Source organism: Odontesthes bonariensis, chromosome 3 (assembly GCF_027942865.1).
Source record: "Odontesthes bonariensis isolate fOdoBon6 chromosome 3, fOdoBon6.hap1, whole genome shotgun sequence".
Lineage (NCBI taxonomy): Eukaryota > Metazoa > Chordata > Actinopteri > Atheriniformes > Atherinopsidae > Odontesthes > Odontesthes bonariensis.
The window spans coordinates 25,576,958-25,812,022 of record NC_134508.1 but is presented as its reverse complement, the minus strand read 5'-3'; the positions used below and the strand labels follow the sequence as shown (position 1 = coordinate 25,812,022).

General features: G+C 39.7%; 17 protein-coding genes across 29 annotated transcripts; 10 read left to right on the top strand and 7 right to left on the bottom strand.

Moving 5' to 3' along the window:
• The first annotated feature begins 1,310 nt into the window (after positions 1–1,310).
• Positions 1,311–15,635, top strand: gnb1b (guanine nucleotide binding protein (G protein), beta polypeptide 1b). Its single transcript, XM_075461268.1, has 11 exons — positions 1,311–1,709; positions 6,371–6,479; positions 6,608–6,646; positions 6,721–6,827; positions 7,152–7,215; positions 11,721–11,883; positions 12,707–12,773; positions 12,886–13,087; positions 13,240–13,456; positions 13,633–13,748; positions 13,910–15,635. The coding sequence occupies exons 2-10, from the start codon at positions 6,423–6,425 to the stop codon at positions 13,737–13,739; spliced, it is 1,023 nt and encodes a 340-aa protein (XP_075317383.1). The 5' UTR covers positions 1,311–1,709; positions 6,371–6,422; the 3' UTR covers positions 13,740–13,748; positions 13,910–15,635.
• Positions 15,636–16,858: 1,223 nt separating this feature from the next.
• On the top strand, positions 16,859–22,734 carry tardbpb (TAR DNA binding protein b). 4 transcript variants are annotated; one of them, XR_012769502.1, is made up of 6 exons: positions 16,859–17,636; positions 18,232–18,395; positions 18,495–18,644; positions 18,748–18,918; positions 19,018–20,081; positions 20,745–22,734. XR_012769502.1 is itself a non-coding variant. In XM_075461262.1 (6 exons), the coding sequence occupies exons 2-6, from the start codon at positions 17,396–17,398 to the stop codon at positions 19,507–19,509; spliced, it is 1,218 nt and encodes a 405-aa protein (XP_075317377.1). In that variant the 5' UTR covers positions 16,859–17,145; positions 17,370–17,395; the 3' UTR covers positions 19,510–20,679. The 4 variants fall into 4 exon arrangements, 3 of the variants coding, with proteins under 3 accessions (XP_075317377.1, XP_075317376.1, XP_075317378.1); XM_075461262.1 differs by lacking the exon at positions 20,745–22,734 and having other exon boundaries at positions 16,859–17,145; positions 17,370–17,636; positions 19,018–20,679; XM_075461261.1 differs by lacking the exon at positions 20,745–22,734 and having other exon boundaries at positions 19,018–20,679.
• Positions 21,635–24,044, bottom strand: cenps (centromere protein S). The gene is made up of 5 exons (XM_075461266.1): positions 23,591–24,044; positions 23,278–23,401; positions 22,142–22,175; positions 21,971–22,037; positions 21,635–21,799 (listed from the first exon to the last, which is right to left on the bottom strand). The coding sequence occupies exons 1-5, from the start codon at positions 23,618–23,620 to the stop codon at positions 21,686–21,688; spliced, it is 369 nt and encodes a 122-aa protein (XP_075317381.1). The 5' UTR covers positions 23,621–24,044; the 3' UTR covers positions 21,635–21,685.
• A 1,261-nt stretch (positions 24,045–25,305) lies between these two features.
• Positions 25,306–26,607, bottom strand: rbp7b (retinol binding protein 7b, cellular). Its single transcript, XM_075461264.1, has 4 exons — positions 26,446–26,607; positions 25,969–26,147; positions 25,638–25,739; positions 25,306–25,457 (listed from the first exon to the last, which is right to left on the bottom strand). Exons 1-4 carry the CDS (start codon positions 26,516–26,518, stop codon positions 25,404–25,406), a joined length of 408 nt encoding a protein of 135 aa, XP_075317379.1. The 5' UTR covers positions 26,519–26,607; the 3' UTR covers positions 25,306–25,403.
• Positions 26,608–26,973: 366 nt separating this feature from the next.
• LOC142377303 (uncharacterized) lies at positions 26,974–28,362 on the top strand. Its single transcript, XM_075461267.1, has 6 exons — positions 26,974–27,047; positions 27,122–27,184; positions 27,284–27,363; positions 27,430–27,560; positions 27,645–27,711; positions 27,784–28,362. Exons 1-6 carry the CDS (start codon positions 26,974–26,976, stop codon positions 27,855–27,857), a joined length of 489 nt encoding a protein of 162 aa, XP_075317382.1. The 3' UTR covers positions 27,858–28,362.
• Positions 28,363–29,632: 1,270 nt separating this feature from the next.
• Positions 29,633–44,386, bottom strand: h6pd (hexose-6-phosphate dehydrogenase (glucose 1-dehydrogenase)). 2 transcript variants are annotated; one of them, XM_075461260.1, is made up of 5 exons: positions 44,365–44,386; positions 32,937–33,604; positions 32,705–32,822; positions 32,350–32,619; positions 29,633–32,259 (listed from the first exon to the last, which is right to left on the bottom strand). In XM_075461260.1, exons 2-5 carry the CDS (start codon positions 33,576–33,578, stop codon positions 30,914–30,916), a joined length of 2,376 nt encoding a protein of 791 aa, XP_075317375.1. In that variant the 5' UTR covers positions 33,579–33,604; positions 44,365–44,386; the 3' UTR covers positions 29,633–30,913. The 2 variants fall into 2 exon arrangements, with proteins under 2 accessions (XP_075317375.1, XP_075317374.1); XM_075461259.1 differs by lacking the exon at positions 44,365–44,386 and adding an exon at positions 41,947–42,008.
• A 4,355-nt stretch (positions 44,387–48,741) lies between these two features.
• epha2a (eph receptor A2 a) lies at positions 48,742–61,371 on the top strand. The gene is made up of 17 exons (XM_075461258.1): positions 48,742–48,903; positions 49,747–49,814; positions 51,284–51,920; positions 55,406–55,561; positions 55,654–55,986; positions 56,359–56,486; positions 56,619–56,796; positions 56,906–57,008; positions 57,270–57,322; positions 57,420–57,545; positions 57,637–57,819; positions 57,925–57,986; positions 58,335–58,544; positions 58,715–58,864; positions 59,114–59,307; positions 59,735–59,890; positions 60,412–61,371. The coding sequence occupies exons 1-17, from the start codon at positions 48,828–48,830 to the stop codon at positions 60,518–60,520; spliced, it is 2,922 nt and encodes a 973-aa protein (XP_075317373.1). The 5' UTR covers positions 48,742–48,827; the 3' UTR covers positions 60,521–61,371.
• Positions 61,372–61,952: 581 nt separating this feature from the next.
• LOC142377297 (heat shock protein beta-7-like) lies at positions 61,953–64,888 on the top strand. 2 transcript variants are annotated; one of them, XM_075461256.1, is made up of 5 exons: positions 61,953–62,018; positions 63,522–63,740; positions 63,848–63,981; positions 64,449–64,532; positions 64,633–64,888. In XM_075461256.1, the coding sequence occupies exons 2-5, from the start codon at positions 63,662–63,664 to the stop codon at positions 64,636–64,638; spliced, it is 303 nt and encodes a 100-aa protein (XP_075317371.1). In that variant the 5' UTR covers positions 61,953–62,018; positions 63,522–63,661; the 3' UTR covers positions 64,639–64,888. The 2 variants fall into 2 exon arrangements, with proteins under 2 accessions (XP_075317371.1, XP_075317370.1); XM_075461255.1 differs by having other exon boundaries at positions 64,407–64,532; positions 64,633–64,883.
• A 227-nt stretch (positions 64,889–65,115) lies between these two features.
• cplane2 (ciliogenesis and planar polarity effector 2) lies at positions 65,116–69,200 on the top strand. The gene is made up of 5 exons (XM_075461254.1): positions 65,116–65,430; positions 66,902–67,054; positions 67,135–67,259; positions 67,376–67,506; positions 67,721–69,200. The coding sequence occupies exons 1-5, from the start codon at positions 65,319–65,321 to the stop codon at positions 67,923–67,925; spliced, it is 726 nt and encodes a 241-aa protein (XP_075317369.1). The 5' UTR covers positions 65,116–65,318; the 3' UTR covers positions 67,926–69,200.
• A 69-nt stretch (positions 69,201–69,269) lies between these two features.
• Positions 69,270–71,635, bottom strand: LOC142377295 (rho guanine nucleotide exchange factor 19). The gene is made up of 8 exons (XM_075461253.1): positions 71,447–71,635; positions 71,208–71,360; positions 70,990–71,119; positions 70,815–70,889; positions 70,215–70,307; positions 69,973–70,121; positions 69,605–69,769; positions 69,270–69,520 (listed from the first exon to the last, which is right to left on the bottom strand). Exons 1-8 carry the CDS (start codon positions 71,602–71,604, stop codon positions 69,475–69,477), a joined length of 969 nt encoding a protein of 322 aa, XP_075317368.1. The 5' UTR covers positions 71,605–71,635; the 3' UTR covers positions 69,270–69,474.
• Positions 71,636–73,368: 1,733 nt separating this feature from the next.
• Positions 73,369–84,032, bottom strand: ddi2 (DNA-damage inducible protein 2). Of its 4 annotated transcripts, XM_075461251.1 has the most exons (11): positions 83,884–84,031; positions 83,548–83,724; positions 81,678–81,807; positions 80,410–80,784; positions 80,184–80,310; positions 79,827–79,954; positions 78,557–78,685; positions 78,007–78,110; positions 77,688–77,880; positions 76,209–76,257; positions 75,844–75,894 (listed from the first exon to the last, which is right to left on the bottom strand). In XM_075461251.1, exons 2-10 carry the CDS (start codon positions 83,683–83,685, stop codon positions 76,247–76,249), a joined length of 1,335 nt encoding a protein of 444 aa, XP_075317366.1. In that variant the 5' UTR covers positions 83,686–83,724; positions 83,884–84,031; the 3' UTR covers positions 75,844–75,894; positions 76,209–76,246. The 4 variants fall into 4 exon arrangements, with proteins under 4 accessions (XP_075317363.1, XP_075317364.1, XP_075317366.1 ...); XM_075461248.1 differs by lacking the exon at positions 76,209–76,257 and having other exon boundaries at positions 73,369–75,894; positions 83,884–84,030; XM_075461250.1 differs by lacking the exons at positions 75,844–75,894; positions 76,209–76,257 and adding an exon at positions 76,264–77,228 and having other exon boundaries at positions 83,884–84,032.
• Positions 84,033–87,702: 3,670 nt separating this feature from the next.
• On the top strand, positions 87,703–91,300 carry LOC142377858 (tumor necrosis factor receptor superfamily member 16). The gene is made up of 7 exons (XM_075462184.1): positions 87,703–87,795; positions 87,971–88,087; positions 88,308–88,436; positions 88,527–88,593; positions 88,720–88,967; positions 89,058–89,168; positions 89,675–91,300. The coding sequence occupies exons 1-7, from the start codon at positions 87,714–87,716 to the stop codon at positions 89,755–89,757; spliced, it is 837 nt and encodes a 278-aa protein (XP_075318299.1). The 5' UTR covers positions 87,703–87,713; the 3' UTR covers positions 89,758–91,300.
• A 7,522-nt stretch (positions 91,301–98,822) lies between these two features.
• tnfrsf18 (tumor necrosis factor receptor superfamily, member 18) lies at positions 98,823–102,735 on the top strand. The gene is made up of 7 exons (XM_075462183.1): positions 98,823–98,950; positions 99,117–99,242; positions 99,332–99,463; positions 99,545–99,653; positions 100,537–100,607; positions 100,771–100,887; positions 101,305–102,735. The coding sequence occupies exons 1-7, from the start codon at positions 98,827–98,829 to the stop codon at positions 101,433–101,435; spliced, it is 810 nt and encodes a 269-aa protein (XP_075318298.1). The 5' UTR covers positions 98,823–98,826; the 3' UTR covers positions 101,436–102,735.
• Positions 102,736–103,028: 293 nt separating this feature from the next.
• Positions 103,029–109,207, top strand: arl8ba (ADP-ribosylation factor-like 8Ba). The gene is made up of 7 exons (XM_075461247.1): positions 103,029–103,261; positions 106,160–106,240; positions 106,357–106,430; positions 106,540–106,633; positions 106,763–106,830; positions 107,191–107,261; positions 108,280–109,207. The coding sequence occupies exons 1-7, from the start codon at positions 103,139–103,141 to the stop codon at positions 108,327–108,329; spliced, it is 561 nt and encodes a 186-aa protein (XP_075317362.1). The 5' UTR covers positions 103,029–103,138; the 3' UTR covers positions 108,330–109,207.
• A 1,019-nt stretch (positions 109,208–110,226) lies between these two features.
• On the top strand, positions 110,227–118,143 carry edem1 (ER degradation enhancer, mannosidase alpha-like 1). 2 transcript variants are annotated; one of them, XM_075461246.1, is made up of 12 exons: positions 110,227–110,669; positions 113,100–113,172; positions 113,435–113,538; positions 113,989–114,160; positions 114,294–114,477; positions 114,577–114,751; positions 115,189–115,309; positions 115,386–115,556; positions 115,635–115,708; positions 115,827–115,923; positions 116,117–116,302; positions 116,423–118,143. In XM_075461246.1, the coding sequence occupies exons 1-12, from the start codon at positions 110,368–110,370 to the stop codon at positions 116,510–116,512; spliced, it is 1,749 nt and encodes a 582-aa protein (XP_075317361.1). In that variant the 5' UTR covers positions 110,227–110,367; the 3' UTR covers positions 116,513–118,143. The 2 variants fall into 2 exon arrangements, with proteins under 2 accessions (XP_075317361.1, XP_075317360.1); XM_075461245.1 differs by having other exon boundaries at positions 110,227–110,837.
• A 2,118-nt stretch (positions 118,144–120,261) lies between these two features.
• On the bottom strand, positions 120,262–122,948 carry gnat1 (guanine nucleotide binding protein (G protein), alpha transducing activity polypeptide 1). Its single transcript, XM_075462181.1, has 8 exons — positions 122,843–122,948; positions 121,748–121,790; positions 121,517–121,658; positions 121,251–121,408; positions 121,041–121,169; positions 120,821–120,950; positions 120,545–120,698; positions 120,262–120,452 (listed from the first exon to the last, which is right to left on the bottom strand). The coding sequence occupies exons 1-8, from the start codon at positions 122,946–122,948 to the stop codon at positions 120,262–120,264; spliced, it is 1,053 nt and encodes a 350-aa protein (XP_075318296.1).
• Positions 122,949–129,377: 6,429 nt separating this feature from the next.
• sema3fa (sema domain, immunoglobulin domain (Ig), short basic domain, secreted, (semaphorin) 3Fa) lies at positions 129,378–180,702 on the bottom strand. 4 transcript variants are annotated; one of them, XM_075461240.1, is made up of 19 exons: positions 180,406–180,702; positions 178,826–178,977; positions 151,181–151,341; positions 151,039–151,101; positions 148,204–148,323; positions 146,332–146,421; positions 145,281–145,374; positions 143,396–143,515; positions 140,921–141,060; positions 139,640–139,754; positions 135,762–135,831; positions 134,878–135,022; positions 134,535–134,757; positions 134,234–134,322; positions 134,060–134,101; positions 133,062–133,219; positions 132,702–132,769; positions 132,464–132,606; positions 129,378–131,583 (listed from the first exon to the last, which is right to left on the bottom strand). In XM_075461240.1, exons 2-19 carry the CDS (start codon positions 178,935–178,937, stop codon positions 131,155–131,157), a joined length of 2,382 nt encoding a protein of 793 aa, XP_075317355.1. In that variant the 5' UTR covers positions 178,938–178,977; positions 180,406–180,702; the 3' UTR covers positions 129,378–131,154. The 4 variants fall into 4 exon arrangements, with proteins under 4 accessions (XP_075317355.1, XP_075317356.1, XP_075317357.1 ...); XM_075461241.1 differs by having other exon boundaries at positions 132,473–132,606; XM_075461242.1 differs by lacking the exon at positions 146,332–146,421.
• Positions 180,703–235,065: the final 54,363 nt, after the last annotated feature.

The following is a 235,065-nucleotide window of genomic DNA, read 5'->3' as shown; positions in this document are numbered from 1 at the left end:
TGTAAATTTAAACCATTATGCCATAATTGGATGTTACAAATACTCTATATGCTCTGGTACTTTTTTTCTGCTAATGAAGCGTAGAACTGTTCATTTCTTTTTGATCGACCATTTGTGAATTTCTTTATTTCATGTATGTTTGAGACAACTGTTTTGTATGACAGAATTGTTTTGGAATTCGTCCACAGTTGTACCCTTTTATATTTGTTTTTTTTTAATTTCCATTAATACTAATTGTATAATAAATAGTCCGAAAGTCCAACCTCTGTGCTTTAACTTCAGGAATAAAAACTGAAGGAGCAGTTTAGAAGCTGCAGCTCTTAAGGAACAATTTAATTCAGGGACTAAAACATATTAGGACAAATGAACAGAATTGTTTATAAAATGCTATGTTTAGATAACTTATTGAGATCCAATTCATGACATGAAGTCCCCCTTACATTACAAAGATGATAATCTTAGTGAAACCGATTGGAATGACTGATTGTGACAAGAAAATTCCTTTTTAAGGAAGATTACAGGCCTATCTATATGTACTATTCAGCAAAGAGTAAGTCACCTACCTTGTTACAGGCAGAGCAATCATAATAATAATTTTTAAAAAAGGACAGTCATAAAATATTCTTTTGCCTTTTTATACGTCAAAACATTTTCAGTACAAAAAAATAGGTACATTGTCATTAAAAACCTGTTCGTTAAGTTACCAACAATAAAAAACTAAAAAGAAGACAAACTTTAATATAAATATACAGCATTCAACATGGATCAAATTACCCTTAAAACAAGCTGCATAAACAACTGCAGGTGTACGTTGCTATTTTCTTTAGTTCAGATATTAGTTCATCATCTAATCATTGACAATGTAACTGTAATCAACTTTTTTTTTTTTTTTTTACAAGTAATCTGTTCCGATTATAGTGATTTATTCGGTAATCTCACTAAACAATCCCGCATAGACGTAATCCGACACTACCCAACCCTGTTAACATCACACCACCCTGTTAATTAATTAAGTAAGGCCGAACAGTTATAGACAAAACTGTTATTATCTACCGATGTATGCAGAACTGCTGAAATCATGACTCACTTCCTACTTCGGAAGCCAAGTTGGGGCGTGTTTTAATTCGACTGGGTTGCGGAAAAGACAAACGAACAAATTGTTCTTCAGTGCACCTGAATGAAACACACATGTAATAAATAAGATTTAAGGACGATTGCTCAAAAGGATTAAGAGTTACATCTAGTTCCCCAAAGCGCCCCAATCGAAGTGTTCTCTTCCCATCGGTGCTGCAGCGTGGGGTTTCCCAGCGCCGACTGCAGGGTTACCGCGCCCATCTCGTTGTTCGATGGCTGCACAAGAGTCTTAGTACGGACCGTGCAGGTGTAAAGTTTGGCAAAGGGGAATGAGCAGGCTGACTTGTTCCGTGAGAATTAGTGACTTTTAAAATTAGCAAATTACTTCTGTCAGTGCAGTGTCCTCGGCACAAGGCTAGTGGGTGTGATCCCCCCCCTCCCTCCCCTCTCCGCCTGGTTGTCAAGCTCCCCACTGTAGCCCGCGTTCGGGAAGGGCTGCTCCTCGGAAAACAACGCTAGCTGGCTTAGCTAGTTAGTGAGCTAGCGTTGTGGTCGTTGATGCGTGGATCGGAGGAATACGCCGTCTTGTTTTCCAGTCAATGCCAAAACGCAAAAATAAGCGCAAATTGAATCAGGTAAGTTGAAATCAAACAATGGCCACACAGCTTTAATATATTTACATGGTATTGTCAATACAATTAGCTGATGAATTGTGGTAGAATTTAACTGCCCGGGGGTGGGGTAGCAATAGCTAGCTTTCTAGCCATTAGTTAGCAGCCGTTAGCTATGTTAAGCTGGCTATTTTATGCTGACCGAATACAAGTAGCTAAGATACAAGAGTATTTGCAGCGGTAGGTCCTTGTCCTTATTATTGACAGCGGAGGAGCATATTACTACAAATCCCTGTGTAACGTACCACAAGTTAGTCAGCGTAGATTTACTCATTTATGTTAACAAATGGATTTCGGATTTCAGTAAGGTTAATGTTGTTCAGTCAGTCAGTGATGGCCCAGTGGAGGTGCTTCCTGGCCTAAATTACGGCGCTCTAAACTACAGCTAAAAGACATTTAAAACTACTGTTGAATTAAGGTCGACACTTGAAACTTCATAGCTTGCATTTTGTTGCGTTTTACTTGAGGTGTTACTTGCAAATATGTTACTAATGGTGACGCCCTGGGCTGGGCTGAAACAATAAACGTCCCATAAACAAATTCTCCATAAAATATTGCTAATTGACGTAGTCAGCACATTTGTCATCACTAGCTAATGAGACATATCAATTCCCTTTCTTCGTGTATATATAGATTATTATTATTATTTTTTTTTTTTTTCAAAAATGGGAAGGAGAGTGAGTTTATGTTGCCGCGTTAACACCCTGTTCTGACCAGCCGAACAAATAAGTTAGCTCAATGCTCCTTCTCTGCAACAAAACGGCCACACCGGTGCAACGCCATAACTTGTAAGAGTAATGATAGTTATTTGCCTATAGTCCGCTAATTGCAATGTATACGACATTGGGTCATGAAAGGTCATTGACTTAACGAAAAACCCCTGCCTCGGTTATTGCATTTGCTGCTTACTGAAGTGAAAGAGGCCATCGCCGCCCGACCTTGTAGTTTCTACGGGCTACACAGGTTCACCACAGGATTAGACAACCAAGTAAATATACTGGTACGTCGTAATTAGATTAGCTGGGGACTGTTGCGTTTAACGAGATTGTTGGCATGTAAGTAAGTGGATTTCTGCAGGCCACTCAACAAACCTGTTCCAAGGTTTACTCACTGTTGACTTTAATGCTAACTACATAGCACTCCGTATAATTGCGGAAGAGCGGCGTCTTCTCAGAAGTGACTGGTTACGTTATTTTGCATTAGATTGTATCGATATTGAGATTCTATGACCCTTAATCCCCGAGAACTTTGCTTGTGCACCAAACATAGTAAATAAACAAGTTGCTTTTTTAAGAATAAGTTGACTGTACATTTATATACCAGCTCTGCCCTGCCTACAGGCCTACCCCGACAAGCCTGTTAGCAAAGCTAACTAGCAGACAGCAGTCGGCAAGATGGCGTTTAGTGCATTTTCTAAGATTCCCATCAGTGCAAGTCATATTATTACATTGTGCATTGCTAATTAAATACAGAAATCCGATAAGATTTGGTCAGATGCCAACAGTCTCATCCTAAATATTTTGTAGAATTGCTGAAAAGCCCCTCTAGAAATGTTCTCTGTAGACCAAAGATCTCAGCAAATTCCAGCAACTAAAACCGCTACCAGGTAGCCATTCAAATGCAATTCAAATATGTGATTTAGTTGTAACAGCGTTGTAGGCAAATCACAGTACTGCACATAGCGTCTACACTTAACTGTCTGTACACTGCAAACAGTGTTGCAGAAGCCTGTGCACACTCATGTCTTATGAAATGTACTTATTGGGTTTGTTTGGCCTGCTTAATCATACACCCATCTTTCCAAAATAAGTGGAATTTCTGTTCACATTAGTGCTATGTTGGTCATATTCGGATCACTTTCACACAGTCACAGATGACTAAAGAATGCACATTTGATTGTTTGCTTATCAGAACAAGTGCTACAAATTGTTAAGTATCTGGTCACATTGGGAAAACTGAGGAAAGAAAGGTTCGCTTCAGTGTGGTGATTTCAGTGTCAGCTTAAAATCCGGACACTTTCTTTAACCAAGTGCCTGGATTTGTTGTGTGTGTGTGTGAATGAAATAAGATTAGACTCATCCTTTTATGACTGAATACACATTTCTAATGCCTGTCCTGGCTTTGCTACTATTTATATTAGTGGACATGGATAGGATTAGAGACTCATTGACTGAGGATTTTAGCTTTTAGGATTATGGAGTTGCTCAGTGATATTGCTGGTTATGGCTTTTTCTGTGATCCAGCTTTAGACCTGTGAAACATCGCATTATCATAGTTCAACAGTACAGATAAGCCGGCTTGTCTTCTCTGAACAGATGTTTATTTGCCTTCTGCGAAACATAGTTTTTCTAAATTACATGAACATGTAAGATGCACCTTCAGAAGTAGTAGAGACTCTCTCTCTCTCTCTCTCTCTCACACACACACACACACACACACACACACAGACCTTAAGGGGCTTGAAAAAGCTAGTGAGCTGCAACTTCAGGCTGTTTGCCACTGCTCATTGTTTATCATGCAGTCAGCTGACCCTGATCAGGCGCTTGGAAAGGAGAAGTGATGAGGGAGAGGAACTCCTTAACTGTAAGCATCCACAGAGGTCAATGGGCTTTTTTTTTTTTTTTTTTTTTTTTTTTTTTTAAACATTACTCAAGACTGTCCAAGATTAGAATTATTACTATTGTAGTTTTGGGGGGTTAGAGTTTAGCATTTAAGACACAAAAAAGAAAAAAATACAGCACCTTCTGTTAACCGACTGGCAATGAAGTGTAACTCAATGAAGAGCATTTTTATAACGAATAAACTTTCAATTAACCACTTATTAGGACAGGAATTGAACTGTTGGGTTTAGCTGGAAACATTAAATGAAATTATTTAGAACCAGTTTTGGAAACTTTCACTATACAATGTCTTATTTATGTTCGTCTTTAGCTAAATGTAATTAATACATTGAATAAACTGCACGATGAGGGAGAAGCTCGAGCTCACGGTGTGTATATTGCACTGAGTTAACTTTACACTATTTGAACATATTCATCTTTTTAAGAAAAATTGAAAACGCTGTTCTGGATGTCGGGTACATTTTCAAAGTTTTCTCAAGGTGAGGATATTCTGCCGTCACTGGATGATACTAAATAATAATTGCGTTCCATGACAGATTTATGATAAGATTAATGAGTCTAAGAGGATAACCTGCATGAGAAAGGTCAACCAGTCAGTGGATCTAAAAGATAATTTAGTTGGGTGGAGAAGACTGGCAGTCTTGTCCTGCAACCTCCAGTGACATAGGAGTCAGTCAGCGCGACTGAAAAACGGGTAAGGTGACGGGGAGGGCCACATCACTTTGGATGAAATGGGTTCTCTAGTTGCAGATTTCGCTATTTAAAGGCTTTTTTAGTTGTGATGTTGTAAGTTGAGCTGTGCGTGCAAAGGAGTTTGTAAAAGGCCACGTTCAATATTCTTGGAAAGAGGTCTAATTTGATATGATTTTTAAAAATTTAATTAATTTTTCCAGTGTTCTGTATAAAATGAAATTAGAAACTATGTTAATAATTAAGTACCAAATCTAACATTTTTAACTTTCATAATTGCACACACTAAGAATGTAATTACAGATCGGTTCCCAGATGTAATACTGTTTGACACACTTGAAAAGTTAATTAGATGGATGAGAGCGGAGTCGTCTCAGTATTTCTGGAGTCGGTAAGGAATCATTGACCGTCTTTTTGAAAATAAAACAAAATATTCATCAAACATTCCCGACCGTTGTTTCAGTGTGGTGGACTTTTCTAATGCCACAATTTCAACTGTCTCATGTCGGATCGTGTAAATAAAACAAACAGCTAAGGAAATACTTTACAGAAATTTGACCAAATGTAGGTAATTTGTTCATTAAAGCAGAAGGATTTATGTCATTTTTTTCTCCTTTTTCTTCCTCTTCTATGAAAATACTTTTTCGGTTTAGTACTGTTCTTCTGAGTAATTGTGTTAGTGATTTCTTTTATTTTTTTAATGTCAAAGCCAGTGTAAGTGAAGTCAATATCCTATCCAGAAAGTATTATAATGGAAAAAACTATTTTCTGTGAAAAGCAGAATGATTTAATAACATTATAAATCGAATGCATTAATTTGCTTTGATAACTGAGACATGAGGTAGTTTAAGATATGTTCATTATTTCTGGGCCTGCTCTGGTATCATGACTTGAATTTAAAACGATATATTTTATTAGATGAACTTTGAAAGGGCCTCAGGACTCCGTATTAATATAAGTGGCTTATTGATCACTTCTGAGTATCTCAGGGATTGAGGTCAAAAGGATAATGACTGCTTTTCGGATCACTAGAAAGTCACGCCTTAACTGGATTTGTCTTGCAATCTGAATTATGTGTCAGGATTATGCTGGTGACATTGAGTTGGGAGTTTGAGGTTGAATAATGAACTCTGCGTGTCATATGTCATCGTTAAATAAATGGATTTTCTTGTTAAATGTCCTCGAACCGTCACCACTCTGCTTTTTTGTCAGTTGTGTCTGGTTCAAATCTACTTAAAAAGTAGCATTACCTTTTGAAATGAAAAGGTGTGAAAGCGTGTCTTTATTCTTATTTATTTATTCATTTTTTTCCAGATCAACAAGTGCCCTGGTAGCTGGAGTAAGGTAATTAAAAAAGCAGAATAAAATGAGTGAACTGGACCAGTTGCGCCAAGAGGCAGAGCAGCTCAAGAACCAGATCAGAGTGAGTAACAAAATGTTAAAAAGGACAAAGGAAAAAGTTAATCCTTTAAGGGAACAAAAGCAAAGACTTCGAGAGATTGGGCATTGAAGAATTAACCTTTCTTTTTGTTTTTTGTTTTTTTCCCCCAGGATGCTAGAAAAGCATGCGCAGATGCCACGCTATCACAGGTATTGTACAGTAAAACAACATTAGTCTTTGGTTCAGAAGTTGAATTGTGGTGTGAGTGTTTTATGCTTTGCAGATCACAGCTAACATTGACCCCGTCGGCCGAATCCAGATGCGAACAAGACGAACGCTGCGGGGTCATTTGGCTAAAATCTACGCCATGCACTGGGGATCAGATTCCAGGTATTGTGACTACAGCAATATCTGACTCTTGGTGTATCGGGAGATGTTAAGCTGCTAGATTCTGTTCTTGTCATGTTTAAAATGTACAGCAAAGGTCCAAAAGTTAGATAATGCTTAAACGTAATCCCTTCTTTAAAAACAGATTTTTATTGTCTTGTTATTTCTTAGTAGTTCAGCAGGAATCTTTTTACTGCCATCTTTCTTTCTTTTTTTTTCCTTTTGTGGTTCATGTCCTTTTTATGTCTCTGGATGAAAACAGATGTTGTTTAATCTCTCTTGAATACTTTCGTTGGGGTGCTCATATTGCCACTCTCCTTTTTGTAGGCTTCTTGTCAGCGCTTCTCAAGATGGCAAACTCATTATTTGGGATAGCTATACCACAAACAAGGTAGATCTTTCTCTTCTATGTCCATTTCCCTCTAATCATATACTGTAGTAATTGTTAAATCTGTAACAGAAGTTTGGATTTCTTGGCAAAGGGGTGTGAATGTTGCTATGTACTGTGCTTGGAAATTATATCCTGTCATTTAGGAATAAACTTTACACTCCTCCAGGCAACGTTGTGTATATGCTAATGAATGATTTATGATTGACTCTGATTATGTGAAGTATACATATTCTTCTTGTATTCATGAGGTTTTATTAAAATTAGAGGGAGGGAAACTTACTTTCCATTTTGCATTTGTTTGTATTCAAAAAGGTTACAGATCAGCTGAGCAAAAGAAAAGGGCATCTGTGGCCATTAGCTTGGGGTTAGTTGTCTGAGAGAAAGTGGTGCTCTGTTTTTGTGCTTCTGGGTACTTTGACTTCTCCACCACTCTGACATAAAGTATGAAATGAAGAATTATGCTGCGTCAAGTTGTAGTATGTTGAAGAAGCTTTTCGAGGACATCCAAAATAAACTTTCAGCAAACAAAACATCCAACTGTGAGATGGAAGGCTGAGGGGTCCTTCTTTGAGTGTATTTTATGCTGGATGGGTCTTATATTTGTGTATAGGACAACTAAATGCATATGGGGGATTGCAGATAAAAACGTTGATAATTTTGGATTCTGTGTTCAATTATTACTGCTTCGAGTGCAGCTAAAGAGCAGATTATTGATTGGTATGCTGTATTGTATCATATTTCCGTCTACATGGAAATTATATGGGCTAAGTGATAGAAGATGCTGCTTAACGTCTCAACAGTGCTTTCTGCTCCGTTTCCAGCTCACTCAGTGGTTATGGTTACTGTCTGTAATGATCTGGCTCAAATGACACCCTGATATGGGCTAATTTATCAGTTATGCGTCAGTGGTTAGGATGCTTGCAAAACGGCAAAATAATACAAATCGTAAAGCATACTTTTCCACGTTCATTTTTGCCTCATTGATTAGCAAACTGAGCTAAGAAAGTATTCAAAGCAATAAACATTTTTCACCCTTCGTTAGCTTTTCTTTGTCCATTAATCCACGCATGGTAACGCATGAATATGTGCTACACAGCCCTTACTGCTCACCCAAACAAATTCTTTATCACGGGTGATAGGCAGACATGGAGCCTATGTCCTACAGTCGAGGTGTTTTTTTTTTTTTTTTTTTTTTTTTTTTTTTTTGGGGGGGGGGGGGTCCAATTAAATACAATTGACCTGAATTATGAGACAAGTGTTCATTGTGAAGTAATTAGCACATTGCTAATTAGCATATGGGGACAGACAGAACTACTGAAGCTATTTCGCATCCGCTGTAGATGTTTCAGTGTCATTAACTCTATACACAGCACTGTTTTTATAGCTCCAAACAATGATTCATTCAGTGTCATTACTGAACTATTACTGTTTTAGAAATATATGCTTATTTCAATAGGATCTTCTTTTAGCCAGACTAGTTGTTGTCCTCTTAACTAATGCCTCACAGCCTGATGCTTGGGGGCTCCTGATTAACAAAATAATATATCAAATCTAACAAAACAAAGTGAAAAGAATGAGTAGTGCTCAGGCAAAGGCTTGAATTGTATTGCCTCAGTACAATGTAGTGTTATCTTGGTGTGGTGTTCTCGTTGGACTTATTATTCGCACTTATATTGACTTATTTCATACCACAAGAAATCTACATGACAGAGAACAGAATGCTGTGGTTTCAGACTGATATGATGTACATGTTGTCCTAAAGATAAATCAGCTGCTCTCAAATCATCAAACCTTCTCTCTGAATTTTATACTTATTGTGAAAAATTGTTAGAAATAGTACATTCATAGATAATGGTTGATCTGTGGTTTCAAACATGTGACTTGTAATTATTGATCAGAATCAGTTGGTCCTGCCCCCGGCCCCCGCAATCAGCGTTGGGCCCCCAAAATCCTTTTTGTTATACATGTTCAGGCCCCTAATTCAATCTTTGTTGAAGGCCTGTTTGTTGCAGTTAAAGACATGCTATGCAACTTTTTCATGGTCATAAAATTGCTTGGCAATCATCAGTTTGCTTGGCTGACCCGTTCCGATGAAAACGGTGACATTTCCATCTCCATCTGGTGGCCCTAGCCCGAAACAGCGCTTGCAACTTTGCCTGTGGCGCCGCGTGCTTTGTTTAGCTCTGGAAGTCTCGCGACACACGAGAGCCGAGAACTACTGCTTCACGGCAGGTCTAAAGGGCTCTGAGCCGAGACAAACATGCACATATGGTTTACAATTCATTCTTTGCTTTTATACTGCTTTGATAATTACTTTTACTACATACCTTTGAAGACAACGCGAACCTCCGTCGTCTTCTCCAACTCTCTGCCAGTGTCTTGAAAAATAAACCGTAAATTGCCTCTGGTGGGTTTACGACTGTCTGGCTAGACTGTCGCCTATTTTCTACGGAGCTCCCCCTACAGCTTTGGGGTGTGTATTGCATGGTAAACAAACCCCGTATTACTGAGCCCTGCTTTAACACTTGAAATCTTTTTTACTCAAGCCATTACAAGTGTTTTCCTTATAGATTCAGGCAGTTTATCCTATTCTTCATGGCAGATCAGAGTGGATGGTAAACATCTATTGACTACCACCTTAATATCTCTCAACAGATGTGTTATGGGATTTTAAGTCCGGACTTTAGTTTCCCTGTTTGAAGATTTGTTTTAAAGCCACTCCACTCCTAAATTGGCTGGATGCTTTGGTTCACTGTTGTGAGGGATTAGCTGTACTCTGGAGCGGGTTTTCGGCAAAGACCTCACCGTATTTGGCTGAATTTTTCTTCCCTTTGTTCCAGCCAGTCTCACAGTTGCTGCTACTAAGACGTGCTGCTTTCTCCATGCTTCACTGTAGGATGGTATTAACAGGCGATAGGCAGTGAATAACGTTCACCAGAGTGTGTTTGAAGCTCTGACCAAAGAATTTAATGTTTGTCTCATGGTCTTGAATAGTGTTGCACCGATACCATTTTTTGGCCCCGATACCTGGCTGTGCAGTATCGACCGATACCACTGTTTGAAAAAAAAAAAAAAAAAAAAAAAAATAATTAATATATATATATATATATATATATATATATAAAATTTATTTTTTTGTTTTTTCCAAACAGAGTGGTATCGGTGTATATATATATATGAAGAGCTGCATACTACTTGGATGTAAAATGTAAAATCTTTATTAGTTTACAAGTTCATAAAACATATGGGGTGGGGGGCTCCAATCTAATGGAGAGATAGAAGGATTGTGACCGCAGGCTTCCTTGGTCGCGACACACGCGACAGGCTAACCCTTAACACAGCACACGGAATGAAAACCCACTACAAGTCAGGCTAGCTTCACTAGCTTTAAGGCACGCTTTAAACACAGCACACAGAGTCAACACACCACAAAACACGCGGCTAACCTGCAGCATATGGCGCCCGTTTAACCACAGACCCGTCACTCCTCCCCACGCAACCCCACCAATCAATACCACATAACAATAGGCCGACCTACACATAAACACGAAGTTAAAAGGAGAGGAATACTTAACTCGCCCACTTGGCGAGACCCTCCCCCGGGGTCTGAGCTTGTGCCGCCGTCCAACTCCCCGGGGTAACGGCTTTGCTGGACGGCGAAGACGGTAACTAGCTGTCGGCTGGTAGTGCGCTGTTACGACCGCACAGGGAGCGATGGCGGCCCAGCACTCTCTATCGCGGACGCTGTTTTGACTACAGGAGGCACCCAGCCTCCCCTCCTCACACTCGCGCTGCAAACTCCCCCTGGCTAGCTGTCTTCGTCGCCGGCAGCTCTAGATGACTGCGAACGACACCCTCCCCAGCTAACAGAGTGCCGTGTCGCCAGACGTCTTGCTCCTCACACATAGAAAAGCTGCCCCGGCATTGGCCCGCTCTCATTGCTCTGGAGCGGGCCAATAGCGATAGCTGCACAGTGATCACAACACAGTGTAGCGAGTGTCGGGAGAGAGAGGGCTACGTTCAAGTGTCATACAAGTATCGGAAATGGTATCGGTGCCCTATTTGTTGGTACTTACCGATACCACCATTTTAGTGCCGATCAGGGCCCCGCCCGATACTGGTATGGGTATCGGTGCAACACTAGTCTTGAAGGATATTTTCCCCCAGGGTATGTTAAATATCATTTTACGGCCATCATGTGTCTTTTGCTGAGTGGTTTTCAGCTAGCGGTTCTACCGTACAGGCCTAATTAATGAATTGCTTCCAACGTGGTTATCTGTCCATCAGACCTTTTCTAAGCTGTGGCGACTCAGTTTAGCAATGTTGTGTAAAATGTCAGTGGAGTTGCATCTAAATAATGAAAAGCTTGATGTTTTTGCTGGATTTTCTTTTCTTTTCAGGGATTAATTATGTTTATTTGGTTCTTAAAGTATGAAAACAGGCTGCTGAAAATCTTGCTTCAAGGTATTTGCATAAAATCATGTTTGTGTCACCATATGTTATAGGTTCATGCCATTCCTCTTCGATCTTCCTGGGTCATGACTTGTGCATATGCACCATCAGGAAACTATGTGGCCTGTGGTGGCTTAGACAACATCTGCTCCATTTACAACCTGAAAACACGTGAGGGGAATGTACGTGTGAGCCGTGAGCTCGCTGGGCATACAGGTATACAAATTTTATATTTTCTTTCTTTCTTTTTTTTTTTTTTTTTTTTTTAAGTGTATGCTTCTTGGATGCCTTAAAAGATTCAGTGAAAGTCCTAATTTTTTTGCACATAAAGTATTAGATTGTTCTCGCCTTCACATCCCACTTTGTCAGACTCTTATAACTCAGGGTTTCCCACACAATGTGAATACTGGTGTGGACCTGGACATCTATATTTATAACTGGTCAAACAGATTTGGCAGCCTATTCAGGTTTATTTTATCCTTTTTTGGGATACTGTAGTTCTGTCTGCAGTGAAGCCTTTCAGGCCTTCTCAATTTAGCGACTTTTCAGACCATTTTAGCGGTTTAAAAAAACATTTTTTTTAAAAAATGTAGAAACCTTTTGCTGCCCCATTCATCTGCAGGATCATCTGTGCTTCACCATAGAAGTCACAATACAGGCAATAATGTGGTCAAACGGCTACTAATTTGACCAAGAAGATGTTGTAGCTGACTACTTAACCATAGTCTGTTTGGTAGTTGGTTGAATGAAATGGGAGCAGTGTGATGGCTGATAAGGACGTGAATCTGATAGAGAAACAAAGATCTAGTGTAAATAATGAAGATGAGTGGAAAAGTACGCCTTCCACCCCCACACTGGCCCATCAACAACCATCAAGTAGAATCAGGTTCTGTGGGAAGCACTACAAGTGCATTCAAGTGCTTATTTATTTAAACTGAAAAACTCTGCTGTGAAAATGTCCATAAAATCTGCTCTACATCTGCAATGATAATTAAAATGACTGAACTCTTCTATTCTGTTGGGTTTTTGTCTATCTTAGGATACTTGTCCTGTTGTCGCTTTCTTGACGACAACCAGATTGTTACAAGTTCCGGTGATACCACTTGGTGAGTTATGCGATTATTTTCACAGAATCTTCTCAGTTAATGTCAAACCAACGTTTTTGTGATGAGTGTGAAGAAGTTGGAGGATTGAGAAATGGCTCATTATATTTTTCAGTGCACTTTGGGACATTGAAACAGGCCAGCAAACGACCACATTTGCGGGACATACAGGTGATGTCATGAGCCTGTCACTGGCTCCTGACTCACGGTTATTCGTCTCTGGTGCTTGTGACGCCTCCGCGAAACTCTGGGATATTCGAGAGGGCATGTGCAGACAGACATTTACTGGCCATGAATCGGACATCAATGCCATCTGTGTAAGTAGTCCACAAAACCATACATAAACCTTTTGGTTCAGTTTTGGGACGTTTTTATAGCAACCTCATAAACAAACTCTTTGTTCCTGTATTGTACCGTAACTCTATTGTGTGTTTGTCTATTTGTTCTTTTTTTTTTTTGCATATTTCAGTTCTTCCCTAATGGCAATGCTTTTGCAACGGGCTCTGATGACGCCACCTGCAGGCTGTTTGATCTGCGTGCTGATCAGGAGTTAATGATCTACTCCCATGACAATATCATATGTGGCATCACCTCTGTTGCTTTCTCTAAGAGCGGCCGCCTTCTCCTGGCAGGATATGATGACTTCAACTGTAACGTGTGGGACACGCTAAAAGCTGACCGTGCTGGTTAGTAATTTAATAGGCTCCTAAACAGCAGGTTTATGACTATCTGACAAAATCCATTAAGGCCCTCGGTAAACACTCAGAGGGACAAGATTTTAGTTTTTGTTTTTTTGTTGTTGGTGTTTTCCAGGTGTCATGTTTGTCTTTAAGACTAAATGACAGTTGTGGTTGTTTTCCAGGTGTGTTGGCTGGACATGACAACCGTGTTAGCTGCCTGGGAGTTACTGATGATGGCATGGCAGTTGCAACAGGGTCCTGGGACAGTTTTCTGAAGATCTGGAATTGAAGCTTGAAGGTTGTGGGGTGTTCTTTGTACAATGCTAAAGGCTATTTGTGTACGGCAAACTGACGTCCAATTCAACAGCTATTTTCCTGTTCAGTCTTTGCCCGTTTGAAAGTTAAATTGAAAAGACTCTTTGATTCTTTGTGTCCTAAATGTCTGTCTCTGTTTCCCAGATGTTCTTTTAACTCCAAAGTTGACTGGAAGACCATTACAACTTGAGAATGTCCACAGCATCTTCTTCAACACTGTTTAAACTGACTTGGACACCACAAAAACGAAGGGAAACAAATGCCTTTCCTACACAAAGAAGAGCACAATTGTTTATCACCTAGTTAAGAAAGGATCTCCTGTGGTATTGAATCAGAAACTTGTGCATTCCTTCTTGGACCATTTTTATGTTACCTTGAAAGAGAAACAACACTATCATCCCATGCAACTGTGTGCGTCTTGAAAGCAAATGTTGGAGTGTAATTGTACAAATTATTTAACTTTTTTTTTTCTTCTTTTTTTTCTTTTTTTTTTTTTTTTTTAAAGATTTCTATTCTGATGGTTTGTTATTCTCGATGGCTTTCTTTTTTTTTGTCATATTTCTTTAGTGGTTTTAGATATGTTTGAATTACAGCTCGTCTTTCTAATCCAGGTAAATCATGTAAGACGGATGACAAAAACACGCAGAAGTAAACGCTTGGATCATACTACACAAGCAGCTTTCAAAATGTCCATAATGTATTTATATTCTAGCTGTTTTTGTTTCATCACAGCTTTTTGCACATGAAGCTTCGCCTCTCAACTAATACTATGTTAACTAACCAAGCACATGCTATAAGTTATGAATGCTCATTCCAGTACAAAAGGAGTTACTATAAGTAAATTATCCAGTTAACCCCTTAATTCTTGTACATCCCTTTTGACTTTTGGTGGGAAAGGGTGGGGTAGTGAGGTAGGTGCTGCGGTAATTGAGGCATGGCTCGATTTTACTCTATAGAAAGGGGTTTGTGCTCTGTATCCACTTTGAGTGAAACACCTCACCTGACTAAATAGACACTTCCTTTGCTTGGGACTGCAGTTGCAACTCTGTGAATGAAATGTACAAATCAATGTCTGAAAATAATGGTCTGTTTTAAGTTAAGACATTTAATTTTGTCTGCCATGAGTTAATTTAGATGTGCATGCTGTAGACTTGCTTTCAATGGTGCAAAAATCCTTCTTTTTTTCTTTCTTTTTTCCCCCCTTCTTTTTGTTACCAAAAAGAAAAGTAACCTATTGATTGATCTTAATCGGCCAATGTTTTTGCTCAACCTCTGCATACGTCCTGTACTAACACCAGTGAGCAAGAATGGCGAAAGACTTAACACCGACTTCATACTTAGTGTAAATTATGCTTACCAGTTCTATTGATGCCAATTTTTGTAATAATTATAACAATCATTGTGAGATTTCTATTCTTGACAAGTCCTTTTCTCTCCTTCAAATCTTCACTCTCAATGGAACAAACATGTCATCACACACTGTCCATATTAAAACTTTTGTACATTTTCTTTTTTTTTCTTGGTCTTAAATTGAAAAATCGAAACATCTGAATGACAACATTTCACTGTATACAGAAGCACTTTTGTTAAAGGTTGTGACTTTTTTTCTCATTTTTCTTTTCTGCAATGATGTACAATAAATGTGATGTATTCGTGTGTGGCCACAAGTGAAACTACAATTCAACTGAGATGGATTCCCTTTTCTCTTTCCATTAATATTATTGAGCTCTGCACCCTTATGTACCTTTTCACTTTTTTTATTTCATTTCAGTCTGTTGGTGTTCCACGGTGAGCTGGATGCAAGATAGATACTGTACTAAATTGTACTGTTATTGATTGAAAAATGTAATAAAAAGCTGTTTGAGATCTGTTTTGGTTGCATTGAATTTATAAACTCTATTGGATGTTTGTTTTTTTTAAACCTAAGGATGTGTATTGTAACTGGTTTTTCAACCAAGTGATGTCACTTTAATCAAGCATTTATTTTCTGCTTTGTTACCTCTAATTAGTTGTAAGTATGCAGTCATCATTGGCTAACTGAAGATTAATGATTGTGACGGATTATTTTTTTCTTATTTTAAAGAAGCGAACCCTCAGTTATTTTGTGAACTAAAATGTACAAGGAATCCTTCTGTGGATACGTTTTTAATGGTTGAATTTACAGGACCTGACAGAGACATTGGAAAAGAAAGACTAAAGCTGGCTACTGCCATGCATTTAAGTTATACCTTTTTAACAGTACAAACTTACATGAATGAATGTAACATGAAAATGATTACTTGGCATTGCAAGCTGAGACACAAACACACACATAATATTAAAAATTCATGGTTAACTGTTAAAAAGGTAAATTATTAAAATTTATACCACAGAAACTTTTCCCTGAAAGAAACAGGCTTCGTATAAAGTTTTTTTTAAACTTTGTGTGATGGTACAAATTGGTTATTAATATATGGGCACTAATTCACCAACATTTCCAGAGCAGAAATACGATTATTGACTGTTAGATATCTGGTAGAAAATAATGAAACCCCTTGTCTAGAGACTTTAAGAATGCTAAGGAATCAAACTTGTTGAGTTTGGTTTGAGTACCAAAGACTAAGTTTTGTCTTAGAGTAGGAGGATGTGGATTGTAATATTATTCCTTTGGAAAATAGAAGTGCAATATTATTGTGTAAAGCGGATGGTTGTTTAGACGAGCCAAAAAAATCTGACAATTGGCCGACGCTAGAAAAGGATAAGATTTCAACTTTAAAAGTCTTCTAAATGTTTAAGTTTGTATGGCTCCCATAGACCGCCATCTTCCCATATCAAACCAACTAACGTAGCAACGAGCGGAAGCTGCAGTCGTGGATGAAATATACCTTGACTAAACTATTCCCTTAAAGGGGGACGAGCAAAATGAAACTTGCTATCTACAATACTGCTCCCCAATATTTGACCAGTTCTATAGAAATTAACAGCTATTTTACATATTGCTTTTCACCCAACAAATTTTCAACGACCCAGTGAGCTAATATTGCTCGACTGAACAACACTGACTACAGACGTTGACCCCCATGATATGAAACCGTCCAATCAAATGACGTAGTTCCTTCTTCGCTTAGATAATGCCATTTTGGTAGGCCGTGCATAGTTGTCTGTTTTCGCCTCGTGGAAAAATATAACCTTAGCTAAATTTCTCACTCTAAATGTGGAACGAGAGGAACGCTTCGTCGAAGTTGTAAAACTCATTTAGCATGCGTAAATCAATTTGAGGTAATCGTTTTGTCGAGTTTGTGAGCGGGGGGGTCGTACGCAGTTTACATTAAGAAGTACATTCTAGCGGCTGTCGTCCGCTGTTGACGACACAGATCGCCGTATCAGCGAACAAAGGAAAAGTAAGGCTCATTCACGCTTGCCAGCTCTGTCGTTGAGCTATATTGTTGATAACAGGATTTTTAATTAAACCAGCATAACACGTATTTTGTTGTTGCGTCGTTACTTGAGAAGTCTGCCCCGGATAGAACTAACAAATTAGCCTGACTCATTTCGGTCCTGTTAGCAACTGTTAGCCGCAGTTGTGGACAAACGGGAAGCTAACTGCAGCGCTGTTTTGGTTTAGATAAGAAGTTATCTTTTTGGAACAAAATGGCCGAAGGTTATATTCGAGTGGCGGAGGAGGAAAATGAGGAGCCCATGGAGATCCCATCCGAGGATGACGGCACTGTTCTGCTTTCAACCGTTGCGGCTCAGTTTCCCGGGGCGTGCGGCCTACGCTTCAGGAGCCCAGTGTCTCAGTGCATGCGGGGAGTGCGCCTCGTTGAAGGAGTCCTGCACGCTCCTGAAAACGGATGGGGGAATATCGTGTACGTGGTGAACTACCCAAAAGGTAACTTATTGGTTTTCACTGTCTGCACCATGGTGCAACTGTGTTCACAATGCATGACATACTATGAGCGAGTGGAAAATGAATGGGAATGACGTGACTTTAATTTTGTCCACGCTCTCAGTAGTTGTGTTGTGGCTTAAACTTTTCGCAAACTGAACAAATCAAGACCCACATATCATTGATGCATTATTCGTATGTACGTTTATTAAATCCATCTTGCCAAAGTTGTAAAAGTGTGCAAAATGTGTCCTTAAGAGTTTCTATGTTTTATTGATGTTGATTTTTAGAGATGCATTGATGTGGGGTCAAGGTCATTTTTGGAGACCGGTTGTTGTATTATCTTGTGTTTCATCGATGTTGGACTGTATCAACAAAAACGAGTTGATATAATACCTGACACTGAGGATTCCTTTAACAATTAATAAATGCCACATAGTTGTACATATTTTTTTTTTTATCTTGTATATGGTCTTAATAGTTTTTATATTATACATATTATAGAAACAAGGTATTAAGTTTATTATCTGAATATTTGTCTGATACAGCCTGAGTCTCTGTTACTGTTGAGAGTTGACTTCTTTTACTTTTATTGTAGACAACAAAAGGAAAATGGAGGAAATTGATGCCTCTTCTGCTGTGAAAATGAAGAGGGGGGATATGAAGACATCTGACCTGATTGTACTTGGTCTTCCTTGGAAAACTACTGAACAGGATCTGAAAGACTACTTTAGTACATTTGGAGAAGTCATCATGGTTCAGGTACAACTTGGAATTTCTTCTTATTATTTTTTTATCAAAATAGATTTGCATTGTTTATGTGCTAACAATTGACCATTACTGTTTGTTGGCATCTCTCAGGTAAAACGAGATGCCAAGACAGGAAACTCCAAAGGCTTTGGCTTTGTGAGGTTCACAGAGTATGAGGCGCAAGAAAAGGTTATCTCCCAGCGGCATATGATCGATGGGAGATGGTGCGACTGCAAGCTCCCTAACTCGAAGGTGAATATGGTAATGTCAATGCATATGGTTATATGCACATTATGGGAAGAAAACTGCCCTAACATCATTGGCACACTATAACCAATTGTATCCCCACCTATTTTGTTTACAGCAAGGTCCAGATGAGCCACTGAGGAGTAGGAAAGTGTTTGTTGGTCGTTGCACCGAGGACATGACCACTGACGATCTACGGCAGTTCTTTATGCAGTATGGAGAAGTCACAGATGTCTTCATCCCCAAGCCATTCCGTGCTTTTGCCTTTGTCACATTTGCAGATGATCAGGTATTGTACTAAATGCGACAGCTTTGTGTTTTAGTGTTGTCCAGTCCCGGATTACCCGATTCAGACTTTTTGTTCTTTTCTTTTTTTCTTCCCTTGCAGGTTGCCCAATCTCTCTGTGGAGAGGACCTTATTATCAAAGGAGTCAGTGTTCACATCTCAAACGCTGAGCCCAAACATGGCAATAGGCAGTTTGATCGTACAGCACGGTTTGGAAATGGTTTTGGAGCTCAAGCGTTTGGTAGCAGCCGTGGTGGGTTGGGGAGCAGCACTAATAGTAGTCTGGCTAATTTTGGTTCCTTCAGTTTGAACCCTGCCATGATGGCTGCTGCACAGGCTGCTCTGCAAAGTAGTTGGGGGATGATGGGTATGCTCGCTAGCCAACAGCAGACATCCACCTCAGGCAGCACCTCCAGTGGAACGAGTTCTAGCAGGGACCAGAGTCAGTCTTTCAGTACAGGCAACAGCAACTACGGCACCGGTTCAGCCAGTCTTGGCTGGGGTACAGGGTCAAACTCTACAACCAGTGGTAGTGGGTTTAGCTCAGGTTTTGGGTCCAGTATGGAGTCAAAGTCATCTGGGTGGGGTATGTAAGTTAAGTGTTTGTATGGTAAGTATTGTGAGAAAGATGAGTCTTTTCAAAATTTATTTCTGGTGTTAATGCGTATCTGAAAACACTTTTGTGGAAGATGTTTTGTACATTTGGAAGAAAAAAAAAATGCTAAAGATTTAATTTAGGAAGCGTTGAAGTGAACTGTTTACCAGGATCTCTGACTAAAGTGCTATTTTTGACGTCTTGTTTGTTTGTATCCATTTCAACTGGATTCTCTAATGCATGTATTGTGAAATGTGATGCCCATTTTGAAAATGCATGAATGTTTGTGTTTCACCATTATCCGGCTTTGTCATCGATTTAAAAGGCAATCTTGCATTGGAAAGAATCTGGTTGAAACCTAAATGTTTTAAGTGCAACTTTATTTGCAGTCAAGTTCTGTGGAAAAGCCTTCATTGAAATCTCTTCTGCAGTTCACCTCTCTTCCATTTCCCTGTGAGGAAGCTCCTCTTTGGCAGCATTCTTGGGGTGATCTCGGTATCATTCTCCCTCTTCCCACCTGTAAATGCTATGCCATCAAAGAACGGCTACACTCCGCATGTTCTAAGAGACGGTGGGTGTTTTCACTTTTATCCACTTTTAAATGGAAAGAACTGCGCAACTGACATTTTAAGAACTGATGAGTGCGATTGAGGATGGCTTGTGACGAAGAGTGAAGCGATGAGTGAGCGAACGGAGAGACGCGTGAAACGGACTGGTTGTGCGATGAAAGAGCCCGATTTTGACTGCTTTCTGAGTGTGTGAGTGGAAGCTACAGATGCTACGAGCGCCTCTCCCTAACATGGACATTGTTTGATTAGTACTTCAAGATTTTTTTTTTTTTTTAATCTTTGCAAGTTTTTCCTTACTATTAAGTATGTCTATCAAGTGCAGAAATATCAAAATGTAGTGGAATGTTGTGATGACTATTTGTATTGCTTATATTATCTGATTTGAATGCTGTATGGTGTGTGTTTTCATGTTATTGAACTGATCTGTAAGTGTGTATTTGATGTGGATGACACCTGCTGAAGACTCTGGGGGACGCGAGTGATAGTGTGAGAACGTGGAGTGGTGTGTCCAATGGTTCCCCGTAGCTCTTGTCGTTTGTGAGGTGTTTCAAAACATGTCAAATGAAGGGAGTTCTCTAATAAAGTTCATTTGAATAGTTACTTAGTTTATATTACCTGAGTCAGTTTGTAAAATCAAAAACATCTAATCCAATTCACATATTTAGGGACCTTGGGCTCTGCTGGTCGAGGTCTCCGTTTGAACCCTGACTGAAGTCTGTTCTGAAGGACGAAGATGGAAGTTCCAACACTTTCAGTGTGTGGCCTTCTCAGACATGACATGGGGTAGTACCTATGTTTCTTTTTTTGTTTTGTTGCCTCGTTACAGGGAAGTCACTATTAATACCATCTACCTCTTAAGGTTAGCGGTAAGTTCTTGGGAGTTGATTATCCTAGACTGGATACAGATGAGCTTAGTAATGTGGCCTCACTTATTCAAATTGTTATTCACCCCTAATTTGGCTCTAGGAAAGGAAGTCGATTGGAATTTTCTCTTCTAAGATGGTTCCAAACATTGTGGTTAGTTGCATTACATTACGGTCATTTTGCAGACGCTTTTATCCAAAGCGACTTATATGTGTGTTCCGCATCGGTGGGCAAAAGATCTTCAGGTCACAAGAAATCAGAAGTGCATTTCCTTCCTAAACCAAACAGCTAAGAGCATAACTAGTGCTAGAGTAGGTGCAGTTAGTTAGATACCTAGACAATGAGTTATCCTGACAGTCTTAGAGTTCCAAGGGCCGGGCGGCACAGTTAAAATTCTTATGCTTGATGGAGAAATCTGACGCGTAACTGCAGCCCACACCACTCATAATGTAGTCATTGTAGTAAATCTCACTTCAGTCCGACAAAAGATTTTAATGTTAAAACAGGTCTCACGTGATGTCAAATGCACTACAAGTTGGGATTGAATCAGCAGGTCCAAGGGTGGGAGGATGTGCAGTATTGTCAAAATGTTAAGCTCTAGCCTTCTTTAAAAGTATTAACTCATAAACTTGAAATAGAAAATAAGTCAGACTTTAGATGGCACTCATGTTTTGGTCAGTCTTCGTGTTCATTTGTCTGTTGGGCTCAAGTAAGACACTGCAGGCCTGCCTGTGTCCTTTCCTCATGCTCTGCTCTCCTCCTCAGTGTCTTTGCTCTTCCTCTTCCCAGTGCTCTTCTTTTTCAAATCCTTGTGCTCCTGGGCCAATTCTTCACTCTTATTTTGTATGTAGATGGACTGAAATAAAGGCAAATTAAAAAAATAAGTTTGCTGTCTGCTGTAAAGTGTGTGTATCCCACAGATGGGTCGAGTAAAAATAAATTCAAATAATTGAGGAGTCAACACTTCTTTCCCTCCCCTTGTTCATAAATTACTGTACTCATATGTAATTACTTTGTTTGAACTCACCAATGCAGTACTACGACGGGCCACAAGTTTGACATCGTCTGCAGACACCATGCTTCTTTTGGCATGTCTGAAAATAAATGTGAGATTATAGAGACAGCCCTAAGGTTTTTCACTGGGTATTTGTGTTAAAACTACTGAGTAGTTAATAGTTAAAGGGAAGAAAAAGCTTACCTTGCGAAGGCCTCCAGGTCTTTAGCAAATACATCTGGGGGGGAAAGAGACTTAAGTTACAAAACTGAAAAAATAGACCTTTTCAATGCATTTGTTGAGAGAAGTTGTAGAAGTTACTGACTCTGGGGTTTGAAACAACTTTTCCAGTAACGCACAACTAACAGCCCTAAAAGAGTAGTTTGATGTTCTGTAATTTATTCAGTCAATATCAAAGCATGTTGGGCGTGCATTGATTTGCACAAATGTACATTTTAAGATAAAAATTTGAGTTGGATTGGGTTTTTCCCCAAATGTTTGTGTTGTGAACCATCAGCCACCCTGAAGTATTTCTAAAACTGGATTCATACTCTGAGTAAAATCAGTTCAGTGTTGCCTTGATGATGCTGTAATCGTCCGGTTATCGAGGAGTTTATTGCACACACTACTTGTTGTCACTGTTGATACCTGGAATCTGTGTACAGCCTTAAAAACAATGTCCTTGTGAACAATTTCTCATGTTTACTTCAGAATATTGTTGATATTTGTATATAAAAAGAGATGTATGCTGCACTTCAGACTGCTACAACATAGTAATAAACTTTTTTTTTTAAAAACAACTTTTTTTTTCTTTGTTTGGTTGACAAAATTGGTCAGATAGGTGGAATGATTAGCAAAGACCATAAAAGTGGACCTTATTACTCTGGCTTCCCAACCATCAAGAAGTTGTTTTTTTACAAACTGCTGCTGGTTCATAAAGTTTTCAATGGGTTAGTGACAAAATACAGCTGAGATCTTTTGGTGTCATGAACCTCTAAATACATCTCTGGTTAAGGGAACAGGTCCGCCTACTCTCCCCGGAGTTGGGACTAAACATGAAGAAGTTGCTCTCAGTTTTTATGCATCATATGTGGGGAGAAAAGTCCCAGATAACTGCAGGTATGCAACAAATCTCGCTTCAATCAAATCAAACATTTAGACTTTACTGTATACCAAGGCATTTGGAGGATTTAGCTAAATAAGTACTTACCCTCACCTTATTTACTTTTTTTCTTTGTAAATTTCGCATGAATGTTATTATGTTGCATATAAAGCACTCTAAACTGCGTACAGTTGTTGAATTGAGCTTCTGAACATGTTGCACTGTGAGATGTCCCCACCACATTGTCTGAATGTCGTCTCGGCTATGGCTGCTACAACTTGTCGGCTGAACTCCCTCTTGTGGTCCTCTCCGATCCTCTGACATAGATGTCCCACCGTATAATGTATTGCTGCCTTTAACCTCTGAAGAAAAAAAAAAAAAAAAGAATATATATGTAGCCAAGCCAGACACCAGGATGGGACAGGGCGCGTTATAAGAATGACAGAGTGACGACGTCTGTTGAAAACGATAAAATGATGGCAACGTTCATGTTAACTACCAGTTGACGTTTATATGAAACAAACTGTAACAATCTGAAAAGTTGCTCCTACCTGACGAGTCTCGTCTGCACCCACTGACATTTTGCGGTGGAACAAACTGGATACAACAGGATTTATCTCTTCAACTGCAATAAACTAACGAATGTCAAAAGCTGAGGGTATAGTGAGAAAAAATAAAGCTATAATGAAGACATATTTCGATCTATGTACTGTGTAACAATCTGACAAGTTCAATCCCTGGTTTGGTCAAACAACAACAAACAAACAAAAAATTCGCGGCATGAATTTGTCAGCAAATCAGCAACTCTCTGATTTTGTTATTTCCTCTTCTGTTAAATTTACAGGTCTCACAGCGCCACACTGTGGTCCGGAGGAGGTACTAGAGTTTTTAAACTCGTCATTTGAGGAGCCGGTTTCTGGCAATGATTCAGTACACTGATTTAATTTGAACAGATTCATGTAAAAAAAAAAAAAAAAAAAACATATTAATGGCTGTGTTTTCTGTTCATTAAGAAAAAGGAAGCAATTTATATTTTAAAAGTGTGTGTGTACTGCCATGGGACATACCATACCAATGATTGGTGTTTACATGTACAAATTAAAATCTGACTAATAGTGCAAACTCAATTGTAAAGCTTCATAAACACATCAACCATTTCAAATTGATCTGATTAAGGTGTCGAAAATCTGAATTCATTTCTGAACAGATCGAGAAGGGTGGTTCAAACCTTTTGATAATCTTGTCAACAGGAAAATCTCACCGTGCAAACTCTTAATCCGACTGGAATTGATCAGTTTTCTGCGTTCTTGATCAGTAAATTAGAGTAAGGACACTTTTCTCTCTTAAATTTTCAACCACAGACCCTGGGTCTTCTGAACGTTTATGTTATGAATGTTTATGGGCAGCAGAAGAAATAGGCTTGTGCGCTGTTAAATTGGGAATAAAGTTGGCAAAACAACGTTATTCTTCTTGTTCAGTTTTATTTTCCAAAGATTAACAGCAACTCACACTCTTAACATGTGAAAGTAATTCCATGCACTTTAGTTTGAACCGTTAGTCATAATTATTTGAATCACACTGGAAACATATCCTGTTCAGTTTTTCACAGCCATTTCTTTCCAACAGGCTTGGAAAGTGAGAGGTGAAGGGTGTTTAGATTGGTTGCAAACTTTGAATTTAAGCCACTAGATGCCACTACATTCTTTACACTGCTCTTTTAATTGACGTTATTATTTTGAACTACAGTGAATATGTACAGTAAAATAAATTTAAATGTCAAATTTTTTTCCTGTTAGGTTCATTAGCATGATAAAATGTAATATATATGCTAATTTAATAACATTTCTAACAATTAACAATATATTTGATACTAAATGGCAAAACAAACATTTTAGAACAGCAATCACAAGAGGACATTTTCTTCCTAAAGCTTTCAAAATATACTATCTCTACATTTATTTCTAGTCATTTCAAAGATATTTTGACATTTCTAATGAATACACTTCTGAGTTTAATTTTGAATAAACTCTTTGTAACCTCTGTTACAAAGACACCATGAACAAACCTATTACATACCATTGATTTTTTTTTTAACTTTGCTTGTTAATATTGAATTAGAAATCTTTCAAAATTGTTAATAATCATCCAAAAAAAAAAAAAAAAAAACACTTTATCAAATGCTATCAGATCAGACTTTTATTAGTCCCACACAAAGAAAGCAACATGCTCCCAGTAAAGGTGTTCTTGTTTAACAGAGAAGCAGTGGTGAATAAGACTCTTTATTGAATATGGCAGTTTCAGTACGCATCGCCTCATTACATGGAAACACACATGAAGTGTGCAGCGATCGCTAAAAGGTAAGATTCACTGACTCCTTTTATAAATTTGCTTGCAAACTTGATCCTCACACGTGATTTCCTGAAGAGAGAAAATGCAACAATGTAAAAACATCATGGCATATGTAAGTCAAAATCGTAAGAGGGCGAATAAATGAAATGATTTTCTGTATCAATTTTCAAGCTGAGCAACTTTTTTGACATATGAATCGGCATACGCGAGTAATCATGCAAACATGAGAGGCTGTGATATCAGTCGTACCAGATGCAGCTCGTCCCCCTGAATCCAGTGAGTCCAGCCCCTGTTTCTTTTTTCTCCTCTCTGAACACACACCAGCTTGTCATTTTCCAAGTTCACCACGGTCTAGTCGAGGACCAAAGGAAAACAGACCACTTCAAATCACAACTGAATATCGCTCAACAATACGGCAACATAAAAGAGGCTGAGGTCTAAAATTTATATAAAAAGGTTTGAGAGGAAAGTTGAGATCTTTATTTGCTTGCTTTATCTTATGCTGTGTGGCAGCGATCACAGACATTTATCATTTTATTTTATTTTGAGACTGAAACATGGGTTTTTAGGAACAGCTTACCTGGCATTTTCGGTTGTCCATCCCCTTTGTCACCTCTTTGAACTCTTCCCCAATCTTGAATGAACACTCGTAATTTCTGAAAGTTGTGAAAGTGCTGATTGTGAAACGATCTCCGTCTTGCTTAATCACTTTCTGAGGCTTCAGCAGAGAGGCAATCTTGCGTGTTGCAAAGTCTATCCCTGCGTTACAAAATGGAAGAAATATTAATTTAATTTTTTTTTCATTTTTACTCTATCAAATTCTTTGTAGTTTGATTAGGAAGTACCCTATTATTTGTTACTACGTTATTTTAACCGGACATCAACAGTCTGGACACATGCTGGATCATATTTCTATGTAATAGTTTTCAATGCTAAGGATGGGAGGCATGTTCAACAGATCAACTGGGTTTTTTCATACTCGAAAGTATAAAAAAAAAAAACCCACAAATAATTCTTTTTTTAAAGAAAGAAAGAAAAAAAAAACAGTTACACTCACCTAGTGCGACCATATAACCCTCAAAATTGACATTACTGACAATTTCCCAAGTCCCATTGAAGTCGACAGGCATTTTGGATGCTTATGTGACTCCCTGGAAGCCTCTGCAGCATGAGTATCAGGCGCGAGTAGCATCAAAGTTAATGTGTGGGATGTTTTATTCTGCATGAATATAGAGCAGGGGTGATGTGACTCTTGCCACAGTTATTTGGGACACAGGAAAAGCACTAGAGGGTGGAGCAGAGCTCTTTATACGATATGAATAAACTGTCCTGTTCATGATATATCCTTACAGGAGGGGATACTTTTCACGAGTATACTGCATGGTTAAAGTTCCTTGGACTAAAAACACAACAGCCTAATCTTCAGGCTTAGATTTTTAGTGCAGATTTTAGTTCAGCTTTAAAGGAAATACAATATGCAGCCAAAGACTCTGGGCATTGATGGGATGAAATAGAATCCTTCCTCAGACCACATGCAGCAGATAGGGACAGTGTTTCAGCACGGTTGCCTGGCTGTGTTGCATTCATGTTTCTTTACATGCTAATCCTCATGGCATATTATAGCAGCAGATTGATACAGCGGAATCAGAGGTTGAAATTGTAAGTACCCTCATGGACAGAGATATAACTATTCCTGCTGTCCTACTGAAGTTTTACTCCTTTTCTACTCACAGTCAGATCGTCAACGCAGTGTTCACGGTAGTTGTTCTGGCCCCTCAGCTCTACGTCATGGGAAGGTAACTAGGATGTCGAACATGGCATCGAGCCATACAGGTCATGGGTCCCTTGAACAAGGGGGAATGCGGCATTAACAATGGTGTTTGTTTCCATTGAAGGCCAAAATCCTCAAGATACTGCGGACAGCCGCTTCTGAACAACATGTCGGCCTTTGTTGCCTTAACCGTCATAGCTGCAGGTGAGTCCTATCAGAGCACATCACGGTCTATAAAACGATCAATACGAACACGGAGTCTCCTTTCAGGTTTTTCAGTGATATTCACGTCGATAGATCCAGTTCCTCAGAGCTTGTGGGCTGCCTATCACGTGTTTGGTCTGCTTTCATGCGGACACGGACTATGTACGGCCATCCTGACCATCACAGCCTCAGAATGTGTAAGAAAAATGACCTTATGGAGGAGTATGGGGAAAATGGGAAAAAAACGGCAGCCTCAAAATGATTTTCGTTTATTTTCACAGGCCAAAACTACCCCAGAGCTGTACTACATGTCCCTAACTCTTACGGTCGCATCTACATTCAGTGCAGGTGAGCAGCATTTCTGTCTGACAAGTTTTGAATGACGGTTTGATGGAGTAACAGCTGTTCGTGTCCATTCAGGTTTTTTCATGGTGAGAGGAGGATTGTGGTTAACCAACAGGCAGCCCGTGACGGAGACGTTTAGAAACGAGTGACAAAACAGTCCAGCTGCCCCCACGCTGACATACGATACGGCACATTTAAAGAATTCATGAGGTTTCTGTACCACCAGCAGCTGGTAACTTTAAACCACGAGGGGAAGAAAGTGCAAGTGAGTTAATCCGACCCACGTTTTTTAATGTTCACTGCTGAAAAGCAGATGTCTCGAATGTTAGAAATGTTTTTCTGGATACCAGAATGTGTTTCATGTAACAATTTGTCAGTGAAAGTTAATAAACATGTAGTATGCACAGTTATGTAAACTGTATATATCAAGTAAAGTCAAACAGATTGAAAAATCAAACAAAGCCAGTGACATTTATATATAGTGGAGACAGTTGCAGTCACCTTTCTGGAAAATTAAAACAAAATGGAAAAGATTCTGTCAGCACAAGTATGATGAAATGTTTTACATTAACGAAGCCAAAAATGTCCGGGTCGCATTGTTAAAAAACCAATGTTATGCTAAATTACCCGTTCGTGTACTTATTTTGGATGTATTCTCCGATTGGTTTATGTGTCTTTGTGTTTGTTGAAGCTCAACAAAGATTTTTTTTAACTCCCTGTAGACCCCTTCTGCCTTAAACACTCCATAATAGCCTCTGTAACTTTAAAGTTCTTGTAAAAATCTAATTTGTTGTTTAAAGTCTTGGTCTATACACACCTGTATGTATTAGCATCTGGCCAAACAGACAAAATAGTAATTTTGTTGGTATTCTTAATGGTATTTGGGAGTAATTTCCTAGAAAACTATTTAAAAATGCGTGTACTTATTTTGCATTCTGCCATTATTTACATTCCGGTGGTGCCTATTTAAGAATTTCGGATTTCAGTAGAGTTGATGCAGAATGATGAACCATGTTGGATCAGGTCACTTGAGCTGACCAATAAGAGGAGACTGTGGGCTTTTTACAAATGTGATCGGTTAACACTCAGTGGTTGGTGGGTTCAGAATCTTAACGATTTTGAGATCAGACGTGATCTCAAAATGCTCAAAGATGCTCGTAAACTTTAATTATTCTCAGCTTTTCACCACTATGCCGGCAAAGCAACAGACCCAGAACTAAATTCAGCCAATGCAAGATGTCATCCCATTCAAAGTGAATGAGAAGTGTGACTGTTGACATCCGAAATGCATACATGCGATTCCTGCCTTTCTTCGTGTTTTTACTGGAAATCTGTAAATATGGTTGGACAAATTTCCAGTAAAAACAGTAGTACACCAAGTGGGCATTATCCCAATATGTTGCATGGTGACGGATTCCAAATAAGGCATTTCGGGCTGTTTAGGAGCAGCGTCTTCTGTGGGAGAAAATAACTCCCTGTGGTGGATCTTTTTGTGCTTTGGAACTTTGGAAGCCTTTTACCTAAACAAAAAAGCAGACAAAAAGCTCCTTTTGAAGTGAAGTGAAGAAGCTATAAATGATCTAAATGCTCGTTAGTACAACAGCGATAGAGAGCAGCATGATTTAAAGTTGTGGCCAGAGATGAAAGTGAGACGAAGGGAAGTGACAGGGCTCATTTGTCAGAATTTGTGAGCTGGTAGTCCCTTTGGACATCTAAATACATGTTCTCCAGCACAGAAAGGTTAACAATAGGAAAAATGACTTAATAGGAACCAGAAATGATTTATCTTTCCTGTGATGAGGAACAGAGCAGTGCTGAAGCTTCTGGAGGAGTCAAGGTAGCGAAAAAGAGAGAAATCAGCATTCCAACTTTCAGGCCTCTCCCTCAGTGAACAAGTGAAAACACTGACGCAAAGAAATGTGGATCAATGTCTCTTTAATTCAATGCGTTTTTTGTCTCTTTCACCCTTTTCAGACTGATTTCATTCAATTGTTCTACTAAAGTTTGGATGAATGTTGATGATGAATTGAAAATCATTCCGGCTTTATGGTTATTGGAAAAGGTCAAACACAGGTACAATAAGAGCAACTCGCCTTTTTATTTAGAGAAGGTCCTACTTTGGAAAATTTCATGCAGCTCACTGAAATACAACTAATCCTGTTTGGATTTGTAAAAAACATCTACAGATTTCATTCAATTAATCTTCTTAGAGAAAGCGCCATAACCTATGGGTCAGAAATTTCCTTTCCCCCCCTTTTTATATGAGTCGATATTTTACACCATATAAAAGATATTTGTTACATATGCATTTCTTTTGCTCATAAGAAAATAATCTTTAGGATCACCTCACAATCCTTTGTCACATTTTGCGTTGTTACTAGGTCACTGCCATTTAACAATAGAAAATATACAATCAAGAATGGCAGATGACAGAAGTAAACTGGATACACCTGAGATGTGATAAGATTCAAACAGACGAACACACTGGATGTGTAACAATCAAATCAAAGTTTGTTTGTCGGAACTGCCAGATGTTTCTAACATTACATTCTGAAAACCTCTGTAAGACACATGTGCTTCATATATTTGTCAAAATCTTTACTCGTCTCACACTCAAATATGCTTTGATCAATTCTAAAAAGTCTGCATATGCCTCAAGTGTCACACATACAAAATAAAAGGTTTAATCATTCAATAAAAAGAACCAGAACAGTCGTTTTTAACCCATTAACTACAGATTGCAAATACTTACATTCGTGTCTATAAAGTCTTTAAAGGGCTTTAACGTAAGGCTGCTATTTTATGGTTCACTTCCCCATGTAAGGCAGCGGCAGCCCTTACTGGTGACTTCTTGTGCTGGAAAACTCTGCATTACTAATCACCCTTTCAATGTAAAACCCACAAGCACATGAATCCACCAAAAAGGGGATATTTTTCACAGAATTTCCCTGTTCTACTTTATATCTATTGATATAATGGGCTCTTTTCTTTGCAAGGACAGTTCTCAAGTTAAACTGGTAGGTCAGAAACTAAATGGACATATATTCTTAATGCAGTGTTGAACATACTTTATTTGTAGTTAATGAGCAAACAACTCGTTCTTTCTCTGCTGGTTCATTTGCTAAACATTTTTCACCACCCAGCAGTCATATCAAAGCAGCTTCAAAGATGGTCCTTTGATTGGAAATTAGAAATATATAACGCCCTACCCTATGAGTGCATCATAGTCGATGTACCAAACAAGACTGCCATCAGCAGGCTTCACTCCCGTGACGGGATATTTCTCAGGGACGTCCTTCACTCGACTCAGCTGAGTGACCAGGTCATGCTTGCCTTTTCCCAGTACCAAAAGAATAACCTTATGTGCTCTGTTAATGGCATTGAAAGTGAGGCTCATGCGCTGGTGAGGCTTGCTGGGGCTCTCGGTGAGAGCCACCAGACTCTGCCCATGTTGGTCCACTTTAACACCAGGGAACAGAGAGGCCGTGTGGCCGTCATAGCCGACACCCAGCAGTACAAAGTGGAAGCTGGAACCATTAACTTGTCTACTGAGCTCTTTCTCATACAGCAGCGCTCCTCCATCATCCTCCACACACAGACGCTGGTTGAGGTGCACAGGCATGGGGTGGATGTTGTAATAGGGTATCTTCACATGCTTAAGAAGGTTTTCATGCACACTGTAGAAGTTCGACTCCGGCTCAGTGAGTGGCACACAGCGCTCATCCACCATCCACACATGTGTGTTCCTCCAGGGGAAGGTGAAGTGGTGCACTGCCAACCTGTGGAACAGAGCAAGAGGAGTCGACCCACCTGAGAGAGCCAGATGGAAAACGCCGCCCTCGTGTATTGCTGCCTCAGCTGCCTCCTGCATATCTGAGGCTAGCGTCTCAACTAGCTCCTCAGTCCAGGCAGACACCATGTCAGCGCTGCGAAATTTGCCCTGCATCACTTTGAAATTGTTAGCTGATGTGTCGCCCATTTTATCAGGGCTGATTATCACCACCTCACTGTTATAGCTAATCTCCTTTCCCATTAGATGTACATCCAGCATGTCTCCATTTTCGGCACCGCCAGGATAAATTCGGGGAAAAGAGCTGGTCAAGCTGCTGAGAAGAGAAGTCCACATGCCCCAGGAGGCCAACAGGTTTTCAGTACTGATGAAACAATTTTTACGCCCAGCAAAGATGTGAGAAATGAGTTCTGAGTAAGCTTCCTTCTCTTCTGCTGGGGTTTGTACATAGTAGTCTGAAATTGGCAGACCTAAAACGCTGACATCTTTGTGCTCCGTCACTTCCTTCCACTCACTGCCCGTCACAGCTGGCTTGAATAGATTCTTACTCACGAGAACTGCTGAATACTGAAGGCTGCCATGCCCAAAGTAGAAAATGATCTGTTTGGGCTTGCAGTGAACGTTGTTGTGGTTCTGAAGACAAAACACGTCGTTCTTAAACAGTATGCGCGCATACCCCACTCGCTCATCCAACATCTTCCCTGAGATCAAGAGAATTGGAACACCTTCATACTGGGCCTCATTGATGTGAGCCAGAACAGCTGAAACGCAATCACATATCAGCGTCACAATTTCTTCTGGAACAACTGATCAGTGCAGAAACATACATGAAGTAAAAGTAGTGCATTCACCTGCAAACGTTGGTGTGAGACTGACGTGGTCTTTTGTCTTATTCAGCTCCCGCTGAACCTCACTTTTGTAAGTTTGATACTGTCCGATCACAGCTTGATTCTTCCCTAAAGGCAGCAGGGAACTGAAGATCTGTAGCTTGTTTTGAAGAACTTCCTGACTGTTGCTCATATTCGCAGGAAGTTTCATGGTCAACAGTGTCATGACCTCAGTCAGGTGGTTCTGTAGCACATCTCTGATCACCCCGTACTGATCATAGAAGGGAATACGACCTTTGAGAATTAAATGAGAGTGGGAATGAGCACACAATGTCCTCAAAGAGGCATTTACAACATGGTCGATCAAACTTTTACTCACCTTTAACATCGAGGGTCTCTTTCAAAACAATCTCTACTCTCTCAATGTGGTGCCTGTTCCAGATGGGATCCAGATATTTTCTGTTCTCTGTTCTGAATGGAAGTATCTTTGACACCACCTTTTTTCCCAAAAAGGAAAAAAAACAAAACAAAAAAAAACATAAAATCAAACATGTTAGTTGTAAGGATAAAAGAAAAATGGTATGTAGGTTTGTTTTTAGTTTTTTTTTTACCTGCTTTCCCAAGTAGTGATCAATTCTGTACATTTCCTCATCCTTCAGTGCACTCCCAAGTTGAGATGCCAGCACTTGGGCACTCCTGTAGTCATGTCCGAACGGTTTCTCAAGCACCACCCTCAGCCAACCCCCACTGGTTGGCCTGCAACTGCTGTTAATCTTCTCAGCGATATCTGCATATGCAAAAGCTGGAACAGACAGGTAAAAGAGCCTCCCTGCCTCTGTCATTCCCTCCTGCTGAAGCTGCTGCTCGGTGTGCTTGGCCAGGTCCTGGTAGTCCTCCAGAGTTTTCAGCTGCCGATACTGCGAGAGCCGCAGGAACTGCTCTTTAAGCAGTGCACAGCGCTCCTGCGATACATCTTTCGTGCAGGAAACTGCCTTCAGGATCTCAAAGAAGACCGGCGTGGATTTTTCACCGGGTGACAGTCCTCCGCCATAGAAGGAAAAGGTGTTTCCACTACTGACCTGGTTTATATAGAGCTGGAAGAATCCCTGCCACAGGTATTTCTTTGCCAGGTCTCCTGTTCCTCCGACTATGATCACAGAAACGTGGCCAGGTCTCTGTGTCTCTTGTCTGTCCTCTCCATTTCCTCCGTGGGCACACAGAGCAACCAGAAGCAGGAACACAGTCACAAACATTCTCTGGTCCTAACTGTCCAAACCTCCTGCAAGAAAACAGCAATGTCCGACATTACATACAGGGAGTGACTCACAATGATGGACACAGGACTGACACAGTGCGGGATAAACGACTCAAAAACATTCACAGATTCTTTTCCTAGTGATTATCTTGGCAATTCGTTGTCCTGATCAGCAGCTTTATCAATAAAATGTACAAAAATGCAACTGTGACTGACATAGACGTTCAATTTCATGATCACGGATACATCATTTTGTTAAAAAAATGGGTCAAATCTTTTCTGAGCATAATAATTAACAGTAAGCTAATTATATGTCTGTAAGATGAACTTTGAAGTTGATGTAACCTCATTCCCTATAATACAGACATACAAATGCAGTGAATCTCATTGACAACGTTGAAACCCAAATGATCAAGATTCAAATCATACCAGTTAACATAGATTCCAACAGAAAAGACACTGATATGAGCACTTTAAATGTTTGGCAATAGTTTGTCTAAGCACTAAATATATCTTTAAAGATTAATAAAGATAATTTACTTAGCACAAATTCCAAGCTTTTTTTGTTTTTTAAAAGTCTCTCGAGAGCCAGTGATACAGTCCTGAGTGTAGTGATGACTGGATACTGGCTGAGTGTTGCACAGGGGTGTAGACTTTGCACTTTGCTCAGGGGCGTTGAGCTGAAAAGCTGTGCTGCTGATTGTTTTCTGGGAAAATCCCATCAAATTACGGGTGGTTTGTATAGAAATACAAGTAATTTTGTTGAACAAGATGAGAAAATATGTCTATGTTCTAAAAAAAAGAGGTCACAAGGGGAAGTCAGGGACATCATTAATGACTGTATGTACAATCCTATCAAAAACAGAGCTAAATCAATTACAAATGTAAATAAATTAAAACTGTGAGACAAAAAATATTGCAGTTTTCAGCTGACAAATTTCCACATACTTTTTCTATGAAGGAAATAATATAACTGACTCAACTGAATTAAAATCAGACTCATAACAACATGAGAACAGGCAAACAATCTGCACTACTTAATATCTACAACACTTCTAAATGGAAGGAAAAAAAATCCTTTCTAAGCGCTTGGATTTAACTTAGCTTTGATGAACCAGTGCATCCGTTTGGATCCAAAGCTTACACTAATTCTTGCTACTTTTTGCACCTGCATAGAATAACGAAGCAACAGTAACAAAGTGGTACGAACCTGATGAATGACATGAGCCAATCTCTGAAGTCAGACCAAAATCTGCACCCAGTGAACAGAACATATGACGTAGATTTTACGAGTGAGAGCAGCATCTGGAATCCCGGCAGTCATGTTTGCACAGTGACAATGCAAACAGCAAAGGCCACTTCATGACTGCTTCAACAACAGCTGAACTTCAGCTCTGATTCACTTAGTTAAGAATTGCTGCAGTTAATAACAAGAAGCTGAACAACATCCTTAAATGTAGACAGGATAGCTGGAAAATGCCCTAACAACTTTCTTATTTTTTATACACTTCAAACCGCACACTGCTTTTACCCCCCCCCCTTCGGACCGTGTTTCCTCACTGGAATCAATAAAGCCATCTTCATTTAGATCTTTTCATTTCATCACAGCAGCTCTAATCCATGTTTTCAACAGTCAAAAGCCGCTTTCATTCTCTGTCAGCTATGGGAATCTCCCTTCGCATGACATTTACACTGCAAATCCGCTCAAATATTAAAATATGATTTGTATAGATACAATTTTCCTTTGGGAAAAAAAAATAAAGCATATTTTTCCATTTCATTCCATGTACATTCATTTTGCCTCGACCAGTGAGAAAACAGAAGGGGCGTTTATCACTGGGAACAAACTCACGCATTTCTAGGCCGTTGAAATTCTTATGATTCCTCTTCAAAGCGAAGAGTGATTACAGCTTCCAAGTAAGATTACATTAACCAGAGCAAACCACATGTATAATGCGGACTTCTGTTCGTGACTGAAGAAAGCACCAAAGAGATCCTTAAATGTCCCATTTGTGCCTTTTAGGCTAAATTTGTCACGGCAGATGGTTCAGATGCAACCCTGGGGATGTTAAAACTTCTCTCTCATGACTCAAACTGATGAGCCCACTGATTTATAAGACATTTAGACTAATAAGCGTTAGCCCCAAGTTAAAAATACATGATTTTAAGGACAATGCCCCCATATAAATGGCTGTGAACTAGAGATCAGGTACAACAATCTTTTCTTACAATTACCAAAACACAACGGTATGTTGGATTTGAATGAAAGCCTGTCACTTACTTGCTTGGCAATAATCCTGACAATATCTCAAGTTTTGTGTCTCAATTTCCAAATTAACAGAACCGGCATCAAACTGCACTCAACACTAGATATGTTGGCTAAATTAATAAAGGATTCACTCTAACAGCTGCAACTGTTCATTTACCTCATATCAAGATATTATCCACTTTAATGCAAATCTCGCTCAGATTACATTTTATCGGCTGACGCAAGTAAATGTAGCCAACGTTCAAACTGATAACGCCTCACTGCTGTGTTAACTGTCAGGCCACCACTGGGATTTCCCACATTGCATCTATTATTCCCGTTTCACTCATTACCATTTGACCTCCTTTAGCCTTTCTGCATACATTTACATTTTGTACTGGTGACTAAGCTGGCTCCTTTTCATTCAAATTTACATTTATGTTATAACATGTGGGCAGACAAAAAGACGAAAGGAAAATGTTCATATGACCATGACGATGATAGGTGGGTGTACGTATCATGGTGGGGACACAAAAACAATAATAAAACTATCACTTGTGTGTGTGTGTGTGTGTGATTGGTGTTGGGGGATCAAAGATACAGATGAAGGCATGATAATACGTACACAAGAACTCAAACTTACGTCAAGAGCTTTGCAACTGGATTATAGACGTGGCTGTAGTTCAAAGAACTCAACTCAATAAAACAAAAACATGGGCAAACTTGTATCGAGAGTAGTATGTGCCTGGCTTATATAAGGAAGTACAGCTTACAGAATGACATGGTAAAGAGTTGCACAAACGGTGACAAAAGGAGTTATGGTTCACCATCAAAGGTTAGACAGGGTATCTGCACATTTTTTATCAACACATTTAATGACTTTTAAGACCTTTTTAAGGCCTCTAAGAATAAAAATTAAGACCATTACCACGGCAAAAATATATATAAAAACTACACTCTAGGCTGTTCGGTGTTGAAAAAAAGTCCAGTGTGAAATGTGTGCTTCAGTGATACTGAATCAGTGTGTCAACATGATCGCATAAGATTTGAACGCACAAGGGAACACCACACACTACAGGACAATCGTGCCCAATTGTCACACCTCTGCGAAGGAGCGTGTTTTCGCTGCCATTTGTCTGTCTGTTTGTCTGAGGCTCTGAGCAAAATAAATCGATAATAGAACCTAATTTTCGAGTTATGTCTACTGTGCTTTTACAACTAGCAAAACAATTTTACTACCCAAGTTAACTTAAACCAGAACTTTGGACAACTCACGTGAAGCACAGACTGGTTTATGCAATAGTCAGCTGTCCATATATGGACAGTGACTTTGCATTGCATAAACCACACAACAAAATCAAATTTCCTTCGGGATTAATAAAGTATCTCCAATCTAATCAAATAAATAAAAACGAGCACAGACCGCTCATACAGTCAATGGCATGTACCCATAGAAAAAATACACACTCACACAACCTGACTATCGACTGCTCACAACCATGATCAGTAACCTACACAAACCCAGACACATAATGGCTCGGCGGCCAGCGATCGGATAAACCAATGTAGTGAATCAATCCTGTGAAAGAATGAAAACAAGTGAATGAAACCTGCACTCACCCATTATGAAGTTAACTCTGCCAGCCCCATAATCTTGCCCCTGCTCAGCCAACTCCTTGACGTCGGGTATGGTTGGTAACGTTACTGCGGCTAGCATTAGCAACTAGGCTGCTAGACTTGCTAAATCGGTAAGCATTAGGCTACAGAAGAAAGCTAGTCTTTTTAGCTACGTTATATTATCATCTTTCTTCTCGGCTATAAGTTAACCTTTGTTTACGGCCACTGGCCCTAACCTGAAGCGCTAGTTATCAAATCACCGGAAGTTTTCACCGGAAGTACTGGCGCACACACAAAACGTCAGCAGTCGCCATTATTGTGCACAGAGCGATAGAAAATCGTCTCTCCAGACATATCTTTCTTTCATTTCGCCCAGATGAAATTTAATGCCACTCTTCGAAAGTCGGCGAAATTTAAGACATTTTAAGACCTTGAAAAAAGTATTTTTTGATTTAAGACTTTTTAATACAGGGCTCGGGCACGTGACGTCACTACGTGAGCGGCGGCCATACTGGAGGCTCAGAACTGTTTTGTTTACATTGTTTTCCACTGCGCGCAGACGTACTCCCGCCTGGTCTCGGAACTTTCTTCGTTGGTTTATCTATTTTACTTATTGTCTTTGCCACTATGGTCGCACGTTGCTGTGTCGTGGGTTGCAATAGCGAAAGCCGTGACAGGAATGGGGGGGAAATCGTAAATGGTTTATCTTTTTACCGGTTTCCTGCTTGGAGGCGCACCCACGGAGACCAAGTGTCCGAGATAACAAAGCGTCGTCGACTAGCATGGATCGCTGCTGTAAGACGACCAAGCATAACTTTCCACTCAATCCCGGTGTCGATGAGAGTGTGTTCTCTGCATTTTCATTCTGGTAAGTTACAGACTTTTGTGTGCTGAGGTAAAGATCCCCGCCTTCACAAGAGGACACTGTCAGTTGGAAGCAAGGGATGTCTCAATGGGTTAAAAGCGGAGGACAAATTTCGTGTGTATGCACGTATACATGACAATAAATCTGATCTTAATCTTAATTTAATGTGGAAAATACAAGGAAAATTGCCCATCTCCAAATTCACATGGAAAGGGCGATTGGAACTGTCAGAAACAATACACCTTTTTGTCAGCAAAAGTACCTATCAACATAGTTTTGCCATGCGAAGGTGAAGACAAAACATTCTTTGACAAGATTGCGTCTGTATGTTGTACTCTGACCACCATCAGCAGGAGTGTTGTGCAAAGTTGAAGTCGTCTGAAATAAATATGCTTTGAGATACAGCCAAGTGTGTGTGTTTCATTATTTATTTACAAGTAGAGTAACATGACAAAAGTGTAAAGTGTCATTAGAATTTAAACTGTTGCAAAGTATAAGCACTGACACCGCATACTATATACGCAATTATGTTGGAAAGGGTGAGCTTCGGCAGTAAATCTTCGTCGATTTTTAAATTAAAAATCCATTCCTTGCTCGGTATTTCATAAGGGTCCAGTCCGTTTATAACGCCAATCTTCTGTATGTACCGATCTCTGGCTTCCTTCTGTAATGTATCCCGGTATATCCCACATCCTTTCTTCGGTTTTAACATGCTTTTCTCTCACTTTTCTCTCACTGTTTGATCCTTGATCTCTGTCTTGCCTCAGGGTTTGTTTACGAAATTGTGCCTCCAATATGGCGACCATATCCCAGAATGCAACTCGTGTGCCCGAGCCCTATACTTTTTAAGGATCCGCGGAGACCCTGGTTAGATCTAAGAGGTCTTAACTGTCTGATGCACCAGGTGGGCTAATTGAGGATTTCTGAAACTGCGGATCTCTTGGGATTTTCAACCACAGCCTTTAGAAGTTATTTAGAAGGGTGCAGGAATCATAGAAAGCATCCAGAATGTAGCAGTTCTTTACAAAGAAAGGCCTGGCTGATGAGTGATGTCAGAGGAGAATGGCCAGACAGGCTGGAGCTGACAGGAAGTCTGAAATAACACAGATAATCACTCTTTAACAATATGGTGAGCGCGGAAAACCACAATGCGTCCGATCTAGGGGTGAATGGGTTACAACAGTAGAAGAACACATATGGTTCCAGTTCTGTCGGCTAAGAAAGTAAATCCGGGGCTGGAGAAGAATGCAGGTTCAGCAAAGCTGGACTATTGAGGCCTGTGCTGATCTCTGCACACTCCCAATTTAACAGTAATTTTAGGAGAAGTCATTTTTCTGTCACAGAAACTGGGGTTCTTATGAGCCAGGAAATCTTTCTGGCCTCTGAACGATCATTCTTTCTCAATTGTTCCATTCGTGTGGTCGTCCAGAAGCACCAGCGTTTCCTTCACGCAGCATCACACACCAGTGTCACTGTAGTTTTATCACGTTTTGGCTGAACACCAGTTACATTCCCCACTCTGGGATCGCATTTCAAACCGGAGCTTTCAGAGGGGATTAATGTACTTGTTTTCTAGCCAAACTTTGTAAACTTGGTTTGCATCACAATCAGGTGCTTCTTAACCAAACAAACTTGTTCATGGTTCTTATAAATGTTGGTAGAGAGCACCTATTCTTTTTTTTTTTTTTTTTTTTTTCTTGTGTGCGCACTGCAGGAACTGAGGACTGTTGAGGTTCATACAACATCATTTGGGGCAGCTGTAGCTCAGAGGAAGAGCGTTGGTTCGAGCACCAAGATTCCCCAGACAACATGTTTGAGTGTCCCAGGGCGAGACACCGTACCCCACATTGCCTCCTATGCATTCATCGGTGTGAGTGTGTGCATGAAAGAGAAAACACGCTGTGTCAACAGAAGTGCACAGTAATTGGCGCAACCTGAGAGAAAAAAAGCCCCCAAAGGTATGTAATCTTTTTGGAAGCCCCCCGTAATCCCCATTTCTCTCAGAAGGCCTTTTCACATGTTTGATCCAAAAGCACCTTCAAGGATAAATAATGAGAATATGAGGTGAAATGATTCAGAGGATGCTGCCACCTGACTTGTGTTCATTTCCTCATTTACACAATCTATTTGTCCAGGTAGTGAAGACGTGGCAGGTGAGGTGAGTAGAGATGGCGGAGAGGGTGTAACTGTCAGTGCAGTGTAATTTGAGTGCGTCTTGAATCTGACAGACTTCACTGTGCAAGACTAAATCAACATAAAAACTGTGAGAAAACTAAAATGACACATGGTGATATATTGCAGAGATGCTCCTCCCTAAGATCAGAAGTGTCAGTAGCTTCAGGAAGGCCTCTCATCTGTGCTCTGGTGGGTAATATGAGGATGAATATGCAACACTGCTGATTGAATACCGAGCATAATATAAATTAGGAATAGTGTTATCTTGTGCTTTGTACCATTTCAAAGTACTTATGGAACAATCATGGGTCTGTTGTACAAAAAAAAAAAAATCTTGTTTAAATAGGTTTAATGGAGTGCATTTAGAGATATGTCATGAATTTATACCAGCTGTTGGTTTCCCACCTCATCATCTGCACTGTCACATGGATGCCGTAGGGGACACACACTGACATAGATCCCAGCTTTTGCACAATAACTGCCAAACTCCTCTTACATGCCCTGTTTGGTGGGTAAGCCAGAGTCATAAGTGAAGAACCAGATCTGGATGTAAAAGAGAGCCACTGGGATGTAAAGACTCTCAGCAAGAGTTTACAGCTAAGAGACCTAAAGAAAGCACAAAAAAATAAAAAATAAATCACGCAATACAGTCAAAAGTCAAAACAGTTGCCCCCATCAAGAACTAAGGGTGTATAGAGAGCCTGGAGAGGACTTGTGAATGACGACGGCACATCAAACATTAATGGACACTTATCTGGAGCAGCTCCGTAATAAATCAGTTCGACTAAAGTGACTTTACAAAGCACATAGACTTCAGTCATGACTGAAAGTGTATGTTCCATTACCTCGTTGCACACATGTTAAGGTGAATGTTGTACCCTTAACAAATGTGTCCTCCTGTTTCTTCACTCACATTGCCAGCAGTTCCAGCAAACACATGGAACAAACTCGGGTCACCGTTTCTGGGACAAAATTTCCACAAGTAAAAACAACAACAACAAAAACAAAAACAAAAAGTAACATGAACCACAATGAATAAATGTTACCGATAGAGGATTAGCCAGCACCAAACAACAAGACCAGTTGTTGCTTTGTAATAAAATAACGTGAACGAAGATCATGTTTGTATAACGTGAGTCCGTAAAGGTTTAACACACACACACACACACACACGAGTGAACGGAGTGTGCAAACTAATTACTTTTTTAAATGATAGACTCTCCTTTACTTTGACTGTGCGGTACAAAAGCCAAACACACTGAGAGAGGTAAGTCGGCAACGCGATCCCACGATTCCACCTGCTAGCTGTCAAACTTCACTTCCGCTACAAACCCGCACCGTAAACGATTTGTTACATTTGTCATTGTAATACGACCAGAAATCTGTCAAATGACTTGACTAAAGCGGTGCACAATGTAAAGGCAACTGACAAACTACGTAGAAAGTTTACTAGTTACGAACCTGTCTCGTGCTGCCTGCTCCATCAAAAGACTCTTCCTGGACCTGTCACGTGACACAGTCCTGCTCAATCCACGCGTCGGATGTTATGAATGTATGTTTTTCTGACTGCACCATCCTTTTAAATGGCAAGGCTTTGGAGTAAAATGTGTTGTTTTAAAAAGGTTTACAGTGTAGCTTCAGAAATAAATATGGACCACTTTGTCGGAGGTATTAAGAGTATTACAGACTGACAAGTACCAAAAGTCTAAATTGTCACAGTATCTAAAAATCTTAATTTATTTTCATGAGTATTGTGTGAAACTGAAATGCTCAGTAACAAATCAGTTAGACTGGGATTTGCGTTAAAACGCTGAAATAAAGTGGTCCCTCTTTGTTCTGACTTGTCAACAGAGTCTGGAGGACTTTTAGCTGAGTAAAACTAATGCAAAGCTTATATATTTGAAATTAGAAAGAACCCTTATTTTAATCTAATGTTATGAATAAGGTTATGTTAGCATTAATCTAATGTGCAAAGCATTAGCAAGTGAAAAGAAAAAATAAATAAATGCAACAAACCACAACTTTTAGACCACAACTGACAAACATTATACCAAAAATACATAAAAAAAAGCAAAGTATCATATTCTATTACATTTTTTTGTGTGTGCGTGCTATTTGAAACGTTGCATGTGCTCTTGTGTTTTCCTTAATATTGTGTTTTCTGTTTTCTTGTGTTTTGTTTCATTGTCAAAACTTCTACACAATGGCCAAATTACCTTTTTATGGACAAGATCACCTTTATTAAACCTGTATTTTTTCTTAAGGAATCCACATTTCAGGCTCCAGAAAAGAGTGTGGATACCTTTTATCAGCTGTTACCTGCTTGCAATCTGTTGTCATAACAAGAGGGACCCCTGTTGGTCTCTGACTGATATGGCTTCTTCCTACATCTGCCACATCCTTCTATGCAGTGGGAAGTTCCTTGTGCCATCATCCCAAAGTGCAATCAAACTTAAGCATAACAGCTGCCCTGCAAAATATCAACAGTCCATACACAACAGCTTTACTTTTAAAAATGGGGATAAAAATTTAGAATGATGCAAATGGCTGCCGTTTGCTGGATAGACATCAGCTCATGGTTTCTCTGCATTGTTCAGCTGTCTCATGCCATCACGTTCTGAATCCCGGCCTACCTCAAACAAAGCAGGTGTCCTTTTGGCTCAGTAGTGATCTGATTGTTGTGGACCACACTGCCAGTCTCTCTTTCTCATCCTCCCCTCTTTTTCCTCTGAACAGATGTCGACGTCGCAGCACCCCTTGACTTAGCAGTTCCATGTTAAAATCATGTAGCAGCTACTTAACTTTGAATCTTAAATACTCTGTTCTATCCCTCCTGTAGGTGTCTTTAATATTTGGATTTTCACACTTATGAGCTGCTTTTTGTAAGACACGCTCGTTCAGGAACAGACAGTTTTCTTTAACTGCTGTGTCTGAGGCCTCAAGCTTTTATGCCACATCATGGGTAAGACGTTCTTGAGGTGTTTTAGTGTTATGATGAACATGAGAACTGTTCAAGGAAACTAAGTGGAAATTGGAACACCTACAATTAAGAGAAACACAGCTACCTACAGACAGCTGTAATGCCTGTGATCACACTGCAGAGCCCTCCCAAGTTGACCAGCCACTGTGAAGTGTAAACAGTAAACAGGATGGAGCATCCTGTGTCTGTATGTGTTGCAGACTGTGAGTGTGTTTGTGTGTGGAGGGGTGGGAGTAAGAAGGGCGGGGGGGGGGGGGGCGCTTGGCTGCTAAAGAGAGAATGAGCCCATGCAGCGCATGCTAGCCCAGCTGTCACTGCTATAACTGCAGACTTGGGAGACCACAGGACGCAGGCTGCACCCTGCGTACGCGTGTGTGTGTGTATGTGTGTGTGTGTGAGTGTGTGTTGTCACCCCACACCCCCCAGGCATTCTCCACAGCACCCTGGCTTCCTTCCTCCCCTTTGTTAATCCTGTGGGGCAGACTTCGTCAAGCTGAGCACACAAACTAATGCATATGAATGTGTGTTGTCATCTTTATTAGGCTACTTTGCCAACACTCATTACATTTAACACGGGGCTTTACCGAAGGTGATTTCACTTTCAGCCATGTTCTCACCCCCCCACCCATCCACTGTTACTTGCCAGACGAGGAGGATTATAGTGACCTCAGTCTGGGATAAATTTGAATACACAACCTGTTACATACTAATAAGAGAACATAATGCGAAGCAATAAATGATAGTCTCGTTTTTCAATGACTTGTTGGTCCTTGCAGTAACTTCAGGGGTTGGTAATGGCTTGTTATTCGATATGCAACCTTAAAGGCAAAGGTAATTTATGACGGTTTTATATTTCAAAGCATCTTTGATTTTACTCTTGCAAAAATATGCCTACCTACCTTCCACGTTCATTTTTCTCTGCAGCTGCTCTTTGATGCATGAGGTCAGCGCAAATGCAGGCAGCGTTGACTGATCAGGCAGAGTCACAATCAGACCAAACCCATGTTCAAATGAGTAATGCTCTCTGTCTCTGACCACACTCTCACATTTCTTATCTTTATAAAACAAAAACTTGTCAGAACGCGTTGTTTCTTTTGTTTCAGAGGGCTTTCCTGCACAAAACACAGCCTACATTGACAACGGACGCCTGCTTTGAGTTCCAGCTCCGAGAGGTAGTGTTTCCAGAGGTGGTATTTGGAGCTCTTAAAAGGAAATGACTGAGGACATGCGGGGGGAAAATGCACAGGCTTTTCAACAAAGAACAGACAAGAGAGCGAAGGAAAAAGAACCTTCCACAACTGCCATTCACATTTGTTAGGAAGATAAAAGGGTGTTGGTTTGAGACTGGTTTGTTGTCATTGCAGCAAAGTTTTTGCGGATACTTCACAATGTGGGGTGTTTATTCAGTTTCGGTGAAATTCTTGTTCAGTCATGTTTAAACACTTAGCAGTGAACTAAAGAATGTCATTGTTGCTGAGCGGCGATATCTGTTGATTTTTGTCAGTTTATTTCCATGGTGTACAGCACCATGTGATTTCTGTTATCTGATGATAGATTAGACAGTTTCAAGCAATTGAATATTACCACCTTATAAACTCATTAAAACTTCTCAAAACCAACAGGATCATCTCCAAAACCTCGGAGACGTCTTTATTGTTGTCACAGACCTCAGAATAAGCGATTCAGGCTCAATCTGGATATCTTTTTAAAAGAAAACTCCTTTTCTTGGAAGTATATATTTTTAAATCTTTGCTTATTCCAACTAAAACTTGAACTACTTATTTTGGCTGCACTAAATATACATTAAACAGGGATGTGTGAAACAGTAACAGACATCGTACATGGCACAATTTTAAGGTACCGGCTCTTTAATAGTTCTGTTCTACGCTGCTATAATTCTACATTTACATTTATATCTATTAATTTAGAGGATGCTTTTGTTAGATTCAGTTCTTTTAATTGGAAGCTCAAGAACGGACCGGAGTAATTCAAGTGAAAATGAAGTCTTTATTGATGGCAACAAGTGGAGTATTTCAGCGCTGGTCTCGGTATGACAGAACTTTCGCAGGAATCCGTCAGACAGAGCCTCGATTTCCGGTTTATCATTTGCATTTATAGCCTCATAGGTTGGACTCACACTCGACCGAGTATGATTGGACATGAGTAGGTTCAACATGCTTCGTCATATTCGCTGGATCAGCCCAAAACAATGTGTGTGTGTGAATCTGCCCTTGCTTTCCCAGGCTTTCCCAATTGTTTTGTCTTCCTACTCCTGGATCACTTTAGGTCATCATGGAAAAGTACTGAGACTTATTTCATTCATAATGTCTAAGAACAAAGCCAATTTTTACACTTTAATACAAAGCATAATGAAATATCCAAGTCACAGTGAAACATGTCCCTTGTATTTGTCTACTATTCAACGTGATCTATGTTGCACTAACAGTTATTGTTCTTTTGTGAGCTGATGTTTAACATATACATGATATGTATGACCTTGTTTCGTTATAAATTAAACAGAACATAGGGCATAAAGTTTCACTTACCAATCACACAATTACAGTGCCACTTAAATGTGTCAGTATCACTGACTCTGTGATACATTTAAGTAACACTGACCGATGGTAAATGGTAAATGAATAATTTGAGTGCTTCTTTCACCACTGTTGGTTTGGTGATAATCATCCACAAACATGTGAATCCATCATTTCTTAACAAGGGTTTTAAGGGCTCTCACTGTGAGAGTTGTGGAAAACAGTAGGTGCATTTTAGGTTAGCCGTTCACAAAAAAACTCCCCGGTGCTTTCAATAGTGTCCCACCTCTGTTTGCTGATACCACAAGAAGTGGGGGTACGAGGGGGAAGCCGGGTCTGAATGACACGGTGTTGCTGCATCGGCCGTTGTTCACTGACCCACAAAATGCAGGCCCAGCCCCCAGTGTGAAGTACTTTTGTGCTGTCATCACCCTCAGAAGCCCAGGACCTGAGTGGCAGCGAGGGAGGGGGGGTGTTTGGGCACCCGGAGGGTTGAGCGATCTGTTAGGCGGCAGTCCGCTCTCCAGCACGACACATGCTCTGTTAGGTGAATGAAAAGAAGCTTGTATTGTAATGAAAGCATTTGCATACTTGTGTGTTAGAGAGGGTGTTAACCTTTGACACCTTGGAGAACTGGACGACAACAGAAACCACTTCTCAGAGTCCGAGCATTAGCACACTTGAAAATAGCACCTAAGTGTACCTCAATGTGTATCAAAACCAGGAAAGAGTGCAGAGAAAGTGCCATGAGAGTGCTTAAGATGGAAGTTTCCTCCAAAGTGAGAGTTCAAACACTTCAAACACACTTCACTTGGTTCTTTTGTAAGTGAAGGGTATGTGGATCTTAGAGCATAGTGTAACGTCTTGTTCTTCCTCAGCGGAGATATAAAGCTAAAATTGATTTCATAAGGGCTGATATAGTACATGAAAAGTACCTTGTTGTGCATGCCAGATTGTGTTAAGGATTTAACCTCTCATGAGATTTAACCTGTGTGCTTGTAAAAAATGTGCCCTTAAAGCTAAAGACGAGTTCAAATCTTAACTACTCAAATGACAACAGAGGGAATATCTAAGAAAATTACATCTGTAAAATCAGAATGTAAAATGATAGAAAGAATTCTGTTTTATTTCTTGTCCTAAAAGGTCTAAATTTGGTGTTAACTTGCAGTTTGGATTAAACTTCAATTAGCTTTCTCAAGCAATTAAGTAATTGTGGTATTTAAGGTCAGAAAGTCATATTTCAACCCACACTTAACTTGTTAATCTATTTTATTCAACAGCATCTTTCATTCTGTCCGTTGTTTGATTAATGTCCGTGTATGTTAACGTTGGACAAGACAATGTTACACCCTTCAGTTGATTTTTAGGGGCTCTTTGTCAGGATAGTCAGCTGTCTCGGGCTCTCAGCCTGAGGGGCTGAGAGGCTTCTTTCCAAGTGCACACCCCTTCACAGGAAAGACTTGACTCTGAAATTCCTTCAGATGAGAGTTGCTAGGTGATGCCATTGTTAGATTTTTTTATTTTTTTTTTGTGGCAACATATTCATACCCAAATTGTGAGGTTCTTTTTAAAGACTATCTCATTAGTAGTCATATATTCATACCAGACCTCCCCCCCACTTGACCCCTCCTTTACCAGTCGTGGGAAAGACAAGACCTGGACGAGATGTGAAGGATTCAGGCTATTACTTGGAAGACGGTCAGATGATTGTCTAAGTTAAACAAGCTTTTTAATGTCCCCAAAGGAAAAAAGAATATACAATAAATACAATATATGTTATGTACTAATGACACCTTTGTGAAACATTTACAATCAAGTCTGAGGAAATAAACTTTCGAGATGTTTTTTCTTTTTTTATCACATTCAAAAATCAAGTGCAAGTGCACAAAGAAAAAGACTACAATGAACTTTTTACATCTATACTGCTCAAATTAGATGCTCAAAACATTTGCGAGAGAAGGCATCAAAGTAACACTACAGTTTTGCTTTATTTAAGTTTAAAAAGGTTAAAAAAATAAAGGGAAATTAAAATATATTACCCTGGTTTTAACCAATTTATATATGCAAAAATATGTAAAACAATGGCACAATTGGGGAATTATCATACTGCAGATAAAGATACATATTATGTTTATTCTCTCATTGAAATCATACATTTAAAACATCTTTTTAGAACCAAAAAAACCAAATATTCAGCTTTGCACTTGTGTTTTTCCAGTAGTGGAGAATAACCAAATACATTTACTGATGTACAACTTTGTAATCTTCTGGGTTAATTACAATTTTTGTGATTTGGTTTGATTCTACTACAGTGAAATGCCACAGAGAAAAATCGTTGCACATTTCCTATCACTCAATTTATCTGAGAGTCAAAGTCTCTGGTTGCTTTGGATACCAAAAATATTTCAGAAACCTTCAGTACAAACTGCTCAAAAGTAAGCTTAAAGCAGTTACAATTACAATGATTTTGACCAACCTCGGTATCAACATTCTCATTCAGAGTAGCAATGTAACAGTAATAAATATAATACCATGTATAACGTGCATTTACCTCTGAAGCAATAATAAAAAGTGGGAGACGTCTTCCTCAATTAAACAGGTGTTTCGGAGATGTGGCCCCGCCCCCGATAACCATATTTGTAGAGCTTCCGCATTCCAGAGAGCGCGGGGTGGAGCTATGACGCCACCTGTTTCTGAATGGGCTCTGGGCTCGTGCACAGCCGGTGTGGGGAGAAGTATTTGGAGAAGCGGAGTCAGAGCGACCGGCGGGGAGGAGCGCAGTGATTTTAGGATACTCGGACACGATTTTTTAAAAGTTGTGTGAAATCATGGAGCTCCGTGGGGTCAACTTATTCCTGTTTTTATTTACTAACTGTGTATTTATCAGCCTCCAGACAAAAGAACGTAAGTACTTATTGAACTAAGTTCTGAAAAAAAAAGAAAGACACGACTGTCGTAACTTTTACCGCACCTCATGAATCAGGAGGTTGGAATTTACTTTGGCAGTTTTAAAGCTTTACCTGTCCTTTTTCATTTTTACGGTTCACAACTTCAAGTTTGTCATGTATCAAAGTCACAATTTCTTGTGTTTGGTCTTTTTTCTGTTCAGTTCTAAGATGATAGACAGTATTGCGTCTTTTGAGTCCTTTTATTGCTTTAAATATGTGTATATATATACTTTTTCTGTACAGTTTTGAATTATTTAAATTAGAATTGGATAACTTTTTACTTAAATCTATCAGTCTTCTTTTTTTTTTTTTAATTGAACCAACACCAGCCTTGGCAAATGTTTCTGAAGGGCGACCGTTTTATGGTTTAACATGTCACAGTTTTCATGTATTTCTCCCGTCATGGCAATTTAACTGCCCACGCCTTTCTCAGACACTTATTAGTCTTGCATCCCGGACCTGGAGGACATGCTCAATGAAATCCTCAATAAGACCGACATGCTTGATTAGATTGTCAAAGCATGGCATGTGCCCCCCATAAAACTGTTGGCCCCCAAAGATCAAGGCAGTGAATTTAACTGTGGGGTCAAATCAAAGCAATTCCAACTTATTTAACAGCCCATTAAGTAATATTTAAACACCCACTGTGCTTGTCAGTGGTAGATTCAGACTGACTTTTTTATACATATTTAATGCGGCTAAATGTTGATGATAGTATGTCACATTATTGTCTCAATGAGTTATCTGTTGCGTCCCAACTTGTAACTATGTCATGTGTTTTTCCTGTTTGTCCCCACAGAGGTATTGCTGGATATGAGAGCTTCGGGATCAGAGTTGGGATGGTTGACGTTGCCATATGAGAACGGGGTGAGTATTTATACCTCAACAGGCATTTTTAAGACTCCAGGTTTGTGGCTTGAAACTATTTTTCTCTGAGTAGGACCTGAAGTGAGTAAGCTCATTTTTTTTTCCTCTCACAAATGTAAAAACCTGCTCGGTGACAATAACAGAGCCTTGTGTCTGCTCATTCAGCCCACTGAAAAAGCTCTCTGGGAGAGATGGAATGAACGGCAGCTCGGTGAGGTTTGGCAAAGCTCAGCTAGTCTTGTGTTAATTCTACCCTTTCATAAAGGGCTTATGAATGCCATTAAAATGTCAAGGTTCAACCGACATTTAAATTTGCAGTGCCAAAGTGCGTTTTACACAGTTATAGGAAGATTGCTTTCTGTCCATGGTTAGTTGAACTTTAAAACTAGATTTTAAGACCATTATTTTTTTTCTTTGTGGTTCCTTTTTTTTTAAATTTAGAGATTACACTCACAAAGACAATGTGTATGATAGGAAGTGGAGAAAAAAAAAAGAAGAGTGCTCCAGATGTACAAAACTATCTCTCTCGCCCCTATCTATACTTCAGTGGCTTTCCATCTAAAATAAGCAACAGGACATGGCCAGTTCGAGTGTGTGGGTTGTTTCTTGTGAATGTTTTCAAAGATCTAAGGATGTAAGGATCCTCGCTGTATTGTGAGCATTTCCCCTTGCCTAGCCAAATGAGCACTTCTCTACTGCTACAATGTCACATTGTATTTAGATTTGCTCCAGGGACGACTCCTTTCAGTGTTTTTTTTTTTTTTTTTTTTTAACAGTTTACCACCTACACAGTTGAAGAAAGTTAGTAGTTGCTAGTAGATTTTAGATTGCCCAAAATATAGAGGGCTCAAGGAAAACTGACTTCATAAATCAAGGAAATTTAGGTAATATTTGCCTTCTTAGCTTAAGCACTCATTTGTCCCTGAAACCCCCCCCCCCCGAACTGCTAACATATGAGCTGTTAAATTTTAATCCCAAATTAAGTCTTTTAATCTTTTTACTCGTCATTGCTTCCCTCTCATAAAAACTGTTAATTGCTGCCAATTTCGCTGCTATGCCTCCACCAGCCCTGTGCTTACAAGGCTTGTTTAACTGCCATAAATGTTAGATTGGTATTCTACAGTAGTATTTGCTGGATTTATGTCTTGCACACATGCAGCAGTGCGTGTTAATGGAAAACCACACACGTTGTGAGTGCCACACATGTCCAGACCAATAATCGTAATGTGTGGTAAAAGGCTTCAGCTCACTTATGAGCTTTATGAGCTTCAGTGAGCACCAAAGAAGGGGTGTCTCATCAATGCAATGTTTTCTTTGCAGGAACAAAGATTCTCAATCTTGTTGCTATTCCCCCTCAAAAAAAGCAAGCCTATTTCACATTATTCATCATTATTGTAAGACAGTGACGATGACTTTTGCCCCCGTAAACTGACGTGTTTACCCTTTCTTTATCTTCTTCTTGTCTGCAGTGGGAGATTACCCAGAGAGTTGTGAACGGCTCACTTTTTTATACCTACAGTGTTTGTAGCATAGACTCTGCTGAACAGGACAACTGGCTACGCACAACATTCATTCAGCGGCGCCCAGGAACCAGCCGCGTCTCTGTGGAGCTCCAGTTTGTTGTGCGAGACTGCAACACCTTCGATGGGGCTTCTGTCTCCTGCAAAGAAACCTTCAACCTTTTCATCTCTGAGGCCGACGCCGACGTGGGAACCAACTTCCGTAAAGGGCAGTTCCGCAAAGTGGCCACCATCGCTCCTGATGAGGTCACCCAGCGGCATGTGCTGAAGGTCAACACCGAGACTAAGACTGTGGGGCCCCTTTCGAGAAAAGGCTTCTACCTGGCTTTTCAGGATATGGGAGCTTGTGTGGCGCTGCTGTCCGTCAGAGTGTACTACAAGACGTGCCCATCCACCGTGCAGAGCTTGGCAGTCTTCCCTGAGACGGTGGCAGATGCTCTGACGGAAGTGGAGGGAGCCTGTGTGGAGAATGCTGTCGGTCAGGCCACCCCACGCATCTACTGCACAGCTGAGGGTGAATGGGTGGTTCCAGTGGGCCAGTGCCAATGTCTCCCGGGCTACGAAACCACAGGGGACTCTTGCCAGGGTAAGCGCTGCCAAAAATGTGTTACACACTCAGCTGGGTTTGCTTGGCTTTGAGAGTTGTAACAAATTTCTAACAGGAATTTGGTTGTGTCTGGTTTGTTGGGCAATCTGTGTGTAAGTCAGGCACAACGGCAAGGTCCGTGGGTGGCACAGATTTCTTCATTTCGGACAGGTATAAAACTATGTAGAAATTTGAACGGCCTCCCATTGATATAAGCCTCCTTATACATTTACCTGTTGACCAATAGTTCAGTCTTTACAGGATCGGGGCTGGGCATTGACACTGTTTTACACATAGGTTGATAGCTTCAGGTGATAGTGTACAATGCCAAAAACTGTGTCGCAGTTATATATGGACTTTGAATTTGTTGTGATTTTACTCTAGGAAGTTGATAAAAGTAGATTTAAAACATGTGGTGTCGATGGAAATTGTTGCACTTCCAATGAAAGTGGAGAGCTGAAATTATGTTTGTCAACACCAGAAAAAGGTTGTACGCTATTTTCTTAATCACAGAAAACCATAACCTGTCCTTATTAGCACACATCGCTTACTATTTGGTGTAGTTTTTTAACACCTGAATACTTATGAGAGGCTGGTTTGAAATGGAAATAAACAAAACAGAGCCTCGTACATATCATGAAGGGAGTGTGCAAACATACTGTAGATTTATTCAAACTAATGTAAAGTATGCATAAAGTTTGTGGTATGTAGTGCCCTTGAAAAAAAAGACACAGCTGTGGTTTTTATACTGTTGGTGCTCCTTCTGTTTGTGTGGAAGTTGGTCTGTCCTTTGGCATGCTGGGGTGTGGTGTGTTGAACTGTCTGGAGGAAACATGGGAGGAGAGAGGGTACAGAGTGAAGAGGAAGGAGGGAGGAAGGGCCCGGTTTGCTGCGGGGATTTTTGAAAGGAATTCTTTCATCCTCGCGTCATCTATCTACACCACTGATTGACTAAAGGAAGGGCGGTATGAGTGTGTCAGAATGACTACCTGTGTGGTGTGTCTTCTCCTCACAAGAATTTGTTTTGAGTAGGTTGCTTAGGCAACAGGAACCACAGATTGCAGGGTCGAGGTTGCCACGCCTGCCAGGGGTTAGACTGAGTCAGACTGTGGTTTATGACTCCTTATGGTCCGAGTCACCTTGACTGGCAGAATTTGGTTTTGTTTCTGAGTCTGTTTCTGTAAAAGGGCAAATTTTCCGTGCCACTATTGACTGGCTAATCAACAGAAAATTAATTCATTTTGATTGATCAGTTTAGTACTTTTTGTTGCCAAAACACTTAAAATCTATTTTTTATTTCGTTATGATGGGATATATGATGTTTGATTTAATGAATCGGGCATATTGAATTGTGATTTACATTCTACTTTTGCTGCATCATATAGACCAAAGAAAGACAGAACTAGGAGGTATATAATTTTCCATTCATAGATAGCTTCTGCACTTCAAAGCTTAAATCATGCACTTAGGTTGTAAAAATTAAGACAGAGCAGAGGAATGTTTCCAGATGATAACAGAGCCAAGCTTCTGAAAGGCAGGCTGACACGAAAAGAGGAAATATTTACGACAGGAAATGATATGATTCCAAAGTCTCGATGATAACCTGATTATTTGGATACAGGAAACATGACTTATCAAATGTACAAGACAAATTGTTAGCCTCTGACAGCCAACTCTAATCACGGAATCTCAATCTCATTTGAATTTTACAATAATTAGAGAAAGTGATATCTTGACTGACTCGTGGCCTGCGTGTGGAATCCACTTTAGAGCCCAACTGGTGTGGGAAAAGGAAGTAAAGCGAGATGAGGAGGAATGCTGACTGACACAAATAAGCAGGTTGTCCTTGGTGGGGAGCAAGTCGACAGTTGGTGCATGAGGGAGGTTAGTTTCGTGGCTGCTTAGTTAGGTGTGGAGTGTAATTTAGTCAAGAGGATTAGTAGAGCAACAGGACAGCTGTTAGCCAATGACATGCCCCACTCAGCCTCCTTTTGCTCTTTCATCCGGTTGTTAACACACGCAACGAGCTCCCTAATCCACGTTCCCAGTCATTAGAACAATAGGCCGACACAAAGAGTAAAAAACAGGTTCAATTATTAAATGCACCAGTGCGGAACTTAAGTCGTTTTCACATGAGAGAGCGTGGGACAATTAGGACTACAAAACAAAACAAAAAAAGTTAGTTGGATGAAGCTTTTAAAGCTTTGTCGAATGCAAATCTATGCTAAAACATTGAGATGAGAATCGCTTGCTGCCAAAGTTTTCGTTAACAATGTTTGTATTCTTGAGCTGCACACATGCTGCCATTTGCGAGCTGTATAATGAGGGATGCAACATTTATGGCACCACTCGGTCCAATCTCACAAACAATAGATGAATAGGACTGGAGTTTCTTTGGTACGTGACAGAGGTCCTGCTGCTCCAGCTCAAGATGAAATAAGCTGGCCCCCTTTTCTTATTCGAAACAACCTTGGCTACACCCCCACTGCCGCCAAGTGACTCCCCAGAGAGAGCTTCTGTTGGTGCCCCAGACCTTTACCCCCATCCCCCATCTATTCATCTTTATCCCTCTAACTCAAACTCAACCTGCTCCCTCTCCTCCGGTGCGGCAGTACTTGAGGAGCAAAGGTCTTTCTGCTTTGGTGGCCAAGTAAGACGACTGTGTCCTCAATCCAGGTTTCACTCACCTTTTCAGTCCACATCAGAGTTTGGGGGGGGGGGGGGGGCAGGGGCAGATGAAAGGCTGTTCCTCAGGGAGACGGCAAAATGAAAGCAGAAAGATAAAATCTTTCAAATGATTCATACTTGTGCTCACAGGTCTTACTCTAGTCTGAAAATATGTGCATCTGCTTCCGTGAAAACACAGATCACACTAGTCTCCCGCTTTTGCTCTTTCTATTCTCTTCAGCCTTGCGTGCTGTAATTTGTGGCTGGTGTCAGGGGGTTAACAGAAGGAAGGAAGAAGGAGAGGAAGCACCAGCCTCCGAGTGAATTGCTGCTCTTGCATACAGATTTCTGTTCTGTCTTCATGTTCATTAACCTCCCATGCCCTGGAAGGCTGTTTATCTCTGTACTGAAATGTCTATTGCAACACTCCACTGGTGTCCAAGATGCCATTTCCTTTGGCAAAAACAAAAATATTATCTACCAGAGAAAATGAACTTAGAAGTTGCAGGGGGAAAGCAGATCAGATCACCTCATGGATTTACTCCCTTGCAGCCATCCGGCTGACACTGGCAGTGTGACCTGAGATCAGGCCTGCGGGCGAGTGAAGGCATATCGTCAGGGAAATCCCTTCTCATTCTTCTGGATACAAAGACTCAGTGATTATAGGTTACTCACAACAAATGCTTCCTGTTGGGTGGAAGGGACTTGTCGCACAGAGACAGCCTTATTGTTTGCTTTTTGATCATTCATTCCTTCCTCTGTTTGTGTGTTTCATATGTCATGTTTAAACTAACACGCAGCCTTTTTCTCTAACACAGAATGCAAACCAGGCTATTTCAAGCCATCTGTATCCAGCGAGCCATGTCACGTTTGTCCTGATAACACCAAGCCCTCCGCAGCCGGTGCCACAGAGTGTCGATGTGAGGGAGGTTTCTTCCGCGCTCCGGCGGACCCTCCAACATCAGCCTGTTCTGGTAAGAACCTCACTCACAAGTTAACTCTTAGCTCATTTGGAGGCATTTTGAGCGAATGTTCTGACTGCTTTGTCATTTACTTCCTCTCCAAGCTCCACCCAGTGCGCCTCTTGACCTCACTTCCACCACACTGTCAGCAGAAGGCCGGATGCTTCTGTCCTGGAGTCCACCTCTGGTGACCGGTGGCCGCACTGACCTCACATACAGCGTGACTTGTGAGATCTGCGATGAGTCCTCGTGCACCCCCTGCGGCGAGAAGATCCGGTTTGATACTGGTCCCACAGACCTGCAGGACACCACAGTCGTTGTTGATGACCTGGATTCTCATCTCAACTACACGTTCACTGTGGAGGCTTATAGTGGGGTGTCACAGTACGGCACTGAGAAGGCCTCTGCAACCATCACCACTGCTCTGGATTATACTGGTGAGATTTTTTTTGTGTGTGTGTGATTTAGCCTTTTAGCTTTTTGGGTTATGCCTCTTTATTGTTTTGGGTCGGGCTCCACTAATGTATATATTTTTTAAAGCTTTGATAAAATTAAGGAAAATCCTAAAGGGGACCAGAAACCTTGGGGACTATGAACTTTAAGAGAATAACAGACTATTTAGTCATTTTTCATGAATATTGCACCTTTTTTCAAAGTTGAGGGGTTCCAACAAAGCCTGACTTACTACAGAGAGAGGAATTTACCCTGACCCACTGAATCCCAGAGGCTTTAATTTCCAAGTATCCTTGCCAAAGACTATGATTAGTCACTAACCATTATTTTGCTTTCTGTCTCTCGCCGACTGTTAGATCCCCCCAAGGTGACGTCGATCCATCTGGATGATCGTGGGCCCACAAGCCTGTCTCTGTCCTGGACTCTGTCTCGCAGACCTCCAGCCCACATCAATCACCGCTATGAGCTTATGTACCGCAGAAAAGTAAGACGGGGAGCTTTGTGCTCTTTTATCTTCCTCCCTCACACAAAGTTGAGGATTAAACCTTAACTTCTAATTAAGATTAATGTTAGACAAAATAATCCTGATTCATCCTCTTTATATTTTCTCTTGCAGGATGTCGACGGGGAGCGTGATGTGACCACCTACACAGTCCTAATTTTGGAGAAAAGCTCCGTCCAGATTAATGACCTCACCCCAGATACTACATATATGTTTAGGGTCCAGGCACTGGGTCCTGAAGGCACTCCTGGCAGCTACAGCACGGAGCACGAGTTTAATACTTCACCTTTAGGTATCAGCAGCCTTAAAATCTACAAAAGCTGAGACAGTTTTTCAAATATCTTTCTGTACTGATGTGTATTTCAAGATGATAAATGTTTGTCTTTCTGCCACCTCCACAGCTGAGCATCAGATCCAGAACAAGTCAACCATGGTGATGGGAGCAGTAGTCGGAGTGGCGGTTATTCTGCTTGTTGTGGTGGCCGTCCTGCTGCTGCGTAGACGGTTAGTTACAGCAGACTTATGTCCACATTCAACATGCGTGTCATTCAGATAAATATTATCTGCAGACCTGTAAACAATGTGATTATGTGCCACAAGCCGGAGAAAATTAAGGATGACAGTTCAAGGAGAGTTTATGAGTAATAGCCGGTCCTGCTATTGAATATACCCTTCGTCTTTTTCAGCTGAGGCTGACCTGCAATTACTATAAAGTCAGTCTGTATTCGGTGTCCTATATGGATTAATTTAGTTTTTTTTTCTCAGGAGACTGAGCGCTCGTGGCAGAGGAGGACCTGAGGATCCCTACTTTTCCACAGGTTATAAAAACATGCAATATTCCAGTAATGTTTTCTCCTGAAATTGCATTTTACATTTTCATTTAGACTAATACTTTGTTTGTTATGTCCACCTCAGATCAGCTTAAGCCTCTGAAGACATATGTTGACCCTCATATGTATGAGGACCCTAACATTGCCATCCAAAAGTTTGTCACAGAAATCGACCAATGCGTGATCAGCAAACAGAAAGTCATCGGTGTGGGTAAGAGTATCTTCTAATCGTCAAAGTGTAGTTTAATTAAATCTCTGTGATGTTTTTTCACATTTCCTCCTGCTTTCACTCTTCCAACCAGGAGAATTTGGGGAAGTGTTTCGGGGTGTAATGAAGACTGGGAAAGGGGAGGTGGCAGTAGCCATCAAGACCCTGAAGCCCGGCTACTCAGAGAAACAGAGGCAAGATTTCTTAAGCGAGGCCAGCATCATGGGTCAGTTCTCACACCCAAATATCATCCATCTGGAGGGCGTCGTCACCAAATGTGAGTTAACAACTTCAAGCATTGGGTTAACAGCCACTGACCACTTATTTATGTCCGTTCCTTGTATGAATCTATTTTAACAAACATAACTTTTGTTATTTTCAGTCAAGCATGCCATGATAGTGACAGAGTACATGGAGAATGGAGCTCTTGACACATATCTGAAGGTAGGTGTGTGTAATTTGTTGAAAGCACAAGGGTCAGAACATTTAAATATTCAAGTTAAAAGTGCACACTTTTAGGTTCAAATTCTTTTTTTATTTTTTTATTTATTATTATTATTATATATTAGATTATTTAAAGAAATAGGGGTCTTTATGCTATAGTAAACTAACTGGCATCAGATTCCAAATGACCTTAATGGACATATAATGCACAGTTAAAAACAAAAAAGACAAAAGAAAGTTGTGTTCTGCTGAGACTTTTTGTTTTCCTACTGTTGTTTTTATTCCACTTTTTTTTTTTTTTAAACGAACAAAAAACAACAGTTGAGCGTATACTCTTGTTCACTTTAGGACCACGATGGAGAGATTCCTTCAGACCAGCTTGTGGGAATGCTGCAAGGAATAGCTGCTGGTATGAAATACCTCTCAGACATGAGCTACGTTCACCGGGACCTGGCGGCAAGAAACGTTCTGGTGAACTGCAAACTGGAGTGTAAAGTGTCTGACTTCGGCCTATCGCGTGTCCTGGAGGATGATGCAGAGGGCACTTACACAACCAGAGTAAGCCTAACTGCTACATTTCACAGCTTAAAAGCAGTTTTTTCTCCAGTAACAAATGGTGCTTTGTGAAAAGTCTTTCCACTCTCAAGTGTCCAATCTGAAGTCTAAGTCTGCTTCACTGCTCCATATTTCCACTGCATTCACTTATTAATTATGATCTTTTCTGTCAGGGAGGTAAAATCCCCATCCGCTGGACTGCACCAGAAGCCATTGCATACAGGAAGTTCACATCAGCCAGCGACGTGTGGAGCTTCGGTATTGTCATGTGGGAAGTCATGGCATGTGGAGAACGGCCCTACTGGGACATGAGCAACCATGAGGTATGTTTCATCTGTCGTGACTCTTATGGCTGTGATGACTGATTGTTTTGGCCTGCGCTGTGTATGGACTCCTGGAAAGTAGCTTTATGGCCGGTGTATAGTTTCCCACCTTCCTCATCAAATGTTCTGTTAATGTCAACATAGGGACACAGCAGTTTATTGGACTGCTGCCTGTTCAAACTGACCCTCAGTCATGAATATACCTTCAATGCAAGTTTTGCCTTCAGTCTACTCTGTTCTCTTCCTCAGGTCATGAAGGCTATCAATGAGGCTTTCAGGCTTCCTGCCCCAATGGACTGCCCATCCGCCATCTATCAGCTCATGCTCCAGTGTTGGCAGCATGACCGCTCCAAGCGACCGCGCTTCTCGGACATCGTTAACATTTTGAACAAACTTCTCAGATGTCCAGAGTCTTTAAAAACCATTGCTGACTTTGACCCACGGTATGATCATAATTTTCTATGGAAAGTTCATGTTTTGGTAACACGAAAATAAAAAAGAATAATAATGAAGAACAATAATGCACTCCAGTCATCTTTGAATATACTAATCTAATTTTTTGATTTGGGGATTCATTTGGAAAATATCTTTAGCAACATGCCACATCTTATTTGTTTTAATTCTCACGGAAATATTAGGACTGTTTCTTTAGTTGTTTTAACACTTCTCCAAATGTTTCCAATGTTTGTATAATAAATGTAAATTCCATATTGTAAATTCTTTGGAGACTTACGGAACTTCCATTTTTTACCTTGTGAAAGTTACTCTCAATATGCTGACAGTAAAACTGCCCTTTTCCTTTTCCAATGTTCTTGCATGCACCTAGAGCATATATAAATGAGTAACTGACACACCTGTTGTTCCCCGCAGCGTATCCATCCGCCTACCCAGCACCAGCGGCTGTGACGGCACCATGTTCAGGTCGGTGCCTGAGTGGCTGGAATCCATCAAGATGAACCAGTACAATGAAAGCTTTGCTCGCGCTGGAATCACCACCATGGAGCAGGTGCTCGCATTGAGGCACGAGTAAGTGCACACATGGCACATGTGCAGCTCTGCAATGCTGTGCTGATTCATCCGGCAACAGGCTGCATTTTTATAGTTGCACAGGAAAAGGATTGAGCTCTCAGCTTGAACATATGTTATCCTGTTTGTCAGTGCAGGAATACTCCACTTCACATGTGTCCATACCATTGCTCTCATTCTCTGCTACCGCAATGATGTTTAAGATATTTGAACCATTTATTCGTGAATAGTTGTAGCTATTTAATTTAACAGTTACAGTAACTATTTTAAATACTTGTCCACAAAATTCATCCCATTGTTTGATATGTTTATCCTTTATTTTACAATTTAAAACATTGATGCCTCGTAAAAATTTTTCAAATAGTTCAAATTGGTGGGTTAGTCACACAATCTTTAAGTGTACATGTGCCCCCTGGCTTTGAACTACTGCTCTTCCAGTGCCACTTTCATTTCCTCATGCATAACAGAGTCCATGTTGTGTTTAGCACTCTGAAATGGTGTCGTTTGTCGTTTCCTTTCAGAGACATTAGGAACATCGGAGTGCGGTTGCCTGGCCACATGAAGAGGATAGCATACAGCATCTTGGGCCTGAAAGATGAGACCAGCTCCCTCAGCGTGTTTGCAGTGTGATCTAAGCATTCCTCCAAATCAAAGTGCACTGACCGACCATGCCATTTCACTCACGGACGACAAGGACTGAAGTGAAGGAGGAAGGGGGGGGTGAAATTGAGCCACACTGCAGGGTTTTTTTGTCTTTCCTTGGCAGCGTTGCATGACTGAAGAGGACCCTCTGAACCACTCAGAAAGGACTGAGACTGAACACGTCCATGTACTATATAAGAGAAAAGAATAATTTATCTTTATATAAAATGTTTCATATGTTGAACATAAAGAAGTTATGTGATGTATTAAATAAAATTGTATAAATAAGTGGAAAATGTGAGAGTGCTAGCGCTTGTATTCACTGAAATATTCAAGGCTTTTCATCAAAAAGGGTGACTTCTTCCAAGCACTCACTTTATCCTGGCAGTCTTTGTGGATCCCTCTCTGTTTTACTTTTTGTGATCCATGAGACTTGCTTTTAATATTTGGAATTGTTATTCCACTCAGGGCAAAGAATCACACATTCTTATATTTGCATTTAGTCTCTTTATTACACCTCTTCATTTGTTCGTTTACATGTCTTAAGAAAAAGTCAAGTTTTTATTTATTATTTATTTTATATTTATGTTATTTGTTATATGAAACAACTGATCTGGTGCATGTTTGCCAGGCAGTGCATTTTTTTGTTTGAATAAAGTCAATGTTGTCTTTTGACTGCATCTGTTTTTCTTTCTTTTTTTGTTTTCAGCTACCGTTAAAATGTATAGATAAGACAAAAGTTTCCATCAGCTTCCACTGTATTTTGCTAACATGCAAGGATGGCACATAACATTAAACTATATCTACATGACAATCAGATCATTAAAGTTCTGAAATAACTTTGTATTTTATTGCTATTGCTCACTTTTGAAATATATTTTTTGCCAGATATTTATAAAAAGAGGAGAGATATGGCACAATGTTCACTTTTCAAAAGCTTCTTTCAACCAACACTCCCCATCTTCTTTCCTCCCCAAACCTTAAAAAACAAAAAGAAGGAAACAAAACATGTTTAGAGAAAATATGAGAAATGTATTCACAGAAAAAAGGAGCAAAACAGTTAGCGTGAAAAAAAAAGTATTAAAAGGATTAAAGGCATTGCTGTTGAGAAAAATAAATCTTTCAATGTTTTGGTCTAAGAGACCACAAGGTGTTGCATAAGCACAAAAGTTTAGTCAGTGTAAATTTTAATGTCTTTCAATGAGCTTGTATAGGATTGAACTGGACTGTATTTAATTGGGATGAATTCAACTTATTTAATTTCTTCAGTGTGGGTCGTCCCTTTGTAAGAGGCTTCTTAGCTCATGAACATAGTTTATATTGTGGAGGAAAACCTTTAGATCTTCCATATTTTTTTTCCACACGGCAGGGCAGAGACTCACATGTACTGACATGTTTGTTTAGGTTCATTGATAGTTTCACCACAAGAGAAGAGAGCAGAGCAGCTCAGACTACAGCACATACAGAGTTGGGCCTTCTTTAGCTGGTAAGAAGAAAGCAAATAGCCATTTCTTTCTATATTAAGGTTTGGAATGTATATATATATATTTATATATATGTAAATATATATATTGAAGGCTACGTTAGGCTGTATGTAGGCCGCATGGCTGTATAGCTAAGTGTAAGCAAACCTCGAGGAAGAAGTATTAATCACCGAGTCCCTGTGCAAAAGAAGTTGCCAGGGATTAGTTTTACCTGGGTTTTCTGGGTTTTTTCTAACATGAACGAGTAGAGACTGTGATTATCTTCAGGAGTCAGAAACAGGTGAACATACATGTGATCAGTTATGTCAGAACTTATTTGCAAAAAGGTGCGAGTTGACATCAACTCAAACCACCTCAAATGTCTGCATCAGGTGGATTGGACTTTGTGTAGACTTCACCCGTCTACATGTGTAAACGGGCAGTTTGGCCCTGATTAGTCAGAGCTTCTCTGGAGTTCATGTGAAAAAAAATGACTCAAGTGACGGCACTCCCACACTGTATTGTTGAAGAGATAGTGTGCAATCAAAACATTACAAATGTTCCCCTCAAAGAGAAACAATGTGCTTAAGCTTAAAAAGTTGCCAACAAGGAGAGGGATAAGATTGGAGTCAGCTCTGGTCTGACTTTCCTGCAATGAGAACTCGTGATTTGTTTTTTGCCTGTGGTTTAGGGTTCGAAAATGGAGAGGGGTTAGGGTTAGGCACTGCGGCACATGTGCAAGTTACATTTTTGCATGCATAGAATGAATGGCTACTGAAACAAACCATGAAATGAAGGGCAGTCCAACTGGAAGATTGAGGGTTTTAGGGTGAAACTGGTTTCAATTTTGGAAAGAAATGTTGGATTTCTAATCCTTCGACTAAGCTAACAGAGCCACATGAAACATTCCCTCTCTTACTGGGCTCTGATGCTCACTTGTAACTACTTTGCTCTCCTTACACTGATGATGATAAAAACCTGAAATTATGACTTTTCTTAGAGTTGAACATTGTAGCTTTTATCTGTTTGTTTTACTTTGTAATTATCAGTGCAGCCTCTGAATGGCTGTCATCCAGACGGTGTGGGACTTTGCAAGGTGAAGCAGAATCTCACACCTAAACACTAAAAACTGTGCTCCATCATACTGCTGTTGCTCCACCATACTGCTGTTGCTCCACCATGTTAAATTGCCCAGATTCAGCAAGATGTTCACCTGACATTCACTCTCACCGTGCCTTTCTTTTGAGAAAAACGCCCATCTTATTGATCGTTTAAAAAGCCTGATTAAATCATTTTGTCTGTGACTGTGATATTTCAGATTTTGGTCCAGAGAAACACAGTATGTGGCATCTGATAATTTTAGCATATTCCTTTTCACAGAAACATGTCCGCACCCTTTCTCACACGTAAACACAAAAACTCAAATGCTCCCTGTTCTGGGTGCGGCTAAAAATGTCGGACCCCTTGACAACAGTCCAACAACAGTTCTGGCACATTAAATATCTATAATCCGTGTCATATTCCAGGCTAGCTGAATCATTCAGAGACCAAACCACATCCACACCCACCCAGTCTTCCAGTAGCATATAAGAGACCGCCAGCTGTAACACAGATGAGGTGAAAATTACAAGATTAAAGACAAAGACAATCCACTTCCTTTGCCTGTATGGAGGATAGTCAGAGTCATTTCTCTCAAGATTCAGGATCGTTTCTGCGGCACAACACCAAAGAACACAAGTTTACAGGTCAGCTCAACGATAACTGACACAAGTGTGGTTTTATTGAAAATTTTACTTGACTAAAAGAAAACCTAAAAACCAAGTGTTCTAAAAATTTCTGCAATCGATTTCAGATCATTCATATCCTACAGGGAAGATCCAGGTCATCGGAGACATTTTCCAATTCACACTTGATGTGAGTGAATTTTCTCCAGAGGAAGTTATCGTCACATCCTCCAACAACCTTATAGAGGTCCGTGCTGAGAAGGTGAGTCATGCAATCAACCTATTGTAAAAAAAAAAAATGTCATCCACAATAGGAACTACAGAATGATATAGATTATGGTTTTAAGGGGATGTTATATCGACAAAAATGAACAATTTTTCTTTTTCGAAAACAGATCTGCTCAGTAATTGCTGATCAAAGACGGCATTTGAATGGATAAAGTTAAAAAATAAGTGGACTGAATCTACTGGATTTGGTCCTGTTGGGTTTACGTCAAAGGATAATAGTAAATTAGAAACACTTAACAACCTGCAGAATGAAGAACTGCAAGATATTACAAAAGTTCATAAATGTTATTCTTAAGAGATATTGATTTTTCTTGCATTACAGATAAATCACCAATAAATGAGTCAGGCACATGAGTCTGTCTTTTTTATGTTCACATGTTCCTTGTTTTTGCCCTGTAGCTGGGTGAAGATGGCTCTGTCACGAATACATTCTCTCACCAGTGCAAACTGCCATCAGATGTGGACCCTTCATCTGTGAGCATGTCCATAGAAAGGAAGGGGGTGCTGACTGTGAGAGCCCACAGGGTATTTTGGTGCCTAATCTCTCTGCATTTGACATTTCAATTGAAACCTGTCAAACACCTGTTTATTTTAAGTCACTTTGTTGCTCCGTTCGTTTCTCCAGATATAACCTCAGCATTCAACCTCAACGCTGGAGTTTTGCGCCCCCAAGCGGTGGACGATGGAACTACTTGGAGCAACATTTAGGACATGCCGGAAACATGAGCAGCGCTTATCCAAAACACCCTGAAACGTTTCAAAGAGTGATCCCCAATTATACTAATTTTAAAATGATGTACAATTCATGTTCAAACAGCTTCAAAAAGAATGGGGAAAAAAGTTGATAATTGATTACACTTCACTTGAAATTGTTAATAAAATGATGAAAAATGTGACAAGTTACTCTGCTGCAAAGGTTAAACATGTCATTTCTATACTTTACTCATATTTGTAACAAGTCTGTCTATAGTAAGCCTTTTGTTTAAGCCCCAAAACAAAAGAAAAAGGTAGTCGTAATAACTCGGACAGACATGAAGGCAACGCCGCAAACTGACGGAAGTGATGAAAACGGTTGTCAAGGGAAGTTTTAGTTTACGGAAGTGTTTTCATTAGGCAGTTACGGCGCTCTAAACGCTTTTGCTGTGGTCCACAAAAGCGTTAAACTCGCTGTATGACTGTGACATGGCTGTTTTATTTTATTCAAATACCGAAGCCACGTGTAAAAGCTGCCTTCTGTCACTACAAGGAACCGACTGTTTGTCTGCTCTGGGACAAAACTGAACTGTGTGTGTTTCAAGCCTCACAACCAACATGGCACAAGTTCCTCCTCCCGGCTCACTCATAGTCGCAGACTGGTATCAATGTAAAGAAAGCAAAGAGTATTTCAACAAAATTCTACACAAGAAGAGACGCAAGACATTTGGTAATGAAAAACAACTTCCCTTTTCGACGAATTATCTTATTGTATAATTGCTGTCAACAGAATAACTAATATGTTTGTGATTTGGTTAAAGAGCTCAGATTGATGAGTTCTGAAGGAATATTTATTTTCTCTTTTACCAAGAAGTAAAAAACTAATGAATAACTTTGGACAGACTTTTTAATGTAGTTACTGTATTATGGACATCATGGCTCACATGCTAAGTGTGTATGATCTATTTTTTACCCTTACTGAACCAGAACGAGATGTAACTCTTTAAGATTTAAAATCTCTTTTTTACAAGAGTCTCCTGGTCAAGAACTGTACACAAAATATTTACACACAGCAATATTAAACAGCATAATCATGATTCTATTGGGATCCAGAAGTGATGCTTTTTGCCCCCCCTTGTTATTGTATTCAAAGTATGTTCTGACTGTAATCAAACTCAGAAGATCAAAGAATCAAGGTTTTTAAAAAAAAAAAAAAGTTATCCCATACCATAACTAAACACTCCATTTGGCAACTCGTCACAAAACGCCATCTAGTAATCTCAGAGGATGAGTATACCTCTTCTCAGGAGGTGAAACAAGAAAAAAAGCTCACCGTGGCCTAAAATATACCTGAATTTATGTGAGGAGACCTACAGGGAAGAGAATGACACCATATGCAGTGAAACATGTAGACGGGAATATTCAAGCTAGTTTGACACCTAGTAAATCTACAAAACCACAACCAAGGAGAGGTAGCACTCCCATTTTCCAGAGATTCTCCAGCCTCTGGTTTGCAGACATTTGTGAAGAAGGATTTAAACTGCAGCAGGATAACGAGTCCCAAAACACCTCAAAGCTTTGAAGAACTTTAAGACCACTCAAAGACCAAAGAGTGATGACTTTCATGGATTTTCCTCAACAGTGGCCCGGCCGCAGTCCTATTAAACATTTACGGGGGCACTTGATGGCTGAGGAAGCCAAACATACCATCACAACAAGCTCTCTGGAACATAGTCAGATCCAGCTGGGATTACAAGGGTTGTAAGGATTTGTGTGGAGTCCGTGCAGCTCAAACACTTGCCAGCCTTTCACAGGCGATGACTGGAAAAATGTATTAAACCTTAAAGCAGGGCAAACAAGCGGTCTTTTTTTTTTTTTCCCCAATTTCTAAAAAAGTTTTTAGAAACCCTTTATATTTGATTTACACGAAAATAACGTGATAATCTCTTATTTTTTGACCCAACTGTATGGCATCAATTAAGATTTTTTTCAATGCTAGCCACTGTTTTACATATTTGTGTGAGATTTCGTTCGGAGACATACACTTGATGTGGATTAAAACACTAAACAGTACACACATATGAAGTAAGTCAGGATTTGGCAGCTCTCAGCAGGAACACAGTTGTTGTAAAAACAGCACAGTTGGTTTCAGCATCCCAACAGTACAAATGGTATTTTAATGGTTCCTTCTTGTTTTACAGGCCTGTTGGCGTCTCCAATGATGCCCCCACAAGTAGCTGTGGACACAGTTCATTATAAGATCTTCATCTCCGGTAAGAGTGGAGTTGGGAAAACTGCTCTTGCTGCACGTCTTGCAGGCCTGAATATTCCTAACATGCACCATGAAACCACAGGTAGGCTCAATAAGCCAGGAGGGGAATCATAAAGTCAGCGGTTTTAAGATAGTCCTCCAAATTATCTGTTGTTGTTCAAGGCATTGAGACAACAGTGGTGTTTTGGCCGGTGAAGCTGAGAGAAAGCAGCAGAGTGCTTTTCTTCCGTCTGCATCTGTGGGACTGCGGAGAGAACGCCTTGCGTAGATTTGATCATTTGCTCCCGGTATGAATCAGTTAAAAAGTGTCTTGAACCAATAAATCACCCTGAGTTGAGAACTAACGTGTAAAACCGAAAAACACACCCAAACACCATCACATTGTCTCTTCTCTGTCTTCTAGTCCTGTAAGGAGCAGGTGGACGCCGTCCTCTTCCTCTTCTCCTTCACTGACAGAACGTCCTTTGATGATCTGTCCAATCAAATGGCTAAATGGACTGGGCCATCTGTTGTCAAAGTGGTGGTGGGCACCAAGTATCCTTTTTAAATCTGTCTGCAGTGATGTTTTACACCAATTCTGCCAAAGTCCAATGTAGAGAGAATAGTTCAGCTTTGAACCGTCAAGGGGTTTTGCAATCAGCTGATGTTTCACTTTAACTGAAAAGTAGGAAGAGTTCGCAGGTTAAGCATGTTCATCACTATCAGTATGAATGAAGGCATATTTATTTTCCCTTAATCCTACTCTAAGATTTGACCTTTACATGCACTGCGACGTGGCGGAGAGAGATGTAAGGGAGTTCCAGAGGAAGTGGCGCTTGCCGGTGCTGCGTGCAGGTGGAGAGGTCAGCGATGGGCTGGGTGACGTAGCCCCTATCCTCAACTGCCTTGCAGAGAACTTGTGGCATCAAGATTGCGTTGCGGCTGGAGCAGCCTGCCAACATTCACAGCAGTAGACCATGACTCTACTTTAAGGGTTCCTGTCAAAAAGGCACCTTTGCTATGGAAGGTGAAACGGTTCCATGGAAGATGCCACGGAAAGAAACATCAGTGCTTCTTTCATCTTTAATATTAGATACAGTAGATCATCCTCCATAAAAAGAAACTAGAGAAGAGACTACACCATCCCACAGTTCCTTTTTTATGCTCAGTTGGTATTTCTGTTGACACGTACGATGACAGAAGGATGAGACTGAGTAGCAAGTCGTACTGTGACGATAGAATGAACTTTTGAGGCTTTTTCTTTGAACATGATTCTTGAAATGCTGCTGCCCTCTTTGGACCAGGGCTCATTGTAGATGGACTCTGCAGAGGGAAAAACTGATTTGCCAGAACAGTCTCTTGAAATTGAAACTCTCTGGAAATCATGAGCCTTCATCCTCCAGGCTGAAGAAAGAGGGACCGTCCTTCACACACAGTTCAAAAAGCCCAGACGTATGGATGACTTGCACAGATAAATGTTAATAGAATTATATTTAGGCTTGATGTGGGTTTTGTCATCATTGCCTTCTTCATTTATAACTGCCCCAACTTTTTTTTTTTTGCGAACAGGTTTTAATAATAGAATGATGGGTGGGGGCTGAAAGTCCTTGTAGCTGCAGGTCTGCGCTTCAGGCCTCACCAGTGGCTCTTTGCTGTAGGCCATCCACCTTTTTGATAAATAACCAACGCGTCATTTGAAGAGGCAGCTGTCACAAGTTTTAATTCCTCAGTTCCTCTGAAGGCATAAAAAAAAAAAAAAAAAAAAAAAAAAAAAAAAAAAAAAAAAAAAAAAAAAAAAAAAAAAAAAAAAAAAAAAAATCAGCATAGCGCAGTTTGGGTGTTTTGTTTCGACCCCACCCAAAGCCCTTTCCTCTCTTTGATCCATCACACCCAGAATCATCACTGCAAGTTGAAAAGTCAGCCTAGTTTTGGTTCGAGGTCAACATTTCATGAAGAATTACTGGTTGCTGAATATCTAGCGTTACATTGCATCGGGTCCCTGAAGACAACAGGAATGCCAAATTAGTGGATGCATTACTAAAGGTTTGTCAGCCAAATTGAATCCATGATCCAATTGACATGCATATTTGACCTGTGATTTTATTTCGGTCTTGATATTCCCTTTAAAAATAAATAAAAACCATACGCGACTAAAACAGCTTGTCGTTTAAATGTGCACATCTCAGATGTTTTGCAGCAGTATTGAGATTTTCCACAAGGCAGACTGGATCAGGCAGTAAAATAAAAACTTTATTTTTGAGCTGGAAAATGACAAAATAAAAAAACAAAAAGTGCACACTTCTTAAAATATGTCAGCAGTTTAATACAATCTAAATACTTCCCGTAATAATAATATTTTCTGTGTGTGCTCATTGAGACAAGATAGCGTGCCGTTGTGCTGAACAGTGCCTTAGGAGTAAGAAATGCACGCAGAAGTGAAAGATGAAGTTTAACGTTACATCAAAGCGTGCAGGATAAAAAGAGCCAAGTTTCGTCTTTAAAGTTGCCGGTTTCATGCACCCGTTACTCTTCAGGTCTCAGTGCCTTCATCCATGCTTCTGTATCTGACCTGCAGTAAAGGAACAGGGTTTATAGCTGCCAACTTTTTAAATCATAGATCATTAACATTAGATTAGCCGTGCTCTCATTTTACCTTGTGAGTGCAAGTAGTATCACGGCCGTGGGATGTCCCGTCTGACTTTGAGACAGATGCAGCAGAAAGGATTCTGGAGGAAGTCCCAGGACTTCAGTCTTCAGATGTTCAACAGTCACATGTGCAGGGAAGAGAGCGTGATCCGACACTATGAACCGTTGATCCCTGAACATAAGGCAGAGAGACCGCCACAAGATAGTTTTATGGCCAAAGCACTGAAATCATTAAGCAGCCATGAGGCTCAAATATTGCTGGTTTGGATTTTAGGTTTATATCATCTTGCAGCTGTTACGACAGCAAAAGAATATAAAAAGGTTTAAAACTTGTGTAATAATGAGAAATCCAATCTTGAGTGCGTGGCGTAGTACTTTTTAGAGGAGATGACCAAAAGGTCATTGAAGAGGTGGAGGTAGACGCTTATGAAAGACATTTTTGAGCTGGAAGTGCTCTCCAGGGTCAGCCGTTTCATGGGTCCTTGGAGGACCAGAAAACGTCTGCTTACGATCAGAGGAACTGACTGGATGGAAAACAGAGGCACTCGTTAGGATTTTACTGCTCCCGGCAGGTTACATGTGAAGACTCTCAAGTTAAGAGTGAGAAATGAAAATACCTTAACGTTGCCAAAATCCAGAAGCATTTCCAGGCAGACCAACTCCTCAATTTGTTTCATTTTTCTGACCCCCTCGTCACACTCCGTCACAATCTGGTCAGCATAAAACAGCGGTGGAAGGAGTACTCAGTGCCATCAGTTTTTTGTTTTAGGAATTCGGCAATATTAGTTTGTAAGTGGAAAAAACTAAACTTTCAAGGACAATATCATTCCACAAAGTCTTATTCATTGTAGTGAAATATTGTGGAATCCATCATTTTTAGATTCAATGTGATGAATAAACACTACCTACTCATGACCTGGTCTGTAAATGCAGCCTTTGTCCAAGCAATTATTTTGTTTACACTGATATGTAGCTGTTTCATTCCCTTTGGGGGGAAAATAAAAAAAAATTATCTCTGAAGTCTGATGGTTTCTCAATTTGTCAACTTCAGTTTTCAAACTGCAAGTAACAAGTCATTCAATGAGAAAGGAGGAAAAAAAAAGTATTTGAAATTAAACTAAGTAGGAGGGAAAAGTAGACAGAAAATGGAAAAAAAAAAAGAAGCGCCTCTATTCACTTCTGTCACAGTGTGACTGTACAGAGATGAATACCATTACCTTGTGGATGGCATCCATTGCTTTTTTAAGATTCAATGCCGAGTCAGAGTCTGGATCAGTCAGTTTCAGGATGCTCTAAAATGAAAGAAAACCCAACAGAAACTTCAGCTGAACCAACAACAACAACAAAAAGATATTTAAATGCTCTCATTTTAAAAAGGGATCAGCAGTTAACCTGGAGCAGAAGTTTCATGCGTGTAATTCTCTGGAAGGGCAGGACCAGGAATGACTTGAGGTTTTGTCTTTGACACACTGGGTCACGCTCAAGTTTCTTTATTGTGAGCAGAAAGTCTCCGTTCTGTTGCCTAAAGGGCCAAGTGAGACTGTTAATGTGTAATGACAAGCTGATTCTGCAGAGCACAAGCAGCGATATCAACTGCAGAACAGACTTACAGCAGCCGGTTGATAAGGGATTCTTGGTACATCATGTTAGTCACATACGGGACATAGAGGCAATGAAAATCTCGGCAGTGCTTTAGAACAATGTCGCCAACCTGAGATATAACCACGCTCTCTCCTAGTCGAGTTTCCAGATCCATAAGAAATCTAGAAGACAAGGGAGTCCAACTAAATCATCCATATGGTCGATTTAAAAAAAATAAATTAATTAATACAAAGCAGTATTTACTCACCTTTCACTGGCCGTCTTTACGTGGCAAATGTTGGAAAACAAAACATGATGCTCCCTTTTGGACAGAATCTTCTTTAGTGCCTTTGATGCATGGAAATGCTTGACTGCCACGCCTAGGCTCTTTAGGTAAGACGCTTCAGAGCCAATCAGCTCAAACATCGACTTCAGGGAAAGTAAATGAGGAAAGCAATGATTCTACTGCACAAGAATGAAAGGACTGGGGCTGACTCAGTCTTCAGGACTAACTCACTGACAAACTCTGTGCTCTGTGGGGGACACAGCATGCAGGATACCTTACTGCTGAAGATGCCATGCTACAAAATTAATTTTGAACCCCTTTGACTACTTTATTATTTCATATGATTCACAAAGAATCTATAAACTACAGCAAAAACAAGACCAAATGTACCCCCCCCCCCCCTTTATTTAGGCGTCACCTGCATCTCAAAGCAAATGTCTTGGTATGTAATGAGCCTTTCTCAGCGAGGCATAAAACTGTACCCATCACACACCTCCTGAAGGAAGACCTCTCCATTTGTCAAGCTACTGAGCAGGCCAGATGCCTTCACCTCCTCCATATCTTGCCAGAGGGTGCAAGAAGTCACCCGAATTGGTCGAGGTGAGGATAGAGTTACATCGGGAGGGCTTGGCTGAGGTGATATGACATCAGAATGGCTGCAGGGGCTCAAAGGGGACTGCAGGCTCTTAAGATATTGGAGATTTATCAGTTCAGACACAAAACCTCCTTTGAGTCGATGCAGATCATCTCTCACAGCCTGCAGGCAGTAGTCTTGATACAGCGGGACTGCACAGTAAAAGGAGGGGGCAGATGCTTTACATTGCATTTAAAGGTTCACTTTCCAGTGACTGTCAGGAGGACTCAAGAGTCAAACTTACAAAAATGCATGTACTTTGACTGGAATGACACAATCAGCGTTTCTTCCTCAAATGGATCCTCTACCCTGAAGAAGAAGAAAAACAAAAAAAAAAAAAAGCCACATCAAGTTAGCAGTAAATCCTCTGCCAAGACGCACGCATTTACGACCCATCTTACGTTTCAAGACTTTTATCCTCATAACCCAAAGGCGACAAAGTGGAGTCATCTTCCTGGAGTCCAGGAGAAGAAAACAGTGCCGACGAGTGTCTTTTCAAATCCCACAAATGCATTGCCATCGACTTTAGAGCTGAGGAAACGTCTATGGGAGGACTAAGACAAGACAAATTTACTCGTTAAGACTCTTACATTGAAAACGGTCTTAATTAAATCTTTTATCTGCACTCTGAGCTGCTGTGGGTCTTACCCGTAATCCTCCACCTGGTTCACGGAGTCACTGCTCTCATCAAGGCCTTTTTCCAGATGAGAAAACCCTGAACAAATCTCCTCACTTGTCTTCATGGTTGGCATTTGTGACTCAAAATTGTTCCCAAAGGAGGACCGCAATATAGAGATAATGCCATCACTCAAACAGTGACTGTTGTCTTCTGTGAAATGTGCCATAATGATTTATTCTGGTACAAAAGGCAGCTAAAACTTATTTTACTCTGAGCACAACTACGGACACATCCTTCAACTGCCTAGAAAAACATTCAGACTAATTAGTGTGAGGTATGTGCAGTCTGAGCTCAGCAGCAATCACAAAAACTAGAGGCAGGTGTGATTGTTCTTCCAGCACAATCAAACATGGTCTAAAGGCAGCCTTGGTTGTATTTTTACGTTGCAGAGAAGCTAAGTCATGGCTCCAACAAACAACTAGATTTATGATTGAGTGTTTCACATCTTGTTTCCAACTAATCATCAATCTAAAGCTTCAAATAAAGCTCCCGTTGCATCAAGTGCAGCTCGCTCGAGATGAGATAAATCACAGGATCTATATTCATGTTTGAAAAAAAAAAAAAAAAAAAAAGAACTCCAACTCACACAAATTATACAAATACTAGTTTAATTTTATTTTGCAATTTAAAATTCCATATAAGATAAAAGTAAATAATTCAATCTGCCTGAACATTGTTGGTATGACTCAAATAAAGCCATTAAAAGCCTTGATATATATGACGTAAATGACAAAACTTGACTTCCATCAATGGCCATACTCAAAATGAAAACGGATGTTTTCAGATTCGAACACACTACGGTGATTTGACACAAAATAAATGGGTTTCCGAACAGGAACTACAAACAGTTTTGTTATCTACACATGGCAAAGCTGTCAAAAGGTGAAAAAAAACACATACGGTACAAGATACCTTCTGTATTAGACATACTGAATCAAAGAATGCCATCTACTGTCACAATTCAACAAATGTGCTTGGCATTTTAGAGCAATTCTGATTGAATTTAAGGGGGGGGTCCACTTAGCTGTGGAAAAATATTTGCAAACTTGTTAAAAAAAATATCATCTTAATTGCATCAGTTTTTTTTTTTGGTTTTTCTTTACTACGAGGCTCTGACTGAAGGGGTTACAAACACTAAAAATCAGCCTCAGGGTTTATCAGCCACTTGCCTCAGATACCTCGATTTGAGTAGGATTCACACTGCTCAGTTTGAGATCACCGTGTTGATTAAACGGCCAATTAAACTATACTGTAATAATAGTTTTAGAGCATATGAAATGTGAAAGTATGATATTCAGTGGTTCTAGAATCAACCAGAATTTTTTATATCGAGTCAATGTTGGGCAACAAAACGAGAAGACGATCAATCTATGATACCGAATTGCTAAAAATAAAATAAAATAAAAAATCCAATGAAATGGGTGGGCACCCAAAACATCTGCATGCAAACACACCTCACATATCTGTTATAGCCAGAAAAGTATTCCCAGTTGTCCCGTTTGCTCTCGGATATTCTCTATGACAAACCAAGACACAGCATTTCCCTGTGGCTTTTTATGTGCTCCCTTCTGAAAAGGGACTGAGACATCTGGATCAGTAACAAGGTATAAATAAGACAGATGCTGAGTTGGGAAGCTGGGGACTCGCATGATTGGTTATGAGCCTAGGTGGGCACAGTGATACTGCGGGCCAGAAGTGCCAGCAGAGCAAGCTCCACAACCCCTTGGGCCCGTTCGAGTGCCTCCACAGCCTCCCTGGCAGAAAAGCCTGCTGCCTGGATTCTCTGGATGTGCTCAGCTGGAAACTGTTCAACAAAGGGACGCGGCGAGGGAAGGAGACGGGCTGGAGATGAAGGCTGGGGGGCCTGAGTGAGAGGAGGAGCAGAGGAGGACGAGGAGCTGGAGACCTCCTCCGGCGAGCCCGCTGACAGAGGGCTGAGGAGACTGTCTCTGGTGTTGGAGCCAGAGGCTTGTCCATCTGAAAAACCTCTCCCACGCTGCCCCTCAGGTGGTTCCCTGAACTCAAGGTCCCCAACGGGATCAGGAGGAACCTCTGGCTCAGGCTGAGAAATACTGATGTTACTGGTCCTGTCGCGCCTTCGCTCATCGGAGACATCTGGACACTGCGGTGGTTCTTGCCTCTCTGTGGTATCTGCTGTGCCTCCACCCAGATGCTCATCCTGACCAGAGAGGTCAGGCACAAGCGACTGAGATGGTTCCTCATCAGACACGTCATTAGCATAGTTGGCTTTGGCATCACTTGTTTCTGCACCAGCTGTAATGGAAGAAGGGTGAGTAGTTTCGGGTGTTGGGGTGTGTGACTTGGGGGATTCTTTGTCTGAGTCGTGCTGGAGTGGATATGATGGGGAGCAGGAGGTGCTGCGGTTTTGCGACTGAGCACAGTTGTTGGATAAAAGCAGCTCATGAAGCTCCATCAAAGCAGCTGCCAGCGAGGGGATGTTGTCAGAACTGGAGCGGCGATCTCCGTCAGGCTGGTCCTTCTCAGAGGACACCACACTGCAGGAGGCAGAGGGAGACTCCATGTCAACTGAGTTGAGTTGGCCAGGAGACATGGGACAGGCCTCTCTGGTATCAACTGTTTTGGACTCAGTTGCCTCCTGCTCCATGGGCTGAACAGGGGAGAGTTCCTCCAGTGTAGTGCAAATAGAGCTTTTCTCCACCTTTTCTGATCCAGAATCCCCCTCTGTGGCATCAGGTTGTACCTCCCCCCCTGGATCCTGGGATGCTGTGGACATGTCTGGATGAGGGGAACATGTACGGAGAACATCTGTCGAGGGACTGGGTACAGGGAGCACATCAGGCTTGTTGCTATGGAGGGGCAGAGGGCGAGTGTGGACACCCTGAGGTGGAGAAGCATCCTCTGCTGGGGATGAAGGCCGAGGAAGCTCTGGGAGGCCAGGTTGGCCCTTGCATTGCCAGGTTGTCGTGGCCTGCTCCAAGGTGGCCGGGGCACACTGGGAGCGATCCGGGATCGGGTTCTCGGGTTGGCCACAAGAAGGGCTTTGGGAGGGAGAGTCGGGCGAGGAGGTTTGGTGTAAGGTTCTGGGTAATGTAAATGGTGGGGGCTTCGGTGAGGTAGTTTGTCCATCTGCAGTGTCTGTTGTGAGAGAAAATATCACCTGTAATCAAACTTCAAAGAAGCACCCGGATGGGGTTCACGTACATTCAAGTTTAGATAGCTGCAGGGAAAAAAAATGATAATAGTTCAAATTTCCTCACTGAAACTTGAATACTCTGCACAGATAATCAATGAATTTTGATACTTTTTCATCTGATACTTATTCAGAATAAATGTGTGAATAAGTAAAAACAAAAGGTACAACATCTAACCAGCAGCAAAATAACAGAAAAAGAAAAGAAATATATAGCAATGGACTTAGCACTGGCAATGGACTTGTGAATTTGCAGTACCTGGTTGGTAGGGCCCTCTCCAGCTGTCTCCAAATGCATCAGTGCTGTCCTGCTCAGGGATTAGGGCACACACCACACATCATGCAAAGGGACGGAGAAAGTTAGCAGTCACACACAGGGCATGCAACCAAACTGTGCGCCTTTTCACACACTCAAATGTGAAAAGTGTTGTTTAAAAATAAAAAACAAAAAGCTTGAGCCTGAGTCAAAGAGGTCATAGTGTAATCATATGCGCCTCACTAAACCTCAGAGGGCCTGAAGAAGGTCACATCAGGAGAATATTTGAGTATTTGAATCATAACAATGATCAGAATTTAAATCGAGACCAAATCAATGTTCAAACTGTCAGCTGATTAAGGGTCTTTTCTCCTGGCTCCACCTGTGCCTGAATTCACTGAAGCATCCGAACATTTTCACCAATAACAAAGACAAAGTTGGAATTTCATCACTACATTACGCCTCGAGTAGGATTTAAGGTGAACACTTATTTATACATTTAAAAATTCTGAATGCTACACACTTCACGCTGGTAGTAAAACACCACTGGAGCATTTCACATTCATGGCGTTGGCCTAGAATCAAAAGCCGTTTCCACACACGCACTGGAGTTCTGAAACATTCCAGAGGTGTTCCCCAGCTGTGGCTTGTGCCACTGCAAATGTCTGCCACATTCGTTGCTTCTTGTGGGGATTTTCCACCCAGTCCCCTTGTAAAATCTCAAGAGCATCAGCGTTAGACACAACGTATGATTGTGTCAGCAAATATTTTGAAAGCATTGGTGGCTGCCGTGCGAGTGAGCAAGCGAGAGAGCGTGTGTTGGCGAGACTTTGTCCTTTCTGCTGACCCACGCCCTGTACGCTCTGGACTTCCTTTTTCCCGCACCCCCTCACGCAGAAAGCCTCCCGCTGCGGTGCGGCTGTACGGACATCCTCCTGAACATCTCCGGTGTTCGTGTGTGAAAACGGCGAATGGGAGTTAATTAAAGCTGATTAGTTATACTGATGGCACTACTGTCAGTTACTGTTGTTTTATTTTGTCCAACCAAACACAAGAAAAGCAGATTAAAGTAGATTAAATATTTTTTACTGGCATAACTTCCTCTAGACCCTCCCTTTAACATCTTATAATTCACAATTACAGGACCCACCCCACCCAGGTAAAACGGAATAGAGATCCTTTCACCAGTGACATAAATGAACCACAATCATACAGAAAAGTATAACATTCGTTTTCCTTTTCAATTATGGTTTTATGCAACTAATATCTCTCAACTTCCTGACCTCAATTCATTCTAAAGGACATTCAAAGTGCTGAGGTGATGACATGAAGTGATCATATGACTGAAAAATTCAGATGACTGCATAAATGGGGTCGAGAGTAAGAAGCTTTACGTGGCACATGCAAATGTAGCTCCAACAGAGCGGTAAAAAGCTCAGTGAACAACAGGCTAAAGTGCAGAGACTGGAGACAGCTTCTTACCGCTCTCCTGTATGGACCTCTGAAGCGCCTCCGCCAGTTCTCTGTCAGCAATTTCTTCTGGACGGGCATCCTCATGCCCCTCTGCTCCGTACGCCAGGCGGGCGCACTCTGGCAGCTCGGCCTCAGGCAGGAAGCGTGTTTCAGTGCCGGTGGTGCCGATGACAACCACGTTCTTCTTTAGGTCGATTGAACACTGCCAGAAAAACATGACAAAATGAGGCTTCGGCATAATGTGAAGAGAAAACAGAAGTCCTTTACGATTTATTCATTCCAGTCTCATGCTGTAATGCACACTGTGCTCAGGTGGAATGAGACACACCTGGTGTCTCTTCAGCATGTCCAGGCCAAGCAGCATGTCCATTGGCTGGTCTTCTAAGATGGAGAAAGAACAAGGAAGAAAGTCCCCCTCGATTTGGACCTGAGCTGGAAACATAAGGTGAAGACGAAAAAAGTTTCAAAAAGAAAATTAACTGATCAGGTTTGGGAAATCGGCTCTACCTATCTGGGGCCAGAAAGCACATGACAACGTGTCTTTGTGTGCGGTTTTAAAACATATGCTGAGTTGTGAGCTCAGTCTGTGTGGATATTTACGGACTTCTTCTCAAGCAGGCTGAATGACATTGTACAACAGCTGATTTTTAACCACAACTCTCACTAAGGAAGCCCCGTTGCTTGAAAGAGGAAATGTCTCGAAGAAGAAGAAGATCTGCTTTCCTATTAAGCTTGTACGATCATCATGGCCGACATGGCTGAGGCACACGGCTGAACATAGAATAACAGATCATCATATCTTAATGTGTTTCAAACTGGTCTGGTGTTGCTTGGAGTAATGGTCAGCTGTGCTTTTACTAGAATATTCTGACACCCACCCAGATGAACTCTGCCAATGATCTTCTGAGTGCCCACTCCTTTGGCGATCCCGGCCCAGCGTCGATCCACCAGCCGCATAATGTTACAGCGCTCTGCGCACGCTTGGCTCATGATGGTCATCTGTGCTCCTAAAATTTGAGGAACATGAGAAAAATTATTTTTTTTATTTTTCCCAAACTCAACTTATAACTGGATGGAAATCATTAGAGGTCATTAAAAGGAAAAAAAACAAACAACCGAGCTACATGCTAACATGCTTTGTGTTAATTCAAACATACAATAAAATGATCAATACTTTGAGGATTAACTGATGCAGAAAGATCCCTTGGGCTCTTTCTGACCGTAATTACCTAAACTGCATAGATTAAACATGTTGTTGCTTGGCCTTTATGTATTATGCGCTCATTTACAAGCATGCAGACATAAGGTCAGGTGTTGAAACTAAGTAAAACTACATTCTAATGTGAAGCCCGTCTTTCCTCGTCTGAAATTTAGCCTGATGAACATACGATTAATCAAAATTAGCACAGAGCAGTGACATGTTGCCACCGCATGATGTGGATTGGCTCAACTCAACCCTTCATTTCCCCCTCCTGACGGTATCCCCTCAGTATGGGCAGGTCCGCTGCTTACCAACACTGAGCTGTGTAAGAAGAGACAGCGCACAAAACCGACTTGTGGTTTCTAGAGCGGTCGCTGCACTGCGTGAGTTTGCGACCAGCTCAGAGAACACAAGCGTCTTACGCTTTTCAGAATGAGCACAACAACCGTGTGCTACAGAGCTCACTGCTGCGTACCAAGGACGCTGTTGCTGCACCTAAAGGTGCTACTGCTACTGAAAAGTCCCCGTTACGCATCGCTAAGTCGACAATGAAGACCATAAAATGACAAAGAAATGTAAATAAATATAAATCAAGCCATTCTAAACCGTGAAATGGAAAAGGGCCATGTTTGAAAAAGTATCCTCTGCTCCTTTCATTGTCAAAATCTAAAGTATTAAAACCACATTAAAGTGCAAAGTTGTGACAAAAGTGCTTTTCTAATCATCTTTTTAAGTACACAGAAAAGGGCGACAACAATTATTTGAACATAGTCAGGAACATGATAAAGGAGGGATTGCAGTGCTTGTTAAAAAACTGGGGGCTGCATAAGTCCTCATACTGATGTAAAATCTGTTGGGGCCACAGAATCTCAACTACTACACAGCCCATCTACATTTGTAGAACCATTGTGCTCCTGCTACAAATATCAGGATATAATGTCCGTTACCTGAGTCAACAAAAGCTTTCACAGGGTGGCCATTGACTCTGCAATTAATGTACAGCATGACCACTTGTCCAAAGCTTTCTGGGGCCTCCTCCATTGCGATGGTCATGTTCTCTTCTACGTTGTGCTGCCTGGAATAATCACAAATCCAACAATAAGACATGGAAAGCCAATGCATGCTGCCTGTAAGTAGTAAACAAGTGGCTTTGTATTCCTGCATTTTTATTTACAGTAAATCACACATGCATGTGACCACCTAGCGAGACGTAAAAATAAAGGGTATTACAAATTTCTCTGTGGTCAGCGGTCTCTGAAAAACCAGAGCTATTATGTTGACTGTTTAAATGGCTTTTTTAATACCTAATGTCCTCTTCAATCTTTGCCTGGGCGTCAATATCAAAAGGATCAGCGGTCAGAAGTCTGATTCTCTCTTGCTCCCTTTTGGCTCGATCCTGCTGTTGCTCCAGCAGCACTTTGGTGAAACGCTCTAAAAGAAACACAGTCACACAAACGTGAACGATTCATATCTTATCAAACGACCTTTGACACAAACTGGGGCTTAACGCATCAATGTATTTTGGTTCACCTAAATCTCCGCTCAACAGGGCCTCGGCGAGTGGAGGGTTTCGCTCTTTGAGGAGTGAGAGCTCGTGTGGATTTGATAATAGCATCTGCTGAAGTAAGGCGGGGTCGTCCAGGCCCTGAGGAGAGGAGCCACGAAAGGCCACTGGCGTGGAAGGCTGTGTGGCAAGCTGCTGCTGTGGAGCCTGCGACTGCGAAGCCTGAGGCTGTGAAGCCTGTGGCTGCGGAGCCTGTTGCTGCGGAGCCTGTTGCTGCGGAGCTTGTTGCTGCGGAGCCTGTTGCTGCGGAGCCTGTTGCTGCGGTCTTACGGCACCACGATGACTGGTTGAAGAGGAGGTGCCCGGGACTGTGATGGAACGAAAGTCAATGTGGGGCAGACCTGAGGAGCAAAGTGAAAAAGAGGTGAGAGGTTAACATGTCGGGAACCTGTCCAAACTGATAATTAAAGGGATAGTTCGCCTCTTTTGACATGAAGCTGTATGACATCCCATATTAGCAATATCATTTATAAACATTGACTTACCCCCCGCTGCGTCCTGTGAGCCAAGTTCCAGCCTCGTTTTGGCGTTGACGAAGGTAGTCCGGCTAGTTGGCTGGGGTCCCGAAAATAAAGCGTTTTGCTTCTCAAAACAATATGCGTTGAAAAGAGTAATACATTTGAATCACAAAATCGTTGCCCAGGAAAAAGTCAGACCTCACAATCGCTTGGCGCTATTTCTCTCTCCCTTCGTATCACTACGGGCTGTGTAGGCCGTGCAGACCGAAGTGCAGACCGAGCACTCCCCTGCTTCCGAGCAGTAAACACCGTAACAGGTGCAGCTATCGGCAGGTGGCTGAACGCATTGATATGAAGGGAGGCAAAAATAGCGCCAAGCGATTGTGAGGTCTGATTTTTTATGGCTAACGATTTTGTGATGCAAATATATTACTCTTTTGAACGGATATTGTTTTGAGAAGCAAAACTCTTTATTTTTGTGGCCCCAGCCAACTAGCCGGACTACCTTCGTCAACGCCAAAACGAGGCTGGAACTCGGCTCACAGGACACAGCAGGGGGTAAGTCAATGTTCATAAATGATATTGCTAATATGGGATGTCATACAGCTTCATGTCAAAAGAGGCGAACTATCCATTTAAGCAATATTTTGTTTTCGCTTCACAGTATTGCTTCATTAGGTGCCAACAGCAAACATACAAATCAACTCCTTTGCGTTCCTGTAAACTGAACTGACTTTCCTCATACTTCATGTAATTCAAACAAACACACTTATTACCTGGGAAGGCTGGCTGAGTCGGTGGTGGCCTTCTGTCAGCTTGTCGGAGCACCACCACATCCCCATCCCTTACGCCATAAGTCCCCAAGGCACGAGTAGGGTCTTTAAGGGTCTGTTCTACATAAGTGATCTGTAAACAAAAATATTCAGAAAAAGTTAATTTCACAATAAATCAACCTGCTGAAGATTCCCAAGTCCTTACTCGTTTAGTGTTAGATGAGGACATGATTTTACATCTGTCCAAAGATGCCATGTTCTTGTTAAATTTCACCTGTTAGAACCTGATGAAAATAGAAAGCGTCCCTCTACTCCAGCCCAGATTATTATCTGACTACCTACTTTCTTGATCTTTCTCACAGTGTCAATGCATCACCTTTATTTTCACTTTCTGTTTCCAGCGTGCCCACTCATGCAAATATAAATCCCACTAAAACCCACTCAGTTTTTTTTGCCATGAAAAAAAAAAGGAGAGAAATTATGGCCTAAAATGGCTTGGTTAGACTCTACATCTTACTTTCTCATTCAGTGGACAGTGATATCTAAAGTATTACTGGGCCCCGATCACATTTCTGCCAGGCAGCTACCTCAGTCAGTCTGGACTGGTTCCTCTACATTAAAAATACTGACCTTGTTATTCTGAGTCTGTAGGCGGTGCTTTGCTGATTCAAAGCAAAAATCCCCAGCCACAGCATAGATGGCTTATTTTGTCTCACAAACCTTAAAAACATCTTATGGGCATGTCTGTAAAAGCTATTAGGAGTGCACAGCAGGGTGGCAATAAATGACTACTGTAATTACTAATAAACCTGCTCATTAAGCCGGTGGTTTGGTCTAAAGAATGTACACAAATTATGCTTGAGGACACTTAAAATCTAAAGCACAATGTGACACCACAGAATTGTTTCTTCTCTTCAACCAGGAGCTACGGACAGCTAAAAGTTTCCATCCTACAGTGGCGCTCAAATGCAGTAAACTCAGGGGCTGGACTAGAAAATGACTACTAAACCTGGAAAGGTGACCAGTCAGTTGAAACACGATTTATTTTAAACAGTATGCAATTCTGGCCCAATCCAACAGAAGCTGGCACCATGAAAAACAGGCCTAGAATAAGCTTATTATTAGTTTAGACTAGACTAGTTTTTGCACACTTGCAACTTCAAAAACTGCTCATTTGCAGGTTTTAGGTTGCATCAATTTTTCAAACAACACAGCATCATTACTAACCTGCACCCCCTTGTACTTTTCTCAGACTAGGCTGACTTTTACTTGAGGAAAATGTCTCATTAACAACGCTCTTAATAATAATTAGTCCAATAATTGAGGATATTCGCAACCCAGTGCTGTATTTGAGAGTCAAAAAAAAAAAAAAAATCTATCAGCTCCATTTACAGTTAACTAAAACACAAATGCAGTGAACGTTTCCTTGATGCAACCCTCAACCCGTGTGTTTGAGCTGGGGGAAATTTATTGAGACAAGTATTTACATTTCAATTGGCAAACTAACGTTTCCCTTAGCCTTCATTTGCCAGCAGACACACTGTGGTTTTCATAAAGTCCCTAGTGATTTGGTTCACTATACCATCTAACTAACGCTACATCTCCTTGTTTATTTTATCTTAACAGGCAGTTCAGCTAAACAGACACTTAGCTTAGTAAGTTTTCCATAAAGTTGACTTTCAGTTAAGTCAAGCCTACCCACAATGTTCGTAATCATTACTAAAACACGTGAGGAACTAGTCGGAAAATGTGTCTGTTGTTGATAAGTCGTGTTTCGCAACAGCTCATATGTCAAATCACCACAAGTTCCGATTCATGCTACGTTAGCTGTTAGCTATATTAGCTCCCCGGCTACATCTAGAACGGGTCTTGCCTGGATTTCTCCAGCAGGGATTCCTGATTCCAGTTCACAAAGTGCTACAAAGTCTCTCAGCTCCAGCTCCGGGGACACATCGAGGGCGAATGTAGTTTCAGGACGATCCCTCGGCGCGCAGAAAACGGTGACCAGCATCGCTTTTTTTGGGAGGGGGACAGGATCACTGGACAAACCCTATGTAACAGAATGCGGTTAATGTAGTTTCTTGTATCATAGAAGAAAACACGCAAAGTAGCCGGGTTTCTCTCCAAATTTAAGCGTGTGTTTCAGTAAAAGGCGGATCCAAATTGAAAGCACAACTAAAGCGAAAGTCGGTGACTGCTTAGGACTTACTAGGTAAACGCCTGATGTCACAGTTTCTCTTTTAACAACAACAAAATAACATATAAGGCTCAACAGTGCCGCATCTTCTTCAGCTTGTTTTTCGACACGTCGTATTACAAGTCGTCAAGAGGTGCCTCCTCCTTCTTCTTCTTCTTCTTCTTCTTCTTTTTCTTTTTCTTCTTCTTTACGTTTGTTGTTGGTTGGCAAACCAGCTCAATGGCGCATTACCGCCACCAATCTGACTGGCGCATGGTGAAGAAAGGCTTTTAAAAAAACATGCTTGATAATGATCATACTGTATATTTTGCTTCTGTTTTCCCCGTAAGACCTGCAAATGTAAAATTGAGATGGTTTGCCCCTCTTAGAGTCTGAAAAAGAGGACTTTTTTGTGCATTGTATTTGCCACAGTGAAACTGTCTTATGTTTATTACAATAAGGGCATTCTCCAGTAGGACATTTACTATTTTACTAAATGTATATGTATGTATATGTATGAGTAATGCTGGAGCAACCTATCCTCAGATGAGTAACAGTATTGCCCTTCTTTTTTTAGCAGCCCTCTTTCCAACTATCACCAACATGTTTTCCAGTATCTTGAAGATAACTGGAAACGTTCAGTGCTAAAAGTTCAGACAACACATTGTCAGTATATTTATTTTGATTGTTGCTCTAATGAGGGACAAGTTGAAGTAAAAAACGAGACAAACTTAAAATAGATGTGAACGCAAGGTAGATGTGATATGCAAAATGTATTAATTTAACACATTGCTTTCATGCAGTCTTTCAAACACCACACATCAGTTTTTTTTAAATTTTTGTCAGTTTTGTCACCTTTTCTGCTTTGGTTTCTCACAATCCATATAAGCTCAAAATGATCCCAAATTTTTTTTAAACTTTTTTCAAGTAAATGTTGTTGCTGCTTGATGCAGTGATTGGTTAGACATCATGTGTAAAACGCAACAATGCTATATTTTTACAAGCAGGGAAGAGTTAATGGAAAAGATTAAAGTTAAAGTTTTTAATGTGGAATATCAATATGAAGGGTCAATGATTTTGTGCAAAGACAACACAGGTGTAATTGTAAAGCGCGCATTTGGATGTCCATTTATATCCAATAGCTATCAATCTCAAGGTTTTTTTCTGTGTATACACTGATATTAAACTCAAAGCTCTCACAAAAGAAAAATATTCTCATTTAGAATTTATGGTAACGCAGTCAGGGAGCAATCCCTTTATTCAGTTATCTGTGGAAACGAGGGTTAAAAGTGTACTTTTTCACTAATATGCCATTCTTCTTTTTCACAACTATGTTAAACGGATTAATGATAACATTGTATCTCAGAGATTTTGATGCTTTTCTCTATTTCATGATGTATCTGAATGACAGCCTGATAAATTTTGAATGGGGTTTTTTCAACATCCGTTTTCAAGAGGCGTGCTTGTGTGCTTTATCTTGCAAATTTAGCATGAATGTGGTTTTTTCCACCTGCTCTCCATATGCATACGTACAACACAATGTTCTTACGGGCAAACCATCACAAAGCGACACAGTTTCCGAAAGCAAAACCACAGTCTACCTTTTCCTGAGAGAGGAGCAAAAAAAAAAAAATGTGCTAAATACAACAAAGAATACTTTTGCAACTGAATGTTGGTTTAGAAGATAAGATTCTGTTTCCAAAAACATAATCTGATTTATACACAGTTGCAAAATGATTATTTTAGGAGTGTTGATGTTGCTGTAATGATTGGCACCGTGCAAAAAAAGTTGGCAATAACTTCAAGTCAAGCCATAAAAATAAAAAAAAACAAATATATTATACAGAATATACAGAAAGCCCGTATCAACTCATTGTGGAGATGACGGACTCACGTTTCTGTGTTGTCATAAATGGGCCTTGTTTGATAGCTTTTGTTCAACATGCAGTACAGCAGACAAGATCAAAGGGCTCTCGTGTGAAAGATTGTCCATCGTACTCAAAGTTGTCGTCCAAATCTGATAAATATTCTGCCATGTTGCACAAAAATAGCCGTAGCAAACTCCGTGTGAAGATAGCTGACTGTCACAGAGCATGTACTAAATAAGCTGTGCGGCGTCCCACGTCATCCCACTAGAAAAGTGTGTAGAAAGCCCCCAATAAGCCCCCTGATAGGCCCCAATAACAACAACAGTAGCTCTGTACAAACAGTGCAATAGTACATTCATTCATTCATTCATTCATTCATTCGTCTTAAAGTATTGGTGAAATAAAGACAGATAATGCTTTATTTAAAGGCTGTACTGTCTATGCCCTGTTCACTCCCGTTATAGGAATATACGCGGATCTCGAGTGATCTAAATAGCGTTCAAAGGACGCCGACTTTCACCAAACTGTTTGTCCTTGAGTAGATGAACGCATTTTATGCCAGAAATAAGGTCCAGGTTTAAAAAAAAAAAAAACTAACTTCCCCTTTAACAGGTACAGTCCTCGTGTTCATTGGTCAACCAATCAAGATTTCATATGGACCCAAAAACAAAACAACTGGCCAGTTGATATGAACAATGGTTCAGGACAATACCAAAAATACTCACCAACCTGGTGTAAAGCTTTTATTAGAAATGCATTAACACCATCTTATTTTGCTGTGGAAAAATTTCAAACCATTCAGAGAACACATCAACACAGAGACAAAACACAAAACAGAACAAGACAAAAGAAGACAAACGACTTTCACATAGAATTAATTCTGCCAAACTCTTTCACTGCAGTTTCTCCTGTGCTGCTCTCTGCTGCAGGACAGAAATGTTTGTGGTTCGATATTATTTTGGGAGCAGCACAGCATCCAGAAACTAGCCATTTCTTCTCAATGAGTAGATGATTTACCTATTTAGGCTAAATCACCGTCGAGTTTAGCTAAAATTAAAGTCATTTTGCTCAATGAGTTCACCTTTCATTCTAACATTCATGTGCAGAAAGTGGTGGTTTTTAAGCCAAACTGATACGCTGGTACTTGCCTTGCTCACCTCGGTGGACTGATATCACTGATGTCAATCTTTGAGCGGTGAGAGTGGGAATTGAACGACCCACTTTAACCACTGAGCCACGGTCGCCCCCCAAGTCAAGTCAGCTTACCTGCCACTGTACTGGTCGGTAACTCTGTTTGGATGACTTTTTCCTGGAAGATGAAACCCTCACCTTTAATACTGTTTTAGATGGAATTCTTTTGTTCTATGTCCAGGAGCCAAGTATCAATGTGTTTTTCATCATCCCCGATTCATTGTAAATAAACCCACTTACCTGTTCTCTACCTTTGTCTTTGCCTGAATTACCTTAAACGATAACGCAAGCTTTTTAAAAAAATTCTGGAAACTGGAATTTGGCTGAACAGTTTGGGGAAAAAAAACTCTCCGTCTAGACTAATTTTTCTAGCTACATCAATCATCTGTTTACTTGGGGACAAGATAAAGGCAAATTTACAGCAGGAGCAATTGGGGACACAATTTAGCAGAAACCCTGAAGAGCTTCCTCAGCCTGAAGCCTGTGAGGAAGATCCTCCACCATCTCCTATCAGCTGCCACCGTACAGGATTAAACACCTTCACTCACCACCCCAACTAAAGCCTCCATACTCTATGATTAGTGTATTATTGTATCAATTTGAACACTTAGAATATATGACATATGTTTCTCATGCAAGTGACGTAAGGGGATGAACCCACCCACTTTCAGTAGGTAATGCATTGTCATGGAAAACGAACTAAACCAAGTGGAGTCTATCTCCATTGATGAGTTTCTGTCTCAGACTCTCTGCTGTACCGCAAACAGGAAACCTTGAGTAGAACTTACTAGAGTAGAGTTAAGCATGGTTCTGTACAGTCAGTTCATACTTATTTTAGCATTTAATGAACTTGTTGTTGATTTGGATGCACTGAGTTGCAGCAAAGGTAAAGTTTGATTTTCTTGTGTTATCCTCTACCTGTTCTTCTTGATTCTGTGTTAAGCCGTCGAGTTCTGTTTTTGTTTTTTGTCTTTGTCGTGTTATTTCTGGTGTGCTTTGAGTACTGTGTGTTAATGTTATTAAAGTATGTTGTTTCTTTTGACACTGTTGAATCTGTAAAGGTCACAAAGTAAAACTTGTTCATGGACGCGAAAAATGTGAACCCTGTGGTGATGGATATTTCCAGCCAACAGAAAACGCCTCTCAGCAGTGTAGAGGGTGCACATCATGTAATGAGGGTAAGAGCTAAAGCTTTGAGAAGATGGCTTCAAACTGTATTTTAAACAATAACTGATAAACTTGCCATTTCTATAGAAAATAATTTAAGTGTAGCATTGTGTCGAACACAAAAATAGAAGAACTCTTTATTCTCTTTTATTGTTTCCAGATTAATTGAATGGCTTTCAGATCTAAACTCTGCCAACCAAAGATATCTTTTTGTTGTTGTTGTCAAATCAGGAAGTTTCGCAATAGAAAAGTGTACCAAAGTGACAGACGCAAAATGCCAGTGCCATGAAGGATTTGTTCCCTACATGGCAGATTCTATCATTTGCAAATGTGACAAAGGATTTGAACTAAGACAAGGAGGTATTAAAGCAACATCACAACAAGGTTCCAGCACTTTCCATGTCTCAATCAACTTGTTTTCTTTAACAAATGTTTCTTTCTCCTGACCAGTGTGTTCAAAATGTTATGAAGGATATTTCAGCCCAAGTGTTGGCACCGCCTGTAAAAAATGGAAAGAGTATGAGCACTGTTTTATGTTTCAATATTCTTTATTCTTTATATATACTTGCTTTATATAAAACATTGCAGTCTCAGTTATATCTATAGATACAAGCCATTGATTTATCTTTGTATTTTATTCTAGCTGCAAAGAGACGGAAGTGAAAATTCCTGGAACCTCAACCACTGATGCCACCTGTAATGAGGCGGTGAGGAGCTATCCTCCAACAGTCTCCACTTCAAACAAAAGCATTGCTCTCGCAGAAACCCACCCTCCACACGAGGGGGCTGAAACACAGACGACACACTCTACCACCACAAATCTTTTCGGAAAGACCTCTGTGACGGAGAAAGTGCGGCCCCCTCCTCATTCAATAACTGGAAACCACTTTGGTAAAACACTCACCTTCTTCTCTTATGATGCAACATCAGATTAAAAAGTAATATCATGTAATCAGTTCCCGGCTTGTCTCGTTTTACCAGGCTTGGCCCCTCTCATTTTTGGAATTGCTGTGCTGCTTGTGCTGACTGCTGTGATCTACAAGCTGTATTTCTCTCCTTGTTGGCAGAAAACATCAACACAACATGTTGCAAGTAAAGTAATTAAGTACTTAAGGGATGGTAATGATGTTTTAGTGAAAACTCTTGGTCGCTTAGAGTCAGGATTTATGTAACTCTCGTGTCTGCATATGAAAAACTAGGACTGCGCCTTGCCAAGATGTAGCAAGTCATTTAACTTTGGACAGAACTGTTTCAAATCTTTATTCTAAGCTAAGCTGACCAAAAGCTAGCAGTAGTTTGGCAGCCTTAGCAGGTGTGAAAGAGGCATTAATTTACACAGTAAACATGTTCAAAAGAAAGATGGTATTGTATTGCAGAATTTTGTTTCTAATATTGTTGGAAATACACATTTGTTTTCTTTAATAATGATTCACATAGTGTTTTAAAATCGGTGCTTCAGCCGTCTCAGCACTGAGCCCTCTCCAAAATTCTCCAACTTGCTTCACACTGACAGAAGGACTATTGTTAATATCAATGGTGGATACACAATGTTTTCTAAATGTTAATTTGATCAACTATGCTTCGTTTTTTGTTCACAGCAAACAATCTGTCGTGCGGGCGCCCAGTTGAGGAAAGTGGTGACAGCAATGAGTCCACTCTAAAGCTAAATCCGGAGCCTTGAGGTGGAGTTTAGGTGTCGTCTAATGCTGTGAATTTTCAGATCAGAAGATTATCATTTGAATAATTTAAAACTGATCTCTCAGATATTCCGTATACTGTTAGTTTCATGTTAGACTAAAACTATCTGTATCGTGTGTATTCTCAACCTGCAGTGGTCAATATTTGACCTTTCTTTGTTCTGTTGTAAAACAATATAGAGCCAATTATCATAAGAATTGCATGAATCATACTTCAATTTTTGAAAATAGGTAGATCATTTAAGTGGTGACATTTATCCTTAACTTCTTATACTACTATGCATTCTGTAATAACATTGATATAGTTTTGATTTTTATAAAGAATATGTATCTGTATTTATTACATTTTGAATTCGCAGATTTTATTTTCTTACGATGACCTGAGAGATCATGCCATTACTGCTCAACTCAGATGTTCATATACATGTGTGTTTGCAGGTTTTGTAAACCTTCTTATATTATAGAAAGTAACATGCTCTAATGGGGCCTGGAACAAGTCTGAGAAATATACAGTATGAACAGTACTGTAGCCACGTTACCACAGATCCAGCTGCTGAAATGCCATAGTAAAAAAAACATTTGATTTTTTTTCAGGCTGTCTATCACTCTATTTCTGTCTTGGGTGTTTTTGTTTGCTCACCCTTTTCCATTGGTAACAGATCTATTCAGTAAAGAACAAGATTAAAAACATGCTTTCTGTGGTATGTGGGGTTGGGGGAGTTCCCGCGTGGAGCTAAATGTGCCTTGTTTTTTCCCATTGAGAGATGCCTCCTCTCATGTTTTCTTGTTCTGGCCTATGGAAAGATCGATGTTATAAATGGGGAGACTTTGATGTTGTTTTTGCCTCGCTGTAGATGTCTCTCAGATCAGGACAGTCAGAGGAGTTATGAAAGCGTGGCCCTTCACGTCACTTTTATTAATTTACATTTCATATTTAAAAAAAAAAACAGACACACACTAGACAGCTTCATGTGTAACTGTCTGACTCTTGAGCAGTTGTTGTATCTGTATCTGGAAAAATATGAAGTTCATTAATTCCCGCCTTAAAATGTGTTTTTTCTTCAGAACAGTGTTAATGATGTGTTAAAAAAAAAAATCTAATGAAAACAACAATACTCTGTTAAAAGTTATAATCTTGGTCATTCATTTTACATTTAAAAGCCACTTATGTTTGCTTTTAAGAAACTATTCTATAAGTATCTAAGTAAATGCCTAATATTGATGGACAAGTATATGAACAATGCTATCCTCTTAAATGTAATTCTAAGTGCCACAACAAAAGGATGAACAGTTCTTACAGAGATAAGTCACTGTGCAAAGAACCCCTGAGTGTACTGTCAGTAAATGTCAGTGATCCAGGAAGTTGGTGTGTGGTCTAGTGCATGCGTAGCAAACCCTGACTGACTTTTGTTGAAACAAGCTCAATGTACAGGGACTTACTCAAAAATAATGCTGATGATTTTATTTTTTCATTTATTTGTGTGTTTTTTACAAATGTATGCAGTTTTTTTGCGGGGATATTTGCAACCGGTGTTGTTTTTGTCTCTCTTTTCTTTTTTTTTTTTTTTAAATAAAGTTTTTGAAACACTTTATATGGCTCTGTCCTCACTTTAACATTACATTCTCGTTTCATGGTGTCTGTATGCTGTATGATGTGGTGATTTGAGCTGTCACAAGAAGGTGAACATGATTCTAAGCCGGGCCAATTCTGTGTGGGGTTTACATGCATGCATGAGCTCTTCCCGGGTCCTCCCACAGTCCAATAAAATGCATTTTAGGTTGATTAGCAGATCTAAATGAATTCTATGGCTATGTCACACAGCAGGAAAAAGTGTCCCAAATCTGACTTTTTTTTTGCCCATATGCGACCTATATTTGTCAAATAAATCAGATCTCAGCTAAAAATCAGAATTGAGCATTGAGACCTGCCTCAAACTTAAAGTGGGTATGGGAAATGAATGCTCCTTTCCTGTTGATTAGTGCAGGAAGGACACATACAGTTTACGTTGATACATGTTTATAAGGTGCTTCTGTAGCAGAGCATATAGTGACTTCATGTTCTGAATATTTTTGTCATGATGGGATTTTTAAGTTGTTACAATGAATAGTTCATACATTTGAGCAGTCAATGTTGAGGTCATTTAGATCAATTTTATGCTGTTAAGTTTGAGCTTGATGCACATAGCTCTTCACATTAGATTGTGTATTTTGACTATTCTTCCATGACTTCCAGAATATTCTGTAATTTTACTTATCTGAACTCTTAATCAATCCATGCTGTAAAACAAATTCATTTCATTTTATCATAACAGTCAACCTGGCCATCCATTTTGATCAAATCTTAGTATTGAGTACATATTGTAACCATGGCTTTCAGTTGTTAACTAATTTACATGATCAGTTTTAGCTATATCTTGTTTACTTAACACGGAAAGATTTTTCTGTCAGTCTCAATTTTTTTCTGGTGCAGACTTACGCTGATATTAATTCCTTCAGTTTTACACAGCTGAAAACAGGAGTCATTATCACATTTAAAAAAAAAAACATACAGTAGCCCCTCAAAACATACAAACACACTTAGACTCATCTCTTTGACAGTAACACAAAAACATTCAAGGCAGTTGTATGCTGTAGCTTTTAAAGTTTTTTTTTTATCGATTTGTCTGAACAGTACCACTGAACACCACACTACCTAAATGTGAGAACCTTCTTTCCACCTGCACTTGCCACAACATTTACAGAAACGGTGGTGGCGTTACGTATATATAATGGGAAATCCAGTTTCAAGAGTGTCATTTGTGGCTACAAAATGACACTCCCCTGACTACGGTTGAGAGCTGCCTGCACACAGGTTTACTTAAACATCACATCCTGAAGAAGGTTTCAAACATGCAAATATGTGGTCGGGTTTGTGTGACTGAGCAACACATAATGTCTTTGATTTCTTTGGTGACACAGCCACACATCATGGTGTTTAAATGGATGTTACTTCAGCAGGGGGTAATATTGAAATATTGGTATTACCATGCATTGTGCTGTAAATCTGAGAATAACTACAAGATTAAACTGAACACATAAAAATAAAAATGAAAACCACAACAATTCTCAGGCTTTACTTTCAAACTAATAGTCAGGTTCACTGTATACAAAAATGTACTTCTGTGGGAATTTTTGTGGGATTTGTTGACCTATACATTTTTGAAATCTGCAGACCTTGGGGATTCCAAAAACCAATGTTGCCACTTGAACAGACACCTGTATGGCGGCCATTTTGGAATTTCAAAACGGGCGCCATAAAATACAGAATTTCAGCTACCTTGGCCTATAAACAACCTAAAAACTCAATTTATCATGCCAATCGTATGTTTTCTTGGTCAAGGAATCCAATGGTGACTTCAAAATTATGCTTAGAATCGTGCTATGGCACCCCCAAGGGGTGGGAAAGAAAATCGCTACTCTTCTTACTGCCCCCTCAAGTAACACACATCACTGATTCTTGAGAGTTGGGACAAAACATGTCCCACATAGAAAAGTGAAATTTATATCAAAATTCAAGCAATTCATGAAGCCCATTAAATCAGGAAAAAACATGGTCTGCGGTATCCCTGAGGACCTCTTTCCATTCCTCTGCCTGTGGTGAATGCAAGAATACCACGCTCCTGTAAGTTAACCATTTTTTGATATTTTTGATATTTTGATATAAAATACAATAGTGGATTTAATTATAGTATTTTATTCAGATTATTAAGACAGCTAGCTAATTTTGACAGTTGCTAGTAGCCCTAAAGAAAGCCTAGCAGAAAGGAAAGTCACATGGCATAGAGGCTGCTACTCTAATGCTACCCACCAAACAAAGCTGCAACGATCCAGAGACCGCTTTGAACATACAATGTCCACTGGAATAAAACGTGGCTGTAAAAGATCCAGTACAGAAATGGAAGCCAGTGAATGAGGACCCTCAATGCCCTTCACAAGATCTGCAACAAACCCACTACTCAACGACCTGTGCTTCTTCTGTCAAACAGATAATAGTCAACCACTCTTTAAACTAAGAACTGAGAATACAGGAGAGGCACTCAGACAGGCTGTTGATATTTCCCAAGATCCAGTGTAGATGACAAGATTAAGCACTGCAATATCACCAAGTGATGCCTATGCAATAGATGTGAGATATCATAGGCAGTGCTGGAGAAACCATGTGTTTCATGTCCTCAGAAACCATACCCACGATGAAGCCAAATACACAACAGAAGACCTGCCCATGCAGATGTCATGTTTGATTGAGTTGATCAATATGGTTGACATTAAAACTCAAGACAAAGCATTTCTCCCCATGGATGATGTAGAAAGAACCTACATTTCTATGCTTGATGGCAGTGAGGAGGCACAGAAGCACAAACCAAAACTGACAAGGAAATGGCTATGGGATCAGATTTGTCACAATTTACCAAGGGTGAAGTGTGTGAGACCAAACAGGAAAAGACCATCCATTCTTTACTACCCAGAAGCCTGTGAGGAGAGTATTGTCCACATGACTATGACACAGGACCATGCAAGTGAAATGGATGACATGAAGATGTTACACAAGTCAGCTCAGATAATACGCAGAAGTATTGTGAATTTCAATAAGAAGGTAGCCTGGCTGACGCGTCCACATCTCGATGAGATGGTGGTCTGGGAACTATTTGAGGCGTGGTTTATGAATGCCTAGAGCCGTTTATTGGGCGCTACGAATGTCTATCAAATGGCGTCTGGTTCTTCCCATGCTGCTTTGCGCGCGATTCATAGCCAATTGTATCACTTATACCAGATGACGTATGTAGAGCGACAGAAATTCGACGAGGAAGAAGGCAATGAAATCTTTCAACGCCAAACATTTCTCTTTTTAAAAGTAAACTTGCATTCTAAGCTACTTAAAACACTTTCTAAGGCTGCATCGAACGGTAATGTTGTGTCCGCTGCCATGTTGGATTAACACTCCACAAGCTTCGGTGTCGCGCATAGACGTCGTCATCGCCTTGCTGCCCCCCCCCGTTCTGTGATTGGTTCCCTAACTCTGGCAAAAATAAGGGCGGTGGTTTCCAGGCTGCCTTTGCAGTGTGAATGAAATCGCGCGCAAAGCAGCATGGGAATTCCCTGGCTAATAAGAAGGAACAATCAGACATGAACATATTGAGCAAGGTAGAAGATGTTCCAGTAGAGTTGTACAGCCTTATACAGTGGATATTGGTAGGACCTGAAGTTGAGTTGCAAACAGAGACCAGGAGTAGGACAATGCAACAATCAGCCCTTACAATAAGCCAAAACATCATGTATGCTTTCAAAACAAAAGGCATGTGCGACACCAACCGAGGGAGATGACAGACAGGTTCGGATACAGCATGCCAGAGAAAATCCGCAGGTCCTCGGGTTGGCACTTACCATCCATCATTAAACCAGGAACAAGAAGCTGTTGGACCTCCTTCACTTACAGAGCTACTGTGTGCCATACAATCGGACACTGCTTCTGGAAACGGCTATAGCCAATGGTGTTGTGGAGAACTCAAAGCGCTTCAATGGTCTGTATGTACCTCACTTCCTTAAAAAAGGAAGCTTTGTGTTCTTTGCTGTCGACAACACTGACTTTGCCGAGGATACAGTGGATGGAAAAGGAACCACACATGGGACAATCACTGCAGTATATCAGAAGGCCAATGTTCAAAGGGAGGTCATTGCACCCAGTCTGGAACTTGAAGAGGCAAAGAATCTATCAGTTTCCCCGTACCACACACCCATCAAGCCTTGTAGCAAACCCAAACGCAGAGTGGTCCAGAGAGCACAAAGATTTGAGGTCAACACTACAGGAGTTGTCAAATCTTATAAAATGACCACCAAAGGCTGGATCATTGCATCTGCCCTGTCTGGAGAAAATGGAGAGCAAAGCAAAATCCCTGGTTGGGCTGGATTCAAGTCACTTGTGTCATCCAGCCAATCTGTGACCCATGTTGGTGCTCTACCGCTACTGCCAGAAGTTGCCCAGTTGAGGAGTTTGGTTGTTGGTGAAGAACACCCAACTGTGATAACCTTCGACATGGCCTTATACGAAAGGTAGTGCAGCTGTTGGACTCAAGGGATGATTTGAAAAGAACAGTTCTTCCCAGGCTGGGTGAGCTACACACTGTGATGGTAGCACTGCGGGCACTAGGTACATGCATTGAAAATTCTGGGATAGATGATGCATGGATTGAGGCTGGTGTGTATGGCCCTGCCACCACACGGCAGACAAGAGAACTCTTTGTGCACACATCCATACATGCATGTCTCTGTATGAACTTCCAGTATCTCCAATCCGATATGATTGGACTCATCGCTGAGAGACAACAGACCCGTCCTAGGCTTTACACTGGGTTAGCCCCTCAGCCCCCTTATAAAGAATTTTAAATTGAGTCCCGACTGTTACCAGCCTATGGTGAAATAAATATATATCACATTTATGTACAGATTATAGTTTTAATTTACCTTTGTCATTGTTTATATAATCATATGCTGAAATTTTTTAAATATTTTGTTCCCAGACTTCTGACATGGGGTCATTAAAGCTGCCGTCGGCAACTTTTTTTTAGTCATATTAGCTTGAACTGTCATGGGATTCTGGAAGTAGAATATTAAATAGGCTGTTTAGGAAAAATTCCCGAATTCTGTAGCTCCCTCTAAAGCCTGTAATCCTGCTTGCAAAAATCGAGCGCTCCCGGCTGTTTTTAACCAATCACGTTAGGTTTATTATTTATCTATTATCTGAGCAGAACAGTCACCAACCACGTCTTCCATGCTGAGCGTGAGTCTGCCCCCAGCTTGTGTGCGCGCACACTGGTGTGAACTCACGTGCACAACCTCGTCCACAGAGGGGGAGGGACCTGAGAGTTGTATCAGTTCGAATTTTCCGACTTTAGACTCAGAATTTTGAAAACCTGCCGACGGCAGCTTTAAGGGGGATTAGAGTAACAATTTCCTTTTTCAGTTCTTGGAGGTGCCACAATTTTCTTTCCCACCCCTTGGGGTGTCAGTTCAAGTGGCAATATTGGTTTTTGGAATCCCCAAGGTCTGCAGATTCCAAAAATATATAGGTCAACAAATCCCCAAATAATTCCCACAAAAGTACATTTTTGTACACAGTGAACCTGACTATAATCAATGACGCTCACACATGAGAGCTTTAAAATGAGTCAGAGCGAACATTAAAGTTAGAATTCTTGAGTCACGTTGCACTGGAAATTACATCAACATGTAACATCAACAGCAAGGCTATGCAATACAAGAGTCTGTTAATTAATTTGTAATTGATACATGTGTTGAGTAGTTGATGTCAGAGAATGTTAAACTGAAAACCGTCACAGGTTTCACTTGACGCTACTGTACTGTATCAACCTAAACTTTCAATCACAGAAATACAAAGCATCCTCTTAGCTGGAACCAGCAAATATTTGTCTTTTTCAACAGAAAATAATCACAAAATTATTGCTAATTATAGTATTTTTTTCTTTTTCTTTTTTTTTGATGCATCTATTTCCATGATCTAACCATAATAAACAGTATTTATAATACACTATTATGTGAATATGGGTGCTATAAATAATTGCAGCTGTGCATCACAGTTGATTGTAATAAAGCGAGAGTTCGGTTCTTAGCTACTAGCTCAGCCCATGGTGGAAATATATAATAGTTACATAAAGTTAAACTTTTGATTTGTTTGCACAAATATGATTTCCACTTTTATTCATGTTTCTGAACATGAAGATAACTGCATAAAGTAACACAGTGTCACACGGAATTTCATGAAATTGTCACATTTTGATTATTGTGTCGCATTTAATAAGCCACAAATCCACAGTTCGGCTGTGTTTGGAGGATGGTGCTACACAAGCTACTGCTAAGAGGTAGAGTTGAGATTGCATTCCATCCTGACCACTAGTATCTTTAAGTCACTTTACATTAAAATGTCCAGTTTGCATTCAGATGCTGTTGCTTTTCACTAACTTTACAATTAGATGTTGTTTTGTTACATTCTGTTGCTATTTCCTTTTGCACTCACTCAGCTTTTTCTTTCTCTGTCTTACATATAGCAAACTACTTGGTTCAGGTTATGTATATAAAACCAAGATAGTTAGGGTTAAGTATCAACATTTACATGGTTATAATGATTAGGCATCACAAAGTACTTGGTTATGGTTAGGTATCAAAGACGATATGGCTGCCATCTCCGTATTTTCATGAATCATTGTTTTTGATGGTTATCTAGAAAAGGGACCTGGCATCGACAAAACGTGTCCAAGACATTAAAAATCATGGCTGAGAGAACATCATGTGTAAGTATATCTAAAAATTGATTTAATTGTGAAAAGAGAAAAAGTGAGACAGAAAAAAAGAAAGCAACCTGAGGAAGCTGACCAGCCAGCAAAAGGAGCATTTTTAATATTGCTCAAAGCCATGGAAACATAAATCCATTACCATTCTGATTCTTCCACCGGCATGTGACCATGAGTACATGATCTTCCTCTTCTCAAGAACCACTCTTTGGCTCAAACATACATGTCTGAATTATCCCACAATTTAAACTAGTCATTTGTAGTGCAGCTGTGACAGGAAGAGATGTGTCTTCTGTTGGTGAGCAGAAATATGGGCATGTCCAGATCAGCTTATTAGATCCCCATCAACAAAATGATTAAAAGGGTGCAGAGTCAGACTCAGGTGAGTATTTAGGAAAAAGTGTAACTGCTGGAGTGACACTTTAAGAGTGTGGTAATATCTCAGAAGAGCCCGGGAAATGTTACAAAAAATAAGTGTTCCACCGTTTTCCAAAAAAGCCTTCGAGAAATGATGTCCCATGAGCACAGAAGCATGAAAGCACTGTATGCTGTTTAAATGACCAAAAACACTCCTACACTCGGTAGTATTTGCTACATTTGTGGTCTTTTACTTCCTGTGAGAACTCACGCCTGTCTTGCTGAAAAAGTTACATTGACGTCAGCCAAGAGCCATTATAAGAACCCAGAAACAGGAGCTGAGCATTAATCACAATGGACTGCTCAATGGCAATTTTACTTTTGTGCGTACTGAGCTTTTGGACAACTGGACAAGCCAGACGCTGTGGTGATCGGCAGGAGGAGATAGATGGACACTGTTGTGATATGTGTCCCCCAGGTAAATACCTTATTGAGCTTCTGAAAAAATACTGTGTCTATAAAGCTGTTAAACTGTGAGATTGAATTATCACATCAGCTGTGGATGAATTAAGCTGAAATACTGCATTCAAGGGTAGTGTGAATATTCTTGAAGGTAACAGACTGTTTGTTTTCTTGCTTTGAAGGTACTTTCCTGGAGAAGTATTGCTCTGAGGTTGATCAAACTGTCTGTAGTCCCTGTAAGGAGGGATATTACTCGGATAAATACAACATCTTTACCATCTGTGAAGAGTGTCAGCAGTGCCCACAAGGTAACACTTGACAGGCATGTCGACAAAGTATTTAACACAGCAGAAAAAAGACCAGATGTAGTGTAATTGGAATTCTTGTCTGTCTACAGGATATTCTGAAAAATGTACATCAACCACAAGTGGAACTTGTTCTTGTCAGTCTGGTTTCCTCTGCTCCAACAATAATTGCTCAAAGTGTGAGAAGAACAACTGTCAAATATGGGAGAATCCGAAGAGAACAGGTAAGAATGGCCACATTTTAAGCTTAAAGAAATACGTTTATATGTTGCTGCCACAAAAAAAAAACGTCACTATCTATGCAGGGGTTTCCTCAGATTTCGGCTTGACAACTTATTTGTATAAATGTGAACCTAAATGCCGTGGACATGAATACTTTGACGTGAAAGAGGACATCTGCAAGCCTCGGACACAGTAAGACCCCTTCATATTAGTTCAGCCACAACAGTTTTTCTCAACTGGTTTGCCTCCTTTTTCCTTGAAGAATCTTGTGCTTCTCAAAACTCTAACTGTTTTGAGGGACGTCCCAACTCCATGTCTGATGAATATAGTGACTAACCAAAAACATTTCACTCAAAACCTCACTGTCATATCTGTCAATTGGCTGCTACCACAACAATTTAAGCTATTTTGTGATGTTTGTGTGAGTTGTACTGGTGGAAATGTCATTTTGTTCTGTAAACTGACTGCTTGTACTTTACAAGACAGTTTTGTCTCTTTGGATGTTGTGATGAATAAGGGAGATTCCCAGTTCAAACAGACGACTGAAGTGAAATTTTGTGCACTGTACTTCCCAGAAAAGGACTAAGTGCATTTGTTTGCATAGTGTCACTGAAACTGACCTTTGATCTATCGTGTAAAGTTGTGTAAAACCCACTGCAAGTCACTAACAAACACAACTTATTGCATCTTATCACGATGAAAAACCATGCTGTTTCCGTCCTCTGCACACTGTGGCAGTGACAATGATCGAGACTGCTGATATTTGGAAGAACATCAACATCACTTTTACCGACAGTGAACTTATCAGTTTTGCCAATGCACCGTTTAGCCAATTGCAAGTAGCAAAAAAAATAAAGTTACTTTTCCTCCACAAAAGCCCATTTAAGGTGTTGGAACGAAAGAGAAATTTAAACCTGATGTGGGAAACAAACACATTGTTCAGAGATTTTGAGTTATTGTTTGGAAATAATATTTTTAATGCAAGTATTAAGTAAAAGGGATTAAAGGAATCTTTAACTGAATGAAAAAGTGAAATCAGAGAGTCACACTAACGTAAATCATTTGTGGTCAACAGGTGCAGTGCTGGTGGACTTGCTGAACGGATTTCAGGGAATGAAACTCACAACTCTGTTTGTTATTCTCCTGGTGTGTTGACACAATGACTCGTTCTGCTGCAGAGAGCATCATTTAATGATTTGTTGAAATTTGTCTTTTTTTTTTTACTTTAATCTGTTGCACTTTTCTTAGTCTGAAGACTAGTACATAACGATAGTGTAACTAACTGATCTATGATTTGACTTTTCTCCAGAGACGCAGAGAGGCTTCACTTATGTGACCCTGTGCATTGGCTTCGTTTTGCTCTCCCTCTCCCTCTCTGTGTTTGTGTTGTATACCTGCTCAAAGAAGCTGAGGAAGCACAAAGCAAGTAAGTTATTTTAATAAATAAATAAATAAAAATTGAATGTGGGCTGAAATCACCAGTATATGTGGATTTAATTAATGAAAAAACAGGCATGATGTCAATCAATCAATTACCCAATAATCAGTAACAGCAACTCAGCAATGTGGCCAAAACAGATTGTTAGAATAAGTAGTTGGTAAAGGGTACCGACCCATTTTTTTCTTTTGTTGTTTCCTGTTAATCAGCATTAAAAGATATTGAAAAAGAACCCCTTTACCATGATTACAAAGCAAACTATGCCTTACAGTGAAAAAGTGTTTTGGAGAAGCACTTTAAGTCGAGGATGGATAAAGAAAATGTATAGGGCACTGAAATTTGATTAAAAAGTGGTATTGCACTACTAAACACATTTCTTTGTGTTAACTCGCACTGCTTCAACAGATAAACCTGTCCAAGTGGTCCCAGCCAAAACCAGCGATTTTCACCTGTCGAAAGAGGAGAGTGGGGTCCAGCTCACGATCCAGGACGAATACAAGGACAGTTCTGGTCCTCTGCATCTGGATATCAGATGATAACGTCACCAGGCTGATTAGCTGCAAGGACTGTTGTGGTATTAGTGTAATTGCACTTTGCTTGGTTTCGGGACACATTTAAACATGTGGGACTGCATGATGGGGTAGTGGTTAGCACTGTCGCCTCACAGCAAGAGAGTTTCTGGTCCAATTCCAATTGTGGGTTCTCTCCAGGTACTCCAGCTTCCTCCATATCAGGTTTATTGGTGTCTCTAAATTGTCCTTAGAAGTGAGTGTGAGCGTGCATGGTTGTGCGCCTCATTTGTCTTTGTGTGGCCCTGTGAGGGTGTACTCTGCCTCTTGACAGCTGGGATAGGCTCCAGCCCACCTGCAACCCTGAATTGGATTAAGTGGGTAGAGAAAATGGATGGATGGATTTAAATATATGCTTGAAAGATTTTTTTAAAGGGTGATCCCCTGTACTGTGGATCAATATGGCAAAGTGAAAGAGCAGCACAAGAGGCTACTTATTTACCACTGCTTATTTGCCCTGAAGCAAAGGGTTTTATCCAAGCCTGCTCAAGTACGGCGACTGAATAGATCTGATGTTTAGGTTTGATTTTGTGTAATTGTATGTGTGACAAAAAGATATAAAAAACTGTGGGATATGTAACGTGTTGCTACAGAACTGGCTACACAATCCTCAAGGACAGTGTTGTTTTTTTTTGTTTTTTTCCCTGACCATATTTGATAGGGAAATCACACATTTAGATGATATAATCTCATCAAAAATGAATTTTTGTGTCCAGTTTATGTTAGATTTGAGTGCCCAATGCATGACTTGCACGAATCAGTATTCAGAGCTTATTATACTGTAAAGTCCCTTTGTGTATTTCTATGCCTTGATTTATGTTTTTATGGCAAACAGATTAATTTCAACTAGGATTTTTTTGTGCATTTTTTAAATTTCTGGTTGATTTTCTTTTGATCAGAAATGATCAAATGACTGCTGGTATCCTCTAAATTATAGCCATGCTGAAACCTATCCTGCCATTTATTCAAATACTTTCTCTCAATATAATGACTACAAATCAAATTAAGAAATTAATTAAAAAAATCTATATAAATATGAATAATAGATATCATAATTTACGATTTGGCATAATTTGGAATGCTTAGGATTCGAATTTTACGGCTATAAGGATTGCATTTGGTCTGGTTTAGTCTAAAAATTACTAACCAGTATGGCTTACAGCTACAACACTGGAGATATTTCATTACTGATTTCAAACTGTAAGAACTGACTTAACATGATAGATTCAAATGTAAATATTTCACATGAAATAAAAAAAAAAACATGACCCTGTATTGTATATTATTTGAAGAGTAATAAAGATTCTATGAATGATGAATGATTCCAAAAGCTATTCTATAATGTATAATGTAACCACACACATGGTTGGATATGACACACTGTGGTCAAGTCCTGTAATTTGTAGTCATTGATAATGAACCCCTTAAAAGTCATACACGAGTAACAGGTTACATAAACACAAGACGTCTGCTCAGTGTAAAATACAAACGACTAACAATAAGTGTAATCCCTCTGTGTGACAGCGGGGGCGCTGACGAGCGCATTTCTGGCTGACCGATCATATGACAGCTGCTTGTGTCCCACTTCCCTTCCTCGCTGGAAAACGCCACATCTGACAGGGAGAGAGAGACAGATACCACCACAGGGGAGCGTGATAACCGACCTCAAGATGCTGGCACTAATAAACCGGCTTTTGGACTGGTTCAAGTCTCTGTTTTGGAAGGAGGAGATGGAGCTGACGTTGGTTGGCCTGCAGTACTCTGGAAAAACAACATTTGTAAACGTGATCGCTGTAAGTCTTCAGCGGCTACTAGCCAGCTTGCTAGGGTATTGCTAATAGCCTTAGCGCTAATAATGGGATAACTGTCAGCAAGCTAGGTTTATTATTAAAGGCGATGCATCCATAAAAACGACCTGCCACTAAGTCAGGCTGTAGGTCTGCTGTGAACTCGTCAGCTGAGCTAACTAGTTTGCTGCTTGTCTGTTGGTTGTCATCAGTGTTATGTGAGTTCATGCTAAACTCCAAAGCAATGTAATGACTTTTAAGTTGTTGTTTTTTTCTAACACCTCCAGCCTATGCGAAGTTAAAAGGAGTGAGAGGGTTTTCTATCACCAGGAAGTTAAAAAAGACTTGTTTACCAGTGCAACATCTGACAGCAGGCAAACAGGATGGACTACTCGGTCATGTGGACATTTCTACACTTTGTGTCACATCCCTGTAGTAGCACGATGAACCTTGCTTCCACTCTAAAACAAGGCTGTCAAAAAAAGTTGCCATTGTTTTGGTAGCCTTTTTCTTAGAGGTCTTAAACAGGAGAGGGCTCTCTGACTACAAGAGCCACTTATTTGACCACTTTTACATCTGAAGTTATTATTCTTGCCTACACCAGATAAGCAGTAAAGTGAGGTTACAGAGTCCTGGTACACTGAGAAAAAGTGACTAGATTTGCAGTTTCTGTACGCTCAGTTAAATGTAAACATAAAAGCAAAAAATTATCTACTTTAGGTGTGGATTGTGTTAGGGGTGCAGAAACAGTATCTTCCTTTTCTGAGCTTGTCTCATCTTTGGAGCTGTGCACGATGTCTCTTATGCAACTTTTTGCAGGGATGTCTCAAAAACCTCTTCTAGTGGAGCAATTTACATTGGCTAATCACTTGAGCTGTTTTATCATTTCTTTTATTCCCCTGTAACATGTTGTGTCAAGTATCAAGTCTAGCTTTACGGGGCATAGTTTGACAGCTTAACTGTAGCAGTTTGTTAAGCTTTTTAGTGATTCCTGTACATTTGCAGCGCTGCACACTTCGCACCATATCTTGGGGTGCGTACGTGGCAATTCAAAATCAATTGATCAGTAAACTGAGTTGCCCACATCCGTAAAAAGTGCACAACACTGGAGGAAGCTGTGTTAAGAGTGATTCTGCACTCGAGAAATGCACAGTATCAAGGCTGCGGAGAGTCTGGGGCATTTTTAATCATCTCCTCTCCCAAAATTGCCCGTGCGGCTGCTTTCTGTCAGCGTGTTGCCAGTTATTCTTTCCATCCAGTTTTGGTTTTTATGAAACATGCTGGTGCTGCTGTGTGATAAGTCAAGTTTAGGATTTATTCTACATCTGCCAAAACAGTTTTATCCAGTACGGCTGAAGCATTTACAAGATGGGGAAAATCAATTTTTTTGTGGTCATTTAACTCCATAAGACCTGTTCTTCTATGAAAGATGTTCTACTTTTAAAGTAATCATTACAAAAATCTTTGTTTTGGATTGTAGGTCACACCAAAAGCCATTTGAAAACCTTAGCGTTTGGAAACTTTGACACGATTCTCAGTGTTTTCAGACATTTGTAAACGATCTAATTAACTGAACAATGAGACTGATTTGTAGATTGGTTGATAATGAAAATCATTATTAGGTGCATAAATTATCCATGCTTTTATCCACGCAGCAGCTATCACTGCCATCTTAAAAAGCACAGGTGAAAACAAACCACTCGTGCAAATTTTGTTATTCATTTCTGGTTCAAAGGAAACATCTCAAAAGAAAGTTTTGACAGTTTGTCAAATTGGATTGCGAGACACATGTTCACTGGCAAAAGGTTTATTAGAGGTGGAAGTTGGGGTTTGGGGTTGGAGCATGATCCTGCCCTCTTCTTTAGAATTGCCCTCTGAGCCAGTGACGCAGAGTTTTGAAAGCTTGAGTCGCTGTTGTGGGGGTGGTTCCTCATAGTCATAAGACTGCTGCACTCATTTCCACTTAGCTTCATCAGGTGACTCTGGCAAGTCATGTGCCGTGAAATATGTGTCTCTCAGACGGTGTGTGCCCTTAGCTTTACAAAGAAAGGCACGGGGAAAGAATATCACCAGCTCGTTAAGTTGGATATGAAAGTTGGCTGAAAGTGATTTTCTTTCCACTTCAGTTTGAAATGATAAGCTCTCTCAAAAGGATTTAAAGCAGGTCACCATTTGGCTTTCTTTTTAGTTTGGTGTATGAATAAATGATTTTATAAGAACGTTTTCCTTCTCTGAAGCACCAGTCGGTGTCTTTTGACAGGATGTGTTGACACGTGCTACATTCACGTATTGCAGAATGTTGTCAGCAACCTTTCAAAATCTCTTCTGACATTTACTCGTCTCTTCTTGCTTCTTTTTTTGTTTTTCCTGTTACAAAGAGAATAAAACCAGTTTATGCTTTTGATTGCTGCTTGTGAGTGGTTAAAAACGAACCTTTAAACCTCAACTCTGGTTATTAATGACAGTTCGTTTTTGTTTTAAGATCATGTTCAGTCGACCACGCTTTTTAAAAAACTTATTGTACAGGACTGTTCCGAGTTTGAATATAGGGAGCTGTTGTGCATTTTGTTCAAATCTGCTTCATTTTGTTGAAAAAGTGTGTGAAACTGTATATATATATATTTTTTTTTTAAGTGTAAGAGGTCCCTTACAGCTTGTGTTTTTCCTATAAATGTGTCGTTGACTCGCACTTATGCGAGGGTTAATTCCAACATCAAAGCAGAGCTGAGGTTGAGGTTTGTGTTTGTATTGTGTTGTATTTTTTGTTTCAATTTCATATGTTTATTGGCAGGATGATGCAAAAGCCACCAAATCAAACTTAGTTATAGTTGGTGGAGACTGTCTGAGGAAGAACTATCTTGCTTTATTTTCAGCGCAAACTCACACTCGTGTCTTTCCTTTCAGTCTGGGCATTTCAGTGAAGATATGATCCCTACGGTCGGCTTCAACATGAGGAAGGTCACCAAAGGAAACGTCACCATCAAGGTTTAGTTTTGATCACTGTTGAAAAGTTTAGTTCCTAAAATGATCGCAGCAGATGGGAAGCGATTACATTGCTGATCACATTTCAAACCGAGCATCTTGTGCCCATAATTCTGTAGATCTGGGATATAGGAGGGCAGCCAAGGTTCAGGAGCATGTGGGAGCGGTACTGTCGGGGAGTTAATGCAATTGTGTGAGTATCCGGAGGCTTTCGATTTTCAGTCAGTTTTCATATAAATTGGGGAGAATTCAAATGACAGAAACCCAGCGCTGTTGCTGAGTGAAATAGTTTTGGTTTTCAGGTACATGGTTGATGCAGCAGATCGAGAAAAGGTGGAGGCATCCAGAAATGAGCTTCATAATTTATTAGACAAACCTCAGTTGCAAGGAATTCCTGTAAGTGTTTCTCAAAAATTTTTTTTTTTAAATATCCGTGCAATTTCTGTAGCAGTCATGCAAAACCCAGTGCAGGAAGTGATCGACCCACACCTTTAGATTTCATTAGTAAGGTGTTTCTCTCTTTAGGTTTTGGTTCTCGGTAACAAAAGGGATCTTCCCACTGCTCTAGATGAAAAGCAACTCATTGAGAAAATGTGAGTATGAATAACCACAAAAAATAACCGGCTTTATTCTTTTTACTGAATGGATTATTTGGGAGTTAATGTTAGAATACCATTTGCACATGTGTTATGAAACTCTATAGTGCTATGTTTCAATCCCACATCAGTCGAAGCACTTTTTGTACCAATAACAGGCTGCAACCGTTTCCTCCTCCAGATGAGCTTTGTTAGAACTGGAGATGTTTTTATTGTTGGTGTAGTGGCTCCCTCTACTGTAAGCTTAGAGATGTGTCTATGTCCTACAAGCAGCACACAAGTGAGATATATGGGCAGTTTAATTACATACTTGTCATACTTATTTGTGGATGCTTTTTTTCCCCGCCCTATTTATAGGAACCTTGCAGCAATTCAGGACAGAGAGATATGCTGCTACTCCATTTCCTGCAAAGAGAAAGATAACATCGGTAAGTTGAGTTGAGTTTGAAAGGACAATTTCATGTGCTGTTAGCGTGTGTTTTCAGATGGTTTGGAAGCTTTGCTGCATTTTCTAAAATTCTACTTTTATAACGCTGCGTCTTATTTTTTCTGGGATTCTGCCTTTCGTTGTTTATCCTTAAAGGCATGTAGGTGGTTTGCAAAAATTCCACGGCTAAAGGGAATTTTTCTCTCCCGCGAAACACACATCCTGAAATAAGTTGTTTGTAGTTTAGGCTTTTCCTCCTTAGCTTGAGTGCTTGCCCATGTGACACATTTATACACTTCAAGCAACGAAAGGCAGCTGTCCTACCGGTTTTTGACCAATCAGTTGACTATTCAGAGCACACTGGGCCTTTTGGGAAGGCAAATAGTAGACACCAAAAATATATATATGAACTTCTAAATTAGCACAATTCTGGCTCTTTAACTTGATGAATCATCATCATCAGCTCCATTTGTAAAGCGCTTTAACAGCAGCAAACAAATTGCTGTACATCTGACATGAATAAGACAAAGACAACGAAATGATTAATAAAAGCAATAGTAACATTAAAACAATTTAAACAATTCAAATCAATATAGGCAATAAAAGCAAAGTAAGATCAAGTCTCAAGCTGGGTTGAAGGCCAATGAGTAAAAGTGGGTTTTAAGAGGAGTTTTAAAAAGGAACAGCGAGGGGGTAGTTGAAGTTGTGATGACAAGGAGCAGCTGGTCAGCTGCAGGAGTGTAGTTGTGGAGAAGCTCGGATAGATGCGGTGGCAAAGCTCATTTAGAACTTCTGAACAAACAGGAGAATTTTAAAGTGAACTCTCGTGCCGTTGAAGACTGACTGACTCCGAGATATAGTGAATCACAGTAATCCAGCTGCGACCATATAAACGCATGGAGCCCTGATAATGCATGATAATAATAGTATTTTATTTTAATCATGTGGCTCAACCTGTTTTATGAAGTTGGTATTGACAATATTTCTCAGATTAACCCAGTGTGTTTCTTTGATTCCAGATATCACACTTCAGTGGCTCATCCAGCACTCGAAATCTCGCAGGAGCTGAAAATACAAGAGTTGTTTTCCAGCTGTATTAGCCATGTTACTGTCCTGTCACACCCTTACCACTGCAGTGGTGTACAGTCACCTCTCATACTGCACTCTTTTGCTCGTATCACACTTTTTTTTTCTTTCTATTATTCTTTCACAAACCCAGACGATGCACTACTACAAATTCTGGTACCCGATTGGAGGAATGAAATTGGCATTATACATCTTGCAAAGCTATACTTTAACCAGGAGTGAAAAACTGTTTTCTAATCTGCCTTTTACTCTGAGGGTTGATTTATACCAAGTGGTTTGTAATGTAACAACACTGGGTATACTACAATTGGAGGAATGTGTTTATTCGGTCAAACCGGCCACATACAATGAGAAAAGTTGTTCAAACAGTCAGGCTATGATGCCCAAAGATGAGTGATGTGGACACGCAGACTTTCCCATTTCTGTCGAGCTCTGCTCTGTGATCATCTTTGCCACCCTTCGCTTGATCAGGATATGTCTCTTGTTTTAGAAAATTGTGCATTAAGTCAATTTAAGAAGGTCTGTACAAATATCAAGCTAGTATGATTTTTACCAATGTGGGATGTATGTGTATGAATATATGATTCTATTTAAAGTCTGAATGTACTAAAAGTAAAGCTGTACAGGGTTGTGTGGTTCGTATTGGTTTCTGTATAATAGCCTCAGTGGAATGATGTCCTTTGTGCTGCCTCAACGCTGAGAGAGTGGCGAAAATTAAAGTGCCTTGTGCAGTGTCTCTCACCTCTGAAGCAAGGCAGCACGAAAGGTGTGCATATCTTGGTAGAGTTAGAAATAACACCAACATATATATATATGCACACACACATATATAAAATTAAAAGGCATGCTTTTTAATTTGGACACGACTCTGTTATTTTTGAATTATAGCTCCTTTTTAATTTTTTCTTTCATTGAATTAAGATGCAAACAACAAAAACAACAGTTAATGCTGAAAAATATCCAAATGCTGCTGGGCTATATACCACGTCAATGTAAAGAAAAGCCTTGTACACCAGTGCGGGTGTTCTCAAATACTTGGTGGATTATACTTTTGCTCTTGTTGACATTTGGTGAGGCACATGGAGGATTACAAGTCACCAAAAGCTATGTATCAACAAGAGTTGTAACCAGATTCAAAGGTAAGCCTGTTAGGTAGAAGATCCACACAGCCAGGCTGTTCTGAATCAGGAAACATCTGTTCAGGTATTTACTTATTTTTTCAAAGAACTATGTTGCATCACACTTAGTAACCAACATGTAAGTGCCAGAGGGCTGTATATATATAGTATTTATAAGAATCACACAGTGTTAATGTCATAAGTGTATAGGATTTTATTTAAAATTTTGAAGGATCCTCAGTACGTATGTACATCATCCCTGCAGCAATTTTAGCCAGTGGTTTCTGCTGTCTGTACATTGACCATGAGCATGCCCTATGGCTAAGTGGTCTGGACCAGTTGTCAAGACCCCCAGCAGTTGACAGACTGCTGAATCTGCTATAACCCCCCATTTAGTGTTTGATGGACCTTTTTAGAACACGAGGTTTGTTGACTCTGCGCAGTTGTTTCTCTGAAGTTTATTTGCATTCATTCATTTGAATACCTTCATTTTCTTACAATGTGAATATAGCAGGCCTTTCTAACTTTGTGTCTTTCTAGACGTAAATTTAATCAAATTTTGTTTCGGCTATGGAAGGTTTTTACTCTTGTGGCTGTTTTCTATTGGTGCAGAGGTCTGGAATGCCACGAAACGCAACCAGAAAATGGACAGCCCCGCGGCCAATCAGTGGACGAGCTTGACTTGATATAAGTGATTGGTTCCACTGACACGCAAGTGGAACCAATCACACCTCAGGAACTGGGAGGGGCTGGTTTGTTGACAGGAAGTATGTGAGACGGAATCCCTAACTCAATCACTCCGTGCTTGTAGTTTAACTTGACAAACAGCGGACCTCACATTTGGGCACCCTTCGGAGGTATGTGGACGTGAATTATGCGTTTTAAGATCGATTTAGGGCAAAGATGCAATGGAGGTCGATAGTAGTTGGTCTGGTCGTGTTGAGACTCTCTGTCAGCTGTGTGCTGTGGTTAGCCTTTGGACTGGGACACAACGTTAGCTGGGGGTTCAACTTCCCCCTCGGCTTTAATTTGCACAAATTAGACTTGTTGTTCAGGGACGAAAAGGGAACTGAACCGCGAGGTAGCTCGTGGTCTCAACGGACACCCCGCCACAAATATGAAGAGACGGCGACCACCTGTAACGAGGTTGGAGTGGAGTCACCCAAGGGATCCTACCTGAGCCTCTTCGATGCCAACAAGGACGAGTACGTACGGAGATACAGCTCCTTCCCGGACACGCTTAAAGCGAAAATGAAAGTGATGGCCAAAGAAATGTTCTACTTCGGATACGACAATTACATGAAATATGCGTTTCCAGAGGACGAGCTGAATCCCATTGACTGTGAAGGGAGAGGTCCAGACGTGTTAAACCCGTGAGTCATCCTGAGCTGGCTGCACCTGGTACTGTCAAGTACAGTTCACAGTGCTGGACAGTTATTTATCCTAACTTTAATCTGCAAGTCGCGATTTATATTTAGTTTATAATAAAACTGGCTTCTACTGCAGCTCTCAGCATAGGAGACCCCATGGTTCACACACCTTATATTGGCAGGACTGTAGACTGACGGGACAGTTTTTTTTTTTCTTCTTTTTTGTAAGAGATCCCATTAAGGAATTTCTGCTTAGTCATTTGAAATCAAGGCGTCGAGAGACCCTAAGAAAATAGGTAATCAACTGACAATACAAGAAAAGAGTGTTTCGATTACACATGTATTTAATATCTCATAAGCATCCTGTTATTTAAGAATTTCTTTATTCAGTTTATTAAATGCCATAAAATGATACACTTTGTTCTTCTTTTGAGCTCAAGGTGACATCAAGTAATCCCCCCCCCCCCCCCCCCCCCCCCAGACTGAAACCCGTAAAAAGCCAAATAAGTTAAATTAAAAAAAAAAAAAAAGTCTGTCAAGTACAACTAGAATGATTACCTGCAGCCAAATGCATGTGAATGCTGGTCTAATTCCAGTAATTGAGATGTTCTATGTTCCATTAGGAATATAAAAATGCTCTGGACTGCATCAGTGTTGCTGAAACTGAGAAGCAAGATGTAAAACAGTACCGTGGTGGGAATTTGCTACCTTAGCATACAGTTTCAGAATCGGCTGTTGTATGATTTGCATGCAAGGTAGTTGCAATCAGTAATGTAGCCGTTTTATCAAGTGTGTTGCAGATATGACACAGAAAGCAACAGCTGCACCTAAGATATGCTTAACAGGCTTAGGATGTAACAGAATCAAACCTGAAAGGAAACCAGAGTATTCTGGACACTGTTCCTCAAAGGCACAAACTTTATTTTACTCCCATAAAGTACGGTTAAGATTTTTTGTTCTTATGCAACTATCACCAAGACATATTTGGGCAAGTGGCAATTTTGAATTTTAGAGAGGGGTTTAAAAAAAAAAAAAGCTGATTTGGTATCAAATTTGGTAGATTAATTTCCTTTTGTTGTGCTAAAACTGGCAGTCTATGCAATAAATCCTCTCACTGTGCAAGACAATAAAACCTGCTTGTAATAATGCCAGGTTAGAAAGAAAAGGCTCTGTGTTCGGATAGAACAGCCAAACTGTTCTGTAGATGCAGAGCATGAGATACCGTGGCTATTCAGGGGTCCAAAAGAGTGATATTGGATTAACGTGTGTTTGTTGGCATGTAAAAACACTCCTTATCCTCTCCAAGTGCAGAGCGGTATCTATCAACATTACTTCCGGTCCAGTAAAATGTATAAGTGTATGTATTTATTTCTAATGTGTGACAGGTTTTTGTCCTCAGTTTGATTAAAAACTGACTTTCCAAGTTCACGTGACATGTAGAGTGAAAATAACTGCACCTCTGCAAGAGCTGAAACGATCATCAGGAAATGGATGAACTGTTGGGTGATTAAATGAAAACCATCTTTATGGAATTTCAGTTTAAAGGATTTCCTACTTTTTTCATTTTTAGAGACTACAATGATCTGTCAACCAACACCTTGACGAAACTGAGCTGTGATTTATTTATTTTTTTTTAAGTCTGTGTGGATTAAAACTTTGCTTAAAGGGATAGTTCGCCTCTTTTGACATGAAGCTGTATGACATCCCATATTAGCAATATCATTTATTAAATTTGACTTACCCCCCATTGCGTCCTGTGAGCCGAGTTCCAGCCTCGTTTTGGCGTTGATGAAGGTAGTCCGGCTAGTTGGCTGGGGCTTAAAAAATAAAGCGTTTTGCTTCTCAAAATAATTTGTTCAAAAGAGTAATACATTTGCATCACAAAATCGTTCATCCAGAAAAAGTCAGGGGTAAGTCAAATTTAATAAATGATATTGCTAATATGGGATGTCATACACCTTCATGTCAAAAGAGGTGAACTATCCCTTTAAGTGGAGAATAACAGCCCTTTGTCTCAAGATTAGCTTTTGTTCATCTGTATACACTCGCATGCCTTGACGTGTTTGCAGCGTGAGATCACCCAGTTCAAGACAGAAATCCTCTGATTACGGAGGAGACTTGATTAGGTGCCATTAACCTTTAGTTTCAGTGTTCTGCAAGGTTAAGATTTTGAATTCATTCATCTCTGTATACTTCACTGTTTTGTTCATTTGTATTCCACTCGTCAATGACACCACAGTCTGTTCTACTGCTTTTCCCTTTCAGGTCAAACATCAACATTAACGATGTCTTGGGGAACTATTCTCTTACACTCATTGACACCTTAGATACCCTGCTGGTGAGTTGTTTTCTACTCAGTATCTTGTATTTGTTTGTCTCACAATATGCAGACCCGGCACAAGTTCTCATGACTTAAAACATTTTGGTCTGTGTTGAATTTTTTACTTGGCCTCAATATTACCAGCCACCTGCATTACGTTCAGTGTAATGGTGTTTAGCATTTCCTCTGTAAGTTCTTGGTTTCCTGCCACTCCTAAAACTTCCCCTCCTGTTACTGCGTTAACTTTAAAACAGTCAAACAGGGTGTTTTGTCTCCCCAGGTGCTTGGCAATGTGACAGAGTTCCAGAGAGCCGTCAGACTGGTTATAGATACTGTGTCATTTGACAAGGACTCAACTGTGCAGGTTTTTGAGGCAAACATCAGGTACTCAAGCTACTATTTTAAGAGTCTGTCGCCATGTATTAAATGAGTGGCGTCCCCTCTTTAGATATTTGATAATGCATGGATTTTGGTAGCATTTTCTGCATCATTTTTATTTTTTTTCAAACCGAAAGTATTAAAGCATCTTAAGAGGCGATTGTGGACAGAAGCCTGCTTCAAGACATCTACCTTCATTCTTCACCGCATTTGTCTATTTTAGACCGAGTTTCATGTCTTTGTGAACTCAGCGCACTTATCTCATGAATGTTCACGTTTCACATGTACAAATCTGTGAAGCAAAGCTGAGGCACAGAAGTAAAGCAGCCATGACTTTTGCACTGATCATGTTTAGCTGTTCAAGGCAAAATCGTCTGTGTTAATTGTATGGAGTGGTTTCTACAGTTTCAACATTTTAATTACTGAGCTAGATTTTTGAATGACTTGTCGTTGAAGGATCTTGGGAAGCCTTATCTCTGCACACATTCTTTTGACTGACCCAAAGCATCCATTTGGCAAGGCTGGCTTTGAAGGTTATGATGATGAGCTGTTGCACTTGGCCCACGACTTGGCTGTCCGCTTGCTGCCAGCCTTTGAGAACACCAGCACGGGAATTCCTTATCCAAGAGTAAGTGAGACTGTGATAAAGAGTTGATGATACATTAAACTGTCCCTAATGATGTCATCTAAGTAAAAATCCTTTGAAATATGCTGTAGAGATTGCCCCTCGGCAGCTTTATTCATTTGTATCTTCAACACAGGTGAACCTGAAGAGTGGAGTTCCCCCTGACAGCATCAATGAGACCTGTACTGCAGGAGCTGGCTCCCTGCTGGTGGAGTTTGGGATTTTGAGCCGCTTGATTGGAGATTCAACATTTGAGTGGGTCGCTAGGCGAGCTGTCAGAGCTCTGTGGAATCTGAGAAGCAACGAAACCGGTCTATTGGGTAAGTAGAGCTTGCAAGTTATGTGAAAGACTCTTCCACCATCATTTATTTTTGCTTGCCTGCATCTGTTTGAAAGCTTTCTGTGGTTTCTTTCTTCAGGAAATGTCGTTAACATCCAAACAGGCCAGTGGGTTGGCAAGCAGAGTGGTCTTGGAGCTGGTATGGACTCCTTCTATGAATATTTGCTTAAATCATACATCCTTTTTGGTGAAAAAGAGGACTACCAGATGTTTCAAGCCTCTTACCAAAGCATACAGAATCACCTGAGACGAGGGTGAGTCCCATGCTGAAGGAACATGAACATTTTGTTACCAAGTACGTTTACAGAATTGCTGCGATGTGAAACTTGCAGCGGTGGGATCACCTTTTGTCTGTAAAAAGGCCAAACAAAGAGGAGTTGAAACTGTTTATCAATTTTCAGGCTAGGGGATGTGGAAAGCCAAATTCTGAGACTGTATCACGGGACGCATGCGGTCACTGAAACAAAGAAATGTTGCACTTTATTTCTTCTCAGTAAACAATGAGCAAACATGCATAGCCCTCTGTTCTAGTTCTCAGCAGCCCACAGATGATGAATGTGGGTTTCACTTTTGTTGTGTCTCTATTTGAATGTTTGTACTGTAATCTAAACCTTCTTTAATATGGAGAGAAGCATTGGATGCAGTAAAACCCTTTTGTCTGTCTCACTCTCTTTTGATTTTATCATTTTAGGCGAGAGTCTTGCAATGAAGGAGAAGGTGACCCTCCTCTCTATGTTAACGTGAACATGTTCAGTGGTGAGATCATGAACACCTGGATTGATTCCCTTCAGGCCTTTTTTCCTGGGCTGCAGGTATGAAAGGTCTCATGTGAAAGTGGGGAAAACCGTTTTGTGGGGTTAAGCTAAAGACTGTACTGCTCTGTTAAAGGTGCTCAATGGTGATGTAGATAACGCCATTTGCCTGCATGCCTTCTACTATGCAATATGGAAGCGCTTTGGAGCTCTGCCAGAGCGATACAACTGGCAGCTGCAGGCGCCCGATGTTCTCTTCTACCCTTTAAGACCAGAGCTGGTGGAGTCAACCTATCTGCTGTACCAGGTGACAGTACTGACCTGTTGTCCTACTTGTTTGTTTGTTGGTGACTTATCTCAATGATTATTTTCTTTTCTTCTACAGGCGACCAAAAATCCTTTTTACTTGCATGTTGGGATGGATATTCTTCAGAGCCTTGAGAAAAATGCCAAAGTCAGGTGTGGAGCCATGCATTTACGTGTAATATTCTACAAATTCCTTACATTTTTTTTTTTTTGAGAGTCGTGATTTATTCATGCGTCTACTTCGGGCTTAGCTGAGCTGTGTTATTTGCAGATGTGGGTATGCCACTCTTCACCATGTGGTGGACAAATCCAAAGAGGATCGCATGGAGAGCTTTTTCCTCAGTGAGACCTGCAAATACCTTTACTTGGTAAGTTCCTGCCAGAGTATGTCTGATTATGGATATGAGAGCATAACATTCTAGATATCGTTGTTGTCTTTTTAAATTTTTTATTTATTTATTTATTCCTATTTATCAATGCTTTTGGTCAGCTTTTGTTTGGCAGGGAAAAAAACCTCTGGCTCATAATGTTGTACACGATTTTCTCCTGCATGCATTGCAGCTTTTTGACGAGGACAACCCTCTTCACAAGTCTGATAACAAGTACATCTTCACTACCGAGGGCCACGTTGTACCTACAGACAAACGCTTCAGGGAGAAACAGTGGAGCGATTTGTTTCCATGTGAGGAGGGTGCATTGGTAGAAACTGAGCCACACAACCAGCCACCCCTGAGCAATATCAGCAATGTGAGGGCGCCCTCTTCGACGACCCCCAACTCAATGTTTCTCATCATTAACTTAAAATTGGAGATCTTAGAAAAAATATGGCCGCATTAGTCACAGTTGTTCTTCCACTTCTCTCTGCAGTGTAACAAGATCCCAGAGGAGCGACGGTTCGCTCTGCCATTAAAGAGTGTCTACATGAGGCAGATCGATCATATGGTGGGACTTTTTTGAGTAAGAGGACAAAAATGGTGATACTTAAAAAGACCTCCAGTGAACGACCTCAAGTGCTGATGCAGCCATCTTGGAGGAGATCTTCTGTTGGTCAAAATCTTCATCCCATCTGTTCTGCTGTTCTGGATCCAGCCGGCAAACTGACACTAATGAAATCCTGAGACGGCGGTTTGATTACAAGCTGTATTAAATTAAAAGTTTGGGTGGGTATCTTTTCTGTTTTGGTGAATGAGCAAGACATCGGCGAAGACTCTCCTATTGGAAAATGAGGAATCATCCTTCATTTAACTTGTGGCTGGTGAGAAATTGAGATGAAGTGTTTTTTAGAATAATTGATGCATTTTTGTGGAGCAAAAAATTGTCAGGTCAGGCTTGAGTGTGTATATGTGTGTGTGCCTGCATTTTTAATTACAGCTGAGCTGTTAATCAAAGTAATGATATTGTGTACATGGGAACAGTGCCATCTGGCCTCACAATTCTGAAAAGCGTATTCTTTGAAAACACCTCTAAAAGAACAAAATCTCTCGGTATGATAACCAGTGTCTCTTTGCAGTTGAGTCACTTGATTATTCAGTGTTTTAACATAAGGGCTGCACCTAAACAATTACTAGTAGTTTGTAACTTAAGCTCATACAAGTAAAACACCGCTCCGAATTAGGGTGTTTTACATTGTGCCTGTTTAAACATTGCTGTTCTTTTGAACATCTGATGCTGGTTTTTAAATTTGTTCAAACAGTTGTCAAGTCACTTTCACTCTGAATATTTCTTCCTTCATAAACAGCACTAACTATCTTGCGAAAGTTTTTTTTTTTTCTGCATCTATTCAGTAAAATCTCTGAAAGCTTTTTGTTCCTTTTAAATCCAGAAAAAAAAAAAAAAGGACAATATAAGGGTCAACTGTGTCCTGCCTGTTGACTAGCTGTTGACACTCTCCTCATTATAGTGATTAAACACAGTACTCAGAAAATAAGAAGTGTTGATCTCACAGGCTTCTTGTGACTTGATATCTTACACAGGGCAGATAGATATGCCATGACTCCATGAGAGTGAGGTTTAGGATAGCTCTTCAAGTGCCTTCTATTTGTCTTGGCCTCTGGATGCTATACGGTGCATATAAGTTGTGGATAACATTGTTGAAAATGTTTTGAGGCCACTGCTGATATTGCACGAAAAATGTCATTCCATATGTATGTGCAGTTTTATACTGATGGTGACATGAAGCTCAGCTTTTTAGACATGACAAACCAAGCCATAAAATGTGTTTTTCAATGTTAGATTATGTTTGCTCAGTGAAAACTCCTTTGTTACATAATTGTCATTTGCTGTTTCTTTCTCTCAAGTGCACATCATACCTATTAATTGCCATGTGGTAAGAACTCAGGGTTTAATACAAATAAAAAAATGAATGACTGCTTTCATAAGAAATTAGACTTTCTCATAATGGTGCCTATTGCAGTATGTCTAAGGCAGATTTCCGTATGCATGTTGCAAGTGTTACAACTGGGTTGTCTGAGGTCATAGAATAGCAGCACTGAGGTACAGTTATACTGTGAATATTCGTTGTTGGTCCACACAGATTGAAAGAAGGCTTGTGTGAATAAAGCTCCACTGAGTTGTGCATTTTATCTTTACGTGGACTTTACTGGTGGCTTTATTCAGTTACGTCACAATTTGAACCTCTTTGGCTGTGGAAGATTTGGCCATTTCTGCAAGTGTTGTTTTAATTGCTTCAGTCCATATTAGAATTTTCTAAGATTTATTACCCAAGTCATTTTGTTCCATATTCAGATAATGTGTTCAAAATGTTGGGAAGTTCATGTATTCGTTTTCTTGCTTGGAGACATATTCATTGTCTGGGTTACAGAGCCTTAATGGCTCTGCTTGGAAATTGTAGATGAATTGCTCAACATTTCAGGGCTCTCATGTGATTATGTATGGATCTTGGATGTGTGGTGTTTTAAACAGCTGTCCGTTGATATCCTGGAAATTCAATGAAGCACGTTGTGTACAAAGCTACTGCCCGCCATCAGTTACATTAGCTTCCTAAACCTGAAACAGCGTTGTTCTGTTCCAACCTTTACTAGCACACATTGGCGTTACTATACACATCGTTTTTTTTTTTTTTTTTTCAATTTAATAGTTAAGTGATGCCATATCAACTTGTGAGCTTTTGAAGTGCCATGTGTGCTATGTATATGAACACTGATGATAGAGCTCGGCTTGCTCTTTATTCCAATATTTGTGGTAAGCTGAGCTAATCAGCTGCTTGCTGTATTGTCATATTTATCATATGGAGTATGGAGCGGTTAAGATCTTCTTGTGTAACTCCAAGAAAACTGTGGAGTTATTTTTATGTCTTGGCATTAAAAAATTATTCCAGACCAAAAATGTAGACATTAATAGACAAACCAACTTGTGATGTAAATGAAACCCAAAAGTGTGGTTTGCTGTTTAGCTGAATCCTTTGGGATCCTCTGTAAGTTATATGCACATGATGAAACATAACCGTCTTCTCCATGGGCTCCATTGACAGTTTTTAAAACGGTCTTTACAAAAGTCAACACATTAGCAGCTTAAACTTTCACAGTTATCTTTGAATTGTGAGTTGAGGTATAATATTTAATGGTTGCAATAACACTATTTGAGCGCAGCATCTATTTGTCCTCAAATCTGTTTATTTTATTGTCCGTAAGAACAAACTTGCTCTATCCTCAACACGAGTAGTTTTAGTGTTTTAAAGGAACGCGATTACTCAGTGAAATTAATAAATGACAGATAATTAATTCTTCACTGCTGTGTTGGTTTTAATTTCTAAAGGAAATGAAAAATACTGACTTTTCTACAGAAGCTTTAATAAATTCAGTCAAGGAGTACATTTGTGTTTTCTGTACAGGATAGTTGGCTCAAAGGCTTTCAGACAGGGTTTTTCAAATTGAAGTTAGATACATCTACCACTCAACAGTGTTATCAACATGGTATTACCAACATCAACTGTCCAATAGAAATCTGATCATTTATATACACTGGCTCTTTCAACTACTGCAAAAACGTACACTTTCTAACGCTTCCCACGAAAGTTCAATTTGTGACCTTGAACTGTGTTACACACTGTACTGTTGTGTTGTAGATAAAAGCCATTTCTAATGACCACTTCATTTTAATATCTAACAGAGGCTGAAGTGCATATGCAGGTGGTGAGGCCATCTTGTTTGCTCTTTGGCTGTATACTGACTGCTTACTGGAGCAGAGACGATGCATTAGCTGGACATCTATTCACATTGGTACATGTGAGAAGAAATCAGTTTAGCTGACAAAAGCTATTGATATCTTAACTACAGATGCGTGGTCCTCCAAAGACGAGTTCAAGAAACTCAAGAGAAGTTAGCTTGACTAAAAAAATCAACTCATCTGAAATCTGCACAGATTTTTCTGATTTAGGAGCTGTCTTCAAGTCTCAGTTGACAATAAGTCTCTTGGTCAAAGCTACAATTAAGTTTTGAACACAACAAATTGATTGATTTTTAAAATTTTGCATTCGCTGGTTCCAGGGTGGCTCTTTGAGGGGACAGTTTCCATCTTCAGTCCTCAGTTTGAATGAAGGAGGGATGAGTGGAATGTGATGGGGCTTCGACAGCAGCCTGTAAAGAGAGTCACAGTGGTTAGGTGGGTTAGCAATTACAGTGATATTACTTAAATTTACAGCAGCTTCTTAACTTTGCTTGCCTTTATTCTGCTTCTCAGCTGGGCTCTTAGAAGAGACCACAATCTTTCAGGTTTTCTTTGATGATGATGTCAGTAACGGCATCAAATACAAACTTGACGTTCTCTGTGTCTGTGGCACAGGTCATGTGAGAGTAGATTTCTTTGATGTCTTTGCGCAGGTTCAGGTCCAGAAACTGCATTTTGATGTAATTACCAGCATCCTCATACGTATTGGGGCCTTGATGACACAATATGAAAACAGAGTTAAATTTCATCAGCTTATCATTTTCCTTGAAATATGCAGTCATTTGTGAAAGGTGATGATCCCACCATCGTATTCGGGGAAGCACATGCTGAGATGAGCTTTCTTGATCTTCTCAGTGAACACATCTTTCTTGTTGAGGAAGAGTACGATGGAGGTGGCGGCAAAGTAACGGTGGTTGCAGATACTGTTGAACAAGTGCAGACTCTCGTGCATTCGATTCTGAAAGTAAAGACCCATCCAAAGTCTAGTGAAGAGCCTTTCAACTGACTATTGATTACATACGATAAAAGATATATATAAATGAAATGAAATCAGTGACAGCATAATCAATTTTTTCATACCACTTCATCATCCTCCACAAGCACCATGTCATAGGCGCTCAAAGCACCAATGAAGATGATGCAGGTGACACCCTCGAAACAATGAATCCACTTCTTCCTCTCTGACCTCTGGCCACCCACATCGAACATTCTGCACAGAAAGAGAATATTTTCTTTATGACTGGCATCGTGGACCCCAGTCGTTATTGTTATCCTCTTGAGAAACGTTGCTCTGACTCACCTGAAATGGAGATCTTTGAAGGAGAACGTGGTCTCAATGATACCAGTGGTCTTCACTCTTGATCGCAGCACATCCTGCTCAGTGGGTACAAAGCCTGGTTGGACCAGTCGCTCTAAGTCATTCAGGTAGCTGTGGGAAAATTAAACTCAGTCAATGATCAATACTCAATTTAGACATTAAATGTTTAAACTTCAGTTTGGGATTTCTTACTATCCAGCAGAGTCGTTGAGTTGGTACTCTGAGGCCCTGTCGAAGCATGCCTGGATGCCAGAATCCTTCCACAGACGCAAAATGATGTCTGACAGTTCTTTGGGCATGCTGCCTTCCTCAATGGTGTCTGCAAGATGCATGAGTTTCCTGGCATCGTCCTGCAGGGCAGATTCAACAAGACAGCGGCATGTCAACATCATGTATAGTCATCTGCTAGCAAACATAGATCATCTGAGCCTGATAAGCATGAGAAAGGGTGTCGTTACCGCCTGATCAGTGTGGCCATAGCTAATATTGAGTGTGCTCATGGCCTTCACAACGGCCATGATTGACTGCAGGGTGTTGCTGTAGATGATGGTAATGAACTCCAAGCACTCTTCAAGTGAGTAACCATCTTTGTGGATAATTCTGGTGAGGAAACACAGCATTACAATGCAGTTTACAGCCATTTCAAGAAGAAATGAGATACTGCATTTATGCAAAGTCAAATGTCTTACTTCATCTGTTTCACAATTGTACTCTTGCCAGATTCTCCAGCACCTTTATGAGAGTGGGGGAAAAAAAACTAATTTGAAGTAGTGCAAAAAAAACAACTATACTTTTATTCCAAACTTTAACTTTTAAATGTTTCAACAAATACTGCATGCTTTGAGGTTTCATCCTCTTTCATCAGACAGAGGATTCTAACAGGACATAATACTTCTTACTTCAGGGCTAATCTTTTTCCCTGACCCTGACCTACATTATCAGCAGGGGATGATAAAGCTGAGTATGAAACAATCTCATGAGCATCCTGACATTTTCAGAGTTATATATAATCCTTGAAAAGCTTGTAAAATCTTGGACTTGGCAGCAAATATTATTCAAATTTATCATAGACGATACAAATGGATTTTGATTTTACATCCTAATTAAAATTAAAAAGCAAACTAATACCCAGACATCAGCAGACAAATTAGTCCTATCATTCACTTTAAAACAGTTGAAATGTTCCCAAGTTATTGTATTACGGTTCTGTTTGGGTTTGGAATCATATCTGCGTCCTTCATAGTTAAGCTCTTTGTGCTTGAAGACCTGTTGTATCAAGATTAACAGAGGATTGGCTTGTGTGATAATCACCGTGTCATAGCAATTCAGTGACACAGGTTATCGAGCCTTTACTTGACGAAGACATATTGCATCGTTTCTTTAAAATTAGGCTTTAAAACGGTGTGAAAATAAAAAAGTACAGATTTCTTAAATTCATACATAGCAAAACTTTAACATCAGTCAATGTGATGATTGCTAAACATGAATTAAAACCAAGTGTGTGAATAATTTGAAGCAAAGGAAAAGGTAACTATTGATTTAGAGAAAATTTGAGGTTGAACATGTCTTGTTTTCTCACACCCAAATTTTTAGAACTACAAAGTTTTAAAAATGTACCTAACAGCTGGGTTATGGATGTTCTACACTTCAACCTAAATAGAAAGTAATCTCATTATCTGAGAGGATCCATACACAATTCAGCATAACCAGATGATGAGTTGTCCCGGTAATGCATCTGAACTATTTTGGACCCTACAGCATTGAGCCAGCTTGTTTTTCTTTACCTAGCAGCAGCAGCTTGACAGTTCTTGCATCAATGTCGGCATCCTCCTTCAGCTTCTTCTCCAGCTCTCTGGAGCGTTTATCCTCAGCGCTAGCTCCGGCCCCCATCCTACTTTTTCCCGGCTTGGGCCCCTCTGCTCAAAAGCCAAATGTCAGGAAAAATGGAAGCAGGTCCTGGCTGCTCACCTGCTACTGTCTGATCGGTGCCTTCAACTATGCAGCTGACGCATCAACTGCCTGCAGCATACACAGGAGATTGTTTGAGTATTTTCCTGTCTTAGGAGAGGATTTTGGGCACCCCCTGCCCACCTGATCAGCGATGGCCAATGGAACACAAGGACAGGAGTGTTATAGGACAGAGGTGCGAGGAGAAGCAGACATACATCAGTGTAGAAGTGCTCTAACCTTTAGGGGACTTTGCTGTGCTCAGCGGAAGATGAACATCGGCTCAAGTGCTTATCTCACTGTGCCGGTCTTAGGTGCCTTTAAAAGAGAAGCTTGTAAAGCTAAATGTTTACAAAAATGAAATTCACTTCAAAGTAGGACCAACATGAGAAGGCAAGGAATGTGATCTTATATGTTTTGGTATCTACAAAAAAGGGTCAAGGCATTCACAACAACTTTGCGAACTATTTTAGAACCAACACATTTATTTCAACCTTACTCAGCATGGCAATCAACCAATGGAGTCAGTGAAATACACAACCAGACCCTCAACCCATTGTCCAAATATGAAAAAAGACATTTCTTTTTGGATACTGCAGACTGAGTTCTGAAGTACTTAAAGAGCTTTGCGGTTTCACCTGACAGATCTCATTGACCTCAATCTGAAGCTGGTTAAGGATCCTAATCTACTCACTTTCAATTATGTCTTCATGAACGTACAGTGTGTGCATGTGTGTGACAAATGAACCACATTTTCCTACACATTTCCTACTGAACTAAATTTTTCTACAATATCATTTTCTCTTTATTTGCTTCTTGCTTGTAAAGCACTTCTGTTCAGAAAAGTACAAATCAAATCTATCATCGCGTTAAATCTAACTTGCTCTTTTGAGAAGCTGACTGATGAGTCACTTCTGTGAATAAATAAACTACTGCAGATCAGCCATGGATGAACACTGCTGCTTGAGTGTGATTGTAATTTGTTGATATGTTATTTGAGGTACGTGTTCGTCGGTCTCTTTATGCCTCTAATCCAAAATATTTCATTTTGGTCATTTTGTACTAAATTTTTAATCACCCTCTGTGCCACAAATACATGTAAAAGTAATCACCAAATATCATAACATAAATATAAGTTAAAGAACTGGGCACCACACAAAACTGTTAAAAAAAGTTAGTCAGTTTTGAACAACCACAACAGTAAGATAAACAGAATAAGATGAATAAGGCAGTTTTCCATCTTTACTTGGAGTTCCTGTTCTGCATTGGATTGCTCTTTTCAGGTGAATTAGTTCTCCACCACTGCAGTTAAGTAACACATGGAGCACTGAAATCAGTGCATTGATCTGTCAGACAGCAATGCAGTGTGAGTGAAAGTTTATGAATCATTTGGAATGATCAGAGGTCCGTTTCACGTAGCAGGTTTAGTGAAAACTCTGAGTAGGTTAACCCTGAAATGAGGGAAACTCTGAGTTTTCCGTTTCACAAAGGGAGGTAACTCAACCCCGAGAAAGAGGGGTAACTCTAGCCTGTTTCACAAAGAGAGGTAACTTAACCTCACGGTCAGTTACCGGAGTAACAGACTCTCTGAACCTAACCTGGTCAAGACCAGGTTTTATTCAAGAAACCTTGAGTTTCTTTCTGTCTCCGCCCTCTTTCAGCAACACACGCCATTTGATTTCCTCATTCATTCAGTCAGCAGAGCGAGTTCTTCTACTTCTAGAAGTCCATTAGGCACAGTAGGAGATTACTTTTTTCACGAACATGTCCTTTTGACAACCATACCGTGGATGAAGGTGCAGCATTATTGCGCAGAAAAATAAATATTCGTCGGAGATGGTTACAGACCGCGCATAGATTTTTGCATTTACAGACAATTATCTTTTTGAGCGGCACCATCAGAATGTGTTGGGACAAAAGAAAAAAAAGATAAAAGACAAATAAATATTTGTATGAATAGGCTTAAAAAAGACATAGGCTATATAGGCCTATTATATTTTATAAAGGCACTCGTGTCTTGGGGGTGGATTCCCTCAGCCACCGGCCTCCCGTTAGAGGTGGCGGTGCTGGGCACCACCCGTGTTACGGGCATCTGCCTTCTTTCCGTTGGCTCAGTAGAAGTCTGTGTTAGTTTAAATAGGCTTAATTATTTAACAGAACACGATATAGATGATGACTCTAAATTGTCCTTCTGAGTGACTGTGAGTGTGTATGGTTGTTTGTCTCGTTTGTCTCTGTGTGGCCCTGTGATGGACTGGCGGCCTGTCCAGGGTGTACCCCGCCTCTTGCCCATTGACCGCTGGGATAGGCTCCAGCCCCCCCGCGACCCGACTGACGGATTCAGCGGTGTATAGATAATGGATGGATGGATGGTATAGATGAGAAGACATAGTTTATGTGTGTGAAAACAGCATTATGTTGGGAATAAAATAACTGCACAGTCAAATAGCCACTTAATATTTATTTTACAGTGTAAAACATGATGAAAATGAGGTACCTCCATGCCGAGGTCTCACCTGTTTGAACAATGTTTTTATATTTCATCTTAAACTGCTGCCAAGAGCGCTTCTCCCCCGCGAGATTGCACCTAAATGAAATAAATGAATGGGCTACCATTCAAGCAGTTTCCCTGTAATATTATTGTGGTTGCAAAGGACTACATTTAAATTTACACTTTTGCTGCTGCAACGGTGTTGCACTTATTTCTAAAAACGTATTGAAACTCGCCGTATGAGCGCATTAAGATTTCCAATTCGAGGTTGGTGAAAAAAGCCCCTCCTCTTCCCCGTTGCCAAGGCGACTCGTCGAATCGGGGCTCCATTGATGCTGGCTTTTTAAAGTTGTGGTGCACGCGCTAAACTCAAGGTGAACTTACTCAGAGTTGATTAACCTCACTCAAATCAGCGTTTCTGGAACCGAAAACTCAGGGTTTTCTATCTCAGAGTAGATCAACTCAGAGATCAGGAATAGACTCAGAGTTGGTTGAACCTGCTACGTGAAACGGACCCCAGGATTGGTCTGGAACTGGACTCTTACTCATCTACGCCATAACTATAGACAAACACAATCTAAATAAGCTAGTACACAAACAGATCAGTATGTTTAAAGTCCTTTTTAAACAGTAAGAATAAACACTCAAAGGACACACTGGAAGAAGTAACAGATCTAACAGAATTGATCAACTTATCAAATCGCCCCCTGCAGCAAGAACCTCAAAGTTTTCCTGTAGCTACTTATGAGATTCTGGCAACCATGACAAGGTCAAGTTCGTCAATATTTCTAGGATATCTTGACTGGACAGACCTTTTCAGGTCATGTCACAATATCTGAAGTAGGTTAAGGCCAAGGCCAAGACTTAGCCCTTCCAAAACATAGATTTTCTTCTTCTTCAAGCTCTGATTGATTTATTTGTGTGCTTAAGGTGATCATCTTTTTGTATCATACAAACTCTCTAAAACCTCAGGTCATTTACCTATTGCCCTTATATTGTATACTCTTGGAAAAATCCGAGTTCATGGCTCCCCTCAATGATTACAGGGCATACAGGCTCTAAAGAAGCAGAGCAACCCCAAACCAAGATGGTCCCTCCAAAATGATTAATAACTGAGATGAGGTCACTGTGATTTTGTGTGAGTTGTGCCTTTTTCCACTCCACATAAATCATGCATTTTGGCAAGTTAAACAAATATATAAATTAATAAATAGAATAATAAAAAAAACAAAGAAAGAATCAAGTAAATAAAATTACATAAAATAGAATTAAACTTTTGTCCCTTCTTTCAATTGATTATTTTTCTTAAAAGTTTAGTGAAACATTCAGACGATCAAACTGAAATGTGCCACAATAGTCCAGGCAAAGTAACTAATTTTTGAGCCAAAAATGGAACTAATTGTAAAAGATTTTTTTTCAGCATAAATCATTTCTATGGGGTGTCCAGAACAACATACTAAAAGTCCTAAGAAATCACAGTTGAGGAAATATGTTAAATTTTCATCAATCCGTGCCAGTAGGGCCAAGCAACAATACACCCCAATGGGATTATTTTTTCCCCTTAGTCCTATCAAAATGAAACTTTACACAATGAAAGTACCCATGAACAGTAACATTTTTTGTATTACAAGTTTCTTTGAAAATAAATTGTAATATGCAAATTAGCTATACACTAATCGAATATGCCCAAAATACACCCCAATGGGGCTATTTTTTTCCTTTACTCCTATCAAAATGAAACTTTACACAATGCCAGAACAAAAGACACAGTCTTAGTAGGTGATGACACAGACTTGTTAGTACTCTTGTTGCATCATGCTGATCTGAATGCACAGGAGCTGTTTCTGGCACCAGAACCAAAGAAAGCAACAAAAACAAGACGGATATGGTGCATAAAGCAAATGAAGGAGTTACTTGGTCCCAAGGTGTGTGACAATCTCCTCTTTATCCATGCCATTTTAGGCTATGATTCTACATCTCGTCTTTTTGGCATAGGAAAGGGAATGGCACTGAAAAAAGTCAAGAATGACACTAGCTTTCTTGAACAAGCTAAGGTGTTCAGCCAGTCACAGGAACATGTGGGAAAAGGCATCATTATTGCAGCAGGTGAGAAAGTTCTGGTATCACTGTATGGGGGCGAAAAAGACGAATCACTGGATATGCTGAGATACAGGCGATTCTGTGAGAAAGCCACTCAGAACTCGTCTCCAGTGGAACCTCAAACTCTCCCTCCAACATCAACAGCTGCAAAGTTCCACAGTCTTCGGGTCTTTTACCAGATAATGGAGTGGAAAGGGGAAAGTGAACATATGAACCCAAAAGACTGGGGGTGGTATGTTTTGGATGGGAGATTTACGCCAATAATGACAGATCAGCCTGCGGCACCACCAGAGATACTCAATGTAGTCCGCTGTAGTTGCAGGAAAGACTGCAGCACAAAGAAATGCACATGCAGAAGACATGGACTCCCTTGCACTACCATTTGCGGAGAATGTCGTGGTACTAGCTGCACAAACTCACAGTTGCCTGATTTATCAGATGAATAAGAAAAAAACTAATAAAAAATAAGTAAATAAAAAAATCTAGAAAAACCAAAAAAAAAACCCTCCCCTGTTGTTGCTACCTTGTTGTGGTGGGGAGGCTTGTGTGCCTCCGTGACACTGAAGACTATACCGGCGGGGGTTATACCCCTGGCAGGTACTACCAAGCCAGGCAGTTTTCAGGTTAGAGACCAGTCTAAGAGCAGCATTGCCATCACCCATTGGCAGTAGGATGATTGGATGAAGATTGGGCCGATGTATTTGTCATACATGAATGGTGTTTCTGCCTGTGGAAATTAGTATAAGGGTGGAGCTCATGTGCATATTCAAATTCATTTTCAAAGAAACCTCTAATACAAAATGTTTTACTTTTCATGTACACTTTCATTGTGTGAACTTTTATTGTGGTAGGAGTAAAAGAAAAAATTAGGCCTATTTGGATGTATTTTGGGCATATTCGATTAGTGTATAGCTCATTTGCATATTACAATTTATTTTCAAAGAAACTTGTAATACAAAAAAATTTTACTATTCATGGGTACTTTCATTGTGTAAAGTTTCATTTTGATAGGAGTAAAGGAAAAAAATAGCCCCATTGGGGTGTATTTTGGGCATTATCGATTAGTGAATAGCTAATTTGCATATTACAATTTATTTTCAAAGAAACTTGTAATACAAAAAATGTTACTGTTCATGGGTACTTTCATTGTGTACAGTTTCATTTTGATAGGAGTAAGGGGAAAAAACAGCCCCATTGAGGTGTATTGTTGCCTGGCCGTATTGGCATACATCTCAGATTCATGAGAATATAACATATTTCCCCAACTAGGATTTCTTAGGACTTTTAGTATGTTGTTCTGGACACCTCATAGAAATGATATAAGCTGAAAAAACTTCTTTTACAATTAGTTCGTCGTAAAATGCTACTTTGCCTGGACTACAATGTTGTGTTCTCCCATTCACCAATTAAGGGCCTGATACACTCACACTTTGAGTCTATGTTAATGTTCAGAATGCACCCCAGCTCTTAATAGTTTTACACAATTATTATAAAAAAAAATTCTTACTGTGGACAGATATCATGAAGTCCTGGAGATTTCTTAAGACATTGTGCTGATGACTTTAGGTTCTTTTCCAGGCACCAGACTTCATATGCCCTTATTTGTAGGGAGGAGCATCTCTGCAACTCGCACTTCAAATCTCATCACAGAAATATCAGCACATCCTGCAGCGTGAGTGATTTTTCATTGTGCTGAATGAAGGCTTTGAAAATACAACTTTTCTTTAAACTAGTGTATCCTGCATACTGTGCTGGGCAAAGGCAAAGAAAGGAGAACACGGTTTATTATAAAATATAGAGCTTTAATTTATTAGTTAGCAACATTGATGAGGAAGAAAAGATAGTCATTTTTACAAGTCATTACATTAACACCAATTGTGCATATCATACATTACCCTAATAATCTGCCAAACGGAGAAAACAGATGCATGTTTGAAATATGCAAACTTGTTTTCAACTTTTTTTTGAGAACGAGAGCGAAAATAAAATCACAATCTTTCAGCATTTGTCATCATAAAAAGGATCCATATTCCCACAACAAGAAAGACATTCACCGACATCCACAGCAACATTGCATTTTAGACAAATACCACATACTTACACTGTACATGCCATGCACATTGAAAATCCATCTACTGAAAACTGTGGTATGGTTTTCTCTTCAAGCTTGGTGGTGATCAGCTTGTTAGTGGTTGAACCTTTGACATTGTTTAACTGTACAGAAGCTACTCGGTTCTCCAGGTTTGTATGAAGTCTGTGGCACCAATAACAGAGCAGAAAGATGGCTCTGTACCAGTACAAGAAATAGTTGTCAAAGCTCTGTTGTTAACCAGATGATACAGTACGTACAGCACCAATCATAATTCCCAAGTACTGCAAATCTGCACATTTATGTAGTCAGAATATATGGTTAGCTTTTACAAATATTTACATGAAAATGGTAGGAATGCAAAACAAAACAAAAATTCATCTGCCTTATTTGGACATACTATGTAATATGCCACAGATACATGAGAAATATTTACTATAAGATTTATTAAAATCACCAATTTGGCAACAAAAGGTGCTTTGTCTAATATATATTTCAATCACTGTCACAAACTCACATATAGCTGCCTGCTGGAATATCTTATCTCCACAGAGAGAAAAGAGAAGGCAATGTTATGTTTTCAGTTTTTGTGTCATTAAAAGAACCTTTTCCCCAGAAAACAGCTTATCACAAAGATCACGTTTGTTAAGAACACAACATTGAGATGTGATATTCACATACAGTACCAACAAAACACTTGGCAGCAACTGATTATGGAAGAATATGAATGAGTGATGCAACATCTTCACTTGAGGCCAGACTGGACCCCATCAAGGAAGGAACGACGTCTTACTTCCCACAGAGGGACTTTCATTTTATGTGATAGCTTCACTGCAACATGTAGTCACAGCTGCAGTCTTTGGGCATTTCTACTTTCCTCACACATTCTATCAAATGCCATCTTACTGCTTATATTTTGCAGTTTAAAAGAAAAAAGGAACTGTCTGGTATGCAGTAGATGGAGGAAGTTTAGGGAAGTTAAAGAAAGAATTTTAGCTTAGATACTGAATACTGCCAGCAGTCAAATGATCCAACACGGTCACCTTTTACAGTTATGTTCATCGGTCCTTGTCCATGTGTGGATGCTCTTAAAGTCCTAGGTTACTGTTGCTGTTTAAAAAACACCAAACATAATGATATTCTCAACATAATAACACATTGTAATAAACAATAACACTAACAATAATATTATAACAACAATATTTTGCACAGATTTATCTATACACAAAAAAACATGTTTTCTAGATAGGTAGAAAGAATTACTTTTTACAACCTACAATAAATATTGTGTATTTTTTCCAACAGTCACATAGAAACTGTTTGATGCTTCCTGTTGCCTTGTCCTTTATGATAATCTATCATCTGACTGGAGTCATTCCCCCTAAATGGAGGGTTGTACTGTTTGGAAGGTTGTGTGAAAAGGTAGGCAGGGCTGGAGTTTGAATATGACAGCTGGTATATCGAGCTCCTCATGTCTCAGCTGGAGTCGTTTCCTCGTCATGATGCCGGCGGTTGCGAGGTTTCTTCTGTTCTTTCAGCTCCTTCAGGCTCTTGGCTTTGCTGTCCCCAAGGGTGCCATCTCCGAGCTGCCAGTAATCCTGGCAGTACTGATTGATCAGCCCCATCTCTGGCTGGCTGAGGATGGTTAGCAGATCCTTATACTGACCGGCACTTGGAGTCCAGGCACTGGACTGAAGTGCTGGGAGGGCCGGGCTGCCTGTCTCCACCAACACGTTGTTGACTGTGCGACTGGAGAGGACCACGAGCTGCAGTTTCACTAAAGTGTGCTTGAAGTTTTTCTCTGTGGATGTGCACTGGTAGATGCCGCTGTCAGAAGACTGCAGTGAGCGGATCAGAAGGCCTTCATCTGTTTTTAGGATGCGGCCCTCTGAGCGAATCTAGAAGGAACGAGAGAGCATTTTCAAAATTTTAAATAAAAGTACACCTTTGCTATGAATTTGTGCACAAAGAAACTGACTATTGAAACCTAACTGCTTCACTCAAGTAAGAATACAAATAAAGGCGTATAAAAACACAATTACCAGTAAAACTCCTGCGTGAAAAAGTTTACTTAAGTAAAAGTACAAAGGTATTAGAAACCAAATGTAGTTGAAGTATCAAAAGTTCAAGTTGTGACTTTGACTGATGTGTTGTTATACAGAAGATCAATAGATTACTAATACTGAAACATGTGTGTTTTTGCATCATGTTACTGTTGAAGTTGCTGGAAGTGGAGCTGGTTAGAACTCTTTTTATACAGTTCTACATCCAGGGCAAGTTCTGACACATAAATCTGTTTTCAGTTTCAACAATCTTCAGTGAGATATTGCATCATTTGAAATACCACTTCAAATGAAACCATCTGGAATCTTACATTTGAAAAATGAATAAACAAAATGCTTTGGTAAAGCTGTTTAATGCTTAGAGACATCTGACATGTAACACCAACAACACACTACTTTTTCTAAGACATCAAGTCAAAAAGGTTGGACAGCACCAGTTTATTCTGATAATGTGTTGTGTATTAAATGTTTGCTTTATTATCCATTGTCTGAAGTCCTAATATTGAATGTAAAATAACTAAAAATGTCAAATTAATTTAGTGGAGTAGACTGCAGTGGGGAAGCAAAAAGTAGCATGAAATAGAGATAGGCAAGGCAAGGTAAATTTGTTTATATAGAACAATTCAACAACTAGGCACTTGTACGATACTCAAGTATATACTAAGTACATCAATAATAGACTTAAGTAGTTAAGTAAACGTACTCTGTTACGTGCCATGCTCACCTCTTTCCTCCTGTCGCTGTTTTCCTTTTGTAGATGCCACTTCAGAGACACATGAGGAGACCGAGCCTGGCACTCCAAGAACGTAGTGCTTCCTTCCACCCCGTACTGAACCGTCTCCAGAGTATTCTTATTGGCTATAAAACAATATTTGCAGCACAGTCTGTAATACTTTCATTTTGGTAAAACTATGTGTGTGTACTCTATAGTCGTATTACAAAGCGGTACGCACTGTTAGAGTTATAGCCTCGGCACTGGCGGATTGGGTTTCCATACTTCACATCCTGTCGGCGGCTCCGTCTATAGGGATCAGATCAACAGCCAAAAATGAAAAACTCAATTTCTACAAATTTTAAAGTATCATGTGCCAACACAAGAAATCCACCGAATTACTAGGGATGCACAGATATATCGGCCTAACATAGGTATTGGCCAATAATCAGCTTGTTGATGAAAATCAGTCGACTGGAAAATAGGAGAATATCAACAGATGGCAGGGCCCAATGTCAATATTTCACAATCAGTGCATTCCCAATACATAATCAGACTGTATGAAGCCATGAATGTCCATCTATGTTGTCTTGATCCTAACCTCTTCTGTGAGGCAGAGTATCTGGAGCAGGATTTTCCATCCCAGGCACAGTACGGGTCCCGAGCCAGACAGCAATCAGCGCAGGCCTCACCATAAACATCACAGCGGTGGAGAGCCAGGTGGGTCACACCCAAGACGGATCCTACATACAATTGTTGCTAGAAAAAATAAAATAAAATAAATCGACAGAAAAAACAACAATTAAAAAAGCTAAACAAAAGAAGGAAATTCTTCTTAAAACCCATTTATACCCTTTTCATTAATATTCTCACATGGTTTGTTCTTGGGTCAGAACAAAATCTGCACACACGCATGAGCACAGTCGAGTGCTAATGTGTCCATGTGAAAAGATGCGTCCATTTTTTGTCGCATTTGCTTTAAATCTACTGTTTCCTACAGGAATTAAATCAAAATAATATTTGGATAACGTATGCGGTTCTTCAATAATACCTATATATTAGAAACCATTATAGTCTTTTCAGAATAAATAAACATTAAACTAACACTTTCAAATTCACATCAAAATGTTGGAAGCATGTCATCCAAGACTTAGTGAAGCGATAACTATATTTATATGGCTAAAAATTAACCTGCTTACACATATTCACTGATGCCTCAACACCAGTGGTGTTTTCTTTGTGGGCATTTTTGATTTTTTTTTCCACCTTTTCAAATCAGGACTTTTAAGGGACTTACTTTATCTACTGATTGTCCTCGACACCTTTCTTAAGAACATATTTTAGAAAAAAATTCGATTTTTGTGAATGAGGCCCAGTGTGCTCTATTCTAAACTTACAACTGAACATGAGTTATTTGTTGCAGGAAATTACAATAATATCTAAATCAATACCCTGTTTTTTTTATTTTTTATTAATTGATGTCTAACCTAAATTGCCCAAGTTTTCTTATTGGACTTACAAACTATATGCAACATGATTCAGAAGTCTGATCGTTAGTAATATAGCTGAATCACTCTAATCCAATGCAAAGTAACTTACTCGTTTCGATGAAATCTTCATCGTGGTGATTGGGGTGGGAACCTGTCGAGATACAGTAAACACCTTTACATGAGCAGCCACGGAATAATGATAGTGATATTTTTCTGTCACAGATAAATGAAAAATACATTCAGGACAAAAACAGGAGGATTGAACCAATACTACAATACTGACCTTGAACACTTCCACCTCCTCTAACACCAGTTCCTCTGTCTGTAAGTCATCTCTTGGTAGGACAATGACTTTTTGAACTGTCCCCCGATCTGAAATACCACAGAGAAAAGAAGCTTCAGCTTTCTCGATTCGGTTCATCAGGGTGCACTTAATTCCTTTTTAGTGTAAAACCATCATAGAATTGCTTTGATGAACCGTGTCACCATTTCAAATTTAATAGGACAGTTATTTAACGTGTATGGTAACCTCCTAGCCAGAGCCAAGATAGTGGACTGTACAGAGATATGGAAATACCACTGACCTGTGCCCAGGAAGAGCACCTCATAGCTCCCGTCAGCAGCTCTCACTTGGTCAACAGCAATTGTGGTGAACTCATAGTCCACATTGGTTCTGACCACCAGGGGGCGCTTGTGTACCGGGTATACAGCATTGAACATAGTGGGGTGGTTTCTCATGAAGTTGATAACCTCGTCTGGATAATCCTTTGTGGATTTCATGTTGGGGGTGAAAGTGCCTCCAGGACACTATGAACAGATTGGAAATTTGAAAGTCACACCTGCTCCTGTGCAATTTTTCAAAATAAGTCTGTGGTCAAAAACAAGGCGTCAGTAGTAGTGATTTTATGTCTTTTTTTTTTAACTCACTGTGCCAGGCCGAGGGTAGGGGATCTTCCCACTGTATGCCACCCATTGGTAGTTGGGCCCTTCCTTGTGGGCAAACGGCCCATTGAAGACCATACGGATGTCAGCCATGGAATAGACACAGACTGCTGAGCCTTTAAACACAGATCTGGAGGAGGGCAAATGAAAACAGGTGAACACATAATAGGATTTGGCAGAGGATTCAGATTAACTCACTCCCAGAAATAATAACTGTGAGGGCTCTCCATGGCCTCTAACAGGAACACAAAAAACATTATGATGCACAAACGCAATCTTTTACTGACTCAAGTAGAGTCAAGCTGTCTGACACACTGACATACAAACACCCACATGCAGCAGAGAATCGCCAGAGTACAGGCTCTTGCTGCTGTGTGGTGGGTGTAGTATGTTTGCAACTCCTGTCATAGGCCCCTGTCATTAGCACCACATGTGTTTTTATCAGCTGGGTTTAAACGTGTGTGATGCCTATGCTGAGGATGGGAACAATAACAATATTTCTTTCTGAAATACATTAATCAGGACATGTTTATTATGACTCTGTGCACACCTCTTCCGACTTGTGTGCCAACAGAATCTCACTTTACATGTCTTGAATTTTAATCCTGTGTGTCGAATGACAACCTGCCATCAAACTTGACCAGCTGTGTCAGAGACTAACGGCTCAGTCTGCCTCTCAGAGGTCTGTGTCTCCCTCTGTGCTGCACATTCACTTTCTGTCTCGTCTTTGTAGCCTGAACATGACAGGCCATACGGCATTTCAACATCAGAGACGGCAGACAATTTCAGATTGAGTGAAAATGAGAAACCAAAATACATTCACATTCAAACTAAGGTTAGAAAGTTTGAGAAAGCCATCACCCACTCACCCTGAAACCGAGAAGACTCCATAGATGACTGGATTCTTGGTATCTTGAGTTGGCTGTATATAGACGTCTCCTAATAGATAATGACAGAATCTTTTGTAAGTAAGTGCGGTTATAAACCAAGAAAAGCAATGGACTGACAACATTGGAGAGAACTATCTAATTACAAGCAGGATTTCTGCAGTTTTAGTATCAGAGGCAAAAGTACGTATTATACTCTTACACTCCTGCTCTTTGTTGGTTTTGTGTGGTACTGAATTTGACCTCTTTATGCCTCCGACTATTCAAATAATATTAACTGAAAAGTTTAGAGGAGAAAGCGTTCTCTCATAGAAACAACTCAAAAGAAAATATTAGTGTCTCATACTAAATGATCCCAAGATTTTATGATGGTTCCAACCCAAGTAAGCCTAATTGTGACTTTTTGCTTCCTTCGTGAGGGAGCTCCCCATGAATTGTGGTTGCCAGAGCCTCAATGAGATCCTGAATCCAAACTCTTCCAAAGCTGAAACTACAGTGCCAGAGTCTCAGCAGGGAATAGAAGTGAAATAGAGATGTCTGGTGAAACATGGTTTTAATAGGAGCCATATGCATTTTGTGACTGAAGGGCTGAGGCAATGGTGAACCCTGAGTATCCTCTGATGGTTTCATGAGAAAAATGTGCAAGAAAAAACAACAAGGAGGAAAACTGATATAAATCTAAGGTAGTCAGGCTGAGTACACGTAGGTGCATTTAATACTTCTCATCAATGGGAAACTGGTGAAAAGAGCTCGGAGCACTTTTTTGAAAAGGCCTTGAACAGTTAGGATAATAATTGCCAAGTGTTAAGTCTTTAGAAAGCCTCAGTACAGAGAATAGGCATGGAATCCGATCCTCTCTTTTATAACTTGAGATCTTTTTCATAGTTATCAAGCTAAAAGCAAGGCGTGAATCTGACATAACAATAGGATGTAAAGCTCAGATTTATCTCTCAAATATCATCTGAATGAACCTGGAAAAACAACAAAGCACAATTGTGCATGTAAAATTGAGGGAGAAATGTAATAACACACAATTTGATCTTTGTGCCTTTGGCTTTAACCAGCATGCAATAGATAAACAGGATTAAGCCTCAATTCAAATAGCTGGCATAAAAACATAATTTCTGACTCTGCAAAGTTTCAAAATAAACAAGCTCCCTTTTGATCATGGGTTTTGAATCTTTTCTGAAAAGAAAAAAAAAATCTACACACATGCCAAGCTATGAAAATGACAGGTAATGGCTGCTCACTAAAGCAAAAATTAACTTTTGGCAAACAAAGTAGAAATTCATAACCCATCTGACGCCAGTTTGAGAGACCTTCTGGCTATAGAAGGAGGGAGAAATAAATCAGCAGAAAACTGGAACAAGTTTCATCATTCTGACTTTTGTTTCTGAAGTGTCAGATCAGACAGAGTCTTTCAGGCACTCTATGCATCACATTTGCAGATAAACACATTTCTAACTGCTATATGCATTATAACTCATAGAGTTGTATTAAAAAGGTGTTAAGGAAAGTTAAAACAACAGAAAATGGGAATTATTCAGTCAGTAAATAGTCATTGGAGGGAAGAAAATCTCTTTATGACTACAGATTTTATATAATCATCTTCTTGATACTAAGTGAAAAATGTGTGTGTAGTTGAAACGTTTAGTTGAAAAAAATGACAGGGAAAAATTTAAAATCAAATTTAAAAAAAAACAAGCAACAAGAAAAAGCAGCTGTTTTTTTTATGAGCAGTACAGAGGATTTGGAATTTTTCAGACTACAGTGACAAAAAAAACCAACTGAAACAATGTTTCAGTCCATAATTAAATTCCAGAAAAGGCAGTAAAACTTCATGGGCCATAAATTCATTCTTGTTTTTGTCTGGCAGACATTTCCATCTCTTTTGCATCTGTGTGTCTCTCTGCCTTTATGTTCCTCTTCTCCCTCGGCAAAATACTGAACGCTTTCTCATCTGTTAGCCATCCGAATCTACTCTCCTCTCTCCCTCGAGTCCTCATACAACCACTCTGATGCCTCTGCTGGGCTCCACCAGTACCAGCAAGGTTGGAGACGGAGTACATTTCTACCAGACTGTCTGTGGTTTGTGGGAAGAACGACCACAGTGCTGTGGGATGTTACATAGCACCTCAGGACTCACAAATGACCTCACCACAAGTGCTCATCTGCACTGAGGCTACAACTGACCTGCTGCCCTGTGCAGAGACTACTAAAAGTATAGCGACACTGACAGCTGAGTGCTTTTCTGTCAAAGCACTGAGTGCTCTCGATGCATAACAAACATTTGGAAAACCTCATCACAGCACGAGTAGTAGATGTTTCTATAGATTCAGCTCATAGCTGTTTTTAACGCATGATTAATGTTGTTTAATACCATTATCCAGGGATTGCTCATACATCTTAGCAGTTGAAGAAGTGTGCTTAAAAAATATTTTTATTTTGTCTTGCTACAAGTATCCACCGGGCCTGAGTAAATCACTGGTGTCAATCATTGCCACTTCTAAAGTTATTATAGTTACTAGCTTCTAAAACACGACAGCCTCCTCTGCAGAGAGGGACTTTGGAGGCAAAGCTGAAGCACAGCAGAGAGGGAGAAGAAGAACTGATCTGCAAATCGGTCTTTCTCAAGGTAATCAAGTTCTTATTTAAAGTCTTGACAGATTTCAAAAGGTATAATCTGTTTTTAAGATTGGTCTACTGACCTTTTATCCCTTTTATTCCTGTGGTAAAGCTGGAAAAAATGCTTAATATTTGGAGCAGGAGGCTCAAGAGCAAGTATCTGCAGAGACACTCATTACAATGATAAACATCAGATTTGGACCATTTCTGATTTTCGGAAATAAAGTATGGCTGACAAGATCATTGTATCGCTTTTGTGTAAGAGAAATATGAGTTATATTTCCAGAGACACTACAAATGGCAACAAAGATTTCTTAAAAACCATGTGAAAGTAGTCCAAATATAAAAAAATATATACTCATACCACCTGTCATTATAATTTCAGGGATGCAACATATCTCTACTTAATCCTGTCAGTCATGTGAATGACAGAAGGGCTGATATGATCCACAGAGAGAGACATTGACAGTGCTCAAAATAAAAAAAAGATGGAGGGGGGGCAGTGGCAAGATTTTAGAATTGTACATTGTGTGCAAGAGCCATGTCAATGTTCAAAGCAGTACACATGTCAAGATTAACATGTACTGTACGAGTCAGTGATAACTTAATCTAAAGCTGCAGCTTCCCTGGGTTCTTCCTCACATTGCTTTACATAAGAAGAGACGTGCCGAATACAGCTGGATATGTGTCCCTATGGTACAGTAAGCTGCTGGCCCACACACGCTGCAGCAAAATCTGAGTAAATGTGGATTAACATCATGGTGAAACTATGCAAAGCAAATGTGAAGAGAGCTCTACAAATGATAAAGTTGTTGATACTGAGTCTGTCAACATGGGGTCCATCTGCAGTGCCTTGTTTTGAGTACTCGCGGTTACACGGTCATTTATGAATGCTCACTTTCCATCTGCCAGCTTTTTCTGTGAGGTCACAGACATGTTCATTATGTGCTTCACACCAACTCCCAGCAGATCCATTACAAAATCCCCGAGTTGTGGAAATCGATCCGTAATATGCCAGTTGCAGTTTGTCTTTTGAGAGGAGAAAAAAGCTATATTTGCCTGATATGTTTTACAATGTGCACAGTTTTGGAGTTCAAATTCGGAGAGTGTAAGTGGACAACAGGTGGTTCACAAAGGACACAACAGAGAGAGATGACGGAATGCATTACAGATACTCGGCTAGGGTCGGTAGTGGTGGGAGAATCCTACAAGGGAGAAATAATAATTGAACTCACTTAGTTCATCAAAGTGTGTCTCGATGCCGTCAGCTCCAGGCACTGAGCAGATGAGACGAGCTTTCAGAAATGTACTCCACTTGTTTACCAGACAGCAGTGTCCACCATCGTCATTCTGTAAGGCAAATATATAAGAAAAAAAATAAAAATCAACCTCCAAATTATCAAAAAAAATCACTTAAAAGGGAAGACTCAAACAATATGCGACTAACAGCTGTTCGAAACAGGTGGCCAAACTAACTGAAGAGAGACTGTTGTCACTTGGCCTATATGAATAAAGATTAGTTCTGTGTTTCAGCCTGACCAATCTGCATAAGAGGTCAGCCAACTGCTGCTACAAGAGTCAAGAGTAAAGAGTCAAGCCTTGGGAGTAAAGATTTGTGGGTTAGAGTTCAAAACAGTCCAGATGATTTTTGGTGCTTGAAGAAGCAGATTTTGTATGAATTATTACCTTCTGTAATGAAGTCCAAGAAAGCATTTTGTTTTTCATATTTTTTTGTGGACTTTGGGTGTACACAACATTGAGCACGTCTGTTATCGCCAAGAAATTACATAGATTAACTTTTGTCACGCATGAAAAACATTACAGATTCTATTTTATATGTCTTTCTATTAGTACATCACCTTATCTCTGCAATAAGTCCAAAACATACAACACTACAAACTTTTGATGCAGCAATATTGTATTTAACTGAGGGATATAAAGGACACATTTAATAATGAGAATAATCCACTGTGCTCATGTAAGGGTGTTAATGTTAGCGTTTATATCAGAGCACTAAAAATACTTTCACACCAATTACCTTGCATAACTGTGGGCATTTCATCTTTTTCATTATATTTATTTTGAGTTGCATACTTTAAGGATGTATCTAGCCAAGAGTTAGTCTTGTCTTGAAAGGATTTTTCTAAGATCACGAATCGAAGGTTTTGCAGTTTCGACCAAAGCATCACCATTTTGAATATGATAAAACACAGCTCTGGTTTTGAAGGGATGTCTTTGCATGTGTGAACTCACAAGAAAAATTTAGAACAGAATGTATTTTCAAACATAGCTGTTCAGACAAACTTCAAGTGTTTTGTTTTCTGACTTGTAACTGGTGTGTGTGTTAAAGTTTAATACTTTCCAAACTCTGCTCGCTACAGCAGACTTTTCTTCTGGGTCTCAAAGACAGAAAAAACAAGAACATGACAAAGACTGTAACTAACTAAGATAGAGACAAATAAACCTGTCTCTGGTGATTATCAACATGAGCTTTGCTAACTGGTGAGATAACTCACCAAGCAGATTCGCCCAATTCTAGACTGACTCATGGGACTCTGGCCCATCTCAGAGGCTTTCTCTCGAAAGAAGAAGTAGAGCTTGTCATCATTCTTCTCAGCACTGTCTGGGATGAGGTGTGCATGGACAAAAGTGGGATCTGTAGAGAAAAAATAAAAAGCATGCATCATATTTTCACACAGGCTAATTGTTCAAATGTGATTTAATTCAAATGTGACTTGAAATTAACTTTATAAAGACATCCAGAGAGCTGGGGCTTCAATTCAAAATGAACATGCTCACATGTACCTTAAAACAGTTTTTGGTAGCTGTATTCATTCTTCCTGTTCATACTGAATATTAAAAAGATCTAATCTTAATACGTTGCTAGAGTGAACAACAGGGGCACTCAGAGGATGCATATATTTGCCAAGGCAATTCCCCATCTTTCAGTTTTAAAGAAAGCGATCCAGAGCCACATACAACATTTAATAGGTTCCTCTTTTGCCAATGCTCCACCCCAATACAATGTTTTCTGATAATGGTCACAAAATGGTTGTTTTTGCATAATATAGCTGACAAATGGCCCAAAAACAGCAATAATCACATGCCATGAAGGACAAAGTACATAGCCCACATTCAGGAAGAAATGATCTTTTAAAAATCCCCTTAGGGTGCGTTCAGACCGGACGCGGCGCGAATTTTCGAGTTGCGTTACTCACGCAAGTTTTGCCGCGGGTGTAGTTGAATTTACTCGCTTTATTTGCGCGAGTAAACAACGAGCGAATTTTCGCTCAAGGGGCTATTTGGCGCCAATCCCTCCATTTCATTCTCTCATCAACCATGGCTGATATAAGTACCATCGCGTCCTCGTACCTGCTGTGGCAGTCCGAGATTCGTCGGAAACGCACACGCCGTCGTGTCTGGGTCAGTGACATCATCCGGAGGTGCACTCAGCTCGGAGAATTTCACCGCCTTCTCCAGGAGTTGCGTCAGGATGACGGCCGCTTCCAAGCGGTATTTCAGGCTCACCAGGACCCAGTTTGATGACCTGCTCGGGAGGATCGGTGCCGTGATCTCTCGGCAGGACACCAACTACAGGCGCTCCATTTCAGCTGCGGAGCGCCTGTCCATCTGTCTCCGGTGAGTGGCAGATAAATCAATTAAAAAGATCCCGGGACGCATGACGTCACTGTCGTCCAGAATCTCAATGCTGATAGGCTGTCGTGACGCGAATATTTCGCCAAAGTTGGATTTTCTGAACTTGCGCGAATTCGCGTCTTGTCATTCGTGCGGCGGTATTCGCATCATTCGCGTCTTTGCATTGACTTTGTATGTAATCACGTCGCGCGAAAAATTCGCGCCGCGTCATGTCTGAACGCACCGTTAATGTTCAGGTAACATATCAAATAGGTATGTTCCATAGTTACAGGAGAAGGTTTAGTGTGAAATTGAATCTGTGTGGTTTCCTGGAGAAAGTTTCTTTGGAAAGGACTGGAGAGGTGGTGATAACACAAATTGGTGATTTTGTCATAAAACTGCTGAACCATGAAATTTGCACACAGAACGAGGGGTGTGGATCTTCTAAAAGGTGTATCAAGGAAAATCTGTTGCAGTTTACACATGACTACCTGACAATTGCTTTTAAAAAGAAAAACTGAAAAGTGAATATTATCCTTTAAGCCTCTACAAAAGCAGTAAACCTAAAGAACAATGCTAAGAAACAAAAGAGCTCTTCAGTTCTGTTTCCATTTCACCTAATGTGATTAAAGAGAAAATACATACATTTGACAAGTGACAGTGACATCCTAGTGCACTCCCACTGGCTGATCTACTGGGTAACCACTGGCTTCACAGCACAGAGAGCCCATCCCTACTGTGAAAGATCAGGGTCCCAAATGGGGACAAACCAAAAAGCAGACAGAGCGGGAGTAATCAGCACCCCTGTAATGTGGGGGAGGGGTAGTAGCCGAAAGATTTCACATGACTGATTAGCAGGACTCAGGTGTCCTGATTCAGTGCATCACTGGCAGGGGACTGTTGTCAGGGCAACAGGGTCAGTGGAAAATCTGGGATCCAGCAACACTGAGGGGAACCGGCCATTGATTTGGCAACGTCATCTGAAAGCACCCGAACAGCAGTTATGTTACTGTGACAATCATGGTTCGTTGCAGAGTGAAGGCTACTCTGAGTCAATATTGACATTCATTAATTGCCTCCTGCTACTCGACTGACCCTGCCACTACAGGCATGTAGATTATTAGTATGGTTGATTTGTTGTTTTGAATCAAAGGTTTACTGGGTCAGGTGAAGCAGGTTGGAAAGAACAACATTCTGCAGGAATGCTATGAGGAAGCTACTACTGGGAAGTCGTGTACAACATTAAAGCAACATTACGACTTTAAGTTGCCGATGCATAAATTAAAAATGGCATGGAGAGACATTGGTGAAAGAATAAAGCCGGATGCAGTCCAAGCTGTGAGTTGAGACGTTACCATTTAACCATCTGGAGTTGTACTGATCGGTCCTCATGGCTGTCTGCTTCCCCAGAGTACGGAAGATAGCAGAGTCTGTTCCCATGAAATCAATGTAGACTCCTGCATAGAGCTCTCCATCTGTCAGTCACACAGCAAGAAAAGGTGGAAGCAAAATGATTACGAAGAATGAAAACATTCTTGGGTTAATGTACAGAACATGCTGTCCATCAAGTCTGATTAGAACATCTTTAGAAAGTTGAATAATCCCTCAGGGATTCATCAAAATGATACCATGTGCAGCAGCTGTGGCCATTCAAGGTAAGGAATGCATTTTAAGTCTACACGATGACAGAGAAGTGCCAAAATACATCACTCTGACTAATCGTGCTCAGTTCACAAGGCTATGTTTGAGTTAAAAATGTTGATCTCATAAGAATAGTAATATTGCAATCATACTCATAGATAGCGTAATCACAAAGGACAGCCACACTTAGAAAAACAATTTCATCTCAGCTGGATTGATGTTGTAAAGGCCTGAGGTCACTGAAAGCCAGCTTCACTTCAGCCATAACATTAAGACCACCTGCTAAATTTTGTGCAGGCCCACTCATGCTGCTAAACAGCTCTGACTAGTGGGGGCATCGACAGGGGACATGTGGGGGTGTCTGGTACCAGAAAAATTAGCTGATCCAATAGGTCTTATGGGTTTGTAGGTGGGGCCTCTGGCACCCCACAGACGCTCAATCAGATAACAATCTGGAGAGTTTAGAGGCCAGGTGAACACCCTGTGCTCTAGAGCCCGTCCTGAACAGTTTTGTGGTGTTGAGAGACACACCGTCTTGCTGGTGGAGACCGTTGCCACAGAGTTCTGTACTAGGTCTGCAACAATGTTTAGATAAATAGTACGTATCAATATAACAATCACATGAATGCTAGGACCCAAGGTTTCTAATACTGCATTGTAAGATGATGATCCAAGTTGCTCCCTTCATCCAGCAGTGGTTTTAATGGTTTGGTTAATCAGCGTTTGTTTAGCCTGAACAATGGCATAAGTAAAAAATGCTGTGTCGTTTTTTTTTTTTTATGCCTTTAATGGATAGACAGTTGGAGAGAAAGACAGGAAGCAGGTGGCAGAGAGATAGGGAAGACATGCAGCACAGGGCCGTCCGGTGCGGGACTCAAACCGGGGCCAGCTGCAGTGAGGACTGTAGCCTCTGTACATGGGGTGGCTGCTTAACCCACTACGCCACCGACCACCCCCGTTTTTTTTTTTTTAATGCTAAACCGTTTTTCTCAAGTCAGCTATCACTGAGCTGACACGTCCTGCACACTCAGACATACACAAAGGGCAGGAGGTCACTTATCAACAATCCCGGCTGACCACCTGTAAGCTGCTGACAACAAAAGACCACTCATGAACATGACAACGCAAACATCCGTCTGATCAGAGAAGTGGCTCCTGATAAACTACCAAACCCCCAAACAACTATTGTTGAATGATGAATTGCTTTATATCATTTGACACAAATGCCAGATATTCTCTGGTTTCAGCCTCCAAATAAGATGATTTGTTCTTCATTTTGTCCTACTGTAAAGGGAATTGCTTTGCTTTTGGACTGTCGGTTGGACAACACAAGAAGTTTATTTTTTTCCTTTGCCGTTTATTTAGAATGATTGAGGGATAAAGCAACAAAATGCCTGACAGATAGATAAAAGAGTTTATCACCATACAACAGCTGCTGCTGAGAACTTAATGAGCTTATCATTTTAAAGCAACATTGATTGGTTACAAACAATCCTTTTGAGACATGCACTTGCAAACCAGAGACAATCTACAGTTTTTCACAGTCAGTTTCTATATCTGTCTGCATATGTGTAAAAGAGAAAAAAAGGATTTACTCACTGATCAAAGCAGAGACACTGTTAAGTTTAGGGTCATAGGGACATTTTCCTTTCCCAGAGTCCACTTTACCAGGTTCAAGACGGAAAATATATTCCTGTGATGGAGAGAGGTATTAAGGAATGTTTGTGTGTGTTTGGATTCATTATTTACTTCACACGGTTATTTAGATGTTTGAAAGAGTTTTTAATGGCAACAGTAAAACTAACAATGAGAGCAGCTGGTTAACACAGTAACAATGATGAGCTGTGAGATGTGACCCTTAAGGCACTGAATAAACACTCACTCACAGCACTATTGGCTCTGCTGAGGGGGGAAAAAGGCACACAAAGCCAGTTATCAATGAGATGGATTGGTGGAGGAAAATGCAGGGAGCAGTCCAAGACTCATCCACCATGCTTCTGATGTTAGTAGCCTTAACAATTTTTCATTTTTCCACAGCGCAAGCGAACATGTTGAACATCTGTGTCAACACTGATGTTTCAGTAATGTCTGAGAGGTAGGAAATATGTTTGGCAGAGCAGAGTTAAAGTCAAAGTTATGGTTATAACCTGTACTTGGAAGTTACCTTGAGATACATTATAATTCAGAAAGGTGCGGCCATGAAAACATTAGCATTTGAATAAATCAGTAAAGTGAAAGTTTGAGACTGGACTCAAAATGTAAAATAAAAAACAATATGCAGTGTTGGTGTGTCCACATTTACAGCTTAATATGAATAGTGTGAAAGGGGTTTAATTATTTCACAATGTGCGTGTTTATTTGTGTGAGATCACGCTTAGCAGGCGTTAAAAGACAGATGGCATTAAAATATAGACTTCTTTTTTGTTGAGTGCTACATGAGGGAAGGTTGTTTTCCACATAAATACTACATTCATGTGAACATTTGGACATAGTTGTTTGGAAACTCAGGAAGTCAACAAGCTGCCTTATTGACCCAAGATATGAAAAAAATTGTATTCTTTTCAGCAACATTATTCCCATTTTTTCCAACTGTGACCAAGGAAAAGTACTCCAGGTGGGCATCGAACCCTACAAAACTCCTCCAGCCCACCTGTGCCTTCAAAGGCTCTGATGTAGTGGTGTAGTCTGCTGCTCGACTTGTTCTCCCTCCAGACTGAGTTGCCTGTAGGTTGTGGAACCCCTAAAAACAGAGACATGGCACAGTGGGCCATCTCATTATCAACATTCCACAGCCCAGATAAAGGCAAAATCAACTGACGATGACCTTGACGTTAACTGAAGAAGAAAACAAGTAAGTGGAGAAATCATGTAGACTCAACAAAGGTGAGGAGTTCTGAAAGATGGAAACACCAATATTAAAGAAGTTCAACGTGAAAGTCAAGGTGGAGTGAAGAGAGCCTGGTGGGTGGTTTGCAATCATTTTGTAACCACACTGGATTAGACTCAGTTTCATGCAAACACAGCTGTAAACTTCATGCAAAAACCATGCAGTACTGAGAAAGAGAGCAGAAAAAGAAAATGAAACAATAATAGATTATACAATCATGTCAAATAACATAAAGAGTACAGCACTCAGGCAAAAATAATTACAGTAACAGATACGACTACATGTAATTTCACATAGAGCTGGCACAAGCTTTCCGAGAAAGTTGGGACATTGTGTAAAATGAAAATAAAATTGACTGCAATCATGTGTAAGAAGACCTAAAAAAAAAAAAAATCTTATATGAAGCCAGACTGGAGAACATTTCACTTTAAAATTGACAGCTGGTCTCTTCAGTTTAGAAATGCCAACTGAATGTTGCTGCCCCATTATTTCTGAAATATACTGGTGGTGACATTAAGTTTGAATACATTTTGAAACAAGATATATATATCTATATATATATATAGATATATATATGATATAAAATATTTCTTATTTCTCAGTTTCAGCATTTTAGATGTTGTCCCTCTGTTCTATTTTCAGTTAAGTTAATGGAATAGGACACTTGTTCATCACTTTGTTCACTCAGCAATTACATTTTGCACAGCAGCCCAACTTTATTTGGAAACTGAGCTGTTTAACTATGCATTTTGAATTTTTAACATTCATGATGACATAACAATGTCAAAAAGGCACATAGAATTACTGCAAATAACGCAAAGAAGTTTGCATTAATCACAGACTAAAGCTATTTCAAGCCTGCTGTGTAACCGGGGGAAGAATTTCTGAACAAGTGGTTTGTGTTTACATCTACTCTTACAGAGAAAAATCTTTACAGTGTGAAGTATCACAACATTTGTGCCTCAGGGGAGAAACTGAATGACAAGAGCAGACTGGCCTTTACATTGAAATCTGAACCCTCCATTTGAACAGTGAGACTAAACAGTCAGAGTGGTGAATGCAAGTGTGCCTGCTATAACTGAGCCGACAGCTGCTGTCGCTCAGCGTGGCCGTTCAGCAAGTAAGGGATGGAGGACGGGACAGAGGGAGGGGTAAGCTACAAGGCTGGTGATGGATGAGAGGCTTCAACAGTAATGATGGCCTTTCATGGGCTCTCAGCCAGACAGACAGAAAGACAGGCCACAGGCTCTGCTGTGTGTAAACAGGTGAGGTGGGGAGGAGGGACCCCGAGGAGGAGAATTTAACAGATATCATGTCACCATACTATTCCCAGGTGTAAGAGAAGATTGGAGCCTAAATAATTTCTAAGCAGTGCCAGTTAGGTATCTTACCAACGACAATTTTGAAATAATAATAGAAATCTGAAGCGAACGAGCCATGAGGTAGTGAAATTGTGCGAATCAATGAAAACTGAGAGGCAGAAAATGATGGAAGAGAGGCATGGAGCATGAAACTGAGGGGCAGGCACAGAAGGGGACTCTCTGACTTGAGGTTGATTGACTGATATGGTTCTTTAAGAACTAGAAAGTAAAGGTCAGAATGTCTCCACGGATGCCTACTTGTGTCTTTGGTTACCTGTGACCTGCGTCCTCGGTCCACATATGTGCAGATGGGGTTGTAAGCGCCTGTTCCACACACATACAGGTGGGTCCGGTTCCACGACTCAATCAGACGGATGAAGTTTCCACATTCCCCCTGAGGGAAAACAAAACAAAATGCAACAGGATTAGGTAGACTAATTGAAAGAAAAAAAAATCTGCTCATGAAAAAGCAATAGAATAATAAGGGTTACATAATACATAATGCCCCAGATTTTTTGGTTAATAACTCTTCTGCCTGGCTTAAAACCATCACATCTATCACTTCCTCATATGGCTCGCTCGCATTTTGCAGCTTAGTTCCCTGGCCCAGCCTTCACATCAGACCACACTGTTAGAGTGAAAATGTTTCCAAACACCATTTAAGTTTGTGGCAGAAACCAAGAATCGTGGTGCCTCTGGGACGTGACGAGCATTTGCTGCAGGGATTGAGGTTAAACACAATTCAAACTTGAAAAATGAAAACATGTTTGGTCAGACCAAACAGGATGACTGAAAGAAAATGTTGGTTTTATTAAAAGAAAAATGTATCCAGCACATTAAGACATTTAGATTTTTCATTTAGCATGTTTTTGAGTGATGAAAGTTTAAACAAGGACCTTTTCCTTTTAGCGCTGAAGACAAAGAGGCGGTGCTGGTGAAAGCAGCTTTACACTTTTAGGTCTTTCAACTCTTTGTGTGTCTGACCAGCTGTCCGTCCTCTTGGTCTAAATCCCACCAAATCGTGCATCCAACTACAGAAATGAAGATATTTGTTTGGATTTGTCCATCATATTTTCTGTTGGTGACAGCTGGTGAAAAAGAAAGGATGTACTAGTACAAAAAAAAAAAAGAATTGTATGCAGGATGGGGGTATGAGCCATTTTGGCAGATCTTAGCAACACAACAGATGCACAAGTCAGAGGTTTCAGAGAATGTGTTTTTGTGCGTGAGTCTGTGTGTGTGTGTGTGTTTACAAATGTGGGTCTGTGTGTATTATTCAGCGAGCTGTTGTGCTCCCCCACAGTGAACACGGCGGGGATGATTGCCTTTGACCTCCTGCCTGAAACGATGTCCCCTCTGAATTGCTGTTGAATTGTCATCATCTGTCATTCAGTAAGGAGAAGCCATTGCCAAGATATCTTGCAGTAGCCAATTTTATTTCTTCTTCCAGTGATGAAATTTCAAACCCACCTCTAATGCACATGCACACACGTACTCTCTCTCTCACACACACACACACACACACACATGCTCACAGGAATATATACGTAGGCCAATACAATGCAGCCGCAGGCCGTGAGCAGCACGGGTCACCAAACACGCATAAATGAACATTCCAGTTGGATAAACAACAGCATTTGCTCCCTACTAGCAGGAGAGAGCAGGGCTATTAGCCAGAGGCTCATCACTCGTACAATGCTCATAACTTCTGCAAGCCTTCACCCTAAGCCTCTCGGATAAAACAACTGCGCGTGTTTTTCAGGGCGGGGTGGTTCAATGTGTGAACTAAATCAAAAGAGATGGATCTGTTTTTCGTATGAATTTCAATGATGAGTTTCCATCTCTTCCTTGTGGGAGCTGCACAGGTGGTGGCTGTGTTTGAACGTCTGAATCCTATTAACACTTCAGACGGGCTGGTCGTCACCACTGGCAGCTCAATTTTGTCTGCTTGTCTGGACAACAGAGGGTAAAATAAGATTCTGTTAAAAGATAATTAAACATAAATATCTACTGTTTAATATGTATGAGAAACGACAAGGTGAAAACAGGCTTCCAGCTCTCACTGAAGACGACTCAATGTTAGACATTTTGAGTTGCTCCAAGAGCTTAATTGGTGACAGCTGTACGCAATCAGCAATCAGGGATGCAAAAGACAGTAAATAAGAGCTCCATAGCAAGTGGCACACTGGTAGGAGGTTTAAGATGTCCTTTACCGACCCACAGAACCACATTTAAAGCATCATTTTTAATTTTACACAGAGGTATTGTGGTGTAAAATGTTTAAATGTGAGGGTAAAAAAGAAAAAAGCTTCAAACCCTTGCTTTAATCAGCTGTTACAGAGAGGCAATCAATAAAATATCCAGTGTTTTCTCCAACAAAGGGATAGGTGACAATTTTAGCGATAAATGATTAATGTACAACAGACAAAATGCAGAAAACAAAGACATGAAGCTCCCTAATTTTTCTTTTCACTAGTCTGTAAGAGGACAAATTAGGGAAACAAAACGGAGAAGAGTAAATTGTCCCACACTTTTCGCTCTTGTTGTGATTTATAAAAACAAATGGTTGATGTTTCGATCAATTCAGGGGATAAGTAGTCTTATTCAAGCACCGTGTCATTTTAAGGTAGATATTTCTGGAGAAAGATTATTGTGACCTAAACACTGACTTTATATTGACAAATTAATGCAAAAATAGGAAATACGGTAAGTGTGCTGAAATTTCTTTTAAATGGACTTTTAGGGAATCCATTCCTGTCTCCATGAAATAGGTTAAGCAACTTCCCGTCAAAAGACAAAGAAATTGCCCAAAATCTTAAAAAAGCATACAGCAGCACAGCCTGTATTGCCTTTCCTGTATTGTTTAGTCTATAAAGTTTCAGAACTTTTGGCAAGACAAGGCAACTTTATTTCTAGAGCACAATTTGTACATTGTACTATACAATCTTCTAGAGCCCAATGTCACGCTTACAGATCGGTAGATCATATCTTTAGATTTGAACAATTGAAACCAAGAAAAGCCAGGAATAATTATTCATTCAGTAGGCACTAACACAATCATTTAATGAAAAATAAAATTGTTGTCTTGTTTGTGTTGGCGATTACTCACATTGGTGTCTTTCCCTGACAAGATACATTCAGTCTTCCTCTGGGGTGCGACAGGCCAGTGGATCTGCCAGGGAAAAATAAACGAGATGGTTAAACTTGTGTTGGGCTTTCCCAGTTTAACATGTACGTGGAACCTTTCTTACTATGAGCGGCTCCTTGTTGATGTCGTGCAGATCCAAAGAAAGGATATAATCTTTGCTGCCCACATACATGCGGTCATGGTCTTCATCCATGCGAAGGATCCGATAGTCGGTTGAGTTGAGTAGAAAAGAGAAGTGGTGAGCGGTGCCGGTAGACTTTAACTCTATAAAAAGGACCAGAAAGACAAAAAATTAATGGTTTTGTCCAAACTGTGCCTGTAATTACTGGAAGAATGACACACAATGAAAGTGGAAAACAGAAACCTTAGACACAGTCACAGAAGCTGTGTAAGCCGCTATTTTTTTTAGCGCACAGACACACAGAGTATATTAATGTCTGTTGCATGGTAGTATGCTAATGATCCCAAATCCTTCAATCAGACTCTACTAAATTAATTTAGTAAAGCTGTTTGGTCCTCTCCTCCCCCCAAATTACATCCTGTTTTAATGGGGTTATAGATAGACTAAATCTGGTTAATGACAGGCTTGACAAAAGAAAGAAGACATTATTTGACTCTACTGAGTATGACCTGAAAAGCAATGGACAAGCAGTATATCAGTCACCGGTTATGACAAGTGTAAGAAGTCACATGACATGCTTTACTTTACAAAAGGCCGATTGTTGATCATGTCCAGGACCTGCCAGTGCGACCCTATTTTTCAGAGCTATTAAGCTGTGAGGAAGAGGACTTTGCTTTAATCTCTTCTTCTGAATTCTCTGAGTCAACAAGAGGAAATATGTCGAGTGTTCACAGACCTCCTCCACATCACGGTTAAAGATTTTAAAATAAACTTCTCTGAGGTGGCTCACATACTGCTCTGGGCAGATCCCCAGTGTGTTAATGTAAATTCAAGCTACAATTGGGGTGTGAGGGGATATAAGTGGGGATCTAGTGAATAGAAAGCAGCTTTTATCCCTGTCCTCCTTCTACCTGCTTAGCTGTTAAAGAAACTCTGCTTTGCCATCTCTCTTTCAAACTTCTCTTGGGAAAGTGGAGATTAAGAAAACTGAGCCTGCACTTATGCTGCTCCATTTGTTGAGATAACTTGAGGATTCGGTGAAGGACCTGTTCAAGTTCCACTTTAATGGGACCAGACAAATGCCCCTAGTGTTCAGTGTTGCCAAGTCCTCTGATGTTGGCCCTGATGTTGGCCAAGGCCTCTGATAATGATAATAATAAAAAAAGACTCAGAGCTTCTTTCCCTAACCAGGGATGGCAGAAAGTCTTCCTACTTCCAGGCAGTAAAAAACAGCATGAAACTCTGCACCTGAATAGCACATGTTGAAGTACTGACATGAATCCTCTCCAAGAAAGCCTCTCAGCTGCTGCTTTGCTGAGCTCCCTCAGACACTGTGAAATGCTGCTGTCATGGTGCAGCACCCTGACAAGCAGGTAATAAACAGAAATAGATACGGCTGTCATGCTTAATTCTCAAAATTTACATTCAAAAACATATGCTTAAATATTTTTTCCCTCTCTCATGGAAACAGAAATATTTTAGTGTACTACTATATTGTGGTGATATGGTCATTTCAGGGTTTAATTTCTAAAATTCAGTTCTAAGAAGATTACTTGCTGAGGGGTCAATTTTTTAGTGTGTTTGCATGAGGAATTCCAGGAAACACTGCAGAGGGTAATCCTGAATTCCAGTCTATATTTTGATCTCATTCATGTCAGCCTCACGGTTCAGTCCTCCAGCCGTATCACAGCTGCATTAAGAAACATCTCTCCCTGCTGATTATCATTTAAAGCAAAAGAAGCAGTAAAATCAGTCATTTCTACATTTCATTGACAGCAGGCTATTTTAAGTTATTATTCCAGTTATTGTTGTATGTTGTTTGGTCTGGAAAGCACCAACGACTTCGAAACCTTGGTGTGACATACAGTTGTTTTAATAACACTACAAAAAATGCTAATTATTGATCAGAGAAAATAAATAGGGGGTTTCTTGGATCTTGGACTATATGAAAAGTGAAGTGCTAAATAATACATTTCCATTAACTGGTATTCAGTCCGACATAGTCACAGATATTTACCAGCTCCACCTCCAATCAGAGTAACACTAGATTCAGGTTTCCATGGTCATTTTCACTGAGTTGGACCAGCTTACTTTATCTATACAGAAACACATGTGGATGGACTGATATGACTCATACGGAGGGTCTGAAACTGACGGCAACAACTTATGGACAAAAAGAGACGAGACTGAAAGCTGGCAGCTCACTCTCAGGGCTGATCTGTGGGTGTAGAGGTCTGTGGTCCAGTCAAAAATAATAAAATAACCAAATTATCTCAGCAAGGTCGTACTTGACAGAAACTGTGGTCCAACATGTAGGAAACACTGCAGCTTGTCATAGCTGACAGGCTTGTTGGTTACTGGACTGGTTCCGAATACAATGTAGCCCCTACTGAGGATGAACATGCTACAACTGGCAGGGAAAGGAGTTAACTGGATTGTTTTAGCAGATGAACCCATGTTAAATATACACATTTAAAGGCAGTATTTTTGGTATAAAAGTGCCATTGGAATAGCCCAAGGACATTGATATGCACTGTTGAAATTATCATTAAGTAAGGTGTAGAATGCACCTAAATGGTGTTATTTTTCACTGTTTTAACCAGAGCCATTCTTACTACAGCTATTGTAAATTTAGCATGAATTACGACTTCATAAGTTCGACTTCATAAACTTCATTGTGCTTTCCCCAAATATTGTCACTTCTGCTTCCAAAAAAACTGAGATGTGACAGCCAAATGTCAAACTTGAGGCTTCATAATGGTTTGATCCACAAACCATTGGGAAACCTCATGGTGGTTACCTCCTCCTCTATGGTTTGGCTGCCATACTTGTCTTCAACAGAAAATTTAACAGTTTGCTTCCAGCAGTATGAGCATTAAAGTGTACAAGACATCTGGAATTCTAATTCTGACAGTTTATCGCCCAGTTCATATCATATCATTTCAGGGCTGCAACGTTATTACATCCTACTGAAAACACCATAAAGTACTGTACCTACTCATCTACATACCACACAAAAACAGATGGAGAGCATCCTCAAACAGTAAAGAACCATCCTTTCTCTATCCTCATCTTCGACTGTTCCTCAGCCACACCCTCAGCCAGGATTCTTTTCTGACCAAGTCAGTGGTTGAAGGATATAGGAGCTTCCGGGACAGCTCTCGCCAGTGAATGATCAATATTTACCACCTGTGAGCTAATTTTTATACTCAAGGGCACCAAAATGTGAATTTCCAGGTTGTGACTGGCTGCCACAAGTCCAACACTTAGGTCACTACAAACGAGACTTGACAGGCAGACTAACAGATGACCTAATATATTTCAAGTAAACATTTGCCACGACATATTACGCATTAGCAGCAACCAACTCTCGGTGTCTGACAGCCTGCTATTTTTCTTTCATGGTTTTCCAGTCGGGATCACTGGACCAATGTCTTTCATGTTTGAAGCAAACCACATTTCATACTGACAAACAAATGGAACCATTTCAAAATTAAACAAATATGATATCAATAAAAATCTGCAAGCTAGATATTATGCCCAATTGTGGTTTGAACAAGTTTTCTTCACCCAACAATCACAGATTTATTGCCTAATTATTCAAAATGAGAGACCGTTGGCAGATAATGGAAAAAGATGTTTGATGTAAATTATAGTGAAGAAGAAAACAAATCATCTTTTTATGGAGTTCTGCAGACTCTTTAAAAAGGAATTAAGATGCCAAACCAGGCCAGTATGTAAACTTGTGTAAAGGGACTGATTCATGCACATGCTTAATCAGAAGATACTTTTTTTTTTTTGAACACATTCCAATACTTTAACAAGATTCAACTCAGTTGTAGCAGAAATGTGTGGGACGTGATAGGGGAAACATGACCGAACAGACAGAGTGCACGTAGCAGCAAGAGGACTACATGTGATTGTCTCCTACTTACACTCATGAAGAATACATGTGACATGTGTTGCTGATGTTATATGTCCACATGAGCCGTTCAGCTAAAATACAACAACACAATCAAAAACATATAGTCTATTAAGTCCATTCATCCTGCTATTTAAAACTGTGTGACTGAAATGGTGATCTAGCATCCCTGATGAATAATCTTTGTGAGATGAGACAGGCTAAAACGCATACTCTTTTAAATATGCTTGCAGCATGGTGAGATAAGGAAGAAAGTATGATAACAGTCCGCCTCAAAGTGTGTATAATCTATTGTCAGCGCAAATTGATCTTCATAAAAGCATTCCTGTGTGTTGCGGCTTAGCAGAAATCGCCCTCTAAGGCTAAGAAAACGGTTTCAACAGAAAACACAGTCTTGACACGCGTTAAACGGCTGAATTTGCAACTAGCCGGTAAGTTCAGCAATGATGGAGCATAAGTGTCAGGATCTGGTGTATATCACCGTTTCCCAGCAATAACTCAATAATCACTACCAGACATACATAGCAAAATCATCTTTTTCTTCCCATGTGATCAAACTATCTTTAGTTTTATTCTTTGAATGTGAATGACATCGGTGGAAAAACTGGTGAGATCCTTTAGGCCCCTATAGCCAGGCTTTTTTACCAGGCTATGGTTTTCTTGGTAACCCTCAAAGTGACCCCTGCTTTGTATCCGTGAGGAGATGAAGAAGGATGCGCCTCCCAGACACAGCTACCACTCCTTTTCATGCCTTTATAAGATTAGTCCCTTTCTTATCAATACTGCCTTAAGAGTGAAAGAAAGTGGGAGTTTGAAGAAGCAGGCAGCAGAAAATCCCACATACCTGCCCAGGCATCCATGGCATGCTGTCTGAATTCCCCAAACTGCTCATGTTCACACTCTCTTAAAGAATAGGTGTGGCCCCACCTTGCTGAAACTTGTCTGCAGCCAAGTGTGCAAGGATGTGTCCCCAAGTAATTAAATTCATTGAGACTGTCTGGAAAACGTCTGAGACATTGAAATGCTTGACTAACATTTAAATCCAAACAGTCAAACTTGCTTTCCTTTGATCATGATAGAAATGCCATTAAAACTTTAAAGGAACAGACCACTTTTGTGATGTCACCGTTTCTTTTTTCCTGTTGGAGAATTAGAGTTATATTATAAAAGATCAGCCCAACACTCACTACTTAAGGTTGCACAGCAAGACAACCTTTATCTTAGCTTAGCACAACGTCAAACTCATGGTATCTCATGGACATAAATTTAACAAAGTTGCACTTTTCCAAGCAGGAAGTGACTCAAACTAGCTGCTTCTTGTCTTTAAATTTATTTAAGATAAAGATAGTGGTAATTAAGTACATTTCATTCTATATTGAACTTTTAGAGTTGCTGGTGGGCAACTTTTGCTATTGTAGCCATTCACAAATGTCACTTTTAGGATAAAAGTATATGCTATCAATTAAACAAATATATTGCAGTGGAATCAATTAAGTGAATGAGCCTATTTAAAAAAAATCTTGGTATTTTTAAAACTGGAACTTCTTTTCCTTTAATTTTTTTTGGTATATAAACTAATTAAGTGTCTTCTACTGCAGATAACACCTTGCTTGACTACAAAAGAATGATCAGTATCATCATTATTCATCCCATGATTAAAACTAAATGACATTAAATCAAACATTTATCCATACTTGATGCCTGATAATAGCCCTATGGTACAGACATCTCCCAATATTGTGATTGCAAAAGCAACAAATTCTGAATCTTAGTGGCAACAAATCATGGCAGGGTGCTAAAATTCTTACCAAGACCTCCCTGATTTTTGTAGGGGGCTCCATACAAAATCCAGAGTTCAGACAAAATCAGTTAAAATTAGAAATACAAGCATGTAGCCTCAAATGGACTGCAATATCATCCAAGTTCAAGTGCCTGTTTTTACATCAATTGACTTTTCTGTGACTGAAATTAAATTCTTAAATTATTCACCTTTGGCATCTTCTTTGGGACCTCCATTTTAGACTGAAGAACAAGGGCTACAGTTATTAGCTGCAGTCAGGGAGAACTTTTGAGAGTTTAAATAATTTAAATTCTTAAATTATTCACCTTTGGCATCTTCTTTGGGACCTCCATTTTAGACTGCAGCTAATAACTGTAGCCCTTGTTCTTCAGTCAGGGAGAACTTTTGAGAGCTGAAGGGCAAGTCCAACCACAACTTGAAGTAAAACAGTTTCATGTGTTGCTATGCCAAAATGACGAATGCTAAAGAGCAGAACAAGGTCTACAGTCTCCAGCTGTAGTATATGACTGAATTGGCCACATTGCAGGTTAAGAAAAATAAGATTTAAGGCAAGCTGGTTAGTAAGAATTGAATTTTAGAAATAGACAACTTACATAGGACCTTTATGTAAATCTCAGCCAGAGAGCTGGTGGATCAGAATGCATCCCGGTCTTATGAATAATTTTGGAAGACATTAGCAAACTTGAAATGTCTTAAGTAAAAGGACTTTTTGATGCACCATTGTTTAGGTGCATGGATTTAAAGTGTCCGTGTGTAACTTAGAGCTGCTCCAAAGTTCAGTATTGAATGTCTGAGGCCACTATATCTTTGTTAGAACACGGGATGGAGAGGTCACTGTGGATATCAGAGGCTGAACAGAAGTGGCAAACCTTATCAGTTCAACCTGTCATACTGTTTGTCTTTTGTATTTACCTCAGTTCAGCACCTCATAATCAGCCTCTCACCACCCAACGAAGTTAGGACTATTGACTCAGAACACATGTCAGTGGAGCTGATTGCTGCTTACCTGCGCCTGTCGAGGAGAAATAATTGGCACCAGATTACGTCTTATCTCAGAGCTTCCGGATGCTGTCACTCAGATGCTCTTCACGCTTGTCTGCCACTGATACACTGTGTTTATGTGTGTCCATCCGTGTGTATTCATAGAAATTAAAGCAGAGCTCTCTGATCCGCATGTCAAATCAGAGACACCCAGCTCCCTTTGCACAGATCGAAAGCAGAGAGAGATTGGTTTTAAGTAGTGAGTTCACTTCCTGAGTGGAAATGAGAGATTACAACAAATCTATTTCTGCTGTCTCACATGACAGAAAAAGGTTAATTAAAGCACCAGGGAGAAGAAGATCTCTGGCACAACTGACAGCAAAGGTCATTTAGTTTCTCTATTTTCTGTCTCTGCTTATACTATTGTATAGTATAGCTTCATGTACTTATTCGAAAGGGAAACAAGGGGATTACACACACATGTGAGACTTTGCAAAATGTTTGATATACCTTTCAAAAGTAATTCTATAGGCTTACTGCAATAATAGATTGCCTTTTGAGTTTCCCAATTCTTAGGATAGAATTGCAAAATTTAAAGCTAGCCATCTCTTATACCTTCATATATTCAACACAAACTGAAACAAAAGCATGAGGTTGGTCTGAGGACAGAACACTGGCTTTTCTCTGTACAAATACTCCCATAGACAGCTGCCCTCAACAGCTTTGCAGGGCTGCAGGTGAAAGGTTAAAGGACATGAGAGGTCTGAGGTGAAAGCTCATCATGGCCTCCTTACACTCAAGAAAGCTGGGTGGTCATGATGATACTAGGGTGGTATGTTTGAGGAGAGGAGGAGTGGGGAGAGATGGAGCACTACAGCTCAAAGAAAAAGCTAAAAAGAATAATTGACAAGTGAATTAGCAAAAAAAAAAATACTGCATATAACAGTTAGTCTTGCCTTTTTAAAAGAGAAATGGTTTTAGTTTCTGAGTACTAATAAACTATGATGCTAAAAGGAATCATTTGAATGTTGCTTACAGGGTTTCAGACAATCATTGTGAGCAGTTTTCACTTTTACACAATGAATCTAAAATAAAACTGATGAATACTCAATAATGAAAATAATCGGGAGGAATAGCCCAGAAATATTTAAGATTAAATTTAACTGAAGAATCATCTTTATATACAGACCAATGTCTCCAAGCATACTTTCCAACTTTCACAGGAACAAAACCTCATGCTTCCTGCCAAGAAACATAAAACCCTTTTATTCATGTTCTGTTCTTACACTTCTAACCACCTGCTGTTCAGGAGATCCTTTTGCAGTTCTGCTCCTCTCTCCTCTATGGCACTTATCTCTGGTTTTTGAGGAACATGAAATTCATTGTTTGGTTCATTATTTTGGTTCCAGCTTTATCCTGAGGTGCTGTCTGGGCATGTTGCACTCTTTTGCACCCACAAATATGTGTAGGTATAAGTGAGCTGGTTTTCATGCTGATATTGCAAGTCACGATAATGATGATGAAGCTGTGTTTGTTGTTGTAGCTGGGCTGTCGCTTGCAGCGGGTTGGTCGGGGTGGCCGCAGTGGTCAGTGGTGACAACGCAGTTTAGAGGGATTATAGAAAAGTCTGAATAATGACACAGGGCGGGTGTGAATGAGTGAAAAATCCTCCTCTCCCTGGCTGACCTCTGACCTGACACTTAGAACAAATACTCTCCATCTCTGTCAGCTGCGCTAACACAGAGCCAGATGTAGAATTGTTTTCTCAAAATAATCTCCTTATTCCTATTTATAGATCTCTCGTGATTCACGATCTGATTAGAAGCGATAAAATGTGCATTTTCATGAGCCAAGTTGTGGATAGATCAGTTTTCTTCCTACGGATTTGAAGCAGATCTGCCTAATTTTCAAAAACGTCTTTTGCTTTCTTGTGTTTCAAGTTCATGGCCAGTGTGCTGCTAGCTGGGGGCAATAGGAGGGGGGTAATTAGAAGGTAAATTTAGAGAGGCCATTAGTAGCAACTGTTGACTCTGGGTCTACAGGGGACAACAGCCACCTCTACCCTCACTGGGTGTTCCACCCTCCAGTCCGATACTGACAATCTACTCCATTCCCTCTGGTCATTTTTCACACACAACAGCAAATGTTGTAGTCAAGGAGTGAGAATGGAGGAAAGAGTCCCAAGGGCTGAGGAGCCTGACAGAGAACCTAAGAACTTCCATTTATCAAAGCAGGCAGGAGAGAGCCATGGAAACTCTGAGTCGAACTCTATGAGAGTTACACCATGCAAAAGGAGGCTGAGATCTCCTCTATGGCTGCTGAAGGAGGAAAGAAACAAAGCTCACAAAGGCACACAGGGGCTCTTCAATACTAATCATGACTTGGAGGGAGGACAAAACACCCTGATTGTGTGCCCAAATACACAAAAACACTGATTGGGATCTCAGCTGCCAGCTTAGGTGGAATAAAAAGAAAAAGAAAAAAAGATTTCTTAAAAGTAATGAGCAAGCAAGATCGTGCAAACAAAACAAAATTATTCATTCATTATATTCAGCTCCATATACCTGCATTACAGAAGCGATATGCAATATTTCAACATAAAGGAAAACTTTCTCTCTATAAAATTCTCTATCAACAAAATGCCCCTGAAATTTCTGTTCAAGTGACAGAAAAATTTCTAGCATGTCTTGTTTTTCAGGAAAATCAGAGGAAAGAGTGTGAAATCTTTCAAAAGCCACAAAGTGAAAATATAGGTCAGGATGGTTGAGGTGTCAGACAAGACCGACCAATTACCACTTTCTAGACAGTCAAAGACCACCATCATTCTCTATCCATTAAATGTTTTCGTACATTCCATCTTTACTCATACATTATTATATTAGTATTAATCAGCCACCAGACACCACCTCAATGCCTTTGAACCTCTAAGAGACACAGACAGTATCTTTTGGCATCAGAGCTGGGCTGTACCAGCAGTGGCAAAATCTGATAAAGAGCACAACCATTTACGAACAAGTAGAAACACTTACTTTATAGGCAAACCCTGCAACAAAAAACGTAAAAGGAGGTAGGAACTGTAGAAACAGAATAGCTTGCGGGTCCTTTTACATGCTTTGGATGATGGGGCTCAGGTGCTGTGTTAAACCAATGTGTATTTTTTTTAATTTAATCTCGTCCTGACTTGCTGTTTGGTAGATGATTCATTATGGATGAGCCATACAGGAAAAACTCATAGTTTTCTCTCAATCCAAAGACAGATATTTGAGGTTGTTCAAACTGAATGACTTTTTACCTTAGATGCAGCTGCATACTATATTCTTCTCCTTCACAAAACTGTAGCTACCTTTAATCCCTCCTTAAAACTTTCTTCTTGGAAAAAACTTTTGGCAATTTCTGACACATTTCTTACATATTTTATTGTGTTTTTGTGAACATCTGTTTAACTTTAACTCATCTTTTCCCATCTTTAAAGCACTTTGCACCATTGCTAAGAAAAGTGCTACACAAATAATACTTTGATGTTCTCTTAAACTAAACAGGCTGAAACTTATTCTAACTTTTATTCTTTGAAATCATTTAGATGATTTTTTGGTGATGGCCAAAGTCAGATATCCATAAATGATGGTTCCTATGTTGTACAAAATAAAACTGATTTATCTCAGAGTGAAGAGTGATGAGGAAACAAATATTTTAAGATCATTTATCATTTTCCTGTTCTGTATCAACACTGTGTGAAGTCTCAGAAGATGTTTTCATGCACATAACTCTACCAAAAAAATTATAGCATCCACATCTATCTTTAATTGTTCCTTTCTAATGTTATTTTCACTGATCATCATTCTTCTTCTGACACCTTTCCTTTTCCTTGGCTTGTTTAATCCTGCCAGTATCCACCACCCCCTGTCTGCATACCAGCCAACTGAGATAACAAATGCCTCATTCTGTTGATTCCTTCACTGCTTTCTTTGGCACCAAGCATGCCACAGGTGGAAGAAGCACGGAGATACGGGAAATGCATGCAGTGATGATGTATTTTTCAATGACTGTCAGCCTAATATTTCACCAACTGAAAGTATTTAACACCTGCATGAATTAGGAGGGTTGACAACTACCATGTATAATGAGATCATGCTTCCCCTCCCCCTAAAGTTGTGCACGTTTGAGGATATATCTGCAAAAAAAGAAAAAAAAACTAAACTGGTTATACTGTTCCATTGGCTTGTGTTACCTGTAATTACTCACAAGAACATATCCAAACAAAGAACAAGAACCCTTAATGCATCATGGCATTTCGCTGCTACTTCCTAGCTAAATATATGATATTTTGATGAATAACTTTCCCACAGTGTGTTTGTCAGCTACATTGGAGATGGACACAAGGATGGAAAGCAGCAAATGTCTCTGTTTAGAGTTGACTCTAAACTATGAGACTGAGACTACTACTGGCAGAGACACAAGTGAGTAGTGAAAATGTGGTGTCTATTCACTGCACTGTTTGGGATATTGTTGAACCTTAGCTTGTATCAAGTACGAAATAAAGTTTTGTGATGTGAATTTGAAACTGCCCTTAGTCCCGAGTGGTCAGACAGGGCAGCTAGTTGAGCTCCAGGGTCACAGACATCTGTGACGTTATCATACTACAACACACTGATGTGTGGGTGTGTGTGTGTGTGGTGTGTGGCTGTGCATGTCTGTTTGTGTGTCAGACGCCCATCTGCTTCTGCTTCGTTGAAATAATTCTGCATTCCCCGCTGCTGCACGCACCCACTTGACCTCATGTCAGTGCTACACAATGGTAGGGTCGCCCCTGACCAGGTACATGTCAGCACAGATCCTTGGTCAAGCCTTGAGCACTAATGCTATATGACAGGCAGGGGACAACCAGATAATACTTGGCAATCGAGCGGCTGGTTGTTGCGCAGTGTGGTGCGGTCCATGGATGGGGAGTTGTTGTTGAGGCCCGCTGTGAGGACTGACTGAAAGGCTTTGTGCTCAGTTAGTAGGGAATTAAAATTAGCTTCAAAACTGAGACACACTGAAGCCATTTCAAACCAGCAGAAATCACCTCATAAAAAGGAACACTATGCCATGTACTGTTGCATTCATAATTCTTGAGACAACCGAGATTTGATCCAATTTTAACAATGTAACATAACCAGGGATGCTATTAGTGGTCTGCTTGCTAGAATATTGCCTTAGTCCAGCTTGAAATATCACACATTTTTAATGGCCATTTATAAAACATTGTGAATTCAAAAATGGCTCCGGGAAAATTAGCCCATTTGACTTTGGTTAACTCGCAATTTTTTCTCAAGAGCCACAAGTTGATTCATATTTGTGTGTTTCATGTAAAATGTTTTAAAAGCTATTAAACTAGTTGTCATTAGATTTGTTAAGCGTGTTCGTGGCTCAGTCAGGATGAATTGTGATGAAATACTAGCAAACATAAGCAGCACCTTGTATTTTGTGTCACAGAGCAACTTCCCAAACAAACATGCTAAACTAATATGTAATGCCTCATACCTGTTGAATACTGTAAAGATTGCAGCCCGTGTTGACAAATGCAACAATCATATCCAATAAGACAAAAAGATTTGGTCCAGCAGACATTTACTCTCTTACTATGTTCCTCATCTGAAAAATAAATCAATCATAACATTCCTCTTGTAATCCATTTCATCAGTGGCCTAATTGTGTACTGGTCCACCAACAGATCAATATGGCATCGAGTTCACAGGATGGTTCTGAAGGTAATTACACTAAAATAAACTACGCCTCCCAGTCTACATCGAGCTTGGCTAAGAACAACAAACTAATCAGCAAAACTTTCAGTTCTTGAAATTCTCAAACACTCCAGATTATTCCCAGACAAGTTATTCCTGGTAACACCTGAGTTATCGTGACTCGGAAACAGTCAGTGTAAAGGCAGTGTACCCTGGAATCACTTTTTGTTTGCATATTAATTCCAGCTGCTTACCACTCCAGATATCATTTGATTGCAAAATTAATTTCATGGTCAAGTGTGCATGAAGTGAATGAAGAGACAAACTGATATTCTGTCAGGAGACTATATCTATTAGTAAGTCTAAAATACCACTGGATCTTTTCATCATAAACGTTTTGTCTTTCTTCCTTTAAGCTGAAAGGATTTTTGTAGTTTGCCAAAATTTGCAGGCATGAAAGGAATTTAGAATGGTTTTTCATTTACTAAAAACATATGCAACCAAACGGATTTGATCTGAATATCCCATGGGAATCACAGGGAAAGTTTTTTTAAAGGTGTGGACAGAAAGAAAAAAAAGGATGACCAGCTTAGAAATCAGCTGACTGAGTTTGAGCTTTGAACCAAGGAAAGTTCATGTTGACTTGTGTCTGTCTCTCTGTCTGCTTGACACGAATAGGAAATGGGAAATGATGACCGTAAGTCAAGGTCATTCCTTTTTCCTTAATGCCTGAAAGATGGACATGGCCTTACTGGGAATAGGGGGGAAGTTGCAGTAAGGGCAGAAGAGGCAGAAGTGGGGGAGGAGTGTTAGAAAGGAAGGCAGACAATGGTAATGCTATTGAACATCCATAACAATGGAACTAACAATGGAAATAGTGGCATGTGGTAACATCTCTAAACTCACACACTCATGTTTTGAGGATCATAGAATATCAAAACATTTTACTTTTGCAGATTTCTGATTATATGCTGCCTATCATGTTTCTGCAAAAACAAGAGGTACCGCTGTGCATGATGTGTATTAAAATGGAATCTAAAAGAACAACAGTCAACTTCTAGACAACTTAAACGCTGCCACTTTTTTTGGTATGTTTGTAAGTATGTTTTGACAAGGCAGTATCAACTTCAGTATATGACCAGAAGAATGTTGACTCTTCTGATCTTTCCAAACATGAATGGGCTGAATGCTTTAAAAATGAGTGGTACGTCATCGAAAATAATTACAGACTGAATGCAATCATTTACATTCCAATTGGTTAAATATGTGCTTTGAAAGCAAAAAAATGTCATTCAAGATGAAACGTGTAGGCACCCATTACGTCTTTAATGGAATCCAATGGGAATTGTCTGCTAAAGGTGGGCCCCACTCTGTCATCCCGCCATGCAATTAAACCAAAGTTACCCCAAGGTCAGGCTGAGTGACAGGCTGACAGACCTATAGATTACTGTCTGTCTGGGTAATCCTTTTTAAAACTTCTCAAGCTGACTGAAGCACTCACCCATACCTTTTAAAACACCAGTGTCTGTTAATTTAGTGTCTTTCATGTTTGACAGACAGCCGGGACATCCTACTCTACGACCCTGTGGCCTTTTTCTCACCCGGGACTATAAAGGTCATGTGCAGAGGATGTATGTTCAGGAGTAGTGAGTAGAGAATGTGTGAGCAGCTATAGTTGGCCTCAAATTCATGTTAATATATTTCCTAAATGAGATTTTGTCATTGAATTGTGTAATTTTTGCTTTGAAAAGAGGCAAGAGTGACAAAACTGAGAAATGACAGACAGATAAAATCATAAAATAAGGCTTCAAGAGAAAAATGTCTGCCCTCCACAAACCACATCAAGGTTTTTGATTCACATAAACCCCTCTTGTCAACACTGCATAGCAATCACCGAACTCCAGAAGTGAAAAGAGCAAATGGGACTGCCCCTTGTTCAGATTACTGACAATATCAATTACCAGAACAAAACTTTACATGCAGCAACTCAGGGATTGCCTTTGATTTCTTTGGTATGTTATTGTTTCCAGTTCTGCTCAGTCAGATGTAGTATGCAGTGGAAATAGATAAGAAATGTTGAACTGACCTTTCCAACAGTTAACAGTTATTATGTAACACATCTGAGCCATGGCCACTTCAGTGTACTTACTATACATTTTCTTAACTTCAATTACTTAAGGTTTAGGCTCACATGTGACAAAAAATGTCTGCACTTAAACATTCATTACATTTAACACTACAAATTAAATCTGGAAGTACCCGTTTTGATTGTAGGAAAACAGAGGGAGATAGTAATATGTGAAGAAAAATTGTATTTTATAAATTTTTTTTATAAATTTTTAGTCTTATCAGTTGGAAGGAGGCAACATGCGTGACAGAGGGAAGTCGGTCACAGTCACCCTCCATCCGTCCTCACATGGGATGCTGAAGGAGGCCGGTGATTGCACAGGCACATGGAGGCTTAAAACCCTCTTATCTTCAGCTGTCGTACCTTGTCATAAATCAGTGCTTAGCCATCCGTTCTGCACTGATAAGGCAGTCAAATGCAAACACCAGAAATGTAGAGATACTTTTTTTCCCACTTTATGAACAGCTTCTCTCACCCTGTGCTCTCACATCCCCTTCTCCTATCTTCGTTATCTGTTTTTCATTCATCAGATCTGAAAATCAGACAAGTTAGATTTTTCTGATGGGGCTTGTTTGTTTACAGCTTGCCATATTTTCTCCTGTAGCTTTTCCAGCAGTCTGAACCAGATCATCTGAAGAACTTGTGAATCATTCACAACACTGGCACATGAGAGAGTTGGATGCTGAGATATTATCGTTTGACTGTCAGACAATCGGGCCATGCAATATGTAGCAACAAAGCTATTCAAACTGAACCTGGCAAAAAAGTTGTCATTGCCAAAGTATGATCAAGCACAAACATGTACATTTTATAATGCACTATTAATGCATTGTGAAGTGTATATTATATAGAAAGTACCACGGTGCTTGATTAGTCTCAAAAGCTGCGTGTGAAAACCAGGTGCATGCACAGGCGTGCATAATCTGCAAGCAGAAAATGATCCTCATGAGAGAGCATTTCTGCCTCGCAAGCACACAGAACAGTATACGCGAGCATAAAAGCAGGGTTGAAAGGGAGCATTCCTCCTCCATGTGCACAAATGTAGCCTGTGAGCACAGAGCTGCAACTGCTCACTCGTTCGTCAGGTTGACTTTTGAGACTGTATATGTGGGAAAGGTGGCTGATGCCTGCTTTGATTGGATATTGTTAGCGGAGTTGTGGTATGATTGGGTTGGCAAAGACATCTTACTTCCAGCAGAACCACAACCAAAATGATTAACACATACAGGTATTTCTTTTACTTGTACAGTCGCCACTACTATTTGAATACTGAAAATACTGTAACAGCTACAGATTATTGTAAATTTTTTAAGCCAAAATATGATATGATTGCATTTGTAAGTGCAATTACTATTCAAACTGTACAACTTCTATTACTACTAACACTATGAGTTGTATAAGCATCATTAGTACATGAAACAACGTTTAATACAACTACAAGTTTCACAACAACTATTGACAACTCTTGCAATTCTGTATTACTTCTATTAGTGGTGTTGCTGATAATGCCTTAATACGTATAGAACAAGGAATAACTCAATCAAAGGATATGAACTATCAGCATGAAAAGTCTGCCTGATGAGCAACAGCCCGGTGCTTGGAGCAGAAATGATTCCTCAAACAGACAGTTTTCTGCTTGCAGGCCAGAGAGCTCCAACATATAAACGCACTTAATTTCCACTTGTGTAGCTTTTGAATCTAATTAAAAGCCAAAGATTACAAAAACATTTAAGTTTAGATATTTCAGAGTTGGTAGAGTTGGTAATTCCACAAGAGATCTTGCTGAAATTGCTGTGCACGTGGATATGTATTTAACCATAAAGAAGTAACTTACTGCATAAATGCATTTAGCGAAACAGTAAAGCTAATGTGGAGCACGTTTAGCTACGCAAACTTTAAAAAAAAAAAAAAACATTTTTACACCTTTAAACAACAAATGCAGCGGTACTCCGATTCACATACAACACACATTAATTCAGTTAAGCAACACAGCGTGCAGTGTTGTGTTGAACCTCAGTAAATTGAGTTTCTCTAGTTCTTGTGGCTCAGAATACATTGCAATGATTTGTGACTAATTAATCATGCACAGATGGTTTAGTAGGACAGCTTAATCCAGTCACACAAGAGAAAAGGTAAATTTCACACTGTGCACCAATCCTGTTTGCTAATGACACTGGTATAATCTAAGCTGTATACTAATGAATTTCAAGCATCTGATACTTTAAAAATGTGATTACACGTGAATAAAGCATCAGTTGGGGTGGAGATCTTCCCAGTGTCAAACAACATTTTGTACTTCCTCTGTCTGATCATCAGCTGAGTCGACCGCATTAGAAAAAGATGTCAGCCATGAAAAAAAAAAAAAGTTTGTGCGTTTGTGTTTGTGCCAGGAAGTGCTGCCTCTTAGAAGCGTTGTGAAAGGCTGTCTGTGCTCCTCCATCAATGTTGTGCGGTGAAGACCAATGTCCAGAGGAGCATCAATTCATCTAACATGAAATCCACCAAAACATGAAAGCCCAGGACCATAGCCAAGCTTTGAGTGATGACTGCTTCCCCATTTATGCCAAGATGAGGAAAAGAGAGAGACGCAAATGATGAGAGATGGATAGAGAGTGAGCAGGGGGAGGAAAAGGACAGAGGTGCCCTGAACATTAATGTCGTGCCAAAGTTGTATGCCACTCCCCCTCCGCTTCCCTTCGGACACAAATGAAATAAATGAATGATGGACCCAGCCCACACAAACGCCCCTCTCCTATTGAGCTCCAGCAGTCCATTCACAGGAATGAGCAAGGCGTCGATACCAACAACAACAACAAAAACAACAGCAACATAGGAGGCCCTTTTCTCATTCATGTATGCTGGAACACAGACACACACATATGGCACAAATACCATGGACAACATTGCCAACATGCCATTAAGGACACCTAGAAAAGGTTCCTGAGAACAGGGCTGGCAAACAAAGCTTGGAGGCAAAAGGGAGTGAACAGGGCATGCATGGAGAAAATCTTGGCATCACGACAATACAACTGCCACAAAGATTAGGACCTAGAGGCCATCTCCTCCCCTTCACAACTATCAGGGAGCCCATCAGCGTACTAACCCAGAAACAAGGTCCGGAAACCTCAAGTTCCACCACACTCTGCCCTTCCTCTTCCACCTCACTTTTCTCTGTTGCTCCTCCAGGACAGGATGGGTTCAGGAGGTTCTCTGCCATACAGTCTCAATCTTACTCAGAGACCTAACCTTAAAACTCAGGCATTACTTGCCTGAAACCATAGCAGCTAATGGAACTTGGGGAAAACAAATCAGATTCAAGTGAAATCAATCTGACAAGAAAGGCTCTGGTGATCACCAACCATTTACATCTCCAACTTTAAATGTGGGCTCTGTAATGAAGTTAGCATCTGAAGAAGGCTCAGTTTTCATCAGTTATGTTTCATGCAGAGAGAATGTATGCAGAGCATATAAAAGTGGGAGAGGGTAGTAACTAAAATGATGAACTGCAGCACTAACAGTAGGCAGGCCGAGAAGGAAGAATGCAACGGCTTTTTCGCGTCCAACAGTGAGACAGCACCGCCGCAGCCTCCTACATGATCATGGTCAGGCTCAACCATAGACCTCACTTCTACCACAATCACAGAGACAGCTGCTTGGTTTTCATCCAACGCATGCACACAGAGATGTTTGTGATAATAAATCCCCAACAGCTAAATGATGTCATGAACGAAAAGCAACCTTGACTTGTCTTTCAGGAGAAGATGCAGTTCCCATAAAACTTTTCTAAACCAGCAAAGTGACAGACATTGATCATGAAAAGGTTCTGCAGAAAGAAATCTTTGTACAAGTTTGTAATTCAACTTTTCATTTGTGGCTTAAGTCCAAATTGTTTTGCCAGGCCAAATTACTCATGAAATTCCTTTCAAGAGGATTTGTGTGACAATATGCAAGTGTGAACAAAGTTAGAAGTTTGCATTCGTTGTAACAACAGACTTTGCAGCACAAGGTTATTGGCAGGGCACTGGCACAGGGCTGACCTGGGGAGGCTGTCCGAGCAGTCACCAGCTGAAGTAAACCTTCTCCTCCAACACTCACATACAGCTAATGTGAAGCAGACACGATTTGTCCTGAGTATGCCTTTGTGCACCCACGCTTCTTTCCTCCTTTTCATTCTCAAATCCCTCCATTTATCCATGCTCTGGTTGAGATAGCAAACCTGACACTGATGCCCTGTAGTCCATTAGCGCTCTCAGAGCACCGTCTGATTCTGCTCTATTGCTCCCCTCACATTTTCCTCCTCTCAGCTCATCTTCCCGACAGTCCACATTTCTCTTGCAGCCCTTATCTGACTCTGTCCTTCTGTATCTCTTATTTCTTCCTTTACTCCCTTCCCCAAAACATCCAAGCTGGAATGAAAAGATTTGTAGCACTTACAGTTGATAATATGCACTTTACACTCTTTCAGTATTGTAACAGTGACGTTTTCTGCAAAGCATAGCCCTAACAAAAAAAAAAAAAAGAGCATTGACTATGATTTAATTGAAATTACAGTGTTGACGAAAAGTTTTCATGTTTTCTTTTATTTGATATTTTTCAAATCAATTAGTTGTTAATGCAGTGTCTAGGGGTGTTTATTTATCTTTTTTTTTTTTAAAAACAAAAAAACAACAGGAACTCTACACATTAAAAAGGCTATAATTCCTATATAATTTCTCCAACTTGGATGCAATTACTTGCAGAGTAATGCAGAATGTTTTTCAGCATTTATTGATTAAATACCTGAAACTTCAACATAGTTTGTTAAACGCCTTAACAAGCTGCATTTGTATCAGCGAACCCTTCAAAATGGCCACCAGGACAGTGAGGTCAATGGCACTGCAGTAACAAGACCCCAAGACTGACAGACAAATGAAAATGAATGATAGCTGTCAAAGGTAAACAAGTGGAGGGGTGCCCTTGACCTGCTGTCTCCTTAATTTAATTTTGTACTGCAACCCCCCATCTAAGGACTCCCAGACAACAGCCACATCTGGAGAGCATGTCCAGTTGGGTGGAGCCTCTGCACAGAAATCAATCCCTGACTTATTCTCTAACTGAACTCTCCATGCCAACTTCCCTTTACTTTGAAGACAGACCACACCACGGTCTCATCAAAGTCTATTGTTTCAGCAAATTTATTTTCACATTTGTCTTAACTAAGCCTTGAGGACTGGGTGCTGCTTTGCTTCAGGATTTCCAAAAAGGAGATGAGACAGAAGACATCTGGGGAAATAAGCACACGGCTGTGATTGCATCCCACCTCCTCTCTGAGGAGGGACTCATCTGAACCCGATCCAGTTTGTAAGGAGTGACAGGTAGAGGCTGCCATGGCAACCGAACCAAAGCAGTGTCATAGATAGCTATTCTTTGCAGGAGAAGCTCTGAAAGCAAGCGAGCACCCACACACAGACACACATGCATAAAACAAACAAGGCAGACATAACCACATGGACTTTAAATTAATTTTAAAATGCTCTCTCCCATTCCTCCCTGTCACTTTGAATCTAGAGCAAACAACCTCGGGAAAAAGCCATTACTATCTCAAACTCTGCCTCTAACCACAAAACCTGTCGTCTTCTTCAACACCCCCACCCTCCTGCTCCCCATCTGACAATAGCATGGTTCATCGCAGCCTGTGTAATAATCTGCCCTTTTAATGATTAAAAGCACATTTCAAGAATGATAGCTTGCATAGTAGTGCTTAGAAAACAGTCACAAATGCTGTACTAACCTCGTAACTCAGACATGCTTCTCAATCAAGAGGGAATGAAAAGACATGTGTCTGATGTACCATTGTGGCTTACATCTATTTTTATCCTGTCTGCCACATTTCGATCTAAAAAAACTGGCTACAGCAGAGACCAAGAGACACAAACGCACTAGGCGGTACACATGCACACAGAGTTTAACACTCATCTACACACACACACACACACACACACACACACACACACACACACACACACAACTATCATAGTGAGGCTGTCTCTCAGCTCCTGCTGAATGTTGCCCCTCTTTATTTTGCAGACAGAACTGGAAGGGCTATTTACTAAATCTGCCACATTACCTACATGCAGGAAAAATCTTTTAGTGACTAAATCACAAAGCTTAATCTGATCCAAAGTTGAAGAGGATTAGTATATAACTTAGAAACTGATTCAAAGGGAAACCTTGTAATGATCTAATTTTATTTTACTTATCTACAAGAAAAAAATTTGTTTAACATGATTTACTCTGACTTAAGAAGTATTGGACACATTTTTTGGTAAACCTTCTTTACAAAACACAGAGTTTGTTATTAGTGACAAGGTGCCTCTGCATGCAAGTCAAATAGGTGAGAAGTTGTAAAAAAGTGAAAGAAAGGCAGGACAGAAACGAGAAGGCAGTTGACCCCATGATCCTCTCTCTGTGAGCTACTGTAGTATTCTTGTTCTCCCACCAAGAGATCACTTCCCAAATAGGGAATGTCTCCTCAACTGTTTCCCTCCCTTGTCAAAAGGAACTCTGTTTGGACTTTATATTTTCTTTCAGATAGTTTAAGGTACCTTTAAGAAAATGACTCGGGGTATATTAAGCTCTTTCACAATATTCACAAAAAAATAAAATGAGAATTATAGGTCGTTAAGGTAATCCCAATCTTGCAGCCTCCCCTATTTGGCAGCTGTAAATTTAAAAAAAAAAATTCTGAGTAACCTTATGTATGTTGATGTGGTAATGCTGGAAAAATGTGCACATAAAAACAAATGAAGCTATAAGTTTTCATCGGTTCTGGCCAATAACGTAAACAGATTCATGGGGGCTAACATCTGGGCCACTAAAGCCATTACCTTGCAACTAAGGAGAGCACAGATCAGTGAGAGGTGACCTGTAGTAAACAGGTACGGCTGTAATAGCACCCTTCTCAACAGGGCCACTCGGTTGGGTGCATAATCAAATTAAACAATAAAATTTATGTTTCGAATTTATGTTTAAAATTTACAGTAAAGAGGAAGTTATGTTGTTGCCACAGCCAATCTCAAATTGTGTACTGGAGGTTCCTGGAATTTTATGACTCCATAAATCCAAATTCTTTCCATATTGCTGTCTGTCTTCCCCCACTAAGCATCTTGATAATTTCTCAGTTAAAAAAAAAAAAGAAGGTGGATCTGTAATTGAGTTTATTCTGATGAAGCGGTGTAGATCTAATACTCCCTAGTACAAAAAATAAACCTATAATTAAAGTGCCTGATTGCAGGAATAACAGGGTGATTATGTTTTCATTTAAATTGCTGTGCATTTTTGATATGGATGGAGTTTCAGTTTCAGTATTAACAAGTGCTTATAGGCCAACTCTGACAAAATAATGAAATTGTAGAAACATGCTTTCTATCAAGGGCCTTTCACCAGGAGTAACAACATGTATGTGTTACATCATTAAATGGAGGGGAGCCATTTAATGATGTAAAGCAGAAATGACCTAAATAGGTAACATAATTTAGAGACATTATTTCAATTCAAGCCTTATATACAAAATATCTCTGCACAAACGCATTATTTTGTGGAGCTGCAATGTAAAATCTGTCATAAATCGGCCTAATCCTGCTTTAAAGATTCCCCTTCTCTCTCACTGTGTGTTCCTCTCAAAGAAATTCTGACCACTTTAGAGACCTCCGCTCTCTCGCAATTTGCCTTAAGCTTTTTGCGTGTGCTAAAACAGTGCCCCTGCTGTGAGCGGCGCACTGGGTGCTCTCCTCCCTCAGCTCCCACTGCCAGCCTCTTATCAACAAGCAGATAGAGAGGGTGTGAGCATAGAGTAAAAGCAGAGGAGGATGATGACGAGTCAGAGGAGGGGAGGCAGGCAAAGAGAGAAAGAAACAGACAGGAGGGACACTATATTTAGCAGTGAAGCTGTCACCTTCTGCTTTGCTCTCCTGAAGAATCATAGTTTGACTTAAATGCATCCTGGGGTTGCTGGGATACACCAACTCCCCCCCCCCCCCCCCCCCCCCCCCCCCCCCTTCACCAGCAACATCTCTGGAGAAAAAGTATCTAAGTATTGTTATAATTGCTGGGGGTTTGCATGCCACAGCCACCACACATTACTTTGTGGAAATATTTTTCACAGCCATTACATTGTCAGATAATCTAAAAAAAGGAAGCAGTTTAAACCACATGCTCCCAGCAGGTCCATGGTCGAAGCGTGCAAAAAACAGTTTACGGCGTCAGAGTAGTCTGAACAAACAAGCAACAATATGAACAAAATATATTCACAAAAGCCTCGAAACCTCAAGCATTTCTCAGAGAGCTTATGTGCTTTCAGACTGAATGAACTTTTTCATAGATCTTATAATTATCAGAGAGAAGTCTTCCTTCTTCTTTCCGTCCACACCACAGAAACTGCAGCTGATGGTTCATGATTCAAAGTACTTCTTTTGTAGGATCTTTATTTAGCTCCTTTCAGTGAAGCTTTCTCACAAGAGGGAAACCATGTGTAATGTAACTGCATGTTGATTGATCCAGATGACATAAGTGTAAAGTGATTGGTTAAAACAACATAAATATTAGGTAATTGGGTGAACACAGAAGCTACCAACAAGTTGGCTGGCTGTTACGTCAGTCCAGCATTTTTACTTGCTGCACAAATACAACCAGAGAAACAGCTCGTGATGGTAGACTGGCCTTCGGAGACCTGCACGGTTTCCATATACCTCAGCAACTGGTCCGAACATGCCTCTTTTTTTGTCTTTTACAGATAAATAAAGAAACATTTTTTCTCCGTGGACAAGATGTTTTTGCTTCTTCTACTAAAGATTTTGAATAACCAACTGGCTCCATTTGTAGTGCTTTGCTCAACTGAAAGTTTTTTTGTTGATAACCATCTGGCAAATTGTTGATAATCATCATCATGTGTCACCAAATTAATGATTATATTATGCAAATCTCTGTTTCTTTGTGCAAAGCATGTCTCAGTGTGTTTACACCTCTGATGGTGTGTGTTAATATGATATATTAATAGCCACTGTAATGTGGTCCCATGATACAGCTAATCAATGACAGCAGTTTCGTAGCTGAACAGCAAGACGGTTTCTGGATTATGAGAATGACATACACGTTCAGTTCTGTTACAGTTGTCTCAGTGAGAACTGATTCAACTATCTGGCTCATTCAGAGGCTGCGGCTTGAGGCTATTTAACTGCACTGATTTAAACTGCCTGCTGTTTTTAGTATTGAGCCTGTCTTCATTGATATAATTGGGATGGACAGTATAATGGAAACACCCTTCAGTGAGTACATGAAGACTGAATGCCATCTCCCAAATGATTAGCCAACTGAACACAATGGCTTTATGAAGCCTCTCGGCCTATCTTTGATGAAGGCTTTTTAACATATATTGGAATGATGCATTCATTAACCTTATTTGTTGTATTCGTCTTGACTTTCCTGGTGAGACTAAAGATCCATCCTTACTGTCCAAGGATCATATGTTGGCAAAGAGGTAAGCTATGGATAAGCTTTCAGCAGTTCATCGATTGCTAGAACTTGATTGCGGTAAGGCTTGGCTGACGCTCTTAGCAGTGTCTCCAATGTCAAAGTTACATAAGTGAACAGGTTGTGAAAGGCGCAATCTCCACTATCCCTTTAACAGTCTTGGGATAAGATGCAGCTTGGGGCAGGACAAGGATGATTAATGCTTTCTCTTTCACCAGAGACGTCAAAAAGATGACAACAGCGCAGGACCACCTACATAGAGGAATGTCACACTGAGATAACACGTGGAAGACAAAAGTCTCATAAATCTGCCTATGGAACATAATCTGTGGAAGCTGTCATTTGTTGTAGGGTTAGAAATAGAAAGTTCAAACGCAGTAGCAGCTCATTATTCAAAGAATAAAAAAAAGTTGAAGGGCATGTGCCCATTTCTGATCTTAACACTGAAAACTGTCAGGAAAGATGGAAAGATAGTAAAGTCTTTGTTCAGGCTTGACAGTCGTCAACCCATTACAAGGCACTAAAGATTGTCCAGCGGGTGAGGTTGGGGGGCGGGCGACTCCAAAGGCAGGATCAACCTTAAGATTGTCCCTGAAATTAGTCCAATTACAGGACTGCCTCGCTTTGTCTTCCCTATCCAGGCTTTCTTCCCAGGGCTAACCTTGTGCCCAGGTGTTCTCCCGTGGAGTTCAGAGGCTGAAGAAAAACAAAGATAAACACTTTCAAATGTGCCTGAGGATTAGCCTAACAAGCTATTACTTGTTAATACGGTGACATTCTCCCACAGTTTGAGGGCTGTTAACCTCGGGAGTGACTGGCTTCTGTTTGAAGGGTCACAACCTTGCAGAGTCCAGCGCTCTAAAATAGCACGTGATTATAGACCTTGTTTAAAAGTAAATATAGGAGTTCTCAGCAGCTGATACAAGACAGTCTCGTTTCGGTCTTTATGAGACACAGTACACTTACACAACTGCACGAATGTGGCCCTTTTTGTAACAGACAAGACATGTGATTTGAAATCTCATTCAAAAAACATATTTCCAAAAACCTCAGCTACAGTTTATTTGATGTTAAAAAACTGAATATTAGATGTTGTGAGACAAGAAATTCCACAACCCTGATAGATTAACTGCTGGACTTTTCTGAATGTGTGTCTGTCTCCAATTTTTCAGCTCTTTTGAAGTCTGGGTTGATTATCTGCTTTGTATGGACATTCCTTTGGTCTTATCCTCTGTTTGCTCACTTGGTTCTTATCAGTTAATAACTCAGCCTGCACTAACATACTCAGTAGCTGTTCTGGGCTAAATGAATGAATGGTAATTTATGTTGTAAACCTTCTCTTACAAGATGTGGCACTAAAACTTATCTAATGACTGGATTTTTGTGCTTTCAAAGGTGGAAATCCTGCATACAATAATATACTGTTGCACTTTGTGCATAAGAAAAAAAAACACTAGTGTTTTATCTGCAGTGATCAATGGAAAATAATAAAACAATTCAAACTAACACAAAAATCAGTCAATCATGCAACATTTCTTTTTCAGAAATTAAACTAGTAACATTATGCATCAATGATATTGCACGTAAATGCTCAGGTTTTTACACATTCAGAGCTTATGAAAACATGCATAAATACAAATATCTCAGGACAAGACTCTTTTAAATGGCAGTGTGTATGGCATTTTTGCAGTGTTCTCACAATATAATGCTCTCAAGCCATCTTACAGTATATATTTCTCTTTGAGAAAATGTGCGTACAATTATGTCCATGGCCCAGTGTCTGATGCTTTGATAGAGGGAAAATATTTGAAAGGCAAAGACAAAGTGTGGGTTCTCTTGTAACAAGCTTGGATCTCAGCCAAATGCAGCAAAATCCACTCCATCAGCTTCATAAAATGCAAATAATCAGTGGAATAGTGATACTATGTGACCTTTATAGATAAACATGCGGGACTGGGTCATACGCAGCAAATTCAGCAACACTGTACGACTGATTCTATCAGCTCCAACGCATGGCAGCTGATGTTTCTCCTTCTTTTGTTTAATCATCACAATCAAAGTGCTCAATGAACGTGAGATGGATTACATTATCACGAGGTACTTATTATAAGTGATACATACATGGCAGAGGTGTGTTGCTATTATGAAATCTAAAGTCAAGTGCTTTGTTAAGTACACCAGCACATGAAAAATTAATAAGGCATTCCCAGTGGTAGGCTTTTAAAATCTATACAATTAGAGAAGGCACAGATTATGTGGATTTCTAGTCTCAAGCGATCTGAAGTTGCTCCGTCATGCATATAGTAACCTCAGGAACTAATTAAAAGCAATAACAAAAGAAAATAAAAAACATAATTAAAAGAAATAGAAAAAAAATCTTTCCATGAAACAAATAAGAGACCATTAATGCGTGAAATCAAATTTGATTAGAGAAAATGATTGGATTCAAGGGACAAAGCAAAAGGAAACAAACAGATACACAAAGAGGGAAGACAAGCCTTAATAGACAAAGTCTCTGATAGAACTATTTAATTATTTATTTATTTATTTATTTATTTTAAATCTGCTTCCACTGGCTTGGCTAAAAAAGCACATTATCGAGTAACATGAGAAAAACTTGAAGGCCACTCACGGCCCTCCACCAAGGCCAATGCACTACATTGAAATTTTAAGTAAAGTGATCTGGATCTGCATCAGAAGTTAATGGATTCCTCCCTTGACCGTGCTCCACCTCTCCACCCACTGTCAGGAAATTTTGCAAGGTAATTTTCTTTGCATAATCATGCTGACAGGAGAAACAGCACTGAAAGAATACTTTTACTCTGGCAGTGGAATAAATTGAATCATTTCTGATATAAGAAATGAAAAAAATTAACATTATGTATATCATCTACTGTTCCTCCATAATATAAGCGTTTTAATTTTCAAGGTTTAAAAACCACAGTAAACTAGAAAATCGGCAAACTCGTAAAAGATAAGGGTCTGAACTCGGATTGTTATCAAATTTTCTCTTCAGAGACCGGTACAATAAAACCTCAAGTACAGCTATGGACATAATATCCTCACAGGATTGACAAAGCAACAGAAACTGCCCCACTGAGACCTATTTTAACAGGACAGCTCAACACACAGAGTCTCATGTGGCACGGGCCAACATTCAGAACATACTGGATCTGCACCCAGAGTGTGTGCCCAGCCAAGTGTTAAATTTGACTTGATTTCAGATGGGAGCTGAGGTCACACAAAGGCCTGTTTGGGGCACTAATAGCAGCCAGGCGATTCCATGAAGCCAAATTCTCCAGCCCTGAATGGTCAGAACAATCATTAGAACATCTCCTCATTTTTCTCATTGGCCCCTTGAACACAATCAAACTCCTTGTTAGGCTGAGTGCACAAAAGCCAGACTTACCAAGCCTTGAATTCTGCTGGTGCCAACACTCCATTTCAGGTAGCAGGCAAGAATGGCAAATCGAAAAATAAGTGTTGCACCTGATCACATCTGTTTTTGTGGAGATAAACCACGGAGCCCACAAACTCGGTCACGGCTTTACTTTCAGTGCCTTACCTTTGAAGGACAAGAAGATTCTGGGCACAGACAGGGGCTCGGAGGACGGCAGCCCCTCAGATGATAAACAGGCCAACAGGGCCAGCAGCCAGGACAGTTTGTCCAACAACATTGCTCCTCTTGTTTGTTAACAAAAAAGAAGAGTCCAGGAGCTGAAAGACAGATAATGATGAGCATCAAGCCATAAACAACGCATTTCAATTCACAAAGCATCTGCAGCAACCAATTCTTGGCTATTGAGCTACAAGTACAGATTTGTTTGAAGAAGAATTAGCTTCTTAGTGTAGTCTTTAGCTTTAGTACTAAGTGCAGGAGAGAAGTGCAAAGGTAAACAACTGGAGATGACTTTATGAAGCTTTTTGGCTGTGCATTTTGGTTGCATATCTAATGATGGAATCAAAAAGTTTAACTAGTTCTCAAAATCTTGACCTGCTCATTTTAATTGGTTGTACACTCATTTGAGGAATTAAATTAAAGGAACTTAAAATTCTTCTTCTTCTATCTGCCATAAGAGCCTGGCCTCATTGCAGATCCTCACTTTTCACAATTCTGACATGGGATGTGTTTAAGGTATCTTTAAAATGGCCAGTTGCAAAACAAAACAAAAATACTTGAATGGTTAAGGCTTTGGGAATTATTGCTTTTGTTTTACTACAACCCCACAGTAAGGTAGAGTTGCTCCATAAACCCGGCGCGTAGGCTACTGGCAGCGATCACAGATTCAATCACAAAGCGCATGAGCATGCGGTTATCCGCCACAAAGAGAGCTGAAGATAATATCCTCATAAAAGGATCTGATGACTGTCCAAGTTATCAGTGTGCGAACAATCTGACACAAGTTCAACACGGCACTAAAACTTGTAAAAAAAAAAAAATGCTGTTTGAGGTGATTGGTTTAGAAACAATAACACAGTGTTAGTGTTTTGGTCTAATCATCCATGTATGCCACTGATCTACTTGTAAACGTGGATCGGAGCTTGAGGTCAAATAGCCAGTCAGAGCTTAAGATCGAGTTGCAGATTGAGCCCCAGAAGGCAGAACTCCAAAGCGGACCGTTAACCAAAATAAAGCAAGTATGTGACGAGGCTTTGAGTTATGAGGACATGGAGATAAACCACGTGTCGATTAAGAACTGTACATAGGATTTTAAACAGTCAAAAGTATTAGCAGGACACTGTTTAATTTGGTATCAAGCAAGAGCATCGTATGCTGCAAAAACTTGAAATGCCCCAAAACTCACATCACCCATCAAACACACACAGCTCATGCGTCTGACATTATTTTCAAATAGAATTTAGTGTCATGTCTTATTACAAACGACCTCCAGTGTGTCAGAGGCACACCAAAAATAAAAGGCTGCAGTGTGTCTCTAAAAGATAATCATTTCTAATGTTCAAAACCCAATTATTTTACTGCACTTTATTGATTAAATCTTTGTTTTTGCTGATAGCACTGACATTATTCTTGTTACTCCTCTCCACTAAATGTGCTTTCCTATTGATTTAAGAGCGCATCTGTCACAACAAAAATAACTGTTTTGTCCTGTCATGCATCACAATGGCAGTCACACTATTACCTACCTTCCAGTTATCAGGGAATATTGTGCTACGGCTGGTCAAGATTTAAAACCATCCACCCAGATTGTTAGAGCTGCTCTGTCCGCAAGCGTATCCGCCGCAGATCCTGCACGATTATCCCAGAGCTAAACAAAGCTTGGATTTAAATCAACTTGCCGCAGCCGCTTAAACTTGAGGGGATCTCTAAATTGCATCAGCAGATTCCGTATTTTCCACTGGAGGAGGTGACAAACAAAGAGTTGTTCTTGGAGACAAGCAGCAGGGAGAGGGTTCAGCCGTGCGCTGCGACGCTCAAATGAGTAGTGTAGGGAAGCGAGTTTTGCAGGTGGATAGACTGAGATCTGCGGGCTGAGGACACACCCATGGGGGAGGGAACCTACCTTAGCATCCGTGCGCTCCGTCCCTCCCCAAAATGTGATACAAAATCACTTTGCTCTGCATCTCTGTGCACTCCAGGGGGCTTCAAAAGTAAACTTACGAGAGGACAACTGAAGTTAGTGAAAATATCCGCAGCAGGGGGGGTGTCGAAATGTCAAGTTCCCTCAACAACAGGAGGAAAGTTTTCAAATGAATTCTGCTTCTATCATTACACGCTAATGTACATTTCCTTTAAAAAACAGAATCAATAGTTGTTTAAATCTTAGTTCATGACAAGAGCTCATTGACATTGTTTTACTTGCATTCAGAGTCTGGTTCTGTATTTCCCATTGACAGCAATTATAATATCACATTTTCCATATGTTTGGACTGCTTAGAAGTTAAATATTACAGTATTTTCACTGTGGGAACACTGCTGCATTTACTGTTAAGCCAAAAGTATGTCAGTGTGTTTTTTTTTATTCAATTTGATCCCAAGTGTTGAAAGGAAGTTCTGAAAGAAAACCTGTGGCTTCAGTCTATTTTCATTTCCATTAGCATTTATTTTTGTGACCAAAATGTTGGCATATTAACATGACGATTGAGACAGATTAGCAGAAATCAAGTTCGGCAGAGTTCTCATATTGATTAAAAAAATTAAAATGGTTCCACAATGATTCATTGCACCATAATGGAAAAGCATACTAAATGTAACACAAGAATTGTGGTCATTTCTGTTAGTTTTTATTAAGTCTGAACTCTGTAGACATTTGCTTGATGGTTTTTAGAAGGACCACGGGAAGCTCGTTTTACATGTCTAAAGGACAATCAAAATCAGGCTGAAGTCATTTCACAGCTGTAATCAGCCTGCTGCTTTATATTTACTGCCTGGAGTCAGCACTGGGTTCTATGTCCAGTTTGAGCCAAACAATTGCTCATTTTCTGCTTGTTTTGACAGTGTCATGGTACAGAGTAGTGTTTGATTTGTGAATCATGTATGAATCATTTACTATGTTTTGACTCAGACAAAGAGGAAAGAAACAAAGGCTCCAGATTCACATAAGAAAATGTTGAAAAATGGCCAGATGCAGATAAGGCAGATTTCCTCCAACACCTTGGCGACCTGATTGAGGATCACCGGCTCTCGCCTCAGATAGGCATCAGATATTCATGGGCAAATGGAGCCTTAAATCTTTTAATCTCACTTGATCCCCCATCCGATCACACTGGCTTATTTCCCTTCTTATCCAGTCAACACACAACGCAGCTGACGCCCAACATGCACGCTTATTATTCCATAAATGTTAGATACAGTAGCTTAGGTTTCTGCAGTCTTGGGGACATTAAAAATGCTTAACATTGTGTCAGGTCAGAGAGGAATTTAGGGGACACAATCATAGTCAATTTGCTGATTCTTCCGTTTAAAAAAAAAATTATCTTAATTTTTCTACTGACTGATAAGATTATGTGGAAGTGACTGAACATAAAGCTGAATCTGATAATTCTATTGGAACGATTGATTAAAAATTCCAAGGCAGCTTATTACTTGCAGTGCTTACACATCTGTTTTGTAATTTTTCATTACAAAACTGCCTCTGAGGCATCTTTATACTACAAAGTGAAAATAAAGACACTTGATCTCTGGTTGTGGGTTTAAGTTCTCTAACTTCTGACAGACCTCTTGGAAAGACAAATATTACATCAGTGTACGCAAATGAAGGACACAAAATGGCTTCATTGCAGAGAAAGTTCCAGTGCTCAGCATCAGCATTTGCCATTAGAAGTGTTAAATTTCCCCTCATGTGAGCAAAACCCTCTGAGAAACAAGTAACACAACACATGCATACTCGTGCAAGGCAGAAGAAATGAATGTTTGAGTCCAGCTGAATCTTGGACAACCCTGAAAGACTGTCAGAGTCCATACACACACACAGACACAGGGAGGCACTCAGCTTAACTTGTGCATGTGGGCACTCACACTTGAAGGATGGGCTGTGCACCAGATTCAAATGAAAACAACTTGCATGAATATCTGGAATACAACTCTCTGTCCCACCGGAATCAAAAAGTAAAACTAGCTCTTTTCCCCAGACTTCACACACCAGAAGTTCAAATGACCTCCAATGAAAACGTGTCAACCAGTCAAGTTTTATTCTGTCACTGTCACTCTCTTTGTTTCCCAGCTCTGTCTCTTCCCATTTACTCTTTGCTTTTTAGCTTTTCTATTTTGTCTCCTAGCCAACAGCTGGATGTTGTTTCTTATATTTCTTATATTTAATCAACAATATTATTCCCATCTTTAGGCCTCTGGTGGGATCGCCATCTGTCACTTGCGTGAGACAAGAGGAAAGCAATTATTGAATTCTGGCTTTGAGGAACTCCCGCCTTCACAAAAGTCCCCCATGCTTTTCTGTTTCTCCTCTAGCAATCTTTAGCAACTATCTGAGGAGAGAAAAGGGAAAGATAATGTTGAAACCAAACATCACCCGTCGGGTACGAGAACACAGAGGAAAAACCTGGGACTCTGTGAAATCTGATGTTGAGGCTTTTTGTTCTGCAGGGGAGAAGCCAGGTTTATAAATCTGAATTTAAATACCACCAGGGGGAAACTTTATATTCACCTCTCATGAGAAGTTTTGTGACAGACATCACATCACTGCGGAAGAAACATTTCTTTTATAACAATAGATTTACCAGCTGCCACAATATGAGTTTGCCTGATCTTGCTCATCTTGTCTATTTAAAAATGCTGTCATTTTCCTTGAGGACATGAAGATAACCCTGCATAGATTATCGTTATAACTCTGACAGACTTCTGTGGGGATTGAAAAAAAGCATTTTGCAAAACTATAAGAATATAAATAAGAAGCACATTAACGCTTAGACAAGTGGTTTTCATGGAAACAGGTGCCACCAGGGAACATCCAGACTGTATAAGAGCAGAGGTCATTATCTAATATGAGTGTTATGACATTAAATGATTTTTTTCCTCTAACCTTTTGCCACCAATGTCCCCATCATTCACAGAAAGTAATTATTAACAGGCTGTGACAACCTCAGCCTCTGTCCTCTGGCCTTCCCACATGATGGGGAGGCAATTAACAGCTGTTCATTACTGATGAGGTGGAGAAAGAAGTGCAGCCGTACACCACTGTGCACATCTGCATGTGTGCACACATGTAAAGGGCACAGGCAGATTGAATGCACACACACTCCATTGACAAAGCACACACAGCCGGCGACGCTGTGACACATGCAATGGCCCTTGGCGCACTTTGAGGGACACATCGATTGTGTAGAATTTAATGAGGGGAACATGTACTCATCCCTCCACCTCACCGGTGATGCTGTTACCTTTTGGTGTGATATGATATTAAAAATTCACACTGTTTCTGCTGCGCTTTGACTGGTATTGCAGTAAGCTCATTAGCATTTAAATGGGAAAAAGATAACTCTGCACTTCGCAGAGTCATACCTCCATCGCAAAGCTGCCAGACAGTGAAAAAACTTGAATGAGAACCTTAAAACTTTAGCTTTTTTTAGACACCCGAGACTAGTAATAGGTACATCCTATGACCAAAGTTTTGTGACAGACTGTTTTGCTTTTCTATCATTAACATGGCTGTCAGACATTCACTTTATCTAATGCTGGGTTGAAGAACAAACTCTATTGTGTCAATTTGTATTCTAAATATTTTAACATGAAGCCCATTTTTTGCCATCAACACTGTAAAAATAAAAAAATATATATATTTGGTGGCAAAATAAGAAAAACGTAAACTGACCATAAAAACACATATAAAAATGCTGAGTGAGGTCAGTTTCCTGTTTTTGGAACAGTTACAGATTTTTTTTATGTGTGTCATTATTACAACCACAGTGTTTTCTCTTGATAAATACAGCAATATTTGTCTATTATTCTTTAAGTGCATGCATGCCCGCGGGAGAGACATTCAGCCTCTGTTTTGAGATTCCCATTCAAACCGCATACTGTTTGTGAACCTTAACTACAAAAATAACTTGGATTTTGGCTATTTGTGTTGGCCTGGCGTGATGCTGGCCATGTTGACTTTAAGAGACTGTAATGTTGAAACGGTCTCAGTGATCGCTTGAGACTGAATCTTTAATGAGATGCTTGCGCTCTACCGTAAATTCTCTTCAGTTGTACTTTTCTTCCTCCAGTTACCCTCACATGACATGCTTTTTTTTGAGCTGTGTACTGAAGATGAGTGTAATTCTTTTCTTCGTTAAAATGTTTTCTTATCCAGATGTTGCTATGTTTAACTGACTGTCATTCTCTGGTTCGTATTTGTTCCTCAGTCTTTTGTCAGAGAAGCTGACTATGACTCAGCTGGAGCTTTGTGAAGCTAAAAATGGGACAGCTGCCTTTTATAAATGACACAAGTTTGTCTCATTGTATCTGGCTCACATGTCTTCTGCCTGGGAACAGAGGGAGGAGGGCAGCTGTGGTGGGATGATTTGGTATGAATTAAAGCTGTTTCTAACAGGCTCCACTGGGTCTGATCCTGTACCCAGCTTGCCTGGTGGATTTTCTCCACCGCTATTAGTTGGAGCAGAAAGCACATTGTATTTTGTTGCTCCTATTCTCTCTTGTCTTTTGTTTTTCTTGCCTAAAATATAGCCCAACAATAACACTGGTTTTATGTTTCGCATGACTTTATGAATAAAGGTGCCACAGTCATAGTACCTGTGGTTTTTTGGGGTGGGGGGTGGGAGGTTGTAATAGTTTTCCCATGCAGCGGTGCAAGAGTGGGCTTCCTGAGAGTCTGGCATGTCAGTGTCATTCCTCATCGGGCTCCAGCCGCAGGCCTCTGACCAGAGGGAGATACTGTGGACAGGAGAGGAAATGACTCTGCTTTTTTGTTCCACACTCCACTCAAAAGTGGTGAATGTTTGGAGTTGAGTTCAGTCTACTGTAGTCTGAGGTCTGACAGGGGAATACATGGGACTTTTTGGGTTTTATCATACAGTAGCTGAGGGAAAAATCTCATCATTGTGTCCGATTTATTCAAGACAAATTTGTTAACAGCCTTACAAGACAGAACTTTTTTTTTCTTTTTTTTTACCACAACAGACAATCTAGGCAATTCTCACTTGAAAGCATCCAGAACATAGATTTTTCCACTTGTGCAACTCATTGCAAAGTCAAAATCTATGTTTGTAAATTGTGCCATGCCAACGTTTTCCTGACACTGTTGTTTTCTGTCTGGCACATGACATGACGGGAATCACTACACATGAATAGAAAAATGTATATGACATAACCATGTGATTTCTATAACAGTTTAACCAAGAATCTTGTAACATTTAGACCTATACCATAAACTATTAACATCTAGCTCTAACCATTTGTGAGTGAGGGCACAGAACAAAAGTAAGGAATCAGAATAGATGAGGAAAAACAAAAGTACAATGACTACTGAAACATCATGAAAGACACATCTTACATCAATGTTCAGGCATTTAGAGTGTCACAAAGGTCCATGGATTAGCACCTGCTGCCATCTACCCCGACTCCCTTACAAGCATTTGTGGCCAAGTACGTACTAGCACATGAAAAGTGGACATGTATGGAGACGAAAAACATCAGTGTGCTGAAACTTGCTGAAAGTTTTTAGGCCTTTACCGTCAGCTACCAGTGTAGCTATTACACGTTCTGTGATGACATCAGGTTGGACAATGTGGCAGAGGGTATGTGGAAGTGGATCAGAACATATACCAAGGTGCTCAATAAGGGATGGGGAACTTGAAAGGCGGAGTTACTGCAAGACAGATGGGAGTGCCACAATCTGAAACAAAGCTGCTTTGCTGTATGATAATCTTTGTGAGAAACAACAACAAAAAACAGGTAAAACTGTTTAGGCAACAATTTACCGGAAAACACATCACATACATCACATAAACAGCGGGCTTATTTGAAGTCACACTTTTAATCCATGGTCAACAAACGTCATAAGAATTGCTGAGAGAGTGATGTAAAATGTTGGGGTTGAAAAACCATACTTGTGTTACTGAATGGGAAATCTGCCACCTTGAGGAGTTTTAATAGCCAGCGAGATCAGAAATGATGAAATCCTAATTCAGATATAAGGCTGTCTTTTTTTATGGGAAAAAATGTTTATATTTTTCTACACCTCGCGTTTATTAATTAAGTGACAACATAAGCTTACTAATGCCATGTAGCAGCATATTAGCAGTGATGCTCTGAGCATGCTAACATGACAATGACATTATTTAAAGCTTCAAAGTGCCTACACAGACTCATAGAGAACCTGATAGTCTTAGTGATGACAAATCTTTCTCAGAGCTATGAGTTAAAAATTGGTCATTATTAACCTCCCCTTTGCTCTGTAACCATCATGCTAACAAATAATGTTGTGAAGTGAACAGCGTTCCACAGTCAAGGTTTTGACTCTCATAAGAACACCATCCGACTATTTAGCGCAGTGTGAGTTATTGCGCTTGTCAGAGCACCTATGCAGTCAAAATGGCAGACGTGAGCAAGAAAAGATGTCATTCAAAACTCAGTGTTAGACTTGTTTTCAGTCCAAAACGATCAAGGACGTGGTTATGTGCTGATGTCCAGTTGAATGATACAAGTATTCTGGGTCTGAAATATTTATTTGCAGAGCCTGTTTAGCTTTCACTTTGCTTTTGCTACAACTCGTGCTGGACTGTGTTGAGTCCCTTGTCCTTCACCCTTTCTCTCACCCACCCCTACCCACCCCCTGTCATCACGCGCACTGATGAGGCCGCGAAACAGGTGGCTCAAGAATTCAAAATGCCATAGGAGAGACAGAGACCAAACAGTTGTGTGTGCATGTGTGTGTGTGTGAGAGAGAAAGATATATTATGTGTAAGATAGAAACGGAGAAGGTTTTTGCAATATCCCATTCAAGATAGAAAAGGAAAGTGAGAGAGGCCAAGCAAACACAATAACAAAAAAAACACTGTTCTGTTTTGGGTTTTTTCAGACTCTTTTTGCTGCCCAGACTGTAAGCTTGCTGCCAGGACACTCTAAAATCAAATTAAAGTTAATGAACTCCATCTTAAACAATGTCCTATAAAGTATCAGAAATGAAGAACTGGAAGCAAAGAAAGATCAGAGCATTTGCACGAGACAAAAGAAACCATGGCTTTGAACAGTTAATTCACAACAGATATAATGTCTTGCAAAGATAGGAAGAAAATGTTCTCGTTAAGAAGAAGAATCTGTTTGAACACATCTAACAGTGGACAAGATTAAAGTTTCTCAGCTCTGCAGAAAGAGAGCAAATCTATGTGGACATCTGTTCCCAGAATTTCCAGCACCAGTTGTGTTGTATAAGATCCTGCTCTGTGTTGTCTGGAGACAGCATGGTAGATCAAGAGCATACTCTAAACTCTGTCTTTCTCTGTGGCTTAGTACGCAATTTAATTAACTGTGGAAATGTTGTTGGAGGGATGTCACAACTGCCGGTGGCTCTCCAGTCAATCCCAGAGGAGAATCATTCAGTCTTATCACCGTCTGCTTTCCCATCAGTGCTCTCTCATCCTGACACTCAAGTTACTCATCAGCATATCATTTTACAAAAAACTATTTGCAGAATCAGTTTGATATCATCAATTTCTGTTTGAATAATGTTTGATTGGCTTTTTCATTTTGAAAAACTTTTGAAATGTCAATCAATTGCTTTACCAGTGTTGCAATTGGGTTTTCAAACATCGAGACACTTTTATGGTCACTCAACAGGGACACAGTCCAGCCTCAAACAGCTGTCAGTAATGGGCACATCTGGCTTCTAATTCTCCCAAAACAAGCAGAGCCCCCTCAGTCAAACCAGTTGTTCCAGCATTTGTAAGCCAAAGTAAGCCAACCTATTTGTCTCCTCTGTGTGAAGATGTCAGCCAAAAAAATTGCCTCCGCATTTGCAGATTTGCCTGCTGATGTCCTCTGAAATGAAACAGGCTGAGACTTTGTTTGCTGCTTGCACATATCTGTCATTTGTGGACTGGATACTCCATCCCTTTGTTGCTGATAACTCACAGAGAACAGACATATTTATTTCATTATTTGAAACCAAATGGATAGTAGCTTTGGCACTGTAATTGTTACTGAATATGTTGAAAAATGCTTTATGAGCCAAAATCCAGGAACCCCATGTGTTGTTTCTCTTGTGTAAAGTTGTAAGTTTTATTATTTCTTTCTTTGTCAATCTGTTTTTTTTTTTTCCACAATGCGTGACAGAAGTTACAAATGAAACAAAATTGTTTCTGACACAAACTAGTTCAGCCAGTGATCATTCCACTGCAGTTTTCTTCTGGCCATGTGATGCATTTTTGTGAACACACATAAATTCTACTATTGCATATAAAGCAAAGCTGACTGATTCAAGAGTTTAATAAACATTTTGATAAACATTTACAAAAATGTGACATACATTTTGTTGCTACGCAATGTAAACTGATCAGCAATTCTGGTCCATATAACTGTTTTGTACTGGCTGGGGGGACAAAGAAAGAGCTGTTTCACAAAACTAACCACCTAATTTTTATAGTGAAATGAAGTTGATAAAAAGAACGTTGAACTTGAAGTGTTAAAGCTAGCAGGAGAAGCTGACAGGCTGGTGTAGAGTTGACAAGTTTATTCAGCTTTTATTCAACATCGTCTCCTTCTCTTAGACATTCTAATACACACTGAGCAGCACTCCCGCAACACACAGTATACATAAAGCAACAACACATGTAGACAGCAATCCGATTGAAACAGAGGAGGCGATCAGACAGACAGCCCAGGGAGAGGTGGCGCCTGTCATGTGGAATGGATCTCATTAAAAGTACGCCCCAGGTCACACTTTGATGGACGGGAAGACGTCAGTCATCTGCCAACTAGATTAGCTGGGACTGAAACCCCGTCCTTTCTCTCTGCCCCTTGAGAGGCTACAGCATACCAAGTAGGTCCAAGTAGACTCTTACGTGTGCCCCCCAGCCTTCGTCACACCCCTCACCTCTGGTTCGCCAATCACAGAAAGAAACAAGCACATCTACTTTAAATTTTTAGAAAAAATGATAACACCTGCTGTGTTAAAAAAGGCAGGTGGTGGCAGACCTTTTCTTTGCCATATTTCCCCCGGTGTATGAGGTTGTCCTGCTAAATAAAAGGCTCCGTCCCCTGTTCTGTACTGACACATTTTCTTTCGACAGATCAAGAACAATCTAGTTTTTACAGAAAGCTGTTGTCTAAAGCTATCTATTAATTTGCTTTTTATTAGCTTTTGCTTTTTTCCATCTTGTCCACCACTAAAATGCACATGATACACAGATACATTTTGGTGAGGTTTATGCCCTTCACTCAGTAGAAAAGCATTTCCCAATTCTGATAGCAGCAGCATTAGTAACAAACTACAAAAAACTGGACTGAAATTGTTCTCTTGTTCTTTTCTTATTTTGTTTTTGCTTTCTTGTGGAGACTTTGGATTAATTTCAATTCAAACTTTACAACAGATTCAAGGTCCAGAATAAAATGTACATTAGAGATGATCCCAAAATAATTAAATAAATAAAAAAAAGTGAGGCAACAAATCAATTTAGATCTGAGACAACGTAAAATGGAAACGACCACACACACTTGACTTACACTGCACAATCTTAGCCTCTTCAATAACATTCTCATGGCATCATTATAAACAACCTGTACATGCACTAAACTCGTGTAGAAGAAAGTTTGCTTGTGCATACATAATGCAGTATTGCCCATAAATATCTTCATAATCTGTCATTCGTTCTGTGATAAAAATGCCCTAAATATTTAACCTTATTGCAGACACTCGGTTCATTAGCAGATGATTTAAAATCTGGAATTTCAGACATTTGTCCTCCTTGGTTCTATAGATGATGATAAGACTCTTACTAGCATTATCATTTATATATTAAACAGAGCAAACACAGGGCTACTCAGACTAAAAACCATAAGATCATCCTCACATAAAAAAATAAAAAAAATAAAAAAATAAATCTAGACCAAGGAAAAAAAACAAAGATTTCTCCTTATTTGACAGCACTTCTGACCTCAAAGATGCCAGAAAAGAAAGATATCACTTTCAGTTGGCACAGAACAATTTAGCATATAGACTGGAAACAGAACAAAACTGCTAATCTGTCCCTTGAGTTAACATTCGTTAATAATTTGTGGTTTAGAGTTTAAAGTTTGTGTGTGGGACCATAGAGTTGTGCTTAATGTTGCTGCCATAGACAAAATAATGAACCTTAATGACTTTATGTTGTGTCTTCAGTTACTTTGACCTTGTTTCTGAGAAATCATGTTTTGCCTCTATGTCACAGAGGTGAAAATAGCAATATTCATACTATGGAGAAGAAATTCATCTGAGGCGTAAATGGAAAAAAAAGTTCAAAGACTTTGTTGTTGTAGCTGATAACAACACGTGTTTCTACAGCTGCTGAACACAATCAAAAGTAAGAAAGCAATGTGAGCTGATTTACAAAGCTACCGAAGTGCTCCAACTGTGAGTCGTGTAAAAACTTTTCGATGGAAAAAATGAATGGGACTTTCACTTTTTTAGCTGGAAAGCGGTGTTTTCCTGGACTCTGCTGGTTGCCTGGCAACTTCATAATGATAAAAAGACATAATGCCAAGCCAAGAAACATAAACCTCTCCAAATCCTTAAATTGTTTTAACAGTTTGATTATTGCATTGAATAAACAAAATAGATATAATGTTTCGGTTACAACAGTTGGTCTGGCTGTGCCTGAAATCTCACTTAAACAGAGTTAAGCCAGATGACTTCTTATTTCTTGTTTTGATAACAAAATAAACTGTATACGTTGTAGTTTCTTATTCACCAGACAGACATGATATTGATCTTCATAACTCACCCTTGGCAAGAAGTTAAGTAAGAGTATTTTGCAAAATGATAAAGTATTCCAATGTCTGAACAATGTCAATACAATAGAAAAACACTCAGATTATGATCTATCGAATGCCAAACCTACCAGTTTTATTTTTTTTCCCCCAGAGCCAGACAGTTAAGTGTTTGGGAAAAGGAACTGGTTTCTCATTGATCTTCACACATTACTAAACTTGAATGACATTAGCATGAACTATACCCCTTCAGTATTCTTCTCGTTCTTTCTCTCCTTCATTTTGCTGTTGCCGTGTTTCAGAAAAAAAACAAAAAAAACATGTGCTGTAATCACACAGTGACTTACTGTTTATCTCAACATTCCCAAGAGTTCATGTCTCCAGCAATAGACCTGTGGCAGGATGCCCAGGACAGGGGCCATGGATGGCTCACTCTGACAGGCATGCTAGTCAAGGCTGTGCTAGCATCACTCAAAGAGGACATGGATTCCCAACAATTTCTGTCACGCTGGTTGACGTAATACAAAGTCCATCTGAATTATGTCTAGATCTGAGGCTGGTTAAATTGAGAGACAGTTTTGGCAAAAGATGGACATAATTTGTGCTATTTACAGAGTTGAGGATGGGTGTAGGGAAACACGTCAGTACTTAATAACCCACATCGGCATTTTTATTTGTGACAATCTCTGTAGATATGTGAAGTATCTCACATTTAATCCATGCTGGAGTCTGACCAGCGTGCAGTGTGTCATGCTACATAAATCCTGCACACTAAAAGGCCAAACGTTTTAAGACAGATATGAGGAGTTGCTGTCTCCACTTTTGAAACCCAGGATCTCTAAGGAGCTCACCACATCTAAGATCTGATCATTGCTAATACTTTCTCTGAATTTACCAAAATGCCACATGTCAATAACAAATGAACGATAAAACCGCAGATATGTTGAAACTCAAAAGAGCTTTATAGGACAAAGTCTAGGTTGCCATCAGCAATCCAGGTGGATACGCAGTTGCCCCCTCAGGATGTTTTGTAGCATTCGCTACTGAGATCATTCAGTACTTAAAATGTATGTATCTGACCTGGCTCAGCTGCTGTTGATATTTTGGTACAGACTCACTGCCTTTTACATTTCCTAAATCATATCCAAAAGCTAATGGATATGGGAATACTTCCCCAGATTTGTTCCTAGACCAAAGTCTGATTGTATTCTAATTTTTTACTACACTTCCAGCAGCTCGGCAGGACTCCCGCTCATAATTTGATTTGTAATTAGACTTTAGTGATTCATGGCATTGATAACTGTTGTCAACATTAATTTTAATGTTGGAATAAATTAATAAATAAACATAAGGTGTCCTGTCCAACATCTTGTTAGATTGTTCTCTACTCTACTGTATGATTTCAAATGCTCTGAACCCCCCACCGCCCCAAAAGCCTGATCTATGTTGTTGATAAACAGGTATTGTTATACAATATAATACTCAAACTTCCTGGTACTGACATGAACATGTTGATAGAAATATGACTGCCCAAATGAACTCAATGGTCATTGATGCTGTGTTTCTCAAATTGAATAAGCAAATATGATTTGGACAGGATAAACTGGAAATCTGTTGGCTTTCATTAAGAGGTCACTGAGGGAAAATAATGGCCTTTAAGTTTTCATCACATCGACTGCGGGGTCAGGAGGGCTCTGCAGTTGATGTGATATTAGCCTTCTTTTCCTGAGGGATTATGACTTTTAGACATTGTTGCAACATGAGCTACTCCAAAGCACCATGCTGGGACTTAACTCCTGAGACACTCAGGATCTGGGTCACTGCAGGCTCTGACATGACCCCTCACCTTCCAGTACTCACTTACCGAACCTCTGTTATGTAAAGTGATATGTATGGGAAATGTTAAGTGGCGTGCAAGCTTTGTTGTTTTTCTTTGAAATGTTTTGAAGTCTTGTTGAAGCATGTTCATTTGAGTAAAACATGGTAATGAATTGGTTGTGGTTAATTAGTATGACGTGGTTTCAGCTCAGACTCTGGGCAGAGATGCCCCAGGAAAAGTATTACCTCCATCCTGTAAGTAATGAAGAGAAGTAGATCAGAAAGCCACGGTTATCGCAAAATATTTACTAATCCCTTCCTGAAAACAGCGGGGGAAACCCCACATGCAGCTCACCCTGAGGCACAAAAGACCCACAGCATGCCCACATTTCTTTGGTCCACTCAACTGACATGCCATCAGATGGGGGGTAGATTGCTGGAGACCTTTTATTATCCGAACAATGACTGTCAGATATTTAGATGTAGGCTTTTTAAAGGAGTGAAAGAAAATAGTGGAATACTTTTCTTAAACCAACAAACTAACTGACCTTCATTTGGTGTTAAATGAACACTGTGGTTTGTAGGCTTATGAAAAGGATCACAGGAGATAATATTCTGTCTGGTGAAGGCAGCGGTCCATCAAGAACCAATAAGTTGTGGTGGTGTTTTCAAAGAAATTAGCAAAATTATGCTTCCATTTTTGCACAATTTTTGGCACATGCAGCTTATTTAGAATTGTGGATTGCCAATGAATTCACAGCAAAGACACTGACACATCTTAGGTGTAACATCACAGACAGTATGCTGGTCCCAAACATTTCCACATTCTTTTATTTTTAATCGTTAACAGACACTCAGCTGGTTTCTCTACATCTGCATCCTTTTCTCATTAAATATTGCTGAGTAGCCTGCATGCATTCACAGCAGTAAAGGAGAGGGAGCAATGGAGTAATCAAGCTCCTGCTTCTCACAGGTTGTTGCCTTACTTGCGTTTCTCTCATTTGACTGTCACTCAGTGTGATGCCACTTTCTGCCTTCCCCTTTAATCATCTGTCATTCCTGCTAATGCAGAGCGACTGCCGGGGTCATGTAGGAAATCAGCCACATCTTTAGTGTCACTTCTCATTAACATAGAAAGTCAGGTGAGAGTAGGGCACTCATTTACTGTACATCCTCTGGGATCTGGCTAAAACAATGATTTTTACAGAGACAAAATTAGTGTTTCTTGTTCCACTACACTTTTTATGTGCATCAAAGTTAGCGTCCTATATTTGACAGTTGGTGCCTTTTTCTGCTCTGCATCATTTTCTGGACACGAAGATTGTTCTCACACCTTCACCACCAGCTATTTGCTGTTTTCCACTCTCACAGTCCTTTTCAGATCTCTCTCTTCATTCAGGCAACTGGAGGAATCCTCCACCTCCACCCAAAATGAGTTCTCAGGCAAAGCTAAGCTTCCTGCCTGCTGGTGGGTTCAGTTTTCAATATTAATGAAGCTTAAGGCTGACACTCACATGCAGTGCAGCATACGGGCAAAAGTAAGGGAGGGGAAAAGACCTGGTGCATGTCTGACAGCCCACCGTGGAGAGAGCTGCTGACACACTGATGTTCAACAGCCTGTCCCTCATACTCCCAACATGTACGTCAGCCAAAAGCCGCATGCATGTAAATGCAGCAGAGCTCATGCAGGGTGATGACGGCTTACCTGTAGCAATATCTGTACATACAGCTTATTATCTTCTCAGGCCAAACTGAGTTTTGTTGTGCCTTTCTTGCAACAAGTCCGCAGATGTATAGTTTCAGGGTGTACAGAGAGTGATATGCAAGGTTATTTGTCACTATGCTTCATAGACTGTACAAAAACTATCTGTCACTAATCACATTTTTATACAACTCCAGAAAAAGAAACATAGCATAGCTCACTGTCACAATATAAGGGCTTACTGGAGCACTTGAATAAGAGGGAGACATCATTAATGGTCTTAGTAACACCCAAAACCCAAACAGAAAACCTGGAGCCTGGTAAGATGGATTCGCTCATAATCAGGATCTTGGAAATCTTACAATAATCCAGCTGCAAGGTAAGTAAAAAATGTCATTTGGGTTAATGAAAGATTAATGGAAGTGTAATGAAACATGTGCCATATTGGGCTAAAATGGCTACTTTTGTTTAAGTTAGGTATCCTTCACCGACATGATTATAATAAGTGTACAACCGTGTTGTTACCTCAAGGAACAATTATGGTTATACTTAAAGAAATATATGACTTCTGTCAAATGAGAATAGGAAACAAACAGAGATCCTCTGTGATTAATTCAAACATTTTCATTGGTACTCCCCAAAAAAATAAACTACTCCCACTGTGGTTACATTAGCATTTTCAGTACTCACTGCTATTATAATCAAATCAATGTGAAATAATCAATTAAAACAAACTACACTTGTAACATATGAGATGCTGTTTCCTCTCAATAACCTTTTGTTGCTGCCACATAGAGGACTTTGTTTTAGTCATTCAAAAGGAGCATTCACTCGGACAAATGTTAGTTAATTTATTATCTAAAAATTGGTCAACTTGAGAAGAAATACTTTTGGAAAGTTACACTTTTTTAAAGTATCCAGCATTGGTCAATGAAAATATCCCTGTTCGAAAACCCTTTTGTCTGGCATAAGGATCTTGCTGTACTCTGTATCATAGGACTCTGTATTTTGTTTAATTTTTGCTCGTAATCCAAACTGCAGTTATTTACTTGTTGGGATTAAATGTTACCCCAATTACATTCAATCTCTTACAGTTCAACCCAGCCTGTGTAATGTTACATTTTGTTAATGTCACTTCACTTTTTATTCTACAAATTAAAAGTCAAAATCCCCACATACTTCAATAAAAACATAGTCACACACACAAAAAAAGTGTTTGAGACAATAACTAAAACCTCTAAATCTGTCAGTTTCTCAGGGGTTAGTACAACGCGTCTGCCATTGTCTCTAACCTTTGCAGTACTTTTGGAACAAATAAGTTTTCTCTCATCTAACTACCATGATGAACTCTGAACCTGCACTCCCACATGAAATCTGTCAGCTTACCATACCTCTTTTTACCAGCATGGGCATGACATTAAGGTTGGCCTACATATTAAACTGGTCACGCTCTGAATTGGGGTTATCCCCACACCCACTCTACCAGACAACCCTCTGGTTGTTCCTTGTTATGTGCGCATCGAACAAACAACCTAATTTGTTGTGGTAACTAGGCCATTTACAAAGAGGTCGGCTAACTTACAGTGGATTCACTCAGACTGTTATAGTGTGACATGAAAATGCCTCAAGTCACTGTCGACTGTCTGGTCATGCTCTTATCAGAAAATATTTCCTTTATATCTAACTATGAGCCATCTGGTCCTGGACTTCCCCCCACTGGCATTTAGAAAGTGTCACCAGCCCACCTTTTGAATATATGTAATATTGTAGTACTCTTGTTTTAAGATGACCTGAACGCAGTAGTGACTCCGAGTTGAATAAAGCTTTCATATACTTTTGTATCTGTACAAGTCAGTTCTCTTTGCTGTTTTCTTTTTCTTTTACTGCAGTTATTAGTGATATAGTTATCAAAATTAGGAATTTTCATTGAACTTTTGTATTGAATTTTCAAAAATATGCTAGACTGGTTAAGATCATCCCTTTGTAAAGCACTTTGGTCAACATTTGTTGTATAGATTTATATTAGAACCTGTACTTTTACACGTTGTAACACAGATAATCTTTCTGCAGGCATCCTCAGAGATCAGTCCCAGAGGAACAGCTTTGCATTTCACCACAGAGAGCAGCAATGTTCTTGTCTATTTTCTTTTGTGTGTGTGTGTTGGATGATACGAAGCTGTGTGCTGATTAAATATTGTGAAGGACTGAGCAACCTACAGCACAAGTCTGAAGTATGAGGCAGCTGACATGTCCTGTCACTGTGACCTGGCACCATCCTGCCTTTCCAGACACAGTTAAGCCTGAATGCACTCACAGCAAGGGTCCTGTGCTTCACAGCCAAGACAGGAAACACAGCTAACTACACACACACACACACACACACACACACACACACGAGCGCACACACGCTCACATTGCTGCAAGATTCTTGTACACATGCAGGACAGTAGCTTGTCAGTTCCTCAAACCTTTCCTCATTGGAATAATGTCACCTGTTTGGTGTTTCCATGGAGACCAAGCACACTAATGAGATAGGGTGTGTGTTTCTCTGTGTAGTTATGTGTGTGTTCGTGTTTACAAAGGGGACCAGGTATCATTAGAAAGGAACAGGTAATGGGGAGCAGCTTCTTGGGTGATTTTGGCCTGAATGACATTCTGCTGTCGAGTGTCTATACCACCATTTATTATTAAAATAAACACATTAGAATGTATATATAAATGTTGATTAACCTGCTGAAAGGTGAAGTTTTGAATCGTTTCTTTCATAAACAGAAAAGTGAGTAATATTTCTTTCCGCAACTTGTAATGTCAGACTCGATTAATCATAAAACCATATGTCCAATGAGACAGAAAGGTGCAAAACTGTGCAAACACAAACCTCCAGCCAATTAACAGTGAGAGATAAGGCAGATGGCTGGTTTGGCTGCTAAAATTGGATTTTCACTGAGTCCTGTAACCTTGAGGACATGCTTTCTTGTCAACAAACAAATACTCTGAGCTTTTTATTCGTCACAACAAAAATCTCTAAATAGAAATGCAAGGCTGTCAAATGTCAAACAAAGAAAGCAAATGAGGGAATTACCAAGGAATCAAAATTTTGTGTACTTTACATTTTGTACCTTTTAAACATACCAGGCCATTTGTCCATCCGTGTATCTATGATCTCACATAGGTGGGAGGTTGTCAATTGTAGGTGCTGACAGTGACATATGGGAGTGGATCAATAGAATAAAGCAACACAATATTATTCTATGGGCCAACAGAGAGTATTGGGTGAGCAGTAAGTATGATGAAGTAATAGATCAATGAGCCAGTTTTCAAAGTTTCATCATTTTCCTAAAATGGTTCAAACAACTGATATCACAAAAAGAAACATGAGCTGATTCAGGAGATTCTGAGACAGCTCTGACATAAGAATCCTTCCCTGAAGGCAATAATGAGATTTTTATTGAGATAATGCTGTGGTCAGACAAACCAACAAAGGCTTAAATGATTACAACAATTGTGCTTTTTGTTTCTGTTTTACACATTTAAAAAAAAAAAAAGTGACCAGAAAATGGATTATCTATTTATTTTTAACTATTTAAAAAGTTGTAAAGAAACTGTTTTCTATATTACATGCCTTTTCTCAAGCACTGAAACCAGGTCACGCGATCAACAACTCATAGCAGAAAGTGCATGCCCCACATCAGTTCTGCCATCTGTGAAATGGAGGCCCCCTTCCAGACCAGGATGACAGACCCCAGGTGCAGTGGCCAAACAACTAAAAACCACATCTCCTTGTGTTTGTAAAAAACCGGTCTACTTTTGGTTCAGTGCAGTGAGCATGTGTGTGCATGTGAGTGCAGAATGTACCCCCCTCCCCTTTGTTTGCAGTCAGCCAGACACACATAGGATTTTGGCTCAATAAACTCTCTGCCCTTTGCACCTTAAAGGAAGTCCATCTGCCTTGTAGAGTGTTGGGCAGCCTCCAGGCAGCTTGAGAGATAAATGCAAAAATGTATGGTTCACCACTGATCACCGTGCAGAGATTTCCTCTTCCTACATGGCACGTTCTTTCTTTGCAGATCCATTCTGGGTCAGTGACATGTTTAGCATTGCCAATAATTAATGCTGGAGATTCTGAAACATGAAGCTTCAGATGAAGGTCAAAAGATCCCGAGGGGAAAAAGCTAAAGCTGAGGAAAATGATTCATACACATCTGTTAGATTACTTTCAATTTCCATATGTGTAAAAACTTGTTCAAACTTTCTCCTTTCTACAGTTTAGTTCTGTCATGCTCAACGTCAGCAGCATAATAATGTACGGATCACAACAGACTTTCTTTTATACGGTCTGAAATGTGGGGATGTGTCTGCTGGTAGTGCACACCAGCCTGCACAGAACAAGTGGGAGCAATTACTGTTTCACATGTGATACCAGCTACTGCTACAGATGTACACAGCTCAACGTGTCTGTCAACATGATGGCATATTATTTGGTGCTCCTAGCATCTCATAATCCCCCCGGATCCTTCAGCACACACCCTGGTAGGAGAAGAGTAGCAGAGAGGCACAGTTGGCTTACATCTGATACTGAAACACGTACAGTGTCATTTGCCTCTGTATTGTGGCCAAATTATATTAATAAAGGGCAAAAATATGTCATTTGGAGGTTTGACAGCAGCTCCCAGTTAGTTTTCAAATGAAAAACTACTCAGTTTCCATTGCTTTGACAGTAAGAATATACTTGATATATTGTATACACAGAAAAACAATAAAAACCTATATGCAATCGATAATAGCTCTTCAAATTCCTTCCATCCATTTTCTAGATAAAACAGGGATAAACTGATCATTTTTTTCATTCCATGCATTGAAGCTGTTGTGACGCGAGTTTGTCGACTCATTCAAACTGCTGTCATTGTATAAATGATATTTTATTCTTACGTTGTCCTTCAGAGAGTAACACCAGAAATTAAACGATCTGTTGCCTCTTGCATTTAACAAGATCCCAGAACAAAGGATTAATGGCATTATCTAGTTTAAGTTTCCTTGTGTGCCTTTGAGAGAAAAATGTCCTCTGCACACTTAATCCACCTGGAGGCCTGAATCTTATAATCAGGTTATAGTGATGCAGCTAACCCCTGTGTTGATACGCGAGCACAGTCTGTTTGACTATTGGTAATGTATAAACCTTGAGGGATATTTAAAATGACAAGATTCTATTATCATCGTGTTTTGCGGCAAAGACATCATCCTGGTTACAGCACTGATTTCAGAAGTTGTTTTTTCATTCTAGTAACACTTTTTTTTCGTATCATTCTATCAATGATGGGTTAGGATAGAGATCTTCTCAATATCGTGCCTGTGCCCAAAAATTTCAAAGTCTCATATCTGGGTTAATCCATCATAACTTGCACAGTTACTGACTGAATCCACTGAACAACAACATCCCAATATGGTTTGTAAAAATTTAGATAATAGTCTCAGAATTTAAATGTTCGCCATTGTGATGATTAGTATGTCAAACCAAATTTGGAAATAAAGTTTGGTGTCTTCACTCACACTTCCTCTTTACTTTATAGGGATGGACAATCTATCTGTTGTCTGATGTCCAGGATCTCTCAATTTCTAACTTGAACACCTGTCACTGGTGACTGACTGATCAAGCTTTGAGAAATCAAATTTTTTTCAAGTAAATGCATCATTTGCCCACTACACAGGGGCTACAGGACAACCTCAAAAACTTGCATGTAAGCTTGTATTTTGTTTAGAAATTAGGCTGGCATAAAGTTTTATGCTCTTTCCCTTATATCATGTCTGTAGTCAAGAATAAAGGTTTCAGAAATGTGATACTTTACCTGGTACAAAAATACACACTCTGAGCAGGAGCTACTTGGATGTTGCATCAACAGAATTGTTTAATATCATATTATGTGACACACACAAACTGCTAAAGACAAACTGACGAGAGACATTTGGGAGATATGCATTAAATCCTTTTCAGTTGGCTTTTATTTGTACAAACAGGCTTTCTCTTTCCAGTAACCCTGGAACACTTCATATTGAGAATTTAAGGAATGGAGAAGAAACACTAATCTATCTATAGTCAGTGTTTCACTTCACATTTTTACAAAAGCAAATTTACAAAAATAATTTTGTATTCTCTCTGTCTCAGATGTCAGAAAGAAATTTGAAATCTGCAGTTCAGACCTTCACAGCATCTGAAAGTCGGAAAACTGCAGTTGGTGCTTTTCCACTTTGATACAGAATTGAATCTATGACAAAACATTACACGTAATGGCATCTCGAGGACTTTTCATGTATTTTGGATGTAAAGATTTTAAGAATAAACGGTGAGTATGGATGACAGATTAATGTAGTGAGGGCATAATTTAAATCAGGGGAACATGAAACATCAAAAATTAGATTAACAGAATAGAATAGGTCAGATTAATAGACACTTGAGATTATTTTTGAAGATCATGGACACCGTGTCCACTAGACTAGCAGAGGCAACATCTGGCCTGTTATCAGCACAGTTCAAAAGCCTGCATATTTGATGGTATGGGGGTGCATAAGTGCCAATTGAAATCTGGAAAGGCACCATACATGCTCAAAGGTATATACAGGTTTTTGGAGCAACATATAATCCCATCTAGATGATGTTTAGACAATGCTAAACTGCTTACTGCATCTAATGGAACAGCATGGCATGGTAGTAGAAGAGTCCAATGCTGGACTGACCTACGTGCAGCCCAAACATTTCACCAACTGAGAACATATGGCGGATCACGAAACACACAATACAACAACAACAACAAAAAAAAGACCCGGACAGCATTCTTCTCCCAAAGGTCCAACAACTGGTCTCCTCAGTTCGCAGACATTAATGAACTGTTGTTAGAAAAGAGGAGATGCTACGCAGTGATAAGCATGGATCTTGTCCAAACATTTCTTAGACATGTTACCGCCATCAAATAAAGATGAGCTAATATATTTCATGAAATAGAACATGTCTCAATTTTTTCTTATGTTCAATTGTCAATTAAAATCTTGATTCGTGATATTTAAATTACATTGTATTCTGTTTTTACTTAACTTTTACACAGTGTCCCAATATTTGTACGCTCCTTCCTGCATCACACTGCTTTCCTGATCTGTCTTTGCAGCCTATGCTGTATGTATTTTTTTTGCATGTTTTTGAGATAGCAACTTGGTAAATCATAAAAAATACAAAACACATTAACACTACACACACTTTCAGACATTCTTTTCCATAGAGGACTTGTTGTTATATATGAAAAATGTATGTTTTTGAGTGTGTGAAGAACAAAAAAAAGGCCCTACAACAGAAATTCAGACCCACTTTCTACCTAAAGTGAGCCTTTCTGAATAAACAATATATGACTTTGCTCACAGAATCATATGGTCATGATATAAGAAAACAACAGAACCTGGTCTTAGTTTAGTCTGTTATAATTCTCAGTCCGTACTCGACTACAAGATTCACACAAGCTGATTCATTCTCACTTTGACATATTAGGAGAGACACAGCTGCTTTAAAAATATTAAGCTAAAGAGGATATTTTCACACTGGAAAGGTAACCGGCTTAAATGCTCTCCAATCCTCTGCACATGTGTGGTGGAATATATCACTGCTGCAAAAAAACTGTCAACCTATGTCAGAATTAATCAAAGTTAGTGACACAGGCCCAGGAACCCAGAAACATTAATCTGCACAGGCACGAAATGCAAACAAATACCCTTTCACTCACCGATGGAGCCCATCTTAAATGAGCAAAATGGCAAGTCAGCAACATACAACTTGTGTGCATTAATGTTCATTGGATCCATCTTTAAAAGCAGTTCCGCCAAAGGGGCAGTAATGTTTACTGTAGGACTTTTCTGAACTGGCAGGAGTCTAAAGGAGAGAGATATTCTTCGGAAGTGTTTACAGCTCTACTGCCTTCGCCCTCTTATGCAGCGAGGTTCTCTAATTACGGAGTCCTTCACATACTGTCCGTGCTCACCCCTCACACTTCAAACATGCTGCTCCATTCACACAATCTGCAAGCTGATAGAATAGCAGCCACAGCTGTTGCGGTGTCATCAGAGTCTCATGCAGCAGATGAGAGGTCAGAGTTCAAAAACAGTTGAGTTCCTGTTTACCTGGAAATGCCGGATATCATCATTCTACGCTAAAACTATCAGACACACTTTCCTGGTTAGTGCTGGTTTCAAGAAAAATGAATTCTATGCACCACAGCATAAAATTTCATTTTAAACTATAATGTTTCTCCAAAATGTTATTTCCTGTTTCAGCATTATGGTATCCTAACTCTGCTTCCACTCCACCAAACACAAAAAAGAGAAACCATGGAAGATGTGGTTTTTCATTCTTATGTAAAAGAATGAGACAGGTCTGGACAGAGCCTTGATCTTAATCCCGTCCAACACCTTTAGGATGATTTGAAGAACTGAGTGTGAGCTGAACATTTGGACCTGATCAAGCTATTGGCCTTTATTGCAATCAGGTTTCAAAACCTGGACTTTCCCAGAAAAGTGAGAGCCATCAGGTCAGCTACGAAATATGGTTTTGGAGACCGATCAGCAAAATAAATAAAATAAAAATGTACCACTCCCATTGCTGAAATCTATTTTAAAAAATGGCCCTGTGATGTACGGAAGCCCAGAGCGGACGTGGTACGTATAAACTTTTTTTTGATGGTTTTCTCGAGATAACGAGTTGATTTAGCGATGGTTTTCAAGGCCACTTTTTCTCCCCAGTCATGGCTCAGTGGTTTGAGTCAGTCATCCAATAACCAGAAGGTTGGCGGTTCAATTCCCACTCTTGCCACTCAAAAAAAAAGATTGGTGGAACTGATAGCTGGAGGGGTGTCAGTCCACCTCCTTGTCATGGCTGAGGTGCCCTTGAGCAAGGCACCATACCCCCCATGCCCCCTGGGCGCTTCATGGCTGCCCACCGCTCCAGGTTGGCATCTGTCTCTGAGTGTGTGTCAACAGGTGCCAACCTGGATGGGGTAAAAGCAGAGGACAAATTTCGTGTGTATGCATGACAATAAATCGGATCTTAATCGTTTTATGTGTTCGCAATTTGTTTGTCTTGTATAGATAACTTTCATATCAGCCCGCGTTTTTTAAGGAGACGGCTGGCTCGACTGCAGCTCAACAGGCGTTTACACCTAAGTGATCCTGCTGATATAGTCAACTTCATCAGTGACCAGCTGAGGGGACCAGGCCGTCTCCATGGTTACCGAATGATGCACGAGAGGTGCCGTTATCGTTTTCTCGAGATAATGAGATAAATAACTTGTTATCTCGAGAAAACGAAATGCTTGTCACACCAGCGGGATTTGCTTTGTGCATTTTCACAGGCAGAATTGTTACACAAACGCTCCACATTCCATGTTAGATTCATAGGCTACTTTATTCAGTTTTCAATGAAAGGGGGTCAAAATGGGTACATCTTTGCCAGAAATACATATAAACACATATAAACAGGGGCGGGCTGGGGAGAAAAAGTGGCCTCGAAAACCATCGATAAATTAAGTCGTTATCTCGAGAAAACCATCAGAAAAAAGTTTACACGTACCACGTCCGCTCTGGGCTTCCGTAGCGATGCATTGGTAACATGTTCAGAGTTTACCTTGTCTCTCAATGTAATCTCAAATAGGATAAAGTTTGTATGGAGAATTAACTGATTCATTCTAAATTTACATTTGTGTCATAACAAAACAATATTCATTTTAACAGTATACTTCAAAGAGTATTATGTTATATACAGAAAACAATATCAGTTTGTGCTTTTCAGCATATTTTCACTGTCAAAACAAAGGCTTCTTTGATAGCTGTGGTTTGTGATGCAGGTTGAAATGTAATTTGCATTTGAATTGACAAACACCAGTCACTAATGGCTATCTTGTTTCAGGTCAATCTGCAGTGGTTCCAGGAAAAAAAATTTTTTTTCCAAAGAGTTTTTTTCTACAGCTAACTTATCAAAACACTGGTATTTAAAAGATAAAAGTCAGCCAAAACTTCTTTATCTATAATTTAGCTTTGGCATCTCTGTGCACTCGGTGCTGTAGCATGTATGCACTCTCGCTTTGCCATAATAAGTGAGTGTAAAGAAATATTCGTCTGAAAAATTATAGTGAAAGGCCAGAGCTGTTCTATACATTTTGGTTACTGCCAAAAAATTATATGAAAGTCCAACACCAATTATATATTTGATGTCTTTATGACTTTGTCTGTCTTTCTGTTGCACTTAGCCTCATGACCATTAGCGACTCACAGCAGCTGTGTTTGTTATATATTTAAAGTATTTGATGCATTAATGTCCATTGTATTGCAATAAAAGCTCATGCGTTTTTGAACAAGAAATGGAAGTCTGTGGTTTTATCTGCGTTTGACTTTGACTGCCTATAATAACTATAGTAAGAACTGTTTGTCATTTCATTGTTAGTTTAATCATCCATGTGGAAATTGTTGGCAAATATACAGAATATCATCCGACTTATCTCTCAGAGAAAAGTTTGATTTAGAACACGTAGAGTAAATGCAAAACAAAATTATCTAAGGCAGTCAGGTATTTGTGATTGGTTGGTTAGAGTTATAACCTCTCCCTCTTGTTTGAGGGAGAGAAAAATATGGGTGCTCCGACAGATCTGAGCAACACAATGATGTTGTGTCAGTTCTTAGTCTATTGGCCTTTGTCCTCCTTCTCAGAGGACCCTGGAGTATTCTTTCAAAATGAATAACTTGTCTCAATTGAACTTTGACACTCTGCCGTACTGAGTTATGATTGTTTTGCCCTTGTTGGAGTATGATTACATAAGGTGCTTGATTTTAACAGGCTTTCACTTACTGTCAGACACGCCACAGGGGAGCGGAAGCCAAAGTGAAGAAATTTTAAACCTCGGGAGAAAACTTCTCTTCAAGCTCCCTCTTCAACTTTTGCCCAAAGGTTTGTAAAAGAATAACACTAAAACAACAGTGTTCATAATAATCTACTGCAGCCACCTCCGGGTCTGAGTCTGAAACCTAACATCGGATTCTGTTGCAAAGCTGTAGTACAGTGCAAGTGCACTGGACATGCCTGCTGGAACCCTGACACAGTTTCCCTTTGGAAAATGCAATTAAGGCTATTAGATTAGAGCAATAAAGCCAATGCTTATCGTGGTGCAGCTATTTAAATATTAAATCATGCTGCTCCAAGAGGCTGTTGGGATCAAATTTTACTTTGTGCCAATCTACATTAAAAGCCAGATTAAAAGAAGTGTTTGTGTGTTTCTACAATTGAACACATGTTTAAATGGCGACCGCTTTGTGGCATGAATGGAAATAAGATAAAGAAGATGACTGTGGATTTTAGGAAGAACTAGACTGAGCCGAACACTATTTCTACCTTTGAAAGAGGTTGAGGTGGTGGAAGACTACAGATACCTGTGTTCACATGGACAACAGACTGACCTGACAATGCAACACTGAGCCTGTTTACATGAAGGAACAGAGCAAACTCGACTTCACGTGGACGTTTAGGCCTTTCAATGTTGCTGTGCACTTTGCAGCCATCTGTTGGAGCACCAGCACCATCAGAGCCAGTGACTCAAAGAAACTAAATAGATAAAGAAGGTTCGCTCTGTGACTGCTCTGGTGCCCTTAGAGCTGATTGTACAAAGACGAATTTTGCCATTAACAATAGTCCTACCTTTTGATATACACTGCAACAATACAATTTCCTTTTGGGGATGAATAAAGTATTATTGTATTAAGAGACTTCTTGCGAGTTCGCATAGACGTCAAGTTATTTTTTTACCCATTTCTTCTCAGAACAGATTGTCATTGATGAAAACTTTTTACACAATATGTGTATATATTTTATTTTTATCATTAAAGCAAGATGGAGCAACTGCTCAGTTTAATTCAAAGAAACATTGAATTAGAGAAACTTGTTGAGATTATTGTTATCCGAGAAAACCTTCTTTTTTTTCCTCTTGCTTTTAAAAAAAAATCTTTCCAGGCCTCAGACAAATCCAGCATGATCGGCAATTGTCAGAGCAGAAGCTGAAAATACTTGACCTTTGACCGCTGCAGGACACAGACTTATTGGCTGTGTCCATTTCTCTAGCAAGTAGAGGGTCCTTCAATCTGAGGAGGCCAGGGTTCAACACCAAAGGGACAGGACGATACAGTATTTGGAAATGTGTGCTCTAGTAAGAAGGAATTTTGGGTAAATGTAGCTGTGTGAAGTGATACACACATGGATGCCCCTACACATGTTATCAAGCATCATCTTGGACATGATTATCAAGGAGCAAAGTCTGGAGTAAACAATAAGTTATTCCAAACAACTCTGTAGGAATGTAATTCTGCAAAAGTAAGCACCTCCGAGTGTTTGGATCATTTCAGCATCTACAAGCTGGCCAGATGTCCAAATTTGTCCTACAATTTTGTGATTGTTTGACATTTTGTATAATATGTGATGGTGTTTTCGCTTTGATCTGGCGAGTGGGGTTTGCTCCCCACTGGGCTTGCGTGCTCCTTCAGCTGACATGGCCACCATAGAACAAACAGTCTCAACACAGTGAGTATAGGGGCCTTTGTTTGCAAACACGTGTTCAACAGCGGTTCATTAGCCTTCCGGAAAGCAGTACATTTACTATTAGTTTGGAGTATATAGTTCATCTAATCTGATAATCAAAACGGAGGATTGATGACATTTTACCCCCAAATAACTTAATATGGTGATTCTTCAGTTAAAGAGGGGGGCAACTAACCTCAGATTTGTTGCTATTCAATACCAGATGTCTGTCATGCAAGATAAATTTGAGTGTTGTCAGCTGTGGTTTAACATTTGTCATAAAATCTTGTATAAGAGCACCAGTCCTCCTCAGCCTCCCTGCAGGCTTGCCACATCCCCAGGAGAGCCTTCAGCCCATGTCTACACTAATTGCTCATTGATACAGATTGCGATTATCTCTTCTTACAAGGTAATTATGTAGTGTCAGAGTCACTAAATCAGGGTTGGAATGAGGCTATCACAGTGTTGGCTCTCTGGGGATTAGAGAGGGCGCACGTCTGGGCCTCTGCGTTATCTCGATTCCTCTCCTGTCCTTATCTTCAGAGCGTGAGCCTGGAGAGAAACAACAGCCGGGCCACAGCCAGAGCAGACAGATAGTTGGAGTGCCAGACATGCAAGAGACTCAGAGTGAAAGTATTGTCCAGACAACACACAGAGACACACACACACATACACACAGAGAACATTTTTGTTGTTGCTTTTGTGATTGCCAGTATGAACAAATGCCATTTCACACCTTTCATTTTTCAACTTTGCTTGCAAAAGAAAAAAACAACAAGATTGTGGATTCAGCTCCAACATCTTGCTAGTGTTGGTCTTTGTTTATGTGTTTCAGCAACATTTTTATGGAGCCCAGAATTTATACATCCAACAAGTATGGTTTAAACTGGTGGTCTACCATTTTATGGCTGGGTGTTTTGACATTATATTGTGTGGTATTACATACAGCATGTTCTGCCAGCAAAAAGTAAGCCAAGATTTTCTCAGTGCCACTACTATCCCCCCATCAAACTAAATGAGAACTTACGGCCCAAAACAACACCAACAGTGTGTGCAGAAAAAACATGCTAAACTTTAATGTTACTTTGGAAGCTTTTACGTATCTAAAGATGAAGAGCAGATAGCCAAGTTACATTGTGGAATAGAATTGTAAAGGCAACCACAGCTGTATACTGTAGTTGATGAAGGGTGAATAATGATTTAATCATAAAATGCTCTTTGTTTTCACTCCCGCGTCCCTGTGTCTGTGTATCTTGGCACCTCAAGTTCTCTGTCAGCAGGGGTCCTTGTCAGTCAGATCAGTGCTTAGAGATTCAAGGCTTCCAGAGAGAAATTACATGGGATAATTATTCAGAAGCAAAAGGTCTCTAATTGAAATTCTGCATCGAGTGACATTTAATGTGGATTGTAATAGTCAAGACAACAGTTACAGTGTAGGCACAAGAAAGTTAATGTTTACGTTTATAGAAACAGCCTCTAAATCAACCCCTTCAGCCTTCCTGTTTCCATTGCAGTTTTGGATTTTGAAGACTTACAAAGTTACGTTCTAATCTTGCAGCAGCTTGACCTGTGACAAACAGTACTGTGTAAGTCACCCCTGATTTCTTTCTCAATTGCCAGGAAAGTGGGAGATGTGTGCAGCCATTTATTGAAACATGTGCAAGCATGAGTAGCAATACAGTATTTATGGCAAGTTTGTGCATTTCCAATAAACTTTAAAGTCAATATTTGTTGTGACCACATTTATTTTTTGGATGGTGGTTTCTTTTTTTTTTTACGTCCTCAGTTAAGATGACCCAACACTGCTTCAATAATGTTGAGGTTCAGACTCTGGGAGGATTCATCGCTCAATACGGGCTGTTGCCACTGATTTTCAGTCCAGTTCTTGTGTCGTTTGGCATACCACATCCTTTATTTCCCTTCCTTGAAAATGGTTCTTGACAGCCAATCTGTTGACCTTTTCTGTTGAAGCTTTAGTGAACACTAGAAGGATCCCCTGAAGGGCATCACTTTCAGATAATGTTAATCTGCTGTAGATTGACTTTTTCAGCCACTTCTCTTGTCCTCCACAGTATCTTCAAATATTTTTTTTTCGGGCACACTTCACATGCATGCTGAGATCTGCTTGTGAATCATCTTTGCAAAGTTGCATTGTTTTCTTTTTTCTGTTTACACACAACACTGATTCATCACTTGAGTGAGGTTCCTTTATTCTGTTTAAATGATTCATAGGTCAGTGTTAAGGGGTTCAACGAACAAACAAACAAAAAAAAACCTGCATTCCTCTGGAAATCGTCAGGTAAACAGACTGAACCAAAAACACAAAGCAGCCAGTGACAAAAGGAAAACTTTGAAAACTATTGTTCGAGATCATTTTGAGAAATTACAAGAAAGTTTGGCTGCTTTTTAGCAAAATATAAAGACATAAGGGGTGGCTCAAGACTTTTACACAGTTCTGTATGTTATAAATTTTAGCAGTTTTCCACTATAAGAACTAGCAAGCTGTTTCAAGGCAGCCTTGACATCTGGACTGGGACCACCTCTGTGGGATCTTTTTTTTGGGGAAAAAAAACAAACTACTCCAGATGGATACTTCTGAAAATTCAAAGAAACTGCCACAAAAAGCTGCAATTACTAATAAGAATAATATTCCTTAAATCCCTCAAAGGTATTTTACAATTGGAATACATATATAAATCTGGATCTTTATTTGTATTTCTTGATCTAGATTTATTCTTAATCCGTATAATTATGTTATTTTCTGTCACATTTCACAGGCTTCTGTGAGATTAAGCTGATTTTTCCACAAAGAGTTACAGTATAATTCTGATTTCCTGTCTCAGTACCTAAATTACACACTTTCTACCTCGGCAATTAATGTTTGCATTGTCGCGAATGGACTCTTGCAATATAGACATAATTCCAAAAAATGCCACATAGACAAGCGCACACTATAACAAAGTAAAGTAGATGACTGCATATAAAGAGCATCCAACCCCACCACTGGCACAAAAAAAAAAGGGGGGGGGGGTTTGAGAGTTTTGTGCTCCTGCCATAACAAGGAATATACATTCCGTATGTCAAATGTAGTGAAACTATTTTTCAAATAAAGTCAGAATGTTTCTCATCTAAACACAGAAAGTAGGAAACGTTCATAGAAAAAACAGTCTTCAAGTCTGAGAATAATTCACTCTGAGCCCTTTGAACATTTCCGTCTCTTCATCTGCTCAGTGTAAAAGCATCTGATGACAACTTTCAAGTTCTGAAATACATTTTCAGTACTGACAGAAACTTCCCACGACCCTGCACCAATTTTCAAGTAGCCTAATGTCTTCCTCTTTCTCCTCCCAGAAGTCTTCCCATCATTTAAAGCATTAAGACAGATCTTTTTTTTCTTCCTTGTCTGTGGCAACTATTGCTCAGCTTTGATGTGAATTCTGTGAAGTGGAAGACATTTTGGAAACTTCTAATGTCACTTGCAGCACATTCACTTTGCAAGAGACATTCTATACAACCAACTGTTAGGTTGGAAAATTTGTCAGCGCCTGTGTCTCTGAAAGAAGAATTCAGTCCTTTTGGCAATAGTCATGCTACCAATGGTTTGTTATCTGCAGTATGGAGTTTGGCATTCTGTATCCTTCTGGTACCACCATACCAGGGAAAGGAAGTGAATCTGCAGAGTGATCTGCAAAGCTGATTGGGCATGAATCAATGATTTTTGTGATTTATTTTGTGGGTGATCAGTGTGTCCTTTTTTTTTCAACTTTTCAAAAAAATTTAAAAAATATTAAGCCACCAAAAAAAAAATGTTTTCATCGTCAGTTATTGTCTAAGTTTAATGTTGGGTTTTCATAGAAGAAAGACAAAACAGCAGGATGTCACTTCATGAAGCTGCCACTTTGTGCATTAAACTGCAAAGGATATGTTAATTATCACCTGCTCCGCTTCAAATGGACGGCTGAAAGTAACCAAAACTGAATGATAGACAGGATTCAATTCATTAATTATTTTTAGCACAGTTCCACAATCTTTTTTTTAAAATGGGTTGAGCATGGTTGAAATGGTCAGAGTAACTTATTCTGCCTGCCTAACTGTTGTCGTTCTACATTTCCAGAAACCATAGGTAAATATAATCTAAAATTCATTGGGATTAGGTCACTAAACCTACCTATATATAGCAGGGGTTTTGTTTAATCTGAAGTCCCCCCTGTTAGGAAGTATATAAATTAATTTCACTTGATGTCAATGTTTTGACTCTTATAAACATTTCAGAATTTGTTTAGGGTGAAGTTCATCATTAGGGCTTCAAACCATAATGCTCCATACTGTTCCTTGTCACTGAATAACAATCAGAGAAAACAAATACCACATGTCGAAACTGGGACTATACCCATAGTCCATAGTGTTTGTATTTCAGGGTTTCTAATTTGGTGATTATCAATGACGTGAAAGCAATCACATTACAAACAATTATTGTCTTTATGCTTTAATGCACCATTCCAGCAAGTCTCACGGTATTTAGATTATGATTTCAGCCTTATTGCACTTCATGTCTGATTGCAACCACCATGTAGGATGATGACCATGTCATTGCTGTTTTGCCTGTGCTTTGCACGCTATTTGCTTCATGGGTGTTGTTGGACTCTAATCCTTTTTCTCTCTGATGTGCCTCTCTTATCTCCCACTTCAAACAAAAGTCACTCGCCTCCTGAAAAACATTGTCTAACAGCTGCTAAAGATGCTCCTGCTGCTGCTTTAACTCACTTAGAGCTTCCCCTTCTTTTCACTGTCAGTGCACGGAATACAGATTATCAGCAGAGCATCCCTTTGTTGCTGCATGGAGGGGATGGGGGTATTTGAGTTAGATCTCTAGGATAACATTCGGAGCACCCAGATATAATTTCACGCAAGGTTCTTTCATGTTGACAGAGGTCCTCATACTGGGATGTTGATATGGTTTCATTAGTTTTGAGAAAGTTAAAAAGAGAAACTTCAAGCTCACCGACTTAGTGGTACTTAAACCTATCTCAGTAATACCAGAGTGTTGCATATGAGTGTTTCTCACTTTCCCAAGATGACTGTGCTCCAATCAACCAACTGAGGCTCTAGATGAAGGTAAAAACAAAAAGCAGGCTCCCACAGACAGACAGCGCACTGATGTTGTTTCCTTTTTACAGCATGATGGACTGGCCTTATCAGTGGCCATTCTGGCAAAGCTGACAGACTGAAGGGGGAGATATGATCTGCCTTTTTGTTTTGATTTCCTCTGACTCTTATCTGTGCGTGAGTTGGTTGGAATCCAGCCACAGACGTAACGTCCAGAGGGGAGACGACACGCTATGTGGTTACGCATGACCCACTTTGGCACCAGTTCAAGCATCTGTCTGTTGCCTTGGTAACCAAACCATATAAATGTATATATATATATATATATATTCAATTCAATTTAATTCAAATTCAAAAATACTTTATTTATCCCAGAGGGAAATTAAATGTTGATGTAGCTCAATTAAATCAAGGAGTTATTATAGATGCTGATGGCTGTGGGCAGGAAAGATTTCCTGTAGCGGTCCGTTTTGCATCCAAACTGAAGAAGCCTTTGACTGAAGAGACTCTGTTTTCCGATAACAGTCTCATGGAGAGGATGTTCAGGGTTGTCCATAATTCTCTTGATTTTATGCAAAATCCTTCTTTGCATTATTGTCTCCAGAGGTTCCACAGTCGTCCCCAGAACAGAACCAGCCTTCCTTATCAGGTTGTTGAGTCTTTTTAGGTCCCTGGTTCTGATGCTGCTGCCCCAACAGATGACGCAAGAGGAAATGACACTCTCGACAACAGACTTGTAGAATATCTGCAACATATATATATATATATATATATATATATATATATCTTGGCCAGTTATTTGCTGGGGTAACTGGGCCAAGATAACTAGCAGAGACTCTAGACAGTTAAATGTCAGATGCTGATGGGCAGATTTTGTTGTCTTTGCACAGAGCTGAACTAGGTGTGACACTTCTACCAGCTAAACACTCCTAGCTGGTTCAAATAAAACTAGAGTTCTTATTAGTGACGTGCTAAACTTTGGCCATTGTGATTAGTAGAGAATAGGCGCAGCTGATCTTCAAAAGCTATGCAGATGAACCATTATTTTCATTTTAAGCAAGCTTAGTACTATTTTCATGCTCTAATTTATAGAGTTAAACAAAACAAGGTGCAATCATTGTGTAAGTTTGGGCACCCAGAGAAATTTTAGCTGTTAGATAACATTTACCAAGGCCTGAGGCCCTTATTATTCTGTTTCAGCTATAGTCTGTTCACAGACATTGCTAAGTAAGGCCAGGTGATGCAAATTTTCATAGCTTACCCTGACTCCTCAAATTGTTTTAGCAGTTAAAGACTCCTCCCTAGTAGCAATGCAGTTAAAGGCCAATTCTACAAAAGTCTGTTTATGCCCAAACCCTGATGTAATGTTACTGGCTAAACCCAACCACCAAATGACTAAAAAGGTGTTTTAGTAAAGTGTTGTTATGTTATTAACTGAACATAACTCAGAAGTGAAGAACGTGTTTTAAGTGAGCTTGTCATGAACGCATGAATAATTGAAAGCGTCATTGAGTTAAATACCAGCAAATTCTAAAGAAAAAAACTCATGCCATTTGTTCAAAAGTTGAAGATGAAATAGGATGGCCTCCACGAAAGAAAAAGGGTCTTCAACACTTAAAATCCGCAATAGACTACCACAAGAGGCACAAGCTGAATGTTTTTGTTATGACCCTCACACTACCTTGACATTACAAATCTGTGGATAGTCATTAAAAGAGCAGCGCGTACAAGATAGTCTTTAAATCTTAGAGAGCTACAAGCCTTTCACAGGGGTAGAGGGTAAAAGTTTCATCTGCCATTGTAAACTTCTCTATATCCTTTAATCAGCTTGGAAACAAACAGTGAGGATTGATAAGGCAGCTATTACTCTCCTGGTTTCTACTGCCAAAGAACAACAATTAATTAAAGACAGTCTGGATCATTTATCAAGGATTTGGTAAATCACACACAGGTTTTTAAACATACTGTGCAGTCATCCTGAAAAGTATTAGTCATTCGTGTGTTGCAATCTAATTTAAGCCATATGGGGAAAATATAATCACAGAGAGAAGGCTGGAGCAAAAGGCGGAAACAGATATTTGGATAGAACAATGTATCACCTCACGATGAGGTTCTAGTGTGCACATTACTATCCACACACTGAATAAACCAATAACTCTCACCTCCATGTGTAAACCCTTTTAAAGCAATATTTACAACATATCTACCACCATGCTTCCTGTCTGAGATGCTGTGACATATGAAAAGACTGTTTACTAGAGCAGAGGAAGCTCTTCAAGACTAAATATGGCATTAGTTAAGGCATTTCTCAAATAAAACTATTAATAGCTCTCATTAATAAAAGTTCCAGAACCTCATGTGAGATGTTTGGCTTTGCCTGGTACAGTGCAGCTGATAATACAATGCAAACCAATAAAAGAGGATAGGAGTTTAAGGAAACATCAGCCTTTATGTCTGCTCTAATTCAAGGCATGCTCATATCTTACATATAGCAACTTTTTTTCTGAGAAGGATAAGGGTCATTTCTCAGAGCAAAGAAAACTTTATTGCCACACGAAAGACAGAGCTCATCCATCTCTCACTATCTAGATATGCCTCACCGAGAAGCAAAAGCATAAAAGTTCACAACAACCTGGATTGAGCTCATTTACAGTGAAGCATCGCAGGAATTTTACATACTTTATGATGTAACCTGCTTCAGTGACTGGATCAATTTTCTAGCCCTTTTTTTTTATCTTCTTCAGCTCCCAAAAGATCTTTGTGAAGTCATCACTCTCAGCCCAGCATCACCAGTAAGACAGATCTATTCCCATTCAGATGATTCTATAAAATCCCTTTTGAAATCTTAAATCCTACCCACATTATATCCCAGATGGCTGCACACTCAGCAATCTCTCTGTTCTATCTTGCATTTATCTTGTTTTTTTTAAGGCCACTGTAAACATAGTTAGTACTTCTGTTTGTTTATGCCAAGTCACCCATAGAGATATGACTCCTCAGAACACCTCTTGTGCCAGTGTACCAGATGGCGTCTCCTTTCTCTTCCTCACAGCAAGTTGATAATGAGTTACAGAGTATCATTCAAGGAAAAGATGAGTAATTTCCAATGCATTGAAAAGTCAGCCATATATTCAGATATGTTTTATCATTCCTGTTCATCTGGAGTGTTAAACCAGATTTGTTATGACCTGAGAGATATTGATAGAAAGGAGGATATTATTTAGTAGATGGAGGACATACAAGTTCAGTTTAAGTGAAGCTACTACTGTTTGTTGCCCAAGTACATAAGTAGATATTGCGTTACATGCAGAGATCATAGGGTATCAGAAGTAGCGATGTCGTCCTCTTAAAAGTGTCAATGTCCTCCTATCTTCCTGCAGGGCATTCCGCACACATCAGATCCAGGGAGCGGCCCACGTCAGATGATCCGCTCTCTGCTTCATACACCGCCGACAGGGCTGTCGTCAGGGGGCTTTACCAGCGGTGTCTGTGAAACCTGAGAGTTGCTGGACAGACTTCACACTGGGGGCAAGAGGTGAGGGAGAGATAGTTTAGCACCGTTGAGGAGGTAATGCACACCCAGAGTAGTGGGGAAACCGTGGCTTGGTGGCTGGCCACAGGGCTGCCTGAGCGTGAGGAAAGCCAAGCAGTCGCCTCGGAGAGGATCAAATTTCCTCACAACTTGTTGCCTGATGCTATATAAACGCTGGCATGCGGTGATGACACTTGATATGAACTAAAAGGGCCGCCATGCCCATCGTGTCCCCTGCTCTTTAAGTCCACTGCTCTCCTCTCTTGCCCAGACCAACTTACCGGTACGGTCAATCTCCTCGAGGCCCCTGGTGGATCTCCATCAAACAGCACACACTCAGGTTCAGTCATCACTGCACTGTTAATTAGGGTCTCTAGGGAAAGTCTACCACAAATAAAGCGACACTGTGGGCCTGGGAGCTCCTGTCTGCTACTGAGAAGTGGGAGGTTCCCTCGATGTGTCACAGTGTGTAAAAGCTATTTGTCTGCCTGTCAGAGCAATCTAAATGTGAATCTGAAGATATAATATCATCTTGACAGACTTAAAGAAAAGTCACAAAAGTTGAATGTGGCTCTAAAATGGAGAAAATTTGGGTAATGTCAACAATTTGTCGCTATCAAATGGGGGTTCTGCACAGTCTGTTAACAGTTGATGTTCTATGGTTCTCTCAGACAAGAGCCAGATGCATGTGTCATCTGAGGTATCTCTTGGTTGGGAGATAATAATCTTATGTCATCAGCTATTGGTTTAAATTTTGAACCACTTACCAGGAAGGAAGCTTTGTTCTACTGTGGTTAGTTGTTTTCCAGTGTAGCAAATGACGAGGCTCTGGAGATGTGAAAATTTAATGTGGCAGTGAAAGGGACCAGTAATGAACAAGAAAAAAAAACGTTTTTTCTCTTTTTTTTTCTGCTGACAGGTGGCATTAACATGTCTCAAAAACTTCTGAAATGTGATTTTACTCCTTCTTTAAAACACAAAACGTTTCAGCATGTCTCAGTATCCACCTAAAAAGAATATCGCCTGTGAAAATTCAGAAAATATTCCAGGAGCTCAAAGTGAAACCACCTCAATGTTTGCCTTGAGCTATCAACAGTCCAAACCTCCAAATTATCAAAAAGGAAAAACGCAACAGGTTTACACATTAAAAAAGGTAAAATTCGGGTTTAAGATCTGTTACTTTGATAAATGAGCTAAAGTTTTTCTTTTCTTTTTTTTTTAACTCGCATCATCATATGTACATGTTGTATGATTTAGATTTACTGACTGACTGAACCATCTATATTGTATATGAATTATGGCAGCAAGAAAAATCATCTTGGTATGGCATCTTTTTTAAATTTGCATTTCTTTCAGTCTTGCGGTAAACATAGTCTGAAGTAAATATGCCGGTAATGCAAACAAGCAGCTAGTTTAACCAAAGCCATTCAAAACTACCATTACACCAGTAAACAAGTCAAGGTTGGCAGTATGAGGCCTGAAAAGAGTAATGAGTGCTTCTAGCATCAATTATTCATTTTCATTGAGTAGGATGTGAGTTTTCTGCTCTAACATCAGAAACCTGATGAGTTGGCAGTTTCCACAGCCTCCCATAAAGTCATCATATAGCACAGAGATTTCGCAATCGATATTGTATTCCTCTGCAAAGATCAAACTAATGCACATGGTTGACTGAGTGTTGTTAGCTCGGAGAGATAGACTGGGGAGGTGAGATCCAATGGAAACAGAGGAGCAATAAATGGCTTCACCCTGGGCAAAATCCAGCTGTAAAACACATCAGTATTGTATGCAAGTCTGATTCTAAGAAGATTTGAATGAGTAACCCTGAAAAATGTGTAGCTCATGTTTTCTATGCTGCAACAGGTCATTGAATTAGATTTTAGGAACTTACTGTAGAGACCTTTATAAATAAGCTGTGAAAATGAACTTGTCTGATGCGATATCACGTTTCAAGAAGTTTTCTTTCTATTGTACGATGCAACTTTAATTCTGAACCACAGCACTATAGACCACTTTTGGCTGCATGGCTCTCTGTTTCTTTTAGTGTCGGCGTGAACAATCCTGTCCGTGACCTCTCAGATGCCTTTAACTCTTTCAAGAGTCACTTCAGATGAGGATTAGGACTAGGAGAAGAATTTGGCAATGGGAGACAGCTCTTTTTTGTCTCTGCAAGAAGGGAAATGGAAAACGACCACATATTTTTGTGACGGGTGCAAAGAGGAAAAAAAGTGGGATTAAAACACCAGAGGGCTCCTGTCACTCCGTTCAGGATGTTGTTTATGCTGTTGACAGACAGGCTTTTTAACTTCCTAAAGCTCATTCTGTGAGGTCTCTTTGGGAGCTCACTTTGGGTTTGCAGCCTGTGGAGCCTCCATTCAAACAGTTGCATTATTTATGAGTGCTGGGGCTGTTATTCTGACTCCCTTATTGAGATTGTTGATACCTCATCATGGAGAAAAAAATAATGAGGGGACAATAAATTTAGGTGCTGTCAACAGCCACTTGAGCGAACAACATGTCAGGTTTCTCTGTGATCCTAATGACATCAGTGATATGTTTTCCTCTTGGACAGGTCCAATGGATTGCCCCCAAGGCCTATTTCACACTGGATTAGTTTCCATTTCAACCCCCATCTTCTAAATCAGAGACATGAACTGAGGTTAAATCCTCAGAAAGTCTTTTTTCGTTTTTTGTCATGGGTCTCAAAGCAATGTGAAATAGGTTTTACTTTGGGGCATAAACTATGTTGGGCTAGATCATAAAAAGACTAAATCTGATTTTTTTAAATATATTTGAGAACAGGATTGTAAATCGCTTTAAATGTTGAAGAGATTGTCAGCAGATGCAAGCCTTGGTTTGTATTACTGTATGTAAGCTGGTACCAATGCTCAAAAGACCACACAATATATACTCTCAGATTAATCTAAAATCATATTCATGCACACACAAGCATGGAAACCCCAGGCATTAAAATATCCATACACCAGCCAACCTCACAGTATATAGAACATGTCTTGCAAGAGATGTATTTCAAGTAGACATGCTGTATACATATAAGCCTGAGCAACATACTTCCAGATGTGCATACATATCAGTCACACACATTCTAGAACAAAATGTGTATTTGTAGCATGGGAAATCATAACAGGAAAGAACCAAAAGGTAATGCTATCCAAGCTGGAGGAAAGTTCCAGCACAATCGCAGACTCTGGACAGACACCTCATTACCATCTATCCCCATGGGATCTGTGAATGACAATCATTAAGGACATTCCTGTAATATCAACAGTATATAGCATCAAAGTATGTTTAGATACAGGAAATATGTGATTCGAATCTCGGTAACATCAGAGTGTTGCTACAATTCTTACATTAACTTTGCATGATCACATTCTGTTACTGATTAGCTCGTTAAGCTGTTGCTGAGTCAGTATTAACTCTTGTCCCATAACACCTCATCACAATAAAATTCGAGTCACACTACATTAGCTGGACCTCGATGAAGCCAGTTTAGGGAGTAAAACCACTCCTGCTATGACCCCTTGACTCCAGTTCATGCATCACTCACATTCTGTCACTTTTTTTTTACTTTGCATTCTAAAGGACCATAGAGTGATTAAAAAAAAGAAGAAAAAAAAAACTCTTCTATGCCTGTTACCACTGACCTTTGTTGCTTATATTGGATGTCATTTGCCTAAATGCAAGCTAGAAATCTCAACGTGATTACCAAGTTACAAAGTAGCCTAATGAAGCTTAAAATTTTCCACTGATGTCATATGTGTCAGGTAGAATATTTGTAGATATTTCCATTGAGTGTAACAGAAATAGGATTATTCTCACAAGGTATGAACATGAGAAAACGTCATATAAACAATAAGTTATTGTAAACTGTATGATATGTGATTTGCTACTATGGGTGTAAAGATTCTGAAACTCAAACCACAAAACAATAATCAGTGGTCTTGGGTTCTGTTCTTTGACGTTTAGTATTTATTTAACAGGGACAATGCACAATACATGCATTGTATCTGATTGTATCGCAAAAAGCATCTACTATTGTCCCAAGGCAATGCCAAGTGCAAAGGAAGCAAAAGTAAACCATAATAACCCCCGGAACAGAAAATACATTTCCAAAACTCATCACAAAACCACAGAAGCAAACTCTGCAAATAAAATCATACAACAGGAGTGCTGCTTATCTCAACTTAGTGACTGCATGCCTGAACTTCCTTCAATCAGTTCTTCAAACTGATTTTACAATGTTAAAAGGTGCTACACCTCCTGACAGTAAAGTCAGGGGGGGGGGGGGGAGAGCCTATTCCATTTTTCATTGGGTAAAGGACAGGGTACACCCTGAATGGGTGTCATAGAGACAAATGAGACAAACAACTCACTCCTAGGATTGATTTAAAGTCACTGAATAACCTAAAATGCATGTTTTTGGATTGTGGGAGGAAGCTCGAGTGCCCAACATCACACAGAAAGGGACCAGCCGAGATTCAAATCGGTAGCCTTCTTACTGCGAGGCAACAGTGACTTAATTACTCAATTTTTACAAACTATTATTTAATGCAATCTTCTCCTTTAGACAAAGCTCTTGGGTTGCTATTGCATATCATTACTACTTGTGTCAAAAGTTGTGGGACTAGTTTATGAATGATCTTGTACAATAAACTAACATTGGCAAAATCCTGAAATTTTTCAAATGGTAGTAAATTGTAAATCTTTAACTATAAAATAATATTGATAAAAATAATGTTTTTGAATGCTATTTATTCAATGCTTGCTTGATGAATTTTAGTCAAAGACCAAGTTGCGATACAGTATGAAAAATGTGACAGTATCATTGCATGTATGCTGCATCCATACCCATTTGTTTTCTTAATTATCTTGAATGAGCCATGCCCTGTTCAATTATTTTAAAAATGTTTCAAATTTAACATGGTTATTAATGGTCAGACTGTAATACATAAATAGTGTTATAACCTTTGTTACTGGTGAAAAGATGTTCAGAATCAAGATTAAGAATAAACATTTAACTCGTATTTAATCAGGATTTCCTGCAAAATCAAGTAAAAGTAGGACTCAAGTGGAGATTGTGCCCTTCTATTAAAGTTTCCATTAAAGAAACCCGAGTTGAAATTCCATCAGCTGTTTCGGTAGACAACTGCAGGAATTGTAAAGTAAGTTAGCGAGGTATGATGAAATCTAAAATGTAAAATAGCTCTTTTGGTCCTCAATGGAAAACTACATTTGCCTTCTTTTGTGATGAAATCTGTACTTCCTTTGACTCCACCCCATTTATCCTCTCTGGGATCTTGATTGAGATAAAGCAAATATGGAAAATGAAATAACGCTGCGTCATTCAAAACTAAAGGTAACATTAAGCTTAGCCATTCCATCATTTTTGAGCCTTTATGGTGACATTTGTTTTCGAGCTTGAAGTAACTATTACAACTCTGAAGTGGGACAGCCTGTATGAAACACAGTTCAACTGAGCACGTGTTTTAGCCTTGTTTTATTATTATGAGTACAAGTAGGTTGAGAATCGTGTGTGTAAATATAAGTGGAGAAACTGCTTCCTGAAATGCTTGATATGCTAAATGTGCTCATTCTTATTCATTTGATATGTGGAACTAGAATGCTGGTCTGGTGAAATCCTTCAGATAAAGAGTGATATGAAAATACATCAGAATAAGCGCTTATTTTGTTCTCATGATCCAGAGTACTGTAAGTGGAAACAAAAGGGAAAAGTGTATGTTAAGAATTATTTGATTAAGGAATAATCTAATTGATCTATTGGGAGCCTGACAGTAAACAAAAACTCTTCTGTTGTTCGTTGTATAAAGGCATATTTATACATATTGATAAATTAGCTTATTTGCGTTTTATGCGTCAGTCTTAGGGAAGCAAGGACTGAAGGGGTCATTTCACATTAACAGCATATCTGCCTCTTGACAGTGCTGCCTGCAGAGACTTTGGTCACAAGCATGAGGACCCTCTTAGCTCCTGCAGAGTGGCACATAGATGAGTTTGCCAAAAACAACCCAAGGGGGCTAGATGGCCAGCCTGTCTTCATTAACAGAGTTAACTTTCAGAATGCACTGCCGTCCCCTGCTTTGCCCCTGGGCCTGTTATGACTGTGAAGAAGTGGGTGCAAGACTTGTGTCAAATATACTGTCAACCCGCTAACCAGGAACAGGTTAGACGGAGCCAAGTGACAGACATGAGTCCCACTGGGATGAGAAAACTTCGTTAAATCCTACAGGAAGTTGGGGCGCCCGCTTTTTTCAAATAAAACTGGCTCCTGTCTGCACAAAGTAAAAAAGTGATATCCAAACTCAAACTTTTATTGAATAATGTCTAACTAAATTGGGTCTGATGCATTACCAGAACTTAGCTGTTGCAATAACACAGACTAACTCTACCGCTGAGTGAATGGCAGCATTTGTGGGAGAACTTTATACAGTAAGAAAGTTTTAGGATTAGCTTTCACTAAAAAGCAAAGAAAATTTACAACATTAAGAAGAAAATAACTGGCCTGTGTGTATCAAGTATACTTCATATCCATGGTGTACTCCATCTTGCACTGGTTGAGTGGTTAAGCTTTCCTGAGGACTTGGCTCTCACTCTGAAATATTGAATGACCTGAAACCAACTCAATGAAGCTGTGGAAATTTTCAACATAAATATGTGCCAATGCCAAATGATGAGGGCAGGTCTGAAGTCCCTCACTTGAATTAGGTCAGTCCAATCCCATCACATGATTGTCATATGTTAATTTGGACACTAAGTGTTTGACTTTTCATCCAGATGTCACACCTTTGTTTTCTACATTTCCTCTACAGAACACCTTTGTGCTCTATGTGAGGCAGTTTCCCACCTCCCCCTCTTCTGGCAAAAGGCCTGATGAGGTCCAGATGAGGTCCAGATGAGGTCCATGTTTAACTCAGTATCACAAGAAGAGCTGTTGAATCCAGGTGTTCCATCAAACAGCCATAAGTTCTGCTCAGAGTGATTCTCTGATACGGAGGGGGTATGATCTATACCACAGGTTCGGTAGTTTCATGTTATAATATATTGTTTCTACATTTGAAGTATTCATATTTATTTTTAGAATTTTTTTTTCTAGTGTATTGTCATGGAAAATTCTGCCTATGATTATGCTGTGGTCAGTAAATGTTTACTCACTCTGCACATGTTCAGCTGTCTGCCGGATGTTTGCAGCTTCATGCCTCAGAACCAAAATAGAAAACAGTTGACATGTAGCACTGATGCTACCAAGCTTTTTCACAAGTTTGCCTGTCATTTAGTGTTGAAGTTTCTAAGTGTTACTGTAAAACGTTTATACTATCTAATCCACTTTCTCAATACCTCCTTGATATGATTACCTATAGGAACGCTGGATTTACGAGATTCCCCTCCCCAAAATTTGCCAATGGGTGGTATGTTCATGCAGGCAGATGTGACTTACCATTATTAATAAGGAATATGAGGTATCTAGAAGTTGTGAGAGCAACCACATGTTTATTAAAATAAAGGTAAAATAAAAGTAAAAATAGCATGCATGAAGGATGGTGGCACTGAAAAAAAAAAGCATTTTAGTATAGTCCTGTTCGTTTTCTAACCCTGACCAAGAACTTCTGATTTCTAATCCTAACCAATTAAGGTTATTGCCTAAAGCTGACCATTAAGTGTCAAAGTTTCCTCATAACATGCTGTGTTTATCTTGTGTCGATAATACCATACTGCCCCATAAACCCAAACCCAATAATGGTGTTTTGAAATCTAAGTGTAATCTATATGTTAACAGTATTGGTATTATATTAGTCATTTATTGATTTTCCATGTCCACAGATACTCTGTGTTACAGTGGATTTTGATATGTTGGGTGACTAGTTACAGTGTTATCCTGTAAACTGTGATTGTACAGTGCAGGCAAAGCTTATTCCAAGTAAGGAAGGCGACCCTTGAAAGCAGCTGGACGATGTCAGATGGTGAGCAGAGATTGGACGGACGCACTGATCTGATATGAGCTTGAGCTTATGCTTTTAGTCTACAGAGAAATCAAAAGCAGTTGAATTGTGCAGTTAGTTTATAATGGATAGAAAATTTTAAAAAAGAAAAAGAAAAGGCAACTCGGAAAATTAAACTAAAAGCTTTTTCTTGAAAACTCTGTAAAGAAGTTATGTACTCAGAAGTTATATAATTTATTTATCTTTAATTCAACTATTTTGCATGTTTTGCTAACGTTTGATTTGCACACTGGCCGCATTGTTATCGACTATGAAAGCTTAACAGAATAATATAAGTCATGTATCTTTTGTTTTAGTAGAGGTTACTTTGTCAGACATGTCTTAAGTTCATTCAAAGGCCATTTACGTTTTAAGGGCAGTTTGCTGAGCAGGAGTGGGGACACCGCTATGGATAACTGCTCATAGTTTGTATGTGAAGCTTATTTGCCTCAAGTTACTGCATCAGTGAAATTGATACCATGACAAAAAAAAAACATTTTGCAGATTTGAGGATTATCCAGTGCAGCTGGGAGGTATGTAGCCTGATTTTTCCAATTATCTTATATCTGTTGAAAATGTTCTCATAAGCCTGGGGGCAAAGCTGTGGGAAAACAACACAATGGACCTCTTTGTCTTTCCTTAGCAAATACGTGAGGTCAGGTCATTTCAATCACATATTAACTATATTTCCTCACTTGTCATGGAATATTACTCCGTATTCATGTCAGTCCAGTTTGGGGAAATAGTCTCCCACCACAACATTGGGAGGTAAATGCATTTTCATTCATGGCTTTTACTGCACCACAAAATTACAGCATTACCCAAAACAATACCCTGTTACTCAGCTTACTGTAAGCCACAAACCACACTGAACAGTTTTCATTGGAACTGCTCTTTGCTAAAGAGAAGCTGTTTGTGCAAAACTGTTCATGGTGAGTTGGTCACTGCACTTCTATTTAAGTTTATCTTTGCAAAAATGTGTAGCCAATAGCAAGTGTACATTTGATCTCTTAATATGTTCAAGTATCTAAAAATCCTGTATTAGATCATTTTCTTTAACTAGCAGCTAAGTGACAGACATTTTTTCATGACACCTGACTGAAGTTTGTGTGTGAAGTGAAAATAAGTTTTGTGTAGGCCAAAATGAAACAGATAAAAAAGTACAAAATACCAGAAAAATGTATAAAAACATATTTAGCTGTATTGTGACGTACATAAATTTCTGCTTCACATCATCATTATTCTACATTTTGATTACGACTGCCCCAAAGTTAATCAAACAACTTTATTAAAATCTCACCAAAAAAAAGAGACACAACCATTCGTGTGGTTTATTAGGATGATGATTATGTACAAGTATTACAGATGATATTGTAAACATTTGTTACATGAAGTGAAATCTGTGTTTTTATTTGCAAGTTTTCTGCATTCCTGGTTTATATAGTCGCAGCTGTGGGTGCATATATGCCTGCATGCATGGTGCTTCTTTGGTAGAAGTCTTTTTTAAAATCAAAAACATCAGCTCAATTAGAATGGAATGTTTATGTAACCATACAGCTACAGCTATATGCTAGAGTACATCCATCACAGAACTTACTTCCTTGTACTTCAAAGTGATGGAATCAGTTTCTCAGAAATATGATCTTAAATCCTATCCAATTTTAGTGAAGTATAATGTTGCCCACTTTTAAAAAAAATAAAAACTCTATTTGGTATTGTGACTGAACACCCAGAGAATCCAGGTAGGTTTCTTAAGCAGAGGAGAAAGGAGACAAAAAAGCTCTGATAATTATCGGCTGTCACAGGCCACAGAGTACATGCAGAACGATTACAGATGACACTCAAATTGCAGTGTAATTTCAGATAGGCATTTTCAGTTGGAGCAGGTCTCCTCTTGTGCTGCCATTTGATAATATTCAAATGGAAGTCAAGGCCAGAAGGATAGCATGCCATTGTTGCGCCATTTGATATGCCAAGGACGTATTAATGGCCCTGGCACATACAGAACAGCAGATCAAACACCTTCTAAGATTTCAGAAGAATGCAGTGTAACACAAAACAAACTCTCTGAAAAGACCCTTGTTGTTGGACTCTTGTAGGGTAGTTCACATTGTTGTAACAAGTCTTGGAAGTATTAAAAAATCTTGACAAAAGTCATGTTGAATGGTGATTTTGAGTGATGTGTGTAACATGATGTGTGAGGAGCACACTGACTGCATTGTTCACAACCAGGGGCCCTTGTGGAATCAACACAATCTAATATGAGGTCATTTAGGCTCACTGATTAGTCAAGTATACCCACACACTCACTGTCCACAAGGAGGCTTCATCAACTTTCCCTATTTGATTTATGCATGAACAGCTGCAGAAGGGGCATAGATGCCAGACCGGCCTGAAACACATGTAACATAAAGGTGGATCTCCTCTGTCCTTCCGCCAAAGCAGATACAGTTTGATGAGTTCTGCAAGTGATTAGCGACATGTCAAAGGAAAGACTAAGATGAATACTCTGGGAGCCGCTGTGAATTGTAGCTTGTTGGAGGTGATCCAGGCACATTGTAGACAGCTGAAGGTCTCTGTGCTCATGGATCATAAGCTCCATTAACTGCTTAAAAGAGCACCATGACTATGGTAAGTTCTAAATCAGTGGTCAGGGAAACCTGAAATGTGCATATCTCAGAAAGGATAGCTGTGGGAAACAGTTTTAGGTTCAAGGTCCTCCAGTTGAAATATTCATGTATTTGTTCATACCCTTAAATACGACCCATTTAGGCATCATATAAGTATATGAGTACATGAGTACAGTATATATAAATACCATTACAAGTTGAAGAAGAGAAATATGACTCACATAAACGCTTCCACATCAGAGCAGATGTGACTCAAGTTTTGATTTTTTACGAAATCACAAAATCCTCTTAGGACGGTAGGAATGGGCGTTGGAGACACTGTAATTGTTGTGTTGGGTTTAGGCAATAACATTACTTGGTTAGGGTTAGAAAAAGATGGTTAGGGCTAAAATAATATTTTTTTAAGTTACTGTCACACACAGGGATTACTGGTTGCCTTTGTTACATGCAAACGCTCCATGTTATGAACAAACTTTATTTCCTCCTGGTTGGGTTGAGAAAAATGACCTGATTTGGCTTGGATTAGAAATCTAAACTACTTGTCAACTGTCACCCTTATGGACAATATAAGGAATACAGATGCAGAATAAAATTCTGTATCAGGACCAGTTTTATAATGTAGCAAGTTACCTTATAAATGAACAATTCCAAACATTGGAGAGTGATCACATTCTATTTAAAGTACAATTTACAGTTTGGGCGTGCATATAGGTCTGATGGAAAATGTAAGAAAAAATGCATCATCAAATGTAAATCAGTAAATCAAATGCAAACATTTATTATAGTTTTCAATATACTGGACATTTTAGATGGAAAAAGCACAACTTGCTTCTTTTTTTTTTTTAATGACATTTTTCTTTCATTTGCATGCACTTTAAGTTTAGTAAATGATCTATGCTACATATTTCAATATTTTGTTACCATAAGTGAATACTGTGTATCAGTTAAATTGGACCGGTTTCAAGGTAAATTAGTTCAGAAATACTATCTAGGCTTTTTCTTCTTTTTTTTTAAGTGAAGCAACGCCTTTAAACCCCATGACCCTGAAAAGGATAAAGCAGGTATGGAAAATAAATGTGAGAATGAATACTTTTAAACAGCTACAGAATAAAGAAAGACAACAAAACCGTAACCCTTAACCCTTTATTATTCCGTTTGATGATACTTGACTAACACTAATCCTGACCCTTATCTAACCTTAACCCATCGAACATGTTGCCACAATGGCCAGCGTAATCATAAGCTAATGCAGAGCTTGGGAACATGTTTTTCAGGTTCACCTTATTTGTTTGGAAGCTGGGAACATAAAACCTTGAAAGATGACTCAGCTCAGAACACTAAGTCTCCCAAGTTTCACAGGCGTATTGCCTGTCATCAGAAGGCTAAAGAATGACTGAGAATTGAACTCTAAGACTAATACAATGTGTACATTGTATTAAACGTCTTACAATGACAATGATGCTAATAATGATGATGATGATTAGAAATAAAGACTTAAAGGAAAACTCAAGGAACTACTAGTTTTTATTCCATTCCATTCTCCATTCTGAGTTATAAATTATATCATTACAATCCATGAATAGTCACTGAAGTTAGCTCTCTGAAGTATGTGTACTAAATCTATATCAACCTGACAAATGTAAAACACCATTGTTTATTTTAATGAACAAGTACAAAGAAAATTTTACTTCAACACAAGTGCAATAGGAGAGGATGAATTTCAGATTTCTGGGATGGAAGCATTGGGTGGAAAATAACAAAAACCCCAAAAGTAATCTCACATTTTGATATAATCGTACTGAATCATATCAGCCCAGATTTTTTAATCTTCTTTAAAAAAGACCATGTATGGTATACTGGATGCAGCTTTGATTTTCCATCATATTAAGATTTGTAACTCCTGTGACCATTTAACCATGAGATAATACACATGTATTGGAGTTCTTTGAATCATTGTGTGCTTAAAAGTAATGCGTAACTGAAATTCTTTCTCAGGTACTCTCAATAAATGGTAACTTGGCAGTTTGGTATGTTACTTCTGTATTATTTAGAAATATACCGTCCTTGAGGATTTTATTGAGTTTTACCGTTTGCTCTTGTTTACTCTCCCCACCTGCTTTACTTCACACCTGAGATCAATCCATTGACTCTCCTCCTTGTCTTTGTTCTCCTCTTGTCAAGCAGTTTGACCTTTGTTCCAAGTGTTTTTGACAACCTGTGTATGACCTTTTGTCTGCTCTTCTGGTATTCCCTGACACACACACACACACACACACACACACACAGACCAGTTATCTGCAAAGCAAGCCTGCTATTAGAAATAATTTTAAGTTCAGTGTCTTGTTTGCACTTTGACAGACCTACAACAATAACCACGTAGAAATGTTGGAACAAGCTTGTTTCTGTCAGTGAGCTGTACATGGCTTATACCGACAAGGAGGATCTCTACTGCTCCTGACCTTTTAGCCTCGCCTCTCCATGAGGTCATCTGCAAAAAACCTGGCAACACTGTTATTCTGTGTTCAGGGCTGTCATGGCTATTTGATCTGACTGATTTAATAATATCTATGACCTACTCCTGTTTGGGTTGAGCTGTAAGGTATTTGATTGGCTCCTTAACACTGCAGCTCTACGCACAGACTGTCCTCCTTTACCATTTTAAAGGAAAAGACAGACAAGATTAAAAAGCAGAAAAGAGCTCAATAGAATCAATGGTGGGATAAGAGGCAAGATTTTTTTGTAGAGACAGAAATCGAAAGCAAGGGTTACACAAAAAGCTTTAGAAAATTTCTGAAAGATTTCTGTTCTGATGTGGTGGAACTGAAACAATTTAGTACATCTAAAGATTTTAATGTGAATTTTGTGAGGAAATACAATAAAAGGTAGCGAGTACTAATTTTGAGAGAGAAATTTAGGTGAGCGCTAACCCGTTAATCATTCTAAATAATCTGAAGAACTTGTGGTAATAGAAGCAAAACAAAAACATGCTTTCAGCATGAAAACCTAGTTGGGTGTGATTTCTTAACATAATAATTAGCTGTTATACTGTCAGTTTTTAGATCCACTGGGAATACAGGAGAAATGGATGTACAATAGATGAGCCAAAGAAAAACCTGTCTTTAATCATAATAGCATGAAGCTGGCTATAGGAAATTGAACCACGAAACATCTGTTTTTCCTTTGGTAACTACCAAAGCCTATGACTTTCAAAAAATGTATCTACACCACATTTGATGTCTCATGTAGAGGGGCTGGGTTTTGTCACCCTGTAAGCTAGAAAAAGAATATTTGCATGTGTTAGATGTTATGACAGTTTCTATTCTAAGCAAGCGTGATGTTTCTTAACTCTTGCCAATTTGTTTTAAATGCCTTACGCCAACTACATTCTTTTAACAACTTAACCAAAACAGAAATGGAATGAATGCAGCTCATGAAAACAAGATTGTTCAAACTAAAGAAAGTGCAGAAAGTACAGGGACAGATGTGAGGCAAACTTTGGTCTCAAACCTTTGTGGAAAATTCAACAAAATTCTATGAGACTGTGCTGTAAATATATTTCAAACAGAACTCATATACTAAGTTGTAATGATATACTCGGTAGCTTGCTCTTTCAACAGCATCAGATCAGTCGTTAAGATCTACATCCAGGTACCTCTAAACAGCCCCCATGAAGTCAATGTGAGTTGACTAGATTGCTCCATTGTACTGATTCATATCAGGTAGTGTTAGCACAATTAGGTAATCAAGCACAAAATGATCAGTTACAGACTGGCCCTTACATCCTCAAAGAGAAGCATTTCATACAGAGCACGAAAAAAGGTGCAGCAACAAGTATGGGGAGAAAAAAATGTGCTTGTTTTTTACATTAGGCAAGGCAAGGCAAGGCAAGGCATTTTTATTTATATAGCGCATTTCATACCACAGGCAACTCAATGTGCTTTACATAAAGACAAGGCATTTAAAAGAACAGCTTAAAGCAGCATAAAAACAAGCAATTTAAAGAGAAAAAAATAGAATAAAAATTAAAACACAGTTAAAAGCAATCAAAGAAGAGGGGAAAAAGAAAAATATAAACTCAACCATAAGCGGAGAAAGAGAAATGTTTTTAACCTGGATTTAAAAGTGCTTATATTTTGGGCTGATTTCAGTTCTGCATTACATTAAGGATGTAATCCTCCTCTCTCAAAGCAAACAAACAAAAATAGAAATAAAACCACCCAGAATAAAACAATGAACCTGTAAATAAGTATAATACAGGCTCTTTAACAGCTTGGATGTATCCTTGACTGTAAACACCAACTTAAGAGATCACCTCCACTTGTATTTTCTTCCATATGGTTTTTGGAGATTTCTTTCTTGCCACTTTCCCAGTCTGGGCCTAAAAGTGGAAATGCAAATAAAAGGGTATAGATACCACCATTTGTTGAATTATTCATCAGCTTAAAAACTCAGTTGTCTTTTTACATGTAATTTAGATTGTGCACTTTTTAAAAACATGTTAACTTATTTCTGTTCTATGGCCCTATTAAAGCTGGGCCTCACTGAAATTTCTGCTTTAAAGAACTTTTATTCATACAAATAAAAAAAAAGAGTTTCTTGTAATCTCAGAAACTCAGTTGAACAATTTGAATTTTCCCCCCATGCTTATCTTAATAAGTGCATGCCTATTTCTCATTAAAATAATGATTTGAACTTTGTTTTTAATGAGCTGGGCATCAAATGTAAATTGCAGCTTCATTACTTGCTTTTCAAAAATGTCATCAGGGTGAATAATTTTTTATTTTTTTTCCAGACTAAAAAATTCTCAGAAAAAAACGAGACATCTGCTACAGTATGCTGATGCCTGCAGCATTTGAGGTTTAACAGGCTCCCATTAAGACACACACATTGCAGCCTTTCTCTTACTTGCACACTGACACCGCAGACAGCGAGCGCCAACTCCAAATGGCCGTGTTGTCGTAAGAGATGTCTCCTGGGAGAGTCTCAGTGTCTCAGGTTGATACTCTCTTATATTACTAAATGTGTGTGGTACTTAGATGTATAACATTAAAGAAATAGATTAAGTCATTTTAAACATAAAGCTGCAATTTATATCTAACATCATTTGGCGCCCTCTTAAAACAGACTAAATGATTTATAGCCTCCATTTGTCAATATAGGTTCACTGACTTTAACTAAACACAAATTACATTAAACAGACACACAAAGCTTCCTACGCAAGGGTTGATTTTGTTATTGAAATTGTGTCTTTTCCAATTGACTTACTCCTATAGTTAATTGGTGTCAACATACATTTGCACACATTGGCTTCTGATTTCAAATAGAGCAGCAAATGGTAACTTATATAGGCTTGTTCTGGTTTTCGGTTTACATCCAGTCGATAACCGCAAATATAGACCTACCTGTCACAGTGAAAATCAAGTAGAGTGAATGAGAATGCCTGAGCTCAGATTGTAGAAAAAAAAACATTTGCGTGATTCCCACCAGCTCCATCTATTCTCATTTGTGTAAGAGTGCAGGCAACATTACAGATTGCTATAATCCCTCAAAGCTGACATTTGTGATGTGGCTGTTAATGTTAGTGGTTTGTGCCTCCAGGACAGTGAATGATTTGTACAGCCGTTTTCCCTCAAGAAGTTGGCACCAGAGCAGGTGATTGTGTTACAACAATGCTGTTGTATAAAAAATGCCCTGAATGTTGTAAAGCCAAGAACAATAATGAAAATATCCTGAAGCCAGCTTGGCATAGATCAGGTTGTAATGTTGAATGAATGAGAAAAGACAGCAGCACTGTGTCTCCATCTGTTTTCCAACACTGTGTTGATAGGTTTATCAGTTGAGGAAAATGAATGTACACCTAGTGTTGCTGATACTAGCCATGTGTCCTCCCACCCAGGGAAGACCGAGCAGACCAAGGTGAGGTTCTGTTCTGGAGTAAAACCCTGGTGTTGCAAGTACCTTTCAGCACTTTCTGATTCAGTGCATATTTACCCAAATACGCAGGTAACAGCCCTGTAAGAAGGTTGAAGAGCACAGCCATGTTTATGTCATCTGGAGTCTGTAACTGGGATCTGTGCTCCAGCTGTTCTAAAGGATACTTGCCATGTAGAGCGTTTGTGATACCCTGGGAAATGCAGGTACAGCAGCAGCAGGGGATGATCATTCTCACTTCTTAGTTTCAATAAGTCTGTTGGGGAGGCTTTGTTGGTTAATTTCGGTACAAGCAAGGAAAGTAGCAGACGGGGGCACCAGAGGAGGAGGGAGGCTGTTCTACTGTTACCTTCAACTCCCAAGCGGTTCTCACCATGGTGTTTGGCAGTGTGCCTGAGGCATACAGAATAGATGGAATGGTCTAGAGTATACAGTATGTTCACAGCCGAGTCTCATATCAGAATATGTAATAGCTATACTGATACAAAATGCAAAACTTTTTTTTTCGATAAAGGCCTTAAAATATTTGCAGCAAAATTAATCATACTGGCAACATCTGAGAATTTAAATGAAGCTTTGTAACGTGTGTTAAATGTTGCAATTGTGTCTATATGAACTCAAACAATGGCCATTTTATGGAGCAAAACAAAGGTTTTTGGTGCCTTAATATAATGCAATCAAGCAGCAATTAAAATAGAAAATAAGCCTGAAAACATTGCTAACAATAATGGTAGCAGCCAGCAGGTAATGAAACAAAGTCTAAAATATGATGGTATAAATAAGCATATAAACCTAAATCTCCTGGGTAAAAGGCCTGAGACTTGTACAGTCATTTTGCTTGTTGTTGTTTTCATTTTGTGTTTTGGGGTTGTTTGTTAAGCCACTTCACACTGACCAAAAATCACAGAATAGGCACCAAACTCAAAGGATGAAGCAGGGCTGTGTTAACAGATAACAGGCAACTAGCAAATAACCTCTTTTAAATAGTCTTTTTAGACACCGTTTTACTAGCTGCCAGTCATGGAGACACATATTGTGTTCCAATTTCTGAAGTTGTATCGAGGAAAAATGTCAAAATCAGCACACTTTGACAGACATGAAATTGTACTTTTGCTCGAACAAGGTGATTTTGAAAGCGCTTTTAGCCAAAAAACCTTGCACATCGCAGCTGACAAACTATAAAAGATCCACTGTATCTGAAAGTGATGTCCTTAAGAAACAGGAAAAAGAACCAACAAAAATCTGATACATGACCTGAGAGATGCATCTGGACCTTTAGTTAATTCATTGATTCTTGCCAGAGCCTCATCAGAAATGGTCTCCTTGGAAGGGTGGCTGTCAAGAAGTCATTCTTAAGGAAGGGAAACAGGGAGAAAAAATGCAGAGGTATGCCAAATGACACAAGAACTGGACTGAAAATCAGTGTTAATTTGTCTCACGGAATTGTGAATCTTCCCCAGAGCCCAAACCTCAGCATCATTGACGCAGCGTGGGGTCAAACCAAACAAAAGGCAGCCAACATCCTAAATAGAACTTTGGGATCTCCTTCAAAGCCTGGAGAAGTATTCCTCAAAACTACTTGAAAACATTACAAGAGGGTTCAGGTTGTGTTGAAGACTAAAGGTGGTCACACCAAAAATTGACTTTCAAGTTTATTAGAAGTGTACCATCTATGTTTTTGCCTAATACATTGTACTTCCATTTTTGTTTGCATATTTCAGTTCATCACTAATCAGGTGTAACAGTAGTATAAATATAATTTGCAATAAGACTAAAACCTGTCAAGTCATCAGACACACATTGAATATTTTCTTTCAAGGCAGACAGATTCTGAAGCAAGAGAAAAAAACAAACATTATTACATGTTGGATTTAATAAGCAAACCTATTCTCCAATAGCATACTATGCAAATTTTAGATAATAGAAACGGTGTATCGTCTAATGTAGCCACCAAGATATGATGTGCATTGTAAAGATAGATAAAGAGGGAAGAGAAAAAAAAAACCTGAATGAAAAGATAAAAACAATGCAGCTGTGAGTAGGGGATGATGAGTGCCAGATGTATGCAAGTCAAGATTTATTATTAGGATTAATGTTGCAGTCTACA

Coding starts and splice junctions, on each gene's coding strand:
- gnb1b (XM_075461268.1), top strand. CDS start 6,423: ATGAGTGAACTGGACCAGTTGCGCCAAGAGGCAGAGCAGCTCAAGAAC. Junction 6,828..7,151: donor CACTGGGGATCAGATTCCAG/GTATTGTGACTA, acceptor TCCTTTTTGTAG/GCTTCTTGTCAGCGCTTCTC. Junction 7,216..11,720: donor ATAGCTATACCACAAACAAG/GTAGATCTTTCT, acceptor CATATGTTATAG/GTTCATGCCATTCCTCTTCG.
- tardbpb (XM_075461262.1), top strand. CDS start 17,396: ATGGCCGAAGGTTATATTCGAGTGGCGGAGGAGGAAAATGAGGAGCCC. Junction 17,637..18,231: donor CGTGGTGAACTACCCAAAAG/GTAACTTATTGG, acceptor CTTTTATTGTAG/ACAACAAAAGGAAAATGGAG. Junction 18,396..18,494: donor GAGAAGTCATCATGGTTCAG/GTACAACTTGGA, acceptor GGCATCTCTCAG/GTAAAACGAGATGCCAAGAC.
- cenps (XM_075461266.1), bottom strand. CDS start 23,620: ATGTCAGTGGGTGCAGACGAGACTCGTCAG. Junction 22,176..23,277: donor GACGACATTCAGACAATGTG/GTGGGGACATCT, acceptor TTTCCCCCCCAG/ATGTATTTGCTAAAGACCTG. Junction 22,038..22,141: donor GACCTGGAGGCCTTCGCAAG/GTAAGCTTTTTC, acceptor ATTTATTTTCAG/ACATGCCAAAAGAAGCATGG.
- rbp7b (XM_075461264.1), bottom strand. CDS start 26,518: ATGCCTGTCGACTTCAATGGGACTTGGGAAATTGTCAGTAATGTCAAT. Junction 25,740..25,968: donor TGGACAACCGAAAATGCCAG/GTAAGCTGTTCC, acceptor GTCCTCGACTAG/ACCGTGGTGAACTTGGAAAA. Junction 25,458..25,637: donor AGGGGGACGAGCTGCATCTG/GTACGACTGATA, acceptor TTCTCTCTTCAG/GAAATCACGTGTGAGGATCA.
- LOC142377303 (XM_075461267.1), top strand. CDS start 26,974: ATGTTTCTTTACATGCTAATCCTCATGGCATATTATAGCAGCAGATTG. Junction 27,364..27,429: donor CTTAACCGTCATAGCTGCAG/GTGAGTCCTATC, acceptor GTCTCCTTTCAG/GTTTTTCAGTGATATTCACG. Junction 27,561..27,644: donor CCATCACAGCCTCAGAATGT/GTAAGAAAAATG, acceptor TTATTTTCACAG/GCCAAAACTACCCCAGAGCT.
- h6pd (XM_075461260.1), bottom strand. CDS start 33,578: ATGTTTGTGACTGTGTTCCTGCTTCTGGTTGCTCTGTGTGCCCACGGA. Junction 32,620..32,704: donor AGAGACCCTCGATGTTAAAG/GTGAGTAAAAGT, acceptor TAATTCTCAAAG/GTCGTATTCCCTTCTATGAT. Junction 32,260..32,349: donor TCTCACACCAACGTTTGCAG/GTGAATGCACTA, acceptor ATTGCGTTTCAG/CTGTTCTGGCTCACATCAAT.
- epha2a (XM_075461258.1), top strand. CDS start 48,828: ATGGAGCTCCGTGGGGTCAACTTATTCCTGTTTTTATTTACTAACTGT. Junction 55,562..55,653: donor TCCAACATCAGCCTGTTCTG/GTAAGAACCTCA, acceptor TTCCTCTCCAAG/CTCCACCCAGTGCGCCTCTT. Junction 57,009..57,269: donor GTCCTGCTGCTGCGTAGACG/GTTAGTTACAGC, acceptor TTTTTTTCTCAG/GAGACTGAGCGCTCGTGGCA.
- LOC142377297 (XM_075461255.1), top strand. CDS start 63,662: ATGGAGGATAGTCAGAGTCATTTCTCTCAAGATTCAGGATCGTTTCTG. Junction 63,741..63,847: donor CAAAGAACACAAGTTTACAG/GTCAGCTCAACG, acceptor AATCGATTTCAG/ATCATTCATATCCTACAGGG. Junction 63,982..64,406: donor TAGAGGTCCGTGCTGAGAAG/GTGAGTCATGCA, acceptor TTTGCCCTGTAG/CTGGGTGAAGATGGCTCTGT.
- cplane2 (XM_075461254.1), top strand. CDS start 65,319: ATGGCACAAGTTCCTCCTCCCGGCTCACTCATAGTCGCAGACTGGTAT. Junction 67,055..67,134: donor CATGCACCATGAAACCACAG/GTAGGCTCAATA, acceptor TTGTTGTTCAAG/GCATTGAGACAACAGTGGTG. Junction 67,260..67,375: donor GATTTGATCATTTGCTCCCG/GTATGAATCAGT, acceptor TCTGTCTTCTAG/TCCTGTAAGGAGCAGGTGGA.
- LOC142377295 (XM_075461253.1), bottom strand. CDS start 71,604: ATGTTTGAGCTGATTGGCTCTGAAGCGTCTTACCTAAAGAGCCTAGGC. Junction 70,122..70,214: donor TGGATTTTGGCAACGTTAAG/GTATTTTCATTT, acceptor TTTTCCATCCAG/TCAGTTCCTCTGATCGTAAG. Junction 69,521..69,604: donor ATACTACTTGCACTCACAAG/GTAAAATGAGAG, acceptor CCTTTACTGCAG/GTCAGATACAGAAGCATGGA.
- ddi2 (XM_075461249.1), bottom strand. CDS start 83,685: ATGCTGGTCACCGTTTTCTGCGCGCCGAGGGATCGTCCTGAAACTACA. Junction 79,955..80,183: donor AAGATTGAAGAGGACATTAG/GTATTAAAAAAG, acceptor TGATTATTCCAG/GCAGCACAACGTAGAAGAGA. Junction 75,895..77,687: donor GAGGTCCATACAGGAGAGCG/GTAAGAAGCTGT, acceptor CTCTCACAACAG/ACACTGCAGATGGACAAACT.
- LOC142377858 (XM_075462184.1), top strand. CDS start 87,714: ATGGTTCTGTACAGTCAGTTCATACTTATTTTAGCATTTAATGAACTT. Junction 88,437..88,526: donor ATTTGAACTAAGACAAGGAG/GTATTAAAGCAA, acceptor TCTCCTGACCAG/TGTGTTCAAAATGTTATGAA. Junction 89,169..89,674: donor ATCAACACAACATGTTGCAA/GTAAAGTAATTA, acceptor TTTTGTTCACAG/CAAACAATCTGTCGTGCGGG.
- tnfrsf18 (XM_075462183.1), top strand. CDS start 98,827: ATGGACTGCTCAATGGCAATTTTACTTTTGTGCGTACTGAGCTTTTGG. Junction 99,654..100,536: donor ATCTGCAAGCCTCGGACACA/GTAAGACCCCTT, acceptor TGTGGTCAACAG/GTGCAGTGCTGGTGGACTTG. Junction 100,608..100,770: donor CTCTGTTTGTTATTCTCCTG/GTGTGTTGACAC, acceptor ACTTTTCTCCAG/AGACGCAGAGAGGCTTCACT.
- arl8ba (XM_075461247.1), top strand. CDS start 103,139: ATGCTGGCACTAATAAACCGGCTTTTGGACTGGTTCAAGTCTCTGTTT. Junction 103,262..106,159: donor CATTTGTAAACGTGATCGCT/GTAAGTCTTCAG, acceptor CTTTCCTTTCAG/TCTGGGCATTTCAGTGAAGA. Junction 106,431..106,539: donor CGGGGAGTTAATGCAATTGT/GTGAGTATCCGG, acceptor TTTGGTTTTCAG/GTACATGGTTGATGCAGCAG.
- edem1 (XM_075461245.1), top strand. CDS start 110,368: ATGCAATGGAGGTCGATAGTAGTTGGTCTGGTCGTGTTGAGACTCTCT. Junction 113,539..113,988: donor GTTTTTGAGGCAAACATCAG/GTACTCAAGCTA, acceptor TTGTCGTTGAAG/GATCTTGGGAAGCCTTATCT. Junction 115,557..115,634: donor CAACCTATCTGCTGTACCAG/GTGACAGTACTG, acceptor TTTCTTCTACAG/GCGACCAAAAATCCTTTTTA.
- gnat1 (XM_075462181.1), bottom strand. CDS start 122,948: ATGGGGGCCGGAGCTAGCGCTGAGGATAAACGCTCCAGAGAGCTGGAG. Junction 120,699..120,820: donor TTGTGGAGGATGATGAAGTG/GTATGAAAAAAT, acceptor CTTTACTTTCAG/AATCGAATGCACGAGAGTCT. Junction 120,453..120,544: donor GTGCTTCCCCGAATACGATG/GTGGGATCATCA, acceptor TGTGTCATCAAG/GCCCCAATACGTATGAGGAT.
- sema3fa (XM_075461240.1), bottom strand. CDS start 178,937: ATGTTGTTGGACAAACTGTCCTGGCTGCTGGCCCTGTTGGCCTGTTTA. Junction 151,102..151,180: donor TCAACAAGGAGCCGCTCATA/GTAAGAAAGGTT, acceptor TTTCCCTGGCAG/ATCCACTGGCCTGTCGCACC. Junction 139,755..140,920: donor GAATTGGGCGAATCTGCTTG/GTGAGTTATCTC, acceptor TTTGCCTTACAG/AATGACGATGGTGGACACTG.